At 47.9% G+C, this 288,358-nt stretch overlaps 1 protein-coding gene, 1 long non-coding RNA gene and 8 other non-coding genes across 12 annotated transcripts; 9 read left to right on the top strand and 1 right to left on the bottom strand.

Moving 5' to 3' along the window:
* Window positions 1-150,690: 150,690 nt before the first annotated feature.
* LOC147732999 (synapse-associated protein 1-like) lies at window positions 150,691-258,725 on the bottom strand. The gene is made up of 9 exons (XM_086957541.1): window positions 258,491-258,725; window positions 194,200-194,309; window positions 188,214-188,280; window positions 186,854-186,927; window positions 184,585-184,724; window positions 183,218-183,354; window positions 158,029-158,087; window positions 157,248-157,386; window positions 150,691-154,077 (listed from the first exon to the last, which is right to left on the bottom strand). The coding sequence occupies exons 1-9, from the start codon at window positions 258,651-258,653 to the stop codon at window positions 153,950-153,952; spliced, it is 1,017 nt and encodes a 338-aa protein (XP_086813667.1). The 5' UTR covers window positions 258,654-258,725; the 3' UTR covers window positions 150,691-153,949.
* Window positions 258,726-259,285: 560 nt separating this feature from the next.
* On the top strand, window positions 259,286-266,131 carry LOC147732990 (uncharacterized). Of its 3 annotated transcripts, XR_015308503.1 has the most exons (10): window positions 259,286-259,393; window positions 260,570-260,633; window positions 262,296-262,350; window positions 263,080-263,136; window positions 263,510-263,550; window positions 263,738-263,783; window positions 264,847-264,881; window positions 265,058-265,117; window positions 265,305-265,370; window positions 265,852-266,131. It is a non-coding gene; the product is annotated as an uncharacterized LOC147732990 (long non-coding RNA). The 3 variants fall into 3 exon arrangements; XR_015308504.1 differs by lacking the exon at window positions 262,296-262,350 and having other exon boundaries at window positions 259,356-259,393; XR_015308502.1 differs by lacking the exons at window positions 260,570-260,633; window positions 262,296-262,350 and having other exon boundaries at window positions 259,345-259,393.
* On the top strand, window positions 260,246-260,388 carry LOC147732998 (small nucleolar RNA SNORA16B/SNORA16A family). The gene has a single exon (XR_015308832.1). It is a non-coding gene; the product is annotated as a small nucleolar RNA SNORA16B/SNORA16A family (small nucleolar RNA).
* LOC147732997 (small nucleolar RNA SNORA16B/SNORA16A family) lies at window positions 262,090-262,224 on the top strand. Its single transcript, XR_015308833.1, has one exon. It is a non-coding gene; the product is annotated as a small nucleolar RNA SNORA16B/SNORA16A family (small nucleolar RNA).
* Window positions 262,745-262,872, top strand: LOC147732996 (small nucleolar RNA SNORA44). Its single transcript, XR_015308917.1, has one exon. It is a non-coding gene; the product is annotated as a small nucleolar RNA SNORA44 (small nucleolar RNA).
* LOC147732995 (small nucleolar RNA SNORD65) lies at window positions 263,597-263,666 on the top strand. Its single transcript, XR_015308937.1, has one exon. It is a non-coding gene; the product is annotated as a small nucleolar RNA SNORD65 (small nucleolar RNA).
* On the top strand, window positions 264,689-264,760 carry LOC147732994 (small nucleolar RNA SNORD65). The gene has a single exon (XR_015308938.1). It is a non-coding gene; the product is annotated as a small nucleolar RNA SNORD65 (small nucleolar RNA).
* Window positions 264,926-264,986, top strand: LOC147732993 (small nucleolar RNA SNORD49). The gene has a single exon (XR_015308896.1). It is a non-coding gene; the product is annotated as a small nucleolar RNA SNORD49 (small nucleolar RNA).
* LOC147732992 (small nucleolar RNA SNORD49) lies at window positions 265,163-265,234 on the top strand. Its single transcript, XR_015308895.1, has one exon. It is a non-coding gene; the product is annotated as a small nucleolar RNA SNORD49 (small nucleolar RNA).
* On the top strand, window positions 265,711-265,785 carry LOC147732991 (small nucleolar RNA SNORD99). The gene has a single exon (XR_015308957.1). It is a non-coding gene; the product is annotated as a small nucleolar RNA SNORD99 (small nucleolar RNA).
* Window positions 266,132-288,358: the final 22,227 nt, after the last annotated feature.

The following is a 288,358-nucleotide window of genomic DNA, read 5'->3' as shown; positions in this document are numbered from 1 at the left end:
CTTTGCTACCATCTGCAGCCTGGTGTTGTGTTGGAGGTGAGGAGACGAGTGACGCACGGTGCTGTGTTGCGGGGGTCCCTGACCCGGAGGCCCGGCACTTGCATCGCCGGCGCACCTTGGGTTGGAGTCTCGTCGCTCACTCATGCATGCTGCCGGTTGGTCCCTCACGGCTCAGTCCTGCTCCAGCTGATCTTACCCCCGCCGGAGAAGGCGCCTCTCCGTGGAGATCATTATGCCTGAGGAAATATGGAACCGGGCGGTGCTGGCGGCCCTAGAGGCACTTCTGGCGACTGTGGCAGCCCAGGCCTGCAGCCTGTTGTCGGCGGCAGATGGAATTAAAGGACTGAGACCGGATCCTGACTTGATGCCCGAGACCCGGCAGCCAGCTTGCCTTTTGATCGACGCCCCAGTGGCGCACTTAGACCCGGTGCTGGAAGCTGTGCCTGCCCCTACAGAAGTGGATCTACTCGAATGGGCTGTTATCGGTGACTTAACTAATCTTTTGGAATCCCCGGTTTTGCCGCTGTCGGAACATTCAACTGCTGTCCCTATCCTGGAACCTTTTAATTGGTACTGTGAACTGTTTCGGATTGTGTCGAACCCCCTCCCCAGTCGGTTTATCAAGATGGCGGATGTGATAATACCTGGCTTCGGAGACGGGGAAGGGCATCGTTGGTACCAGCTGATTACTTTGGGATCTGCTGTTCTTTTTCCATCTACTGAACCATGTTCCGACCACTTCTGTGTATCTTTTGACATTTTGATGATGGGGCTTTATTCGTCTGAGGGACTCAGCGAATTTGATCGACGGGGCCAAGGCTGAGATTGTTGTTTGGGTTGTTCATTGTGATTTTATCGGTAACGGGATTGCTTCATTAGATTAACAGAGTCCGGGGCAGGGTTGGCGGTTCCCCCCGGGGTGCTTTTTCAGTTTGGACTATTCAAATGCGACAGTTTCGGGGGGACCCCTTTGTTAGGGCGGGGGGAGAGACCGGGAGCACGTAGAAGATAGCCCTCCTCCATTTCCCCTCTTTGGGTGGGGTTTAATTTCTTTCTGTCTTTCTCTGGGTCTTTCTATATTTCGGGTTTCAGTTCTTGGGCGACAGGCACGCTGCTAGGGGGGTAGGCCGTAGTCATCTGCAGGGGTGCAGGGTGGGGGGTTGGGGGATGGGAGTTTTGTTTTTTGTTTTATTTCTATGGCCTTTTTTCTTCTTATCTTTCTTTGCCCTTTTCTTTCCTTCTTTTCCGGGTCAGTGTAATGGGTTCATTTTTATGTCCATCTCTGCTTTTTCATATGTGCCTCAATTCTCGCGATGTTTCAGTGCTACTGGGCGGACAATTAGCTGGCGCGAACTGTACTTGTACGCTCGCTTATCCTGAATAGTATGTCATAACGCCGCTGACTTACACGAAGATGATTTCACTGTGGACATATTGCTATTTCGCCCCCCCCCCCCCTTTTTTCGCAACTTGAGATATTGTATGGCACCTGATCCTTCTATCTTATATTATAAAATGGAACCTTTTGTATCCTGTTACCAACTTGACATGTTTTACAACCAGTACATATTGTGGACGTGGCGAATCTGCTCCCTGGGATGCTGAGTCTGGGTTTTGATTGTTTTATTGTGTTGCAACTGCTTAGCGGCCGGCCCTGGGGGTTGTAGGCCTGTGTTTGTACCTGGTTGAAATGTCCAATAAAGGTTTTCCCAAAAAAATAAAAAATAAATAAACGTGACATCCAGAGACGTCAATGATGCTGTCCATTGTATCCACCATGGGTGCAAAGTTTAGAATTTGGTACACTGGCTTTCGTCACTGCCGCTAGGGCAGGATACGGAGTAACAACCAACATGCGTTTTCCCTGCGACAGTGCACGTTTCTTAAGAATCGCCATTTGCACTGCTGTCAAAACTTTCTCCACAGTGGTAAACAGCATTTCAGCCGAAGTGTACAAGTGTGACTTGTAAGCGATAGGCACTGTGTGTCCTTCGTTAAAAGTAAGGTAAGTGAAACCCACCGCCCCAGGGATGATTCTTATCACCAGGTTGGTGTGGTTATCACGAGTCAGTAAGAATTTAGATTCTAGAAGATCAGCCTGCAAAGACTGCAAAATGGCTGAATGTTCAGGCAGCCAGCATGATTTGGTAAAAGTAGGTTGTATCAAAGCATAAAAAGACTCGATACGCTGGGCATATTCGGGAATGTAAGTACGCCCAAAATTCAAAAATCCCAGCAAGGACTGTAATTTTTTATGGTTGTAGGAGCGCACAACTGTGCGCATTTCTCCAAGAAGTGAGGAGCCAATCCTCGACCTTCATTGTTGAGCTCGTAGCCCAGGAACAACACTGTGTACTCTGCAATTTGAGACTTTGCAAAGTTGAATTTGTAACCGAAGTCTGTAAAGTTACAAATAATGCGGTCAACGCAACACAGATGCGCCCAAATTTCGTCGTCTGTGAGATAGATATCATCCACATACGAACATGCATCCGGATCAACTCTCTCCAAGATAGAGACGATACGGGCAGCAAACACACCTGGACTATTCTTATAGCCCATGGTCAGGCGTTTAAATTGGCGATGTTTGCAGCCACTGGTAAAACTGGTCCATTGGGAATTTAGACCAGACAGATTATGGGCAAAATAAATGTTGGATATGTCAAGTGTGGTTTTACACCTTTTACGCACAAGACCATCCATTAAAGCAGAGCAGTGAGTATTTTGTACTACACAGGTACGGCAATGCAAGTTTAAATGCTGGTAATACAATACCAAACGGTATGAACCGTCAGGCTTGGTCACAGTAAAAAGTGGGTTATTCATTGGTGACACACAAGTTTCAATCACTTCTTGATATTCTAATTGTTCAAGGAATTTCGCAACGGAAGCCTTAGCTTCACGCCGGATGGGATATTGAGGTTGAGGCTGTGGCATAGACCATAAGGGAATCTCGTGGTGCGGGGAAAATTTATCCCAACTACAGTGAGTACGGTATAAAGCCGGCGCAAGGGCATGTCAGGACTTCCGTCCCGGCTACTAGGCACACGAAGGTAGGAGCGAGTCTGGGGATAAGGTTTACCAGCTTTATTGGTTCGTTTAGGCTTTGTGTGATCTGGCTGGCTCATGAAACAAAGTAAGTTTTACTGTGAGGTCAGTTATACAGTCACTGAGTTCAGCTAACGAAATAACAAAAGGAAGTCTCTCAGAAAGCATAGGCGCTCTGTCCAAGGTCTGGATTCTTTATCCCTTCTTCGGGTGTAGAAGACGTCGACCGGCCTCCAGAAATCCATAGGGAATAGGGAGCAAAAGAAACAAAAACAAGCGTCAGGTCTCTGCCTTTTTACAAGAAACGTGGGGGAAAGGGAATGTGCAAACCACACACCGGTCCCTAACGGTGTAGTGCCTAAGTGAGGGATATACAAGTGCTAGCGATGCAGTGTGGTGCTCAGGCGGCCCTTCCACCACCCTTTAAACCAGCCCCCAGTCTCCCCCGTCACTTGCCTGTTGCCACGGTCCCAGGTGACCGTGGTATCGTGAGATCCCGCCTCCTCTGGTTCCTTCAGGGGGCCGGTCTCGCTCGCGTTCTCTGGGGTTCTTTTGGTGTCTTCGGGTTGGTCCCTCGGGCTCTGGCTGTCCTCAGGGCTGTCCTCGCTCTCGCCGACGTCGCCTCCTTGTACTCTCCGCCTCGAAATGCTCTCGCAGGTCACTCCTGATCCGTCCGTCTCCCACTCCGGCTCTGCACACCCAGTTGCTGTGGACGCCGTCTTTTGTGTCCGCAAAGCGGATACAGCGCCTTCCGTGGCCACGGCTGGAATGCCGACCTGACTTCCGGCCGAGTCCAACCCCGCGGCCATCTTGGGTTGGGTCGGGGTTGTGAATTCCTCACAGGGCATTAGCCCACTCTTCTGCAAAATTCAGCGCATGCTCCTTAGACACCATGTGCGCGAAACGAGGGAGGATTACCTCCTCCCCTCTTGGAGCTGTGAGAAAAAAAGGTGGGGGCCAGTCAGCCTCCGCTAACAAAATGTCAAAGGTAGTTGTAAGATTTTCCCAAAATACCCCTTTTATGGTACGTTGTATGTCACCTTCAATTAAAAGGACAATTTCAAAAAGCCTATTGGGGGAGCTACTCTAGTATCAGCTGTCTCTACAACAACATATTGGTCAGTCGCTGTCACCCTCAGTAGTGGACGCAGGGCCTCCCGCACTATGGTAATTTCCGCTGCGCTGTCCAACAACGTCCGCGCCAATGTCTGATTCTGAAGCTGCGTTCTCACTATCTGTGGCATATCTCGCTGTTAAAGCGGCAACTTTCTTTTTCTGAAACTGGGGTCTTTTCTATGAAGAATCGTCCTGCTTGCCTTTTCCGTCTTTCGGGCGGGGCTGGTCACAACTCTGCTGCCCACCCCTACCTCTTCCGCCGCTTCCACCACCGGACAAAGAGGCCGATGTGTCCTGCAAAGAACAAGGATAGCGTTGATCAGGAACCTGAAATCTATCAGGAGACTTAATTGTAGTACGGTCGAGCAACTCATAAACGCGCTCAGTAGACGCAGGCACTGTTGATGGGGGAAGGGACTCCTGTTTCTGTTGCTGTTTCCCCTGTTTTTTATTTTTGTTCCATTTTTTCTTTGGAGCAGTGAGTTGAACGTCCGTTTCAGACTTCGAACCCTGAGCTTGTTTTTTATCTTTAGCAGAAAAGGGATTGACACCTAAACTATTCCGGCCAATGGTTTTATAAGCCGCCGTAATAATTCTCGTTAACTGTCGGGGTTTGTCGGCATCGGGGACATCGCGAAAGGCATTAGCCACTTGAAAGTTCACCGCATCTCCCTTTATATTAGAAAGGACCAGATCGGAAACTACGTCAAATGTGCCAACTAGTCTCATTCCCAAATCAACCGCAGCCTCAGGTCCGTGTTCGTCCTGAACACGTTTAATGACCGTCGGAAGGACAGCCATTGAAGGAGTGCCGAAGCACCTTGTGCACACTACTGCAAAAATCCTACCTCATGACTCACAGTCCCCGGCTTCCGGTAACAAGTCCTTGGGTAAACTAATTGTAAGAATCCTGTGTTTTTCAACAGGAGTCGAATTAGGAAATACTGCTTCAAGCTGGTCAAACTTCTCGGCAAGCCAAAAAGGCATATCATCCTTATCCTGGGGACGCTTGCCCATTACCAGATTGACCATCATGGGACTAAGCTTCATTCCGCTCGTTCCAGCTGGAAGAGCCGCAACACCAGGGGCCCCGCCCTGGAAATTGCGGGTAATATATTGAACTAGGGCCCGAATGACACTGATAGAAGAGTTATATAAGGTCCGTAATTCAGCAACGGGGACTTGCCCCGCACGAGGATGCGGGGTCAATCCAGCCATAACCGGCCAAGAAGCACCCGAAATGGACAAAGGATCCAATCTAATCGCCGTTATACTGTGGGGAAGGGCGCCATTAAACCAGACACAGTGGTGCCATGCAGAAATCGGAATCACCTGTGTCCTATAAGGAACATACTCCAAGGGCACGGCTGTGTGAGTATAAGTCTCAAATATCTGAGTAGCTGCCTCCACAGCAGGGAAATGTCACCCATGAGTAGAAAATCTCAAACGGGTAAGCAACCTCAGCACTCACCACCAAAATAACTACCATGCCCTCCAAACCAACGTTATAAGCTTGCAAATGATTGCGGACCGCAATGCGACTATGCTGCGGTATATCAACGTTAGCCATAGTGACACAGAGAAGAAGAGTATTTCAAAAGGAAACCATTACGAAAGATTCAAGCTTTAAAAGACCTATGTAACTATAGGTAGGTTTGTCCAACACTTCTGTTAACCGGAAACAATAGTGAAGGGGCTAAGGACCGATAGAAGTACTAATCAAGCATCATGTAATAAGACCACCAACGTTGGGTGCCATGTAGCAGGATTCTGCTCATACACAGAACTGTGCATGGAGACTTGGAACCTCAGTGAACTAGGGTATACCAAAACTCACCTTAATAGCCAAAATCCCCTACCAAATTAGCAATCATTGTCTCATTGGTTCTTCCATAACCCCAATGATTAGACAACCCAGAACATGGAACTTAGAATACCTCAGGCAATGTGGAACACATGAATACTCTTTCGTTATACTCTCATACCAGTCCAAAACAGAGAGTAACAAGAGACACAAGCAAGTTTGAAATATTTATTTCTAATGCCGTGTTCTCATGCGCAGTATCTTAGCTAACACAAGGCGACATATTATAAGCAACAAGATTATCAGCATAGTTACTATTCCATAAAATACAAATGGAGAAAGCATGTTACAATGCTAAATGGAAAACAGGTTAGAATACACCTATATCTCACCCTTCCTTGCTAGTAAGTTATTTTATATCTATAGAAGGTCTCTTGAGATTACAAGGGCGGCCCCATACCTCTGGTCCTAGCAGAAATGAATCACATCAGTTTCTGCACCAGCTCTCTGCATGTGAAAGTTCTCCAAGTGTGTGCATTATTAAACACGCAAAACCAGAGGTGGCCACAGCTGCATATATGTTATGTCTAGAACATGCGCTGCACAATCTGAACAACCACTGTGTTGAAATAACCTTGAAGGCCTCGGCACTCACTGTTCAGACAAAGCTTACCAAGCAAGGCTGCTACTATAGAAAAACATATTATTCTTGTGAGAAGCAAAACACTCTGCTAAACTCTAAATATGTATAATAATGTGTGCCATGTATAAAGGCAGCAGAAAGGGAAATGGCGGTTAAACTTCCAATAAGCTCATGCCAACTTAACACAGTGTAAATGCAAGGCTCATCCCCATGATACCTTTTCTGTAACTCTCTTGCCTCTTACTTCACCTCTTTTGACTTTCTGTACCTCTCTTGCCTCTTTCTGTACCTCTTGCCTCTTTCAGCAGCGCACGCTCTTCCTTCTGCATGTCTCTTGGTTCTTTATGTACCTATTTCAGTACCTCACTCTCTTTCTTCTGCATGTCTCTTTCCGCACATCTCTTGCCTCATTCTGCCCCTCTTGTGCCTCTTTCTGCACCTCTTGTACCTCTTTCTGCACCACTCTTGCAGTTTCTACACCTCTCTTGCCTCTTTCTGTACCTCTCTTGCCTCTTCCTGCACCTCTCTTGTCTCTTTCTGCACCTCTCTTGCCTCTTCCTGTACCTCTCTTGCCTCTTTCTGCACCTCTCTTGCCTCTTTCAGCACCTCTCTTGCCTCTTTCTGTACCTCTCCTGTTTCTTTCTGCACCTCTCTTGCCCCTTTCTGCACTTCTCCTGCCTCTTTATGTACCTCTGTTGCCTCTTTCTGTATCTCTTGCTTCTTTCTGCACCTCACACTCTTCTTTCTGTACCTCTCTTGCTTCTTTTTGCACCTCTCCTGCCTCATTTTGCATGCTTGCCTCTTTCTGCATATCTCTTGCCTCTTTATGCACACCTCTTGCCTGTTTCTTTACCCCTCATGCCTCTTACTGTACCTTTCTTGCCTCTTTCTGCACCTCTCTTGCCTCTTTCTGCAGCTCAATCTCTTCTTTCTGAACCCCTCTTGCCTCTTTCTGCACCTCCCTTGACTTTTTGCACCTCTCTTGCCTCTTTCTGCACCTTTCTTGCCTCTTCCTGAACTTCTCTTGCCTTTTATGCATCTCTCTTGCCTCTTTCTGTACATTTGCCTCTTTCGGCAGCTCACTCTCTTCCTTCTGCATGTCTCTTGCTTCTTTCTGCACCTATTTCAGTACCTCACTATCTTCATTCTGCACGTCACTTTCCCCTTTCTGTACCTCTCTTGCCTCTTTCTGTAGCTTTCTTGCCTCTTGCTGCACAACTCTTGCCCCTTTCAACCTCTCTTGCCTCTTTCAGCAGCTCACTCTCTTCCTTCTGCATGTCTCCTGCTTCTTTCTGCACCTCTCTTGCCTCTTTCAGTAGCTCACTCTCTTCCTTCTGCATATCTCTTTCCTCTTTCTACATGTCTCTTGCCTGGTTCTGCACCTCTTGTACCTCTTTCTGCACCAATCTTGCCTCTTTCTACCACTCTCTTGCCTCTTTCTGAACCTCTCTTGCCTCTTTCTGTACCTCTTGCCACTTTCTGCACCACTCTTGCCACTTTCTGCACCTCTGACCTCTTTCTGCAGCTCACTCTTGTTTCTGCACCCCCTTGCCTCTTTCTGCACCTCCCTTGACTTTCTATACCTCGTTTGCCTCTTTTTGCACCTCTCTTGCCTCTTCCTGAACTTCTCTTGCCTTTTTCTGCACCTCTCATGCCACTCTCTGCACCTCTTGCCTCTTTCTGCACCTTCCTTGCCTCTTTCTACACCTCTCTTGCCTCTTTCTATACCTTTCTTCCCTTTTCCTGCACTTCTCTTGCCTCTTCCTGCACCTCTTGTGCCTCTTCCTGCACCTCTCTTGCCTCTTCCTGCACCTCTCTTGCTTCATTTAGCACCTCTCTTGCCTCTTTCTGCACCTCTCCTGCTTCTTTCTGCACCTCTGTTGCCTCTTTCTGCACCTCTCTTGTCTCTTTATGCTCCTTTTTGCCTCTTTCTGCACCTTTCTTGCCCCTTTCTGCACTTCTCTTGCCTCTTTCTGCACCTGTCTTGCCTCTTTCTACACCTCTCTTGCCTCTTTCTATACCTTTCTTCCCTTTTCCTGCACTTCTCTTGCCTCTTCCTGCACCTCTTCTGCCTCTTCCTGCACCTCTCTTACCTCTTCCTGTACCTCTCTTGCTTCTTTTAGCACCTCTCTTGCCTCTTTCTGCACCTCTCCTGCTTCTTTCTGCACCTCTGTTGCCTCTTTCTGCACCTCCCTTGCCTCTTTATGCTCCTTTTTGCCTCTTTCTGCACCTTTCTTGCCCCTTTCTGCACTTCTCTTGCCTATTTCTGTACCTCTGTTGCTTCTTTTTGTATCTCTATTGCCTCTTTCTGCACCTCATGCTCCTCTTGCTGCACTTCTCTTGCTTCTTTTTGCACCTCACTTGCCTCGTTATGCACCGCTCTTGCCTCTATATGTACCGCTCTCACCTCTTTCTGTACCTCTCTTGCCTCTTTCAGTACCTCTCTTGCCTCTTTCTACACCTCTCCTGCTTCTTTCTGCACCTCCCTTCCCTCTTTCTGAACCTCTCTTGCCTCTTTATGCTTTTATTTGCCTCTTTCTGTACCTCTCTTGCCCCTTTCTGCACTTCTCTTGCCTCTTTCTGTACCTCTGTTGCCTCTTTCTGTATCTCTCTTGCCTTTTTATGCACCTCACGCTCTTCTTTGTGCACCTCTCTTGCTTCTTTTTGTACCTCTCTTGCCTCGTTCTGCACCCTTCTTGCCTCTTTTTGCATATCTCGTGCCTCTTTCTGCACATCTCTTGCATCTTTCTGCACCCCTGATGCCTCTTTCTGCACCTCTCTTGCCTCTTTCTGCACCTCTCTTGCCTCATTCTGTAGCTCTCTTGCCTCTTTATGTACCTCTCTTGCTTATTTCTGTACCTTTCTTGCCTCTTTCTGAACATCTCTTGCCCCTTTCTATACCTCTCTTGTCTCTTTCAGCAGCTCACTCTCTTCCTTCTGCATGTCCCCTGCTTCTTTCTGCACCTCTCTTGCCTCTTTTAGTAGCTCACTCTCTTCCTTCTGCACATCTCTTTCCTCTTTCTACATGTCTCTTGCCTGGTTCTGCACCTCTCGAGCCTCTTTCTGCACCAATCTTGTCTCTTTCTACACCTCTCTTGCCTCTTTCTGAACCTCTCTTGCCTCTTTCTGTAGCTCTCTTGCCATTTTCTGCACCACTCTTGCCACTTTCTGCACCTCTGACCTCTTTCTGCAGCTTACTCTTCTTTCTTCACCCCTCTTGGCTCTTCCTGCACCTCCCTTCACTTTCTACAACTCTTTTGCCTCTTTCTGTACCTCCCTTGCCTCTTCCTGAACTTCTTTGCAGCTCACTCACTTGTTTCTGCACCTCCGTTTGCCTCTTTCTAGACCTCTCTTGCCTCTTACTGCACTTCTCATGCCTCTTCCTGTACCTCTCTTGCTTCTTTCTGCACCTCTATTGCCCCTTTCTGCACTTCTCTTGCCTCTTTCTGAACCTCTCTTGCCTCTTTCTGTAGCTCTCTTGCACTTTCTGCACCACCCTTGCAACTTTCTGCACCTCTGACCTCTTTCTGCACCTCACGCTACACTTTCTGCACCTCTCTTGCTTCTTTTTGCACCTCACTTGCCTCGTTATGCACCGCTCTTGCATCTTTCTGTACCGCTCTCGCCTCTTTCTGTACCTCTCTTGCCTCGTTCAACACCTCTTTTGCCTCTGTCTGCACCTCTCCTGCTTCTTTCTGCACCTCTCTTCCCTCTTTCTGCACCTCTCTTGCCTCTTCATGCTCCTTTTTTTGCCTTTTTCTGCACCTCTCTTGCCCCTTTCTGCACTTCTCTTGCCTCTTTCTGTACCTCAGTTGCCTCTTTCTGTATCTCTCTTGCCTTTTTCTGCACCTCGCGCTCTTCTTTGTGCACCTCTCTTGCTTCTTTTTGCACCTCTCTTGCCTCGTTCTGCACCCTTCTTGCCTCTTTTTGCATATCTCGTGCCTCTTTCTGCACATCTCTTGCATCTTTCTGCACCCCTAATACCTCTTTCTGCACCTCTCTTGCCTCTTTCTGCACCCCTCTTGCCTCATTCTGTAGCTCTCTTGCCTCTTTATGTACCTCTCTTGCCTATTTCTGTACATTTCTTGCCTGTTTCTGCACATCTCTTGCCCCTTTATGTACCTCTCTTGCCTCTTTCAGCAGCTCACTCTCTTCCTTCTGCATGTCGTTATGTCTCCTGCTTCTTTCTGCACTTCACTTGCCTCTTTCTGTACCTCTGTTGCTTCTTTTTGTATCTCTCTTGCCTTTTTCTGTACCACTATTGCCTCTTTCCACACCTCCCTTGCCTCTTTCTGAAACTCTCTTGCCTCTTTCTGTACCTCTCTTGCCACTTTTCGTACCACTCTTGCCACTTTCTGCACCTCTGACCTCTTTCTGCAGCTCACTCTTCTTTCTGCACCCTTCCTGCCTCTTTCTGCACCTCCCTTGACTTTCTACACCTCTTTTGCCTCTTTCTGCACCTCCCCCACTCGCCTACGGCTGACCCCTAACCATCTCGCCTTCAGGAAACAACTCAAGACCTGGCGGTTCGAGCAGTAGCGACCCCCCTCAAGCGCCTTGAGACCCTTATGGGTTAGTAGTGCGCTATAGAAATTTTAGTGATTGATTGATTGATCTTGCTTCTTCCTGAACTTCTATGCAGCTCACTCACTTGTTTCTGCATCTCCGTTTGCCTCTTTCTGCACCTCTCTTGCCTCTTTCTGCACCTGTCTTGCCTCTTTCTACAACTCTCTTGCCTCTTTCTATACCTTTCTTCCCTTTTCCTGCACTTCTTTTGCCTCTTCCTGCACCTTTCGGGCCTCTTCCTGCACCTTTCTTGCTTCTTTCTGCACCTCTCTTGATTCTTTCAGCACGTCTCTTGCCTCTTTCTGCACCTCGCCTGCTTCTTTCTGCACCTCTGTTGCCTCTTTCTGCACCTCTCTTGCCTCTTCATGCTCCTTGTTGCCTCTTTCTGCACCTCTCTTGCCCCTTTCTGCACTTCTCTTTGCCCCTTTCTGTACCTCTGTTGCTTCTTTTTGTATCTCTCTTGCCCCTTTCTGCACCTCTCCTGCTTCTTTCTGCACCTCTGTTGCCTCTTTCTGCACCTCTCTTGCCTCTTCATGCTCCTTGTTGCCTCTTTCTGCACCTCTCTTGCCCCTTTCTGCACTTCTCTTGCCTCTTTCTGCACCTCTCTTGCTTCTTTTCGCACCTCACTTGCCTCTTTATGCACCAATCTCGCCTTTTTCTGTACCACTCTTGCCTCTTTCTGCCCCTCTCTTGCCCCTTTCAGCACCTCTCTTGCCTCTTTCTGCACCTCTCCTGCTTCTTTCTGCACCTCTCTTCCCTCTTTCTGCACCTCTCTTGCCTCTTTCTGCTCCTTTTTTGCCTCTTTCTGCACCTCTCTTGCCCCTTTCTGCACTTCTCTTGCCTCTTTCTGTACCTCTGTTGCCTCTTTCTGTATCTCTCTTGCCTTTTTCTGCACCTCACGCTCTTCTTTGTGCACCTCTCTTGCTTCTTTTTGCACCTCTCTTGCCTCGTTCTGCACATCTCTTGCATCTTTCTGCACCCCTAATGCCTCTTTCTGCACCTCTCTTACCTCTTTCTGCACCCCTCTTGCCTCATTCTGTAGCTCTGCCTCTTTATGTACCTCTCTTGCCTCTTTCTGCACCTCGCATGCCTCTTTCTGCAGCTCAATCTCTTCTTCCTGCACCCCTAATGCCTCTTCCTGCACCTCTCTTGCCTCTTTCTGCAACCCTCTTGCCTCATTGTGTAGCTCTCTTGCCTCTTTATGTACCTCTCTTGCCTCTTCCTGCACCTCTCATGCCTCTTTCTGCAGCTCAATCTCTTCTTTCTGCACCCCTCTTGCCTCTTTCTGCACCTCCCTTGACTTTCTGCACCTCTCACCTCTTTCTGTACCTCTCATGCCTCTTCCTGAACTTCTCTTGACGTACTGTACCTCTCTTGCCTCTTTCTGAACCTCTGGCCTCTTTCAGCAGCTCACTTTCTACGTTCTACATGTCTCTTGCTTCTTTCTGCACCTATTTCAGTACTTCACTCTCTTCCTTCTGCACGTCTATTTCCCTCTTTATGCATGTCTCTTGTCTCGTTCTGCACCTCTCGTGCCTCTTTCTGCACCTCTCGTGCCTCTTTCGGCACCTCTTGTCCCTCTTTCTGCACCACTCTTGCAGTTTCTATACCTCTCTTGCCTCTTTCTGTACCTCTCTTGCTTCTTCCTGCCCCTCTCTTGCCTCTTCCTGCACATCTCCTGCTTCTTTCTGCACCTCTCTTGCCTCTTTCTGTATCTCTCTTGCCCCTTTCTGCACTTCTCTTGCCTCTTTCTGTACCTCTGGTGCCTCTTTCTGTATCTCTCTTGCTTCTTTCTGCACCTCACACTCTTCTTTCTGTACCCCTCTTGCTTCTTTTTGCACCTCTCTTACCTCGTTCTGCATCCTTGCCTCTTTCTGCATATCTCTTGCCTCTTTATACACATCTCTTGCCTGTTTCTGCACCCCTCATGCCTCTTTCTGTACCTTTCTTGCCTCTTTCTGCATCTCTCTTGCCTCTTTCTGCAGCTCAATCTCTTCTTTCTACACCCCTCTTGCCTCTTTCTGCACCTCCCTTGACTTTCTGCACCTCTCTTGCCTCTTTCTGCACATTTCTTGCCTCTTCCTGAACTTCTCTTGCCTTTTATGCATCTCTCCTGCCTCTTACTTCACCTCTTTTGACTTTCTGTACCTCTCTTGCCTCTTTCAGCAGCTCACTCTCTTCCTTCTGCAGGTCTCCTGCTTGTTGGACAGGCCACCTGAAGGGCTCGCTCCCTCCCTGCATGACAGGGCCCGGACGCCGGCCCTCCAGGTGCTACCCCCAGAAGCAACCCGCACACCGTCCCCTACGGGACTCCTGCTCCCGGATAGCTCTGTGCCATTGGCCCAGGCCCCTGTCAGCTCCATTGCCCGGCCGCCATCTTGGACACTGCACCATGAGGCCGCGTGGCCTCAGCTCGACCCTAACCCTGGGCCTAGCCAGGCCCCGACATCCCGGCACCACCATCCACCCAGGAGGTGAACGGACCACTTGGCAGGTCAATGGGAGAAAGAAGTGTCGATGGCTCTCCCCCGCCAGGTGCCGATCGCCCCCAGCCTCCCCGGGCGCTGGCTCCACCCCCCTGCTGGGTGTCTGGACTCCCTCATCCCAGACCTCCCGACCTCCATGTGCGAGGGTCCGGACATCAAAGGGCGCCAGACCTATAACTGGGGCAGCTCCAGAGCAGGAAGGCAGTTGTATCCTGGAGTCGAGAGACACCGAGAAGAACTCATCCCTGACGGACTGCTGGCGCTGCCGCAGCCCTGCCTTGTGAGCTGTCGTCCTGCCGCTGGCGCTGCCGCGGCCCTCTGCAACCTTCATCCTCGTCGGGACCTGCTGGCGCTGCCGCGGCCCGTTGTAACTACCATCTTCGTCAGGACCTGCTGGCGCTGCCGCGGACCGTTACCACCTACGACCTTCTCGGGACCTGCTGGCGCTGCCGCGGCCCGTCCTCCTAGAATACCGAGCTCGAGGATTGTGAGCTACCCATCATCTCAGCGTAACTACCAGATTGGTAACAAGACTGTCCCGCTACCCTCCTTCCCCAACCAAGAGACTAGAATCGAGGGGACCCCTGAGTCCTGACCTCCTTGTACCATTCTACCGTACCTCAAGATTGCTTATAAAGAACGTTAAACTATATCCTTGTGTGGTGTCCATCTGTGGGGTGGAAGTTACTGGTCTGTACGATCGCTGGAGACGGCTCTCCCCGGAGACCTCTCCCCTTGTCCTCGGCCGACCCTCCAGGTCCCGTCTAACATTGGTGGCCAGCGGCGCGATCCGAATCAACGCGTACGTACAGAGAGTAACTCACCCCACGACTAAACCACAATGACAACCAAAGAGAGCACACAAAAATTCCAGATGGAGAAATTGGAAGAGTACAACCATCGTGAGTTAAAACAATTTTGCATCGAACTAGGCATTGCTACCACCGGTCTGAGCACGAAAGACGATTTCAAGTGAGGAAATATGAATTTTTATGATCAATTGTGTCCCCTATCTTAGACCCCAACGGCTCCATGTATACGCTACAAGTACATGTATGTTCCCACCACTTCCAGCTATGAAGACGCAAATACATTTGCGTCCAACGTTAACATGTCCTCTTTCAGATCCACCATGAATGGATCGAATATTCCGTTCCTAAGTATGCCTTGCCAACGTCTTTATGTGGTGTACTTTACACGTTTTTCAGCTCTGGCGAGTTAGGCCCTGAATTCTGCCATCGAGCCTTTTCCTGCCTTCTGCCTCTGAATGCTTCAGCCTGGACCTGCATCTGTATCCGTGACCTTTGTCTTACTCCCTGCGCGGCTAACGGTGCTTGGCTCGGCCTGTTGCCTGCCAAGACTGTATTCAGCCTTCAAGTTATCTGCTCCGCTCCTCAAAAAATACATTCCTGTCTAGTGGTTTAGGTAAACATCCTCCCAGCTGCAGAGCAAAGGGCCCGGCCTCACTGTCTCCGTGCAAGTAATTCATAGCTCCTGTTACCATGGTAGGCCCATGCCCCCTCGCATCTCATGCAGACACGTAGACGCTTATACACGCACTAGCAGTCAGTATAGAATAGCCTCTGCCCGAGAGACCTTTCCTTCCAGATAATACAGTTCCTTAAACACAAGATATTAGATACGATTTGGGATTAGGTTGATCTGACATCCCAGACTTCTGTCTCCTCATGTAGGGCTAAATGTCAAGTCCCCTTCACCCTCTAGTCACACGTCATGCTGCCTGCGCGCGCATCTCTGCCATATATTTCTGCTGACACTGCAGGATTCTCTTATGGATCCACCCACTTGTGACATCCTCTTAATGACGTTTCTAGTACACGCCTTCATGCACGCCTATTGTAACGCCTTTTCATTACGTATGTGTACTCTTATCTCTCCTCTCAGCTGTTACGCCTTCTGCATCTGCCTTTACTGTAATGCATTGACTATATATATGATTAACTGTCAATAAAGTATGGTCTGTCTGTCCCTTCCCGAACCTTCGTGGTGACGGAATGGTGAGCAACCTGGTTCGAACCAATTCCTTTTTAAGGAATAAAACCCCTTTTAAAACCTCAAATACCACGGATTTTGCCTCTTCTTTTTGACTGAGTTATTCTTATTGAACTTTACCGCATAAATTAAGTATAGGTAATTTAAATTTACCACATAATTGGCACCCGAATAGGGACCCCTCCCCCACCCCACGCGCCGGAGGTGCGTTGCAGGCCTAGCCCCCTGCCACAGCCGGACGGACAACTACGCGTACCCGCAGGATTTCCTGTACCTCCCTCAGGCCAACGGAGGTGACTGAGGCTGCGATCAACACCCAGACGAGGCGGTGAGGAGTGCGGAGGATCCCGACCAGAGCCTAGCTGAGAGAGCAAGATCCGAGGTATACAGAGGCCCACCAGGTTCCGAAGTTCCGAAGTATCTACGTCACGAGTCGAGTCCAGTCCGGTCCAGTCCAGTCCAGAGTTTCCGAGGCCTTCCGTTCCGTGCTTCCCGGTGAGTACCATTGCTGGGGACGCATCTAGACGTGCGCATTAATTTGTGCCGGTCAAGACGGGTTTGGGTACACAGACCTGGTCTGCACTGTTTAGCAGTGTATCTGTACTGTTTAGCAGTATATCCTGTCTGCACTGTTTTAGCGGTGTATCTGTACTGTTTAGCAGTACATCCAGTATTATGCAGTTAGCTAGTTTTATTCTAATTATTGTTGTTCGTTTTAGAATGTTTTAATGTGTTTCAAAATGTCGTGGTATGAGTGATTGTTCGATTTTCATTATTGTGATTATTGTGTTCATCATTCATTTAATCTTTATTTCGATCACAGATCATAAAAGATAAGGAACAATACATACATTTAAAAAGTTATTAAACAAGAAGTGATCCAATAGATTAAGATAAGGATAAAACATTTGCGGAGCGCCCTGGACATGTCCCTTTATACCAGACTTCTCATCATTCGGCTACGGGTAAACCACAATGAAGTTAAAAATTTTGCCAATGCAAAAACGGTAGGAGGGGAGAGATCAGATTTTAGAACTCTGTAAGCAGTTTGATGAGATCTGAACCCCAGGTTCCTGAGCATCGGAACAAGCCAATATTTCCTGCTCCGCTCGTAACCCTTGCAAAAGAGGACCGCATGCATGTCGTCCTCCTTAGGATGTGCACACATTGGGCAGATTGATGTAGTGGAGCAAAGTGACCAGGATGCTGTAAACGCAGCTAAAGGAAGGCATCCATAGCGCCATTGTAAAAACAGTTTCCTGGTTAATGCAGGAGAGATCTCATCTAGGGTTTTTTCAAGAAAGTAGGTATCTTTTATATTCAAGAAAAGGTTTGTCAAGGACCCCTCGCGAGTGTCATTGGAGGCTCTAGCGAGCATCATGGCATAGTAAGTGTTCGCGAGTGCCTTTTTTGAGATCTTGGTGCAAGAATTGAGCGGATCAATCCATAATTCCGGAAATCCCAATTCCTCGCACGTTCCTCTGACGTAAGTCAACCAGGGAATCTTCTTGGTGCTCTGTAGTTCCAGGAATTCTTGTAATTCTGCTCTATAGCTTACGAGGTCAGGACTGGTCCACAAACGCCTCCAGAATTTTAGGGGTTTTAGTCCTAACTCCTCTGTAATGGGTCTAATTCCCAAATCCAACCTTAATGGTAGTAAAGGGGTACTCTGGGGGAGGGCAGCTACCTGTCTCAAGAACTTATTCTCCGTAGTCTGTAACTTGGAGTTCGGCATGTGTCCCCACAACTCTCCCCCATAGGTGACCCCTGCCCTGGCTTGTGTTTTGTATATGTGAATGACTGGGGTGAATGGTCGATAGCTAGATTTATTTGCCAGACGCAAAGTGCCACCCGCCAACTGTGCTAGTTTGATGGTCACTTTGGCCTGGTGAGTTGACCAAGTTAGACGTTCATTTATAGTGATTCCCAGGTATTCAATATTATGCACCCGTTCTAATTGAACTGTGCAGAGCTTGGGGGGGGTTCTATTTCGGGAGGTAGGATTTAAAATCATAAATTTTGTTTTTTGGGGATTGACTTCCAGTCCCCGATCAGAGCAAAAGTTAAGGAAGCCGTCCAAAATGCGCTGAATCCCCATAGGGGATTTAGACAGCAACAGGGTGTCGTCTGCAAACATAATTGCGGGCACCCTGTTGCCTGTCAACTTGGGGGCGTCCGTGTTGGCAATCCCGTTGAGGTGGGCAATTACCCCGTTCACAAAGATGCAAAACAGGGTAGGTGCAAGTACACAACCCTGTCTTACACCTTTGCGAACGGGGAACCGCTCAGTTAGTTTACCACCTTTGCCACATCTAACGCGGGCATAGTTGTTAGTGTGGAGTCTTACCAGAATTGCCAGGATATCTGCGGGGACCCCAAGATCTTTCATAACATTCCACAGCCTCGCTCTGGGCACCAAATCGAAGGCGGCACGTAGGTCTACAAAGATGGTATAGAGACTGCCGCCTTCGATTGTTGCTGTTCTCCAGTAGAGCAGTTGTAACCTAAATATTTGGTCTGTGGTAGAAACACCCTCCCGGAATCCTGCCTGATATGGGGATAGGATATCCATTTCTTGGATCCATGCTTGCAAACGATTTAAAATCAGTCTGCCAAAAAGTTTTTGAGAAATATCTATCAGACTGATAGGTCGATAGTTGGACGGGAGCAGGGGAGATCCCTTTTTATAAATTGGGACTACCTCTGCTCCCGTCCAAGTATCGGGCACAGTCATTCCCTCCAGTATGGCATTAAATATTAGCGTGAGGTACGGAGCCCAGATCCCTGGTTCCTGTTTAAACAGGTCCCCCGGGACCCCGTCCAACCCCGGGGCTTTTCCAGCAGCTAAGCCTTCAATCGCCTCCCTTACTTCTTTTTCAGTAAATGCAGCCCCCGAAGGGCTGGGTGCGGGCAGATTGCTCCCGATACAAGAATCCTGCCCTCTCTCAGCATATAGTGCTTCAAAGTGAGCCTGCCATACCGTGGCGGCTATGTTGGGTTCTATTGCTGATGATAACTCACCCGTGCCATTCGCCACTACACGCCAAAATTTACGTGAGTCTCTGGTGGATAATGCCTTCACGAGGTTCTCCCAATAATCGTAGTCCCATTCTATCCTAGCATTCACCAGGAGGGCCTTATACTTGATTATTGTGTTAATTGTGTTCATGTCTGAGTAAGGATCAAGTAGCCAGATTTTTAAGATGCCGTTATTCTCCAAATTAAGACAGATAAAAACTAGAAAAGGGGTATCGAGGAAGCCGTTCCCATTCCACCTAGAGACACTCCAGGGTACTTTATGTACCACAAGCATGGCCTATATGCCGTATTATTCCTTGATTTATGGGTGGACTACACCAAGGATCTAGCAGAGAATCAGAGATGGCCCGCTGCTGGGACATGGGATGCAGATTGCATCATGAGAGTAGAAGAAGCATTATGGAAAAAGAAAGCCAGACAGTCACAGAAAGATGCCATTGAATTATGGCGTAAAGAATCGCATAGACGTACAGAAAAAGCACTCAGAAAAGAAGAGAAAAGTAGAGAGGATTCAGACAAGGCCCGAGAAAACGTATTAGTTGAGGAAGGTATCCGAGTAAAAACAGAACAAGTAGACAGACAACGAAACACCCTTATGAATGGTATGTATCCTCTTCTGGCCGAGGGTTTACCTAAGGCCACCCCGGAAGTACCAAAAGATATGCCACCTCCATTGCTCCCGACTAAAATGCATCACAAGACCGCAAAGGACATTTTCCTTTCTTCCTATCTAGATGATGTAGCCCCCGAATATGTTAATGCCGCACCGCCACGCACACCCCCTACTGGCGGCGCTCGAGCCCGAGATAATCAACCCCCACCTACGCGGCAAGCTACTCCTCCTCCCGTTCCAACCCTTCCGCCTGTTCTTCCACTTCTTCCTGCACCTATTCTCCCTACTTTACACCCAACGAATCCTTTTGGATCTGGCACCGCAGGAGGTGCAGCAGGAGGTGCAACAGGTTTCCAAACGCCACCACAAGCACACCGATGGACTTATAGGGATCTAGCACAACAACGTACACCTCAATCAGCCGATTATGACATATATAAAGAACGTCTCGCAGATTGTAGATATGACCCAGTACCCGGTAAAAAGAATGACGACAGAATGATGCTCGCATCAATACGATTACGACGAGTTACAAACTTTTTATTATTACTACCCGGAATGGTTGATCATCTAGATAGAATATATCATTTTGTTCAAACAGGGGAAGGCCCTGAAAGTATTGGCGAGGCCATGGCCTACCAAAAAGTTGACACTCAAGCCAAGATATTACGGTTTTTTATAAACTGCCTAATAAGAGAACAAGATAGGCCAGGTGCAAACCCGGAAGAAATGAAAGCACTTAATAGATGGGGTCAGAATATAGCAGACGGGAACCATGATAAACAGAGTTGTATAGAAAACATGTACCGAAGGATCAGAAATGCAGTAATAAAAATACATGAAAGAAGACAGCCAGAACCAGAAATAGATTCAGACAAAGTTGAATCCTCAGGGGAGGAGGAAACACCAGAAACGGCAGCAGGACAAGTACAATTACCAGCTAGAGAAATGATAGCTTATGTAGGTAAAGGAAGATCCTTTAATAATTCAATGCGTCCAGTATGTCCAGAAAGTAAAAGAATTTTTCAGGCAGCCATGTCTAATCCAAGAACTCCTGAACACTTATTCCAAGCCACTGACAACAGACTTCGAGAACGAATGGGGTACCATGTACTCGATTCCATGGATGAACAAGAATTAGCTAGGTCAGCAGTACAATGGGCTGACAGTCCTGAGAAATATAGTGATGATGCGTTAGCACACACGTTTTTGAATATGTCACCAAGCGAACAGCGTTTAGCTGGTATGTACATGATACAACACCTACTCATATTGTATAGAAGTCAACACTCCGATCCAGGTCCCCTGCCTGATATATTAGTAGAACTACTCATGAATAAATGGAGAGGTCTAGGTACCGATCTAATTAAAGTAATTCTAGAACATCGGCACAGATATAGTGCCTTCCTGTGTCCACAGCCTGATTCAGCACACTCCATGGAAAGAAAAATGTATTACATAGACCGACAGAATCTGTTACGAGAAGTGCACCCAGTTAAAAATGATGATAATACTTTTAGACGCGTGTTTGTGTACACGCCCATAACTAAAATAGAATTATTGGAAATGAAAAAATTAGTACCCAGCCATGACAAAGATCCAGCAGGTTTTCATCGTGAAATAAAAGACATGTTACTCATGGGTGATTACACCTATCCTGACATTATGAAAATATTGAAAGTATTACTGCCTGCCGGTATTTACGAGAAACTCAAAGAAAAAGAATGGGAGGTGGGAGAAGCAAAGATTGATTGGGCTGCATTAGAAAACGAAGAAAATACCCGAGTCGCAGGCCTAGGACTTGGGGATAAAGTTAAAGCATTACCAGGATTGTTAGTACAAGTATTGCCACGTTTATTATCTACGAAAAAGGAAGACTGGGGTGCAATCTCAGCTTGCAAACAGAAACCAGATGAAGACACTAGTGATTTTTATTCCCGATTTGAAAAATGTTTTGGTATTAACAGCGGCCTGAAAGCAAGTAGCGAATCATATCCACATCTTTTTGTAACAAAGTTAGTCGAGAATTCCCTGCCCCAGGTTAAGAACAGAGTACTGAAAGTCGAGAGCACTTGGCAAGCTAATACCCCTTCACAAATGTTACAAATGTTACAGTACCACCAGAATAGAATTAGAGAAGAACAAGAACACGAACAAAGACGTATGAAAGACACGAAAATGAAAACGTTAGTTGCTCAGTCAGTTCCAGCTGACGGTCACAAAAAGGGTGCAACCCAGCCCAGTAATTCGACGGCTCCTGTTAAAGGGACATGTAACTATTGCAAACAGCCAGGTCATTATATAAACGATTGTGCAGTTCTGAAACACAATATCTCCACGGGTAAAACCAAGGAGAGACCGCGTCCACCTAGACAAGATCAGGCCCAACAACAAGTACCTCAGAATATACAGAATCTACCACCTATGCCAGCTTCACAACAGACCGTAGCAGTACCACAGCCACAGCCTATTGCCGCAACACAAAACACGACACAACAGATGTACCAGTATGCACAAAATGACTACCCCGATTATCAGCGATACACATGAAACAGCCTAGAGAGGGAGGTTGGCTTGCCTCTTATTGAGGTTCCTGTAGATCAAGAGGGTCCTTATGTACACAGTCAAGTATTAGGGAAAGACAGAAAGTTTTTAATTGATACAGGGGCAAGCAGAACAACTATTAGTCACGATGAGGTTCCAGGGGCACCCCTCTCAGGCTCACAGAATGTTTCCCTTGGATTTTCAGGAAAACCTATTATTAACGAAGTATCGCAACCTCTTCCTCTTGCAGTTGGTCCTCTGACACGGACTACAGATTTATTGCTTACAAAATCATGCCCAGAAAACTTGCTAGGTATAAAAACACTGAAAGCTCTAGGAGCTATAATATGCTGTTCTCCGGAAGGAGTAAGATTATTCTTGCGAGATTTTAAAGGTCATTATGTATTGAGAGACATGGATCACCGGTTACAAAATGTCCCTGCACATTTGTGGGCACAAGGCCCCACTGATGTAGGTTGTATGCACATTACACCATATCGAGTCACACTCAAAGCAGGAGTGGTATTACCACGAATTCGACAATACAAGTTACCTCCAGATGCTGTAGTGGCTTTGCTGCAAATCATTGACGAGCTCATTGCACAAGGAGTGGTCGTGGAAACCGACTCCAATGTATGTAATTCTCCTATCATTCCAATTCTTAAACGTACTGATCCAAATGCACCACCAGTTTATCGATTAGTTATTGATCTGCGCGAATTGAATAAATGCATTGTACCACAGTATCCCGTGGTTCCAGATATCTCTTCATTACTGACAGCTATTGATTCAGAAGCGACGTTCTTTACTGTAATTGACCTCAAGAACGCCTTCTTTAGCGTCCCAATCGATCCGGAAAGCCAATACTTGTTCGGATTCTGTTTAAATGGACGAAGTTTCAAATTTGCACGCGCACCTCAAGGATTCACAGAAAGCCCCAGCATCTATAGCTATGGCCGTTTTTTACATGGTTTCTCCCCGACTCTATGGTTCAAGTCATCACCGACAACACCGAGGTGAAGCCCCATGAAGTGGTCCCTGGGGACTTCGTTTTTGTGCAAGCCACTCATTCAGTTGACAACCCAGGAGGCAGCGACATCGACTGTCCTCCCTTGGACTCAGGAACATACACAAGCTTTTGAAGACTTAAAGAAAGCCTTATGTCAAGCACCTGTTTTAGCAACACCATGTTACAGTAAGCCTTTTACACTTTTTGTCACAGAACGTGAAGGTACTGCCTTGTCAGTGCTAACCCAGGAACAAGCAGGTTCACACAAACCATGTGCTTACCTTTCTAGCACATTAGACCCAGTAGCCCAGGCTCTGCCTGCGTGCTTGAAATCAGTTGCAGCGACAGCTTTAGCAATCAGACAAAGTGATTCCATAGTATTAGGACATCAATTAACAGTGCAAGTTCCACATTCTGTGGAAGTTCTTTTAAACCGTACACAGACCCAGCACTTGACTATAGCACGACTGACAGGTTATGAATTGACATTGTTTCAGCCACACATAGAAATCAGACGCTGTAGTACATTAAATCCTGCTACACTTTTGCCATTAAGTGGAACAGACCCATTGGCACATGATTGTATTGAAGTCATTACTATTACGACGAAACCCAGACAAGACTTGACAGACATTCCATTACCAGATCCAGACCTGACACTTTATGTGGATGTTTCATGTATGAGAACAAGTACAGGTGAATTAGTGGCCGCTTACGCAGTCACGACAGACACCGAAGTTATTGAAACCAATGGTATCGACACATTGTCAGCTCAAGCAGCAGAGCTCATTGCTCTGACACAAGCCTGTATTCAAGCAAAAAATAAGAAAGTTAACATATACACAGATTCACGTTATGCATTCGGAGTCGTTCACGACTTCGGAGTCCTCTGGCGAGAGAGAGGTTACTTAACTTCTCACGGTGCCAACATCCAACACGGTCCCCTCATTCAAGCTCTATTAGATGCAATACATCTGCCTACTGCGATATCTATCATGAAGTGTAAAGCACATACAAAAGTCACCGATACCATCTCCCAGGGTAACGACCTGGCAGACCGGACAGCTAAGCAAACTGCCCAGAATCGAACTCATGCAACTGACTTGACAAAGACAATAGTTCCGACATCGACACACTGCATGACAGTTAGGGATCCCGCCTATGATGTAATTGACATACAGACACATGCTACACCAGACGAAATCAAGAAATGGACTGAACTAGGAGGGATCCAAACAGATCAGGGATGGATGACGAAGGGAAAATCTACATGGTTTCTCCCCGACTCTATGGTTCAAGTCATCATTAACACGATACATAGTCCAGCACACCTAGGAGAAAAAGCCATGCTAGACAGTATTAAAACATATGGTTCAATAAACACTTACGAGCAGCAGCCAAACAGAAAGTGCGTACTTGCATGATTTGTTGTCAGTTCAACCCAGGTAAAAGCATTCCTATAGAGCAAGGTGGATTTCAACCTCCCGATCACCCTTTTGAAGTCCTCCAGATGGATTATATCCAGATGGAACGTTGTCGAGGATTCAAATATGTCCTCGTAGTCGTATGTGCACTTTCCCGATGGACAGAAGCATATCCAGTCCCAGACTACACTGCTCCGACCACTGCCAAGCAGCTGGTTCGCGAATTCTTCCCACGGTATGGTTTGCCCCGTATCGTGTACTCAATTAACGGGCAACCATTCTCATCCGAGCTTGTAAAACACATTACACTCCTGTTAGGCTATCAGTGGAAATTCCACTGTGTTCGGCATCCCGAGGCAGCAGGTCTCGTGGAGCGCCATAATCAGACTCTGAAAATCCGACTTTCAAAAATATGCAGAGAGAAAGGCGTTGACTGGATAGTAGCTTTGCCAGTTGCGCTCTTCTACATGAGGATGATAGCGCATTCTCGAACAGGGCTATCCCCGTATGAGGTGGTCTTCGGTAGGTCACCAAATATGTGGGGGACGCCTATACCTCGTAAAATAACGGATGTTGACTGTATTATGCTGACAGATTACCTTGCCTCCTTGATGTCTGCACTACAATCTTGTCGTTCACAGGTAGCTGCAGCCTTTCCCGACAACACAGAGGTGAAGCCCCATGAAGTGGTCCCTGGGGACTTCGTTTTTGTGCGTAATTTTGACCGAAGAAGCCCGCTGGAGCCCCGCTGGCAAACACTGAAAATGGTTCTTCTGACGACGAGGACCGCCGTGAAAATTGAGGGCCGGAAAGGGTGGCTGCACTCGAGCCACATTAAAAAGTTTCATGGACTTCCTTCTGATTTGAACTCTCAGCCCTGCCCTCCTCCACAGACTGACTCAAAACTCCCCCTGGTTGAGAAAACCGCTTCCCAAGAGTATAAACTGAAACTACGGTCTAGCAAGTCAGACAGTTTAATTGTTTAAGTCCTCCCCTAGGTGAATCGGTTAAATTAGTTTCTGACATGTATCCCCTAGACCGAGATAGAGAGAGAGATAGACAGAGACAGCTCAAGAAACGTGCATATTGTAAATCACTTCGTAGTCACTGTATAGTGACATTATTGATTATGTTTTTTCTAAGTCTTCTGATTATTGCTGCAAGTATATTATTGCATATCTATTACCCTATTTTCAAGCGTGCACATTCTGCTTTCAACGTCACTGCCGAACATTCTTTTAGTGAATTACCTCCGCATGAATTGTCTTACAGACTTGCGCTGCGCAACAACACATTCATTAGTATGTTACATCATTCCCATCAGACCAACAACGCTACAAATTGTTGGATATGTGGCCGACTCCCTCCCTACCAGAAATACAAGGGAGTTCTGCCCCTTTTTCCGTACCCGTTCACACACAATGGTTCATGTGGTGCATGGTTTAGTTTGATTAATTCCTTAGATTCCGATACTGTAGTTTACGAGGGAAATTGGGTTTGGGGAAACCTGAACTTAGTTTTGCTTAAAGCCTGCTACCCTAACAAGGAGGCACTTCCAACAAGGACAGGAACTGATCTAGAAAATGAAGTATATGGATTAGGTAACTTTACACTTAACCTCATGATTTTGAATGTTGAATCCGAAGCTGCACCAGTCTTGCCTGCCATGTCAGTATTACCAGTCACAGGTGAATTATGCGTTAGAAAGAATGGTTCAGTACACTTAGGTCATAGTAAATGTACTACTGTGGTCGAATTCAGTGATCAAGGCAAGTCTACATTTAGAGCTACCCGTCATTCCTACTTCATTTGTGGTCATACCGCATATATACGCTTACCTTTAGATTGGGATGGTACCTGTTACATTGCATTCCTTCTGCCACCTGTTTTCCTAGCCCCTCCTGATTATCATAGAAATACCCATCTCGTAAACAATAGACTCCGGAGAGATCTCCCGATTGTCGATTACACTGAAACGGCATGGGAGCAATACACAGACTTCAATAAAGGTTTCTTTCCCTACTTAGGTGCTGTCTTTAATAGTAAACTGATACGCAAATTAACTAGAACCCTCGAAGCAGTAGTGAATGAAACTACTTCCGCCCTAGGCAACTTAACGGAGGAGCAGTCTGCGATGCGGATTGTTGTTCTTCAAAATCGTCTTGTCCTTGACGTCATCCTAGCCGATAGGGGCGGAGCCTGTAGAGTCATCGGGTCGAGCTGCTGTGTTTTCATTCCAGAAAACGCGCCATCAGTATACAAAGCTATAACCCATCTTCATAAGATTGCAAGTTTGATACACCAGAATCCAGGCACCTGGACTTGGTCCGGTTGGTTCTGGACCACGTTGACAGCCTGGGGATGGAAGGTCCTATCCTTCCTAGGTATTGCCCTTCTCATAGTATTCAGTTGTTGCCTATGTCTGCAATGTGGGCCAGCGATTTGCAGCCTATGTGCCACATCATGTATTCCACATTCAAGTTCTCATTCAAAACGCCATAAGAAGAAAGAAGAGCAAATGATGTTACGTGAACAGATTGATCGATTCATGAGGATCGATATATCATGAAGGGTCCGTAGGGGACAAGGAGGGAATGAGGAAATATGAATTTTTATGATCAATTGTGTCCCCTATCTTAGACCCCAACGGCTCCATGTATGCGCTACAAGTACATGTATGTTCCCACCACTTCCAGCTATGAAGACGCAAATACATTTGCGTCCAACGTTAACATGTCCTCTTTCAGATCCACCATGAATGGATCGAATATTCCGTTCCTAAGTATGCCTTGCCAACGTCTTTATGTGGTGTACTTTACACGTTTTTCAGCTCTAGCGAGTTAGGCCCTGAATTCTGCCATCGAGCCTTTTCCTGCCTTCTGCCTCTGAATGCTTCAGCCTGGACCTGCATCTGTATCCGTGACCTTTGTCTTACTCCCTGCGCGGCTAACGGTGCTTGGCTCGGCCTGTTGCCTGCCAAGACTGTATTCAGCCTTCAAGTTATCTGCTCCGCTCCTCGAAAAATACATTCCTGTCTAGTGGTTTAGGTAAACATCCTCCCAGCTGCAGAGCAAAGGGCCCGGCCTCACTGTCTCCGTGCAAGTAATTCATAGCTCCTGTTACCATGGTAGGCCCATGCCCCCTCGCATCTCATGCAGACACGTAGACGCTTATATTTGGGATTAGGTTGATCTGACATCCCAGACTTCTGTCTCCTCATGTAGGGCTAAATGTCAAGTCCCCTTCACCCTCTAGTCACACGTCATGCTGCCTGCGCGCGCATCTCTGCCATATATTTCTGCTGACACTGCAGGATTCTCTTATGGATCCACCCACTTGTGACATCCTCTTAATAACGTTTCTAGTACACGCCTTTATGCACGCCTATTGTAACGCCTTTACATTACGTATGTGTACTCTTATCTCTCCTCTCAGCTGTTACGCCTTCTGCATCTGCCTTTACTGTAATGCATTGACTATATATATGATTAACTGTCAATAAAGTATGGTCTGTCTGTCCCTTCCCGAACCTTCGTGGTGACGGAATGGTGAGCAACCTGGTTCGAACCAATTCCTTTTTAAGGAATAAAACCCCTTTTAAAACCTCAAATACCACGGATTTTGCCTCTTCTTTTTGACTGAGTTATTCTTATTGAACTTTACCGCATAAATTAAGTATAGGTAATTTAAATTTACCACACAAGCACGCCATCGAGTCTTGGGCGGAAACCTGGGCCATCAGACTCTCGGACCAAAACATTGCAGCATCAGAGATCAACACCTCTTCTCCCGAAGAACGGAGAACGGGTCTCTCACAGGAAGAGATCCAAGAAAGAGAAAGGAACAGACTACACGAATTAGAGATGGTACGGCTCAAGATGGACGGTGAGCTAAAACTAGCGGAACAAAAACTGAACTTAGAACACCTATGGCTCCGAGAAGAGCGGGAAGAAAAGCAAAGACAAAGAGAACTCGAAGAAAAGAGACTGGCATACGAACACGAGCGCAAACTGGCAGAGATAGAACTACGGAAGCAAAACAAAGACCTGGGGGTGCCCGAGCAGCCGCGCACCCCAGGAGCTACAGAACCAAAGGTCCACATCCCCAAAGATGTCATCCGAGAGTATGTCCGAAACGACGACATACAACAGTGGTTCAAGGCCTACGAGATCGCCATGACCTCCCACCGGATTGATCGAAGTGACTGGGGAGCCGGGCTATGGGGGAGGTTCGTCAATGAAGGCCGTGATGCCCTGCTACAGCTCCCGGACCATCAAATGACGTCCTATGACCACATGAAGGCCGCCCTCCTCACTCGATATGGGCTTACACTCGAAATGTATCGCCAGAGGTTCCGCGACTGCACCCGAATCCCGGGTACAACTTGGGTGGAATATGTGAACTATTTCAGCCGCGCCTTCGAGGATGGATCAAGGGGAGCCGCGTAACAACCTACGAGCAACTTTTTAACCTCATCGTGTGGGAACACCTCTCCAACAACTGCTTCGTCGAGCTCAGGCAGCACCTCCTCGACAGTAAATTGACTGACCCACGGCAGCTCGCCGCCGAGGCTGACCGTTGGGAGAGCACCCGAGTGGGCCGGGGTGGGCCGAACGAACAGAACAGGAACAGCCAAGGCCATCACCGTCCCCGAGGAGGAGGAGGAGGCCAGGGCCGGGGGAAAGACGCCGTCCCGGCCGCTCCCGCTACCAGCACCCCACCCCCGGCCGGCCGGGGCAACCCCCGATGCTCCTGGGGTTCCGAGCCAGTGTCACTTGTCACCGATGCCAGCGAGTCGGCCACTACGCCAATGATCCGAACTGCCCAAAGAACCAGACTCCAGGGCCCCACCAGATAGCTGCCGCCGTCCTAGGAGAAGAGCAAGTCTCCGAAGAATCTGAAGAATACGAACAGGAACAAACAGAGTGGGACCCGGCAGCCACGGTCCTGGCATGCCTAGGGGGAAGAGACATGATCCCGCGGGCTTCCCTACCCGCCAACACCAGAAAATACAGTGAGTGGGTGAACATAAATGGGCGCAAGGCTGAAGCCCTACGTGACACGGGGGCCAGTGTGACGGCCGTCCGCTGTCACCTGGTGACCCCGGAACAAATCCTGCCGAACGTTCTCTGCCCCGTCCGTTCAGCCGACAATTCTGAGAGCCTGTGTCGGATGGCCTGCGTCCCATTCGAATGGGGAGGAGTATCCGGCATGTTGAAGGTGACGGTCCGTGATGATGCCCCCGTGGACTGTCTCCTGGGGAACGATCTCGAGAGTTCCCCGTGGGCCGCCGTGGAAAGAAGAGAGCACCTGGGGTTGTTGGGCCTCCCGGACTGGGCGTGCGTAACCACCCGGTCCATGGCCGCCCGCGCCATCCCCCGACCTGAAGAACCCGAATGGCCAGCACCTCCTCCCCCGATCGCTCCAGTGGGGGACGCCGACCATACCGACCCCCCGGAACTAACCCAAGAAAGGCTCGCTCCGCCCCAGGACCTTCCAGACCTGGCTCAGTGGCGTCAAGAGGGGGGACCCACCCAGGAACAATTCCGTCAAGAGCAAAAGGCCTGTCCCTCCCTCGAGGGACTACGACAGCAAGCCCTCGCCCAGAGCGCGGGAAGTATCGCCGGGGCCCACTGGATCTATTGGGACAATGACCTATTGTATAGCGAACAAAGAATCGCGGAGTTGGGGGCCAGTCGAGTGTTGGTGGTGCCCCTCCGCTTTAGAGACTTCCTGTTGAATTTGGCCCACGATGTCCCCCTGGCTGGACACTTGGGACAGGACAAAACCTACCACCGCCTGGTGACCCACTTTTACTGGCCAAAAATGAGAAATGATGTCCTCAACCACTGCCGGTCCTGCCCCACTTGCCAGGCCAGCGGGAAGAGCGGCCGCAAACTCAAGGCACCCCTGCAACCATTCCCGGTTGTTACCACCCCGTTCGAAAAGGTGGGAATAGACATTGTGGGGCCCCTGGACCCCCGAACAGCACAAGGGCATCGATTCATCCTGGTACTGGTGGACCACGCCACCCGCTATCCCGAGGCTGTTCCCCTTTGAACTGTAACAGCCCCGGTGGTCGGCCGAGCCTTAATGGGGATCTTCTCCCGGGTGGGCTGCCCCCGGGAAGTCGTCAGCGACAGGGGCATGAACTTTATTTCGAAATATATGAAATCCCTCTGGCAGCAGTGCGGGGTCACCTACCGATTCACAACCCCCTATCACCCTCAAGGAAACAGACTAGTTGAGCGGTTCAACCGCACCCTCAAGGGAATGATTATGGGGTTGGAAGAACCCCTACGCCGCCAGTGGGATGTGCTACTTCCGTGCCTCCTCTTCGCCTACCGAGAAGTCCCCCAGAAGTCCCTCGGCTTCAGCCCCTTCGAACTCTTGTACGGACACCCTGTTCGAGGGCCCCTCAGCCTAGTCAAAGAAGGTTGGGAGATGACCCCCCTGAAAACCCCTCCAGACGTCTACAAGTACCTCCTGACCCTACGCAACCAGACAAGACGATTCAGAGAGATAGCCAAAGCTAATCTTGAGGCCAGTCAGGAGGACATGAAGAAATGGTACGATCAAAATGCCTCCTCCATAGAGTTCGAACCTGGCCAGCAAGTATGGGTGATGTCCCCAACCGAACCTTGTGCCTTGCAGGACAAGTGGACAGGGCCCTTCAAGGTAGTCGAGCGCAAGAGCCCCGTCACCTATCTCATCGACATGGAATCTCCCCGGAACCCACTCCAGGTCCTCCACGCCAACAGACTTAAACCCCACTTTGTGCGCTCGGAGCTCAGCCTACTGATGGCTACAGACAGTGGAGCCAAAGAAGACTCCGAGCCCCTCCCTGACCTACTGGGGACCCGGGACAAAGATGGTTCAGTAGACGGGGTCCGACTCTCAGAGGCCCTAACCCCGGAGCAGCGCCAAGACTGTCGGGGCCTCCTGCTGCAATTTGCGACCCTATTTTCCCTCACCCCAGGAGTCACCCCCTGGTGCTTGCACGACGTGGACACTGGGGACAGTCCCCCTATCAGACACCGGGCGTACCGCGTACCAGATCGGGTACGGGCCTGCATCCAGGAAAAAGTGTCGAAAATGCTCACCCTCGGAGTCATCGAGCCCTCGGACAGCCCCTGGGCCAGCCCAGTCGTACTGGTCCCCAAAGCTGCTGCCCCAGGCACCACCCCTGAGCTCCGATTCTGCATCGACTATCGGGGTCTGAACGCCGTCACCTGAACCGACGCTCACCCCATTCCCCGAGCAGATGAACTGATCGACCGCATGGGGGCTGGCCGCTACCTCAGCATCTTTGACCTGACAGCGGGCTACTGGCAGATCGGCCTCACCCCCAGGGCCCAAGAACGATCCGCTTTCTCCACCCCGGATGGCCACTACCATTTCAAAGTGATGCCATTCGGCATGAAAAACGCTCCAGCCACTTTTCAACGACTTGTGAACCAGGTATTGGCGGGCCTCGAAGAGTTCAGCGCCGCCTACCTGGACGATATTGCTGTGTACAGCCGCCACTGGTCAGACCACCTCCGCCACCTCCGAGAGGTCCTGCAGGCCCTCCAACAGGCCGGCCTCACAATCAAGGCCAGCAAATGCCAAATTGGCCAAGGGTCCGTGACCTACCTCGGACACCAAGTGGGAAGCGGTCTGGTGGCCCCCCTTCAGCTCAAGATCACTGCCATCCAGTCCTGGCAGCCTCCCGTAACGCAAACCGAGGTCCGAGCCTTCTTGGGGCTCACCGGATACTACCGGCGGTTTGTGAAGGACTATGGCAGTATTGTGGGGCCCCTCACAGAGCTCACATCCAAGAAACACCCAAACATGGTCAACTGGACTCCAGACTGTCAAGCGGCCTTCGAGAAACTGAAGGCCGCCATGTGCACCGCCCCTGTGCTCCAGGCTCCCGACTACAGCCAGGAATTCATCGTCCAGACTGATGCCTCCGACCATGGCATCGGGGCCGTCCTCTCCCAGCTGAACCCCGATGGGGTGGACCAACCAGTGGCCTTCATCAGCAGACGCCTACTGGCCCGAGAACAGCGCTGGAGCACCATCAAGAGGGAGGCCTTCGCAGTAGTGTGGGCCCTCAAGAAGCTCCGGCCCTACTTCTTCGGCACCCACTTTCGGGTAAAAACAGATCATCGCCCCCTGCAATGGCTAATGCAGATGCGGGGGGAAAATCCCAAACTATTGCGCTGGTCCATCTCCCTGCAGGGGATGGACTTCACTGTGGAGCACCGACCTGGCCAGGATCACGCCAACGCGGATGGCCTGTCACGCTTTTTCCGCCTCGTCGAGGAGAGTCCCCAAGAGGATGGGTGACCCTCCCCGCCTTCAGCTGGGGGGGACGCATGTTGGACAGGCCACCTGAAGGGCTCGCTCCCTCCCCGCATGACAGGGCCCAGACGCCGGCCCTCCAGGTGCTACCCACAGAAGCAACCCGCACACCGTCCCCTACGGGACTCCTGCTCCCGGACAGCTCTGTGCCATTGGCCCGGGCCCCTGTCAGCTCCATTGCCCGGCCCGGCCACCATCTTGGACACTGCACCACGAGGCCGTGTGGCCTCAGCTCGACCCTAACCCTGGGCCTAGCCAGGCCCTGACATCCCGGCACCACCATCCACCCAGGAGGTGAACGGACCACTTGGCAGGTCAATGGGAGAAAGAAGTGTCGATGGCTCTCCCCCGCCAGGTGCCGATCGCCCCCAGCCTCCCCGGGCGCTGGCTCCACCCCCCTGCTGGGTGTCTGGACTCCCTCATCCCGGACCTCCCGACCTCCAAGTGCGAGGGTCCGGACATCAAAGGGCGCCAGACCTATAACTGGGGCAGCTCCAGAGCAGGAAGGCAGTTGTATCCTGGAGTCGAGAGACACCGAGAAGAACTCATCCCTGACGGACTGCTGGCGCTGCCGCAGCCCTGCCTTGTGAGCTGTCGTCCTGCCGCTGGTGCTGCCGCGGCCCTCTGCAACCTTCATCCTCGTCGGGACCTGCTGGCGCTGCCGCGGCCCGTTGTAACTACTATCTTCGTCGGGACCTGCTGGCGCTGCCGCGGACCGTTGCCACCTACGACCTTCTCGGGACCTGCTGGCGCTGCCGCGGCCCGTCCTCCTAGAACATCGAGCTCGAGGATTGTGAGCTACCCATCATCTCAGCGTAACTACCAGATTGGTAACAAGACTGTCCCGCTACCCTCCTTCCCCAACCAAGAGACTAGAATCGAGGGGACCCCTGAGTCCTGACCTCCTTGTACCATTCTACCGTACCTCAAGATTGCTTATAAAGAACGTTAAACTATATCCTTGTGTGGTGTCCATCTGTGGGGGGGAAGTTACTGGTCTGTACGATCGCTGGAGACGGCTCTCCCCGGAGACCTCTCCCCTTGTCCTCGGCCGACCCTCCAGGTCCCGTTTAACACTGCTTCTTTCTGCACCTCTTGCCTCTTTCAGTAGCTCACTCTCTTCCTTCTGCCTATCTCTTTCCTCTTTCTACATGTCTCTTGCCTGGTTCTGCACCTCTCGTACCTCTTTCTGCACCAATCTTGCCTCTTTCTACACCCCTCTTGCCTCTTTCTGAACCTCTCTTACCTCTTTCTGTACCTCTCTTGCAACTTTCTTTACCAGTCTTGCCACTTTCTGCACCTCTGACCTTTTTCTGCAGCTCACTCTTCTTTCTGCACCCCTCTTGCCTCTTTCTGCACCTCCCTTGACTTTCTATACCTCTTTTGCCTCTTTCTGCACCTCTCTTGCCTCTTCCTGAACTTCCCTTGCCTTTTCTGCACCTCTCTTGCCACTTTCTGCACCTCTTGCCTCTTTCTGCACCTCCGTTTGCCTCTTTCTGCACCTCTCTTGCCTCTTTCTGTACCTGTCTTACCTCTTTCTACACCTCTCTTGCCTCTTTATGCACCTCTCTTGCCTCTTCCTGCACCTCTCTTGCTTCTTTCTGCACATCTCTTGCCTCTTACAGCACCTCTCTTGCCTCTTTTTTCACCTCTCATGCTTCTTTCTGCACCTCTGTTGCCTCTTTCTGCACCTCTCTTGGCCCTTTCTGCACTTCTCTTGCCTCTTTCTGTACCTCTGTTGCTTCTTTTTGTATCCCTCTTGCCTCTTTCTGCACCTCTTGTGCTTCTTTCTGCACCTATCTTCCCTCTTTCTGCACCTCTCTGGCCTTGTTCTGCACCCTTCTTGCCTCTTTTTGCATATCTCTTGCCTCTTTCTGCACACCTCTTGCATCTTTCTGCACCCCTAATGCCTCTTTCTGCACCTCTCATGCCTCTTTCTGCACCCCTCTTGCCTCATTCTGTAGCTCTCTTGCCTCTTTATCTACCTCTCTTGCCTCTTTCGGCACCTCTCATGCCTCTTTCTGCAGCTCAATCTCTTCTTTCTGCCCCCCTCTTGCCTCTTTCTGCACCTCCCTTGACTTTCTGCACCTCTCATGCATCTTCCTGAACTTCTCTTGCCTTATCTGTACCTCTCTTGCCTCTTACTTCACCTCCCTGGACTTTCTGTACCTCTCTTGCCTCTTTCTGAACCTCTTGCCTCTTTCAGCAGCTCACTTTCTTCCTTCTGCATGTCTCTAGCTCCTTTCTGCACCTATTTCAGTACTTTACTCTCTTCCTTCTGCACGTCTATTTCCTCTTTCTGCATGTCTCTTGCCTCGTTCTCCACGTCTCTTGCCTCGTTCTCCACCTCTCATACCTCTTTCTGCACCACTCTTGCACTTTCTACACCTCTCTTGCCTTTTTCTGTACCTCTCTTGCCTCTTTCTGTACCTCTCCTGCCTCTTTCTGTACCTCTCTTGCCTCTTTCTGCACCCCTCTTGCCCCTTTCTGCACTGCTCTTGCCTCATTCTGCACCTTCCTTGCCTTTCTGCAGTTCACTCTCTTCTTTCTGCAACTCTCTTGCCTCTTTCTGCGCTTCTTGCCTCTTTCTGCACCCCTTGCCTCTTTCTGGATGTCTCTTACCTCTATCTGTACCTCTTTTGCCTTTTTCTGCAGCTCACTCTTTTATTTCTGCAGCTTTTGCCTCTTTCTGCACCTCTCTTGCCTCTTTCTGCACCTGTCCTGCCTCTTTCTGCACCTCACGCTCCTCTTTCTGCACCTCTCTTGCTTCTTTTTGCACCTCACTTGCCTCGTTATGCACCGCTGTTGCCTCTTTCTGTACCGCTCTTGCCTCTTTCTGTACCTCTCTTGCCTCTTTCAACATCTCTCTTGCCTCTTTCTGCACCTCTCCTGCTTCTTTCTGCACCTCTCTTCCCTCTTTCTGCACCTCTCTTACCTCTTTATGCTCCTTTTATGCCTCTTTCTGCACCTCTCTTGCCCCTTTCTGCACTTCTCTTGCCTCTTTCTGTACCTCAGTTGCCTCTTTCTGTATTTCTCTTGCCTTTTTCTGCACCTCACACTCTTCTTTGTGCACCTCTTTGCTTTTTTTTGCACCTCTCCTGCTTCTTTTTGCACCTCTCTTGCCTCGTTCTGCACCCTTCTTGCCTCTCTTTGCATATCTCTTGCCTCTTTCTGCACATCTCTTGCATCTTTCTGCACCCCTAATGCCTCTTTCTGCACCTCTCTTGCCTCTTTCTGCACCCCTCTTGCCTCATTCTGTAGCTCTCTTGCCTCTTTATGTACCTTTCTTGCCTCTTTCTGTACCTTTCTTGCCTCTTTCTGCACATCTCTTGTGCCTTACTGTACCTCTTTTGCCTCTTTCAGCAGCTCACTCTCTTCCTTCTGCATGTCTTTTGCCTGGTTCTGCACCTCTCGTGCCTCTTTCTGCACCAATCTTGACTCTTTACACACCTCTCTTGCCTCTTTCTGCACCTCTCGTGCCTCTTTCTGTACCAATCTTGACTCTTTCCACACCTCTCTTGCCACTTTCTGCACCACTCTTGCCACTTTCTGCACCTCTGACCTCTTTCTGCAGCTCACTCTTCTTTCTGCACCCCTCTTGCCTCTTTCTGCACTTCCCTTGACTTTATACACCTCTTTTGCCTTTTTCTGCACATCCCCACTTGCCTACGGCTGACCCCTAACCATCTCGCCTTCAGGAAACAACTCAAGACCTGGCTGTTTGAGCAGTAGCGACCCCCCCTCAAGCGCCTTGAGACCCTTATGGGTGAGTAGCGCGCTATACAAATTTTAGTGATTGATTGATTGATCTTGCCTCTTCCTGAACTTCTATGCAGCTCACTCACTTGTTTCTGCACCTCCGTTTGCATCTTTCTGCACCTCTCTTGCCTCTTTCTGCACCTGTCTTGCCTCTTTCTACACCTCTCTTGCCTCTTTCTATACCTTTCTTGCCTTTTCCTGCACTTCTCTTGCCTCTTCCTGCACCTCTTGTGCCTCTTCCTGCACCTCTCTTGCTTCTTTCTGCACCTCTCTTGCCTCTTTCTGCACCTCTCTTGCCTCTTTCTGCACCTCTCTTGCCTCTTTCTGCACCTCTCCTGCTTCTTTCTGCACCTCTCTTGCCTCTTTCTGCACCTCTGTTGCCTCCTTATGCTCCTTTTTGCCTCTTTCTGCACCTCTCTTGCCTCTTTCTATATCTTTCTTGCCTCTTCCTGCACCTCTCTTGCCTCTTTCTGCACCTCTCTTGCCTCTTCCTGCACCTCTCTTGCTTCTTTCTGCACATCTCTTGCCTCTTTCAGCACCTCTCTTGCCTCTTTTTTCACCTCTCATGCTTCTTTCTGCACCTCTGTTGCCTCTTTCTGCACCTCTCTTGCCTCTTTCTGTACCTCTGTTGCTTCTTTTTGTATCTCTCTTGCCTATTTCTGTACCTCACGCTCCTCCTTCCGCACCTCTCTTGCTTCTTTTTGCACCTCACTTGCCTCGTTATGCGCCGATCTCGCCTTTTTCTGTACCACTCTCACCTCTTTCTACACCTCTCTTGCCTCTTTTAGCACCTCTCTTGCCTCTTTCTACACATCTCCTGCTTCTTTCTGCACCTCTCTTTCCTCTTTCTGCACCACTCTTGCCTCATTATGCTCCTTTTTTGCCTCTTTCTGCACCTCTCTTGCTCCTTTCTGCACTTCTCTTGCCTCTTTCTGTACCTCTGTTACCTCTTTCTGTATCTCTCTTGCCTTTTTCTGCACCTCATGCTCTTCTTTGTGCACCTCCCTTGCTTCTTTTTGCACCGCTCTTGCCTCGTTCTGCACCTTCCTTGCCTTTCTGCAGCTCACTCTCTTCTTTCTGCACCTCTCTTGCCTCTGCCTTTCTTTTGCCTCTTTCTGCACCTCTCTTGCCTCTTTCTGCATGTCTTAACTCTTTCTGCACCTCTTGCCTCTTTCTGCTTGTCTCTTGCCTGTTTCTTTACCTCTCTTGCCTCTTTCTACACCTCCTACCTCTTTCTGTACCCCTCGCCTCTTTCTGCATGTCTCCTACCTCTTTGTGTACCTCTTTTTCCTCTTTCTGCACCACTCTTGCCTCATTATCCTCCTTTTTTGCCTCTTTCTGCACCTCTCTTGCCCCTTTCTGCACTTCTCTTGCCTCTTTCTGTACCTCTGTTGCCTCTTTCTGTATCTCTCTTGCCTCTTTCTGCAGCTCACTCTTTTCTTTCTGCACCTGTCCTCCCTCTTTCTCCACCTCTCTTGCCTCTTTCTATACCTTTCTTGCCTCTTTATGCACTTCTCTTGCCTCTTTCTGCACCTCTTGTGCCTCTTTCTGTACCTTTATTGCCTCTTCCTGCACCTCTACTGCTTCTTTCTATACCTCTTGCCTCTTTATGCACCTTTCTTGCCTCTTTCTGTACCTCTCTTGCCTCTTTCTGCACCCCTCTTGCTTCATTCTGTACCTCTCTTGCCTCTTTATGCACCCCTCTTGCCTCTCTCTGCACAACTCTTGCCTCTTTATGAACCCCTCTTTCCTCTTTATGCACCCCTCTTTACTTTTTCTGCAGCTCAATCTCTTCTTTCTGCACCTCTCTTGCCTCTTTCTATACCTTTCTTGCCTCTTTCTGCACTTCTCTTGCCCCTTCCTGCACCTCTTGTGCCTCTTCCTGTACCTTTCTTGCCTCTTCCTGTACCTTTCATGCTTCTTTCTGTTCCTCTTGCCTCTTTATGCACCTTTCTTGCCTCTCTCTGTACCTCTCTTGCCTCTTTCTGCACCCCTCTTGCTTCTTTCTGCACCTCTCTTGCCTCTTTATGCACCCCTCTTGCCTCTCTCTGTACAACTCTTGCCTTTTTATGAACCCCTCTTGCCTCTTTATGCACCCCTCTTTCCTTTTTCCGCAGCTCAATCTCTTCTTTCTGCACCTCTGTTACCTCTTCTGTACCTCTTGCCTCTTTATGTTCCTTTTTGCCTCTTTCTGCACCTCTCTTGCCCCTTTCTGCACTTCTCTTGCCTCTTTCTGTACCTCTGTTGCTTCTTTTTGTATCTCTCTTGCCTCTTTCTGTACCTCACGCTCTTCTTACTGCACCTCTCTTGCTTCTTTTTGCACCTCACTTGCCTCGTTATGCACCGCTCTCGCCTCTTTCTGCACCTCTCTTGCCTCTTTCAGCACCTCTCTTGCCTCTTTCTGCACCTCTCCTGCTTCTTTCTGCACCTCTCTTCCCTCTTTCTGCGCCTCTCTTGCCTCTTTATGCTCCTTTTGCCTCTTTCTGCACCTCTCTTGCCCCTTTCTGAACTTCTCTTGCCTCTTTCTGTACCTCTGTTGCCACTTTCTCTATCTCTTTTGCCTTTTTTGCACCTCATGCTCTTCTTTGTGCACCTCCCTTGCTTCTTTTTGCACCTCTCTTGCCTCGTTCTGTACCCTTCTTGCCTCTTTTTGCATATCTCTTGCCTCTTTCTGCACATCTCTTGCATCTTTCTGCACCCCTAATGCCTCTTTCTGCACCTCTTGCCTCTTTCTGCACCCCTCTTGCCTCATTCTGTAGCTCTCTTGCCTCTTTATGTACCTCTCTTGCCTCTTTCTGCACCTCTCATGCCTCTTTCTGCAGCTCAATCTCTTCTTTCCGCACCCCTCTTGCCTCTTTCTGCACCTCCCTTGACTTTCTGCACCTCTCGCCTCTTTCTGCACCTCTAATGCCTCTTTCTGAACTTCTCTTGCCTTTTCTGCACCTCTCTTGCCTCTTACTTCACCTCTCTGCTTGACTTTCTGTACCTCTCTTGCCTCTTTCTGAACCTCTTGCCTCTTTCAGCAGCTCACTTTCTTCCTTCTGCATGTCTCTTGCTTCTTTGTGCACCTATTTCAGTACTTCACTCTCTTCCTTCTGCACGACTATTTGCTCTTTCTGCATGTCTCTTGCCTCTTTCTGCACCTCTCATGCCTCTTTCTGCAGCTCAATCTCTTCTTTCCACACCCCTCTCGCCTCTTTCTGCACCTCTCATGCCTCTTCCTGAACTTCTCTTGCCTTTTCTGCACCTCTCTTGCCTCTTACTTCACCTCTCTTGACTTTCTGTACCTCTCTTGCCTCTTTCTGAACCTATTGCCTCTTTCAACAGCTCACTTTCTTCCTTCTGCATGTCTCTTGCTTCTTTCTGCACCTATTTCAGTACTTCACTCTCTTCCTTCTGCACAACTATTTGCTCTTTCTGCATGTCTCTTGCCTCGTTCTGCACCTCTCGAGCCTCTTTCTGCACCACTCTTGCACTTTCTACACCTCTCTTTCCTTTTTCTACGCCTCTCTTGCCTTTTTCTGTAACTCGCTTGCCTCTTTCTGTACCTCTCCTGCCTATTACTTTACCTCTCTTGCCTCTTTCTGCACCTCTCTTGCCCCTTTCTGCACCTCTCTTGCCCCTTTCTGCACTGCTCTTGCCTCGTTCTGCACCTGCCTTGCCTTTCTGCAGCTCACTCCCTTCTTTCTGCACTTCTCTTGCCTCTGCATTTCTTTTGCCTCTTTCTGCACCTCTCTTGCCTCTTTCTTCGCGTCTTAACTCTTTTTGCACCTCTTGCCTCTTTCTGCACTTCTCTTGCCTCTTTCTGTACCTCTGCTGCCTCTTTCTGTATCTCTCTTGCCTTTCTGCACCTCACGCTCTTCTTTGTGCACCTCTCTTGCTTCTTTTTGCACCTCTCTTGCCTCATTCTGCACCTCTCTTGCCTCTTTCTGTATATCTCTTGCCTTTTTCTGCACATCTCTTGCATCTTTCTGCACCCCTAATGCCTCTTTCTGCACCCCTCTTGCCTCATTCTGTACCTCTCTTGCCTCTTTATGTACCTCTCTTGCCTCTTTCTGCATGTCTCACGCCTCTTTCTGCAGCTCAATCTCTTCATTCTGCACCCCTCTTGCTTCTTTCTGCATCTCCCTTGACTTTCTGTACCTCTCGCCTCTTTCTGCACCTCTCATGCTCTTCCTGAACTTCTCTTGCCTTTTCTGCACCTCTCTTTCCTCTTACTTCACCTCTCTTGACTTTCTGTACCTCTCTTGCCTCTTTCTGTACCTCTTGCCTCTTTCAGCAGCTCATTTTCTTCCTTCTGCATGTCTCTTGCTTCTTTCTGCACCTATTTCAGTATCTCACTCTCTTCCTTCTGCACGTCTATTTCCTCTTTCTGCATGTCTCTTGCCTCGTTCTGCACCTCTCGTGCCTCTTTCTGCACCTCTCATACCACTTTCTGTACCACTCTTGTACTTTCTACACCTCTCTTGCCTCTTTCTGTACCTCTCTTGCCTCTTTCTGTACCTCTCCTTCCTCTTTCTGTACCTTTCTGGCCCCTTTCTGCACCTCTCTTGCCTCTTTCTGCACCTCTCTTGCTTCTTTCAGCAGCACACTCCCTTCCTTCTGCATGTCTCCTGCTTCTTTCTGCACCTCTCTTGCCTCTTTCAGTAGCTCACTCTCTTCCTTCTACAGGTCTCTTTCCTCTTTCTATACATCTCTTGCCTCATTCTGCACCTCTAGTGCCTCTTTCGGCACCAACCTTGCCTCTTTCTACACCTCTCTTGCCTCTTTCTGAACCTCTCTTGCCTCTTTCTGTACCACTCTTGCCTCTTTCTGTACCTCTCTTGCCCCTTTCTGCACCGCTCCTGCCTCGTTCTGCACCTTTCTTGCCCCTTTCTGCACCACTCCTGCCACTTTCTGCACCTCTTACCTCTTTCTGCACCTCTCCTGCTTCTTTATGTACCTCTCTTGCCTCTTTATGCACCTCTCCTGTCTCTTTATGCACCTCTCTTGCCTCTTTCTGCACCCCTCTTGCTTCTTATTGCACCTCTCTTACCTCTTTCTGCACCTCTCTTGCCTCTTTCTGCACCTCTCTTGCCTCTTTCTGTACCTCTCCTGCTTCTTTCTGCACCTCTCTTGTCTAGTTCTGCACCTCTCTTGCCTCTTTATTTTCCTCTCTATCTCTTTCTGCACCTCTCTTGCCCCTTTCTGCACTTCTTTTGCCTCTGTATGTACCTCTCTTGCTTCTTTCTGTCCTTCTCTTGCCTCTTTCTGCACCTCACATTCTTCTTTCTGCACCTCTCTTGCCTCTCTATGCAGCCCTCTTGCCTTATTCTGCACATCTCTTGCCTCTTTCTGCACCCCTCTTACCTCTTTTGGCACCCCTCTTACCTTTTTCTGCACCCCTCTTGCCTCTTTCTGTACATCTCTGGTCTCTTTCTGTACCTCTAAGGATTCTTTTGGCTCCTTTATTTGCCTCTTTCTGCACCGCTCACCTCATTTTGCACTTCTCTTGCCTCTTTCTGTACCTCTCTTGCCTATTTCTGTACCTCTCTTGCCTCTTTCTGTACCTCACTCTTATTTCTGCACCTCTTGCTTATTTATTCACATCTCCTGCCTCTTTATGCATCCTCTTGTCTTTCTCCATATCTCTTGCCTCTTTATGCACCCCTCTGGCCTCTTTATGCACACTCTTGACTTTCTGCACATCTCATGCCTTTTCTGTACTTCTCTTGCCTCTTTTTGCACTTTCCTTGCTTCTTTCTGCACCTCTTTTGCCTTCCTGCACCTCTCTTGCCTCTTTTTTGCAGCTCAATCTCTTCTTTCTGCACACCTCTTGCCTCGTTCTATGCCTTTTATTTCTTTCTGTACCTCTCTTGGCTCTTTCAGCAGCTCACTCTTTATTCTGCACCTCCTCTTTCTGCACCTCTTGTGCTTCCTTCTGCAGCACACTTGCCTCTTTCTATACCTCACTTGCCTCTTTCTGCTTCTTTTTGCCTTTCTGTACCTCTCTTGCTTCTTTTTGCACCTTTCTTGCCACTTTCTGCACCCCTCTTGCCTCTTTCTGCATCCCTCTTGCCTCTTTCTGCACCCCTCTTGCCTCCTTCTAGACCCCTGTCTCCTTCTGCACCCCTCTTGCCTCTTTCTGTACCTCCATGCCTCCTTCTGCACCACTCTTGCCTCTTTCTACACCACTCTTGCCTCCTTCTTCCCCTTGCTTGCCTCTTTTTGCACTTCTCTTGCCTCTTTCTGCACGTCTCTGTCCTCTTTCTGCACCTCTCTTGCCTCTTTCTGCACCTTACTCTCTTCTTTCTGTATCTCTCTTGTTTCTTTTTGCACCTTTCTAGTTTCTTTCTGAACTGCTCACTTCTTTCTGCACATTTCTTCTTCTTTCTGCACCTCTCTTGCCTCTTTCTGTACCTCTCTTGCCTCTTTCTGCACCCCTCCTGCCTCTTTCTACACCCCTCTTGCCTCTTTCTGTACCACTCTTGCCTTTCTCTTGCCTTTCTGTACCTCTCTTGCGTATTTCTGCTCCTTACTTGCCTCTTTCTGCACCTTACTTCCTCTTTCTTCATCTCTGTTGCCTCTTACTGCACCTCTGTTGCCTCTTTCTGCACCTATTGCCTCTTTCTGCAGCTCACTCTCTTCCTTCAAAGCGATACCAAAGGGGATGATGGACGGAGCGGTTGAGCAAATTAAACACTCACTCCCAGTTAACTGATCTGGGTTGAATCCATCACCATTCTTTAGCTCACTCCACCACCCCAGTTCAGACATGGACATATACAAATTAGTCTGACCCTGTGCATCATGGGAACAGTCCAGCCCGAACTGCCAAACCATTTCTTCCCTGGACCGGAAACAAGCATTCTGGGACCGTTTTCGGATTCATAATCCTCATCAGCCAGGCTATCTTAAATCCAGTGGTAGAGTAAGCAAGGGACCCATGTCTGGGCATACCTTGCCAACTTAGGGTGAACAAAGTGATACCAAAGGGATGATGGATGGAGCGTTTGAGCAAATCAAACCTTCACCCCAGTCAACTGATCTGGGTTTAATCCATCACCATTCTTTAGCTCACTCCACCACCCCAGTTCAGACATGGCCATATGCAAATCAGTCTGACTCTGTGCCTCAAGCTATCCTGGCTGAAGAAGGCTGATAGCCAGAAACCAGTCTTAGGATGCTTGATTCCAGTCCAGGGAAGACATTGTTTGGCAGTTCGGTCTGGACTGTTCCCATGAGGCACAGGGTCAAGACTGATTTGCATATGGCCATATCTGAACTAGGGTGGTTTGGGGAGCAAAATAACAATGTATTAAACCCAGATCTGTGACTGGGGGTGAATGTTTTGCCATTGTGCAACATTCCATCCATCATATTGTATGTTTTGCCACTCTCTTCCTTCTGCGCATCTCTTTCCTCTTTCTGCACGTCTCTTGCTTCATTCTGCACCTCTCGGGCCTCTTTGTGTACCACACTAGCCTCTTTCTCCACCTCTCTTGCCTCTTTCTGTACATCTCTTGCCTCTTTCTGTACCTCTTTTGCCTCTTTCTGCACCTATGTTGGCCCTTTCAGCACCTCTCGTGCCTCCTTCTGTCCCTCTCTTGCCTCTTTCTGTCCCTCTCTTGCCTCGTTCTGCACCTCACGCTCTTCTTTTGTCAGGGGTTGCTCCGCAGGATCCGGTTGCCGCCAATAAGGGTCCACCTGATATCACCAACACCCTGAATGCAGGACACAGGGGGTTCAAACTATCAGGCGAGGGAAAGGACAAGGAAGGGACTGCAGGGATAGGAACCTGTAACAACAAAAAGGACAAAATCTAAACAGAGCCTGACATATAATGCTATTCTCATTAGGTTTCACTAGATCAGTATATACCTGTTCGGGAGAATGAACATAACGTAACTTCTATAGCAGTCAAAACGTCTCTCACTTTCTGATACACCTGTAATTGAAAGAATATGTCATAACATCATAGTCACTATATACCCTAGACAAGTGTATTCATGTGCAATATTATGCCCAAAACACATACCACACTAAAAGAGAGAGTTCTCCAAGAAAGTGGGTTTCTTGATTTCAAACACTGTAAATCCTTTCATCCATAAAACCTTTCAGGAAAGAATATCTGAGTACTGTCAAGGGTACCTTTCTATCCCCAAATGACAATAGCAGTAGCGAAAGAACAAACACAACAAAGGGCAGGAACTTGAGGACATTCCAATCGCAAGAACACCTGAAAAAGTGGTGTGGCTCACTGGTTAGAGGCGGCAGACCCGGAAGCAGAGGTCGACCTGGGACCAGGGTTCAATTCCCGATGCGGCAGGGTCTTGGGCCATGGTCAGTGGACTCGATAATTCTCGCCTCGGTGCCTAATCCAACCATGGGTCCCACTCAGCAACTCTGGGCAATAGCTTGCTTAATCTCTACTAACGGCCCCATCAGCGCCGGGGATGTTTGTCTTCACCTTGGAGATGCCCAGGAGGGACCATCTCACATTGAATGCCAGGATGGGTTCCCCAGCGGTATACAGCGCCGGGACGCCCCTTTACTGGGGCAGCTGTGCACTTTACAAGTATACGGCATTTAACATTTAAACTCACCACTGCGGTCCACTCACCATAATGCCTGTAAACTCTTACCGCATGTTCTCTGTTCTGCCGGTAGCTGTCCCCACATAACTGATCCCGAGGGTAGATGGTATCGGAGGGCAGAATGGGAAACGTCCTGTCAGAAATCAGCCCTCGTACAACAACCGACAAGGCCTGCAATACCCAGAATTACGTGCATCCGCCGATGCGCGTTCAGGCCCAATATACTTTCCTCGGCTTTAGGATCACGGGACATGTAGTTTTAGGTGTTAGGTAGGTGCCAATTGTCCAATCCTAACATCTTTCTGCACCTCTCTTGCTTCTTTTTGCACCTCTCTTGCCTCTTTATGCACATCTCTTGCCTCTTTATGTACCCCTCTTGCCTCTTTCTGCACCCATTGCCTCTTTCTGCACCCCTCTTGCCTCTTTCTGCACCTCTCCACCTCTCTTGCCTCTTTCTGCGCTTCTTACCTCTTTTTGCACCTCTCTTGCCTCTTTCTGTACATCTCTTGCCTCCTTCTGTACTTCTCCACCTCTCTTGTCTCTTTCTGCGCTTCTTACCTCTTTCTGAACCTCTTGCCTCTTTCTGCATGTCTCTTGCCTCTTTCTGTACCTCTCTTGCCTCTTTCTACACTGCTTACCTCTTTCTACACCTCTTGCCTCTTTCTGCATGTCTCTTGCCTCTTTCTGCACCTCTTTTGCCTCTTTCTGCAGCTCACTCTCTTCTTCCTGTACCTCTCTTGCATCTTTCTGCACCCCTAATGCCTCTTTCTGCACCCCTCTTGCCTCATTCTGTACCTCTCTTGCCTCTTCATGTACCTCTCTTGCCTCTTTCTGCACGTCTCACGCCTCTTTCTGCAGATCAATCTCTTCTTTCTGCACCCCTCTTGCCTCTTTCTGCATCTCCCTTGACTTTCTGTACCTCTCGCCCCTTTCTGCACCTCTCATGCCTCTTCCTGAACTTCTCTTGCCTTTTCTGCACCTCTCTTTCCTCTTACTTCACCTCTCTTGACTTTCTGTACCTCTCTTGCCTCTTTCTGTACCTCTTGCCTCATTCAGCAGCTCATTTTCTTCCTTCTGCATGTCTCTTGCTTCTTTCTGCACCTATTTCAGTATCTCACTCTCTTCCTTCTGTACGTCTATTTCCTCTTTCTGCATGTCTCTTGCCTCGTTCTGCACCTCTCGTGCCTCTTTCTGCACCTCTCATACCTCTTTCTGTACCACTCTTGTACTTTCTACACCTCTCTTGCCTCTTTCTGTACCTCTCTTGCCTCTTTCTGTACCTCTCCTTCCTCTTTCTGTACCTTTGTGGCACCTTTCTGCACCTCTCTTGCCTCTTTCTGCACCTCTCTAGCTTCTTTCAGCAGCACACTCCCTTCCTTCTGCATGTCTCCTGCTTCTTTCTGCACCTCTCTTGCCTCTTTCAGTAGCTCACTCTCTTCCTTCTACACATCTCTTTCCTCTTTCTACACATCTCTTGCCTCATTCTGCACCTCTCGTGCCTCTTTCGGCACCAACCTTGCCTCTTCCTACACCTTTCTTGCCTCTTTCTGAACCTCTCTTGCCTCTTTCTGTACCCCTCTTGCCTCTTTCTGTACCTCTCTTGCCCCTTTCTGCACCGCCCCTGCCTCGTTCTGCACCTTCCTTGCCTTTCTGCAGCTCACTCTCTTCTTTCTGCACCTCTCTTGCCTCTGCATTTCTCTTTCCTCTTTCCTCTTTTTGCACCTATCTTGGCTCTTTCTGCACATCTTACCTCTTTCTGTACCTCTTGCCTCTTTCTGCTTGTCTCTTGCCTGTTTCTGTACCTCTCTTGCCTTTGTCTATACCTCTTACCTCTTTCTGCACCCCTTACCTCTTTCTGCATGTCGCTTACCTCTTTCTGTACCTCTTTTGCCTCTTTCTACAGCTCACCCTTGTCTTTCTGCACTTTTTTCCTCTTTCTGCAACTCTCTTGCCTCTTTCTGCACCTGTCCTGCCTCTTTATCCGCCTCTCTTGCCTCTTTCTATACCTTTCTTGCCTCTTTCTGCACTTCTCTGGCCTCTTCCTGTACCTCTTGTGCCTCTTTCTGTACCATTCTTGCCTCTTCCTGCACCTCACCTGCTTCTTTCTGTACCTCTTGCTTCTTTCTGCACCCCTCTTGCTTCTTTCTGCACCTCTCTTGCCTCTTTATGCACTCCTCTTGCCTCTCTCTGCCCATTCTTGCCTCTTTATGAACCCCTCTTGCCTCTTTATGCACCCCTCCTTCCTTTTTCCGCAGCTCAATCTCTTCTTTCTGCACCCCTCTTGCCTCTTTCTGTACTGCCCTTGACTTTCCGCACCTCTCTTGCCTCTTTCTGCACCTCTCTTGCCTCTTCCTGAACTTCTCTTGCCTTTTCTGTACCTCTCTTGCATCTTACTGCACCTCACTTGCCTTTCTGCACCTCTCTTGCCTCTTTCTGTACCTCTCTGGCATCTTTTAGCAGCTCACTGTCTTCTTTCTGCACCTCTTTCAGTAGCTCAATATTCCTTCTGCATGTCTCTTTCCTCTTTCTGAATGTTTCTTGCCTCATTCTGCACCTCTTGTGCCTCTTTCTGCCCTGCTCTTGCCTCTGGATTTCTCTTGCCTCTATTTTCCCCCTCTTGCCCTTCTGCACCTCTCTTGCCTCTTTCTGCGCCTCTCTTTCCTCTTTTTGTACCTCTCTTTCCTCTTTTTGCACATCTCTTGCCTCTTTCTGTACATCTCTTGCCTCTTTCTGCACCTCTCCACCTCTCTTGCCTCTTTCTGCGCTTCTTACCTCTTTTTGCACCTCTTGCCTCTTTTTGCACCTCTCTTGCCTCTTTCTGTACATCTCTTGCCTCTTTCTGTACCTCTCCAACTCTCTTGTCTCTTTCTGTGCTGCTTCTTACCTCTTTCTGAACCTCTTGCCTCTTTCTGCATGTCTCTTGCCTCTTTCTGTACCTCTCTTGCCTCTTTCAACACCGCCTACCTCTTTCTACACCTCTTGCCTCTTTCTGCATGTCTCTTGCCTCTTTTTGCGCCTCTTTTGCCTCTTTCTGCAGCGCACTCTCTTTTTCCTGTACCTCTCTTGCCTCTTTCTGCACCTCTTACCTCTTTCTGCACCTCTCTTACCTCTTTTCTACTATCTCTCGCCTCTTTCTGCACCAAACTTTCCACTTTCTGCACCACTCTTGCCACTTTCTGCACCTCTTAATTCTTTCTGCACCTCTTAACTCTTTCTGCACCTTCCTGGCCTCTTTCTGCAGCTCACTCTTCTTTCTGCACATGTTCCCTCTTTCTGTACCTCTCTTGCCTCTTTCTACACATCTCTTGCTTCTTTCTATACGTCTCTTGCCTCTTTCTATACCTTTCTTGCCTCTTTCTGCACTTATCTTGCCTCTTCCTACTTCCTACACATCCTGTGCCTCTTATTACACCTCTCTTGCCTCTCTTTTTGTACCTCTTGTCTCTTTCTGCACCTCCACTGCTTCTTTCTGCACCTCTCTTGCCTCTTTCTATACCTATTACCTCTTTCTGCACATCTCTTGTCTCTTTCTACACATCTCTTGCCTCTTTCTGTGCTTCTTACCTCTTTCTGAACCTCTTGCCTCTTTCTGCATGTCTCTTGCCTCTTTCTGTACCTCTCTTGCCTCTTTCTACACTGCTTACCTCTTTCTACACCTCTTGCCTCTTTCTGCATGTCTCTTGCCTCTTTCTGCACCTCTTTTGCCTCTTTCTGCAGCTCACTCTCTTCTTCCTGTACCTCTCTTGCATCTTTCTGCACCCCTAATGCCTCTTTCTGCACCCCCCTTGCCTCATTCTGTACCTATCTTGCCTCTTCGTGTACCTCTCTTGCCTCTTTCTGCACGTCTCACGCCTCTTTCTGCAGATCAATCTCTTCTTTCTGCACCCCTCTTGCCTCTTTCTGCATCTCCCTTGACTTTCTGTACCTCTCGCCCCTTTCTGCACCTCTCATGCCTCTTCCTGAACTTCTCTTGCCTTTTCTGCACCTCTCTTTCCTCTTACTTCACCTCTCTTGACTTTCCGTACCTCTCTTGCCTCTTTATGTACCTCTTGCCTCTTTCAGCAGCTCATTTTCTTCCTTCTGCATGTCTCTTGCTTCTTTCTGCACCTATTTCAGTATCTCACTCTCTTCCTTCTGCACGTCTATTTCCTCTTTCTGCATGTCTCTTGCCTCATTCTGCACCTCTTGTGCCTCTTTCTGCACCTCTCATACCTCTTTCTGTACCACTCTTGTACTTTCTACACCTCTCTTGCCTTTTTCTGTACCTCTCTTGCCTCTTTCTGTACCTCTCCTTCCTCTTCCTGTACCTTTGTGGCACCTTTCTGCACCTCTTTCTGCACCTCTCTTGCTTCTTTCAGCAGCACACTCCCTTCCTTCTGCATGTCTCCTGCTTCTTTCTGCACCTCTCTTGCCTCTTTCAGTAGCTCACTCTCTTCCTTCTACACATCTCTTTCCTCTTTCTACACATCTCTTGCCTCATTCTGCACCTCTCGTGCCTCTTTCGGCACCAACCTTGCCTCTTTCTACACCTCTCTTGCCTCTTTCTGAACCTCTCTTGCCTCTTTCTGTACCCCTCTTGCCTCTTTCTGTACCTCTCTTGCCCCTTTCTGCACCGCCCCTGCCTCGTTCTGCACCTTCCTTGCCTTTCTGCAGGTCACTCTCTTCTTTCTGCACCTCTCTTGCCTCTGCATTTCTCTTTCTTCTTTCCACTTTTTGCATCTATCTTGGCTCTTTCTGCACGTCTTCCTCTTTCTGTACCTCTTGCCTCTTTCTGCTTGTCTCTTGCCTGTTTCTGTACCTCTCTTGCCTTTGTCTATACCTCTTACCTCTTTCTGCACCCCTTACCTCTTTCTGCATGTCCCTTACCTCTTTCTGTACCTCTTTTGCCTCTTTCTGCAGCTCACCCTTTTCTTTCTGCATCTTTTTCCTCTTTCTGCACCTCTCTTGCCTCTTTCTGCACCTGTCCTGCCTCTTTATCCACCTCTCTTGCCTCTTTCTATACCTTTCTTGCCTCTTTCTGCACTTCTCTGGCCTCTTCCTGTACCTCTTGTGCCTCTTTCTGTACCATTCTTGCCTCTTCCTGCACCTCACCTGCTTCTTTCTGTACCTCTTGCCTCTTTCTGCACCCTCTTGCTTCTTTCTGCACCTCTCTTGCCTCTTTATGCACTCCTCTTGCCTCTCTCTGCCCATTCTTGCCTCTTTATGAACCCCTCTTGCCTCTTTATGCACCCCTCCTTCCTTTTTCCGCAGCTCAATCTCTTCTTTCTGCACCCCTCTTGCCTCTTTCTGTACTGCCCTTGACTTTCCGCACCTCTCTTGCCTCTTTCTGCGCCTCTCTTGCCTCTTCCTGAACTTCTCTTGCCTTTTCTGTACCTCTCTTGCGTCTTACTGCACCTCACTTGCCTTTCTGCACCTCTCTTGCCTCTTTCTGTACCTCTCTGGCATCTTTTAGCAGCTCACTGTCTTCTTTCTGCACCTCTTTCAGTAGCTCAATATTCCTTCTGCATGTCTCTTTCCTCTTTCTGAATGTTTCTTGCCTCATTCTGCACCTCTTGTGCCTCTTTCTGCCCTGCTCTTGCCTCTGCATTTCTCTTGCCTCTATTTTCCCCCTCTTGCCCTTCTGCACCTCTCTTGCCTCTTTCTGCGCCTCTCTTTCCTGTTTCTGTACCTATCTTTCCTCTTTTTGCACATCTCTTGCCTCTTTCTGTACATCTCTTGCCTCTTTCTGCACCTCTCCACCTCTCTTGCCTCTTTCTGCGCTTCTTACCTCTTTTTGCACCTCTTGCCTCTTTTTGCACCTCTCTTGCCTCTTTCTGTACATCTCTTGCCTCTTTCTGTACCTCTCCAACTCTCTTGTCTCTTTCTGTGCTGCTTCTTACCTCTTTCTGAACCTCTTGCCTCTTTCTGCATGTATCTTGCCTCTTTCTGTACCTCTCTTGCCTCTTTCTACACCGCTTACCTCTTTCTACACCTCTTGCCTCTTTCTGCATGTCTCTTGCCTCTTTTTGCACCTCTTTTGCCTCTTTCTGCAGCTCACTCTCTTTTTCCTGTACCTCTCTTGCCTCTTTCTGCACCTCTTACCTCTTTCTGCACCTCTCTTACCTCTTTTCTACTATCTCTCGCCTCTTTCTGCACCAAACTTTCCACTTTCTGCACCACTCTTGCCACTTTCTGCACCTGTCTTACCTCTTTCTACACCTCTCTTGCCTCTTTATGCACCTCTCTTGCCTCTTCCTGCACCTCTCTTGCTTCTTTCTGCACATCTCTTGCCTCTTACAGCACCTCTCTTGCCTCTTTTTTCACCTCTCATGCTTCTTTCTGCACCTCTGTTGCCTCTTTCTGCACCTCTCTTGGCCCTTTCTGCACTTCTCTTGCCTCTTTCTGTACCTCTGTTGCTTCTTTTTGTATCCCTCTTGCCTCTTTCTGCACCTCTTGTGCTTCTTTCTGCACCTATCTTCCCTCTTTCTGCACCTCTCTGGCCTTGTTCTGCACCCTTCTTGCCTCTTTTTGCATATCTCTTGCCTCTTTCTGCACACCTCTTGCATCTTTCTGCACCCCTAATGCCTCTTTCTGCACCTCTCATGCCTCTTTCTGCACCCCTCTTGCCTCATTCTGTAGCTCTCTTGCCTCTTTATCTACCTCTCTTGCCTCTTTCGGCACCTCTCATGCCTCTTTCTGCAGCTCAATCTCTTCTTTCTGCCCCCCTCTTGCCTCTTTCTGCACCTCCCTTGACTTTCTGCACCTCTCATGCATCTTCCTGAACTTCTCTTGCCTTATCTGTACCTCTCTTGCCTCTTACTTCACCTCCCTGGACTTTCTGTACCTCTCTTGCCTCTTTCTGAACCTCTTGCCTCTTTCAGCAGCTCACTTTCTTCCTTCTGCATGTCTCTAGCTCCTTTCTGCACCTATTTCAGTACTTTACTCTCTTCCTTCTGCACGTCTATTTCCTCTTTCTGCATGTCTCTTGCCTCGTTCTCCACGTCTCTTGCCTCGTTCTCCACCTCTCATACCTCTTTCTGCACCACTCTTGCACTTTCTACACCTCTCTTGCCTTTTTCTGTACCTCTCTTGCCTCTTTCTGTACCTCTCCTGCCTCTTTCTGTACCTCTCTTGCCTCTTTCTGCACCCCTCTTGCCCCTTTCTGCACTGCTCTTGCCTCATTCTGCACCTTCCTTGCCTTTCTGCAGTTCACTCTCTTCTTTCTGCAACTCTCTTGCCTCTTTCTGCGCTTCTTGCCTCTTTCTGCACCCCTTGCCTCTTTCTGGATGTCTCTTACCTCTATCTGTACCTCTTTTGCCTTTTTCTGCAGCTCACTCTTTTATTTCTGCAGCTTTTGCCTCTTTCTGCACCTCTCTTGCCTCTTTCTGCACCTGTCCTGCCTCTTTCTGCACCTCACGCTCCTCTTTCTGCACCTCTCTTGCTTCTTTTTGCACCTCACTTGCCTCGTTATGCACCGCTGTTGCCTCTTTCTGTACCGCTCTTGCCTCTTTCTGTACCTCTCTTGCCTCTTTCAACATCTCTCTTGCCTCTTTCTGCACCTCTCCTGCTTCTTTCTGCACCTCTCTTCCCTCTTTCTGCACCTCTCTTACCTCTTTATGCTCCTTTTATGCCTCTTTCTGCACCTCTCTTGCCCCTTTCTGCACTTCTCTTGCCTCTTTCTGTACCTCAGTTGCCTCTTTCTGTATTTCTCTTGCCTTTTTCTGCACCTCACACTCTTCTTTGTGCACCTCTTTGCTTTTTTTTGCACCTCTCCTGCTTCTTTTTGCACCTCTCTTGCCTCGTTCTGCACCCTTCTTGCCTCTCTTTGCATATCTCTTGCCTCTTTCTGCACATCTCTTGCATCTTTCTGCACCCCTAATGCCTCTTTCTGCACCTCTCTTGCCTCTTTCTGCACCCCTCTTGCCTCATTCTGTAGCTCTCTTGCCTCTTTATGTACCTTTCTTGCCTCTTTCTGTACCTTTCTTGCCTCTTTCTGCACATCTCTTGTGCCTTACTGTACCTCTTTTGCCTCTTTCAGCAGCTCACTCTCTTCCTTCTGCATGTCTTTTGCCTGGTTCTGCACCTCTCGTGCCTCTTTCTGCACCAATCTTGACTCTTTACACACCTCTCTTGCCTCTTTCTGCACCTCTCGTGCCTCTTTCTGTACCAATCTTGACTCTTTCCACACCTCTCTTGCCACTTTCTGCACCACTCTTGCCACTTTCTGCACCTCTGACCTCTTTCTGCAGCTCACTCTTCTTTCTGCACCCCTCTTGCCTCTTTCTGCACTTCCCTTGACTTTATACACCTCTTTTGCCTTTTTCTGCACATCCCCACTTGCCTACGGCTGACCCCTAACCATCTCGCCTTCAGGAAACAACTCAAGACCTGGCTGTTTGAGCAGTAGCGACCCCCCCTCAAGCGCCTTGAGACCCTTATGGGTGAGTAGCGCGCTATACAAATTTTAGTGATTGATTGATTGATCTTGCCTCTTCCTGAACTTCTATGCAGCTCACTCACTTGTTTCTGCACCTCCGTTTGCATCTTTCTGCACCTCTCTTGCCTCTTTCTGCACCTGTCTTGCCTCTTTCTACACCTCTCTTGCCTCTTTCTATACCTTTCTTGCCTTTTCCTGCACTTCTCTTGCCTCTTCCTGCACCTCTTGTGCCTCTTCCTGCACCTCTCTTGCTTCTTTCTGCACCTCTCTTGCCTCTTTCTGCACCTCTCTTGCCTCTTTCTGCACCTCTCTTGCCTCTTTCTGCACCTCTCCTGCTTCTTTCTGCACCTCTCTTGCCTCTTTCTGCACCTCTGTTGCCTCCTTATGCTCCTTTTTGCCTCTTTCTGCACCTCTCTTGCCTCTTTCTATATCTTTCTTGCCTCTTCCTGCACCTCTCTTGCCTCTTTCTGCACCTCTCTTGCCTCTTCCTGCACCTCTCTTGCTTCTTTCTGCACATCTCTTGCCTCTTTCAGCACCTCTCTTGCCTCTTTTTTCACCTCTCATGCTTCTTTCTGCACCTCTGTTGCCTCTTTCTGCACCTCTCTTGCCTCTTTCTGTACCTCTGTTGCTTCTTTTTGTATCTCTCTTGCCTATTTCTGTACCTCACGCTCCTCCTTCCGCACCTCTCTTGCTTCTTTTTGCACCTCACTTGCCTCGTTATGCGCCGATCTCGCCTTTTTCTGTACCACTCTCACCTCTTTCTACACCTCTCTTGCCTCTTTTAGCACCTCTCTTGCCTCTTTCTACACATCTCCTGCTTCTTTCTGCACCTCTCTTTCCTCTTTCTGCACCACTCTTGCCTCATTATGCTCCTTTTTTGCCTCTTTCTGCACCTCTCTTGCTCCTTTCTGCACTTCTCTTGCCTCTTTCTGTACCTCTGTTACCTCTTTCTGTATCTCTCTTGCCTTTTTCTGCACCTCACGCTCTTCTTTGTGCACCTCCCTTGCTTCTTTTTGCACCGCTCTTGCCTCGTTCTGCACCTTCCTTGCCTTTCTGCAGCTCACTCTCTTCTTTCTGCACCTCTCTTGCCTCTGCCTTTCTTTTGCCTCTTTCTGCACCTCTCTTGCCTCTTTCTGCATGTCTTAACTCTTTCTGCACCTCTTGCCTCTTTCTGCTTGTCTCTTGCCTGTTTCTTTACCTCTCTTGCCTCTTTCTACACCTCCTACCTCTTTCTGTACCCCTCGCCTCTTTCTGCATGTCTCCTACCTCTTTGTGTACCTCTTTTTCCTCTTTCTGCACCACTCTTGCCTCATTATCCTCCTTTTTTGCCTCTTTCTGCACCTCTCTTGCCCCTTTCTGCACTTCTCTTGCCTCTTTCTGTACCTCTGTTGCCTCTTTCTGTATCTCTCTTGCCTCTTTCTGCAGCTCACTCTTTTCTTTCTGCACCTGTCCTCCCTCTTTCTCCACCTCTCTTGCCTCTTTCTATACCTTTCTTGCCTCTTTATGCACTTCTCTTGCCTCTTTCTGCACCTCTTGTGCCTCTTTCTGTACCTTTATTGCCTCTTCCTGCACCTCTACTGCTTCTTTCTATACCTCTTGCCTCTTTATGCACCTTTCTTGCCTCTTTCTGTACCTCTCTTGCCTCTTTCTGCACCCCTCTTGCTTCATTCTGTACCTCTCTTGCCTCTTTATGCACCCCTCTTGCCTCTCTCTGCACAACTCTTGCCTCTTTATGAACCCCTCTTTCCTCTTTATGCACCCCTCTTTACTTTTTCTGCAGCTCAATCTCTTCTTTCTGCACCTCTCTTGCCTCTTTCTATACCTTTCTTGCCTCTTTCTGCACTTCTCTTGCCCCTTCCTGCACCTCTTGTGCCTCTTCCTGTACCTTTCTTGCCTCTTCCTGTACCTTTCATGCTTCTTTCTGTTCCTCTTGCCTCTTTATGCACCTTTCTTGCCTCTCTCTGTACCTCTCTTGCCTCTTTCTGCACCCCTCTTGCTTCTTTCTGCACCTCTCTTGCCTCTTTATGCACCCCTCTTGCCTCTCTCTGTACAACTCTTGCCTTTTTATGAACCCCTCTTGCCTCTTTATGCACCCCTCTTTCCTTTTTCCGCAGCTCAATCTCTTCTTTCTGCACCTCTGTTACCTCTTCTGTACCTCTTGCCTCTTTATGTTCCTTTTTGCCTCTTTCTGCACCTCTCTTGCCCCTTTCTGCACTTCTCTTGCCTCTTTCTGTACCTCTGTTGCTTCTTTTTGTATCTCTCTTGCCTCTTTCTGTACCTCACGCTCTTCTTACTGCACCTCTCTTGCTTCTTTTTGCACCTCACTTGCCTCGTTATGCACCGCTCTCGCCTCTTTCTGCACCTCTCTTGCCTCTTTCAGCACCTCTCTTGCCTCTTTCTGCACCTCTCCTGCTTCTTTCTGCACCTCTCTTCCCTCTTTCTGCGCCTCTCTTGCCTCTTTATGCTCCTTTTGCCTCTTTCTGCACCTCTCTTGCCCCTTTCTGAACTTCTCTTGCCTCTTTCTGTACCTCTGTTGCCACTTTCTCTATCTCTTTTGCCTTTTTTGCACCTCATGCTCTTCTTTGTGCACCTCCCTTGCTTCTTTTTGCACCTCTCTTGCCTCGTTCTGTACCCTTCTTGCCTCTTTTTGCATATCTCTTGCCTCTTTCTGCACATCTCTTGCATCTTTCTGCACCCCTAATGCCTCTTTCTGCACCTCTTGCCTCTTTCTGCACCCCTCTTGCCTCATTCTGTAGCTCTCTTGCCTCTTTATGTACCTCTCTTGCCTCTTTCTGCACCTCTCATGCCTCTTTCTGCAGCTCAATCTCTTCTTTCCGCACCCCTCTTGCCTCTTTCTGCACCTCCCTTGACTTTCTGCACCTCTCGCCTCTTTCTGCACCTCTAATGCCTCTTTCTGAACTTCTCTTGCCTTTTCTGCACCTCTCTTGCCTCTTACTTCACCTCTCTGCTTGACTTTCTGTACCTCTCTTGCCTCTTTCTGAACCTCTTGCCTCTTTCAGCAGCTCACTTTCTTCCTTCTGCATGTCTCTTGCTTCTTTGTGCACCTATTTCAGTACTTCACTCTCTTCCTTCTGCACGACTATTTGCTCTTTCTGCATGTCTCTTGCCTCTTTCTGCACCTCTCATGCCTCTTTCTGCAGCTCAATCTCTTCTTTCCACACCCCTCTCGCCTCTTTCTGCACCTCTCATGCCTCTTCCTGAACTTCTCTTGCCTTTTCTGCACCTCTCTTGCCTCTTACTTCACCTCTCTTGACTTTCTGTACCTCTCTTGCCTCTTTCTGAACCTATTGCCTCTTTCAACAGCTCACTTTCTTCCTTCTGCATGTCTCTTGCTTCTTTCTGCACCTATTTCAGTACTTCACTCTCTTCCTTCTGCACAACTATTTGCTCTTTCTGCATGTCTCTTGCCTCGTTCTGCACCTCTCGAGCCTCTTTCTGCACCACTCTTGCACTTTCTACACCTCTCTTTCCTTTTTCTACGCCTCTCTTGCCTTTTTCTGTAACTCGCTTGCCTCTTTCTGTACCTCTCCTGCCTATTACTTTACCTCTCTTGCCTCTTTCTGCACCTCTCTTGCCCCTTTCTGCACCTCTCTTGCCCCTTTCTGCACTGCTCTTGCCTCGTTCTGCACCTGCCTTGCCTTTCTGCAGCTCACTCCCTTCTTTCTGCACTTCTCTTGCCTCTGCATTTCTTTTGCCTCTTTCTGCACCTCTCTTGCCTCTTTCTTCGCGTCTTAACTCTTTTTGCACCTCTTGCCTCTTTCTGCACTTCTCTTGCCTCTTTCTGTACCTCTGCTGCCTCTTTCTGTATCTCTCTTGCCTTTCTGCACCTCACGCTCTTCTTTGTGCACCTCTCTTGCTTCTTTTTGCACCTCTCTTGCCTCATTCTGCACCTCTCTTGCCTCTTTCTGTATATCTCTTGCCTTTTTCTGCACATCTCTTGCATCTTTCTGCACCCCTAATGCCTCTTTCTGCACCCCTCTTGCCTCATTCTGTACCTCTCTTGCCTCTTTATGTACCTCTCTTGCCTCTTTCTGCATGTCTCACGCCTCTTTCTGCAGCTCAATCTCTTCATTCTGCACCCCTCTTGCTTCTTTCTGCATCTCCCTTGACTTTCTGTACCTCTCGCCTCTTTCTGCACCTCTCATGCTCTTCCTGAACTTCTCTTGCCTTTTCTGCACCTCTCTTTCCTCTTACTTCACCTCTCTTGACTTTCTGTACCTCTCTTGCCTCTTTCTGTACCTCTTGCCTCTTTCAGCAGCTCATTTTCTTCCTTCTGCATGTCTCTTGCTTCTTTCTGCACCTATTTCAGTATCTCACTCTCTTCCTTCTGCACGTCTATTTCCTCTTTCTGCATGTCTCTTGCCTCGTTCTGCACCTCTCGTGCCTCTTTCTGCACCTCTCATACCACTTTCTGTACCACTCTTGTACTTTCTACACCTCTCTTGCCTCTTTCTGTACCTCTCTTGCCTCTTTCTGTACCTCTCCTTCCTCTTTCTGTACCTTTCTGGCCCCTTTCTGCACCTCTCTTGCCTCTTTCTGCACCTCTCTTGCTTCTTTCAGCAGCACACTCCCTTCCTTCTGCATGTCTCCTGCTTCTTTCTGCACCTCTCTTGCCTCTTTCAGTAGCTCACTCTCTTCCTTCTACAGGTCTCTTTCCTCTTTCTATACATCTCTTGCCTCATTCTGCACCTCTAGTGCCTCTTTCGGCACCAACCTTGCCTCTTTCTACACCTCTCTTGCCTCTTTCTGAACCTCTCTTGCCTCTTTCTGTACCACTCTTGCCTCTTTCTGTACCTCTCTTGCCCCTTTCTGCACCGCTCCTGCCTCGTTCTGCACCTTTCTTGCCCCTTTCTGCACCACTCCTGCCACTTTCTGCACCTCTTACCTCTTTCTGCACCTCTCCTGCTTCTTTATGTACCTCTCTTGCCTCTTTATGCACCTCTCCTGTCTCTTTATGCACCTCTCTTGCCTCTTTCTGCACCCCTCTTGCTTCTTATTGCACCTCTCTTACCTCTTTCTGCACCTCTCTTGCCTCTTTCTGCACCTCTCTTGCCTCTTTCTGTACCTCTCCTGCTTCTTTCTGCACCTCTCTTGTCTAGTTCTGCACCTCTCTTGCCTCTTTATTTTCCTCTCTATCTCTTTCTGCACCTCTCTTGCCCCTTTCTGCACTTCTTTTGCCTCTGTATGTACCTCTCTTGCTTCTTTCTGTCCTTCTCTTGCCTCTTTCTGCACCTCACATTCTTCTTTCTGCACCTCTCTTGCCTCTCTATGCAGCCCTCTTGCCTTATTCTGCACATCTCTTGCCTCTTTCTGCACCCCTCTTACCTCTTTTGGCACCCCTCTTACCTTTTTCTGCACCCCTCTTGCCTCTTTCTGTACATCTCTGGTCTCTTTCTGTACCTCTAAGGATTCTTTTGGCTCCTTTATTTGCCTCTTTCTGCACCGCTCACCTCATTTTGCACTTCTCTTGCCTCTTTCTGTACCTCTCTTGCCTATTTCTGTACCTCTCTTGCCTCTTTCTGTACCTCACTCTTATTTCTGCACCTCTTGCTTATTTATTCACATCTCCTGCCTCTTTATGCATCCTCTTGTCTTTCTCCATATCTCTTGCCTCTTTATGCACCCCTCTGGCCTCTTTATGCACCCTCTTGACTTTCTGCACATCTCATGCCTTTTCTGTACTTCTCTTGCCTCTTTTTGCACTTTCCTTGCTTCTTTCTGCACCTCTTTTGCCTTCCTGCACCTCTCTTGCCTCTTTTTTGCAGCTCAATCTCTTCTTTCTGCACACCTCTTGCCTCGTTCTATGCCTTTTATTTCTTTCTGTACCTCTCTTGGCTCTTTCAGCAGCTCACTCTTTATTCTGCACCTCCTCTTTCTGCACCTCTTGTGCTTCCTTCTGCAGCACACTTGCCTCTTTCTATACCTCACTTGCCTCTTTCTGCTTCTTTTTGCCTTTCTGTACCTCTCTTGCTTCTTTTTGCACCTTTCTTGCCACTTTCTGCACCCCTCTTGCCTCTTTCTGCATCCCTCTTGCCTCTTTCTGCACCCCTCTTGCCTCCTTCTAGACCCCTGTCTCCTTCTGCACCCCTCTTGCCTCTTTCTGTACCTCCATGCCTCCTTCTGCACCACTCTTGCCTCTTTCTACACCACTCTTGCCTCCTTCTTCCCCTTGCTTGCCTCTTTTTGCACTTCTCTTGCCTCTTTCTGCACGTCTCTGTCCTCTTTCTGCACCTCTCTTGCCTCTTTCTGCACCTTACTCTCTTCTTTCTGTATCTCTCTTGTTTCTTTTTGCACCTTTCTAGTTTCTTTCTGAACTGCTCACTTCTTTCTGCACATTTCTTCTTCTTTCTGCACCTCTCTTGCCTCTTTCTGTACCTCTCTTGCCTCTTTCTGCACCCCTCCTGCCTCTTTCTACACCCCTCTTGCCTCTTTCTGTACCACTCTTGCCTTTCTCTTGCCTTTCTGTACCTCTCTTGCGTATTTCTGCTCCTTACTTGCCTCTTTCTGCACCTTACTTCCTCTTTCTTCATCTCTGTTGCCTCTTACTGCACCTCTGTTGCCTCTTTCTGCACCTATTGCCTCTTTCTGCAGCTCACTCTCTTCCTTCAAAGCGATACCAAAGGGGATGATGGACGGAGCGGTTGAGCAAATTAAACACTCACTCCCAGTTAACTGATCTGGGTTGAATCCATCACCATTCTTTAGCTCACTCCACCACCCCAGTTCAGACATGGACATATACAAATTAGTCTGACCCTGTGCATCATGGGAACAGTCCAGCCCGAACTGCCAAACCATTTCTTCCCTGGACCGGAAACAAGCATTCTGGGACCGTTTTCGGATTCATAATCCTCATCAGCCAGGCTATCTTAAATCCAGTGGTAGAGTAAGCAAGGGACCCATGTCTGGGCATACCTTGCCAACTTAGGGTGAACAAAGTGATACCAAAGGGATGATGGATGGAGCGTTTGAGCAAATCAAACCTTCACCCCAGTCAACTGATCTGGGTTTAATCCATCACCATTCTTTAGCTCACTCCACCACCCCAGTTCAGACATGGCCATATGCAAATCAGTCTGACTCTGTGCCTCAAGCTATCCTGGCTGAAGAAGGCTGATAGCCAGAAACCAGTCTTAGGATGCTTGATTCCAGTCCAGGGAAGACATTGTTTGGCAGTTCGGTCTGGACTGTTCCCATGAGGCACAGGGTCAAGACTGATTTGCATATGGCCATATCTGAACTAGGGTGGTTTGGGGAGCAAAATAACAATGTATTAAACCCAGATCTGTGACTGGGGGTGAATGTTTTGCCATTGTGCAACATTCCATCCATCATATTGTATGTTTTGCCACTCTCTTCCTTCTGCGCATCTCTTTCCTCTTTCTGCACGTCTCTTGCTTCATTCTGCACCTCTCGGGCCTCTTTGTGTACCACACTAGCCTCTTTCTCCACCTCTCTTGCCTCTTTCTGTACATCTCTTGCCTCTTTCTGTACCTCTTTTGCCTCTTTCTGCACCTATGTTGGCCCTTTCAGCACCTCTCGTGCCTCCTTCTGTCCCTCTCTTGCCTCTTTCTGTCCCTCTCTTGCCTCGTTCTGCACCTCACGCTCTTCTTTTGTCAGGGGTTGCTCCGCAGGATCCGGTTGCCGCCAATAAGGGTCCACCTGATATCACCAACACCCTGAATGCAGGACACAGGGGGTTCAAACTATCAGGCGAGGGAAAGGACAAGGAAGGGACTGCAGGGATAGGAACCTGTAACAACAAAAAGGACAAAATCTAAACAGAGCCTGACATATAATGCTATTCTCATTAGGTTTCACTAGATCAGTATATACCTGTTCGGGAGAATGAACATAACGTAACTTCTATAGCAGTCAAAACGTCTCTCACTTTCTGATACACCTGTAATTGAAAGAATATGTCATAACATCATAGTCACTATATACCCTAGACAAGTGTATTCATGTGCAATATTATGCCCAAAACACATACCACACTAAAAGAGAGAGTTCTCCAAGAAAGTGGGTTTCTTGATTTCAAACACTGTAAATCCTTTCATCCATAAAACCTTTCAGGAAAGAATATCTGAGTACTGTCAAGGGTACCTTTCTATCCCCAAATGACAATAGCAGTAGCGAAAGAACAAACACAGAACAAAGGGCAGGAACTTGAGGACATTCCAATCGCAAGAACACCTGAAAAAGTGGTGTGGCTCACTGGTTAGAGGCGGCAGACCCGGAAGCAGAGGTCGACCTGGGACCAGGGTTCAATTCCCGATGCGGCAGGGTCTTGGGCCATGGTCAGTGGACTCGATAATTCTCGCCTCGGTGCCTAATCCAACCATGGGTCCCACTCAGCAACTCTGGGCAATAGCTTGCTTAATCTCTACTAACGGCCCCATCAGCGCCGGGGATGTTTGTCTTCACCTTGGAGATGCCCAGGAGGGACCATCTCACATTGAATGCCAGGATGGGTTCCCCAGCGGTATACAGCGCCGGGACGCCCCTTTACTGGGGCAGCTGTGCACTTTACAAGTATACGGCATTTAACATTTAAACTCACCACTGCGGTCCACTCACCATAATGCCTGTAAACTCTTACCGCATGTTCTCTGTTCTGCCGGTAGCTGTCCCCACATAACTGATCCCGAGGGTAGATGGTATCGGAGGGCAGAATGGGAAACGTCCTGTCAGAAATCAGCCCTCGTACAACAACCGACAAGGCCTGCAATACCCAGAATTACGTGCATCCGCCGATGCGCGTTCAGGCCCAATATACTTTCCTCGGCTTTAGGATCACGGGACATGTAGTTTTAGGTGTTAGGTAGGTGCCAATTGTCCAATCCTAACATCTTTCTGCACCTCTCTTGCTTCTTTTTGCACCTCTCTTGCCTCTTTATGCACATCTCTTGCCTCTTTATGTACCCCTCTTGCCTCTTTCTGCACCCATTGCCTCTTTCTGCACCCCTCTTGCCTCTTTCTGCACCTCTCCACCTCTCTTGCCTCTTTCTGCGCTTCTTACCTCTTTTTGCACCTCTCTTGCCTCTTTCTGTACATCTCTTGCCTCCTTCTGTACTTCTCCACCTCTCTTGTCTCTTTCTGCGCTTCTTACCTCTTTCTGAACCTCTTGCCTCTTTCTGCATGTCTCTTGCCTCTTTCTGTACCTCTCTTGCCTCTTTCTACACTGCTTACCTCTTTCTACACCTCTTGCCTCTTTCTGCATGTCTCTTGCCTCTTTCTGCACCTCTTTTGCCTCTTTCTGCAGCTCACTCTCTTCTTCCTGTACCTCTCTTGCATCTTTCTGCACCCCTAATGCCTCTTTCTGCACCCCTCTTGCCTCATTCTGTACCTCTCTTGCCTCTTCATGTACCTCTCTTGCCTCTTTCTGCACGTCTCACGCCTCTTTCTGCAGATCAATCTCTTCTTTCTGCACCCCTCTTGCCTCTTTCTGCATCTCCCTTGACTTTCTGTACCTCTCGCCCCTTTCTGCACCTCTCATGCCTCTTCCTGAACTTCTCTTGCCTTTTCTGCACCTCTCTTTCCTCTTACTTCACCTCTCTTGACTTTCTGTACCTCTCTTGCCTCTTTCTGTACCTCTTGCCTCATTCAGCAGCTCATTTTCTTCCTTCTGCATGTCTCTTGCTTCTTTCTGCACCTATTTCAGTATCTCACTCTCTTCCTTCTGTACGTCTATTTCCTCTTTCTGCATGTCTCTTGCCTCGTTCTGCACCTCTCGTGCCTCTTTCTGCACCTCTCATACCTCTTTCTGTACCACTCTTGTACTTTCTACACCTCTCTTGCCTCTTTCTGTACCTCTCTTGCCTCTTTCTGTACCTCTCCTTCCTCTTTCTGTACCTTTGTGGCACCTTTCTGCACCTCTCTTGCCTCTTTCTGCACCTCTCTAGCTTCTTTCAGCAGCACACTCCCTTCCTTCTGCATGTCTCCTGCTTCTTTCTGCACCTCTCTTGCCTCTTTCAGTAGCTCACTCTCTTCCTTCTACACATCTCTTTCCTCTTTCTACACATCTCTTGCCTCATTCTGCACCTCTCGTGCCTCTTTCGGCACCAACCTTGCCTCTTCCTACACCTTTCTTGCCTCTTTCTGAACCTCTCTTGCCTCTTTCTGTACCCCTCTTGCCTCTTTCTGTACCTCTCTTGCCCCTTTCTGCACCGCCCCTGCCTCGTTCTGCACCTTCCTTGCCTTTCTGCAGCTCACTCTCTTCTTTCTGCACCTCTCTTGCCTCTGCATTTCTCTTTCCTCTTTCCTCTTTTTGCACCTATCTTGGCTCTTTCTGCACATCTTACCTCTTTCTGTACCTCTTGCCTCTTTCTGCTTGTCTCTTGCCTGTTTCTGTACCTCTCTTGCCTTTGTCTATACCTCTTACCTCTTTCTGCACCCCTTACCTCTTTCTGCATGTCGCTTACCTCTTTCTGTACCTCTTTTGCCTCTTTCTACAGCTCACCCTTGTCTTTCTGCACTTTTTTCCTCTTTCTGCAACTCTCTTGCCTCTTTCTGCACCTGTCCTGCCTCTTTATCCGCCTCTCTTGCCTCTTTCTATACCTTTCTTGCCTCTTTCTGCACTTCTCTGGCCTCTTCCTGTACCTCTTGTGCCTCTTTCTGTACCATTCTTGCCTCTTCCTGCACCTCACCTGCTTCTTTCTGTACCTCTTGCTTCTTTCTGCACCCCTCTTGCTTCTTTCTGCACCTCTCTTGCCTCTTTATGCACTCCTCTTGCCTCTCTCTGCCCATTCTTGCCTCTTTATGAACCCCTCTTGCCTCTTTATGCACCCCTCCTTCCTTTTTCCGCAGCTCAATCTCTTCTTTCTGCACCCCTCTTGCCTCTTTCTGTACTGCCCTTGACTTTCCGCACCTCTCTTGCCTCTTTCTGCACCTCTCTTGCCTCTTCCTGAACTTCTCTTGCCTTTTCTGTACCTCTCTTGCATCTTACTGCACCTCACTTGCCTTTCTGCACCTCTCTTGCCTCTTTCTGTACCTCTCTGGCATCTTTTAGCAGCTCACTGTCTTCTTTCTGCACCTCTTTCAGTAGCTCAATATTCCTTCTGCATGTCTCTTTCCTCTTTCTGAATGTTTCTTGCCTCATTCTGCACCTCTTGTGCCTCTTTCTGCCCTGCTCTTGCCTCTGGATTTCTCTTGCCTCTATTTTCCCCCTCTTGCCCTTCTGCACCTCTCTTGCCTCTTTCTGCGCCTCTCTTTCCTCTTTTTGTACCTCTCTTTCCTCTTTTTGCACATCTCTTGCCTCTTTCTGTACATCTCTTGCCTCTTTCTGCACCTCTCCACCTCTCTTGCCTCTTTCTGCGCTTCTTACCTCTTTTTGCACCTCTTGCCTCTTTTTGCACCTCTCTTGCCTCTTTCTGTACATCTCTTGCCTCTTTCTGTACCTCTCCAACTCTCTTGTCTCTTTCTGTGCTGCTTCTTACCTCTTTCTGAACCTCTTGCCTCTTTCTGCATGTCTCTTGCCTCTTTCTGTACCTCTCTTGCCTCTTTCAACACCGCCTACCTCTTTCTACACCTCTTGCCTCTTTCTGCATGTCTCTTGCCTCTTTTTGCGCCTCTTTTGCCTCTTTCTGCAGCGCACTCTCTTTTTCCTGTACCTCTCTTGCCTCTTTCTGCACCTCTTACCTCTTTCTGCACCTCTCTTACCTCTTTTCTACTATCTCTCGCCTCTTTCTGCACCAAACTTTCCACTTTCTGCACCACTCTTGCCACTTTCTGCACCTCTTAATTCTTTCTGCACCTCTTAACTCTTTCTGCACCTTCCTGGCCTCTTTCTGCAGCTCACTCTTCTTTCTGCACATGTTCCCTCTTTCTGTACCTCTCTTGCCTCTTTCTACACATCTCTTGCTTCTTTCTATACGTCTCTTGCCTCTTTCTATACCTTTCTTGCCTCTTTCTGCACTTATCTTGCCTCTTCCTACTTCCTACACATCCTGTGCCTCTTATTACACCTCTCTTGCCTCTCTTTTTGTACCTCTTGTCTCTTTCTGCACCTCCACTGCTTCTTTCTGCACCTCTCTTGCCTCTTTCTATACCTATTACCTCTTTCTGCACATCTCTTGTCTCTTTCTACACATCTCTTGCCTCTTTCTGTGCTTCTTACCTCTTTCTGAACCTCTTGCCTCTTTCTGCATGTCTCTTGCCTCTTTCTGTACCTCTCTTGCCTCTTTCTACACTGCTTACCTCTTTCTACACCTCTTGCCTCTTTCTGCATGTCTCTTGCCTCTTTCTGCACCTCTTTTGCCTCTTTCTGCAGCTCACTCTCTTCTTCCTGTACCTCTCTTGCATCTTTCTGCACCCCTAATGCCTCTTTCTGCACCCCCCTTGCCTCATTCTGTACCTATCTTGCCTCTTCGTGTACCTCTCTTGCCTCTTTCTGCACGTCTCACGCCTCTTTCTGCAGATCAATCTCTTCTTTCTGCACCCCTCTTGCCTCTTTCTGCATCTCCCTTGACTTTCTGTACCTCTCGCCCCTTTCTGCACCTCTCATGCCTCTTCCTGAACTTCTCTTGCCTTTTCTGCACCTCTCTTTCCTCTTACTTCACCTCTCTTGACTTTCCGTACCTCTCTTGCCTCTTTATGTACCTCTTGCCTCTTTCAGCAGCTCATTTTCTTCCTTCTGCATGTCTCTTGCTTCTTTCTGCACCTATTTCAGTATCTCACTCTCTTCCTTCTGCACGTCTATTTCCTCTTTCTGCATGTCTCTTGCCTCATTCTGCACCTCTTGTGCCTCTTTCTGCACCTCTCATACCTCTTTCTGTACCACTCTTGTACTTTCTACACCTCTCTTGCCTTTTTCTGTACCTCTCTTGCCTCTTTCTGTACCTCTCCTTCCTCTTCCTGTACCTTTGTGGCACCTTTCTGCACCTCTTTCTGCACCTCTCTTGCTTCTTTCAGCAGCACACTCCCTTCCTTCTGCATGTCTCCTGCTTCTTTCTGCACCTCTCTTGCCTCTTTCAGTAGCTCACTCTCTTCCTTCTACACATCTCTTTCCTCTTTCTACACATCTCTTGCCTCATTCTGCACCTCTCGTGCCTCTTTCGGCACCAACCTTGCCTCTTTCTACACCTCTCTTGCCTCTTTCTGAACCTCTCTTGCCTCTTTCTGTACCCCTCTTGCCTCTTTCTGTACCTCTCTTGCCCCTTTCTGCACCGCCCCTGCCTCGTTCTGCACCTTCCTTGCCTTTCTGCAGGTCACTCTCTTCTTTCTGCACCTCTCTTGCCTCTGCATTTCTCTTTCTTCTTTCCACTTTTTGCATCTATCTTGGCTCTTTCTGCACGTCTTCCTCTTTCTGTACCTCTTGCCTCTTTCTGCTTGTCTCTTGCCTGTTTCTGTACCTCTCTTGCCTTTGTCTATACCTCTTACCTCTTTCTGCACCCCTTACCTCTTTCTGCATGTCCCTTACCTCTTTCTGTACCTCTTTTGCCTCTTTCTGCAGCTCACCCTTTTCTTTCTGCATCTTTTTCCTCTTTCTGCACCTCTCTTGCCTCTTTCTGCACCTGTCCTGCCTCTTTATCCACCTCTCTTGCCTCTTTCTATACCTTTCTTGCCTCTTTCTGCACTTCTCTGGCCTCTTCCTGTACCTCTTGTGCCTCTTTCTGTACCATTCTTGCCTCTTCCTGCACCTCACCTGCTTCTTTCTGTACCTCTTGCCTCTTTCTGCACCCTCTTGCTTCTTTCTGCACCTCTCTTGCCTCTTTATGCACTCCTCTTGCCTCTCTCTGCCCATTCTTGCCTCTTTATGAACCCCTCTTGCCTCTTTATGCACCCCTCCTTCCTTTTTCCGCAGCTCAATCTCTTCTTTCTGCACCCCTCTTGCCTCTTTCTGTACTGCCCTTGACTTTCCGCACCTCTCTTGCCTCTTTCTGCGCCTCTCTTGCCTCTTCCTGAACTTCTCTTGCCTTTTCTGTACCTCTCTTGCGTCTTACTGCACCTCACTTGCCTTTCTGCACCTCTCTTGCCTCTTTCTGTACCTCTCTGGCATCTTTTAGCAGCTCACTGTCTTCTTTCTGCACCTCTTTCAGTAGCTCAATATTCCTTCTGCATGTCTCTTTCCTCTTTCTGAATGTTTCTTGCCTCATTCTGCACCTCTTGTGCCTCTTTCTGCCCTGCTCTTGCCTCTGCATTTCTCTTGCCTCTATTTTCCCCCTCTTGCCCTTCTGCACCTCTCTTGCCTCTTTCTGCGCCTCTCTTTCCTGTTTCTGTACCTATCTTTCCTCTTTTTGCACATCTCTTGCCTCTTTCTGTACATCTCTTGCCTCTTTCTGCACCTCTCCACCTCTCTTGCCTCTTTCTGCGCTTCTTACCTCTTTTTGCACCTCTTGCCTCTTTTTGCACCTCTCTTGCCTCTTTCTGTACATCTCTTGCCTCTTTCTGTACCTCTCCAACTCTCTTGTCTCTTTCTGTGCTGCTTCTTACCTCTTTCTGAACCTCTTGCCTCTTTCTGCATGTATCTTGCCTCTTTCTGTACCTCTCTTGCCTCTTTCTACACCGCTTACCTCTTTCTACACCTCTTGCCTCTTTCTGCATGTCTCTTGCCTCTTTTTGCACCTCTTTTGCCTCTTTCTGCAGCTCACTCTCTTTTTCCTGTACCTCTCTTGCCTCTTTCTGCACCTCTTACCTCTTTCTGCACCTCTCTTACCTCTTTTCTACTATCTCTCGCCTCTTTCTGCACCAAACTTTCCACTTTCTGCACCACTCTTGCCACTTTCTGCACCTCTTAATTCTTTCTGCACCTTCCTGGCCTCTTTCTGCAGCTCACTCTTCTTTCTGCACATGTTCCCTCTTTCTGTACCTCTCTTGCCTCTTTCTACACCTCTCTTGCTTCTTTCTATACCTCTCTTGCCTCTTTCTATACCTTTCTTGCCTCTTTCTGCACTTATCTTGCCTCTTCCTGCACATCCTGTGCCTCTTATTGTACCTCTCTTGCCTCTCTTTCTGTACCTCTTGTCTCTTTCTGCACCTCCCCTGCTTCTTTCTGCACCTCTCTTGCCTCTTTCTATACCTATTACCTCTTTCTTCACCTCTTGCATCTTTCTGCATGCGTCTTGCCTCTTTCTGCACCTATGTTGCCTCTTTCTGCAGCTCTCTCTTCTTTGTGCACCTCCCTTGCATCGTTCCACACCTCCTACCTCTTTCTGCACCTCTCTCACATCTTTCTAACAGTATCTTGCCTCTTTCTGCACCACTCTTGCCTCTTTCTGTACCACTCTTGCCACTTTCTGCACCACTCTTGTCACTTTCTACACCACTCTTGCCACTTTCTGCACCACTCCTGCCACTTTCTGCACCTCTTACCTCTTCCTGCACCTCTTGTGCTTCTTTCTGCACCTTTCTTGCCTCTTTCTGCACCTCTCCTGCTTCTTTATGTACCTCTCTTGCCTCTTTATGCACCTCTCCTGTCTCTTTATGCACCTCTCTTGCCTCTTTCTGCACCCCTCTTGCTTCTTATTGCACCTCTCTTGCCTCTTTATGCAGCCCTCTTGCTTCTCTGTACAACTCTTGCCTCTTTATGAACCCCTCTTGTCTCTTTATGCATCCCTCTTTCCTTTTTGTGCAGCTCAATCTCTTCTTTCTGCACCCCTTTTGCCTCTTTCTGTACTGCCCTTGACTTTCTGCACCTCTCTTGCCTCTTTCTGCACCTCTCTTGCCTCATTCTGTACCTCTCTTGCCTCTTCATGTACCTCTCTTGCCTCTTTCTGCACGTCTCATGCCTCTTTCTGCAGATCAATCTCTTCTTTCTGCACCCCTCTTGCCTCTTTCTGCATCTCCCTTGACTTTCTGTACCTCTCGCCCCTTTCTGCACCTCTCATGCCTCTTCCTGAACTTCTCTTGCCTTTTCTGCACCTCTCTTTCCTCTTACTTCACCTCTCTTGACTTTCTGTACCTCTCTTGCCTCTTTCTGTACCTCTTGCCTCATTCAGCAGCTCATTTTCTTCCTTCTGCATGTCTCTTGCTTCTTTCTGCACCTATTTCAGTATCTCTCTCTCTTCCTTCTGCACGTCTATTTCCTCTTTCTGCATGTCTCTTGCCTCGTTCTGCACCTCTCGTGCCTCTTTCTGCACCTCTCATACCTCTTTCTGTACCACTCTTGTACTTTCTACACCTCTCTTGCCTCTTTCTGTACCTCTCTTGCCTCTTTCTGTACCTCTCCTTCCTCTTTCTGTACCTTTGTGGCACCTTTCTGCACCTCTCTTGCCTCTTTCTGCACCTCTCTAGCTTCTTTCAGCAGCACACTCCCTTCCTTCTGCATGTCTCCTGCTTCTTTCTGCACCTCTCTTGCCTCTTTCAGTAGCTCACTCTCTTCCTTCTACACATCTCTTTCCTCTTTCTACACATCTCTTGCCTCATTCTGCACCTCTCGTGCCTCTTTCGGCACCAACCTTGCCTCTTTCTACACCTTTCTAGCCTCTTTCTGAACCTCTCTTGCCTCTTTCTGTACCCCTCTTGCCTCTTTCTGTACCTCTCTTGCCCCTTTCTGCACCGCCCCTGCCTCGTTCTGCACCTTCCTTGCCTTTCTGCAGCTCACTCTCTTCTTTCTGCACCTCTCTTGCCTCTGCATTTCTCTTTCCTCTTTCCTCTTTTTGCACCTATCTTGGCTCTTTCTGCACATCTTACCTCTTTCTGTACCTCTTGCCTCTTTCTGCTTGTCTCTTGCCTGTTTCTGTACCTCTCTTGCCTTTGTCTATACCTCTTACCTCTTTCTGCACCCCTTACCTCTTTCTGCATGTCGCTTACCTCTTTCTGTACCTCTTTTGCCTCTTTCTACAGCTCACCCTTTTCTTTCTGCACTTTTTTCCTCTTTCTGCAACTCTCTTGCCTCTTTCTGCACCTGTCCTGCCTCTTTATCCGCCTCTCTTGCCTCTTTCTATACCTTTCTTGCCTCTTTCTGCACTTCTCTGGCCTCTTCCTGTACCTCTTGTGCCTCTTTCTGTACCATTCTTGCCTCTTCCTGCACCTCACCTGCTTCTTTCTGTACCTCTTGCTTCTTTCTGCATCCCTCTTGCTTCTTTCTGCACCTCTCTTGCCTCTTTATGCACTCCTCTTGCCTCTCTCTGCCCATTCTTGCCTCTTTATGAACCCCTCTTGCCTCTTTATGCACCCCTCCTTCCTTTTTCCGCAGCTCAATCTCTTCTTTCTGCACCCCTCTTGCCTCTTTCTGTACTGCCCTTGACTTTCCGCACCTCTCTTGCCTCTTTCTGCACCTCTCTTGCCTCTTCCTGAACTTCTCTTGCCTTTTCTGTACCTCTCTTGCATCTTACTGCACCTCACTTGCCTTTCTGCACCTCTCTTGCCTCTTTCTGTACCTCTCTGGCATCTTTTAGCAGCTCACTGTCTTCTTTCTGCACCTCTTTCAGTAGCTCAATATTCCTTCTGCATGTCTCTTTCCTCTTTCTGAATGTTTCTTGCCTCATTCTGCACCTCTTGTGCCTCTTTCTGCCCTGCTCTTGCCTCTGCATTTCTCTTGCCTCTATTTTCCCCCTCTTGCCCTTCTGCACCTCTCTTGCCTCTTTCTGCGCCTCTCTTTCCTCTTTTTGTACCTCTCTTTCCTCTTTTTGCACATCTCTTGCCTCTTTCTGTACATCTCTTGCCTCTTTCTGCACCTCTCCACCTCTCTTGCCTCTTTCTGCGCTTCTTACCTCTTTTTGCACCTCTTGCCTCTTTTTGCACCTCTCTTGCCTCTTTCTGTACATCTCTTGCCTCTTTCTGTACCTCTCCAACTCTCTTGTCTCTTTCTGTGCTGCTTCTTACCTCTTTCTGAACCTCTTGCCTCTTTCTGCATGTCTCTTGCCTCTTTCTGTACCTCTCTTGCCTCTTTCAACACCGCCTACCTCTTTCTACACCTCTTGCCTCTTTCTGCATGTCTCTTGCCTCTTTTTGCGCCTCTTTTGCCTCTTTCTGCAGCGCACTCTCTTTTTCCTGTACCTCTCTTGCCTCTTTCTGCACCTCTTACCTCTTTCTGCACCTCTCTTACCTCTTTTCTACTATCTCTCGCCTCTTTCTGCACCAAACTTTCCACTTTCTGCACCACTCTTGCCACTTTCTGCACCTCTTAATTCTTTCTGCACCTCTTAACTCTTTCTGCACCTTCCTGGACTCTTTCTGCAGCTCACTCTTCTTTCTGCACATGTTCCCTCTTTCTGTACCTCTCTTGCCTCTTTCTACACATCTCTTGCTTCTTTCTATACGTCTCTTGCCTCTTTCTATACCTTTCTTGCCTCTTTCTGCACTTATCTTGCCTCTTCCTACACATACTGTGCCTCTTATTACACCTCTCTTGCCTCTCTTTTTGTACCTCTTGTCTCTTTCTGCACCTCCCCTGCTTCTTTCTGCACCTCTCTTGCCTCTTTCTATACCTATTACCTCTTTCTGCACATCTCTTGTCTCTTTCTACACATCTCTTGCCTCTTTCTGTGCTTCTTACCTCTTTCTGAACCTCTTGCCTCTTTCTGCATGTCTCTTGCCTCTTTCTGTACCTCTCTTGCCTCTTTCTACACTGCTTACCTCTTTCTACACCTCTTGCCTCTTTCTGCATGTCTCTTGCCTCTTTCTGCACCTCTTTTGCCTCTTTCTGCAGCTCACTCTCTTCTTCCTGTACCTCTCTTGCATCTTTCTGCACCCCTAATGCCTCTTTCTGCACCCCCCCTTGCCTCATTCTGTACCTATCTTGCCTCTTCGTGTACCTCTCTTGCCTCTTTCTGCACGTCTCACGCCTCTTTCTGCAGATCAATCTCTTCTTTCTGCACCCCTCTTGCCTCTTTCTGCATCTCCCTTGACTTTCTGTACCTCTCGCCCCTTTCTGCACCTCTCATGCCTCTTCCTGAACTTCTCTTGCCTTTTCTGCACCTCTCTTTCCTCTTACTTCACCTCTCTTGACTTTCCGTACCTCTCTTGCCTCTTTATGTACCTCTTGCCTCTTTCAGCAGCTCATTTTCTTCCTTCTGCATGTCTCTTGCTTCTTTCTGCACCTATTTCAGTATCTCACTCTCTTCCTTCTGCACGTCTATTTCCTCTTTCTGCATGTCTCTTGCCTCATTCTGCACCTCTTGTGCCTCTTTCTGCACCTCTCATACCTCTTTCTGTACCACTCTTGTACTTTCTACACCTCTCTTGCCTTTTTCTGTACCTCTCTTGCCTCTTTCTGTACCTCTCCTTCCTCTTCCTGTACCTTTGTGGCACCTTTCTGCACCTCTCTTGCCTCTTTCTGCACCTCTCTTGCTTCTTTCAGCAGCACACTCCCTTCCTTCTGCATGTCTCCTGCTTCTTTCTGCACCTCTCTTGCCTCTTTCAGTAGCTCACTCTCTTCCTTCTACACATCTCTTTCCTCTTTCTACACATCTCTTGCCTCATTCTGCACCTCTCGTGCCTCTTTCGGCACCAACCTTGCCTCTTTCTACACCTCTCTTGCCTCTTTCTGAACCTCTCTTGCCTCTTTCTGTACCCCTCTTGCCTCTTTCTGTACCTCTCTTGCCCCTTTCTGCACCGCCCCTGCCTCGTTCTGCACCTTCCTTGCCTTTCTGCAGGTCACTCTCTTCTTTCTGCACCTCTCTTGCCTCTGCATTTCTCTTTCTTCTTTCCTCTTTTTGCATCTATCTTGGCTCTTTCTGCACGTCTTACCTCTTTCTGTACCTCTTGCCTCTTTCTGCTTGTCTCTTGCCTGTTTCTGTACCTCTCTTGCCTTTGTCTATACCTCTTACCTCTTTCTGCACCCCTTACCTCTTTCTGCATGTCCCTTACCTCTTTCTGTACCTCTTTTGCCTCTTTCTGCAGCTCACCCTTTTCTTTCTGCATCTTTTTCCTCTTTCTGCACCTCTCTTGCCTCTTTCTGCACCTGTCCTGCCTCTTTATCCACCTCTCTTGCCTCTTTCTATACCTTTCTTGCCTCTTTCTGCACTTCTCTGGCCTCTTCCTGTACCTCTTGTGCCTCTTTCTGTACCATTCTTGCCTCTTCCTGCACCTCACCTGCTTCTTTCTGTACCTCTTGCCTCTTTCTGCACCCTCTTGCTTATTTCTGCACCTCTCTTGCCTCTTTATGCACTCCTCTTGCCTCTCTCTGCCCATTCTTGCCTCTTTATGAACCCCTCTTGCCTCTTTATGCACCCCTCCTTCCTTTTTCCGCAGCTCAATCTCTTCTTTCTGCACCCCTCTTGCCTCTTTCTGTACTGCCCTTGACTTTCCGCACCTCTCTTGCCTCTTTCTGCACCTCTCTTGCCTCTTCCTGAACTTCTCTTGCCTTTTCTGTACCTCTCTTGCATCTTACTGCACCTCACTTGCCTTTCTGCACCTCTCTTGCCTCTTTCTGTACCTCTCTGGCATCTTTTAGCAGCTCACTGTCTTCTTTCTGCACCTCTTTCAGTAGCTCAATATTCCTTCTGCATGTCTCTTTCCTCTTTCTGAATGTTTCTTGCCTCATTCTGCACCTCTTGTGCCTCTTTCTGCCCTGCTCTTGCCTCTGCATTTCTCTTGCCTCTATTTTCCCCCTCTTGCCCTTCTGCACCTCTCTTGCCTCTTTCTGCGCCTCTCTTTCCAGTTTCTGTACCTATCTTTCCTCTTTTTGCACATCTCTTGCCTCTTTCTGTACATCTCTTGCCTCTTTCTGCACCTCTCCACCTCTCTTGCCTCTTTCTGCGCTTCTTACCTCTTTTTGCACCTCTCTTGCCTCTTTCTGTACATCTCTTGCCTCTTTCTGTACCTCTCCAACTCTCTTGTCTCTTTCTGTGCTGCTTCTTACCTCTTTCTGAACCTCTTGCCTCTTTCTGCATGTCTCTTGCCTCTTTCTGTACCTCTCTTGCCTCTTTCAACACCGCCTACCTCTTTCTACACCTCTTGCCTCTTTCTGCATGTCTCTTGCCTCTTTTTGCACCTCTTTTGCCTCTTTCTGCAGCTCACTCTCTTTTTCCTGTACCTCTCTTGCCTCTTTCTGCACCTCTTACCTCTTTCTGCACCTCTCTTACCTCTTTTCTACTATCTCTCGCCTCTTTCTGCACCAAACTTTCCACTTTCTGCACCACTCTTGCCACTTTCTGCACCTCTTAATTCTTTCTGCACCTTCCTGGCCTCTTTCTGCAGCTCACTCTTCTTTCTGCACATGTTCCCTCTTTCTGTACCTCTCTTGCCTCTTTCTACACCTCTCTTGCTTCTTTCTATACCTCTCTTGCCTCTTTCTATACCTTTCTTGCCTCTTTCTGCACTTATCTTGCCTCTTCCTGCACATCCTGTGCCTCTTATTGTACCTCTCTTGCCTCTCTTTCTGTACCTCTTGTCTCTTTCTGCACCTCCCCTGCTTCTTTCTGCACCTCTCTTGCCTCTTTCTATACCTATTACCTCTTTCTTCACCTCTTGCATCTTTCTGCATGCGTCTTGCCTCTTTCTGCACCTATGTTGCCTCTTTCTGCAGCTCTCTCTTCTTTGTGCACCTCCCTTGCATCGTTCCACACCTCCTACCTCTTTCTGCACCTCTCTCACATCTTTCTAACAGTATCTTGCCTCTTTCTGCACCACTCTTGCCTCTTTCTGTACCACTCTTGCCACTTTCTGCACCACTCTTGTCACTTTCTACACCACTCTTGCCACTTTCTGCACCACTCCTGCCACTTTCTGCACCTCTTACCTCTTCCTGCACCTCTTGTGCCTCTTTCTGCACCTTTCTTGCCTCTTTCTGCACCTCTCCTGCTTCTTTATGTACCTCTCTTGCCTCTTTATGCACCTCTCCTGTCTCTTTATGCACCTCTCTTGCCTCTTTCTGCACCCCTCTTGCTTCTTATTGCACCTCTCTTGCCTCTTTATGCAGCCCTCTTGCTTCTCTGTACAACTCTTGCCTCTTTATGAACCCCTCTTGTCTCTTTATGCATCCCTCTTTCCTTTTTGTGCAGCTCAATCTCTTCTTTCTGCACCCCTTTTGCCTCTTTCTGTACTGCCCTTGACTTTCTGCACCTCTCTTGCCTCTTTCTGCACCTCTCTTGCCTCATTCTGTACCTCTCTTGCCTCTTCATGTACCTCTCTTGCCTCTTTCTGCACGTCTCACGCCTCTTTCTGCAGATCAATCTCTTCTTTCTGCACCCCTCTTGCCTCTTTCTGCATCTCCCTTGACTTTCTGTACCTCTCGCCCCTTTCTGCACCTCTCATGCCTCTCCCTGAACTTCTCTTGCCTTTTCTGCACCTCTCTTTCCTCTTACTTCACCTCTCTTGACTTTCTGTACCTCTCTTGCCTCTTTCTGTACCTCTTGCCTCATTCAGCAGCTCATTTTCTTCCTTCTGCATGTCTCTTGCTTCTTTCTGCACCTATTTCAGTATCTCACTCTCTTCCTTCTGCATGTCTATTTCCTCTTTCTGCATGTCTCTTGCCTCGTTCTGCACCTCTCGTGCCTCTTTCTGCACCTCTCATACCTCTTTCTGTACCACTCTTGTACTTTCTACACCTCTCTTGCCTCTTTCTGTACCTCTCTTGCCTCTTTCTGTACCTCTCCTTCCTCTTTCTGTACCTTTGTGGCACCTTTATGCACCTCTCTTGCCTCTTTCTGCACCTCTCTAGCTTCTTTCAGCAGCACACTCCCTTCCTTCTGCATGTCTCCTGCTTCTTTCTGCACCTCTCTTGCCTCTTTCAGTAGCTCACTCTCTTCCTTCTACACATCTCTTTCCTCTTTCTACACATCTCTTGCCTCATTCTGCACCTCTCGTGCCTCTTTCGGCACCAACCTTGCCTCTTTCTACACCTTTCTTGCCTCTTTCTGAACCTCTCTTGCCTCTTTCTGTACCCCTCTTGCCTCTTTCTGTACCTCTCTTGCCCCTTTCTGCACCGCCCCTGCCTCGTTCTGCACCTTCCTTGCCTTTCTGCAGCTCACTCTCTTCTTTCTGCACCTCTCTTGCCTCTGCATTTCTCTTTCCTCTTTCCTCTTTTTGCACCTATCTTGGCTCTTTCTGCACATCTTACCTCTTTCTGTACCTCTTGCCTCTTTCTGCTTGTCTCTTGCCTGTTTCTGTACCTCTCTTGCCTTTGTCTATACCTCTTACCTCTTTCTGCACCCCTTACCTCTTTCTGCATGTCGCTTACCTCTTTCTGTACCTCTTTTGCCTCTTTCTACAGCTCACCCTTTTCTTTCTGCACTTTTTTCCTCTTTCTGCAACTCTCTTGCCTCTTTCTGCACCTGTCCTGCCTCTTTATCCGCCTCTCTTGCCTCTTTCTATACCTTTCTTGCCTCTTTCTGCACTTCTCTGGCCTCTTCCTGTACCTCTTGTGCCTCTTTCTGTACCATTCTTGCCTCTTCCTGCACCTCACCTGCTTCTTTCTGTACCTCTTGCTTCTTTCTGCACCCCTCTTGCTTCTTTCTGCACCTCTCTTGCCTCTTTATGCACTCCTCTTGCCTCTCTCTGCCCATTCTTGCCTCTTTATGAACCCCTCTTGCCTCTTTATGCACCCCTCCTTCCTTTTTCCGCAGCTCAATCTCTTCTTTCTGCACCCCTCTTGCCTCTTTCTGTACTGCCCTTGACTTTCCGCACCTCTCTTGCCTCTTTCTGCACCTCTCTTGCCTCTTCCTGAACTTCTCTTGCCTTTTCTGTACCTCTCTTGCATCTTACTGCACCTCACTTGCCTTTCTGCACCTCTCTTGCCTCTTTCTGTACCTCTCTGGCATCTTTCAGCAGCTCACTGTCTTCTTTCTGCACCTCTTTCAGTAGCTCAATATTCCTTCTGCATGTCTCTTTCCTCTTTCTGAATGTTTCTTGCCTCATTCTGCACCTCTTGTGCCTCTTTCTGCCCTGCTCTTGCCTCTGCATTTCTCTTGCCTCTATTTCCCCCTCTTGCCCTTCTGCACCTCTCTTGCCTCTTTCTGCGCCTCTCTTTCCTCTTTTTGTACCTCTCTTTCCTCTTTTTGCACATCTCTTGCCTCTTTCTGTACATCTCTTGCCTCTTTCTGCACCTCTCCACCTCTCTTGCCTCTTTCTGCGCTTCTTACCTCTTTTTGCACCTCTTGCCTCTTTTTGCACCTCTCTTGCCTCTTTCTGTACATCTCTTGCCTCTTTCTGTACCTCTCCAACTCTCTTGTCTCTTTCTGTGCTGCTTTTTACCTCTTTCTGAACCTCTTGCCTCTTTCTGCATGTCTCTTGCCTCTTTCTGTACCTCTCTTGCCTCTTTCAACACCGCCTACCTCTTTCTACACCTCTTGCCTCTTTCTGCATGTCTCTTGCCTCTTTTTGCGCCTCTTTTGCCTCTTTCTGCAGCGCACTCTCTTTTTCCTGTACCTCTCTTGCCTCTTTCTGCACCTCTTACCTCTTTCTGCACCTCTCTTACCTCTTTTCTACTATCTCTCGCCTCTTTCTGCACCAAACTTTCCACTTTCTGCACCACTCTTGCCACTTTCTGCACCTCTTAATTCTTTCTGCACCTCTTAACTCTTTCTGCACCTTCCTGGCCTCTTTCTGCAGCTCACTCTTCTTTCTGCACATGTTCCCTCTTTCTGTACCTCTCTTGCCTCTTTCTACACATCTCTTGCTTCTTTCTATACGTCTCTTGCCTCTTTCTATACCTTTCTTGCCTCTTTCTGCACTTATCTTGCCTCTTCCTACACATCCTGTGCCTCTTATTACACCTCTCTTGCCTCTCTTTTTGTACCTCTTGTCTCTTTCTGCACCTCCCCTGCTTCTTTCTGCACCTCTCTTGCCTCTTTCTATACCTATTACCTCTTTCTGCACATCTCTTGTCTCTTTCTACACATCTCTTGCCTCTTTCTGTGCTTCTTACCTCTTTCTGAACCTCTTGCCTCTTTCTGCATGTCTCTTGCCTCTTTCTGTACCTCTCTTGCCTCTTTCTACACTGCTTACCTCTTTCTACACCTCTTGCCTCTTTCTGCATGTCTCTTGCCTCTTTCTGCACCTCTTTTGCCTCTTTCTGCAGCTCACTCTCTTCTTCCTGTACCTCTCTTGCATCTTTCTGCACCCCTAATGCCTCTTTCTGCACCCCCCTTGCCTCATTCTGTACCTATCTTGCCTCTTCGTGTACCTCTCTTGCCTCTTTCTGCACGTCTCATGCCTCTTTCTGCAGATCAATCTCTTCTTTCTGCACCCCTCTTGCCTCTTTCTGTACTGCCCTTGACTTTCCGCACCTCTCTTGCCTCTTTCTGCACCTCTCTTGCCTCTTCCTGAACTTCTCTTGCCTTTTCTGTACCTCTCTTGCATCTTACTGCACCTCACTTGCCTTTCTGCACCTCTCTTGCCTCTTTCTGTACCTCTCTGGCATCTTTCAGCAGCTCACTGTCTTCTTTCTGCACCTCTTTCAGTAGCTCAATATTCCTTCTGCATGTCTCTTTCCTCTTTCTGAATGTTTCTTGCCTCATTCTGCACCTCTTGTGCCTCTTTCTGCCCTGCTCTTGCCTCTGCATTTCTCTTGCCTCTATTTCCCCCTCTTGCCCTTCTGCACCTCTCTTGCCTCTTTCTGCGCCTCTCTTTCCTCTTTTTGTACCTCTCTTTCCTCTTTTTGCACATCTCTTGCCTCTTTCTGTACATCTCTTGCCTCTTTCTGCACCTCTCCACCTCTCTTGCCTCTTTCTGCGCTTCTTACCTCTTTTTGCACCTCTTGCCTCTTTTTGCACCTCTCTTGCCTCTTTCTGTACATCTCTTGCCTCTTTCTGTACCTCTCCAACTCTCTTGTCTCTTTCTGTGCTGCTTTTTACCTCTTTCTGAACCTCTTGCCTCTTTCTGCATGTCTCTTGCCTCTTTCTGTACCTCTCTTGCCTCTTTCAACACCGCCTACCTCTTTCTACACCTCTTGCCTCTTTCTGCATGTCTCTTGCCTCTTTTTGCGCCTCTTTTGCCTCTTTCTGCAGCGCACTCTCTTTTTCCTGTACCTCTCTTGCCTCTTTCTGCACCTCTTACCTCTTTCTGCACCTCTCTTACCTCTTTTCTACTATCTCTCGCCTCTTTCTGCACCAAACTTTCCACTTTCTGCACCACTCTTGCCACTTTCTGCACCTCTTAATTCTTTCTGCACCTCTTAACTCTTTCTGCACCTTCCTGGCCTCTTTCTGCAGCTCACTCTTCTTTCTGCACATGTTCCCTCTTTCTGTACCTCTCTTGCCTCTTTCTACACATCTCTTGCTTCTTTCTATACGTCTCTTGCCTCTTTCTATACCTTTCTTGCCTCTTTCTGCACTTATCTTGCCTCTTCCTACACATCCTGTGCCTCTTATTACACCTCTCTTGCCTCTCTTTTTGTACCTCTTGTCTCTTTCTGCACCTCCCCTGCTTCTTTCTGCACCTCTCTTGCCTCTTTCTATACCTATTACCTCTTTCTGCACATCTCTTGTCTCTTTCTACACATCTCTTGCCTCTTTCTGTGCTTCTTACCTCTTTCTGAACCTCTTGCCTCTTTCTGCATGTCTCTTGCCTCTTTCTGTACCTCTCTTGCCTCTTTCTACACTGCTTACCTCTTTCTACACCTCTTGCCTCTTTCTGCATGTCTCTTGCCTCTTTCTGCACCTCTTTTGCCTCTTTCTGCAGCTCACTCTCTTCTTCCTGTACCTCTCTTGCATCTTTCTGCACCCCTAATGCCTCTTTCTGCACCCCCCTTGCCTCATTCTGTACCTATCTTGCCTCTTCGTGTACCTCTCTTGCCTCTTTCTGCACGTCTCACGCCTCTTTCTGCAGATCAATCTCTTCTTTCTGCACCCCTCTTGCCTCTTTCTGCATCTCCCTTGACTTTCTGTACCTCTCGCCCCTTTCTGCACCTCTCATGCCTCTTCCTGAACTTCTCTTGCCTTTTCTGCACCTCTCTTTCCTCTTACTTCACCTCTCTTGACTTTCCGTACCTCTCTTGCCTCTTTCTGTACCTCTTGCCTCTTTCAGCAGCTCATTTTCTTCCTTCTGCATGTCTCTTGCTTCTTTCTGCACCTATTTCAGTATCTCACTCTCTTCCTTCTGCACGTCTATTTCCTCTTTCTGCATGTCTCTTGCCTCATTCTGCACCTCTTGTGCCTCTTTCTGCACCTCTCATACCTCTTTCTGTACCACTCTTGTACTTTCTACACCTCTCTTGCCTTTTTCTCTACCTCTCTTGCCTCTTTCTGTACCTCTCCTTCCTCTTCCTGTACCTTTGTGGCACCTTTCTGCACCTCTCTTGCCTCTTTCTGCACCTCTCTTGCTTCTTTCAGCAGCACACTCCCTTCCTTCTGCATGTCTCCTGCTTCTTTCTGCACCTCTCTTGCCTCTTTCAGTAGCTCACTCTCTTCCTTCTACACATCTCTTTCCTCTTTCTACACATCTCTTGCCTCATTCTGCACCTCTCGTGCCTCTTTCGGCACCAACCTTGCCTCTTTCTACACCTCTCTTGCCTCTTTCTGAACCTCTCTTGCCTCTTTCTGTACCCCTCTTGCCTCTTTCTGTACCTCTCTTGCCCCTTTCTGCACCGCCCCTGCCTCGTTCTGCACCTTCCTTGCCTTTCTGCAGGTCACTCTCTTCTTTCTGCACCTCTCTTGCCTCTGCATTTCTCTTTCTTCTTTCCTCTTTTTGCATCTATCTTGGCTCTTTCTGCACGTCTTACCTCTTTCTGTACCTCTTGCCTCTTTCTGCTTGTCTCTTGCCTGTTTCTGTACCTCTCTTGCCTTTGTCTATACCTCTTACCTCTTTCTGCACCCCTTACCTCTTTCTGCATGTCCCTTACCTCTTTCTGTACCTCTTTTGCCTCTTTCTGCAGCTCACCCTTTTCTTTCTGCATCTTTTTCCTCTTTCTGCACCTCTCTTGCCTCTTTCTGCACCTGTCCTGCCTCTTTATCCACCTCTCTTGCCTCTTTCTATATCTTTCTTGCCTCTTTCTGCACTTCTCTGGCCTCTTCCTGTACCTCTTGTGCCTCTTTCTGTACCATTCTTGCCTCTTCCTGCACCTCACCTGCTTCTTTCTGTACCTCTTGCCTCTTTCTGCACCCTCTTGCTTCTTTCTGCACCTCTCTTGCCTCTTTATGCACTCCTCTTGCCTCTCTCTGCCCATTCTTGCCTCTTTATGAACCCCTCTTGCCTCTTTATGCACCCCTCCTTCCTTTTTCCGCAGCTCAATCTCTTCTTTCTGCACCCCTCTTGCCTCTTTCTGTACTGCCCTTGACTTTCCGCACCTCTCTTGCCTCTTTCTGCACCTCTCTTGCCTCTTCCTGAACTTCTCTTGCCTTTTCTGTACCTCTCTTGCGTCTTACTGCACCTCACTTGCCTTTCTGCACCTCTCTTGCCTCTTTCTGTACCTCTCTGGCATCTTTTAGCAGCTCACTGTCTTCTTTCTGCACCTCTTTCAGTAGCTCAATATTCCTTCTGCATGTCTCTTTCCTCTTTCTGAATGTTTCTTGCCTCATTCTGCACCTCTTGTGCCTCTTTCTGCCCTGCTCTTGCCTCTGCATTTCGCTTGCCTCTATTTTCCCCCTCTTGCCCTTCTGCACCTCTCTTGCCTCTTTCTGCGCCTCTCTTTCCTGTTTCTGTACCTATCTTTCCTCTTTTTGCACATCTCTTGCCTCTTTCTGTACATCTCTTGCCTCTTTCTGCACCTCTCCACCTCTCTTGCCCCTTTCTGCGCTTCTTACCTCTTTTTGCACCTCTTGCCTCTTTTTGCACCTCTCTTGCCTCTTTCTGTACATCTCTTGCCTCTTTCTGTACCTCTCCAACTCTCTTGTCTCTTTCTGTGCTGCTTCTTACCTCTTTCTGAACCTCTTGCCTCTTTCTGCATGTCTCTTGCCTCTTTCTGTACCTCTCTTGCCTCTTTCTACACCGCTTACCTCTTTCTACACCTCTTGCCTCTTTCTGCATGTCTCTTGCCTCTTTTTGCACCTCTTTTGCCTCTTTCTGCAGCTCACTCTCTTTTTCCTGTACCTCTCTTGCCTCTTTCTGCACCTCTTACCTCTTTCTGCACCTCTCTTACCTCTTTTCTACTATCTCTCGCCTCTTTCTGCACCAAACTTTCCACTTTCTGCACCACTCTTGCCACTTTCTGCACCTCTCTTGCTTCTTTCTATACCTCTCTTGCCTCTTTCTGCAGCTCACTCTCTTTTTCCTGTACCTCTCTTGCCTCTTTCTGTACCTCTCTTGCCTCTTTCTGCACCTCTTACCTCTTTCTGCACCTCTCTTACCTCTTTTCTACTATCTCTCGCCTCTTTCTGCACCAAACTTTCCACTTTCTGCACCACTCTTGCCACTTTCTGCACCTCTTAATTCTTTCTGCACCTTCCTGGCCTCTTTCTGCAGCTCACTCTTCTTTCTGCACATGTTCCCTCTTTCTGTACCTCTCTTGCCTCTTTCTACACCTCTCTTGCTTCTTTCTATACCTCTCTTGCCTCTTTCTATACCTTTCTTGCCTCTTTCTGCACTTATCTTGCCTCTTCCTGCACATCCTGTGCCTCTTATTGTACCTCTCTTGCCTCTCTTTCTGTACCTCTTGTCTCTTTCTGCACCTCCCCTGCTTCTTTCTGCACCTCTCTTGCCTCTTTCTATACCTATTACCTCTTTCTTCACCTCTTGCATCTTTCTGCATGCGTCTTGCCTCTTTCTGCACCTATGTTGCCTCTTTCTGCAGCTCTCTCTTCTTTGTGCACCTCCCTTGCATCGTTCCACACCTCCTACCTCTTTCTGCACCTCTCTCACATCTTTCTAACAGTATCTTGCCTCTTTCTGCACCACTCTTGCCTCTTTCTGTACCACTCTTGCCACTTTCTGCACCACTCTTGTCACTTTCTACACCACTCTTGCCACTTTCTGCACCACTCCTGCCACTTTCTGCACCTCTTACCTCTTCCTGCACCTCTTGTGCCTCTTTCTGCACCTTTCTTGCCTCTTTCTGCACCTCTCCTGCTTCTTTATGTACCTCTCTTGCCTCTTTATGCACCTCTCCTGTCTCTTTATGCACCTCTCTTGCCTCTTTCTGCACCCCTCTTGCTTCTTATTGCACCTCTCTTGCCTCTTTATGCAGCCCTCTTGCTTCTCTGTACAACTCTTGCCTCTTTATGAACCCCTCTTGTCTCTTTATGCATCCCTCTTTCCTTTTTGTGCAGCTCAATCTCTTCTTTCTGCACCCCTTTTGCCTCTTTCTGTACTGCCCTTGACTTTCTGCACCTCTCTTGCCTCTTTCTGCACCTCTCTTGCCTCTTCATGAATTTCTCTTGCCTTTTCCGTACCTCTCTTGCTTCTTACTGCACCTCACTTGACTTTCTGCACCTCTCTTGCCTCTTTCTGTACCTCTCTGGCCTCTTTCAGCAGCTCAATGTTTTCCTTCTGCATGTCTCTTGCTTCTTTCTGCACCTCTCTTGCCTCTTTCAGTAGCTCACTCTCTTCCTTCTGCACATCTCTTTCCTCTTTCTGCATGTCTCTTGCCTCGTTCTGCACCTCTTGTGCCTCTTTCTGCACCACTCTTGCCTCTTTCTACACCTCTCTTGCCTCTTTCTGAACCTCTTTTGCCTCTTTCTGTACCTCTCTTGCCCCTTTCTACACCGCTCTTGCCTCTTTCTGCATCTTCCTTGTCTTTCTGCAGCTCACTCTCTTCTTTCTGCCCCGCTCTTGCCTCTGTATTTCTCTTGCCTCTATTTGCTCCTCTCTTGCCTTTCTGCACCTCTCTTGCCTCTTTCTGCACCTCTATTTCCTCTTTTTGCACCTCTCTTGCCTCTTTCTGCACACCTCCTGCCTCTTTCTGCACCTCTCTTGCCTCTTCCTGTGCTTCTTACATCTCTCTATACCTCTTGCCCCTTTCTGCATGTCTCCTGCTTCTTTCTGTACCTCTCTTGCCTCTTCCTACACCTATTACCTCTTTCTGCACTGCTTTTGCCTCTTTCTGCAGCTCATTCTCTTCTTTCTGTACCTGTCTTGCCTCTTTCTACACCTCTTACCTCTTTCTGCACCTCTCTTACCTCTTTCTGACCACCTCTTGCCTCTTTCTGCAGCTCACTCTTCTTTCTGCACCTTTTGCCTCTTTCTGTACCTCTTTTTCCTCTTTCTGAACCTCTCTTGCCTCTTTCTACACCTCTTGCCTCTTTCTACACCTCTCTTGCCTCTTTCTACACCTCTCTTGCCTCTTTCTATACCTTTTTTGCCTCTTTCTGCACTTATCGTGCCTCTTCCTGCACCCCTTGTCCCTCCTACTGCACATCTCTTGCCTCTATATGTAGCTCTTGCCTCTTTCTGCACCTATCTTGCCTCTTTCTGCACCTCTCCTGCTTCTTTCTGCACCTCTCTTGCCTCTTTCTGCACCTCTTTTGCCTCTTTCTGTATCTCTCTTGCCTCTTTCTGTATCTCTCTTGCCTCTTTCTACAACTACCTCTTTCTGCACTGCTTGCCTCTTTCTGCATGTTTCTTGCCTCTTTCTGCACCTCTGTTGCCTCTATCTACAGCTCACTCTCTTCGGTCTGCACCTCTCTTACCTCTTTCTAATAGTCGCTTGCCTCTTTCTGCACCACTCTTGCCTCTTTCTGCACCTTCCTTGCCTCTTTCTGCAGCTCACTCTCTTCTTTCTGCACATTTTGCCTCTTTCTGCACCTCTCTTGCCTCTTTCTGCAGCTGTCTTGCCGCTTTCTACACCTCTCTTGCCTCTTTCTTTACATTTCCTGCCTATTTCTGCACTTCTCTTGCTTCTTTCTGCTCTTCTCTTGCCTCTGCCTGTACCTCTCTTGCCTCTTTATGCACCCCTCTTGCCTCTTTGCACAACTCTTGCCTCTTTATGAACCCCTCTTTATGCACCCCTCTTTCCTTTTGCTGCAGCTCAATCTCTTCTTTCTGCACCCCTCTTGCCTCTTTCTGTACAACCCTTGAATTTCTGCATCTCTCTTACCTCTTTCTGCACCTCTCTTGCCTCTTTCTGCACATCTCTTGCTTCTTTCTGCACCTCTTTTGTCTAGTTCTGCACCTCTCTTGCCTCTTTATTTTCCTCTCTTGTCTCTTTCTGCACCTCCCTTGCCCCTTTCTGCACTTCTTTTGCCTCCGTCTGTACCTCTCTTGCTTCTTTCTGTCCTTCTCTTGCCTCTTTCTGCACCTCACATTCTTCTTTCTGCACCTCTCTTGCCTCTCAATGCAGCCCTCTTGCCTTATTCTGCACATCTCTTGCCTCTTTATGCACCCCTCTTGCCTGTTTCTGCCTCCCTCTTGCCTCTTTCTGCACCCCTCTTACCTCTTTTGGCACCCCTCTTACCTTTTTCTGCACCCCTCTTGCCTCTTTCTGTACATCTCTGGTCTCTTTCTGTACCTCTAAGGCTTCTTTTGGCTCCTTTATTTGCCTCTTTCTGCACCGCTCACCTAATTTTGCACTTCTCTTGCCTCTTTCTGTACCTCTCTTGCCTATTTCTGTACCTCTCTTGCCTCTTTCTGTACCTCACTCTTATTTATGCACCTCTTGCTTATTTATTCTCATCTCCTGCCTCTTTATGCATCCTCTTGTCTTTCTCCATATCTCTTGCCTCTTTATGCACCCCTCTGGCCTCTTTATGCACCCTCTTGACTTTCTGCACATCTCATGCCTTTTCTGTACTTCTCTTGCCTCTTTTTGCACTTTCCTTGCTTCTTTCTGCACCTCTTTTGCCTTCCTGCACCTCTCTTTTTCAGCTCAATCTCTTCTTTCTGCACACCTCTTGCCTCGTTCTATGCCTTTTATTTCTTTCTGCACCTCTTACCTTTTTCTGTACCTCTCTTGGCTCTTTCAGCAGCTCACTCTTTATTCTGCACCTCCTCTTTCTGCACCTCTTGTGCCTCCTTCTGCAGCACACTTGCCTCTTTCTACACCTCACTTGCCTCTTTCTGCTTCTTTTTGCCTTTCTGTACCTCTCTTGCTTCTTTTTGCACCTTTCTTTCCTCTTTATACACCTGCTTGCCTCTTTCTGCACATCTCTTGCCTCTTTCTGCACCCCTCTTGCCTCTTTCTGCATCCCTCTTGCCTCTTTCTGCACCCCTCTTGCCTCCTTCTAGACCCCTGTCTCCTTCTGCACCCCTCTTGCCTCTTTCTGCACCTTCATGCCTCCTTCTGCATCACTCTTGCCTCTTTCTACACCACTCTTGCCTCTTTCTGCCCCTCGCTTGCCTCTTTTTGCACTTCTCTTGCCTCTTTCTGCACTTCTCTGTCCTCTTTCTGCACCTCTCTTGCCTCTTTCGGCACCTTACTCTCTTCTTTCTGCATCTCTCTTGTTTCTTTTTGCACCTTTCTAGTTTCTTTCTGAACTGCTCACTTCTTTCTGCACATTTCTTCTTTTTTTCTGCACCTCTCTTGCCTCTTTCTGTACCTCTCTTGCCTCTTTCTGCACCCCTCCTGCCTCTTTCTGCACCCCTCTTGCCTCTTTCTGTACCACTCTTGCCTTTCTCTTGCCTTTCTGTACCTCTCTTGCGTATTTCTGCTCCTTACTTGCCTCTTTCTGCACCTTACTTCCTATTTCTTCATCTCTGTTGCCTCTTACTGCACCTCTGTTGCCTCTTTCTGCACCTCTTGCCTCTTTCTGCAGCTCACTCTCTTCCTTCAAAGCGATACCAAAGGGGATGATGGACAGAGCGTTTGAGCAAATTAAACACTCACCCCCAGTTAACTGATCTGGGTTTAATCCATCACCATTCTTTAGCTCACTCCACCACCCCAGTTCAGACATGGACATATACAAATTAGTCTGACCCTGTGCCTCATGGGAACAGTCCAGCCCGAACTGCCAAACTATGTCTTCCCTGGACCGGAAACAAGCATTCTGGGACCGTTTTCGGATTCATAATCCTCATCAGCTAGGCTATCTTAAATCCAGTGGTAGAGTAAGCAAGGGACCCATGTCTGGGCATACCCTGCCAACTTAGGGTGAACAAAGCGATACCAAAGGGATGATGGATGGAGCGTTTGAGCAAATCAAACCTTCACCCCAGTCAACTGATCTGGGTTTAATCCATCACCATTCTTTAGCTCACTCCACCACCCCAGTTCAGACATGGCCATATGCAAATCAGTCTGACTCTGTGCCTCAAACTGTCCTGGCTGAAGAAGGCTGATAGCCAGAAACCTGTCTTAGGATGCTTGATTCCAGTCCAGGGAAGACATGGTTTGGCAGTTCGGTCTGGACTGTTCCCATGAGGCACAGGGTCAAGACTGATTTGCATATGGCCATATCTGAACTAGGGTGGTTTGGTGAGCAAAATAACGATGTATTAAACCCAGATCTGTGACTGGGGGTGAATGTTTTGCCATTGTGCAACATTCGATCCATCATATTGTATGTTTTGCCACTCTCTTCCTTCTACGCATCTCTTTCCTCTTTCTGCACGTCTCTTGCTTCGTTCTGCACCTCTCGGGCCTCTTTGTGTACCACACTAGCCTCTTTCTCCACCTCTCTTGCCTCTTTCTGTACATCTCTTGCCTCTTTCTGCACCTCTGTTGGCCCTTTCAGCACCTCTCGTGCCTCCTTCTGTCCCTCTCTTGCCTCTTTCTGTCCCTCTCTTGCCTCGTTCTGCACCTCACGCTCAGGGGTTGCTCCGCAGGATCCGGTTGCCGCCAATAAGGGTCCACCTGATATCACCAACACCCTGAATGCAGGACACAGAGGGTTCGAACTATCAGGGGAGGGAAAGGACAAGGAAGGGACTGCAGGGATAGGAACATGTAACAACAAAAAGGACAAAATCTAAACAGAGCCTGACATATAATGCTATACTCATTAGGTTTCACTAGATCAGTATATACCTGTTTGGGAGAATGAACATAACGTAACTTCTATAGTAGTCAAAACGTCTCTCACTTTCTGATACACCTGTAATTGAAAGGATATGTCATAACATCATAGTCACTATATACCCTAGACAAGTAAATTCATGTGCAGTATTATGCCCAAAACACATACCACAGTAAAAGAGAGAGTTCTCCAAGAAAGTGGGTTTCTTGATTTCAAACACTGTAAATCCTTTCATCCATAAAACCTTTCAGGAAAGAATATCTGAGTACTGTTGAGGGTACCTTTCAATCCCCAAATCACAATACCAGTAGCGATAGAACAAACACAGAAAGAAGGGCAGGAACTTGAGGAAATTCCAATCGCAAGAACACCTGAAAAAGATTCCCAAAAGCATCTAACTAAACGGTAACGCATGGCAGTGCCAACCACCACGCTCCGGTAGCCTTTCACTATGAGCACAACCTATACACGGCAGCGCATGGTTGCGACCACCACAGTGCTCCGCATTTCTTGGCAACCAAATGTACAATAACAATGAAAACAGCAGCGCGTGGTTGCGATCACCACCGTGCTCCGCTTAGGCAAACAAAGAAATACCACAAAAGGAAAAACTGCAGCGCGTGGTTGAGACCACCACAGCGCTCCGCTTTTGGATCAGAGAAGCAATACCAAAGTTAACGGAAGCGCGTGGTTCCGGATACCACCGCACTCTGCTTGAAAACCCAAATGTCAAATCCAATGACACAGTAACGCATGGTTAAGTGTGTAGAGTGGTGTGGCTCACTGGTTAGAGGCGGCAGACCCGGAAGTAGAGGTCGACCTGGGACCAGGGTTCAATTCCCGATGCGGCAGGGTCTTGGGCCATGGTCAGTGGACTCGATAATTCTCGCCTCGGTGCCTAATCCAACCATGGGTCCCACTCAGCAACTCTGGGCAATAGCTTGCTTAATCTCTACTAACAGCCCCATCAGCGCCAGGGATGCTTGTCTTCACCTTGGAGATGCCCAGGAGAGACCATCTCACAGTGAAAGCCAGGATGGGTTCCCCAGCGGTATACAGCGCCGGGACGCCCCTTTGCTGGGGCAGCTGTGCACTTTACAAGTATACTGCATTTAACATTTAAACTCACCACTGCGGTCCACTCACCATAACGCCTGTAAACTCTTACCGCATGTTCTCTGTTCTGCCATTAGCTGTCCCCACATAACTGATCCCGAGGGTAGATGGTATCGGAGGGCAGAATGGGAAACGTCCTGCCAGAAATCAGCCCTCGTACAACAACCGACAAGGCCTGCAATACCCAGAATTACGCACATCAGCCGATGCGCGTTCAGGCCCAATATACTTTCCTCGGCTTTAGGATCACGGGACATTTAGTTTTAGGTGTTAGGTAGGTGCCGATTGTCCAATCCTAACATCTTTTTGCACCTCTCTTGCTTCTTTTTGCACCTCTCTTGCCTCTTTATGCACATCTCTTGCCTCTTTATGTACCCCTCTTGCCTCTTTCTGCACCCATTGCCTCTTTCTGCACCCCTCTTGCCTCTTTCTGTACGTCTCTGGCCTCTTTCTGTGTCTCTGTTGCCTCTTTTTGCTCCTTTCTTGCCTTTTTCTGTACCTCTCGTCTTTTTCTGCATCTCAATCTCTTCTTTCTGCACATCTCTTGCCTCTTTCTGCACACCTCTTGCCTCTTTCTACACCTCTTACCTCTTTCTGCACCTCTCTTGCCTCTTTCAGCAGCTCACTCTTTTTTGTGCACCTCTTCTTTCTGCACCACTTGTGCCTCCTTCTGCAGCACTCTTGCATATTGCTACACCCCTTTCTGTTCCTTTTTGCCTTTCTACACCTCTCTTGCTTCTTTCTGCACTTCTCTAGCCTCTTTCTGTAACTCTCTTGCCTCTTTCTGTACCTTCCTTGCCTCTTACTGCAGCTCACTCTCTTCTTTCTGTACCTCTCTTGCCTCTCTCTGCAATTTGCTTACCTCTATTTGCCCCTGTCTTGCCTTTCAGCACCTCTCTTACCTCTCTCTGCACACCTCTTGTCTCTTTCTATACATCTCTTGCTTCTTTCAGCGCTTCTTACCTCTTTCTGCAGCTCTTGCTTCTTTCTGCATGTCTCTTGCCTCTTTCTGCACCTCTCTTGCCTCATTCTGCACCTCCCTTGCCTGTTTCTGTACTTCTTGCCTCTTTCTGCACTTCTCTTGCTTCTTTCTGTATCTCTTTAGCTTCTTTCTGCACCTCTCTTGCCTCTTTCTGCACTCCTCTTGTCTTTCTGCACATCTCTTGCCTCTTTCTGTACCTCTTGCACTTTCTGCACCTCACTCTTCTTTCTGCCCCTCTTGCTTCTTTTTGCACCTCTCTTGCCTCTTTATACACCCCTCTTGCCGGTTTCTGTACTCCTCCTGTCTTTCTGCACATCTCTTGCCTCTTTCTGCACCCCTCTTGCCTCTTTCTGCACCCCCCTCGCCTCTTTATGCACCACTCTTGCCTCCTTCTTCACCCCTCCTGCCTCTTTCTGCACCTCCATGCCTCCTTCTGCACCACTCGTGCCTCTTTCTCCACCTCTCTTGCCTCATTCTGCTCTTTACTTGCTTCTTTCTGCTCCTCTCTTGCCTCTAGCTGCACTTCTCTTGTCTCTTTCTGCACTTCTCTTACCTCTTTTTACACCTCTCTTGCCTCTTTCAGCAGCTCACTCTTTTTTCTGCACCTCTTCTTTCTGCAACTCTTGTGTCTCCTTCTGCAGCACTCTTGCCAATTGCTACACCTCTCTTGACTCTTTCTGTTCCTTTTTGCCTTTCTTCATCCCTTTTGCCTCTTTCTGCACTTCTCTAGCCTCTTTCGGTACCTCTCTTGCCTGTTTCTTTACCTTCCTTGCCTCTTTCTGCAGCTCACTCTCTTCTTTATGTACCTCTCTTGTCTCTCTCTGCATTTCTCTTACCTCTATTTGCCCCTGTCTTGCCTTTATGCACCTCTCTTGCCTCTTTCTGTACCTCTTTCCTCTTTCAGCACCTCGCTTACCTCTTTCTGCACATCTCTTGTCTCTTTCTACACATCTCTTGCCTCTTTCTGTGCTTCTTACCTCTTTCTGCACCCCTTGCCTCTTTCTGCATGTCTCTTGCCTCGGTTTGTAACCCGTGCCTATTTCTACATCTCTTACCTCTTTCTGCAGCTCTTGCCTCTTTCTGCATGCCTTTTGCCTCTTTCTGCACCTCTCTTGCCTCATCCTGTACCTCTCTTGCCTGTTTCTGTACCTCTTGCCTCTTACTGCACCTCTGTTGCCTCTTTCTGCACCCCTGTTGCCTCTTTCTGTACCCCTCTTGCCTCTTTCAGCAGGTCACTCTTACTTCTGCATGTTTCCTGCCTCTTTCTGCACCTCTCTTGCCTCTTTCAGTAGCTTACTTTCTTCCTTCTGCACGTCTCTTCCCTCTTTCTGCATGTCTCTTGCCTTGTTCTGTACCTCCCCTGCCTCTGTCTGCACCACTCGTGCCTCTTTCTACACCTCTCTTACCCCTTTTTACACCTCACTTGCTTCTTTCTGTACCTCTCTTGCCTCTTTCTGTACCTTTCTTGCACCTTTCTGCACCGCTCTTGCCCCTTTCAGCAGCTCACTCTTTTTTCTGCACCTCTTTTCTTTTTCTGCACACTTGCCTCTTTCTACACCTCTCTTGCCTCTCTCTGCTCCTGTTTGCCTTTCTGTATCTCTCTTGCCTCTTTCTGTACCTCTCTTGCATGTTCTGCACCCCACTCTTCTTTCTGCACCTCTCTTGCTTCTTTTTACACCTCTCTTGCTTCTTTTTGCACCTCTCTTGCCTCTTTACACACCCCTCTTGCCTCTTTCTGCACTCCTCTTGTCTTACTGCACAACTATTGCCTCTTTCTGCACCCCTCTTGCCTCTTTCTGCACATCTCTTGCCTCTTTCCGCACCCCTCTTGCCTCCTTCTAGACCCCACTTGCCTCCTTCTGCACCCCTCTTGCCTCTTCCTGCACCTCCATGCCTCCTTCTGTACCACTCTTGCCTCTTTCTACACCTCTCTTGCCTCTTTCTGCTCTTTTCTTGCCTCTTTCTGCCCCTCTCTTGCCTCTTTCTGCAATTCTCTTGTCTCTTTCTGCACTTCTGTGTCCTCTTTCCGCACCTCTCTTACCTCTTTCTGCACGTTGCTCTTTTCTTTCTGCATCTCTCTTGCTTCTTTTTGCACCTTTTTAGTTTCTTTCTGAACTGCTTGCTTCATTCTGCACCTCTCTTGCCTCTTTCTGTACCTCTCTTGCCTCTTTCTGCACACCTCTTGCCTCCTTCTAGACCCCTCTTGCCTCCTTCTGCACCCCTCTTGCCTCTTCCTGCACCTCCGTGCCTCCTTCTGCAACACTCTTGCCTCTTTCTACACCTCTCTTGCCTCTTTCTGCTCTTTTCTTGCCTCTTTCTGACCCTCTCTTGCCTCTTTCTGCAATTCTCTTGCCTCTTTCTGCACTTCTTTGTCCTCTTTCTGCACCTCTCTTACCTCTTTCTGCACCTTGCTCTTTTCTTTCTGCATCTCTCTTGCTTCTTTTTGCACCTTTCTAGTTTCTTTCTGAACTGCTCGCTTCATTCTGCACCTCTCTTGCCTCTTTCTGCATCTCTCTTGCCTCTTTCTGCACCCCTCCTGCCTCTTTCTGTACCCCTCTTGCCTCTTTCTGCACCTCTCTTGCCGCTTTCTGCACCTCTTACCTCTTTCTGCACCCCTCCTGCCTCTTTCTGTACCACTCTTGCCTCTATTCTGCTTCTCTCTTGTCTTTCTGTACCTCTCGTGTATTTCTGCTCCTTACTTGCCTCTTTCTGCACCTTTCTTCCTCTTTCTTTACCCCTCTTGTCTCTTACTGCACCTCTGTTGCCTCTTTCTACACCTCTTGCCTCTTTCTGCAGCTCACTCTCTTCCTTCTACACATCTCTTTCCTCTTTCTGCAAGTATCTTGCCTCGTTCTGCACCTCTTGTGCCTCCTTCTGCACCATACTTGCCTCTTTCTCTATCTCTCTTGCATCTTTCTGCGCCTCTCTTGCCTCTTTCTGTACCTCTCTTGCCTCTTTCTGCATCTCTGTTGCCTGTTTTGGCACCTCTCTTGCCTCGTTCTGCACCGCTCTTGCCTCTTTATGCTCCTCTCTTGCCTCTTTCTGCACCTCTCGTGCCTCTTTCTGCTCTTTTCTTTCCTCTTTCTGCCCCTCTTCTGCCTCAATCTGTACTTCTCTTGCCTCTTTCTGAACATCTCTTGCCTATTTCTACACCTCTCGTGCCTCTTTCTGCCCCTCTCATGCCTCTTTCTGCCCCTCTCGTGCCTCTTTCTGCACCATGCTTATTTCTGTATATCTCTTGCTTCTTTTTGCACCTTTCTAGTTTCTTTCTGAACTGCTCGCTTCTTTCTGCACATTTCTTCCTCTTTCTGCACGTCTCTTGCCTCTTTCTGCACCTTTCTTCCTCTTTCTTTATCCCTCTTGCCTCTTACTGCACCTCTGTTGCCTCTTTCTGTACCTCTTGACTCTTTCTGCAGCTCACTCTCTTCCTTCTACACATCTCTTTCCTCTTTCCTCTTTCTGCAAGTCTCTTGCCTCGTTCTGCACCTCTTGTGCCTCCTTCTGCACCATACTTGCCTCTTTCTCTACCTCTCTTGCATCTTTCTGCGCCTCTCTTGCCTCTTTCTGTACCTCTCTTGCCTCTTTCTGCATCTCTGTTGCCTGTTTTGGCACCTCTCTTGCCTTGTTCTGCACCGCTCTTGCCTCTTTATGCTCCTCTCTTGCCTTTTTCTGCACCTCTCGTGCCTCTTTCTGCACCTCTCTTGCCTATTTCTGCTCTTTTCTTTCCTCTTTCTGCCCCTCTCCTGCCTCAATCTGTACTTCTCTTGCCTCTTTCTGAACCTCTCTTGCCTATTTCTACACCTCTCGTGCCTCTTTCTGCCCCTCTCATGCCTCTTTCTGCCCCTCTCGTGCCTCTTTCTGCACCTTGCTTCTTTCTGTATATCTCTTGCTTCTTTTTGCACCTTTCTAGTTTCTTTCTGAACTGCTCGCTTCTTTCTGCACATTTCTTCCTCTTTCTGCACCTCTCTTGCCTCTTTCTGCACCTTTCTTCCTCTTTCTTTATCCCTCTTGCCTCTTACTGCACCTCTGTTGCCTCTTTCTGTACCTCTTGACTCTTTATACAGCTCACTTTCTTCCTTCTCCACATCTCTTTCCTCTTTCTGCAAGTCTCTTGCCTCGTTCTGCACCTCTTGTGCCTCTTTATGCACCACACTTGCCTCTTTCTCTACCCCTCTTGCCTCTTTCTGTGCCTCTCTTGCCTCTTTTTGTACATCTCTTGCCTCTTTCCGCATCTCTGTTGCCCTTTTGACTCCTCTTTTGCCTCTTTCTGCACTTCTATTGCCTATTTCTACACCTCTCTTGCCTCTTTCTACACCTCTCTTGCCTCTTTCTGCTCTTTTCTTGCCTCTTTCTGCCCCTCTCTTGCCTCTTTCTGCAATTCTCTTGTCTCTTTCTGCACTTTTCTGTCCTCTTTCCGCACCTCTCTTACCTCTTTCTGCACGTTGCTCTTTTCTTTCTGCATCTCTCTTGCTTCTTTTTGCACCTTTCTAGTTTCTTTCTGAACTGCTTGCTTCATTCTGCACCTCTCTTGCCTCTTTCTGTACCTCTCTTGCCTCTTTCTGCACACCTCTTGCCTCCTTCTAGACCCCTCTTGCCTCCTTCTGCACCCCTCTTGCATCTTCCTGCACCTCCGTGCCTCCTTCTGCAACACTCTTGCCTCTTTCTACACCTCTCTTGCCTCTTTCTGCTCTTTTCTTGCCTCTTTCTGACCCTCTCTTGCCTCTTTCTGCAATTCTCTTGCCTCTTTCTACACTTCTTTGTCCTCTTTCCGCACCTCTCTTACCTCTTTCTGCACCTTGCTCTTTTCTTTCTGCATCTCTCTTGCTTCTTTTTGCACCATTCTAGTTTCTTTCTGAACTGCTCGCTTCATTCTGTACCTCTCTTGCCTCTTTCTGCATCTCTCTTGCCTCTTTCTGCACCCCTCCTGCCTCTTTCTGTACCCCTCTTGCCTCTTTCTGCACCTCTCTTGCCTCTTTCTGCACCTCTTACCTCTTTCTGCACCCCTCCTGCCTCTTTCTGTACCACTCTTGCCTCTATTCTGCTTCTCTCTTGTCTTTCTGTACCTCTCGTGTATTTCTGCTCCTTACTTGCCTCTTTCTGCACCTTTCTTCCTCTTTCTTTACCCCTCTTGTCTCTTACTGCACCTCTGTTGCCTCTTTCTACACCTCTTGCCTCTTTCTGCAGCTCACTCTCTTCCTTCTACACATCTCTTTCCTCTTTCCTCTTTCTGCAAGTCTCTTGCCTCGTTCTGCACCTCTTGTGCCTCTTTCTGCACCATACTTGCCTCTTTCTCTATCTCTCTTGCATCTTTCTGCGCCTCTCTTGCCTCTTTATGTACCTCTCTTGCCTCTTTCTGCATCTCTGTTGCCTGTTTTGGCACCTCTCTTGCCTCGTTCTGCACCGCTCTTGCCTCTTTATGCTCCTCTCTTGCCTCTTTCTGCACCTCCCGTGCCTCTTTCTGCACCTCTCTTGCCTATTTCTGCTCTTTTCTTTCCTCTTTCTGCCCCTCTCCTGCCTCAATCTGTACTTTTCTTGCCTCTTTCTGAACCTCTCTTGCCTATTTCTACACCTCTCGTGCCTCTTTCTGCCCCTCTCATGCCTCTTTCTGCCCCTCTCATGCCTCTTTCTGCACCTTGCTTCTTTCTGTATATCTCTTGCTTCTTTTTGCACCTTTCTAGTTTCTTTCTGAACTGCTCGCTTCTTTCTGCACATTTCTTCCTCTTTCTGCACCTCTCTTGCCTCTTTCTGCACCTTTCTTCCTCTTTCTTTATCCCTCTTGCCTCTTACTGCACCTCTGTTGCCTCTTTCTGTACCTCTTGACTCTTTCTGCAGCTCACTCTCTTCCTTCTCCACATCTCTTTCCTCTTTCTGCAAGTCTCTTGCCTCGTTCTGCACCTCTTGTGCCTCTTTCTGCACCACACTTGCCTCTTTCTCTACCCCTCTTGCCTCTTTCTGTGCCTCTCTTGCCTCTTTTTGCACCTCTCTTGCCTCTTTCTGCATCTCTGTTGCCCTTTTGACACCTCTTTTGCCTCTTTCTACACTTCTATTGGCTCTTTCTACACCTCTCTTGCCTCTTTCTACACCTCTTTTGCCTCTTTCTGCTCTTTTCATGCCTCTTTCAGCCCCTCTCTTGCCTCTTTCTGCAATTCTCTTGCCTCTTTCTGCACTTCTCTGTCCTCTTTCTGCACCTCTCTTGCTTCTTTCTGCACCTTGCTCTTTTCTTTCTGCATATCTCTTGCTTCTTTTTCCACCTTTCTAGTTTCTTTCTGAACTGCTCGCTTCTTTCTGCACATTTCTTCCTCTTTCTGCACCTCTCTTGCCTCTTCCTGCATCCCTCTTGCCTCTTTCTGCACCCCTCCTGCCTATTCCTGCATCCCTCTTGCCTCTTTCTGTATCACTCTTGCCTCTTTCTGTATCACTCTTGCCTCTCTTCTGCTTCTCTCTTGCCTTCCTGCACCTCTCTTGCGTATTTCTGATCCTTACTTGCCTCTTTCTGCACCTTTCTTCCTCTTTCTTCACCTCTCTTGCCTCTTACTACACCTCTGTTGCCTCTTTCTGCACCTCTTGCCTCTTTCTGCAGCTCACTCTTCTTTCTGTACATCTCCTTCCTCTTTCTGCACGTCTCTTGCCTCATTTTGTACCTCTCGTGCCTCTTTCTGCACTACACTTGAATCTTTCTCCACCTCTCTTGCCCCTTTCGTCACCTCTCTTGCCTTGTTCTGCACCTCTATTGCCTCTTTATGCTCCTCTCTTGTCTTTTTCTGCACCTCTCTTGCCCCTTTCTGCATTTCTCTTGCCTCTTTCTGTACCTCTCTTGCCTCCTTCTGTCCCTCTCATGCCTCTTTCTGTCCCTCTCTCTCTATCTTTCTGCATCTCAAGCTCTTCTTTTGTCAGGGGTTGCTCCGCAGGATCCGGTTGCCGCAAGTAAGGGTCCACCTCCTGATATCACCAACACCCTAAATGTCGAACACAGGAGGTTCGAACTATCAGGTGAGGGAAAGGAAAGGGACTGCATTGAAAGGAACCTGTAATAACAAAAAGGACAAAATATAAAGAGGAGCCTGACATATAATGCTACACTCATTAGGTCTGGGAGAATGAACATAACGTAACTTCTATAGCAGACAAAATGTCTCTGATTTTCTGATACACCTGTAATTGAAAGGATAAGTCATAATATCATAGTCACTTCATACCATAGACAAGTATATTCATGTGCAGTCTTATGCGGAAAACAAATACCACAGTTATGTTATGTTATGTTAATAACATTTATTAGGCGCAACAGCTGCCCCAGCGAAGGGGCGTCCTGGCGCCTGATCATATGCAACAACACAACAGATCAGAGCTGAAAGAGGGGGATATTAGCTGACAGAGATGAACAGGTGGGTTTTGATGGCCCGTCTGAAGAGGGTCAGGCTGTTGAGGGCGCGAATGTGAACAGGAAGGGAATTCCATAGATCCGCCGCCATCACACGGAAGGAACGACCTCCCATCCTGCTAAGCCTGAATCTAGGCTTATTCGCCAGATACTGGGCTTCGGATCTGAGGGATCGCGTGGGGACATAAGAAGAAATAAGGCCTGTCAAGGCCGGGGGAGAAGAAAGCTTTAAAATCTTGAATGTCAGACAGAGAGCCTTGAATTTGATTCTCTGTCTGACCGGAAGCCAGTGCAGAGAGGCCAAGACAGGAGAGACAGAACATCGTCTCGGGAGACCTACAATGGCCCGTGCAGCAGCGTTCTGCACCCTCTGAAGCCTAGTCGCCTCAGCCTGGTTGACTCCAAGGAGCAAGGCACTCCCGTAGTCTATCCGTGAGAGGATAGAGGCCTGAACCACCAGTTGACGTGTGGGAGGGTCGAAAAATTTGAGGACTGGTCTGAGTCCTCGCAGAATGCCATAGCAGGTAGCTGCTGTCTTCTTTGTATGGCTGGTGAAAGAAAGGTTAGAATCCAGCCATACCCCCAGATTTTTGACTTCGTCCACTGGAATGGGCATCGCCCCCAGTTCGAGAGGCCACCACTGGTCTCCCCAGAGTTCCGCCTGCTTCCCCACAATCAGGACCTCGGTTTTCTTGGCATTAAGCTGTAAGCAGTTGTTACGCATCCAGCTAGCCACAGCTATCAGTCCTGCCTGGAATCTGGGCGCAGTCACCTCAGGGTTCCCACTGAGTGTCACCGCCAGCTGCGTGTCGTCAGCATACGATGTCATCGTAAGGCCATATTGCCTGACGACGGCAGCCAGCGGTTTCACATACAAGTTGAATAATGTGGGACTGAGGGCAGAGCCCTGAGGGACTCCCAGTTCCAAAGAATGGTACGAGGACTGGCCAGGTGGAATGGCTACTTTAAAAAACCGGTCCGAGAGGAATGAGCTGAACCACTTAAGAGCCTTCCCGACGATCCCCACTTCCTCCAGACGCCGCAGCAAAATGTCATGAGACACCGTGTCAAACGCGGCGCTCAGGTCTAACAATAGGAGCGCCGCGGTCTGCCCCGCATCTAGCACTGTCTGCAAATGCTCGATCATAAAGAGCAGAGCCGTTTCAGTGCTGTGTTGAGCACGAAACCCATTTTGACTCTCGTCTAAGATATTGTTGCGCGAGAGGTGGGCAGACAGAGTGGTATTCACGTGTGCCTCCGTGACCTTGGCGGTCCAAGGCAGGAGGGAGATGGGCCGATAGTTCTCCGGGAGCAAGGGGTCAGAATTAGGTTTTTTCAAAATGGGCTTGACCACAGCCTGCTTCCAGGATAACGGAACCACGCCCTCGCTGAGGGAGAGATTGATCAGCTCCAGAATGGGCTCATGACAGAGGGGAGGGAGAGAGGCGAAAAGCTCCGGCTTCAGAGGGTCTGAGGGAGAGCCTGATTTAATTTTGAGGCTCAGAGTGTCGAATACCTCATTAGACATAGTCGGCAGGGTTGACAGGGTTTCAGACACCAGGACCTCTACGTCGCTAGGAGCATCCCCGGGGGCAGCTGGTGCGAATCCTCTGTAGATTTTCTGTACTTTCTCGACGAAAAAGGATGCCAAGCTTTCACAGTGCGAGTCCGTACAGATTTCTTGCGAGGTGGCCCGTTTCCCCATCAGGTCTTTAAGTACCTTGAAGATCAACTTAGAGGGGTTGGGGCTGTTGGAGAACTCAGCTGCGTAATATGCGGCCCGGGTTTGGCAAATAGCTCTGTGGTAGGACTTAAGCTGGGCAAAGTACAACGATTTTAACGTGGGATCAAAAGCTTTTCTCCAAGCCCTCTCAGCTTGCCGGCAGGTTCTCTTAAGCTCGGCAAGAGTCTCATTATACCAAGGGCTACGGTTTTTCGCATGACATTTTGCCCAACGCAAGGGTATGAGAGAGTCGAGGGCAGTAAGAACCCAGTTGCAGAATTGTTCATAGCCCTGTTCTACATTCTGCAGTTTGCCTAGGGGTTGTGCCTCCAATATCCTGACACACTCCTCCAGCTTAAGTTTACGCCAATTGCGCTTTAAACTCTGTTTGCCTACAGGTTTCAATTGTGGGGTGTCAAGGGGACATGACACTTTAACCAGTAGATGGTCAGTCCAACCCACCACCGTCGGGTCAGCTGATCTAGCCCGAGCTAAGGTGGTAAAAAAAGGGTCCAATATGTGTCCTCCTATGTGGGTGGGGGAGGTGACCAGTTGGTCAAGCTGCAACGCTTCTAAGTCCGCCAGCAAGGAGCTGATGGAAGGAGATGACGACTGATCCAGATGTATATTTAGGTCACCTACTATATTAAAGTTAGAGCATGTTGCGGTCAAGGAACTGACTACATCCACAAGGGCAGCCTTGAAGGCAGTGTCATTCCCAGGTGGACGATAGATAAGCACACCGCTGAAGGTGAATTGATGACTGACCTTTACCTTAAACGATGCGCTTTCACACATAGGGAGGTCCAAGGCCTTCCACTCAACCGGGAAACAAGACTTAGTCGCCATGGCTATACCACCTCCCCTCGTCGAGCGGTTTAAGATGGACACCGTATAGGTAGAGGGGAAAGCCAGGTTAATGATGGCAGTGTCCGCGTCCTGTAACCAAGTTTCGGTCAGGAAGATGATATCGGGAAGGTCCGCGTCAATCATATCCCGTAGTGACTGATGGTGTTTAACCAAAGATCTTACATTCAAGCTCCATATGTTAAGTGCTTGTCCGGACCATTCCGTATGAGTACCACGAACCGTCCTGCTAACTGGACGGACTCCAATGGGAGAGGTCAGAGAGAAAAAACCGCAGGTACACTCATAAGGTCCTGAAAGAGGGGGTAGAGGGTCATGATTACAAACCCGAAGGCTATCTCTTATTGAGATGAGAGCCGCGCGATCGTACCTGAGCGCCGCCATGGTAAACAGGCTGCTAATAAGGGAGGGATCCAGAGTCCATAGCCCGCACCCGCTACCTCGACGCGGACGAGCGCAGACGGGCAGGACTCTGGCACGACTCCGGCTAAGCGACGGCGTCCCACTGCGCGTTCCCGCTGCGCGGGAGAGGACGACTTTAAATAGGCGTCTCCCTGAACAACTCGAGTGTCGGGACGCTCCAAAATGGCGCCCGCGCTACAACACACTCACCCCAAACTAAGATGGCGCCCACAGGAATCCAGCCCCGGGACCCGGACCCGCCGAATGGCGGTGCGTCTTCCTTAAATTAAATGCGAGTATGGGGGCAGCCCAGTCACAAAGATAGAATTAAAATCAGGGGAAGAATCAAATCAGGAACAACAAAAATACTCTAAAGGTAAGTTTTAAAATATCGTGGCTCGCTGGCAGCGCGACCTGCGCTAGTGCAGCAATGATCAGGGCGAGAGGATAAATGAGTCCGCCTTAAATAGGCGTCTCCCTGAACAACTCGAGCGTCGGGACGCTCCAAAATGGCGCCCGCGCTACAACACACTCACCCCAAACTAAGATGGCGCCCACAGGAATCCAGCCCCGGGACCCGGACCCGCCGAATGGCGGTGCGTCTTCCTTAAATTAAATGCGAGTATGGGGGCAGCCCAGTCACAAAGATAGAATTAAAATCAGGGGAAGAATCAAATCAGGAACAACAAAAATACTCTAAAGGTAAGTTTTAAAATATCGTGGCTCGCTGGCAGCGCGACCTGCGCTAGTGCAGCAATGATCAGGGCGAGAGGATAAATGAGTCCGCCTTAAATAGGCGTCTCCCTGAACAACTCGAGCGTCGGGACGCTCCAAAATGGCGCCCGCGCTACAACACACTCACCCCAAACTAAGATGGCGCCCACAGGAATCCAGCCCCGGGACCCGGACCCGCCGAATGGCGGTGCGTCTTCCTTAAATTAAATGCGAGTATGGGGGCAGCCCAGTCACAAAGATAGAATTAAAATCAGGGGAAGAATCAAATCAGGAACAACAAAAATACTCTAAAGGTAAGTTTTAAAATATCGTGGCTCGCTGGCAGCGCGACCTGCGCTAGTGCAGCAATGATCAGGGCGAGAGGATAAATGAGTCCGCCTTAAATAGGCGTCTCCCTGAACAACTCGAGCGTCGGGACGCTCCAAAATGGCGCCCGCGCTACAACACACTCACCCCAAACTAAGATGGCGCCCACAGGAATCCAGCCCCGGGACCCGGACCCGCCGAATGGCGGTGCGTCTTCCTTAAATTAAATGCGAGTAGGGGGGCAGCCCAGTCACAAAGATAGAATTAAAATCAGGGGAAGAATCAAATCAGGAACAACAAAAATACTCTAAAGGTAAGTTTTAAAATATCGTGGCTCGCTGGCAGCGCGACCTGCGCTAGTGCAGCAATGATCAGGGCGAGAGGATAAATGAGTCCGCCTTAAATAGGCGTCTCCCTGAACAACTCGAGCGTCGGGACGCTCCAAAATGGCGCCCGCGCTACAACACACTCACCCCAAACTAAGATGGCGCCCACAGGAATCCAGCCCCGGGACCCGGACCCGCCGAATGGCGGTGCGTCTTCCTTAAATTAAATGCGAGTAGGGGGGCAGCCCAGTCACAAAGATAGAATTAAAATCAGGGGAAGAATCAAATCAGGAACAACAAAAATACTCTAAAGGTAAGTTTTAAAATATCGTGGCTCGCTGGCAGCGCGACCTGCGCTAGTGCAGCAATGATCACAGTAAAAGAGAGAGTTCTCCAAGAAGGTGGGTTTCTTGATTTCATAAAGCAAACACTGTAAATCCTTTTATCCATAAAACCTTACGGGAAAGAATATTGGAGTATGTTAGAATTGGGGGTCTCTGGTTGGCGCAAGTATTCACTTGTGACAAGCAGGGACCCTCCTGACCGTCCTGACGCTTGCTGAAGGCGGCCGCTCCCCTCGCCCCCTGCTCCTGATTGGTATCGTTATTTGTTCGGCTGCTCAAGCCTGTATCGCCTCTGCTGCCTCCTTCACAGCATAGCGCTGTAGTGCGAGCATAGCGCTGTATAGCGCTATAGTGCGAGTAAATTTAAAAAAAGCCAAATATTTGCATTTGAATCTGCTAGCGCTTTTGGGGTCATTGAATAGAGCGCTTGAGTCGCGCTTTTCACAACTGCAGTGCGAATTTACAGCTAGGCTGAGTGTCCATTACATAGACTGCTCTCTAAAGTAAACTATAGTCATTGCTGATTGCCTGTGCCCCAGCCTACCTCCAGTTTCATTTCATTTCACTGCCGCCATCTTACTTGTTGTTGTGGTGCCTCAGAGACCGTCCCCCACAGCCCGGCCCGCCTCCCTGCTGACCCTCCCTCCCACGGACTACATAGCCTGCTCCCACACCCATACTCTCTGTGACCGTCCTGACGCTTGCTGAAGGCGGCCGCTCCCCTCGCCCCCTGCTCCTGATTGGTATCGTTATTTGTACGGCTGCTCAAGCCTGTATCGCCTCTGCTGCCTCCTTCACAGCATAGCGCTGTAGTGCGAGCATAGCGCTGTATAGCGCTATAGTGCGAGTAAATTTAAAAAAAGCCAAATATTTGCATTTGAATCTGCTAGCGCTTTTGGGGTCATTGAATAGAGCGCTTGAGTCGCGCTTTTCACAACTGCAGTGCGAATTTACAGCTAGGCTGAGTGTCCATTACATAGACTGCTCTCTAAAGTAAACTATAGTCATTGCTGATTGCCTGTGCCCCAGCCTACCTCCAGTTTCGTTTCATTTCACTGCCGCCATCTTACTTGTTGTTGTGGTGCCTCAGAGACCGTCTCCCACAGCCCGCCCCGCCTCCCAGCTGAGCCGCCCTCGCCCCTCCCCCTCCTCCATCCATTTATGACAGTAGCTCATGCGCGCAGCGTCCACGCGCAGCGTTCGCGCCCAATCCGCGCCAAAGGTAAGCCCGTCTACGCCCGTCCGCACCTGGACCGCGCCCAGCGCCAGACCCCCTGCCCCTCGCGCTGCCCAGCCCTCCCGCATTACCTACGATGCCGCCACCCTCCTAGCCCTCAACCCCGGTCGCGCCCCCAACTGCGTCCAAGCCGCTCCTGGACAAACCCATGGACCTTTCTCCTGCTACTCCTGCAAATTCAGCGGCACCGACAACATCTCCGCTACGACCACACCACAGACTCCCGACCCCAACCACCTACAATGCATCCTTCTCAACACCCGCTCGGTCCACAGACACGCCATTGACCTATGGAATCTACTAGACACCATTTCTCCAGACCTCGCCTTCCTAACGGAAACATGGATGAACGCTTCCTCCGCACCAGACATCACCATTTCCATCCCTGAAGACTATAAGATCACTCGCAAAGACCGTACCAGCCACACAGGAGGAGGAATCGCTATCGTCCATAAGAAAACAATCCGCATCTCAACCAGCTCTGATGCCAACCTCGCCAACTCCGAACACCTTCACTTCCAGATCCACATCGACCCCAAAACCACACTCAGAGGCACCCTCCTCTACAGACCACCAGGACCCCACGCAAAATTCAGTGAAGACATCACGGACTTCATCACTCCACACGCGCTCCCCTCCAAAGAATACATCCTTCTGGGAGACCTCAACTTTCACCTTGAAAAGATCAACGACCGCAACACCACCACCCTCCTGGACAACCTCGCCAACCTCGGACTTAAACAACTGGTCACTTCCCCCACCCACATCGCAGGTCACACACTCGACCCCATCTTCACCTCCAGCAATCATGTCTCCTTCAGCCACACTACGGATCTCCTCTGGACTGACCACAGCTGCGTTCACTTCACCTACAACAAGCCCAAACCCACCAACCACCTCCAACCAACTCTGCAAAGAAACTGGAACAAAATCACCACCGACCAGATCTCCTCATCGCTCCTTCTAAACACCCCAGCCCACTCCTCGGACCCAAACCTAGCCGCCGCCAACTTCACCATATGGTTATCCAACACCGCCGACACCTTAGCACCACTGAAAAAATGTCAAAGCAAACCTGGCAACAAGAAGGCCTCATGGTTCAACGATGATCTTAAGAAGTCCAAGAAACTCTGCCGCACCCTTGAAAAAGCTTGGAAAAAAGATCCAACCACCAGCACCAAGGACGCCTTCAAAAACGCCACCCGCACTCACCACCAACTAATCCGAAAGGCCAAGAAAACAGCATTCAAGGATCGACTTGACAACAACGCCCACAACAGCAAGGAACTTTTCAACATCGTCAAGGAGTTTTCCAATCCCTCGGCCAACTCCAACGACATCACCCCCTCTCAAGCCCTCTGCGACTCCCTAGCCTCATTCTTCCACAACAAGATTGCAGACATCCACAACAGCTTCGACAACCAACCCGGAGTCCAACCCACCCAACCACATGCTGAACACTCTCCCCCCGCGAACACCCTTAACGACTGGAACCCAATCTCCACTGAGGACACCATCCGCCTGATGAACTCCATTCACTCAGGATCCCCCACAGACCCATGCCCTCACCACATCTTCAACAAAGCAGACTCCGTCATAGCACCGCACCTCCGAGACGTCATCAACTGCTCCTTCAACTCCGCCACCTTCCCGGAAAACTGGAAACACGCTGAACTCACCGCCCTTCTGAAAAAACCCACAGCGGACCCCACTGAACTCAAAAATTACCGCCCCATTTTGCTCCTTCCATTCCCGGCCAAAGTAATCGAGAAAGCTGTCAACAACCAGCTCGCCGCTTTCCTCGAAGCCAACAAATCCCTCGACTCCTCACAATCTGGCTTCCGAGCAAAACACAGCACTGAGACCGCCCTCATCGCAGCAACAGATGACATTCGAACTCTACTGGACAATGGAGACACAATCGCCCTCATCCTCCTCGACCTCTCTGCAGCATTCGACACAGTCTGCCACAGCACCCTTTTACAACGCCTCAGCAACATCGGAATACAAGGAAAAGCACTTGAATGGATCACCTCGTTCCTCACCGGAAGAACCCAGAGAGTCCACCTTCCACCATTCAAGTCCGAGGCCACCAAAGTCATCTGTGGCGTACCACAAGGATCCTCACTCAGCCCCACCCTCTTCAACATATACATGAGCCCCCTCGCGGCCATCGCCCGCCAACACAACCTCAACATCATCTCTTACGCGGATGACACTCAACTAATCCTTTCTCTCACCAAGGACCCCAGCACCGCCAAAACTAACCTACACGAAGGAATGAAAGAAGTTGCTGAATGGATGAAACACAGCCGTCTGAAACTGAACTCAGATAAAACAGAAGTCCTCATCCTAGGTACATCCCCCTCTGCATGGGACGACTCCTGGTGGCCGGAAGCCCTTGGAAAAGCACCCATCCCGACAGACCACGCACGGAACCTAGGCGTTATCCTGGATTCTTCACTTTCAATGAACAGACAAGTCAGCGCCGTATCCTCATCCTGCTTCAACATTCTTCGCATGCTCAAAAAAACATTTCGCTGGATCCCCACCGAAACCAGGAAAACAGTCACCCATGCTCTGGTCACGAGCCGACTGGACTACGGAAACACCCTCTACGCAGGTACTACCGCTAAACTCCAGAAGAAACTCCAACAAATCCAAATTGCCTCAGCCAGAATCATATTAGACATCCCACGCAACGAACACATCTCTGGTCACCTGAAAGACCTCCACTGGCTACCCGTCAACAAGAGAATCACTTTCCGACTGCTAACCCACGCACACAAATCACTCTACGACATCGGAACAGAATGCCTCAACTCACGACTGTCCTTCTACACCCCCTCCCGCCAACTACGTTCTTCCAGCCAAGCCCTCGCCACTGTACCTCGCATCAACAAGACCAACATGGGAGGCAGATCCTTCTCATACCTGGCTGCTAAAACATGGAACTCACTCCCCACTTACCTTCGCCTTACCCAGAACCACCTAGCATTCAGAAAGCAACTTAAAACGTGGATATTTGACAAGTAATCCTCCTCCCCTTCCTTAGCGCCTTGAGACCCTCTGGGTATGTAGTGCGCTATATAAATTCTCTGACTTGACTTGACTGACTCTCCTCTAAGTCAGGGTGAAGGATGACCCCTTAGAATTACCCTTGCTCACCCTCTAGGTGAGGGGCGTGAGCAGCCAAGGCTATTCTTCGGGCGTTAATTAGTTAAGCATTTGTAATAACACACACAGTAAAATAAACCAATCCCCCCACAAATGGACACCAGGCTGTGAATATATCAAAATACGCTTCTTTATGTAAAAATATATATATGTATCTCAGCAGACTTATCACAAGACCAAATAACATTTTTGTAGCACCACAGATTGTAAATACGCAAACTTTCTTAGTTTCAGTTCAAATGGAGATTTCTTAACTTCAATGTTTCTCTCAGTCTTTAAAAGAAATGTTACTTGGGGTTCAAGTTACTTTGGGACAGTTCTCCGAGTCCCTGTGGGATGCTCCACTCCACAATGCTCCCTTTTTCCTTTCTTAGGACTGCCCAGGGGCTCCTTCACGTTTCTAGCCCGTTCCTGGCAGAGATCCGGGCCCGACCTGCCAAATCTCACGCTTCCCACGTGGGGCGCGTTCGGCCCGGCCGGGTCTCTGGGAGCGTACGCCCCCCCTGGTCTGCGGGACCCACACGGGGGGGGGAGCGCCGACCTCAGAGCTGCCAAGGAGGGAGGCCAAAGAACACAGAGCGGCTCCAGTCGCTCTGGCAGGGGCTCGGCAGGCAGCCTGCGGCTTCCCGGCTTTCAGAGGATTCCAGCGGGAGGGGCTGGAGCGCGCTCACGGAGAGGCGCTGCAGGCAGGCATACAGAGCGGTGCGAGTCTGGTTAGGAGAGCGGCTCGCACCGCGGGGGGATAAGTACAGTACCTTGGTGTCTCGGCAATCAGGAGCGGGGAAATAAGGCGTTGCGGGCCCGAGCCCGAGGGTGATTTATGAACACTTCTTCTTCTTTGGTGAGGGTCAGCACAGGTTTAGTGCGACTCAGGCGATGGGGGCACTTCTGGATCCTGACGTCAGCGGGCGTGTACAATCAGGCAGGCGCGGCCCGCGACCCTTAGCACGACGATGCGGGGGTCTCCTCAGCGGGGGCGGCGCGGCCTGACAATCTCTGGGATCACAAAGCGGGGTCACAGGGCACGGCCTGTGCAGCTGTCGACCCGGCGTGGATCGTGATCGGCAGAGAAATTCCAGCGGGAGGGGGGAAAGCGCTTCAGCGCGCTCCAGTAGCAGGCAAGGGGCAGAGGAGCAGGAAGCCTAGCCTGGGGGCAGAGAGCGACTCCGGTCGGAGCGAGGCTCTCACAGGACAAAGGCAGGCAAGCTCCCGAGTGCCACAGCCCTAGGAGGGGGCGATGAGGGGCGCAGTCTGGCTCTGGCGGGATGTACACACGGCTCGAATGTCAGGACGAGCAAAAGCACCAAGAACCCACTAGTCCTGGGGTTCAGGCCAGGGGGCAAGCTCCAACAAGCCCTTGGAGAATGTTTAGAGCACAAAGCAGCAAAGTCTTTTTAGCAAGTCTTCTCCTCTCCTTTCTCAGCAAGGCAAGCAGCAGGCCAGTCCTTCCAGCGTCTTCTTCTCCTTCTAGTCGGGCAGAGGTCCTTTGTGGTAAAACAGGATTCTGATTTCTTAGGAGCAGGGCTCCTACCTTTATACTGCATTTCTTTTGTTCTTACAGGCCAGGGGAGACTTTGCATAGCCACTTTCAGTCTCTGAGCACTTTGTTGGGGGTACTCTGACTTCTGCTTTCAGTGCGAGGGGCAGGCACATCAGACGCTCCGCAGGAGGTGGAGCCAGCATTGTGTGGACAGGGGCAGCCAGGAGTACCTTGTTGATGGGGCTTCGCCCTTCCTGGGCCAGGTGCAGGCTGAGTCATCAGTCGCTCCCCAGGGGGGCGGAGCCAGCATTGTGGTGGCAGAGCACAGCCTGATTAAGAGCCCAGGGCCACTCCTACCTCCCCCTAAGGTGTAATCCTTGCATTCACCACCTGTCATCCCCCAGCCCTGTCACTCACACAACCCAGACAGTCAGATACACATCCTGCAGAGGCGGGCTGAAATGGTTAGGCAAGCAAATGCTAGCTTTCTAAAAGTAGCATTTGCAAACACAGGATATTAAAATAAACTTTACTAAAAGAAGTATTTTATTATTCTGAGTTCAGGCATACTAAACATTAATTTCTACCATGTTCCCTGGGCCTGCTGGGATTATAGAGTGTAATAATTCCAGCAGCCCATCTGGCCTAAAGGGAGCAGGTAGCCTTACAACAGTGAAAAACGAATTTGGCTGTAATTCACTATTAGGACATGCCACACACATCAGGGCTTGTCCTACCTTACACTTACAATGCACCCTGCCCTAGGGCCTACCATAGGGGTGACTAATATGAAGTTAAGGGAAGGTTTAGGGGCTGGCAAGTGGGTGCACTTGCCCAGCCAGCATGACAGTACCAGACTGCACGCAGGTTCTGCAATGGCAGACCCTAGACACATTTTAAAAGGCTGCTTCTGTGGGTGGCGCAACCAGCGCTGCAGGCCCACTAGCAGCATTGGTATTTACAAGCCCTGGCACTCCTGGTGCACTTTACTGGGGACTGACAGTAAATCCAATGAACCAATCAGGACATCAATCACAGTTACACTTTACATTGGGAGAGCATATGCACTTTAGCACTGGTCAGCAGTGGTAAAGTGCCCAGAGTCATTAAACAAACAAAAACAGGTCAGAGAGAGTATTGGAGGAAGGCAAAAAGTTTAGGGATGACCCTGCCAAGAGGGCCAGGTCCAACAGAGTACTGTTGAGGGTTCCTTTCTGTCCCCAAATCACAATACCAGTAGCGATAGAACAAACAAAGAACGAAGGGCAGGAACTTGAGGAAATTCCAATTGCAAGAAAAACTGAAAAAGAGTCCCAAAAGCGTCTAACGAGTAACGCGTGGCAGTGCCTACCACCATGCTCTGGTGGCCTTTCAGTATGAGCACAACCTATACAGGGCAGCGCGTGGTTGCGACCACCACAGTGCTCCGGGTTTCTTGGCAACCAAATGTACAATAACAATGAAAACGGCAGCGCATTGTTACGACCACCACCGGGCTCCGCTTTTGGATTAGAGAAGCAATACCAAAGTTAACGGCAGCGCGTTGTTCCAAATACCACCTCGCTCCACTTGAAAACCCAAATGTCAAATCCAATGACATGGTAACACGTGGTTAAACTCACCACTGCGCTCCGCTCACCATAACACCTGTAAACTCTTACCGCGTGTTCTCTGTTCTGCTGGCAGATCCTTGGGGGTAGATGGTATTGGAGGGCAGAATGGGAAACGTCCTGCTGGAAATCAGCCCTCGTACAACAACAGACACGACCTGCAATACCCAGAATTACGTGCATCAGCCGATGCGTGTTCGTGCCCAATATACTCCCTTCCGCTTGAGGATCATGGGACATAACGTTTTAGGTGTTAGGTAGGTGCCGATTGACCAATCCTGACATATTTCTGCACCTCTCTTGCTTCTTTTTGCACCTCTCTTGCCTCTTTATGCACCCCTATTGCCTCTTTCTGCACATATCTTGCCTATTTATGCACATCTCTTGCCTCTTTATGCACCCATATTGCCTCTTTCTGCACATCTCTTGCCTCTTTATGTACATCTCTTGCCTCTTTATGCACATCTCTTGCCTCTTTATGCACCCCTCTTGCCTCTTTCTGCACATCTCTTGGCTCTTTCTGTATGTCTCTTGCCTCTTTCTGCACCTCTTGCCTCTTTCTGCTCCTTTCTTGCCTCTTTTTGCACCTCTCGCCTCTTTCTGTACTTCTCTTGCCTCTTTCTCTACCTCTCTTGCCTCTTTCTGTACCTCTCTTGTCTCTTTCTGCACCTCCCTCTCTTCTTTCTGCACATCTCTTGCTTCTTTTTCACCTCTCCTGCCTTTGTGCACCCTCTTGTCTTTCTGCACATGTATTGCCTCTTTATGTACCCCTCTCACCTCTTTCTGCACCTCTTGCCTCTTTCTGTAGCCCAATCTCTTCTTTCTGTACCCCACTTGCCTCTAACTGCACATCTCTTGACTTTCTGCACCTCTCTTGCCTCTTTCTGAACTTTTCTTGCTTCATTCTGCACCTCTTTTGCCTTTTTGCACTTCTCTTGCCTCTTTCTGCAGATCAATTTCTTCTTTCTGTATACCTCTTACCTCTTTCTACACCACTTCCCTCTTTCTGCACCTCTCTTGCCTCTTTCAGTAGCTCACTCTTTTTACTGCACCTCTTCTTTCTGTACCTCTTGTGCCTCCTTATGCAGCACTCTTGCCTATTTCTACACCTCTCTTGCCCCTTTCTGCTCCTTTTTGCCTTTCTGTACCGGTCTTGCCTCTTTCGGCACTTTTCTAGCCTCTTTCTGTACCTCTCTTGCCTCTTTATGCCCCTTCCTTGCCTCTTTCTGCAGCTCACTCTCTTCTTTTTGTACCTCTCTTGGCTCTCTCTGCATTTCTCTTACCTCTATGTGCCTCTGTCTTGCCTTTCTGCACCTCTCTTGCCTCTTTCTGCACTTCTTTCCTCTTTCAGCCCCTCTCTTACCTCTTTCTGCACATCTATTGCCTTTTTCTGCACATCTATTGCCTCTTTCTGGCCTTATTACCTCTTTTGGCACCTCTTGCCTCTTTCTGCAGGTCTCTTGCCTCTTTCTACACCTCTTACCTCTTTCTGCACCTCCCTTGCCTCTTCCAGCAGCTCACTCCTTTTTCTGCACCTTTTACCTCTTTCTGCACCTCTTGTACCTCCTTCTGTACCACTCTTGCCTCTTTCTACACCTCGTGATTCTGTCTGCTCCTTTCTTGCCTGTTTCTGCACCTCTCTTGTCTCTCTCTGGATTTCTATTACATCTATCTGCCCCTCTCTTGCCTTCCTGCACCTCTCTTGCCTCTATCTGAACCGCTTTCCTCTTTCTGAACCTCTCTTGCCTTTTTCTGTACATTTCTTGCCTCTTTCTGCGCTTACTGCTTCTGCACCTCTTGCCTCTTTCTGCATGTCTCTTGCCTCTTTCTGCATCTCTTGCCTGTTTCTGCACCTCTCTTGCCTCTTTCTGCACCTCTCTTGCCTCTTCCTGCACCTCTCTTGCCTTTTCTGTACCTCTCTTGCCTCTTACTGCAGCGCTCTTTACTTTCTTTACCTCTCTTGCCTCTTTCTGAACCTCTCGACTCTTTCTGCACCTCACTCTCTTCTTTCTGCACCTCTCTGGCTTCATTTTTCACCTCTTTTGCCTTTGTGCACCCTTTTGTCTTTCTGCACATGTATTGCCTCTTTATGTACCCCTCTTGCCTTTCTGCACCTCTTGCCTCTTTCTTTAGCTCAATCTCTTCTTTCTGCACCCCACTTGCCTCTAACTGCACCTCTCTTGACTTTCTGCACCTCTCTTGCCTCTTTCTAAACTTTTCTTGCTTCTTTCTGCACCTCTTTTGCCTTTCTGCACCTCTCTTGCCTCTTTCTATATTTTTCTTGCTTCTTTCTGCACCTCTTTTGCCTTTCTGCACCTCTCTTGCCTTTCTGCACCTCTCTTGCCTCTTTATGCAGCTCATTTCTTCTTTCTGTATACATCTTGCCTATTTCTACACCACTTACCTCTTTTTGCACCTCTCTTGCCTCTTTCAGTATCTCACTCTTTTCTGCACCTCTTCTTTCTGTATCACTTGTGCCTCCTTCTGCAGCACTCTTGCATATTTCTACACCTCTTTTGCCTCTTGCTGCTCCTTTTTGCCTTTCTGCACCGTTCAGAAGCGGTCGCTCCCACACGCTCCCTGGCCACTTGAGTATCGTAGCGATAAATTGCTCACTGCTGCATTGCTTTTCATAGCTTTTGTGCCTGATTATCATAGTAGCGCTGTGCTCGCATTGCCTTTAAAAGCTGTTGTGCTTGACTTTGTGCCTGATTATCATCGTAACGCTGTGATCGCATTGTCTTTAAAAACTGTTGTGCTGGACTATTATCATAGCGCTGTGCTCGCATTGCCGTAAAAGTTGTTGTGCCTGACTATCATCGTAGTGCTCTATTGCCCATTACTACCATTGCATTGCTCGCATTAATTGGCAAATTAATTAATGACTGATTGTGCCAGTGCCACAGCCCATAGCTATACTCCTCATTGTGCCCCAATCTCGTCCTGTTTCGCTTTTGTTTTCTGCTGTCATTTTGTTGTTGTTGTGCCTCCAAGCCCATCTCTCCACCCCGCTCCCGCCTCCCAGCTGCTCCTCCCTCGCTATGCCCCCCTTCACTATCCACTTATGACAGATGCACTTTCGCGCAGCGGGCACGCACTATGCGCGCTGAAGGCGCGCCAAAGGTAAGCCCGTCTACGCCCGTCCGCGCCTGGACCGCGCCCAGCGCCAAACCCCCAGGCCCCTGCAAAATGCACTCCACCCGCATAACGTACGACGCCGCAGCTCTCTCAGCACTTAACCCCGGCCGACTCCCAAACTGCTACCAAGCCACCCCAGGACACACCCATGGACCCTTCTCCTGCCACTCCTGCAAGTTTGACTACACCAGAACCCACACCAAATCCACAAACTCCAAACAGAGCTCCGACACTAACCGCCTGAAGTGCATCCTGCTCAACACCCGCTCGGTCCACAGACACGCCATTGAACTTTGGAACCTACTAGACACCACATCACCGGACGTCGCCTTTCTTACAGAAACCTGGATGAACGCCTCATCAACGCCCGACATCGCCATAGCCATCCCGGACGGCTACAAGATCATCCGAAAGGACCGCATCAACCAAACAGGAGGAGGCATCGCCATCGTCCATAAGAACACCATCCGCATCACAACCAGCTCCGACGATACCCTCGCAGCCGCCGAACACCTTCACTTCCAGATCCACACCGACCCCAAGACCACACTCAGAGGCACCCTCATCTACAGACCACCAGGACCCCGCACACAATTCAGCGAAGACATCACTGACTTCATCAGCCCACACTCCCTCCCCTCCGAGGACTACATCCTACTGGGAGACCTCAACTTCCACCTGGAAAAGAACAACGACAGCAGCACCACCACCCTTCTGGACAACCTCGCCAATCTCGGACTCAAACAACTTGTTGACACCCCCACCCACTACGCTCGACCCAATCTTCACCTCCAGCAAGCACATCTCCTTCAATCACACCACAGCTCTCTATTGGATTGACCACAGCTGCGTTCACTTCAACTACAAAAAGACTACGACCCACAACCACCCACAACCAATTCCCCGCAGAAACTGGAACAAAATTACCACCGACCACCTCTTCAGATCGCTTCATCAAAACCCTCCTGCCAAATCATCGGACCCAAACCAAGCAGCCACCAACCTCACACAATGGATCACCTACAGCGCTAAAGAATTAGCACCCTTGAAAAACCATCAAATCAAGCAAGGTAGCAAAAAAGCCCCCTGGTTCAATGATGACCTTAAGAAATCCAAGAAGATCTGTCGCACCCTCGAGAAAGCCTGGCGAAAAAACCCAACCACTGACAACCTGGCCACCTTCAAGAACGCCACCCGCAAACACCACCAACTGATCCGATTCACCAAGAAATCAGCATTCAGGGATCGACTCGACAACAACGCCCACAACAGTAAAGAACTATTCAACATCGTCAAAGAGTTCACCAACCCCACCGCCGGCACCAACAACATAACTGCCTCCCAAGACCTCTGCGACTCTCTAGCCTCGTTCTTCCACAACAAAATCGCTGACATACATAACAGCTTTGGATACCAGTCCACCCCACCCACCTCCGAACTAAAACCACCCTCCAACAACCTTTGCACCTAGAACCCAATCACCACTGAAGACACCATCCGCCTGATGAACTCCATCCACTCAGGATCGCCAACCGACCCATGTCCCCACCACATTTTCAACAAAGCAGACTCCATTATCGCAACCCATCTGCGAGACGTCATCAACTGCTCCCTCAACTCCGCTACCTTCCCGGAAAGCTGGAAACATGCTGAACTCAGCGCCCTCCTGAAGAAACCCACAGCAGACCCCACTGAACTTAAGAACTACCGCCCCATTTCGCTCCTCCCATTCCCTGCCAAAGTCATTAAGAAAGCCGTCAACAGTCAGCTTGCCGCCTTCCTAGAATCCAACAAATCCCTCGACCCTTCACAGTCCGTCTTCCGAGCAAAACACAGCACCGAGACCGCCCTTATCGCAGCAACAGACGACATTCGAACTCTACTGGACAACGGAAAAACAGCTGCCCTCATCCTACTTGACCTCTCCGCAGCCTTCGACACAGTCTGTCATAGCACCTTTATACAACGCCTCAGCAACGTCGGAACACAAGGAAAAGCATTGGACTGGATCATCTCGTTCCTAGCCGGAAGAACCCAGAGAGTCCGCCTCCCCCCTTTTAGATCAGAGGCCACCGAAGTCATATGCGGCGTACCACAAGGATCATCACTCAGTCCCACCCTCTTCAACGTATACATGAGTCCCCTCGCATCCATCGCGCGCCAACACAACCTCAACATCATCTCCTACGCAGACGACACCCAGCTGATCCTTTCCCTCACTAAAGACCCAAACACAGCCAAAACCAACCTACACGAAGGGATGAAAGAAGTAGCCGAGTGGATGAAGAACAGCCGTTTAAAACTGAACTCGGACAAAACGGAAGTCCCCCTCTGCCTGGGACGACTCATGGTGGCCACCGGCCCTGGGAAACGCACCCATACCAACAGACCACGCACGTAACCTGGGCTTCATCCTGGACTCCTCCCTCTCGATGACCAGACAAATCAACGCCGTCTCATCATCATGCTTCAACATCCTACGTATGCTCAAAAAATCTTCCGTTGGATCCCCACCGAAACAAGAAAGACGGTCACTCATGCACTGGTCACAAGCCGACTGGACTACGGAAACACCCTTTACGCCGGTACCACAGCCAAACTACAGAAAAAACTCCAACGCATCCAAAACGCCTCAGCCAGACTCATCCTAGACATCCCCGCCAAGCTCACATTTCCGGTCACCTGAAAGACCTTCACTGGCTCCCCGTCAACAAGAGAATAACGTTCTGTCTCCTCACCCACGCACACAAAGCCCTCTACGAACTAGGACCCGAATACCTTAACATGCGCCTGTCCTTTTACACACCCACCCGCCAACTACGATCATCCAATCAAGCCCTCGCCGCAATTCCACGCATCCAAAGATCCACCATGGGGGGAAGATCCTTCTTCTACTTAGCGGCCAAGACCTGGAATTCTCTCCCCACCTACCTCTGCCTTACACAGAACCACCTCTCCTTCAGAAAACAACTAAAAACTTGGATATTCGATAAGTAAAGTACCCCCCCCCCTCCCTCAAGCGCCTTGAGACCCTCTGGGTGAGTAGTGCGCTATACAAATTTTAAACTTGAAGTTGAACTCTTGCCTCTTTCTGCACTTTTCTAGCCTCTTTCTGTACCTCTCTTGCTTCTTTATGTCCCTTCCTTGCCTCTTTCTGCAGCTCACTCTCCTTTCTGTACCTCTCTTGGCTCTCTCTGAATTTTTCTTACCTCTATGTGCCCCTGGCTTGCCTTTCTGCACCTCTCTTGCCTCTTTCTGCACCTCTTTCCTCTCTCAGCACCTCTCTTACCTCTTCCTGCACATCTATTGCCTCTTTCTGAACATCTCTTGCCTCTTTCTGCGCTTATTACCTTTTTCGGCACCTCTTGCCTCTTTCTGCATGTCTTTTGCCTCTTTCTGCACCTCTCTTGCCTCATTCGGGAGGTCTCTTGACTGTTTCTGTACCTTTTGCCTCTTTCTGCACTTCTATTGCTTCTTTCTGCATCTCTTTTGCCTCTTTCTGCACCTCTGTGGCCTCTTTCTGCACCTCTGTTGACTCTTTTTGCACCTCTGTTGCCTCTTTCAGCTGCTCACTCTCTACCTTCTGCATGTCTCTTGCCTCTTTCTGCACCTCTCTTGCCTCTTTCAGTAGCTTACTCTCTTCCTTCTGCACGTCTCTTCCCTTTTTCTGCACATCTCTTGCCTTGTTCGGTACCTCTCGTGCCTCTTTCTGCACCACTCTTGCCTCTTTCTACACCTCTCTTGCCTCTTTTCATACCTCTCTTGCCTCTTTCTACACCTCTTGCCCCTTTCTGCGCTTTCCTTGCCTCTTTCTGCAGCTCACTTTCTTCTTTCTCTACTTCTCTTGCCTCTTTCTGCACCTCACTCTTCTTCCTGCATTTCTCTTGCTTCATTTTCACCTCTTTCTTCTTTAAGCACCCCTCTTCCATCTTTCGGCACCCTCTTGTCATTCTGCACATATCTTGCCTCTTTATCCACCCCGCTTGCCTCTTTCTGCACCCCTCTTGCCTCTTTCTGCACCTCCCTTGACTCTTTCTGCACCTCTCTTGCCTCTTTCTGCACCTCTCTTGCCTCTTCCTGAACTTCTCTTGCCTTTTTTGTACCTCTCTGGCCTCTTACTGCACTGCTGTTGACTTTCTCCACCTCTCTTCCCTCTTTCTGTACCCCTCTTGCCTCTTTCTGCACTTTTCTTGCTTCTTTCTGCAACTCTTTTGCCTTTCTGCAACTCTATTGACTCTTTCTGCAGTCCAATCTCTTCTTTCTGCACACCTATTGCCTCTTTCTACACCTCTTACCTCTTTCTGCACCTCCCTTGCCTCTTTCAGCAGCTCACTCTTTTCTGCACCTTTTACCTCTTTCTGTGCCTTTTGTACCTCCTTCTGTACCACTCTTGCCTCTTTCTACACCTCATGATTCTTTCTGCTCCTTTCTTGCCTGTTTCTGCACCTCTCTTGCCTCTCCCTGCATTTCTCTTACCTCTATCTGCCCGCTCTTGCCTTTCTGCACCTCTCTTGCCTCTATCTGAACCTCTTTCCGAACCTCTTGCCTTTTTCTGTACATTTCTTGCCTCTTTCTGCACATCTCTTGCCTCTTTCTACGCTTACCGCTTTCTGCACCTATTGCCACTTTCTGCATGTCTCTTCCTGAACATCTCTTGCCTTTTCTGCACTTCCCTTGCCTCTTACTGCAGCGCTCGTGACTTTCTCCATCTCTCTTCCCTCTTTCTGCACCTCTCTTGCCTCTTTCTGCTCTTTTCCTACCTCTTTCTGCCCCTCTCTTGCCTCTTTCTGCACTTCTCTTGCTTCTTTCTGCACTTCTCTGTCCTCTTTCCGTACCTCTCTTGCCTCTTTCTGCACCTTTCTCTTTTCTTTCTGCATCTCTCCTGCTTCTTTTTGCACCTTTCTAGTTTTTCTGAACTGCTCGCGTCCTTCTGCACATTTCTTCTTCTTTCTGCACCTCTTTTGCCTCTTTCTGCACCTCTCTTGCCTCTTACTGCGCGTACCTTTCTGCACCTTTTGCCTTTTTCTGCATGTCTCTTGCCTCTTTCTGGACCTCTCTTACTTCTTTCTATACCTCTTTCTGCATATCTCGCTTCTTTCTGCATGTCTCTTGCCTCTTTCTCAGACCCTCCAGCTTATCGCGATTTCGCGATTTGCAAAAAAACCGCGAAATTGGCCGATCTCGGGAAATGCCGCGATATTTGGCAAAAAGCCCGCGAAATTTGCCGTTTTTGCCCGTTCGCCGTCTTTCCTCCGCCCGTTCCGCCTTAAAAGAGAAGGCGCGAGGCACCCATGGTTCCCATTCCCCCCAGGATTGACCCAGGATTGATTTGCGGCGTGTGAGAAGAGAAGGAGCCAGGAGGTCGAGGGCGGTGGCCGAGCGAGCGAGGGAGAAGACCAGCACCACACCAGGGGGAGAGAGCACGAAGCGGCAGCGACACGAAGACTCTTCCTCAGAGAGCAGGAGGAAAGCCGGCCAGAGAACAGGACACAGGTACCTCCGTCCTTCACGCTGGTGGGGGCCCGCCGCACACATAGGGGAGAGCACTGCCCGGGTGGGAGGGGGGGCAGACGGAGATGTGGCCGACCGGCCCCCGGCCTGGGCTGCGTGTTTAAGGCCGCGGGTAAAACATCCAGGCTTCTCTCTTGACATGTGCTGCAATACTATCATGCTTGCTTGTTAAAAAGCAATTTACCTATAGCAACCCGATCACCAGTTTCTATATTGATAGGACATAGTTTCTGTGGGTATGGATTTATATTATATAAATCCATACCCACAGAAAGTATGTCCTATCAATATAGAAACTGGTGATTGGGTTGCTATAGGTAAATTACTTTTTAACAAGCAAGCATCAGCGCCACATGTATGATATTTACTGGGCTGGCTTCACATTTTCTAACGTTTCTGTGGGCAACTTTACAGTATGAATGCATCCGTATCCTACATCTATTTTCATTTTTGATAAATGTCCTTTTCACACCAAATCCGCGCTGTCCTTGGGATTAATCAATTCCCAAGTTTTCCGTCTTTATAAATTATGTATTTTGTGACTCGGCAGTGTTATTTCCATGCTGGCTGTAAGGCTCGGTGCGCTGGGGTTTGTTAGAAGGCCACCTCGAGTGCTTAACCGTTTACACAATAAGTAAACATGTACTTTGTCTGGCTTTAACTTATGAACTTATTAAGTTAAAGCCAGACAAGGTAAATGTTTACTTTTTGTGTAAACGGAGGGAAAATGAATGTTGTGAGTGGACAGGAAAGACAGTAAAACATTAAGTGTCTAAATAACATTTTACATTTATTCTTGGAGTAACTATACAGGATTTTTACATGTTTCACCACGCTGCTTCCCGACTATGGCTTTCTATTTATGTTACTGTTCAATGTAAGACTTGTACTCCCACGCATTTGGCTATTGATCTTCTCTGCTCGTCTCCCTGGCCTCTCTTCTTCGTCTCCCTGGCCTCTCTTCTTCATCATTATTTCGTAAATCGCTCCCACTTCATCTCCAGTGTGTGTTACCACGCAGAATACTGAATATATCTGTGTTTGGTGTTGCAAAAAACCCAAAATAAAATGCCGCTACATGCCGCTAAATTTCCATTTTTGTGCCGCAAAATTTTCATTTTTGTGCCGCTAAATTTGCCAATCCATGCCGCTATATCCTGGGGGGTCTGCTTTCTGCACCTCTTCTGCCTCTTTCTGCAGCTCACTCTCTTCTTTCTGCACCTCTTTTGCCTCTTTCTATACCTCTTACCTCTTTTTGCACCTCTCTTACCTCTTTCTGACCTTCTCTTGCCTCTTGCTGCACCACTCCTGCCACTTTCTACCTCTCTAGCAGGGCACGAGTCGGGGTACCACGCGGGTGGACGGCATCCCCCCACTTATTTCGGAGGGTTTTTCAGGGTGGACGCCGTCCACCCTGCTAAATCAAAACCGCGTCCATCATACCATTACAAAATGGGAGCGCGGCGTGCACAAAGTAAACAAAGCATTTCCGAGTCCAAGCACGCCGGTCACCACGCCCCTGCACCTATCAGGTGCACCGTTGCCAGGGTACCCAATAGACGCCAAGGATCCAACCTCAACCAATGAATGGGTGGGTCTTGCCTGCTGCCTGACCTGCCTCCGCTTCCTGCACCAGACTTCCCGGCCTCGCCTGCTGCCCTCTCCCGGCCTCGCCTGCTGCCCTCTCTCTATGAGGCCTAAAGCGCCTTCTTGATTATTGAAGAAATAGCTACTCCGTGAGTAATAAAACCTTTGGGTCTAGTTCGCGCTATATAAAAACAAACTGAGGGAAGCCACGTTAAAACAACCGTCTGAGGAGGACTGTAAGCCTGCTTCCCTAAATGAAAGCGGCTTTCCTCAGCGGAAGTGACATATCAGATCATTTTTATGAGCCATCTGCGCACGGCCAATAGAAGGCTTCGCGGCCTGCACTGTCTGGTTTTGTAAATACACTCTTAAATAGAGACATGCTTACTGTACGTCTCTTAATTCTTACTGTACCTCTTTTGCCTCTTTCTGCACCTCTGTTGCCTCATTCAGCAGATCACTCATCCTTCTGCATGTCTCTTGCCTCTTTCTGCACCTCTTGCCTCTTTCAGTAGCTTACTCTCTTCCTTCTGCACGTCTTTCTTCTTTCTGCATGTCTCTTGCCTTGCTCTGCACCTCTCTTGCCTTGTTCTGCACCTCTCGTGCCTCCTTCTGCACCACTCTTGCCTCTTTCTACACCACACTTGCCTCTTTCTGTACCTCTCTTGCCTCTTTCTGCACCTCTCTTGCCTCTCCCTGCATTTCTCTTGCCTCTATCTGCCCCTCTCTTGCCTTTCTGCACTTCTCTTGCCTTTCTGCACCCCATGCCTCCTTGTGCACCTCTCTTGCCTCTTTCTACACCTCTCTTGCCTTTCTGCAACCCTCTTGCATCTTTCTGCACCCCTCTTTCCTCTTTCTGTACCCCTCTTGCCTCTTTATGCACCTCCGTGCCTCCTTCTGCACCCCTCTTTTCCTTCTGCAACCCTCTTGCCTCTTTCTGCACCCCTCTTTCCTCTTTCTACACCTCTCTTGCCTCTTACTGCACCTCTCTTGCCTCTTACAGCACCTCTCTTGCCTCTTACTGCACCTCTCTTGCCTCTTACTGCACCTCTCTTGCCTCTTACTGCATCTCTGTTGGCTCTTTCTGCTCTTTTGTAGCCTCTTTCTGCACCTCTCCTGCCTCTTTCTGCACTTCTCTTGGCTCTTTCTGTACCTCTATTGCCTCTTTCTGCACCTTGCTCTCTTCTTTCTGCATCTCTATTGCTTCTTTTTGTAACATTCTTGCTTCTTTCTGCACTGCTTGCTTCTTTCTGCACATTTCTTCCTTTCTGCACCTCTCTTGCCTCTTTCTGCACCTCTCTTACGTCTTTCTGCATCTCTCTTGCCTCTTTCTACACCCCTCTTGCCTCTCTTCTGCTTCTCTATTGCCTCTTTCTACACATCGCTTGGATCTTTCTGCTTCTCACTTGCCTCTTTCTGCACCTTTCTTTACCTCTTTTGCCTCTTACTGTACCTCTTGCCTCTTTCTGTACCTCTTTCCTCTTTCTGCACCTCTCTGACCTTTAGCTCCACCTCTCTTGCCTCTTTCTGCATATCTCTTGTCTCTTTCTGCACCTCTTGCCTCTCTCCACTTCTATTGCTTCTTTTGGCACCTCGCTTGCCTCTTTCTGACCTTCTCTTGCCTTTTCTGTACCTCCCTTAACTCTTACTGCACCTCTCTTGCCTCTTTCTGCACCTCTCTTGACTTTCTGTCCATCTCTTGCCTTTCCTACACATCTCTTGCCTCTTTCTGTACCCGTCTTGCCTCTTACTGCACCTCTCTTGACTTTCTGTACATCTCTTGCCCCTTTCTGTACTTCTCTTGCTTCATTCTGCACCTCTTTTGCCTCACTCTTCTTTCTGCATCGCTTAACTCTTTCGGCACATCTCTTGCCTCTTTCTGCAAGTCTCTTGCCTCTTTCTGCACATCCTTTGCCTCTTTATGCACCACTCCTGCCTTTTTCTGCACCACTCTTGCCTCGTTCTGCACCACACTTGCCTTGTTCTGCACCACACTTGCCTCGTTCTGCACCTCTTGCCTCTTTATGCACCTCTTGCCTCTTTCCGCACCTTTCTTGCTACTTTGTGCACCTCTCTTGCCCCTTTCTGTACCTTCCTTGCCTCTTTCTGCAGCTCACTCTTCTTTCTGCACCTCTCTGGTCTCTTTCTGCACCTCTTTTGCCTCTTTCTGAACTTCTCTTGCTTCTTTCTGCACCTCTCTTGCCTCTTTCTGCACTTCTCTGGCCTCTTTCTGTACCTCTCTTGCCTCTTTCTGCACCTCTCAACTTTCTGCACGTCTCTTGCCTCTCTGCACCACTTTTTCCTCTTTGTGCAGCTCATGCTCTCCTTTCTGCACCTCTTACCTCTTCCTGCTCCTCTCTTACCTCTTCCTGCACGTCTCTTACCTCTTCCTGCATATCTCATGCCTCTTTCCGCACCACTCTTGCCTCTTTCTGCACCTCTCACCTCTTTCTGCACCTCTCTTTCCTCTTTCTTCAGCTCACTCTTCAGTTTGCCTCTTTCTGTACTCTTGCCTTTCTGCACCTCTGTTGCCTTTCTGCACCTCTATTGCCTCTGTCTACACTAAGCATGGGCGGAAAATCCGTTCCGCTCGCGGATTTTGCGGATTTTTGGTAAATTCGCAATCCGCAAACGCTCGCGAATGTACCGAAAATCCGCAAATTCGCACGCAGCGGATTTTTTTTCTTGGTGATACAATTTTGCGGCGTGCGGTGTAAGTTCGCAATTGCGAACATGTAGTTGCGGCGGGCAGCAACAATCTCGCACTCGCAAAATTACAAAATTTGCAATTCTGCACAAGAAATCCACTAGCAAGCAGCATAGACCTTCTGAAAATGATGATTTTTATCAGAATAACTCCTCAGGTTAACATTTGCCTGCCCTTTTTGGGATTTGAGGCCTTTTGACTTTCTTTGGATCACTTTTGGATTAGAAATAAACTTTCACAAGTAAGCTTGTTGGCATTTCATTTGCTGTTCTGCAGAAAAACGAGTTTTGCTAAACTGAAAGCACTCACCAGCAGGTGCAAAAGTTCAAATTCATCATTAGTAACCATTCCCTGTTGTGCTTCCTGACTGGGGCCCCTCCAGAGTTCAGTTGCTAGTTGCAACAATTGTATGACCCTGCTCTGACCCTCACAGCCGGATCATAGAATAGCTACAAGTAGGCCACAAAGGTCCTGGAAAAAAAAATTGCACTGCAACAGAAAGCAAATTACAGATAAGAAAGCAGGTGCAGACTGGAATTTTAAAACAGTGACACATTAATAAATCAACCCCAAATTAATTCATGTCAGTTGAAGCAGGGCAGGTGTGCTTGCTTTTTCCCCCCATAATCTACAGTGATGATGAACCAGAGGGTGGCATTGATGTACCAGAGGGTGGCATGGGTGAAACAGAGGGTGGCAGTGGTGAAACAGAGGGTGCTGGGAACCTGTGATGATGAACCAGACATAGAAACAACATAATCGCGACCGTTGCGAGCCGACATGTAAGTTCACAATTGCGAACTGGTACAAAACCCTCGCGAACTGGCATAAATCCTTGCGAACACAAAAAAAATCCGCAAATTCGCGAGAATTCACGGATTTTGCGGATTGTGAGTTCGCAAATCCGCAAATTCGCGAACGCCAGATTCACAAAATTCGCCCATGCTTAGTCTATACCTCTTGCATCGTCTTGCACCTCTCTTGCTTCTTTCTGTACCTCTCTTGCCTCTTTCTGTACCCGTTACCTCTTTCGGCACATCTCCTTCCTCTTTCTGCAACTCTCTTGCCTCTTTCTATACCTGTCTGGCCTATTTGAGTACCGCTCTTTCTTCTGTCTGCCCCTCTCTTGCCTTTCTGCACCTCTTCTCTCTTTCTGCACATCTCTTGCCTCTATCTGCACCTCTTGTGCCTCCTACACCAGTCTTGCCTTTCTATACCTCTCGACTCTTTCTGCACCTCTCTTGCCTCTTTCTACACCTCCCTTGCCTCTTTATGCGCCTTCCTTGCCTCTTTCTGCAATTCTTGCCTCTTTCTGTACCTCTCTTGCCTCTTTATATCCCCCTCTCGTGTCATTCTGTACCTCTTGCCTCTTTCTACACCTATCTTGCTTTTCTACACTTCTTTCTTCTTTCTGCACCTCTTTTGCCTCTTTTCACACCTCTTATCTCTTTCTGTACCTCTCGCCTCTTTCTGCACGTCTCTTGCCTCTTTCTGCACCACTTTTGCCTCTTTATGCAGCTCACTCTTCTTTCTGCATCGCTAACTCTTTCTGCACATCTCTTGCCTCTTTATGCACCACTCTTGCCTCATTCTGCACCACACTTGCCTTGTTCTGTACCACTCTTGCCTCGTTCTGCACCTCTTGCCTCTTTCTGCACGTCTTGCCTCTTTCTGCACCTTTCTTGCTACTTTGTGCACCTCTCTTGCCCCTTTCTGTACCTTCCTTGCCTCTTTCTGCAGCTCACTCTTCTTTCTGCACCTCTCTTGCCTCTTTCTGTTCCTCTCTTGCCTCTTTCTGCATTTCTCTTGCCGACTCCTTCACCTCTTGTCTCTTTCAGTACCTCTTGCCTCTTTCTACACCACTTTTGCCTCTTTCTATACCTCTTTCCTCCTTCTGTACCTCCCTTGCCTCTTTCTGCTCCTTTCGTGTTTTTCTGCACCTTTCTTGCCTTTTTCTGCACCTCTCCTGCCTCTTTTTGCACCTCTTGCCGTTTTCTACACCTCTCTTGCCTCTTACCGCACCTCACTCTCTTCTTTCTGCACCCCTTGCTTCTTTCTGCACCTCTCACGTATTTCTGCACATTTCTTCCTTTCTGTGCCTCTCTTGCTTTTTTTCCGCACCTTTTTTGCCTCTTTCTGCACCTCCCTTGCCTCTTTGAGCAGCTCACTTTTTTTCTGCACCTCGCGTGCCTTCTGACCCACTCTTGCCTCTTTCTGCACCTCTATTGCCTCTTTCTGCACCCATCTTGCCTCTTTCTGCATTTCTTTAACCTCTTTCTGTACCTCTTGCCTCTTTCTATACCTCTTTCTGCACCTCACTCTTCTTTCTGCACCTCTCTTGCTTCTTTTTGCACCTCTAATGACATTCTGCACCTCTCTTGCCTGTTTCAGTACCTCTCTTGCCTTTCTGCACTTTTCCTGCTTCTTTCTGCACCTTTTTTGCATTTCTGCACCTCTCTTGCCTCTTTCTGCAGCTCAATCTCCTCTATCTGCACATCTTTTGCCTTTTACAATACCCCTTATCTCTTGCCTCTTTCAGCAGCTCACTGTTTTCTGCACCTATTTCGTCTTTATGCACCTCTCGTGCCTCCTTCTGCCCCACTCATGCCTCTTTCTGCACCTACGTTGCCTCTTTCTGCACTTCTTTAGCCTCTTTCTATACCTCTTGCCTCTTTCTATACCTCTTGCCTCTTTCTGCACCTCACTCTTCTTTCTGCACCCCTCTTGCCTCTTTATGCACCCCTCTTGCCTCTTTATGCACCCCTCTTGCCTTGCTTCTTTCTGCACGTCCGTGCCTCCTTCTGCACCACTCTTGCTTCTTTCTACAGCTCTCTTGCCTCTTTCTGCACCTCTAATGCCTCTTTCTGCACTTCTCTTGCCTCTTTCTGCACCTCTATTGCCTCTTTCTGCACCTTGCTCTCTTCTTTCTGTATCTCTGTTGCCTCTTTCTGCATCTCTCTTGCCACTTTCTGCACCCCTCTTGCCTGTTTCTACACCCCTCCTGCCTTTCTGCACCCCTTGCCTCTTTTGCTTCTCTCTTGCCTCTTTCTGCACCTCTCGCATCTTTCTGCACCGCTCTTGCATCTTTCTGCTCTGCACTTGCCTCTTTCTGCACCTTTCTTCTTCTTTCTTTACCTCATTTGCCTCTTCCTGCACTTCTTGCTTCTTTCTGCACCTCTTTCCTTTCTGTACCGCTCTTGCCTCTTTCTCAACCTCTATTGCCTCTTTCTGCATCTCTTGCCTCTTTCTGTAGTTCTATTGCTTCTTGCTGTACCTCTTGCCTGTTTATGCACCTCCCGTAATCATTTCTATACCTCTCTCGTCTTGTTCTGCAACTCTTGCCTTTTTCAGAATTTCTGTTGTCTTTTCTGTACCTCTCTTGCCTCTTTCTGCACTTCTCTTGCTTCTTTCTGCACATCTTTTGTTTTGCATTTCTGCACCTCTCTTGCCTCTTACTGCAGCACCATCTCTTCTTTCTGCACCTCTCTAGCCTTTCTGCTCCTCTTGTGCCTCTTTCTGAACTTCTCTTGCCTTTCCTGCACATCTCTTGCATCTTTCTGTACCTCTCTTACCTCTTACTGCACCTCACTCTTTTTTCTGTACCTCTTTCCTCTTTCTATAGGTCTCTTGCCTCTTTCTGCACTTCTTGTGTGTACTTCTGCACCATTCTTGCCTCTTTCTATACCTCTCATGCATCTTTCTGCACCTCTCTTGCCTCTTTCTGCACCTCTCTTGCCTTTCTGCAGCTCACTCTCTTCTTTCTGCACCTCTCTGGTCTCTTTCTGCACCTCTATTGCCTCTTTTTGTACCTCTCTTGGCTCTATCTGCCCCACTCTTGCCTCTTTCTCTACCTCTCTTGCCTCTTTCTGCACCTCTCAACTTTCTGCATGTCTCTTGCCTTTTTTTCACCACTTTTGCCTCTTTGTGCAGCTCACGCTCTTTTTTCTGCACCTCTCTTACATCTTCCTGCTCCTCTCTTACCTCTTCCTGCTCCTCTCTTACCTCTTTCTGCATATCTCATGCCTCTTTCTGTACCTCTCACCTCTTTCTGCACCTCTCTTGCCTCTTTCTGCACTTCTCTGGCCTCTTTCTGTACCGCTCACCTCTTTCTGCATGTCTCTTGCCTCTTTCTGCACCACTTTTGCCTCTTTATGCAGCTCACTCTTCTTTCTGCATCGCTTAACTCTTTCGGCACATCTCTTGCCTCTTTCTGCAAGTCTCTTACCTCTTTCTGCACGTCCCTTGCCTCTTTATGCACCACTCCTGCCTTTTTCTGCACCACTCTTGCCTCGTTCTGCACCACACTTGCCTCGTTCTGCACCACTCTTGCCTCTTTCTGCACCTCTTGCCTCTTTCGGCACCTTTCTTGCTACTTTGTGCACCTCTCTTGCCCCTTTCTGTACCTTCCTTGCCTCTTTCTGCAGCTCACTCTTCTTTCTGCACCTCTCTGGTCTCTTTCTGCACCTCTTTTGCCTCTTTCTGAACTTCTCTTGCTTCTTTCTGCACCTCTCTTGCCTCTTTCTGCACTTCTCTGGCCTCTTTCTGTACCTCTCTTGCCTCTTTCTGCACCTCTCAACTTTCTGCACGTCTCTTGCCTCTCTGCACCACTTTTGCCTCTTTGTGCAGCTCATGCTCTCCTTTCTGCACCTCTTACCTCTTCCTGCTCCTCTCTTACCTCTTCCTGCACGTCTCCTACCTCTTCCTGCATATCTCATGCCTCTTTCCGCACCACTCTTGCCTCGTTCTGCACCTCTCACCTCTCTCTGCACCTCTCTTTCCTCAGCTCACTCTTCATTTTGCCTCTTTCTGTACTCTTGCCTTTCTGCACCTCTGTTGCCTTTCTGCACCTCTATTGCCTCTGTCTACACTAAGCATGGGCGGAAAATCCGTTCCGCTCGCGGATTTTGCGGATTTTTGGTAAATTCGCAATCCGCGAACGCTCGCAAATTTACCGAAAATCCGCAAATTTGCACGCAGCGGATTTTTTTTTCTTGGTGATACAATTTTGCGGCGTGCGGTGTAAGTTCGCAATTGCGAACATGTAGTTGCGGCGGGCAGCAACAATCTCGCACTCGCGAAATTACAAAATTTGCAATTCTGCACAAGAAATCCACTAGCAAGCAGCATAGACCTTCTGAAAATGATGATTTTTATCAGAATAACTCCTCAGGTTGACATTTGCCTGCCCTTTTTTGGATTTGAGGCCTTTTGACTTTCTTTGGATCACTTTTGGATTAGAAATAAACTTTCACAAGTAAGTTTGTTGGCATTACATTTGCTGTTCTGCAGAAAAACGAGTTTTGCTAAACTGAAAGCACTCAGCAGCAGGTGCAAAAGTTCAAATTCATCATTAGTAACCATTCCCTGTAGTGCTTCCTGACTGGGGCCCCTCCAGAGTTCAGTTGCTAGTTGCAACAATTGTATGACCCTGCTCTGACCCTCACAGCCGGATCATAGAATAGCTACAAGTAGGCCACAAAGGTCCTGGAAAAAAAAATTGCACTGCAACAGAAAGCAAATTACAGATAAGGAAGCAGGTGCAGACTGGAATTTTAAAACAGTGACACATTATTAAATCAACCCCAAATTAATTCATGTCAGATGAAGCAGGGCAGGTCTGCTTGCTTTTTCCCCCCATAATCTACAGTGATGATGAACCAGAGGGTGGCATTGATGTACCAGAGGGTGGCATGGGTGAAACAGATGGTGGCAGTGGTGAAACAGAGGGTGCTGGGAACCTGTGATGATGAACCAGACATAGAAACAACATAATCGCGACCGTTGCGAGCCGACATGTAAGTTCGCAATTGCGAACTGGTACAAAACCCTCGCGAACTGGCATAAATCCTTGCGAACACAAAAAAAAATCTGCAAATTCGCGAGAATTCGCGGATTTTGCGGATTGCGAGTTCGCAAATCCGCAAATTCCCGAACGCCAGATTCACAAAATTCGCCCATGCTTAGTCTATACCTCTTGCATCATCTTGCACCTCTCTTGCTTCTTTCTGTACCTCTCTTGCCTCTTTCTGTACCCGTTGAATTTGAATTGAATTTGAAGGGATTTGTATAGCGCTCGTACACCTGGCGGTTTCTTGGCGCTCACTGGCAATTGCTACTTGGCAGGTCGGAGAGAGGGGAAGGTGAGCGTTTAGGATGGGAAGGCTTGGGTAAAGAGGAAAGTCTTCAAGTCTCTACGGAAGAGGGGGTACTGGGTGCAGGTTCTGAGGTGCAATGGAAGAGAGTTCCAGAAGACTGGACCCGTGGTAGAAAATTTAGAGCCACCCCACTTCTTCCGTTTAAAACGGGGAGCCAGGAGAAGGTGGTGAGAGGCGGATCGAAGGTCTCGTGAAGGCGTGTAGGATTGAATGGCTGAGTTGATGAAGGAGGGGGCAGATCCTGTCCGGGCTTTAAAGATGGTGCAACCGAGCTTGAATAAGATGCGTTGTCGGACAGGGAGCCAGTGCAGGGAAAAGAGGAGAGGGGTTACGTGATGTGACTTAGAAAGGTTAAAAACCAGTCGAGCGGCCTGGTTTTGGACAAGCTGGAGGCGTCTCAAAAGGTAGTCGGGCATGCCATGGTAAAGGATATTACCATAATCTAGGCGAGATGTTACCATGGCTAAAAGAATTAGTTTGAGCGCGTCTGGGGCGAAAAATCGAGAGACTCTGCGGATAGTCCTGAGTGAAAGGAAGGCTGAGGAAACCACAGCAGAAACTTGAGAGTGTAAGGAGAGTTGATTATTGATTTTAAATCCAAGGGTTTTGACAGAGGGTACAGGGGTGGGAGGGGGGCCAAAAAGAGGATGTCCAGGGACTGGAGCAACCACCCGTTAGCACCAACTCCGTTTTATCGGGGTTGAGCTTCAAGTGGTTGAAGTTCATCCAGTCCTGAATAAAGGTCATGATGGACTGGACTTTGGACATAGACTCAGGGGTAGAGGAAAGGGAAAAAATGAGCTGGAGGTCGTCTGCGTAATTATACACCGAGACCTCCAGACGCTGTAAAGCAAAAATGAGGGGGGCAATGTAGAGGTTAAACAAGAGGGGGGACAGAGAGGAGCCCTGGGGAACACCACACTGAATTGGTTGAAAATCTGCAGAGAACTCTCCCAGACGGACCGCTTGAGTCCGACCGTTCAAAAAGGAGGATAACCATAGTAGGGCTGTTCCTCTGATTCCCGCCGCTTCGACACGTGAAAGTAAGATGGTGTGATCCACCGTGTCGAATGCGGCGGAGAGATCTAAGAGGATCAGGGCCTGATGTTGGTTGGTATCCATTCCTTGTCGGAGATTGTCCAGAACCGATGTTATAACTGACTCAGTTGAGTGGGCCGGGCGGAAGCCGGCCTGTCTAGGGGCTAACACGCCGTGACTTTCCACGAACTCGCTCAAGGTTTTAACCACATGCCGTTCCAATACCTTCGCCAGGTAGGGCAAGAGGGAAATTGGGCGGAAGTTGACTGGATCGGAAGGGTCCGCTCCAGGTTTTTTTAGGATCGGGACAATCACAGCCGATTTGAGTGCAGGGGTAACAATGCCCTGAGCCAGCGAGCACTAAGGGTGGTGAGGGACAATAAGTGTAAATCTGCTTTAAGATATAGGCGGGGCAGGGGTCCAGCGGGGAGCCGGACTTGACCAGCGGGAGAATAGAGAGGAATGAGTCGGTCAAAAGAGGAGGAATTGAGTCCAAATATGCGGTGACTGGAGGGCAGCGGGGGTCAGTGAAGGTCTGGGATGGGGGAGGAATTTTACTTTTGATTTTGTTAATTTTGTCCAAGAAAAAGAAATTGAGCGAGTCACATAATGTTTGAGAAGGTAATGGTTTGAGCGATGTTGTCGGAAAAGGCAAGATCCTGGATGATAGAAAAGATTTCTCTAGGCCGATTTTCCGCAAGCTGGATTTTAGAGGAGAAATAGTTTTTCTTCGTGTCAAGTATAGCTGTCTTGTACTGAGTGAGAAGTTCAGTATAACGATTTTTGGCAGTAGGGCAGTAATTCCGTCTCCATTGTCGTTCGGCTTGGCGGAGAGTGAGTTTTTTGTTTTTTAGGTCCTCTGAGAACCAACGGTTTGCGTCTTTGGGGCGTTTGGTTGCGATGCGTTTTAGCGGAGCGATGGCATCGCACCCGACCCGCAGCCAGTTGGTAATTGCTTCTGCCTGGCCAGAGGAAGGCAGCGCAGTCAGTTCAGGGCTGGAGGAAGAAAGGAGAGACGATAGGGCTGCGATGTCAACTCGATTCCATGAGCGCACCCAGGCATTTTTCGCAGAGGTAGGTTTGGGTGGTGGAACAGGGGATAGGGAAAAGGTGATTAGTGAATGATCTGACCATGAACATGGGGAAATCGAAAGGGAGTTGACCGGGCAATCACGTTGCCAAATTTGGTCCAGGATGTGTCCCAACCTGTGTGTGGGAGTATTAACCACTGATGCGAAGTTGAGCGACACAAGAGAGTCTGAGAACTCCTTGGACGTGGCACATTCCGTGGGGTCGGAGGGCCAGAAGTTAAAATCTCCCAAGACTAAGATGGAGGCGTGGTTAACCACCAAGGTCGCCATTAGGTCTTGAAAACAGGGGAGGAAAGTTTGGGGGGAGGACGGGGGTCTATACACAAGGACACAAGTTAGCGGAGGGGTAAAGGAAAGGGAGCGAACCACTAGGCAGTCTGAGATTCCCATGGAGGGGGAAACCAGAGGCTGGAAAGTGAGTTCTTTGCGGGCAATCAGAGCGACCCCTCCGCCGGGCCTGCCAGAGGAGCGATCAGCTCGAATGGCATAGTAGGCCGGGGGGAGTATCGCTAGCAGGGAGGGAAGGGAACTGTCCGAGAACCAAGTCTCGGTAAGAAACAGTAAGTCAGGTTTATGGACATCAAGAAGAGTGAAAAGATCGAGCTGATGTTTAACTGCCGATCTTGTGTTTAAGTATATAGCAGAAATTGCTGTGGGGGGAAGGGCATCTGGGTGCCGAATAGAGGGGCTGGTGTTCAGAGACGTAGACAAGGTGTTAATATGGACGGAGTTCTGTGAGGTTAATAGCCCAAGGTTGGAGATGCGAGCTAAGGTAGCAGCCGATGGAGTCCACTTGCCCTGGAGGCTGGTGAGTTGCGAGCGGGAATATTGAGTGCGAGAGGCAGGGTGTATGGCCTCTGGTCTCGGTCGGTCGCGGACGGGCGCAGACGGGCTTTCCTTAGGCGCGCCTTTGGCGCGCAATCGGCGCGCCCGCTGCGCTCGTCCGCTGCGCTTCCTGGGGAGGCACATACTTATGGGTTAGTGGGTCAATGGGCGGTGGGCGTGGCCTGTCGATCGGCCGAGGCGCTGTCAAGCGTTTTGCACGCCGGTTTCTGGGCAGCGGAGGGGCCGCTTGAGTTGAGAGAGGCTTGGGTGAGTGAATATTCAATTAAAAGGCACAAGAAATCACACAAAAGCAATTTTAAAAGGAACGGTGCGCTCTCCCGGCTTTCCGCCTCAGGAGCAGCGTTTGTCAGGTGGAGAGGCTGGTGAGCAGCGTCTCTTTTAAGCTGTGGGCGGTGGGCGTGGCCTCTGATGGGGGCGTGGCCTGTCGATCGGCCGAGGCGCTGTCAAGCGTTTTGCACGCCGGTTTCTGGGCAGCGGAGGGGCCGCTTGAGTTGAGAGAGGCTTGGGTGAGTGAATATTCAATTAAAAGGCACAAGAAATCACACAAAAGCAATTTTAAAATGAACGGTGCGCTCTCCTGGCTTTCCGCCTCAGGAGCAGCGTTTGTCAGGTGGAGAGGCTGGTGAGCAGCGTCTCTTTTAAGCTGTGGGCGGTGGGCGTGGCCTCTGATGGGGGCGTGGCCTGTCGATCGGCCGAGGCGCTGTCAAGCGTTTTGCACGCCGGTTTCTGGGCAGCGGAGGGGCCGCTTGAGTTGAGAGAGGCTTGGGTGAGTGAATATTCAATTAAAAGGCACAAGAAATCACACAAAAGCAATTTTAAAATGAACGGTGCGCTCTCCCGGCTTTCCGCCTCAGGAGCAGCGTTTGTCAGGTGGAGAGGCTGGTGAGCAGCGTCTCTTTTAAGCTGTGGGCGGTGGGCGTGGCCTCTGATGGGGGCATGGCCTGTCGATCGGCCGAGGCGCTGTCAAGCGTTTTGCACGCCGGTTTCTGGGCAGCGGAGGGGCCGCTTGAGTTGAGAGAGGCTTGGGTGAGTGAATATTCAATTAAAAGGCACAAGAAATCACACAAAAGCAATTTTAAAAGGAACGGTGCGCTCTCCCGGCTTTCCGCCTCAGGAGCAGCGTTTGTCAGGTGGAGAGGCTGGTGAGCAGCGTCTCTTTTAAGCTGTGGGCGGTGGGCGTGGCCTCTGATGGGGGCGTGGCCTGTCGATCGGCCGAGGCGCTGTCAAGCGTTTTGCACGCCGGTTTCTGGGCAGCGGAGGGGCCGCTTGAGTTGAGAGAGGCTTGGGTGAGTGAATATTCAATTAAAAGGCACAAGAAATCACACAAAAGCAATTTTAAAATGAACGGTGCGCTCTCCCGGCTTTCCGCCTCAGGAGCAGCGTTTGTCAGGTTTCGGCACATCTCCTTCCTCTTTCTGCAACTCTCTTGCCTCTTTCTATACCGGTCTGGCCTATTTGAGTACCGCTCTTTCTTCTGTCTGCCCCTCTCTTGCCTTTCTGCACCTATTCTCTCTTTCTGCACATCTCTTGCCTCTATCTGCACCTCTTGTGCCTCCTACACCAGTCTTGCCTTTCTACACCTCTCAACTCTTTCTGCACCTCTCTTGCCTCTTTCTACACCTCCCTTGCCTCTTTATGCGCCTTCCTTGCCTCTTTCTGAAATTCTTGCCTCTTTCTGTACCTCTCTTGCCTCTTTATATCCCCCTCTCCTGTCATTCTGTACCTCTTGCCTCTTTCTACACCTATCTTGCCTTTCTACACTTCTTTCTTCTTTCTGCACCTCTTTTGCCTCTTTTCACACCTCTTATCTCTTTCTGTACCTCTCGCCTCTTTCTGCACGTCTCTTGCCTCTTTATGCACCACTCTTGCCTTTTTCTGCACAACTCTTGCCTCGTTCTGCACCACACTTGCCTCATTCTGCACCACACTTGCCTCGTTCTGCACCACTCTTGCCTCGTTCTGCACCTCTTGCCTCTTTCTGCACGTCTTGCCTCTTTCTGTACCTTTCTTGCTACTTTGTGCACCTCTCTTGCCCCTTTCTGTACCTTCCTTGCCTCTTTCTGCAGCTCACTCTTCTTTCTGCACCTCTCTTGCCTCTTTCTGTTCCTCTCTTGCCTCTTTCTGCATTTCTCTTGCCGACTCCTTCACCTCTTGTCTCTTTCAGTACCTCTTGCCTCTTTCTGCATTTCTCTTGCCGACTCCTTCACCTCTTGTCTCTTTCAGTACCTCTTGCCTCTTTCTATACCACTTTTGCCTCTTTCTATACCTCTCTTTCCTCCTTCTGTACCTCCCTTGCCTCTTTCTGCTCCTTTCGTGTTTTTCTGCACCTTTCTTGCCTTTTTCTGCACCTCTCCTGCCTCTTTTTGCACCTCTTGCCGTTTTCTACACCTTTCTTGCCTCTAACCGCACCTCACTCTTCTTTCTGCACCCCTTGCTTCTTTCTGCACCTCTCACGTATTTCTGCACATTTCTTCCTTTCTGTGCCTCTCTTGCTTTTTTCCGCACCTTTTTTGCCTCTTTCTGCACCTCCCTTGCCTCTTTGAGCAGGTCACTTTTCTTCTGCACCTCGCGTGCCTTCTGACCCACTCTTGCCTCTCTCTGCACCTCTATTGCCTCTTTCTGCACCCATCTTGCCTCTTTCTGCATTTCTTTAACCTCTTTCTGTACCTCTTGCCTCTTTCTATACCTCTTTCTGCACCTCACTCTTCTTTCTGCACCTCTCTTGCTTCTTTTTGCACCTCTAATGACATTCTGCACCTCTCTTGCCTGTTTCAGTACCTCTCTTGCCTTTCTGCACTTTTCCTGCTTCTTTCTGCACCTTTTCTGCATTTCTGCACCTCTCTTGCCTCTTTCTGCAGCTCAATCTCCTCTATCTGCACATCTTTTGCCTTTTACAATACCCCTTATCTCTTGCCTCTTTCAGCAGCTCACTGTTTTCTGCACCTATTTCGTCTTTATGCACCTCTCGTGCCTCCTTCTGCCCCACTCATGCCTCTTTCTGCACCTACGTTGCCTCTTTCTGCACTTCTTTAGCCTCTTTCTATACCTCTTGCCTCTTTCTATACCTCTTGCCTCTTTCTGCACCTCACTCTTCTTTCTGCACCCCTCTTGCCTCTTTATGCACCCCTCTTGCCTCTTTATGCACCCCTCTTGCCTTGCTTCTTTCTGCACGTCCGTGCCTCCTTCTGCACCACTCTTGCTTCTTTCTACAGCTCTCTTGCCTCTTTCTGCACCTCTAATGCCTCTTTCTGCACTTCTCTTGCCTCTTTCTGCACCTCTATTGCCTCTTTCTGCACCTTGCGCTCTTCTTTCTGTATCTCTGTTGCCTCTTTCTGCATCTCTCTTGCCACTTTCTGCACCCCTCTTGCCTGTTTCTACACCCCTCCTGCCTTTCTGCACCCCTTGCCTCTTTTGCTTCTCTCTTGCCTCTTTCTGCACCTCTCGCATCTTTCTGCACCTCTCTTGCATCTTTCTGCTCTGCACTTGCCTCTTTCTGCACCTTTCTTCTTCTTTCTTTACCTCATTTGCCTCTTCCTGCACTTCTTGCTTCTTTCTGCACCTCTTTCCTTTCTGTACCGCTCTTGCCTCTTTCTCAACCTCTATTGCCTCTTTCTGCATCTCTTGCCTCTTTCTGTAGTTCTATTGCTTCTTGCTGTACCTCTTGCCTGTTTATGCACCTCCCGTAATCATTTCTATACCTCTCTCGTCTTGTTCTGCAACTCTTGCCTTTTTCAGAATTTCTGTTGTCTTTTCTGTACCTCTCTTGCCTCTTTCTGCACTTCTCTTGCTTCTTTCTGCAAATCTTTTGTTTTGCATTTCTGCACCTCTCTTGCCTCTTACTGCAGCACCATCTCTTCTTTCTGCACCTCTCTAGCCTTTCTGCTCCTCTTGTGCCTCTTTCTGAACTTCTCTTGCCTTTCCTGCACATCTCTTGCATCTTTCTGTACCTCTCTTACCTCTTACTGCACCTCACTCTTTTTTCTGTACCTCTTTCCTCTTTCTATAGGTCTCTTGCCTCTTTCTGCACCTCTTGTGTGTACTTCTGCACCATTCTTGCCTCTTTCTATACCTCTCATGCATCTTTCTGCACCTCTCTTGCCTCTTTCTGCACCTCTCTTGCCTTTCTGCAGCTCACTCTCTTCTTTCTGCACCTCTCTGGTCTCTTTCTGCACCTCTATTGCCTTTTTTTGTTCCTCTCTTGGCTCTATCTGCCCCACTCTTGCCTCTTTCTCTACCTCTCTTGCCTCTTTCTGCACCTCTCAACTTTCTGCATGTCTCTTGCCTTTTTTTCACCACTTTTGCCTCTTTGTGCAGCTCACGCTCTTTTTTCTGCACCTCTCTTACATCTTCCTGCTCCTCTCTTACCTCTTCCTGCACGTCTCTTACCTCTTTCTGCATATCTCATGCCTCTTTCTGTACCTCTCACCTCTTTCTGCACCTCTCTTGCCTCTTTCTGCACTTCTCTGGCCTCTTTCTGTACCTCTCACCTCTTCCTGCATGTCTCTTGCCTCTTTCTGCACCACTTTTGCCTCTTTATGCAGCTCACTCTTCTTTCTGCATCGCTTAACTCTTTCGGCACATCTCTTGCCTCTTTCTGCAAGTCTCTTACCTCTTTCTGCACGTCCCTTGCCTCTTTATGCACCACTCCTGCCTTTTTCTGCACCACTCTTGCCTCGTTCTGCACTACACTTGCCTCGTTCTGCACCACTCTTGCCTCTTTCTGCACCTCTTGCCTCTTTCCGCACCTTTCTTGCTACTTTGTGCACCTCTCTTGCCCCTTTCTGTACCTTCCTTGCCTCTTTCTGCAGCTCACTCTTCTTTCTGCACCTCTCTGGTCTCTTTCTGCACCTCTTTTGCCTCTTTCTGAACTTCTCTTGCTTCTTTCTGCACCTCTCTTGCCTCTTTCTGCACTTCTCTGGCCTCTTTCTGTACCTCTCTTGCCTCTTTCTGCACCTCTCAACTTTCTGCACGTCTCTTGCCTCTCTGCACCACTTTTGCCTCTTTGTGCAGCTCATGCTCTCCTTTCTGCACCTTTTACCTCTTCCTGCTCCTCTCTTACCTCTTCCTGCACGTCTCCTACCTCTTCCTGCATATCTCATGCCTCTTTCTGCACAACTCTTGCCTCGTTCTGCACCTCTCACCTCTCTCTGCACCTCTCTTTCCTCTTTCTTCAGCTCACTCTTCATTTTGCCTCTTTCTGTACCTCTTGCCTCTTTCTGCACCTCACTCTTCTTTCTGCACCCCTCTTGCCTCTTTATGCACCCCTCTTGCCTCTTTATGCACCCCTCTTGCCTTGCTTCTTTCTGCACGTCCGTGCCTCCTTCTACACCACTCTTGCTTCTTTCTACAGCTCTCTTGCCTCTTTCTGCACCTTTAATGCCTCTTTCTGCACTTCTCTTGCCACTTTCTGCACCTCTATTGCCTCTTTCTGCACCTTGCTCTCTTCTTTCTGTATCTCTGTTGCCTCTTTCTGCATCTCTCTTGCCACTTTCTGCACCCCTCTTGCCTCTTTCTACACCCCTCTTGCCTTTCTGCACCCCTTGCCTCTTTTGCTTCTCTCTTGCCTCTTTCTGCACCTCTCGCATCTTTCTGCACCTCTCTTGCATCTTTCTGCTCTGCACTTGCCTCTTTCTGCACCTTTCTTCTTCTTTCTTTACCTTATTTGCCTCTTCCTGCACTTCTTGCTTCTTTCTGCACCTCTTTCCTTTCTGTACCGCTCTTGCCTCTTTCTCAACCTCTATTGCCTCTTTCTGCATCTCTTGCCTCTTTCTGTAGTTCTATTCCTTCTTGCTGTACCTCTTGCCTGTTTATGCACCTCCCGTAACCATTTCTATACCTCTCTCGCCTTGTTCTGCAACTCTTGCCTTTTTCAGAATTTCTGTTGCCTTTTCTGTACCTCTCTTGCCTCTTTCTGCACTTCTCTTGCTTCTTTCTGCACATCTTTTGTTTTGCATTTCTGCACCTCTCTTGCCTCTTACTGCAGCACCATCTCTTCTTTCTGCACCTCTCTAGCCTTTCTGCTCCTCTTGTGCCTCTTTCTGAACTTCTCTTGCCTCTTTCTGTACTTCTCATGCTTCTTCACCTCTTTTGCCTTTCTGCACCTATCTTGCATCTTTCTGCAGCTCAATCTCTTCTTTCTGCACCTCTGTTGCCTCTTTCTTTATCTCTCTTGCTTCTTTCTGCACCTCTTTTGCCTCTTTCAGCACCTCACTTTTTTCTGCACCTCTTTCGGCAGGTCTCTTGCCTCTTTCTGCACCTCTCATGCCTACTTCTGCACCATTCTTGCCTCTTTCTACACCTCTCTTGCCTCTTTTTGCACCTCTCTTGCCTCTATCTGCCCCTCGCTTGCATTTCTGCACCTCTCTTCCCTCTTTCTGCACATCTCTTGCATCTTTCTGTACCTCTCTTGCCTCTTACTGCACCTCTCTTGACTTTCTGCACCTCTCGTGTCTCTTTCTGTACCTCTCTTGCCTCTTTCTGTACTTCTCATGCTTCTTCACCTCTTTTGCCTTTCTGCACCTATCTTGCATCTTTCTGCAGCTCAATCTCTTCTTTCTGCACCTCTGTTGCCTCTTTCTTTATCTCTCTTGCTTCTTTCTGCACCTCTTTTGCCTCTTTCAGCACCTCACTTTTTTCTGCACCTCTTTCGGCAGGTCTCTTGCCTCTTTCTGCACCTCTCATGCCTACTTCTGCACCATTCTTGCCTCTTTCTACACCTCTCTGGCCTCTTTCTGCATCTCTCTTGCCTCTTTTTGCACCTCTCTTGCCTCTATCTGCCCCTCGCTTGCATTTCTGCACCTCTCTTCCCTCTTTCTGCACTTCTCTTGCTTCTTTCTGCACCTCTTTTGCCTCTTTTTGCAGCTCTCTTTTCTGCACCTCTCTTGCCTCTTTCCACACCCCTCTTACCTCTTTCTGCACGTCTCTTGCCTTTTTTGCCTCTTTCTGCAGCTCTCTTCTTTCTGCACCTCTCTTACCTCTTCCTGCACCTTTTACCTCTTCCTGCACGTCTCTTACCTCTTTCTGCACCACTCTTGCCTTTCTGCACCTTACCTTTCTTTACCTCTCTAGCCTCTTTCATCACCTTCCTTGCCTCTTTCTGCAGCGCACTCTTTTTTCTGCACCTCGCCTCTTTCTATACCTCTTGCCTCTTTCTGCACCTCTCCTGCCTCTTTCTGTACCTCACTCTTCTTTCTGCAACTCTCTTGCCTCTTTCTGCACCTCCCTGGCCTATGTTTGTACCTCTCCTGCCTTTCTGCACCTCTCTTGCCTCTTTCTACAACTCTTGCCTCTTTCTGCACATCTCTAGCCCCTTTTTAGGTTTCGCCTAGCGGAAGCTGCGCTCTGCGCAGCTTTTCCGCGCAGGCGAAATCCTGTTGAGAACTGTAGTGTGGCTTTTGTTCGGCCCTCGTCCTTGATTGGCTGGCTCCGTAAACGGAGCCTTGCCATTGGACGAGGGGCCTGTCCGTCAATGCCGGACCAGACACGGGGGCGTTCCCGACATTCTTTGGCTTTTGCCGACGTCACGCGACGCCGGGAACGCCCCCGTGTCTGGTCCGGCATTGCCGGCACTTCTACGTCTCTCCTGCCCCGTGTCGCATCTGTCCCCGGAGAAAAGCCGCCACCGAGACTATCATCGGGCTCGGGGCCCGCAACGTTTGTTTCCCCCCTTGGTTTTGGGGTTGCCAGCCTGCCTGCAAGTGCCAAGGTATTGTTGATATCCCCCGCGGTGCGAGCCGCCCCTTCCCGCTGACTCGCACCGCTCTGTGTCTCTCTGCCTGCCTGCAGCTCCGCGCTGCGAGAGCGCTCCAGCCCCTCCCGCTGGAATCCTTTAGCGGTCGGGTCCAGCAGGCTGCAAACGAAGCCCCCGCCCGCGTGACTGAGGCGGCGCTGGGTCCTTGGGCCTTCCCTCCCCCTGGATAGCCCTGAGGTCGGTGGTTCCCCCCCGAGTGGGTCCTGTAGACCAGGGGGGCCATCCGCTCTACAAGACCCGACCGGGCCGATCGCGTCTCACGCGGGAAGCGTGAGACTTGGCAGGGAGTCGGGATTTCACCCGTCCAAGGCACCGCGAAGCGCGGCAAAGTGCATAGCAGGACCCCGTAGGTCCTAATCAGACCTGAGAAACGTTTTAGACCTGAGAAATCTCAGCGCGCGGCCTCTCGAATAATAGTTTCAGTTTTAGGCTGTATATGACACCTTAGAACGATTAAGCCCTGTACTCGGTTGTATACTATCACGGGAAACTGGGATACGAACGAGTGTTAACGGGTGGCACTCTCCATGCGGTACTAATAAAGCATGCGAGCTCGTAAGAGCGAATCAAGATGAATTTATCAGTATAAAGGAGGATTCCGCAGGACGGGTGTGGGCCTCGTAACCAGTCTCAAGCACCTGCTCTGGGCTGCTGCCTGCCTTCCGTGTGTGGCGGACACGGGGCGTTATCCTAGCGAAGCAGCGTGATTCTGCCTTTGACAGTTGCTCTCAAGCCGGCTAGATAAAGCCCGAGGAGCAGCACGTGACTGGGCAAGCCTAAAACTTCTCCAGGCTTCTAGCCCTGCCCCTCTCTCCTCCGTTCTGCTCAGCGGGATACGGCTCTGTCTTCTGATTGGACGAACATCCTGCCAATCACCCATAGACAAAGTTTGCTGCGCCACACAGCTAGGGAAAGAGGGATCCCTCCTCTTTTCCCACGCGCCCCCTCCTCTTTGACTGAACAGCGACTGCGGGGGTGCCTAGGGGGGATGACTCTTGTGGAATGGGGAAGCTCGCATCACGTAACTAATACAATAAATACTGCGACACCAAGGGTGTGATGCTCTCCAAGGAGACCCGGATTAGCTGTGGGGGCGTGGGGAAGACGATATAAGCATATGGGAGGAGAATACAGGAACTCCCGCTTATTAAGTAGACCTCTCAGATACCCACCCATGGGACACTCAAAACCACCATGCTCCTCGCTTGCACCGAAGGTTCAGCAATGGGCTCAGGAGACTGGCACTGCCACCATTGATGACGCCTTTGCTGGTGTCCTGTGTGCACCCGCGGGAGGCAGACCAAGGAGGACTTGTTCGTCAGCGCAAAGCGCCAACCTCTCTCGTTCAACCTGCCGCGAGTCCAGGGGGCGGGGCCCGCTTCCCACGCACAGGTGACAGTCCAAACCTGGCTGCTGCTGCTCCTCGTCGGCTCCCCGTTTCTCATTTCCGCGTTCAGATCACAAAACGGGTAGTCTGGATGTTGTGGAAAATGCACGTACCACCGAAGCGCGCAGGTGTCGTGGTCAAGAGAAAAACAAAGAATGACCCTCGCAGTGCCACTACGCTGAGCGGCTGCGAGCCAGCCGGTCACCCGTCCCACGTAGCACCAAAATCAGTATCTAGTTCATACACGTTCGCTTCCCGTTACCCAAGACACCCCCTTACAACAGACAACCTCCTCCACCCACTTATCACTGTGAGCACCAGATGCCCACTGAACAATATATCACGCCCTTGCCCCCCAGAAGACAATAAGATACTCAAAAGCATTAGTCAGCATATGCACATCAGGTCAAATCGCCTCCGGTAAATATGTATGTAGCTCCTACCTAAGATAACCAACTAAGCTCAACACCTACCCACTACACAAGTGATAACCACTAAGAGATACCACTAAGAAAAATGACTCAAGCCTTCTCCCTCCACCATGTGCACTGTGAGGACCACCAGAGCAACAGGTGCGTTCATACACATGCGTATGACAACTCCCCACCCTGGATAACAGCGCTAGCAGTCTCTCGCCCCATCCACGGCAGCAGGTGTGGGCGCGATAACGTTTCGGTAAGCCCGACTACCTTTACCCGCCATGTCCATCATCCCACACCCGGCTACCTGCGCCCATTGGGTCTGTTCACTCCCGAGACACATTTTACGGGCCAGGCACTTGTTTTTAATTGGAAATACATTTATTACCCAATAATCAAATACGATGCGCACACGATATGCATTCTGTGCTGGAGCCCCATATTTAAGGTGTAGGGAACCTCAGAACTTCGATACATGGGAGCAGTTTTAGACAGTGTTTGTAATGACACCGTGAATGTCTGGAGTCCCAGACTCTTAGCTCGCCCCACCTCCTACCGTAAGTCTGTCACAAACGTCATCAGGTAACTAGCAATGGCTCCGCTTCCACTGTTTTTAGTCCTCCCTGTACACACCCTGGGCATTTCATATTTTGGAGACTAATATTCTATTTATTACATACTCAGTAAAAATAAATGGAAATCTGAAACATGAAATTTAGGGTGGCGACGTTCACACTAGTAGTTTAAACTCACTATTTCTAATCATGCATCTTTACTGCTGTTCATCTGTAAAGCTGTAATCATACATATTTTTTGTATTTTGCTGCTTTCACGCCGAGACTATATTATACATAGGGGCCCATACGTGCTCTTGAATATACATTGCACCACCTGGCAGCTCTGCGACACGAGCTCAGAGGATACTGCCACTACAGTAGCTCGGAGTGTAGTCTGTAAACAGAAAGGTGGGAATAAAGCAAGTGTCAATTGCAGAATAATTGGTACCACTTGGTACCACTGCACCAGCCACACTACTTCCCTACTGACCGTTCTCCACTTCAGCCCCGTCTAAATTACAATTCCTGCTTGTGACCCTTTTGCCTGCTTGTGCTTGTTTTCCTGACCCTGTTGCCTGCTTGTGCCTCCGTGTGCCCCTGTTGCCTGCTTGTGCCTCCGTGTGCCCCTGTCGCCTGTTTGTGCCTCAGTTTTCGTGCCCCTGTTGCCTGCTTGTGCGCCCCTGTTGCCTGCTTGTGCCTCCGTGTGCCCCTGTTGCCTGCTTGTGCCTCCGTGTGCCCCTGTCGCCTGCTTGTGCCTCAGTTTTCGTGCCCCTGTTGCCTGCTTGTGCGCCCCTGTTGCCTGCTTGTGCCTCCGTGTGCCCCTGTTGCCTGCTTGTGCCTCCGTGTGCCCTTGTTGCCTGCTTGTGCCCCTGTTGCCTGCTTGTGCCTCCGTGTGCCCCTGTTGCCTGCTTGTGCCTCCGTGTGCCCCTGTTGCCTGCTTGTGCCTCAGTGTGCCCCTGTTGCCTGCTTGTGCGTCCGTGTGCCCCTGTTGCCTGCTTGTGCCTCAGTGTGCCCCTGTTGCCTGCTTGTGCCATGTGGGTGTGTGTGGAGGGCTCTGTGTGGCTGTGTGTGTGGGGAGGTTTGTGTGGCTGTGTGTGTGGGGAGCTTTGTGTGGCTGTGTGTGTGGGGAGCTTTGTGTGGCTGTGTGTGTGGGGAGCTTTGTGCGGCTGTGTGTGTGGGGAGCTTTGTGCGGCTGTGTGTGTGGGGAGCTTTGTGTGGCTGTGTGTGTGGGGGGGGGCTCTGTGTGTGTCATTTGCGAGAGATAAAGCTAGTGGCATTGTAAATGACAATGCCATTTATTTATGTTAAAAAATACATAAATAAAAATAATGTCAAGAGCAATGCCAATAGCTCTAACTTTAACAAAGGCGAAACCATTGCATTGTAAATGCTTGTTGTACTTCTCTTGCTTCTTTCTGCACCTCTTTTGCCTCTTTTCACACCTCTTACCGCTTTCTGCACCTCTCTGGCCTCTTTTTGCACCACTTTTGCCTTTCTGCAGCTCGCTATTTTCTTTCTGCATTTCTCTTACCTCTTTCTGCACGTCTCTTGCCTTTCTGCATGTCCCTTGCCTCTTTCTGTACCACTCTTTATTTTTTTATTTTTTTGAAAACCTTTATTAAACATTTGCAATCAAATACAGACAAGGGCCTACAACCCCCAGGGCTGGCCGCTAATCATAGGATCTCAAGTCAAAAGCGTATCGGTTGCAAAGATAAATCAATTTAAACACAGGATAGGAGGTTTTCATTTTTAAATAATAAGTAGAAGAGTCGGGTATCGCACAGTGTCTCGGATCATAGAGGAGGGCGAGCAGAGAAACAACGTATTCTAAAGAAACTCGCTATCCACTGAGTCAACGAAGTTGGGACATGAGTCATCAGGATATACTAGCACATTTTGTACGCCGACTCCATCAGTACTGACCGCCCCAGAGCCCCAAAACCCTGAATAATCAAGGTGCAGGTATAGAGACCAGGATGCAAGAAAGCCGAACCCACTACACTAACCCGAAAAAGAAAGGAAAAAAGGACAAGAAAAGAGAAGGAAGAGAAGAGGCCATAGAACAAAAACAAAAACGAACACCCATCCCCACACCCCCCACCCTGCACCCCTGCTGATGACTACGGCCACCCCCCTAGCAGAGTGCCTGTCGCCCAATAATAGAACCCGAAATATAGAAGGGAGAGAGAAAGAACAGGCAAAAGACCCTACTTGTGAGGGAAATCGGAGGAGGGCATGTTACTACGGACTCCCGGTCTCCTTCCCCCGTCATGACTAACCCCGCCCCGGGCTCCGTTAGATCAAAAAAGACACAGTCCCGTTAAACCTATGCGACAGTGAGAGATCCAAATAATCTCAACCCTGGCCCCGTCTATCAAATGCACCAAAGTCATCAGTTAAAGAAAGCCATGTCCACGAAGCCGAAAAAGGTGCCGCAATTCTCAATATGGATGATTGGTGACAATGACGCCCCTCCCCGTCTCCGAAGCCAAGTTGTAGTCCATCCGCCATCTTGAGAGACCGACAGGGGAGGGGAGTCAACAAGGTCCAAAACAGCAAAGGATAAAAAGTAGACAATTCCAGAATGGGGATATCTTGCAAGTGTACCAGGGGATACACAATCGGGGGTTTCAACGGCTCCATAGGGCGATCGGGAACAGCACAGTCAGGTAGATCTGGTATAGTAGGAGCAAACAGCGCTTCCAGCGCCGGGTCAAGACAAGTCTCCGAGAAAGATATTAAAATGCAGGCTGATTGCCGGGGCGTGGGTATCAAGTCAGGGTCCGCTCTCAGAACTGTGAGGCCATCAGTCGCAGACAACAAACTGCAAGTCCGAACTGCAATGGTTCCCCTGAGTGCCATGAGTGCCTCCAGCACCGTTCGCAATGACGGGCCAGGTCTAGCCTGCTCCGCTATCTGCATTTCTTCCTCCAGCATGGTAGTGTCCACGGAGTGGCGCCTTCTCCGGGGCAAAATTAGACGGAGCAGGAGTAAGCCATGAGGGACTGAAGTTTAGCAAACAATCGTACGCAGCGAGGCACCGACCCGGGGGGATCGAAGATCGATTGCCGAACCCCCTGGTCAGGGCCCCCGCGACACATCACCGTGCGTCACTCGTCTCCTCACCTACTATTGAAACACCAGGCAGTTGGCAGTAGCATACCAATCAAAAGTCTGAATGTTCCAGAGAGCGGACCCTACCACAGTCGGCAGTCCGTTGTTCAACTCGGACCCGGCAGAGCCTGCACTCGAGACCCCGGCGTCCCCGCTGGGTTAGGCCTCACACAACCATCGACGTATCTCCGCTCCACGGCTGCAGAGAAACTCCGGGACTGCACCACCGGAAAGCAGGTCAGATCACACACACGGATCCGGTGCGGGAAATCAGGATAGTCAGCAGGATAACAGACCGAAAGACGGAGGTCGGCGGAGCCGGGGGACTATGCGGCCATCTTGGTTGGTGACGTAGCTCCTCCCCCTTTCTGTACCACTCTTGCCTTTTTCTGCACCTCTTGCCTCGTTCTGCACCACTCTTGCCCCTTTGTGCACCTCTCTTGCCCCCTTCTGCACCTTCCTTGCCTTTCTGCCACTCACTCTTCTTTCTGCACCTTTCTTGCCTCTTTCTACACCTATTGCCTCTTTCTGCGCATTTCTCTTGCCGATTCCTGCACCTCTTGCCCCTTTCTGCACAACTTTTGCCTCTTTCTGTACCTCTCTTGCCTTTTTCTGCACCTCTCTTGCCACTTTCTGCTCCTTTCTTGCCTTTTTCTGCCCCTCTCTTGCCTCTTTTCTGCACCTCTTGCCTCTTTCCGCACCTCTCTTTCTGCACCTCTCGCTTATTTATGCACATTTCTTCCTCTTTCTGCACCTCTCTTGCCTCTTTCTGCACCCTTCTTGCCTCTTTCTACACCTCTTGCCTCTTTCTACACCTCTCTTGCCTCTTTCTGCACTTCCCTTGCCTCATTCTGCACCTTCCTTGCCTCTTTCTGTAGCTCACTCTTCTTTGTGCACCTCTCTTGCCTCTTTCTGCACCTTTCTTGCCTTTTTATGCACTTCTCTTGCCTGTATTTGGCCCTCTCGCCTTGCTTCTTTCTGCACTTTTCTTGCCTCTTTCTGTACTTCTCTTGCTTCTTTCTGCACTTCCCTTGCTTCGTTCAGTGCCTTTCTTTCTCTCGCTGCACGTCTTACCTATCTAGTTGTAGTTAGAAATTAGCATTTAAAAAACCTTAGAAATTCACCGGAAAAAGCACAGGTTTCGGGGCGTTAAAGTTAGTCTGACATTTCACTTGTACAAACCAGAGAAATTCAGCCGTTATAGTTACCTGAGCTAACTATAACTCACGCCCCTGTAATGCACTACTGATGATGTCACATATTACATCACTCATGACATGGTCAGTGACATCACAAATGACATCAGGATATCTGTTACACAAGCAATTGGGCATAGAGGCCAGATTGCATGCCACTTGACTATTTCCATCAGAAACACAGATCTGCTGTTCTCCGATACTAAGTCCTAAATGAGAGCACTGTTGTAATCCAGGTTAACAAGTGATAAAAGAATCATTCAGAGCCAGTTGTAAGTTTCTACACTGGCTACAGGCACAAGCCCATCAATAACTGTTCCACACCAAACACATATGTACACAAAATTGTATGTATTACATTGGTATATATGTGTGTATATATGTGTGACGAGCATTAACCACGTGGATGGCCTTAAGGCTGTCAAACATTTTTTGCATAATAGACCATTGTAGTGTCATGCACACAACACAATGATTACTGATATGATCGAACTGTGTCTTTGCAATAATTATTTTATGTTTGACAAAATGTGCTTCCAACAAACAAGAGGGGTGGCAATGGGTTCCTGCTTCTCCCCCAGCTATGCCTGTTTGCATATGGGGCTGTGGGAGAGGCAGGTACTCGGGGGCCAATACTCAGAGGTTATGCTCAATCATGTGATTTGTATTTACAGATACATAGATGATCCGTTTATGATATGGAGAGGGGAAGAAAGTGAAGTGAAGGCATTTGTTGAGAATCTCAATATTAACTCCCTCAACCTCCATTTCACATTTAACATCAGTGATACCACAGTCAACTTTCTAGATGTGGAAGTGTTTATTAGTCACCAAACCATTCAGACTAGGCTGCATAGAAAAGCCACTGCAGGAAATACACTTTTGCATGCATCAAGTCACCATCCCGCCATCTAATAAACAGCATCCCCTACGGGGAGATGCTACGCATTAACAGAATATGCAGTAGGCAGGAGGATGTGACAAAGGAACAAGCAGCATGCCGTCTCCGTTTTCTGGCAAGAGGCTATGATGACAAGGTTATTAGAGCAGCCATGAAACGTACGGAAACACTCCCCAGGGACGAAGCCTTAATAACTAAAGCTATGAGGCTAAACACCCAACCAGTGCCTAGTGAAAACCCAATCCGCCTAATAGCTACATATAACAAGCAACATCGTGCTATTAGGAGTATTATGACCAAACACTGGCCATTAATCCAAAATGACTCAACGTTAAAAATGGGGTCTACAACTGCACCCACCATTACTTACTGAAAGGCGGGTTCAATGGAAAATAGCTTGGTGACTAGCAGTCGAGAGGTCATAGTAAAATCTGACTGGTTAAATAGTAGAAAAGGTTTCTAGAAGTATGTATGTATGTATGTATTGGCATTTATATAGCGCACTACTTACCCGTAGGGTCCCAAGGCGCTTCGACCGCTGCGAAACCCTTCCTGGCTTCCCTGAGAGATGGTCCCTTAATGGGTATCTCCAGGGTGAGACCAGGCATCCCCGGCGGTCTGGTGGGGCCGTTAGTGAAGATGAGGCAAGCTAATGCCCAGAGTTGCCGAGTGTGATCGCTGATCAGAGTGGGCACCGAGGCGAGAGAATTATCGAGTCCGCTGACCCTGGTCCAGAAACCTGCCGCGCCGGGAATCAAACCCTGGTCCCGGGCCGTCCTCTGCTCTCGGGTCTGCCGCCTCTAACCAGTGAGCCACACTACTTTGCAGGTGCCTCACCTGCAAAGCCTGTAAACATGGGACTAATAAAAAGTCATATGTTTCTCCATTTTCTGATAAACCCATTCTCATCAAGAAATATTTAACATGCAAGACTGAATTTGCAATCTATGTTTTGGAGTGTCCCTGTGGTTTAAGGTACATTGGCAGCACTAAACTTCCAGCCCATCAGAGAGTACTACAGCATATGAGGGCAATCACTAATTGTGATGAAGCGTACCCGGTCGCTAGACACTTCAATGATTGCCATAAGAGAGACCGTAATCCTTTACAATATTATGTAATAGATGCAGTAATGCCCTTGCGTAGGGGTGGTGACAGGGAAGGGATCCTCAGAAAACTAGAAACATACTACATCTTAAACCTCGATAGTAAACATCCTAGAGGTTTAAACGCTTGGGAGGATCTGCACACTTGTCTGTGAATAGTGAGGTTGTCACGTACTCCCTTGTCACCTTGCATATTGCTTCATGCGCATTATGAATTGGTCTTTCAATATACAATTACAGTTAAATCTTGATGATACAGTTTCAGTTTAGTTTTTCAAGTTCACAGAATGGTTTTTAATGTAAAAATCATTTTATTCATAGCACTTAAGTAATTTTTTTTATATGTAACATATATTTTTAATATGCATTTTATACTATTGAAATGCTTTTTAATAGTGGAATAGCATATTTTTGCACATTTATTATTTTGCACAGGTTTTATGCACTTTGATTATGCACAGTTTTGCACATTACCATGGACCATAAATATTTTTTTACATTTAGGTTTTACAAATGCGTCATCTTCCATTGTGGTTTTAATTGTAACAGTGCTGCTAGCAGATCAAATGTTTTAGACGCAAATTAACAAAAATGTATTTTTTCTTTTTGCCTAAAATTTTAATTGTATTTTACAATTATTATGAAAATTAATCAAAGTCAGACATGTCATTATCAATTGAGAATTTATTAACAAAGTCGTGACATGCTATTTGAGCTGTAATGATTTTCTGGTTTTAATTCTCCTGATTTTATGAATGATTTTAAACATATCGTTTGTAAACTGATTATCAAGTGTTTTGTTAGGTCATACAGTATTTTACTGTATATCTTCTTTTAAACCTTGAACTTGCACTGATTAAACATAGTATTTCATCTATGTTCATGATGACGCTATTGATGGTAATAGGCATTTGCACTTTAAATCTGTAAAAAGCACACCAAAGCGCGTCATGTGATCAAGGGCCAGGGAGGCCCGAAACGCGTCATGGCTAGGTGCGGGGGTTTGAGCACTCAATAAACAAAATTGCACCTTGATTTTGGGTCCGCAGTCGTCTTTTAACAACGTTGTGGAGTTCGACTTTTCTGATATTGATATATATATATATATATATATATATATATATATATATATATATATATATATAGTTCCAGCCCATTATTTATAATGCTGCTTCATTGGTATTGCCACCTTTTTTGCAAATATGAAATATTAAGAGAAAAGCTATAATTACAATATTTATAGAATGGCTCCACTGTCTTTAAGGCTGGAGCATATATTTCTCACATGGGGCGCCATTCACACGGGACAAAAACTCTTAACTTGCATCACTACTGCCCCAACTTTAGATCACAGACAGCGAGATGTACAACAAAAGTTTCTTGCAAATTTGAGAAAAAAACAAAAACTTGAAAATGTATCTGCAGGATCTGCTGATGTGCAATATACTCCACAAACCCCTCAGTTTTTTTCTTTCTGGGAAAGTTCATCGTTGCTGCCTTGTTTTCAGATTAGCACCGGTACCAAACGTATGCTTCACACATGCCTCAACAAGAACTGGCAGAAGAGAGAGTGCATCAAACACACCCTGTGCACCCAGTAAATACGAAGGTAAGCACTACAGAGATTATCATAAAGTGTTAGGCACAGCATAGAGCACTCACCCTATAAATTACAGCAGAATTCAATTTATAATAATAAAAGATAACAACTGGCAGGTGTGAGATGAGAGACATTACCAACTCCTCGGCCTGCTTGCAGAGCGTTTCACTTCACCATAAGGACTTGGTGGCCGAGTACCCCATTATCACTGCATACGGATGGGTTGAATCAAGGCTTTTACAACCTCAGATCTTTTAACTTGATTGTTTAACTCCATCTCAGATGCTTTATCCATGCACTCCTCACAGGCGAACTCCCATCAAGGTAAGCGGACAGTACCAGCACTCATGTTTATAGCACACAGATTTTCATATTTTCTTTTGGCAATTTATTATTTTCTCTTCTTGCACACGCTTCTTCTTTTAACGAGTCTCCACTGTAGTAATCCAGGTTACCAAGTGATACAAGAATCAGGCAGAGGCACGTGTAGGTTTCTGCAATTTACTTCGTGTATCAGGTCCCAGGCCAGGTGATTGTCTCCTGGTAGATTGGCCCTTGTAAATTTAGTAGATTAAAGTGGGTAAAGGTCCATTACAACAATATGTTTTTTTGAGGATTACAGGCAAAAGCCCACCAGGAGCTAGATGCAACTTGCTCAGCCTGTAGGTTTACTATGCTAGGACTGACAGTCACTGCTGGAACGAAAGACTGACATCATACTGTCCGCGTAGTAGCCCATTCACTCAGGAAATTAGGAGCAGGGTTGGTAGCTGGAATAAAAATGCCCTACTTATTCAGTTACAAGAGTAAGAAGTCACAAAAAATCTGTACACTTGATTTTTATTTTCATGTAGAAAAAAATGACAGTACAGAGAAGCAAACATCTTACATACAGTACAATACAGTATTAAAATATTACAGGATCCTCGGTAGGCTCTTGTGCTACATTTTAACATGTTCGACAAAGCAACAGTAATACTGAGAAATGGAGGGACAGGGATATGAAACACGCAGTGTCTGTCTTGCACTCACAAGGTGAAGTGATTCGCCACTCACAGTCTGCCTTAGTGAATTTTTGTTGCCAATTATCATGGTTGTTTGTGAGATGAAAATGCCTCCCTACATAGGCTGATGAGTTCACCCTGTACAACAGCCTTTGTACTTGGAGTTTGATCTACCTCTCATTCCAACTAGAAGGGTAGGGGCTGCTTTGATTCTAGACAGCCTGTTAAAAGTATGGAGTAGACAAGTGCACAATGATCCAGGATTAATTAACTGTGTTTATGTAGAGCTGTGCCTCAATGCACCATGGGCTTCAGAGTGGCGAAGCTGAACAGACTTTAAACAAAACTGTGGTTGTCTGGACGCAACACTGGGTAACAAGAATAAGAAAAGAATGAATTTTGAGGAGCTAATACTAGATGGCAACAGCATGTACAAAATCTTTCAACTTTGTACACCCAAAACTACATGACAGGAGTATGCATAGCGTTTCATTCTGTAACAGACAAGAGAGGCAAATCGAGGGGTTTACAAGAGAATAAGAGCACATCTTCATGGAACTATGGAGTGTTGTAGCTGGTGGGCAGGTACACAGCACAGGCTGCATAAATGACCTCAGCCAAGAAAACAGAAGTAAGGAAACTGATGTGACTAACAGTTTAATTTCCACAGACATGCATTGTAAGAGCTTGAGGGTCCTGAGTCGCCATGCTGGTTCACACAACCTGCATATGACCAATAATGAAGGATAAAAGGCCAGGAAACTTTCAGTTTGGGCTTTTATGTTTTTACTGATTTTCTTACTCTTAAAAAGGGCCACTTAAAGCAACAATTTCAGACTTTGCCGTAACATACAGCAACTCAATAGTTTTATGCATGTGGCTCAATAAGGTGGAACTCCAATTTCCAGAGTGTATCTCCTCAAAAATAAAAACCCTAAAAATTCATATTCCAGATGCAAGAATTACAATGGTTACAGATAGTGGACATCACTGTCCTATGGACCGTGGCACTATTCTACCGCCTAACACCCACCCCACCCTTGTTACCTCAATGAGTGCTTGTACAGCTCTCGCTTTCTGGTTTGGCGTGGTTCATGATAAACCAGCCTGTGAAATTAAGATTACTATAAGAAAAGTCATGCTGGTAAGCATGCATGGGCACTGGGGATTTCTGTACATAGGACAAGCAACAAGGTCTTCATTTGGTCGAGTTGTAGAATGCTTGTGCCAAAAAACGCCATTGACAGAAAAGATCTGAAGCGATCTAGAACAGTTTCTTTTGTTAAAGTAGACCATAGTTGTTATTTCCTTTCATCTTTCTGCATTTCAAGTCATAAAGCAGGTGGATCTCACCTGCTTGCCACCATCAAGACAAGCACCATATTGGAGGTCATGAGTTATGTCCCGAGATACAATAGTTCTGAGACTTCAGTGGTTCTGGTCAGATTAAACAAAAAGCACACACCTTGCTTCCCCCCACACTTCACTGTTCAAAATTCCTGCAGTCCCAGGACTGATACCATAGGTTATATGACAATAACACAAAGTGTACAGGAGTAATCCTCAAATGGTCAGATGAACACTACATGACAGGAGAGTGCACAGGAGGAGATTTAAACCACAATCCGAAAATCTTTCATAAAGCACGATGGCCTCTACTAGGTCCTCCAACACTCATTGGGAGAAAGATAAGGGGCAAAAAGTCTGTTTCTAAAATAAAATAATCCTGGGTGGAAATAAGCGTTGACCAGTTATATATGGATTGTAATGGATCAATTTAGCATCATGTGGATTTTTGGAAATATTTCGATCTACTGCGAAGAAGCTTCAAGCTGCACATTGAAAGTGGTTTCAGTAAGTACATGTTTTAACCTCAATAATTTCTCGTTTCCAACTCCTTGTTCTTCATGGTCGTACCATACAAGACCATATTTTCTTCATGGTCATCCCATACAAAACCATATTTTCTACCAAGGGTTTGAATGCACAAGTGCACATAGCTGTATGAATCAACTGGTGATCCTTACAGCATCTTTCAATGCCCTGAATGTTTCAACTGGTAAAATGCATTATTCAAAATATGAATTATTGATCTTCTATATGGACATAGAGGTGCCACTGCCCCAGGCAGGGCATGTTTCACCGACACTCTGGTACTTAATTTAGGTCATAATGTCGACGATTGCAGGTATAACTGCTCATCTCCCTCCTCCTATCAGGAGATGCGCCTACAGTTCGGAAGAACACCACCTATATCAACCTCAAGAGGCTACCAGGCAATGGGTTGGATAGCTGTCTGGCATGGATGACCACAGCTCACAAATTGCCTTTCAGCCAAAGGAGGGTTGCTGCAACGTGTTTCTGCTAAAGATTCCAAACTAATGTATATCAGTGTGGTACTAATACAAAGTGGACAGTCAGTATTCAACACTAACCAAGATCCTGGGAAAATTAGGCAGACAAGGAAATAACGGCACCAAGTGCCTGGCAATGGATGGGACAGAGATGCAGTGATACCTAGCTGTAGCAGAGGGCCGAAAATCTTCCAGTCACCTATAGAGTGCAGCTGCTGTATGTTCTAATAATGCAGGAAGATGAAATGAACTATAAAGTGGAGTGGGACCAGGATAACTGATCACCAAAAGCAGACAGTTTCAAATTCCCAACCACAATGATCAATCACTACAAACTTGCTCGCAGAGCACACCCACCAGTCAGAGGGAAACCTATGTCTCCGAGAATGGACACAAACTCCTCCCTACACCAAAAATAGGTTGGAAAATGTCATGCATAGGAAACCGTGTTCGATAAACTCCTCAGCCACCAATCGCATGGAATTTAATTGATCACAAATCATGCCCCTCCATAGTGGTTCGTGCCACTGGTTCATTGCCTGAAAGTCTGGGGCCCTTTGTGCAGTTTTGTGACAAGCGAGTTGTAGGAAAGGAGGTACAAGGTGTCATGCAGAGCAAGCTGGCCTCCATCAACAAGTATGTGCCACTGGATACAGGTATAGCTCAGGCTGGCTGGCCCAGTCCTACGCTCGAGATGCCAGGTACCACAGTGGAGGCTACTTGGTCAGAGTTTCTCTTGGAGCATATCCTCTATCTCCTTCTCCCAGGCTTCGTTCACCTTCCCGCCGTCCTCCAGGGTCCCAAACTCCTGGAGTTCCCGTTGCAGTTCCTTCTCCCACTCAGGCAAATCCTCTGTAGACAGACATCAAAATGAGAATAAAGGATTTCACTCCTAGTGCAAGAAAACACATAAACCCACCATATGCCCTGCTCGATATTGTTTGTGCGTTTGCTTACTCTGGTGACAGAAGCCCTCCTCTCACGAATAAAGGAGCCAGCGTCATGGACTCCCAGAACCCCCTTTCCTAAACACACGGAGCACAATGCTCCCATATAGAACCCGAAAATAGAGCCTTTGAACCCTGCATGCCAGGGGATGGCCAACAGGGCTACTCTACACCTGTCAAAGCATAACAGTTTGATTTTATATAACATTTAACACTAAACATTGGCCATTTACAAGACACACACATTTACATTTGAAGTTCTGCATTTAATAGTTGTTCCCATTATTAATTTAATAGTACTCAATTTATTGACATCTAGAGAACTAAATGTTCCCTTGGCATTGTCAATATTTGAACTCCTAAACGACAACTCATAATAGAAGTCAGCAGTGCGCAATCAGGTCAATGAGTCACCTCGCAGGAAATATGGCTCCAGCAGAACTAATCTTGTAGTTCCCAGCAAGTGCAAGGGCAAAATCCCTTTACATGCTAGATATTTTGCAAGCAATAGGATCTTTAAACATGCAAGGCCTAATATGCACCCTTTTAAGCACTTGCAGAGGAGCAACAGGACTTCATCCCCTCCCTGCAGCCACTGTTCATTGTTGCTGTCGATTTCAACGTCATATGCTTTCTCCAGAACTTTTAGATTTTAGCTCCATACTATTCTCACAATTATCTCTCGGTCTCTCCTTCCCAGTCACCAAACCATCCTCTTTCCTCCTGTTACAAGCACCTCACTGGTTCCCCATTACCACTTTATGCGAGTAGTAGCGCTTCAATCCTCCCCCTTTTTTAGCACCCTAATTGTTGTCCCTAGCTCCCTGAAGAGCTAGTCTCTCAGTGGTCACATTTTGTTTTTCAGCTACAGGTCAGCTTTGTATGGCTGGTTCATATATGTACTCAGGATCCGTGTATCTGCTAACTTCTCCAGCCTTGTTGAAGGCAATGCTCATGCTCACTTGCTTTGTCTTACATTTCAAATGCTTGCAGGTGCCCCACTCCCGCTATTCTTTTTCCATTAGTGGATACACAATTTGAAACATCTTCCCATCCAATGACTATTTTGCTCTACACCCTGCGCCTTCAAGATCATTACCCCCTAAAACCACCTCCTTCACTAGCCCCAACTCACATTTCTTTCCCTCCGTCTCATGATCGGTCTATTCACATATGTACATTTGCTAAGTACAGATCTTTGATTAACATGCTGCACCACCAGGAGTACTAGTCAGGTGCTGCATCCCTCACTCTCACTCTGGTGTCAGCAGCGAAGGTTCTAAGAGACTGGGCCACTGTCACATGAAGCTTGCCCGTGACAATCACCCAAAAACAGATTTGGGTACATTTTGTGTCTGCGAGATTGTTTTCTTACCTACAATGTGACCGACCAGGTGTGGAACCTCTGCAACCTGGACAGAGATAAACACTCTGGTTTAGTAGCCGTGTCTTCACTACACTAAGCTGAACCAGTAAGCTCAGGGCCTAATATGAAAGGGAGTCACAGATGTTAGGTTATCCGTCTCCTTTATGTGCTATCAGCAACATAAACAATAAGTGTCACAGGGATAATCTCAAAACAGTTGCTTGGCTCTAAGATATTATAAAAAAAATATTTGGCAACCCCCCAGTGGGATTTAAAATCAGATTATCACTCCTAATCAAGGTTAGGGGCAATTTTTCTTTTAAAATCATTTTCTTTTCTATGATTGAAGGGTCACTGCCTCCTTCCCCCATTTTAATCCAATGTCTCCAAGCTTTATTTTGCTTCATCGAGCAAAGCATCCCTTGCTCCTTTTGCCCCATTTATTTTTTTTAATAAATCAATCATTGACCCTCCTTACTGTCAGAACGTAGCCTTACACTACCAAGGAACACACTTTCTCTGGTGATTATTCTAAGCTTCTTTGCCCAGCAGAGCTATATGAATTTTTCTTGGTTTGGTTCTTGCTTTTAAGTAGTAGGTCAGTCCTTTCCAAACTTTTTAGAACCACTAGCCACGTTTTAGAACAACAAACTTTTGTGAGTCTCCTAGCATTAACAGACATGTGCCGGGAGATTTGTTTTGTAGCTAAAGCATCATGTGGCAACGCACTGTCATTTACAAACAGCACACTTTCCATTGAAATGGGCACTACATTTGCACCGACATACAGTTTTACTGATAAAACTATACTGCACGCAAACGATAATGGGTGGAAATCGGGATTCAGTGACCATTTATCATTTGTGCACCAAGTAAAGTATATTGATTTTTTTTTTATCCTATTAAAATCTTGGTTTCCATCAGACTTCAGAATTGCACAAAAATGTGCTTAATTTCTTTTTGTTTTCCTAACTACTGAATGTGTATAGTTCATTTAAATTGTTAGGCGTTTCTAAACTGACATCATACAGCGTATAATTCACTTTACTTTTCTTTCTCTGACTGCAAAGTGAGAAGAATTTTTAAGTGCCAATCTTCATGTTAAAAAAATAAGGAGCAATTTGTCAGAAGACATAGCCTGACATTTGACCTCTGTCTTTCAAAAGCAGCAAATGTAAAAAGAAAAATACAGAATTTAAAGGCATCTTTATGTATTGGTTCTACTTTCACGACTCACCAAAAATTGGTAGCGACCCAACAAGGTAATACGATAGTGCATGGGCCCGATATTACCCTCAAAGCCTTCAAGTAAAACAGTGGCTGTTCAATATTGAATTAAGATTAACTGGCATAAAGAAGAGAGAAGGCCAGGTGCAGGCCAAGTGTGCATCCTTGTCCTACACAATTCTTCTTGGCTTTTAACAGAAGACACTCTCAAGCCTGGCATGGTCAGTATTTCTGCTACCACCTTCTCCATAGTAAGGTCACTTCCTGTCGAGACAATGCCCATATGAAGCACTAGCGAGTTGTAGCTACCGGATATTCTTCCTCCCCTTCAGGCCCTGGTGGAGTTGCTGCTCCATGTAGCCACCTTTACCAGCCCACTTACTTTGCACTGCTTATACCAAGTCTATGTTTGGTCTTTATAAATCAATCAAGGCTCTGCAATTGCACCCTATGGTACTCTATACCCCTTCTCGGATACCCACCGTCCTCCGAAAAGGCAGCATCGTCCAGCCTGCCCATACCCAGCTGCTCCATGCCCTGGGAGATGTCCTCGCTGCTTAGGGATGATAGGATATAGGCATCACTCACAAACTCACTGACAGGGGGGCTGGCAGAATCATCCTGCAAAAAGAAAATAGGGAATTCAAAATGGTGTTTGTTCTCTCTAATTGGTGACCTGTGGCCATTTATCTTAGTTGAATTGCCCCACGGTTTCCGTTATCATGGACTTAAGGCGCATCTCAACAATATGTCCAATAACTAAAGACTTGGGGTTCAAGTGGACCCCCATATGGGATCAGCACTTCCTCCAAGAGTCAGGAATACCCTAAGAGGGAGGTAGTGCTGCCCAAGTTAGAAATTCTAGTGATTAAAATACCAATGCTTGGCAATCCTTATTGAAAAGGCAATCCAGCACACCCGACTTAGCTGCCTGTGTAAGCCTGCTGGCATGAAGTTCATTTTATTGACTGTCAGTATTCTCATAGCATTGATTTAACATACCACCCCACATCTGTAAGTGTGCATACCTTTGTGTAAACATCCTGAATAGCCTGCGATTGGCTACTCAGTAATTAGACCACACATATTAAACTGGAAGCAGGTGCCAAGCGACTGGCAACACTCACAGTTGCTCAGTTGAGCTCATATCCAGAGCTTCACCTTGCTTTCACACTTCAATACTTCCAAGCGCAAACGTAGTCTTGATGATATAAGACAGCCCAAGCTACTGCATCTTTGCATAGAGAAGATAAGAGGTCTCACCTCTAATGCACTGTCACGACTTTCAATTGGAATCGGTGTTGTCCTTGATGAACACGAACCTAAAACGAGGCAAGTGACAGGGTAAGAAATTTCACCTCAGCCCAGGTTTTGAATTAAAGAAATAAGTTAACTGTGTATTTAGTTTGTTGTGATTGATACGTTTTGGAGTTTGTGCTCTTGAAAACGTGTGTGTGTGTGGAGTAAGGGGAAGTGAGGGATGTGGGTTGTGGTGGCATGTATATCTACTTACAAGCAGTCATTAACAACTCTATTGCATGCTTTGTATCTGCATACGAAACTGAGGCTGTGCATTTGCAAGTGGTCTTAAGGTTTTGTGAGTACTAATAAAATTAATCCAATAATAAAGCTCCTCATCTCTTAACAAGTCCATTTACAAAAGGTGCAAGCTAATATCAAGAAGCAAAACCATTATTCACATTTTGGAGAGCTATTAGATGTCTTGACCTATTCTTTACCTTTCCCTTTAAATCACTTAAGTTTGTATCGTCCCAGAGTCTAGTCATCTTGACAACTACTTACAGTCTGAAATGGGAGTGGGCAGACAGGTGGAGGAGGTATACATATATATATTCTTTTACAAATCTACATGTACTTAACATAATCTATGGCAGAACCTCCACCCTGAGCCCCCTGCCCATCTCCCCATCCTGTCTCCTCTTTGCTGGGAGCATGCAGCCGAAGTCTTCCAAGGCACCTGTGTAAGAAAAGCATATTCTCCTTATAATTACCTGACCTTTGTTGCAAAAACTGGGATATGTATTAAAATGAAGAAATGTGTCAGGACAGTGAACCGAAAACCAGGTTGTTTGGTCACCCTGCCTATGAAGTTGAATAATACGAACATCAGGGAAATGCTGCTTCTGTACAAACACCTTTCAATTCAGAAAAGCAAGATTACAAGATGGTCAAGAAGGGAAACTGTGGGTTAAAAAGCGAATCTGGGGCATTGAGTCCGACAATGGTGACTGGGCGCTTTTCAATGTCAAAGGATTAAAGTGCATTCAGGACGCTGAGATAAAAGCACACGCCCGCAAATTACCTATTCTCGTTATGAACATTTTTCAGAGGAGAACAGACCACAAAACCTCTGTGCCTCATCGCATTTTTGTAGAATATCTAAGAGACATGCTGAAATCAGACAAATGCCCCATAAAACACCTTATTATAATGTACAGCTACTCTGTGTTGCTTTCCATGCCATAGAGCTTGGTCCATTTCTTTATCCGATGGAGGTATGACTTTATGGTGATTTGGAAGGAATCAAAGCGTACTCCCACTGATGCCCCTATTGAAAGAGGGATCTTTTGCTAGTTAGGAGCGGCCTGTTGCAAGGTACATGCCTGTTTTTTTGTACCTGATGTGTGGCTCACAGGTCTGATCTGACTGAACGTGCTCAGAAACCAAACACACGTGTTATCTTCGGTTTCAGGTGACCTAAGGGTTAGAGGTTGAGTGAGTGTGTGTCCTGAATTATATCTCCTCCCCAGTGCCTGTAGCTCAGTCTTTACCAATAGCAATGAGGAAAAACATTTGTAATTTATAAAGGTTGTCACTAACAAATTGCAGGACTGTGTACGTTTTGGTTAGATTGTTGTGGAAAACAAACATGATGTGCTTGACCTGATGAGACTGTGCTATCCGTTTGAGTGTCAGTGTTAGAGAGGCTCCCAGACATTCAAGGAAAAGGAAACCATAGCTCTGTTTGTCCTTTCTGTCCAACACGCACACCCAAAAACATTTGCAAAGCCCCAGGTCTCGCATTTGCAAGAGTTTAAGCTACTGGCATTTACAATGTCAATAGCTCAAACTCTTGTAAATGCAAGACCTATGGCATTGCAAAGAACCGCCATTGTCCCGGCTGCTTGGAAAGTGAAAGCCAGCATGGCACGATGAATGTAAGGTTTCAAATGAAGACAAGATGGTACTAAGGGAGGACTAACAAGTCAATTAAGGAATCAGAAGCCAGCATTTACAAAGGACGACACAAGACAATGAAAAATATGGACGGAGAGTAGGACTGAGCTTTAAAACCCTAAGTTAATACTGCATGCCTCGCAGAGCAGCACATGCGCTGCCCAGACTCGACCTAAAAATTCCACCACAGTTAGAGCTGTTCTTCCTGTGCTACTAGACCAATTTTTAATGATGAGGTGCCAGGCAGTTGGTTGTGCGTGTTAACACCGTAGAAAGCTTGAGTTTAATGAATTAGTGTAACAAAAGAATCAAAGCACTTGCAACAGGAGAGTAGGGAGTGGAATTTTATAAAACTGGGGTAATCCCTGCATTTTAAAGCACTTATTTCTAATGTAGTGGTAAGTCAAAAACATACAGTATGGTATCATGAGGATTTCTTTATAGTGAGCACATTACCCCATCTGAATTGTGTTGTGCTTGAAAAGGGGCAACAATTAACATGATAAACAGCTCGTGGCAGTAACACCTTTCAACAACATGTGTTCTCACAAAATTGAATCACCTCTGCATGTGAAGTGTTGGTAGTTGCAAACAAATATGGCGTATTTAGAAAACCGACAATGATATACAAGTATCATATAGCCTTGGATTACATTACAGAAGGTAATGCAAATGCTACTTACCAGTATGCATCTGTTCTTGGCATGTAGGGCTGCTGACATTCATATCTGTGCATAGATCGCCGCCTAGTGTTGGGTCCGGATGATTGCACATTGTTGTCCTGGAAGAGTCTTCGAAGTATCACGAGATAGGTGGCTCCTCCCCTGGACTACAGTGCGCATGGGCATCGCTTCCATCCCCAGATTGTTTTTAGCCATTGTGGCCGAGATGGAGTGAACTATGTGAGTGATGACCATGCTCTGAGCATATACATGAATACTGCAGCTGCTACAGGCGCCGGGGAGGAGGGTGGGCGATATGAATGTCAGCAGCCCTACATGCCAAGAACAGATGCATACTGGTAAGTAGCATTTGCAGTTCGAGGCATGTGGGCTGCTGAATTCATATCTGTGCATAGAATACATAGCAGTCCCCCCATTATCGGCGGCCGCCCGTGCCAGCTGCAGCAGTTTGGAAAAGTGTCTTGAGAACAGCCTGACCTACAGCTGCCTGCTGTTTAGAGTGCACGTCTACACAGTATTGTTTAGTAAATGTATGTGTGGTAGACCATGTGGCTGCTCTACATATATCCTCTAAGGGAATGTTCCCAAGGAAAGCCATAGAGGCCCCCAACTTTCTGGTGGAGTGGGCTCTTGGTGGAATTGTAAGAGTGCGTTTAGCCTTAGCGTAACAGATCTGAATACATTTCACGATCCACCTAGCGATACCAGCCTTGGAAATAGCGTTACCCTTGTGGTGTGATGCAAAGGCAACGAAAAGCTGCTTAGTCTTTCTAAAATCCTTGGTCCTGTCAATGTAATACATTAGGGCCGTTTTAACGTCAAGGGTGTGGAGCATCCGCTCCGCCAGCGACTCAGGATTTTGAAAAAACACCGGCAACTCGATTGTTTGGTTTATGTGGAATTGAGACACAACCTTGGGTAGAAATTTAGGGTTAGTGCGGAGCACCACCCTGTTAGCATGGACTTGGAAAAAAGGCTCTTGGATGGTGAGGGCCTGCAACTCGCTAACCCTCCGTAGCGATGTAATTGCTACTAAGAAAGCCACTTTCCAAGTCAGAAACTGAAGCTCACAAGAGTGTAGTGGCTCAAAAGGAGGACCCATCAGCCTTGTAAGAACCACATTGAGGTTCCATTCTGGAGATGGTGGTGTCCGTGGTGGAATGACCCTTTTGAGTCCTTCCAGAAATGCCTTGATAGCAGGCACCTTGAAAAGTGAAAGGTGTTGTCTATTCTGGAGGTATGCGGCCATCGCAGACAGGTGAATGCGGATGGAAGTTTACGCCAAATTGCATTGGTACAGATGGAACAGGTAACAGATGATGTTCTGAATGGAAGCATCCAGCGGGTTAATGTCGTGGTTCGCACAATAAACGACAAACCGCTTCCATTTAGCCGCATAACATGCTCTAGTAGTGGGCTTTCTTGCCTCCCGAATGATGTCCATGCAATCCGGGGGAAGATTGAGGTAGCCAAACTCTAGGACTTCAGGAGCCAGATCGCCAGGTTGAGCTGTTGCGGATCTGGGTGCTGAATGTCGCCATGGCTCTGCGTCAGAAGGCTGGGTGTGAGATGAAGCCTTTGATGTGGTACCACGGAAAGTTCCAGAAATGTGGTGTACCATGGTTGGCGAGCCCACGTTGGAGCAACCAGGATGAGAGTCATCAAGTGCTGCCTGAGCTTGCGCGCCACCAGCGGTATCAGAGGTGCTGGGGGAAAAGCGTACGAAAATCTGCCTGACCAGTTCATCCATATCGCATTGCCCTGCGATTGCGGGTGTGGGAACCTGGCGGCGAAGCTTTGGCATTTTGCGTTCTCCCTTGTGGCGAACAGGTCTATCTCTGGATGACCCCACCTTTGGAAGTACGGTTGGAGTACCGATGGATGTATCTCCCACTCGTGCATTTGGTGGCTGTGCCTGCTGAGCAGGTCCGCCATCTGATTGTCTTTGCCTGGGAGATGTTCTGCCATTAGGAAAATGTTCCTCTGAATGGCCCACTTCCACATGCTCTGAGCCAGATGAGACAGCTGCGGAGAGTGTGTGTCCCCCTGTTTCTGAATGTAGTACATGGCCGTCATGTTGTCCGTCCGGACCAACACGACCTTGTTGCACAGATGTACTTTGAATGCCTTTAAGGCCATGAAGATTGCGATCAGTTCCAATACATTGATGTGCATCTTCCTTTGCTGTAGTGTCCATAGTCCCTGCATTGTGTAGTGGAGTACATGCGCTCCTCATCCCTGGAGAGAAGCGTCCGTCGTCAGGATAATCTGTGGCACAGGCTCTTGGAACGGTCGGCCCTTGCAAAGGTTTTGTGGATTCCACCAATGCAGAGAGTTGTACGCCCGACCACTCACCAACACTAGGTCTGTTAGTTGCCCGTGAGCCTGAGTCCACTGACGTGCTAGGCACTCCTGAAGCGGACGCATATGTAACCTCGCGTGCGGGACAATGGAGATGCAGGAGGCCATCATGCCTATCAACTGCATGAACACCTTCGCTGGAAGCGAGTGCTGAGGTCTGAATCTCTGGATCAGCGTCTGAATACTGGTGACTCTCACTGAATTTGGCTGCGCAGTGGCCGCCAGAGTGTTTATTGTCGCGCCCAGATACTGCCGTATGTGGGCGGGCTGGAGATGGGATTTTGGGTAATTCAGTGAGAATCCCAGATCGTGCAGGAGATGAATGGTGCGGGACACGTGGTCGGCGCACTGTTCCGACTTTGCCTGAATGAGCCAGTCGTCCAGATAGGGGTAGACGTGGATGTTTTGACGTCTTAGATGCGCCGCCACGGTCGCCAGGCACTTCGTAAAGACCCTTGGTGCTGTGGTGACCCCAAAAGGCAGAACCCTGAACTGGTAGTGCTGGTCTTGAATGGTGAACCTTAGGTACTTCCTGTGTGAAGGATGCAGGGGAATGTGAAAGTATGCATCCTTGAGATCCAGAGTAGCCAGGAAGTCCCCCTGCCGAAGCAGAGGGAGAACCTGCTGCAACGTGAGCATATGGAAATGTTCTGACAGAATGTACCAGTTGAGGGGCCTGAGGTCCAGGATGGGCCTGAGGGATCAGTCCTTTTTGGGGATTAGAAAGTACAGAGAGTAAACCCCTGTTCCCCTTTCTTGCAGTGGAACGAGCTCTATTGCCCCTTTTTGCAGCATGACTTGGACTTCCTGCTGCAACAAGTGCAAGTGCTCGCCGGACATAGGACGGTTTCTTGGAGGTATGTTTGGTGGAGTGGAAGTGAGTTCCAGACAATAACCGTATTGGATAAGAGATTTGACCCACCTGTCCGTGGTGATGGATTTCCACGCGGGCAGGAATTGCTGGAGTCTCCCCCCGACAGGTGTTGTGTGGTCGGGGGGCAGCGACAAGGCGTCACTGTTTGCTGGCGGTGGAGGACCTGGAGCTGTTATTTTCACGTCCTCTGCCTTGGACGTTGTTGCCCCGGTAACCACCTCTACCCTTGTTGGTGTATGAGGATTGGGTGTTGCTTTTATAGTATTGCGTGGATTGTGATGCCTGACCCCTTGAGGTGCCTCTGTTATTGGAGCGGCGAAAGGAACCACCCCGAAACTGCTGGGACTGTAGGGCACCCATAGACTTAGCAGTGTCCGTGTCTTTTTTCATCTTTTCAAGGGTTGCATCCACTTCTGGCCCAAACAGGTGGTCTGGATTAACTGTTTGGTTTAAGATGGTAGTCTGAATGTCTGGTTTAAAGCCTGATATTCTAAGCCATGCATGCCTACGCAGTAGCACGCTAGTGTTTATAGCTCTGGAGGCGGTATCAGCCACGTCCAGTGCGCACTTAATTGAAGCATTGGTGATAAGCTTCCCCTCCTGAATCAACATTTCAGCTCCCTCCTTGTACTGATCAGGTAAGTGCTGTAGAAGGGTTTCTAGGGTGTCATAGTGTGCCCTATCGTAGCGTGCAAGTAGGGCTTGCGTGTTTGAAATGCGCCAAATATTAGCTGCCTGTGCAGCAATACGTTTCCCTGAGGCTTCAAAGACCTTCGATTCTTTGTCTGGGGGAGGAGCATCACCCGTGGTCTGTGAGTTTGCCCGCTTACGTGCGTTGGAGACAACCAAAGAGTCCAGTGGCAACTGTCCCTTGATGTACGTTGGATCAGTGGGCGCTGCCTTGTATTTTTTGTCAATACGAGGATTGATGACTCTTGCCCGGGTGGGCTCCCTGAAAACCTCAGGCGCATGCTTTAGCACTCCTTTGAGCATTGGCAATGTCTTGACAGTCTTTTCAGCCACCGAGAAAGTGTATAACAGAAAATCGACATCCACTGGGTCCGCATGGAGGTCGACATGATTGGCCGCAGCTCTCTCAATTAGAGCGTTGAAGGCTGCAGAGTCCTCTGTTGGGGAAGTTTTTGCAGCAAAAAGCTGCGGCTCGTGTCCTGACTGAGGGTCCTCAGGGTCGCCTCCAGCAGACCATGGCTCATTGACATCCTCCGGATCCGAGCACGCTGGATAATTGTACTCCTCCTCCTCGTCCCCGTCACCCTCCCCAGCGTTAGAGTGAGTGGGTGAGAGCTCCAGACCTTGTGGAGATGCAGGCTCCACAGGGGCAGATGCACCCGCAGAGTCCAACTTCTTTTTAAGTGGAATATGAAAATGCTCCAACACAGGCTCCGGGGTGATCTTCCTTTTAAGGAGATAGAGCTTGCCTGTGTTGGCGTCGATGACAACCTCTCGACGCTCCTCGTCCGCTAGTGGTTGGTGCCGTGGCTTCGGCACTACCAAGGATGCTTTAGGCGTAGACACCAGCTTCAAGGGCACCCCGGCCCCATGTTTCGGAGCGAAAGCCTTCGGCGCCGTCTTTGGCGGCGACCAACGGCGCAGTCTTCGGAGCCGACACAGCACCTCCCTTGGCTTTGTCGACCGGGATCGGTGCAGCCAGAGACTTGGGGTCGTCCTGACGCTTCTTCGAGGCTTTCTTAGGGTCATCGACCTTCTTGGCGTCGACGCGGCCCTTCAGAGCGTCGACCAGCTTCGGCGCCGACGCAGCCGCGTCGGGCGTTTTCGCCTTCGGCTTCGACCCGGGGGTCTTCGGGTCGGCCATTTTGGCGTGGCTCTTGATCTCGGCGGCCATTTTGGATTTCTTCGGCGCCGAGGCCTCTGGAGCCTTTGATCCCACCAGTGCGACTTGCACTTTCGGTTTCGATACAGATGGTGCCGGCCCCGATGGCTTCACTTTCGGTTTCTGTACCGGGAGTGGCGCATCACCAATGTCCGTGGCCGGGCCCGGAGGCGGGGCCGTGGGACGAGTATTGAGGTCTTGGGTAAGGCCCAAAGGCGATCCCTCGACCTGGGCCTTATGCTGGGGTTCGGCCCCGGAGTCAGTATGAGGAAGCTCTTCTTCCGAGCTATCCTCCACGGTGGCAATGGCCCCGTCGTCGTCCCCTACCTCCTCGACGACTTCCTCGAACTCTTCATCTCCCGCGTCGTAGTTTTCGTCCTCCGACGCCGGGTTAGAGTCCGAAACATTTAGGATGGTGTCGACTTCAACATCTTCTACAAAGATGTTGGCTGGTGGGGGTGCCGATAACTGGGCCTGCAGTCTTACGGCCCGACGTAGCTTGAGAGTCTTCTTCGACCGGAACTTGGAGCAGGCCATACACCTGGCCTCGTCGTGGTCCGGCGACAAGCATCTGTTGCACACTGGGTGCACGTCGAGGTGTGAATACTTTGAGGCACACACTGGGCACCTCTTAAATGGAGTTCGTTCCATGTTGAAGTAGTCTGGAGCGTCGTGTAGGCCCGTCCGCGCTGACAGCACGCGGAAGGGCAGCAAGTGTTCGGAGCCGATGAATAAACCAACCCGAACGATAGACAATACCGACGCGAGTCCTAAAGACCTTTTGGTCTCAAGTAAGGAAAGTTAAACAACTATCGATTCCGACAGAGGGAACCGAAACACATCCGAACCCAATGGCGGAAAAAAACAATCTGGGGATGGAGGCGATGCCCATGCGCACTGTAGTCCAGGGGAGGAGCCACCTATCTCGTGATACTTCGAAGACTCTTCCAGGACAACAATGTGCAATCATCCGGACCCAACACTAGGCGGCGATCTATGCACAGATATGAATTCAGCAGCCCACATGCCTCGAACAAGTACACTTCAGCATTGAGAGATTAGAGGCCTCCTTTGCACTTACAACTCTGCTTAAATGTTTTGAAATATTTTTAAATGTCGAAAGGTAGCAACACCTTTTTAGGTTGCACCTGCCAGGTGGCACAAACTGTCTTGCTGAAAAAGACACGTTATGCTTACCAAGAAAATACACAGACTTTTCAGACGCCCATTGTTTACCAATGGTTGGCTTTAGTCTCGTTCTTATTTGCTTGATCTCTAAGGGATAGCTTTCCTTGTTTCAGCCTGTTCATATTGTGTTTGTCTCTCTCCTGGAGCACAGCGTCTTTACCATCTCTTTGGGTGACTTCTATGCTCCCTCTGCTTGCTTTTACTGATATTCTTTTTATTTAAGCAGAACACGTTTTTTTCAGCTGCCCCCCCCCCCCTTGTGTGTCATGTCTGTCCTTGTCTGCTCTCTCTCTTTCTCCACTTGCACTCCTGCTGCTCTCTCTGGCCCTTGTGCTTCTTCTCCTCCTTGTGTATACACTTTGCTCTCTTTTTACTGTGTTCTTTCTCTTGTATTGCTTCTCCCCCACTCCCTGGCCTCCATGTTGCTCCCCCCCAGCGCCTTCTGTGTTGCTTTGGCATTGCTGGGAGCAAGGTGTGTAATGTTCAGGGGCAGCCCCTCCGTTTGATCGGAGAAGAGTCGTCCCACTAAATTGCCCCAGAGACGAAAAAAAAATGGTAATGAATTTATTACCATTTTATTTTCCGTCAATCCATCCTAGACAGAGTGTCAAGATGGGGCAAGGCCTGTTGAGTGGCAACAGTGGTGGGCTGCCTGACTGCACTACTTTATAGTGCGCATGTCCCTTTGGCCGGCCGTCTTGCGATGGCCAGCCTCACATGCGCATTATAAACATCTCAAAGCGGCTGCCTAGAAAGACGGGCTGAGCACCTACACAGGCCTCTACTGGCCTCGGGAGAAGCAGAGGAAGCCGCTCCCTCAAATACTCTGCTCTCATGCAGCGCCAGGATTGGTTAAGCCCAGCTGGTCGTGATGTGACGTCAGGAGAAGAAGACGACCGGAGTGAGGTGGACGTGTGTCTGGAAAAAGGTAGGTACCTTTTAATTTCATTAATGTATTTAATTGTGTAGTTTTTTCTTTCATGTATTAAATAATTCCCCCCCCCCCCCCTTTTAATAGGCGGATTTTCCAGCCACGACTGGTAATGTTCGGATCCTGTGTGATAAACTAATGCTGCGGACACTGGAAGTGAGGCTTACCTGCCACTTCCATTTAAAGTGGAATGGGAATCCTCGTGATAGGACCCCACTCTGGCGTCTGTAGAGTTTGGTGAATATACTGAAATTTAGGCACATGAGCGCAGTTAAGAAGGGCCGCAGTGCCAGGGTTGTGGAGAGTAGCATTCAAATTTTGTTGGCTTGTTACTGTAAAAACACGAGGCTGCGATTCCTGATAACTCAGCTCCAATATCCCTGTTGCCCACTCCCTGTCCACAGTCGACCTTCACTACCAGGAGCCATATATATATACTGTTGCACCTGCCAATCCATGCTAATGCCAGCCTCTGGGCTACAGCTACCCATCACAACCACCACCACACTTCTCTGAAATGTTTATCACTGATGAGCTTAATTTCGGTTTTGAAAAATCGAATAGGCCTTCTAATTACAGCGTTCAATGTTATACATTTAAAGAGCTTTAACTAACCCATCCTCTTTTTCTATGACCCAATACATACACATTCTGATGTTGCCTGGTTCAGATTGACAACATTGCTAAATATATTGCTTTATAACACTGTGTGAGACTGGCCCTTTCCCCAAAATTTTTCGCCTTTTATTTCCCTTTTAAATCAGAATGCCCTCATGGTAACAACAATGTATAGGCCTTGTGTAGTGAGGAAAGCCCTGTGTACTGTGAAACTGATGTTAAGATGCAGGTGTCTTATACCCCTAACATGGCTGCCACTGACCACTGCTGCTCAGCGGGGTTGAGTGGGTGCATTCTAGTGGCTAGGGCCTCGCTGGAACCCTCCAAACAATGTATCAACTTAGCCTGCCAGCCTGCCCACAGGTATAATGGTGGAACCTCCTAGAACCCCCTGGAACCTTCTGGAACAGGTGAGGTGACACCAACTGCCACTGCCAACTGTCAACTGGCACTGTATAAGGAAAGGAAGGTAAACTTTCCTGTCAGAGTGACTGAGGGGAAGACCTGGGGAAGAACCTACGCAGTAGGATAGGCAGTGAGGGTCAGGACAGGGACTTATGATACTGGAAGAGACAGGGCCTAGGAGCTGCCTTTCAAGTGTTGAGGTATCCTGTACCCCACCCCCCTCTGACCTAGCCCCGCGGCAGGGAACCCCCAGGGACCACTTGAGGGGATTGGCTGAGGAGATCTAACACCAGCCACCAACTTAACCCCCTTCAAGGAAACAAGAAACCAAAGGGCGCAAGAAACATCACGCCAACAAGAAACTAAGCTTCTATTTACAAGGGCGCAATAAACATCACGGCAAGAAGAAACTAAGCCTCTATTTACAAGGGTGCAAGGAACCTAAAGCGCTAAGAAGAAATTAAATCATCACAGGACTTTTGAAGAAGCAAACAGGTATCGGCGCGGTACTGACCCTGCGTTTCCTGATGCCACCTGGGGTCTCCCTTGCTAACCTGCTACTGGGGTGTCACCTGTCCTGTATATCTAGCGCTGCCCTTGCTGACCCTGTGAAGAGCGCTGAAGTAATGGAGGGGGTTGCTGCCTTCCGAAGCGCTATATTTGCATGAACTGCAGCACCCTGAACTGAATGTTATTAGACCTGCTGGTCTTGCCCCCACCTCGTGTGGGCCAAAGCGCTATAGCCCTGCACCCTGCTGTCTGTGAAGCGCTAGAATCCTGGGCGTGATTCCTGCCTGAAGCGCTATATTCTGTGGTGCCCTTCAGCAGCGCTACCTGGAATGAACTGTCTGCCGAGCGCTACCTCTGCTGTGAATTGCCTGCTATATCGTAGCGCTGTGAATCCTGAAAAGCGCTATCCCCCTGAAGCGCTGTGTCACCAAGAACTTCTGTGGCTCTAGAAGTTGCTGCCTTCTGAAGCGCTGACTCCCTGCTCCCCCAACGCTCCTTTGCTGTCCCTGTGAAGAGCGCTGAGGTACTGAAGGGGGTTGCTGCCTTGTGAAGTGCTGTACCTGCAGGGTGCTATTATCTAAACCTGATTGCCTGCTGAAGCGCTGTTCCCAACATTGCCTGTGGCCAAGCGCTGTCATGTGAGGAACTGAGGTAGTGCCCAGGGAAGCGCTGTAATTTCACTCCAAGCGCTTTCTTGAATGTCCCATAGAAGCGCTGTAATTGTGCCTCCAAGCGCTCTTTTGTAGGCCCCAGAGAAACGCTGTATTTTTGACCTTAAGTGCTCACCTGTTGGCCCCTATGTGCCTCTAGTGACGTGGAGGCCATTAAGTTACTGTTTATGCCTGAGGACAGGCTTGCCATTCATTAACTGTTTGGGCCCTGGTTCCGGCGTAGGCCTAAAGACATACTGAGTTCACCTGCGATGGCTTAGCCCTGCATAGGGGAGTCCAAGGCATAGTAAAATGCTCATTGAGAATGCTTTACTGAATTGCTTATTGAAATGTTCACCTTAATTAACAGAAATGTTTTACTAGTCTAAAGCAAGGCCTGTGCCTGCTTAATGAGATGTTGCTCTCTAGCAATGAGTAATGATCTATTTATAAGTTACTTAATGAAATGCCTATGCCTGATTCCTTCCCTGTAATGTTTACTCCTGATTAGGGGGATGTTACCTATGATTGGGGAAGAGTTTTGAAGTGGTTATTCCTGCTTGGAACCAGGATTGGATTATTCTGAACTATAGAAGTTTTATTACACCCCTGCCCCAGTGTTAAAACCTCTACTTATTTACAGGATTACTCTTGGGTGCTGAAAGGTTTATGCCTGCTTAATGTAGGAATTAGAATGTTGATTCTGGCCTGGGGGTGGAAACGCCAACAGCTGCATAATGAATTGTGTCTGCTGACTAATGAAACATTTATTCATGTTGGTTGAAAGGTGGAGCACATGCCCACAGTTATGGAGTGAGGTGCTCCTTGCTTTAAAGAAATGTTTACATTTACTAAAAGGCTTTACATGCATAAACCAAGTCTTCTAAGCTCAGGCTTGCCTGTTAAAAATGGTTATCTCTGCCTTGAAGAGTTATTAACTGTTGATTGCAGAGTAGGGGAACGTTAATGCTATAAGGATATAGTTACACTGCCTAATGAGAGGTTTTATCCGCAGTGGCGTGTTTTTATTCCTGCCATAGGAGTTTCATTCCTGCCTAAGGAAATGGTTAATGAAATGTTTTACGCTCAGTGAAGTGTTTTACTTCTGCTAAACGGATTATCTCTATTGCAGGAAATGTTTTACCTGTAAGCTCCTGATTAATAGGGGGAAGGCCCCGCCTGTTCAGGCATCAGGTAATGGGATGGTGTGTGATGCCTAAAGAAATACTTTATGCCTAATGAAAGGTGTTGTCCTCATTTGAGGCAATGTTTACTCCTGCCCAGGGAAGGGTCTCATACCCCTGCTATAACAGAGATCTACTTACACCTGCTCAATGTAGGGATTTCTACTTCCCTGATGGAATGTTGGTGTAGCCCTGATACAGTTAAACCTGCACAAGGGGATGGTTACCTAGATTGCAATGTTTTCTCCTAGTTAGTGCTGGCTAATGCAATGGTTAGCTGGCCCCAATGAGAAGTTCTCCCAAAGGGATGCCCAACCTTGTTATATGGAATAATTATTCTTAATGAAATGTTTAATTCCTATTACAGGAGGAGAGTTACGTCCACATACTTTTGTGGCAAATGAAATGTTTCATATTTAAGGAAATGTTTAAACTACACTTAACGAATTGTTTATTCCTACAGCTGGGAGATGTTTATGTTATGGAACTGTCCCTTTGTTTACCTGAGGAAATGGATATTGATGCTTAATGCAGTGTTGTTCTTATGACTTTGAGATGTATTCCTTTCAGGTACTGACCAAGAAGCAAGGTGTAGGTCGGGCCTGTGTCCCACTAAAAATGTATTTAACTATTTATTGATCCAATATTTAATATTTATTGCAGAACGGATATTTATTCATCCAATATTGATTGCAAGTCTTGAGACACATGTATTTTAAATGAATTTATGATTTCCCTGATCCTGCTCTATCTACCTGATTATTTATCTTAATACAAATCACTTGTTTTTATACAAGCTCTGGAGTGGAGTCATTTATTGCGTGCCCAGGTTTCTGTCTCAGTGTGTGTGTGTGCTGCATGATCGCTTAACACATGTGCTTTCGGATGCCTACCCGCTCGTGCCATGCTACCCTAGGGGACTGGTGACCCCAGTTCCAACACACTGCAAGATACTTTTTGATTATCGTTTTAAAAATGTACCAGTTATTTTGAGATATGCTCACAGAGTACACTTTCTGATATATACTTTGAACAAACTTCTGAAATGTACACATAAAACTAGTGAGAATACTACACAACAAAGCGGCCATCGTTAGCTGAAATAGAGCCTTGTGCATGTTTGTTCCAGGACAGCACAGTGTTTTATCTATAAGTCGCACATCACTCTCCTGTTGGAGAGTTCGAAACCCATCTTTGTCGTTTGGACATTTCTGCTCATTTTAACATGTTTTTTTAAAGCCCCACCTTAGCCTTTGCCATGCCGGTGTTTAATAATCATGAAAAGAGAAAACTGGAAAACATATACTGAGTGCGATTGAGTAACGTGTGAGAATCCAAAATTGTGGAAGAAACAACATGAAGCGGACACTGTTGCCATAATGCAATCCACGCCTCCTTCATAATTTCTTTGATTTGCCTGGGTTTCTCAGGACTTCAGACCTGCATAAAATGTTGATCCATTGTGTTGTTGCAACAGAATTTAGATACATAAAACGGGACCGATTCTGTTAAACTTGTGGTTTGCTATTTCCAAGCATTCATCTAGTCAGCTCGACAGCCAACAATAGGTCAACAGTACAGCTCTCATCTTTAGCACTTGCCCATATATAGGTTTGAGCCCCTCTAATTAATATGTGCATAACTGATAGATATATCTATCTATATATGTATATATAAATATAGATATATAAACAATCCAAGGGTCCAAAGAACACCCCTGTCCTCGTGAGAGATGAATACGCCACAGAGGGAGCAAACTCTGTAGAAAGATATGCAATTTCCGTAGACATCAATAAAAGTCGTTGCACTTGTTAGGCAAAAAAAAACTCTAACTGTGCATCAGGTCACTATTCTGTGCTGTTGGTAAGTGTAGAAAGGGGTCCCCACAAGGAGAAAGTGTCATGTGTAACACACACTAACATTGACTAGCACAACCATTAAACAGGAGATATAAATCAAGTTAATGACGAGTATTGTCCTTTATTTTACAATACCGAATTATAGTCAATATAAAAAAGTTCATGTCTCATTAAGACCCCCAAAGGGGGGAGGAAAGGAAAGGGAAAGGAAGTGCTCAGGGCAGTGTCAAGTCAAAAAGAAATACACACAATCATAAACGTTCAAAAATTGTAACAGTTTGCAATTCATAATCAAAACAAATCTAATACAACAACCCAAATTTTGGGCATCCACTTGAAAGCTAATATAATGTGGACATTCAACGGACACATGCACAATTGCAATTGATCAGGGGCATGTGCCGGAGGTCTATGAAGAAAAAGGCCGTCGTTCTGTGCTGGACTTTTAATCACAAAGGCTGCAGCGAGATGGCAAAGACAGGCACCGAACATTCAAATTGCCAGACGCATTTCGGGTTCGTCATAACCCTTAATCATTGGCATAGTCCGTAGCAGAAGACAGGATTGCGCAGCTTTAGATTTCATACATACCGCCCCATTGGGCGTAGCCACTCGCATGGTCTTGTGGTACTTGAAGTTGCCAATTATCTTTCTCCAGTGAGCCTGTCCTCTGATGCGGTGATTTCAGTTCTTTGCAGTCTCATTCCTTCATGATGTGACTACCTCCCTTATCACAGAAAACAACTAATGGCGTCTACAAGGGAAGGCTGCACTGGCGGCGGGGCTTTTCCGCGGCTGGATATAGCCGCTCAAATCCAAATCACAAAGTTTTACCCCCAATGGAAGAGCCGCAACCAGGTAGGTGATTCTCAACTTTTAATCACGATATATATATATATATATATATATATATATATATATATATATCCCCAGTGCCTTGGTACACAGGACAACAGACTCTATTTTAAGCCAGAATCAGATTTCTTTTATTTAAAAAAAATATGTGGAACGGTGCATGCCTCAGACGCGTTTCGGACACGAGGCTGTGTCCTTGCTCACTTATATACACACATATATACCTATATAAATACACACAGTTCGACACAGTGCTTAATCCTATTTTTAAAGGAGTTTGCTGTAGAAATAGCAAAAGACCTTTGGCCAGATGTATGAAAGCAAACGGTGCGAATCTCAAAATTCGTCCATTTGCGAATGCAAAATGGCCTTTCCTCATGTATGAAAGGCTTTTGGATTTGCAATTTAGGTAATCACAATATTTTGCGATTACCTAAATTGCGATGGCAAATACGGATTTGCAATTTGCGAATCCCTAATGCACATGTAAGAAGCCTTTCCTAAATGTGAACTGTGCATTCAGGAAACGCTAATTTGCATAAACACTTCAGGTTGATGGTAACCATGTGCAATCTTTGAAAAATGCATTTTTGTGCATTTTTCAAAGTGCCATGTAAAGCACACATGCCCCTGGGGAATGTTGGTGCTTTACATATGCACACTTTCTCTTTTTGGGGTGCTTCAGGAGGGCATTACGCCTCCAGGCACCCTTGGCTTTGCATTAGCTAATTTGCGATTACCAATTAGGTAATTGCAAATTAGCTAATGCGAAACCATTCGCACCTATGGGCCTGTAGGCCCAAAGGAATGAATGGAGTCATATTAACTAATAGCGATTCACTATTGGGCAATATTACGGAATTGCAAGCATTTTACCGATTCCTACATGCATTGCATTTTGCAATTCCCACATAGCGATTCGGAAAATATCGCTATTTGGGAATCGCAAAATGCTTTTCAATACATCTGGCCCTTTGTCCCTTTCTAGCTCTGCGAGGATGGCACTGTGATAATCCTATGCTCAAAACTTTGAAAGAAAAACAGACATTTGAGGTAAGCGGATTCAGAGTGTGGCTGATGTTCTTGGTGCTCTATACAGGAGCTGTTCTCTACTTAAACTTCGGAACTACCAAGATTCTCTGTTTCTTTTTTGCATAATATTATGAGGCACTCTATGCCTGAAAGGCTATGGTTTTGATTTATACTAGGTGCACCCTTGTGTCTAGACAAAGCTACACCTCTCTGAAGAGCTATAATGATAGCAAAACATGTGTCAGAGTTTGCTTTTATTCGTTCCAGGTTGGCTTGGATGGTATTTTACCAATCCGAAGCTGTAATAATGTGCAGGGAGTGGTGAAAGTCTATTGTCATTTTACAGATCGGAGTGGATGGTGCTGTGCTAATCTTAAACTCAAATACTTTGCTGTTGAAATGGCAAAAGACGTTCCTTTCTAGCTCGCCATGAATGGCACTGTCCTAATCCTAAGCTAAAAAACTTTGAGGTGAGCACATTCAGAGTGTTTCTGGTGTTGTAGGGTGCTCTATACAGGAGCTGCTCTCCACCTAAACTTGGGAACTACCCAAAGTTCTCTACTTCTTTTTTGCACACAGACACACACACACCCCTCTACCTACCTACCTACTGGTCGTCGCCTGCACTCTGGGGACCGCCACCTCCCAGTATATTCTTTGCTTACATCATTATACTTGGCCGCCATGGTGCATATGAGTGCATGCATGTTATCCCCCCCTTTTTTATTTGTTATTTACACTGCTACTACACATCAGTATAAAAACATTTCAGTTTGCCAGGTGACACAAAATCTTTAAAAAATAAAATTTTCAGAAAATATCTTTCTCTGCTGGCTCTCATCAAGCAGGTTACTAAGGTTTTGTGTGAAATAAATATTCTAGTTCTTAAAATGTGTGTGATTATTTTTATGCTCCAAGATGAAAGGTTGGTATATGCTGTCCGATAACAGACACATTAATTTGCCACCGCTACTAAACACTTCTGATCTTACATGTAATGGAGCATGGGCCAACTGACTGCAATGCAACAGAGCGTACTGTTAGATAATCTGCACGACATGCTGCTACCACAACAAACAAAAAGCTATTTTCTCCTATGCCGACAATACCCAGATCATTTTCTCCCTCTCACAGACGCAGAGACACATGCCCTCCGATCTTAGTTTGGGCTTGAGCAGGATCTCCCTCTGGATGCAGAATAATCTGCTCCAGCTCAACTGGGACAAAACTGAAGTTATGATTCTAGGCAAAAGGCCCTGATCTCTGGTGACCGCATCGCTGGCCCGCTGAACTGGGAGTTCCTCCTACCCCTTCAAGTAGTGTTAAGAATCTGGGGTTCATTTTGGATGTGACACTATCCATGAAACAAAAAGTGGCCATGGTGACTGCCACCTGTTTTGCAGTTCTTAGGTGGTTAAAAAAGATCATGTGGCTGAATCCCTTGTCAGCACAGAGGAGAGTGATCCAGGTCCTTGTTGTTTCTAGACTGTATTATGGCAACGTGCTGTACCTGGGAGCCGATACATCTACTATCCATTAACTGCAACTTGTGCAGAATGCAGCCGCCAGGCTTTTCTATCGCCTACCCAAGTTTACTTCGGTTTCTAGCCTTCTTCGTGAACTACACTGGCTTACTGTGTCGAACCATATAAAGTTCAAAGCACTTTGCTACATGTTCAGGATCAAATCTAGTCTTCCCCCAAATATCTCCTGGACTTAATCCACCTATACCATCCCTCCCGACCCTTGAGAGTCTCTCTGCATACTCGGTTTGTTGTACCTAAAACCCAGCTGGCTCGTTTGAAAGGCCGATCTTTTTCCTACTTAGGGTCACTACTATGGATTTCCCTGCCAGCTTCCTTGAGACATTTTACGTCCTTTTTGACTTTCCGTAGGTGTCTAAAAACCTGGCTTTTCTAACTCGTTATGCAGATCACCTTTTTTACCCTCCCCTACTCCCGCCCTGCACCGGGAAACCCCTTGGGGTAGCTGCGCACATTATATGTTTCGTAATAATAATAATAATAATAATAATAATAATAATACAAGACTCTAGTGGTGCTGATAGGAATGATTTTGTTCACTGTCTTATCAAGAAATTATCTTTGCACACAACATACCACTGTAATTGTCCTTTTGTTTCTCACATGCTTAGAAAGTCGGGAATTTAGGGCAAAGTCCATTCTTAAAATATTACCTTGTTAAAAGGGACACTATGAACAAAATTCAGACTAGGTTACATGCTGGGTTTTATGGGCAGGGCAAGTGTGTTCCTCCCGCCCGTGTCAATAAAGGCGCGCTGAACTACAAGCGCGCTGATTAGACCCTGACTATCTCCTGAGGCACAGCCGGGAGCCACAAGCTAGACTGTATTTCTTGCGCTTTTAAACCTTCAAAATCTGTAATTTTAAATTGATTGTGCACTTACTTTGCCTCACCACTGCTGCTACTGGCACCCCTTTTTGGAGCAAAAACGAGCGTTTGGAAGGGCGAAATCGCCGAGCTTTCCATCGCCATTCACCCACGCCCTGACCGGGACACGCCCACTCAGAGGCCACGCCCCCCGCCCGTGTCAATAAAGGCGCGCTGAACTACAAGCGCGCTGATTAGACCCTGACTATCTCCTGAGGCACAGCCGGGAGCCACAAGCTAGACTGTATTTCTTGCGCTTTTAAACCTTCAAAATCTGTAATTTTAAATTGATTGTGCACTTACTTTGCCTCACCACTGCTGCTACTGGCACCCCTTTTTGGAGCAAAAACGAGCGCTTGGAAGGGCGAAATCGCCGAGCTTTCCATCGCCATTCACCCACGCCCTGACCGGGACACGCCCACTCAGAGGCCACGCCCCCCGCCCGTGTCAATAAAGGCGCGCTGAACTACAAGCGCGCTGATTAGACCCTGACTATCTCCTGAGGCACAGCCGGGAGCCACAAGCTAGACTGTATTTCTTGCGCTTTTAAACCTTCAAAATCTGTAATTTTAAATTGATTGTGCACTTACTTTGCCTCACCACTGCTGCTACTGGCACCCCTTTTTGGAGCAAAAACGAGCGCTTGGAAGGGCGAAATCGCCGAGCTTTCCATCGCCATTCACCCACGCCCTGACCGGGACACGCCCACTCAGAGGCCACGCCCCCCGCCCGTGTCAATAAAGGCGCGCTGAACTACAAGCGCGCTGATTAGACCCTGACTATCTCCTGAGGCACAGCCGGGAGCCACAAGCTAGACTGTATTTCTTGCGCTTTTAAACCTTCAAAATCTGTAATTTTAAATTGATTGTGCACTTACTTTGCCTCACCACTGCTGCTACTGGCACCCCTTTTTGGAGCAAAAACGAGCGCTTGGAAGGGCGAAATCGCCGAGCTTTCCATCGCCATTCACCCACGCCCTGACCGGGACACGCCCACTCAGAGGCCACGCCCCCCGCCCGTGTCAATAAAGGCGCGCTGAACTACAAGCGCGCTGATTAGACCCTGACTATCTCCTGAGGCACAGCCGGGAGCCACAAGCTAGACTGTATTTCTTGCGCTTTTAAACCTTCAAAATCTGTAATTTTAAATTGATTGTGCACTTACTTTGCCTCACCACTGCTGCTACTGGCACCCCTTTTTGGAGCAAAAACGAGCGCTTGGAAGGGCGAAATCGCCGAGCTTTCCATCGCCATTCACCCACGCCCTGACCGGGACACGCCCACTCAGAGGCCACGCCCCCCGCCCGTGTCAATAAAGGCGCGCTGAACTACAAGCGCGCTGATTAGACCCTGACTATCTCCTGAGGCACAGCCGGGAGCCACAAGCTAGACTGTATTTCTTGCGCTTTTAAACCTTCAAAATCTGTAATTTTAAATTGATTGTGCACTTACTTTGCCTCACCACTGCTGCTACTGGCACCCCTTTTTGGAGCAAAAACGAGCGCTTGGAAGGGCGAAATCGCCGAGCTTTCTATCGCCATTCACCCACGCCCTGACCGGGACACACCCACTCAGAGGCCACGCCCCCCCTTCGCCCTCCCACTTTAAAAATGTGCTTGGACCGGAAGCGCAGCGGACGAGCGCAGCGGGCGCGACGATTGCGCGCCGAAGGCGCGCATAAGGCAAGCTCGTCTGCGCTCGTCCGCGATCAGGACGCGACCGGGGCCGGTCCTCATGCCCGACCCACCAGCCACAACATCGCACCTTATACCCGGACCGATCTGTTGTCTCTTAGACCCCCCCGCTGCAGGACTCACTCTGGCTTTCTCTTGGACGCCCAAAGCCGAGACTTTGTCTGCAGAACTTGTCATTTCTCCTTGTCACCTGCTGGCTTAACACCCCGCCCAATCCACGCCCCCACCCCAGCATCTATTTCTAGCGATCACCCCCCGTTGACCCTCAGATCTGCACTTATTAACTGCAGATCTTTGACCAAACATGCCTTTGACATCTGGCAGTCCCTCCGAGATAACAAGTGGGATTTGCTTTTCCTAACGGAAACATGGCTCAATGACACTACGAACCCCGCCATTTCCCTTGCCTTACCGGAGGGTTACAGTATCAGCTGTGCCAATAGACCTAATGGCAAACCAGGAGGTGGTATTGCCCTAATTCATAAATCCACCTGGACAGCCACCTTTCCCCCATTTGACCACATCGACTGTATAGAAGGTCTGCCTTTTAGCATCCAAACCTCACCGTCCTCCTCCTGTTAGAGGAATACTTATTTATCGTCCTCCTCATTCCAATCTATCGCACCTACCGGCTCTGACGGATTATATCATCCAGCTCAGTACACGATACTCCAACTTTACCGCATTAGGAGACTTCAACCTCCATGTCGACAATGAATCATGTCCGCACAGTAGTCAATTTCTCTCCATGCTAGCGGCCTGTAACCTAGTCCAATTAATAACTTTGCCCACGCATAATGCGGGTCACACACTGGACTTAATCTGCTCCAACCTCTCTTCCATCCGGGTGGCCCCCCCCATCCCGGTCATCTGGTCCGACCATTTTTTTATTTCCTTTGAGATTGATATTCCCCGCCCCTGCCGATCTTTTATCACGCCTAAATCTTCAGGAAGAAACTGGAGTCGCATCACTTTGGATGCGCTCCAGAAACATCTCAACAACTCCCAACCCTGCTTGTCAACCGACCCTGACCAAGCTATTAACGAACTAGACACATGGATAAGTCAGGCCTTAGACGCACTGGCCCCCATAAAACCCGTCAAATCTTACAGGACGGCACCTTCTGCCCCCTGGTACTCCAATGAACTTCGGCAGAAAAAGACCTTCTGTAAATCTCTTGAACGCCGCTGGAGACAGAACTACTCTCCGGACAGTAAAGTCCTCTATAAAACTGCCCTCAAAGACTATCGGAGAATGATAGAGGAGCACAAACGGGACTTCCTGGCCTCTAGAATAAAACTCGCCAGCAATGGAGCCAGGGAGATCTTCAACATTGTTAGATCCTTCACAGACCCCGCTGCTTTGACCAGATCCCAGCCCGCCTCACAGGCATTATGCAACAAGCTTTCTCAATTTTTTGAGGACAAAATTGAAAACATCCAAACATCCTTTCCCCCTTCTAATACAGAAGGAGACGACGAGCGATCTACTCCTCTCATACCATCGCCACTCTCTCTGACTGAATTCGCGGTAATATCGGAAGCAGATTCTATGATCGAGCTCCTTAAATGTAAATCAGGCTCCCCTAACGACCCTTGGCCAGCCAAGGAATACAAAAAATTGGCACCTCTACTTAACCCCTATTTAAACCACATTTGGAATGACTCACTCCGTACAGGATGCTTCCCCACCAAATGGAAGCATGCCTCCCTCGTCCCCATTCTGAAGAAACCCAATTTAGATCCTGATCTTCCCTGTAATTACAGGCCCATTTCCCTCCTGCCTGCCCCAGCCAAGGTCTTGGAAAAGCTGGTTCATTCCCAATTGGCTAGTTTCATCGAATCAAATGGGCTCCTCCATGCTTCCCAGCATGGCTTCAGGTCGGGCCATAGCACGGAGTCGGCCCTCATTGAAATGGCCGACTCTGTGAGATGGACACTCGACCGAGGGCGGTGTTAGTGCTGCTGGATCTTTCAGCAGCATTTGACACCGTCTCTCATAAGATCTTGCTGAGAAGGCTGGAGGACTTAGGGCTAGGCGGCTCTGTTCTGAAGTGGCTGGCATCGTACCTGTCTAATCGCACCCAGCAAGTCTTTACCCCACCCTTCACTTCCTCTGCCAGGCCACTTAAATGGGGAGTCCCACAGGGTTCTTCCCTTAGCCCGCTTTTGTTTAATGTTTATTTCACCCCTTTGGCTAAGCTGATCTCCCAGACTGGGATCAAATCTACATCTTATGCTGATGACATCCAGCTACTTTTCACGTTCGATACCCCTTCTGCATCTGCTTTCGACCCGCTGAAATCCTGCCTACGAGACATTTCCAACTGGATGGATGCTAATTCCCTCCGTCTCAACGCAGGAAAAACGGAGATTCTGTTTTTCAACTCTCCTTCTCCCTTGGATGCCAGCCTGTGGTGGCCCGAAGACTTGTGCCAGGCCCCCACGCCTAAAAACTCGGTGAAAAACCTAGGAGTACGCTGGGATACCCACCTCAGCTTCGATACCCAGGTACAAACAGTCGCAGCCTCATGCTTTGCCAAAATCAGAACAATCAAACGGCTTATTAACTATCTGCCGGAGGAATGCCGCAAGACTGTGATCCAGGCATTAATCATATCCCATCTTGATTATGCCAATGCCCTTTATCTTGGTATCACAGCTGGCCTTTGTTACAAATTGCAGAAGGTTCAAAACGCCGCTGCCCGGCTGGTGGAGAGAATTCCTGCCAGACACCATATCTCCCCTCACCTCCGTAAACTGCATTGGCTGCCCATTGCGAAAAGATGCGTATTTAAAGCAATGACGCTGGCATTTCGTGCATCTAAAGGCAATGGGTCGGCCCATCTGAAAAATACTCTTCGCCCTTATACCAAATCCAGGGCACTACGCTCCAACTCCTTATTTTTCCTTGAAACTCCCCGATTTAAGCGTTCCCGTGCTGGTGGAAAAACCTTTGAGGTCTGTGCTACCAAGCACTGGAATAAGCTTCCGTTAGCTCTTCGCACATGCCAGACAGAACCAGTATTTCGTAAATCCCTTAAAACCCTTCTTTTTTCCTCCTAGTTTGGTACCTCCGACCTGTCCCTCTAGTTTTCAGAGTCTTCCAGCGCCGGGATGCCCCGTTGGGGCCGCTGCGCGCTTTACAAAACACACTAATAATAATAATAATAATAATGGGCAATGTCAATGGCTGACACGTTGATAGGGTCAGGACCACAGTTTTTTTGCCAAGTACAATGCAGTGAGGGTCTACGAGACAAACATTTTTTATTTCCCACTTGATAGTTGGTCTGGGCTTGTATTTGATGCTACGCTGGCTAAGGGTGCCCATTTCTGTCCAAATGGGTGTTTTTATGCCTGTTTCGGTGAGCACACTTGACAAAGCAGGATTCTCGTCCAAGCACAGCCTCTCTTTTGTCTCCCCACTTGCAGCCACCAATAAAAGCATTCTAAGAGTTCAGCCTTTGGTGTTAGTCAGGACAAAGACTCGTATATTTAGTTCACTCAATCAGACCAAAGAGTGGGCTAGATACATTCTGGTTTCTAAGCCTTCTCAAATTTTGACCTTCAATACTGAAGGCGCCCGAGTTGAGGTAACCAGCTGCACCACCAGTAGCACAGGGAGACCTACATTTATTTTGTGACACCTGACAGGTAAATGGATTTGGGAAAGTAAAGCTGCATTGTTGTGCAAGTATAGCACTGATTAACTGTTCCTTTTCTCCGTTCAATCTGTGTGTTTGGCTTCCGGTCCCCTCCCCTTACCCCTGCTCGAACTCGTTCTTGAGAGTTTTCTGTAATTAGAGGCAAAATGAAATTTAGTTTATCCATTGAGTCCATGATTCTGCTCTTCTGTCTACAAAGACGCAGAGCCAAGCAGACCATATTCATCCTATCCAATATCCCATTCATGTTAGTTAGTACTTTAAAGTGACCAGGTCACCAATTTATTTAACAGGTTTCTAAAGAAGTGACATTAGAGTACTTTACACGGTCCCTTGTTTCGAAGTATGAATACAAGTTTCACAAATTGATTACAGTTTCTTAAGGTTTCCATTAAATAATTTATATTACGGTCTATAACCCCCCTCTCCACTTTTTACCGATGTGCCTCTCATTTAGGGCAGCACGAGCACAAGCTCACCTGCATTGTCCAGGTCGTCATCCATGGCTTCCCGTTCGCTTTGGTTGCCCTCAGCTTGAAGACGCGCCAGCTGGGCAGACTGCTTTATCAGCGACACACGGTAAAAATAATTCCTCCAAAAGTCTTCCTCTTTTATGCTGCAGGTATGGAGGAAGCGTACGCAAAGCTGGTGAGATGTGAAAGCCCCTCTTGCTATGGCCATCACTGGTCAGTCTCAACTTCATGTAGCATCCTACGTGTTTTTACGCAGCAATAACACACCACAGCAAGCACGCTACTGCAATGTCAATTCGTGGTAACAGCATAGTGAACCTGGGAAGTGCAGTTTACATTATTTTTATGTCCGACAAAATGCTCTGTTGGGAAAAATTGACGTTTAGTTTTCAAAAACATTTGCAGAACAGTAATTTAAAATAATTCTATGAGTTTGAGATTTTATTTGGAATTTGGGAAGCTCAAGAACTGGTGTTCTTAAGGATTGGCAGATATGTAGGTTCTGTTAGTACCTTTGAATGAATACCTAAAATAAGGACTAATAAGCAAGGAGGCGATTTCATGGCAAAATATTTGTAGTAGAGGCAGGTTATAGAAAAAAAATATTTTAAATTACAAAGCCTGAAATTATGGAATTACTATGAATTCTCTGAATTTTGCAGCAACAAGAGTGCTGGGAGAGAGGTGAGTAAGGAGGATGGAAATGAAGGACCAGGAGAGGAAAAAGCTCAAGTGAGGGAATCTGGAAAGAACCTTCTGAATAGCATGAACCTCTTAAGTAATGCTTGCACCAAGCCAACTGGTAGAGTGAGCGTGTATTGTGGGAAGAAGAGGCACTGCAGTGTACAGGATACAAGGAGTAGAGGAAGAAGGACTGGGAGACAGCGGTAGGAATCGTGCTTGCTGGACAATGAGACATCGTAGTAGGTTTCAGGAGAGAAAGAGGCCTAAAGTGGGGTCCTCGCTGACTGTGGGTGGATATGGGAACACCTGGTGAGGTAGACCTCATGGTCCCAGAGAGATTCAGGGTCGAGAAGGAAGAGAGAGAGGGAGAGAGAAACACAATTGCCGTCAGCTTTTCTTTAAACTGTTTCTACAGACATTTCGGGGCAATAGAACAGTCACAAACGCATCTTTCTAGTGATCAGTGTCCAGGAAAGCACGACGCTGTGAAAGCAAATGTTTTCGGCAAGCAGTCGTCTGATTTTTCACACTGCTCAACTTCTACTGCCTGCGTACACTACTAGCACCCTTGCCAGCACCTCCTCACCAGTCCCTGCACACCCAAGCCATAGGTACCCAACTTATACACCCTTGCCCTCCAATACGGCCAACGCGATAAACATTGCCCAGAGTCTCATGCTCTTCCTCACCGTTTAGGGACCAGCTCATAACGCATCCTGTTGAGGATTAGGTCCTCGCGCAGCATCACCATGGCAGCAGGAGCCGTCTTCTCGAAATCAAAGGGGAAGTGAACACCAGGAGGGGGGTCCCGCAGGAGGTTCCGGCGGTCCTGAAACAAGAACACACTTATGTACTGCAGCTGTTAACATTTATAACATCAATGTAAATAAAGGCTATTTGCTATATTGATCCCCATCTACAATCTAACATTTGCATCGAGCAAAACAAAGAAAATACAAACAATATTTTAACTCCATGGTACCATTTTATCAGTCCAGGAAGTTAAAAGACATAACCAGTCCAGTGTGATTGAAATGCGTGACTTTCAGGTTACACACAAACCTTTGAAGCACGTGGTTCACACAGCTGCCATGTCCTCCTTGGTATTTGTTTTGTAGCGCAATGTGCCACGAGGCCACACAGTATTGGTCCACATGCCCCAGATCCTAAGCCAGTCAGAGTTGCTGGGAACATCATTGTTAATTCTAGTCTCTTCCACAGTCCATCCATACATCCCTCACCCAGTCCGAGTGTCAGCCTGTGTGCCTTCAGCTTATTCCAATGTTGCTTTGTTCGTACCCAGCTCCTTAAGTCAGTCCACGTACCCTCTGCTCATCACACTCCATCTTTCTTCTGCTGACACTACATGATGCACTTTCCTGGGCATCATCTGCCTAGCGCCTACCCCTTTCCAGTTAAGTAATCTGGCACTGCATTCAAATTAAAAAACTTTAAGTGCTCAGACAACCACTGTTGATGACTGTCTCTCCCCATAAAAACCTCTTGGGTAAATCAATTTCTCATTTCCGCTAACACCCCTGGATCACCGCATGTCCAATGTCTTAACTAAACAAACCAGGGTGGTTGATGACCCCAACTTTTGCCTAATGCCAAATCATTCAGATTCATCCTGGACACCGACTTCACCACCAAGCAATATACTGCCAAGAAAACCAAGATGCTCTCTACAGAAGAAGGTGAAACCATTTCTCCCCAATAGCAAGTTCAGAAATGCCATCAAAGCACTAATTTTCTCGAATGAGGATGGTGGCAAAGCCCTGCTCTATACTCTTCCAGACTCCACAATGCTCCTTCATTAGCATCCTAAATGCTGCAGCATACCTTATCAAGGGCCTGATGAAATATGAACACATCACCCCCACCCTGGTGGAATTCCACTGACTTCCCTTGCCATCCCATACCATCTTTAAAAGCATTTGCATCATTCATAAAGACATCATGCCGGGCGCCACTATCTGGCTTCAAAGCTCACCACTTCTGCTGGCACTCTGTACTCCAGCAGTTAGGACACCAACAGAATGGTGCTGGCAAAGAAGAAAACAAATACAACACATCAGGTCGTTTCCATTTATGCACCCAGGATTTGGGACAACATTCCTGTATGACAACATTCCTGATGACGGACGGAACGCTGAAACTTCTCAGACACTCACCCCCAGTCACAGATCTGGGTTGAATCCATCATCATTCGTTATGTCACTTTGCCACCTCAGTTCAGAGGATTGCTTGAATCCAGTGGCAATCCATCAGGACCACTCCAAACGTTTGTCTAGGTTGAGCTATACAAACACAACATGCATTAGGGAATACCACCAAATCACACCAGTTTCTTGACATCAAACAATGGATTTTAGAGCAGCTGATTAGAATATGAAAGTCTTTTGGGTACAAGATCTTCTAACAAAAGCAATGTGATTCCATGTATTGCATGATCAGGAGACTCATAAAGAAAAGTAAACAGGACAAAAACGGTACTTGGAGGCCCCACACAATTCTGTTATGACACAGCTCATGTGGCATTAATGTGTTGTGCTCACTGAAGCAGAATGAGGGCTCACCATTTAAGTTTCTTCGACTTTCGATAATCTATCAATTAGTGCCTTTAAAAGTTTGTTAACAATGTAGTACAGTCCTCAGGTGAAGCAGGCAAGTTAAAGAAACAATGAAGTTATTTTGTCCGGTATCTGGTTTAAAGAAATGAGTGGGGCGCTCCGTCAAGAAAAGGGTAATCTTCATGATCAGCCTCTAACAGGTTCTTTCAAGCCCCGATTCTCTTCATGCCACCATACTCACGCACTGAGCCGGAAGGAAAGAAGAAAGATATATATACATATATACATACATACATACATACACACACACACACACACACACACACCTCATTTGCTTTTAAAGGATCTGCAAGTACAGACCCTCCAGCACGGCTTCTGAACCTACCGAAGATAGTGCTAGAATCTGCTGCTTCATCAACTCCTCTTCACAGTATCCAACCCAGGGGGGCTCTGTCCTGTCTGCAGAGAACCAACAATCCTCATCAATACAATTTGTTTGTTAGGTATTACATAACACTTGCAGGCACCCTTATGGCTACTTCAAAGCACGCAAAGTAAGTGTGCATAGATATCAAAATAAAGCCCTATCCAGTCACAGTGAACAATGAGACCATTCTGCACCAAAGGTATGCAAAGGGGTGCACTAATCTTTCTCGGTTGCCTCAGAATCTCCACTGCAAATGCAATTTTACAAGGTAAACCTCCGGAAGCATTCCATACACGGAGGTTTCTCACATCTTCATGGTAATGGATTACCATTGCTTGAAAAATAGAATGATCTGAAAGAACATTGTCCTTGTTTAGCGCAAGATGTGTAATGGTTTTGCCAGTCCATAAAAAAAAAAAACATGGTTTCACTTTAGAGCAGTATGTTAAAACAATTGATAAAAACGCCTGTGTTGCACTATTGTTTATTTTATCATCACCTTTAATAAAAGATCGTTAAATATTTTTCGATTTTTGAATCAAATTTTAGATCTCTTAATGGATGCTGTTATTGGCTTCATTGTGGCTGTTTATAAATAAATACGTGGCTGTTAAATTATAGTTTGTAAGTGTACTGCACTGTACAAAAGTTTTGTCTACCACCTTGCACAGCTTACATAAAAATTAAATACATTTCTGAATCATCATATAAGAGCCGGCTCCAGCACCAGTGCTGTTTTTCAGAATTTAGATATGTCAGCAGAGTTGTGTGTGCCTGTCTCAGAACTGTAACAACAGGATGGATGCATTGGCAGATCAATGTGTGAATGTGCGATACCACATCTAGTAAATGGATGCTGGAGAGCTAGTAAAGGTATATTGGCAGAGAGTTATGTATTAGTAACATAACTGATAAAAGGGGTGATGCAAGAATGGATTGATTACACTGGCACAGCTATGAGCATTCTCAAATCTGAAATATTGGGACAATGTAAGGCAGGACTCAATTACACTGACAGTCATTTGTAGCTCTCATGCTAGAACATGAGGGTGTTTATGTTCACAAATCCCCGCTATAACGTTATGATGGTCCTAAAGGTGAAATAGCAGGAGGCAGCAGCTTTGGGTATTCACGCTACATACAATTAGTCATAACGGTCTAATGTGCATGCGTTACATTTATTGTATCACATTCTGGTTTCTCGGCGCTATAAGCAATATTAGCCACATGTATTGTATGACCTCTAGATCACGTTTTAAACAGGTGGAATATTTGTTGTAAGGAAGATGCTACATCAACATCAGCAGATGCCACTTACCGGATTTCTTGGACTTCTTTTCCTTCACAAACTTGTCTTGCTCTTTCTTGAAATCGCCCAGTATTGTCTAAAAGAGATAGAAGTCCCTGAGAAGAGAGAGCAGTCACAGGGCTTCTTCCCCATATACGGCCAGCCATGACGCTAGCTTCACTCTCTTCACACACATAGCAGAACCCACCTCCTACTGGACACACTTTCTGTAGAAGGGTATGGTTGGAGCAGCATTCTCTGGCGCTATTCACTACCCTTGTGCTAACCAGCAGGAGCACTAAAGAGCCTAGTCCAGTTTGGGAGCTAGGTGAGTTACAGGGCTTTGGTACACCTCCCTATCTGTTCATATTTAGTCATTAGTTGAGTCATTTAGTGTGTATTACATCTAATTCAAATCGAATGGTTTAAAGGCTAATTAGTATTTGCATTAAAATAGACTGTGATTTGAATCATCTGAAATATGACTACATTTAGCTGGCTGTCTTGCTGGTTAAAACAGGGGCACCCTCGTGTGCTCACCTTTTTCTTTCACACACCCTTGTTTGTTCATCGTGCACATCTGCCTCGTGCTTCGCATCTTCTCTTCTTCTCTTCCAAAGGAAGTATGAGGCGCTTGCCACCATTACTCCTTAAGCACAGTCTACACCAACCCTTGATGCATAATATACATTTTACCTCGGTTTTTCACTGTCCACACTATGACCAACTGGTTTTTAGGTCTCGCCTTTACCATTCCGCAGGAATGGGAAATGGGGAGAATTCAAGTCAGCTATTTTCTCTTCAAACCAAAGGGCTTTCAGCCCCGCGGTTTTCATGCTGTTCACGTGAACCACGTGATAACATGCACGCGCATTCAGGGCCAGCCAGCCCAGCACATCAAAGGGCTTCTCCTCCCCTAATTATTCATGGCCGGCCACAGGCCGGCCATACTTTCAGTTTCCCAGAACGGCTTCTCTTCACCTAATTAGGGGAGGAGAAGCCCTTTGATGTGCTTCACACCAATGTGCCTCAGTCATTCCTCTTGTTTGTATTTGCTTCCAGACTCCGATCTGCTCATGTGCACAAGACGCTTTACACATTAAAACTCCCACTTCAGGCAGATGAGTGTAAACAAGCAAAGCTGGTCCTTCTGTACTTGCAGTTTCACTTCTAATGTGTGTTGTTATTTATCATGATTTTTTGCTGAGGTGTATCACGCTCGTTCATGAGTTTGATCTCTTCATACTGTGAAATGTTTTCTAAGTTGTTTTTGATTGTCTTACCGCTGGAGGTCTCCCTGTGCTACATTTAACCTCTGACACATGCAACACCACACAACCACGCAACGCCACTCACACACACATGCAACGCCACTCAACATGCAACGCCACTCAACTACGCCACGCAACTACGCAACTACGCAATGCCACGGATGCAACACCACTCACACATGCAACGCCACTCACACACACATGCAACGCCACTCACACATGCAACGCCACTCACACATGCAATGCCACTCAACCACGCAACGCCACTCAACCACGCAACGCCACGCAACTACGCAACGCCACGCAACTACGCAACGCCACTCACCTACGCAACGCCACTCATCTACGCAACGCCACTCATCTACGCAACGCCACTCAACTACGCAACGCCACTCAACTACGCAACGCCACTCAACTACGCAACGCCACTCAACTACGCATCGCCACTCAACTACGCAACGCCACACAACTACGCAACGCCACTCAACTACGCAACGCTCACACATGCAACGCCACTCACACATGCAACGCCACTCACACATGCAACGCCACTCAACCACGCAACGCCACTCAACTACGCACACATGCAACGCCACTCACACATGCAACGCCACTCAACCACGCAACGCCACGCAGCTACGCAACGCCACTCAACTACGCAACGCCACTCAACTACGCAACGCCACTCAACTACGCAACGCCACTCACCTACGCAACGCCACTCACCTACGCAACGCCACTCACCTACGCAACGCCACGCAACTACGCAACGCCACTCACCTACGCAACGCCACTCACCTACGCAACGCCACTCACCTACGCAACGCCACTCATCTACGCAACGCCACTCAACTACGCAACGCCACTCAACTACGCAACGCCACTCAACTACGCAAGGCCACGCAACTACGCAACGCCACGCAACTACGCAACGCCACTCTACGCAACGCCACTCACACATGCAACGCCACTCAACCACGCAACGCCACTCAACTACTCACACATGCAACGCCACTCACACATGCAACGCCACTCACACATGCAACGCCACTCAACCACGCAACGCCACTCAACCACGCAACGCCACTCACCTACGCAACGCCACTCAACTACGCATCGCCACGCAACTACGCAACGCCACGCAACTACGCAACGCCACGCAACTACGCAACGCCACTCACCTACGCAACGCCACTCACCTACGCAACGCCACTCACCTACGCAACGCCATTAATCTACGCAACGCCACTCATCTACGCAATGCCACTCACCTACGCAACGCCACTCATCTACGCAACGCCACTCATCTACGCAACGCCACTCAACTACGCAACGCCACTCAACTACGCAACGCCACTCAACTACGCAACGCCACTCTACGCAACGCCACTCTACGCAACGCCACTCACACATGCAACGCCACTCAACCACGCAACGCCACTCAACCACGCAACGCCACTCAACTACGCACACATGCAACACCACTCACACATCAACTACGCAACGCCACTCATCTACGCAACGCCACTCAACTACGCAACGCCACTCAACTACGCAACGCCACTCAACCACGCAACGCCACTCAACTACGCAACGCCACTCAACTACGCACACATGCAACGCCACTCACACATGCAACGCCACTCACACATGCAACGCCACTCACACATGCAACGTCACTCACACATGCAACGTCACTCACACATGCAACGCCACTCACACATGCAACGCCACTCAACTACGCAACGCCACTCAACTACGCAACGCCACTCAACTACGCAACGCCACTCAACTACGCAACGCCACGCAACTACGCAACGCCACTCAACTACGCAATGCCACTCAACCACGCAACGCCACGCAACTACGCAACGCCACTCAACTACGCAATGCCACTCAACCACGCAACGCCACTCAACCACGCAACGCCACTCATCTACGCAACGCCACTCATCTACGCAGCGCCACTCAACTACGCAACGCCACTCACACATGCAACGCCACTCAACCACGCAACGCCACTCAACTACGCAACGCCACTCAACTACGCACACATGCAATGCCACTCACACATCAACTACGCAACGCCACTCACCTACGCAACGCCACTCACCTACGCAACGCCACTCATCTACGCAACGCCACTCAACTACGCAATGCCACTCAACCACGCTACGCCACTCAACTACGCAACGCCACTCAACTACGCAACGCCACTCAACCACGCAACGCCACTCATCTACGCAACGCCACTCAACTACGCAACGCCACTCAACTACGCAACGCCACTCTACGCAACGCCACTCACACATGCAACGCCACTCACACATGCAACACCACTCACACATGCAACACCACTCAACCACGCAACGCCACTCAACTACGCAACGCCACTCAACTACGCAACGCCACTCAACTACGCACACATGCAATGCCACTCACACATCAACTACGCAACGCCACTCACCTACGCAACGCCACTCACCTACGCAACGCCACTCAACTACGCAACGCCACTCAACTACGCAACGCCACTCAACTACGCAACGCCACTCAACTACGCAACGCCACTCACCTACGCAACGCCACTCATCTACGCAACGCCACTCAACTACGCAACGCCACTCAACTACGCAACGCCACTCAACTACGCAACGCCACCCTACGCAACGCCACTCAACTACGCAACGCCACTCAACTACGCAACGCCACTCAACTACGCAACGCCACTCAACTACGCAACGCCACTCTACACAACGCCACTCTACGCAACGCCACTCACACATGCAACGCCACTCACACATGCAACGCCACTCAACCACGCAACGCCACTCAACTACGCAACGCCACTCAACTACGCAACGCCACTCTACGCAATGCCACTCTACGCAACGCCACTCCCACATGCAACGCCACTCACACATGCAACGCCACTCAACCACGCAACGCCACTCAACTACGCAACGCCACTCAACTACGCACACATGCAACGCCACTCACACATCAACTACGCAACGCCACTCACCTACGCAACGCCACTCACCTACGCAACGCCACTCATCTACGCAACGCCACTCATCTACGCAACGCCACTCATCTACGCAACGCCACTCATCTACGCAACGCCACTCATCTACGCAACGCCACTCAACTACGCAACGCCACTCAACTACGCAACGCCACTCAACTACGCAACGCCACTCAACTACGCAACGCCACTCATCTACGCAACGCCACTCAACTACGCAACGCCACTCAACTACGCAACGCCACTCAACTACGCAACGCCACTCAACTACGCAACGCCACTCTACTCAACGCCACTCACACATGCAACGCCACTCACACATGCAACGCCACTCAACCACGCAACGCCACTCAACTACGCACACATGCAACGCCATTCACACATGCAACGCTACTCACACATGCAACGCCACTCACACATGCAACGCCACTCACACATGCAACGCCACTCACACATGCAACGCCACTCAACTACGCAACGCCACTCAACTACGCAACGCCACTCAACTACGCAACGCCACTCAACTACGCAACGCCACTCACACAGGCAACGCCACTCGCACAGGCAACGCCACTCGCACATGCAACGCCACTCACACATGCAACGCCACTCATCTACGCAACGCCACTCATCTACGCAACGCCACTCAACTACGCAACGCCACTCTACGCAACGCCACTCTACGCAACGCCACTCACACATGCAACGCCACTCACACATGCAACGCCACTCAACCACGCAACGCCACTCAACTACGCAACGCCACTCAACTACGCACACATGCAACGCCACTCACACATCAACTACGCAACGCCACTCACCTACGCAACGCCACTCACCTACGCAACGCCACTCACACAAGCAACGCCACTCACACACACAACGCCACTCACACACACAACGCCACTCACACACACAACGCCACTCACACACGAAAAACCACTCACGTTGCCAATAGGTCTCGCAGTACGACAGTTGGAGCCATTACAATTGCAAATAACAATGCCTTTCACTTTGGTTATCATTTTAAATACATAAAGGGCTTTGTCATTTACAAAACCAATAGCTCCAACTTTCCTACTGCGAGACCTATTGGCAACGCCAGTGCTTGTTATTTCGTTCCAATCATGTGTAACGTGAAGTTCTTTCTATAATTTGTCACGTGCTTAAAATGCACAGACTCCTGCCCCTGGATCTGATAATGGCGTGCACTGTGAGTGGGTGGAGGTAACATGGCTATGTGTGTGCTATGTGACCTTTCTAATTGCATACTTTATGGTGGCTGTTCCTACAATGTCTGTTTTAATATGGCTACGGGAAAGTTTGTGTTTTGCTCACGCTTTACCTAAACATTCAACTGCTGCTCATTCATGTGACATCATTGTATGTGGTATTTCCTCTGAGGTTAGTTCCTGAACTACTGGCCCCAAAGCAGTTTGCAAGCTCCTGTCATATTCACCCTAACTAACAGAGGTAAGAGAAGTGAGACATAAGTACTGCACAGAGAGGCAATAGCCCCAGGGTTTAAAATGTCACCAGTTGATTCCTCTCTTACTTGCTGGAGGGACTCCATTCATTCATTAACCTGCTACCCTCCAAACCTGGCGAGGCAAATAGCCCTGCTGTTTAACTCGATGTGATTCATTGGAATAAATCCACCCCATAAGATTCAAATGGTTCTACTGTCCCACTTCCCACCAACCAGACGTTCATCTACCTTGTCCAGAACCTTATCGATGAGGTGAGACTTCTTGATGCTCTGGGTTGTGACCCGCACAGACTCCGCCATTCTCTTCGAGGCAGATGTGGCAACGGTAAACAAATAATCTGCATATTGAGAACAAAAAGTGTTTAAAAAGTGTTGACTCTTTTTCTCACAATTACAGATAATAAAGGACATCTTAAGCATGCATGAACAATCTCGGTTCTATTCCCAAATCAGAGGAATCTGGTCTAATCTTAGAGAGCCTTTTGGGGAAATTGTGTACATATTTTTTTTATAACACATTTTATTGATTTTTGTTTGAATTTTGACAACATACACAAGACCTCTGGGTCAAGGCCACAGAGCCACTATAAAACATTAGTAAATGTGCAAAAGAAGTGTAAAGTTACTCATCGCAATAAACATAACAAATATCGCTGTAACAATAGTAGGTAAATAGTATGAATCAGAAAATACTGCAGGTCTCAAGCAATGTACCTCATGGCCCCAGTCCAGACCCCCCATAATGTGTTGTATTTCTGGAGGACCCTCCTCACCTGGTTCACCAGCTGTTCCAACGCCATGCAGGAGTACATGCTGCCGGCCCACTCATGTATGGATGGGGTTTGTACATACTTCAGGTACCTGGCGAGGTCTCTCTTGGCCACCATATATGCTGTTGCGATCAAAGAACGGTCTGCTCTGGAGTCCCCCACTGATTCCATAATACCCAGCAAGGCTATCTTGGTATCGAGCACTAAGGGAAATCCTACCACCCGCCTGATGTACCTATTAATGGCCATCCAGTACGTGCCTGTGCCTGTGCCTGTGCCTCTGCACAGGTCCAAACAGTGTGGTCAAGAGTGCCCGGTGAAAACCCATACCACAAACATGCCGGGTCGCGGGCCTACCCCATTCGCCAATGTCGCTCGGGGGGGCAATACATCCTATGAAAGTAGCAGAACTGAATCAAGACACATGAACCCTCAGGGTCCCCAGAGGTTCGGTGTATTGATAACCAGAGAACTGTAAAGTCGAGAAATGTCTACCCACCCAACTCGTCGATCTCCAGTTACATTCAATGGGAGAGTCGTCAGTTTGTCCGCATTGGAAGTCAGAGCATGCCACAGCTGAAGGTAGTGGTAGAACTGGGAGGTGTGAAGGCTGAATTGCTCCGCTAGTTCCTGAAATGAAAGGATATGCCCATCCCTCCAGACGTCTTCCAATGTAGAGAGACAAATCCAATCTCACATCCGGAATTTAACCAACCTCGCAGTGTCAGCCAACTGTCCTGTGCCAGAGATGGGTGGCTCCTGTGAGAGCTGTACCATTTAGTGCAGCGTAAGGCCGAGTACCAACAGTGGATAGGGACCTGTGTAAATGGTGGGAGGGAACGCAAAGGCTCACGGCCATAAAGTAAACAGAGCAGACTGAAGGGGTGAAGGAGAGCCAGCTCCAACCGGAAGACCAGGTCTCCTCAATCGCTCGGAAACCAGTCGTCAATGTTGACCAGGTGCTTGCACATGTGCTATTAGCAAAAACTAAAATAATTGTGTAGATATTGGGAAGAGGGCCTGGCTCTGCTAAGTATAGGAAGGAGGTAGCTGGAGGTAAAAAGGGTGCTTGATTGGTTTGTGGTAGGATTGTCACATAAGTGTCCCATTTGAAAACAGCCCGCAAAGACATAGCTTTGCAAAAAAAGATATTATAAAAATCTTTCCCACACATATACATCATCTGAGAGAAATTTCAAAATGTATTTTAATTCCTAATCCCAGTTACACTCACTTCGCACATGTTTGAAGACAAGGCTATTTTAATTTAGTAATACCAAATTAGAGGATCAACTCTTGGATTAGATGCAAGACTGAAATGTCTCCAGGGAGGTATTCCTATAGATTCACACTTTAATAGTCTGTGTTTATAAATGTATGTTTTTGCAGTTTTTGGTTTTCAAATGCTACCTTTTGAAATACTGTAGTGCTTATCTATCTATGGGAATCAGGTCTTCAGGTGTATGAAGCTTTTGATACATGCCTCCCTGGGGCCCTGTACGGCCTCAGCCCAGTCATTAACTTCCAACGGACCAAGATCTCTTTCCCATGATATTTTCAATGTCACCATAGGGTCTGGAGAGTTATTCACCAGTTTTCTATAAATGGTTGAAATTGACTTGTCCGTCAGGGTGACGGTTATTAGGCGGTCCTCAAGTGGGGCCGCCTAGGCCTACTGCTCTCCCCCTCGGAGGTGGCCCCGCAACGCATGCCCAATCTGTAAGTATTGGTAACACTCTGCCTCCCCCAATTCGCATTCCTGCTTGAGAATGTCGAATGAGATAAATATCTGTCCCCTCCACACATCACCCAACCGCTGGGTCAATTACCTACCATTTTGTGAAGTTCTCAGTCCCCCCTCATCCCCGAAAGGAGATCACGGTGCCAAAATGGAGTCAGCTATGTTAGTTTACCCTCCCAGCCAAAGTATTTGGAGGCCTCCCTCCACTCCCTAACCACTACCAATTTGGCGGCCCAATGATATTGTTTAATATCTGGTATGCCAGTCCTCCCTCATACACTCCTCTTTGTAGTTTATACAGAGCTATACGGGAAGTGCCACTGTTCCATAACCGGTGTCTCAGTTCTGAATTTATCTTTTGGACGAAATGTGGTGGGGGTATTTTGCAAGATATACAAGAGGAACTGGAAGGTCATCATCTTAAAAATGGCCACTCGACCCATCAGTGACAGCGGGAGCATTCGCCAGTGTTGGGCATCCTTGCGGAACCACTCAGGCTGCATGAGAAGGTTCTTAGTGTAAAAGACCTGTGCCACCCTAGTCTCACACACTCCCAAATATCTGAAACCATGTAGCTCTACTGCAACCCTACATCTCGATGACAACGTTGCCCCCCCCCCCTCCAAACGGGAACATTACGAACTTCCCCCAGTTGATTCAGTACCCAGAGTAATCCCCATCTAATGAAAAGTGGTATAATGCTTGGGTATATTGGTGCCACTCAGGAGAATAACACATGTATTTATACAAAAAAACACTTATTTGGAAGACGGTGCTGTAAGGTGAGGAGAACCACCAACCTCTCCAAAATAGCGGCCAAAGACAACAAAATATACAAAGAAATCCTCAGCACACATCATAGGTGTATCAACAATTTGTTAAGTGCACGATATAAGCACAAATTATACACAGGTTATTTCAATTCTTATTTTCTTTCTTGATTCTTTTGGTCTTGCTTCAGACAGCCAACATGTGTTTTCTCGCTTACAAAGGGAAATCGTCCCACAAGTTTCTCAAGGCTATGTCCTTTTTAGGTCTCGCCTGTCGATGCGCATGCGCATCGAGCAAGCGAGAGAATTGGCACTTATCCACTCTTTATCCACACTGCAAGGAATCGTGGCGATTCCTTGCAGTGCCCGTGACTTTTAAGCTCAATGCGCATGCGCATTGAGCTTAAAAGCGCGTGCACGTCCGTCTTGGTTTACCCGCTCCGCCCCCTCCCCTTCCCGCCGTGTCGCATTTCTCCTCCCCCCTCCCCTCTCCTCCGTCCGTCTTGTTTGTTTAATTTAACCCGCTCCGCCCCCTCCCGCCGTGTCGCATTTCTCCTCCCCCCTCCCCTCTCTTCCCTCCGTCTCGTTTGTTTAATTTAACCCGCTCCGCCCCCTCCCCTTCCCGCCGCCTCTCCCTACCCGTCTTTTTGTTTCTTTTCTTGTTGTTGTTGTTGTAAATCTACCCAGTAATAACAGTGGGATGGAAATTGATTTTGGCTGTTCTTGGACGACTCCTAAACCTCCCTAGGTCATCACGGGCAGCTTGAGTGCATTATGATTTGCACGATTTCAAGGCAGGGCTGCCATTTGAAACGTAAGTGCCCTGTATTTTAAATTGATTTCGCTGAGGTTTAAACCCTCTTTTCGGACTACTCAGTCTTGTTTTTCACTTGAATATAAGGCGTGTGTGTGTGGAAACTTTGTCCTCCTGCTTCGATGTATATCTGTAAAAATACGTGGTTACTTGCATCGTTTGGTTCATTCTAGGTATGTTCTTAACTGGGATCTCTTGTGACAGTCCACGCGTTTTAAGTGGCAACCCCCATGCCAGATAGCCCCCGCCCTCTCCGTGACTGTGTTTTTATATTTTGTCATTTGGAAACTACTGCTACTCTTCCTTGATTAGATACGTATTTTCTGTCCAAGCCTTTTGGATAAAATGCTTGTATAGCCGCATTTCCAGCTTCTAACCTAATCGTTCATCAATTCCCTCAAACGTTTTGCGTTGTATATTTTCACACCTTTACCTACACGAATGTATGCTCTTAACATTCGTTGAGGATTATCGTTTTACTACATTTTGATTGAGTTCCCAAGCCCATTGCATTTTAGATTATATTTGGGATAGTTGCTAAACGTGTTTTTTGGATGCTTTGGTATGTCCACTTTTTAGAAATGGAATGAGAATGTAATTAGCAAGAAAGTGGACTGGGTGAATGGGTTACATGGGACTAAGTCACTTGAGTTTTACACCCCATCGGATCAAGATGTCACCTAAAGATTTGCATTTGCCAGGTTTGATTGGGCCAAACAATATTGCTGTATTCCTGCTGGAGTATATAGCATTATTTTGGTAAGTGCCCTGTATTTTAAATTGATTTCGCTGAGGTTTAAACCCTCTTTTCGGACTACTCAGTCTTGTTTTTCACTTGAATATAAGGCGTGTGTGTGTGGAAACTTTGTCCTCCTGCTTCGATGTATATCTCCAAAAATACGTGGTTACTTGCATCGTTTGGTTCATTCTAGGTATGTTCTTAACTGGGATCTCTTGTGACAGTCCACGCGTTTTAAGTGGCAACCCCCATGCCAGATAGCCCCCTCCCTCTCCGTGACTGTGTTTTTATATTTTGTCATTTGGAAACTACTGCTACTCTTCCTTGATTAGATACGTATTTTCTGTCCAAGCCTTTTGGATAAAATGCTTGTATAGCCGCATTTCCAGCTTCTAACCTAATCGTTCATCAATTCCCTCCAACGTTTTGCGTTGTATATTTTCACACCTTTACCCACACGAATGTATGCTCTTAACATTCGTTGAGGATTATCGTTTTACTACATTTTGATTGAGTTCCCAAGCCCATTGCATTTTAGATTATATTTGGGATAGTTGCTAAACGTGTTTTTTGGATGCCTTGGTATGTCCACTTTTTAGAAATGGAATGAGAATGTAATTAGCAAGAAAGTGGACTGGGTGAATGGGTTACATGGGACTAAGTCACTTGAGTTTTACACCCCATCGGATCAAGATGTCACCTAAAGATTTGCATTTGCAAGGTTTGATTGGGCCAAACAATATTGCTGTATTCCTGCTGGAGTATATAGCATTATTTTGTTTCAGCCCTGTTGCAGAATATTGCACTTCTCTATTTTATTAATACCCCCTGTGTTTTGTGGCACAAACATTGAAATTGTGCTGCACACATTTGCATTTTTTTGCAGCAATATTTTGGAATTTTATTTTACTGATGTCCCTTAGTTTACCACAGTTTAAAGCCCCCAAAAAGTTATTCTCCTGTCATTAACTTACCCTGCCATAACCCTCCTATATCACCACCATCCCACTTGTCACCATCCTCAGCAAGCACCTCCTGTGATAGTGTCTTCCTCTGCCACCACAGTCATGTCATCACCTTTCCTTGCCATTCCCGTTATGTCACCACTCCTCCTCCCATGACCTGTCACTTAGCTTGCTCTGCCATCACCCTCCATGCTTCTCTGCCTTTACATCTCGCTAGTAATCATCTCGCTCTGTCCTAACCTCCCTCTATATCGCCTTCACCGTCCCGTTATCACACTTTTATGCCATTGCCAAGCTTTTCAGCCATAGTAATACAACATTGATTGGAACGCACAGTAAACACTTAATATTTTAGCTAATTTTGTGGTAACTCATCTTATACTGCATTCACCTGCCTTTTGTACAGCGTGCGATAACATTTTCTATTTTTATTGCGGCAGCCTATTTTATACAGTCTGTAATACACTGTTTAAACTCCTGGTATGTGTTCATAGTACTTTGTCAGACGGGGCCCTCATATAACCATAGATACACAATGCTATTCCCAGGTGCACCAACCAGGATTCAGATCTGCGACCCTCCGGCTACACTGACAGAAACCTGAACTGATTGCAATAACCAGCTGGGTTTTCCTAGCAGATCAATGCATTTCTCAAAGATGAGTCTAACTTGCATTTGTCATTTTAAAGTGTGTGCATCACGTGCTATATACAATTACCTCTAGGTGGAAGGCCAACAAAATAGTTCCCAAATATTTTGTTTGTGTCTGACCCGCCCCCTTTGTGTTCAGTATCAGTATCATAGTCCCATACATTTTTTAAAACTCTTTAACCACTGCTTATAAGTTAATAATCAAATTATACACTTTTGTTTTGTGTGTGCACCATATCACAGTAAGTTAAAATAAATATGCTGCACAGATAAGAGGCGGGTGCAGTGCTTGTGCTCTGCCCAATGATCATTTTAGGAGGGAAGAGGTGTGGAGGAAGTCCACGTCTTGCTTGTCCGACCTGCACGCATACCTGCAGTGAGAACTGAGCCTGTCCTATGCAGGTAAACAGTCTGTAAAATATGAAAAGGCGTGGACATAGCGGCAGCTATGACACTTAGACGCGCTGACCTGCTCCTGCAGAGAACAAAATTGTACTGATTTATTAATTTCGCTACTTTCAAAACAAAACCCATAAATCAAAAAAATGTCCCTTACAATACCAATAACTCAAAATTTCCTAATGCCAGACCTATTGCATTGCTGTGCGTCTCTCCTCTGCTGCACTCTCCTGCTCTCTAGAGATGTGGCCTAACCACCAGAACTGCAATCTAAGTAACGTAAATACAAAACATGTTGCATTCCAAATGCTATACGTGTCACATTCGCAAAAGTTAAAACTATTGACGTTGTAAATAACAAAGCTATCAATTTAGCTATTTTAAAAACCAACAAATAAATAAAAGATTTGTCATTTACAAAACCAATAGCTCCAACTTTTCTAATGCTCACCCTCACTCACCCTCACTCACCCTCAACACCTCACCCTCACTCACCCTCAACCTCACTCACCCTCAACCCCTCACCCTCAACAACTCACTCACCCTCACTCACTAACGCTCACCCACCCTCACTCACCCTCAACACCTCACCCTCACTCACCCTCAACCCTTCACCCTCACTCACCCTCAACACCTCACCCTCAACTCCTCACCCTAACTCACCCTCACCCTCAACACCTCCCTCACCCTCACTCACCCTCAACACCTCACCCTCAACCTCAACCCCTCACCCACCCTCACCCTCACTCACCCTCACTCTCACTCTCACTCACCCTCAACCCCTCACCCTCACTCACCCTCAACCCCTCACCCTCACTCACCCTCACCCACCCTCACCCTCACTCACCCTCAACCCCTCACCCTCAACCCCTCACCCTCAACCCCTCACCCTCACACAGTGCAATAGGTCTCAGACCATTTCAGTTAGAGCTTTAAGAAATGTTTATGGCTTTTTTTATTTGTAATTCTTTAGCATTGGCTACAGGAAACAAAAATGCTAAACATTTACAAAAAAAACCCATAAACAATTCTAAAAGCACTAACTCTAATGGTGCGAGACCTATTGCATTTCCAATGCTTGTTGATATAGACCTTTCTTTCGTGGTAATAATTCCAACCCACAAAGGGATTTAGTATCTAGGTGTTCTCGTACTCGAGCTACGCAGAGAGCGACGTTTAAGACAAGACCGTCAGACTAACGAGCTCAAGATTTGGGGACAGAATAGGATCCCTCAGATACATGGACTGACGTCGTGCAAGATACTGAATCCCTTTGTGGGGTGGAATTATCACCACAAAAGAAAGTTCTAAATCAACAAGCATTTGCAATGCAACAGGTCTCGCATTAGGTAGGTTAGTGCTATTAGTGTTTTAATTACAATGTAGCTTTTGGTGTTTTGAGTGAAGTGTGTGTAATTTACAAGGAAGTACTGGTATGTAGTTTGTAGTAAGTATGTGTATTTATTATTTATGTTGCAGGTTGTGCTGGTGGTAGAGCAGTAAGTAGCTTAAGTGTTTAGTGTTTCAGTGTTAATGATTAGTTTCTGTGTTTTTAAAGCCTTTGTAGCATGAGCATGGATGGTAAGTATGTGAAATACAATTGTGTTAGAGTATTAGGTGTAGTTTTGTGTAGTTGTGTAATAAGTAGCTATGTGTTTGTGTGTAGCAGTATATAGTGTTGTGTATGTTTTTGTGTATTGTATGCATGAAGTATTCAGGGGCAAGCTAGAGGACAATGGGCGCTAAATCTGTAAGCAGCATAGCGTGTAAGTTTTCGCAAGTATGCAATATTCACAGATGAGATGCTGTTTAATACATGGGACATGTGAATGAGGGAAAACGTAATGAGCAAAACATTAAAGACTTGCTGTTGAATCTCTGCTATTTCTTTTTTTATTGGGCGGTAGTAGAAGAGAGTGCAGGGTTGTAGTCATAAATTAGATAGGTGCAAGGGGGTGTCTACAGGGCATATATATGGAAAGTGGTAGCACAGTTGGAGCAGAGGGTGAATGGGAGAACTGAATAGTAGCAGGCGAGGGAAGAATGGGGTAAAGGAGGAATCATGAGTTGTAGAAATATTGTGTAAGATTTAAGAAGCATGAAGGAGAGGTTTGATAAAAGACATGAAGCAAGGTGATATATGTATAAGAGCAACAAAATAGAAAGTAAAGGAGCAGAGATGTTTGTATGTAACATGTAGGCAGTAGAAAAAGGAGAGTACGCAGGTGGCCTTCCAGCGCAGCAACTGGAGTGCATGGGGTGGCAAGATTTTATTAGGGGCTACATTCATGTATTGAACGATGCACGTTGCAGCATATATATACAGGTTACGGCATGTAAAGGCCTAATGTAAAGCCTATATGTTAGCACTGTAGCCCGGTATGCCGTGGTGCAGATAGTATTAGATTCTGTGGACAGACACAGAAATCGTTGCAACGGTGCGGATACTTTTGATAAAATTCCAGTTGAAGCGGCGCGCATGGGAGAGTGGGATGCAGCAATGAGCAAAAATTGTAAATATCCTTGTTTAAACATCAGAGATGTGTTCCCTATATATAAAGATGTGTATTTTACATATAGGCGCTACAAGATGAGAAAGCATGTATGTTGAGTTAAATAAATAAGTGTGCCATGCGCACGTTCTGCTGCAACGTTGTTATCAAAGAGAGAGCGAGGGTACTCGTGAGAAAACAATGCAAAAGAAAGTGGAAGCGGATCATAATGGGATTCTCATATCGTTGTACAGGTATTTGAAGCAGAAATATGTAATATGGGCCGAGTGTACCAAGGCCTAAAACACTGCATCACAGAGTCGCATTACATAGTACATGAAAAGCATAGTAGTTCTGTTTCCAACAGTACCATAACAAACATAGCATATAAGACAACACAGTAGCACGCAATCTTCTTTAAGCAAAAATAATGGTGCAACGACTTGCATAGCTTTGCAGGAAGCTGGGGAATTTGCCTGTAGGCATGGCGTCGACTCACCATGCACGCACACTTTAGAGGGTTCTGTGCACCTTAGTACTATCTGTGGTGTTGGTTGTTGGTAATATACACATAGCAGTGGCAACAGGCAGTGACCAGAGACACACGAACTTAGTGTATTTCTTTTAAAAGTGATTGGGCATATTTTCTAATGTAGCTCTATCCTACCAGTATCTGGGGGTTAACTCTTATACACACAAAGACATTTCATGTCATACAGTATCAAAAGTCTTCTTTTAAAAACTGTTAACTGTTACTGCAAGTGTTCCTTAGACCCATTTAATCACTGCTACCTATAAATAAGAAGTAACATTTGGACAGCCAATGCAACATAAACAGCAAACTGCACTGGTACGGAAAGCTTTACAACTGAAGGACCGCAGTGTATGTGCTTTTAAAGATACATTCCGGTGGACACAACAGCGAGGAGTTTTTGCCTGCTGATACTGTATGGCGTACAGCAAAGTGTGCACTACTGCTAGACACAATGGGACACTGTATTTTGTATACAGCGGGTAGGGCATAGCTTCATGGACACTTCTTTTCTAACAAGTAATAAATATGGGGTTACCGGTGCTCCGCCCATGCGTACACGATCTCTTGCACAGACTAGAACACACTTAATTGTCTTGTAAAAGAATGCACATTTTCATATGACTTACTGGTGTGATGTACAGCAATAAAAATAAATGCTCCTGCGCTTGTTCGGACGTCATGCCAAGTGAGCTATTAACATTTATTATTCTGGTGATGGAAGAACGAATAAAAAGTGCTTCTAGAAACAATATTCTCCTTTAGAACCATGCACTAAAGCGTGCAATGGTGCTGCTCTGGACTCGAATAAAACGTTTAACAAGCATTTACAATGCAATGGTTTTGCCTTTGTTAAAGTTAGAGCTATTGGCATTGCTCTTGACATTATTTTTATTTGTTTTTTTTTTTAACATAAATAAATGGCATTGTCATTTACAATAGCAAATTCAACCACTCATCTAACCCATCTGAACACCCAGCCACTGATCCACCCGCTCATCTATCTACGCATGCACTTGCCAATCTCTTCATTCACCCACCCAGCTGCCCACTTGTCCATTCTGGTACCCACTCATCTATCAAAGCAGGCGCCCGCCGACCTCATCATACATCCGCTCCCTCGTCCCTCCCTCCAGCTGCCCACCTACTCATCCATCCACTCATCCTTCCACCTATTCATCCATCCGCTCACACATCCACCCGCCCACTCATCAATCTGCTCATCCTTCCACCCGCTCATCCATCCTCTCACTCATCCATATGCTCATCCTTCCACCCACCCATCCGCCCGCTCATCCTTTCACCTACTCATCCATCCACTCATCCTTTCACCTACTCATCCATCCACTCATCCTTCCATCCACTCATCCTTCCACCTACTCATCCTTCCATTTACTCATCCTTCCACCTACTCATCCATCCATCCACTCATCCTTCCACCTACTCATCCATCCATCCACTCATCCTTCCACCTACTCATCCATCCGCTCATCCTTCCACCTACTCATCCATCCGCCCACTCATCCATCCGCCCACTCATCCATCCGCCCACTCATCCATCCGCCCACTCATCCATCCGCCCACTCATCCATCCGCCCACTCATCCATCCGCCCACTCATCCATCCGCCCACTCATCCATCCGCCCACTCATCCATCCGCCCACTCATCCATCCGCCCACTCATCCATCCGCCCACTCATCCATCCGCCCACTCATCCTTCCACCCACTCATCCTTCCACCCACTCATCCATCCGCCCACTCATCCATCCGCCCACTCATCCTTCCACCCACTCATCCTTCCACCCACTCATCCATCCACCCGCTCATCCATCCATCCGCTCATCCTTCCACCTACTCATCCATCCGCTCATCCTTCCACCACCTCATCCATCCACCCACTCATCCATCCACTCATCCATCCACTCATCCTTCCACCTACTCATCCATCCGCTCACACATCCATCCGCCCAGTCATCAATCTGCTCATCCTTCCACCGCTCATCCATCCTCTCACTCATCCATCCATCCTCTCCCTCATCCATCCGCTCATCCATCCGCTCATCCTTCCACCCACACATCCATCATGTGAATGAGAATGGATTAACCCACAGGGGAAATATTTCCTTATGGTGAAAGAGGTACAGTGAAAAGCTGCGAACATGCATTCCCGCCATGTATTCTCCAGCGGATTTTTCCTCCTCGTGGATAAAGCAAACACTTGATTGTCAAGTCAAGTCAAGTCAAAAGATTTATATAGCGCGCTACATACCCGGAGGGTCTCAAGGCGCTTGAAGAAGGGTGGGGAATTACTTGTCGAATATCCAAGTATTAAGTTGCTTTCTGAATGCTAGGTGGTTCTGAGTGAGACGAAGGTGAGTGGGGAGTGAGTTCCAGGTTTTAGCTGCGAGGTAGGAGAAGGATCTACCTCCCATGGTGGTTTTATTGATGCGAGGTACGGTAGCAAGCGCTTGGTTGGAGGATCGTAGTTGGCGGGAGGGGGTGTAGAAGGAAAGGCGTGTGTTGAGGCATTCGGGTCCAAGTTCGTAAAGTGCTTTGTGTGCGTGGGTTAGGAGGCGGAAAGTAATCCTCTTATTGACGGGGAGCCAGTGGAGGTTTTTCAGGTGATTAGAGATGCGGTCTTTACGTGGGATGTCTAGTATGAGTCTGGCTGATGCGTTCTGGATGCGTTGGAGTTTTTTCTGGAGTTTTGCAGTGATACCGGCGTATAGGGTGTTTCCGTAGTCCAGGCGGCTGGTGACCAGTGCATGGGTGACCGTTTTTCTGGTTTCGGTGGGGATCCAGCGAAATGTTTTTTTGAGCATGCGAAGAATGTTGAAGCAAGATGATGAAACGGCGTTGACTTGTCTGTTCATCGAGAGTGAGGAGTCCAGGATGACGCCCAGGTTCCGTGCGTGGTCCGTCGGGATGGGTGCTTTTTCAAGGGCCTCTGGCCACCAAGAGTCATCCCAGGCGGAGGGGGAGGTACCTAAGATAAGGACTTCTGTTTTGTCTGAGTTCAGTTTCAGACGGCTGTGCTTCATCCACTCGGCTACATCTTTCATTCCTTCATGTAGGTTGGTTTTGGCGGTGTTAGGGTCTTTGGTGAGTGATAGGATCAGTTGAGTGTCATCAGCGTAGGAGATGATGTTGAGGTTGTGTTGGCGTGCGATGGCCGCGAGGGGGCTCATGTATACGTTGAAGAGGGTGGGACTGAGTGAGGACCCTTGTGGTACGCCGCAGATGACTTCAGTGGCCTCTGAGTGGAATGGTGGGAGGCGGACTCTCTGGGTTCTTCCGGTGAGGAACAAGGTGATCCATTCCAGTGCTATTCCTTGGATTCCGATGTTTCTGAGGCGCTGTAGAAGGGTGCTATGGCAGACTGTGTCGAAGGCTGCGGAGAGGTCGAAGGAGGATGAGGGCGACTGTGTCTCCATTGTCCAGTAGAGTTCGAATGTCGTCTGTTGCTGCGATGAGTGCGGTCTCAGTGCTGTGTTTGGCTCGGAAGCCGGACTGTGAGGAGTCGAGGGATTTGTTGGTTTCGAGGAAGGCGGCGAGCTGGTTGTTGACAGCTTTCTCGATGACTTTGGCCGGGAATGGGAGGAGCGAGATGGGGCGGTAGTTTTTGAGTTCGGTGGGGTCAGCTGTGGGTTTTTTCAGAAGGGCGCTGAGTTCGGCGTGTTTCCAGCTTTCTGGGAAGGTGCTGGATTTGAGGGAGCAGTTGATGACGTCTCGGAGGTGTGGTGCTATGATGGAGTCTGCTTTGTTGAAGATGTGGTGAGGGCAAGGGTCTGAGGGGGATCCTGAATGGATGGAGTTCATCAGGCGAATGGTGTCCTCAGTGGAGATTGGGTTCCAGTCATTAAGGATGTTCAAGGGGGGTGAAGGTCCTGCAGAAGGTTGGGTGGGTTGGTCTCCGGGTCGGTTGTCGAAGCTGTTGTGGATGTCTGCGATTTTGTTGTGGAAGAACGAAGCTAGGGAGTCACAGAGGGCTTGAGAGGGGGTGATGTTGTTGGAGTTGGCTGAGGGGTTGGTAAATTCTTTGACGATGTTGAATAGTTCCTTGCTGTTGTGGGCGTTGTTGTCTAGTCGGACTTTGAATGCGGCTTTCTTGGCAGATCGGATAAGTTGGTGGTGTATGCGGGTGGCGTTTTTGAAGGCGTCCCTGGTGCTGGTGTTTGGGTCTTTTTTCCAGGCCTTCTCGAGGGAGCGACAGAGTTTCTTTGATTTCTTAAGATCATCGTTGAACCAGGAGGCGTTTTTGCTGCCTAGTTTGGTTTGACGTTTTTTCAGCAGTGCTAGGATGTCGGCGCTGTTGGATAGCCATTGGGTGAGGTTAATTGCTGCTTGGTCGGGGTTTGAGGAGTGGGCAGGGGGGTTTTGAAGAAGCGATGAGGAGATCTGGTCGATGGTGATTTTGTTCCAGTTTCTTCGCAGAGTAGGTTGAGGAAGGTTGTGAGTTGTGGTCTTATTGTAGGTAAAGTGTACGCAGCTGTGGTCCGTCCAATGGAGAATCGTGGAGTGACTGAAGGAGACATGTTTGCTGTAGGTGAAGATAGGGTCGAGTGTGTGACCTGAGATGTGGGTGGGCGAAGTGACAAGTTGTTTGAGTCCGAGGTTGGCGAGATTGTCCAGAAGGGAGGTGGCGTTGCTGTCATTGCTCTTTTCCAGGTGAAAGTGGAGGTCTCCCAGTAGAATGTATTCCTCGGAGGGGAGGGCGTGTGGGGTGATAAAGTCAGTGATAACGTCGCAGAATTGTGCGCGGGGTCCTGGAGGTCGGTAGAGGAGTGTGCCTCTGAGTGTGGTCTTGGGGTCGGTGTGGATCTGGAAGTGAAGGTGTTTGGCGCTGGCAAGGTTGACGTCTGAGCTGGTTGAGATGCGGATGGAGTTCTTATGGACGATAGCGATGCCTCCTCCTGTTTGGTCGGTGCGGTCCTTACGGATGATCTGGTAGCCTTCCGGGATGGCAATGGTGATGTCTGGGGCTGATCGGCGTTCATCCATGTTTCTGTTAGGAAGGCGACGTCGGGAGAAATGGTGTCTAGTAGGTTCCAGAGGTCGATGGCGTGTCTGTGGACTAAGCGGGTGTTGAGCAGGATGCATTTTAGGTGGTTGGAGTCAGATATCGGTTGTGCGATCGTGGATGAGGAGTTTATCTTGGTGCCGTCGAACTTGCAGGAGTAGCATGTGAAGGGTCCATGGGTGTGTCCAGGAGCGGCTTGGCCGCAGTTGGGGGGGTCGGCCGGTGTTAAGGGCTAGGAGGGTGGAAGCGTCGTATGTAATGCGGGAGGGCTGGGCATGGCATGGACCAGGGGGTCTGGCGCTGGGCGCGGCCTTGGCGCGGATGGGCGCAGACGGGCTTACCTTTGGCGCACCTTCGGCGCGGCCGCAGCGCGTGGACGCTGCACCTACGTCCAAATGGAGTGTGGAGGGGGTGGGGCGCGGGGTGTGTCAGCAGGGAGGCGGGTGCGGGGTGGAGAGGCGGTGCTGGGAGGCAACAACAATCAACAAAATGGCAGCGATCCCAAAGCCAAGCAGGACGAGGCTGGGATATTAAAATTTGGACAGAGAGGAAGCGTCGCAATAGCCAGCAAAAACAATTTAAACAGTCACAGGCAGCAATGCACAGACAGATTCAAATACAGATAATTAGTGCGCCGCTCAGTGTCTACAATCGCGCTACGATGCTATGCTAACGAGGCACAAATGAATGAATTAATGCAGGGTCAATGCGAGCAAAGGGCAGTGCTTTAAAAATCTTTTTTCAGTCTGGCAATGTGGCGATACGATACCAGCATGGGAGCAAGGGAGCAACCGCTCGTCGATTTATCACTTAAGTTCTGCAGCGCAGCGGTTATACGTGATTTGTGCGGCATCCCCTGTACACGGAGAGTGACATATAGCCATGTATCGGAGTGCAGACATTCATGTTTTTATCAGATTTATTTTCTGTGTATTGCACTGTTCCCTACTTGAACAGCAGACATGAGTAAACAGAAAGTGGCAGTTCAGAAATATCACATTCTGAGGGCGGCATGGGGAAAAAAATAAAACGATTTCGCTGCGTGTCAAAAGCATCGCAACACATTTTCCATTGAGCCAAGAAACCTATAGAATGTTTGCTTCTATGTAATATTTGCAGAGGTCCACATGAAAGAAAACTAATAGCAACTGAGCCCCGCTAATTTTATTTTCCCTATTATGTAACTCCTGACTTTTACAGTCACTCTCACGTTTACATCACCTTTCTTTCGCTGCTAAAACACCCGATTTTAATTTAATCTTAAAATTGTACTTCTATTTCAAGCGAATACTTTCACATGCTCTCTGCTTAGCTGGGAGGCATCTACATTTTTTAACCACCCGCAGTCCATTCAGAAGCCCAGACCTTTCATCTGTCCCTGCTCCAGCCTAACGCGCGCTGATCATAGTTTTACTCTACGTTTGGAACACTTCAGCTCTGGATATGAAGATGACACCGGTAGGTAGGTGCACACGTGTACAGTTCATTCATTGCACACGATTCTGCTGCAATCACCCATGACATTCGCAGGCCGAGTGCTTTTTACAGACACAGGTATGCTCGCTGTTCTCATATAAAAAGTGAGAAAATAGATATTTACATTCCACCACAAGAGTTAGAGGCATTTTCTAATAAACGCATGGCCCATGTTTTTGGCGTATGTGCACTATGTGCGCATCGCCAGTCAAAACCTAAAAAAAGTTCATTTGGTGAAGTGCCCTTCGCCCCACGTGTCTGCCAAGGGACACAAGCCGGCTTTGGGAACAGCCAAGAGGGACACAGTGCATTGGACCGCGGGATGTTTCAAAACGAGAGTAAAAGAAAGGAAAAGTCTAGACAAAGAGTGAGCAAAGAGAAACTAGCGCACCTCCTGGTCAGAGAGAAGTGTGACGTACGTCCGAGCACACGAGGCTCTTAACATAAACACGGGCAGTGCCAGCGTCATACATGCACCCGGGTGGATGTTTCAGGAGATCCCTAGGGCGCTTCACGCAGGTGCACAAGGGCATGAACCTCCATTCCAGAAGGTGTGGGTGTTAAGGGCACATGCCGGCGGCAGAGATGGGGGCACAGCAGGTCCACCCGGGTACATTCATTCAGCCTTCTCGTTCTGTCAGCCCTCGCCTGTCACTACAAGAACCACTGTCCTAATGTAAACAGGGCTAATGTCCCCTCCCTCTCCCGTGATCGCTAGAGTAATACAATAGTCATATCTGGGGTGCTGCGGGCCTTGGTGCCACTGCACCTGCTGCACGATGGATACCTACGCCCCTCCCCCCCTTTTCTGTCATCAAAGTTACCTAAAACTGCCTCAGTGACTCAGCAGCATCACAAGGGCCATGGGAGAACCGGATGGACGTCAAAATAAAATGAAAGCAAGGTAGGAGTAAACAGCTCACTCTCTGGGTGCGGACTCATCGAAGCTACACGTGCGACACTCAGCGAGTTAAACAAAACTCGTCAAAGGCGGAGATCCCACGGCAGGATCCGGCTGCTCACCCAGGAGGCACTGAAAGCATGCACGGGCGCAATGCCAACCCCATACAGGGCTACAGAGCCGTCTGAGGGCAGCACACAGCTGCGCTTGTAAAGATCACACGCCTCGGCACACGGGATGCGGTGACTGAGTCCGGCTTCGGGAGAGCACACGCTGTAAACAAGGAGCACGTGCACGGGGCTTTGGCTCGTGCAGCTTCACTGTCAGAGCCGTGAGAGTTATACTGCATTCTGGAACTTGCAGTTTAGGGGTTTAGAGGATTATAAATCAAAATTGCCAATGGCATACATTATAATAAAAAGCATAAGACTGTTAGTTAAGTGCCGGCAGAGAGGGGCAGAGCCGAAGCTGCCCATCGGGACCCTCGCTCACTTTAAACGAGCCGTACTCACTCAGACTGGTCGGGTTTGCTCACGCTTTCCAGCATGTACGCAGCGTGTTCTCGGCCAGATCTCAGCGTTTTATTCCAGGTGGATCGCGTTACAGGAGGCGGGGGCCGTGCCCGGTGCTGGCGCTGCAACAACCACATAAACTCCAGAGCGATCCCCGGGTCACACCGCGCAGGGGCGGGCGGGCGATCTGCCGCCTCCTCCCCGGGCACACAGAGAAACTTGTACCGGTACCGACCCCCACATCAAGTCCTGGTGCTCGCTTCAAGTGTGTGCTTTTAACGAGCCCCAAAGAACACTCCGGGGGGAGGGTGGATTACAGGGCCTCAGCAAAATGCAATTCAAATGTACTTGACACACAAAATACACATCTCACTCCATGCAGAGAGGACATATACCTCACACCATGCACGGAGGCCAAATGTACACATCTGCCCACAACCCTGAGCAGGAAGGCGGGTGCCGGCAATGCCGGACCAGATTCGGGGGCGTTCCCGAGAACAGGCTTTCGGCTGACGTAGCCAAAAATTCTCTGGAACGCCCCCGAATCTGGTCCGAGATTGACAGACAGAGCCCTCTCCCAATGGCTAGCCTCCATTTATGTATACCCGACCCCACACACACATATCATAAGGTTTTTTGGCGCATGCGCACTACGTGCGCATCGCCAGTCAAAACCTAAAAAGGGGTTTCTGATACAGCAACGTTTTTTTTAATTTTTTTTTAGAGGAATTAGCATCTCCATCTTGGAAACATGCATTGAAAATACCCACAAGACACGTTTTTAATGAAACTGTGTGTCCATTTCACTTTCAGAAATAACATGTTTAAATAATGTCGGCATTGCGTCTGCCCTCATATGACATGTTCAGTACTCGAAGAGTTGGCCATCTTTCACCGCTGGCTTGTGTCGTTACTTTCAGTTTACACACAGGGGAAGGTTGTCAGTCTAAGCTGAACCCGTACAGTAGAGCCTGTGATGAACCTGGCGGAATTTTTGCACATGTGGCTGACGTCTGGATGCTCACTGCTTACACATCTGGAAGTAATCACTTCCATACACACTGGAGGGAAGTTTTCTGCCTGAGGAACAAAGCACATCTTACTTGGGGATTTCAAGAGCTTTCATAACACTTTGATACCGACAGGATTTGCTCAGGAGAAACTTTAAACCAGTGGTGCGCGCGCACCACAGAGGAGCGGGGAAAGGGAGCGCGGCAGCAAGGCGAACGCACGCTGCTGCGCTTGCTGGCCACCGACGGGAATGGGCGTTGCCTTTGCCCAATCGCGTACTTTAAAAAAAATAATTTTTTAAACACGCTTAAGCCAATGGCGGGCAGCGAAAGCCTGCTCACACGCACAAGCGTTTGAGCAGCTTTCAGAACCTCCTTACAAGAGGTCTCGCACTACGCGAGTAGTGCTGCGCACTGCAACGCTACGTGCAAGACCTAAAAAGGACATAGCCTTGAGAAAGTCGCGGGACGATTTCCCTTTGTAAGCAACGAAACACATGTTGGCTGTCTGAAGCAATACCAAAAGAATAAAGAAAGAAAATAAGAATTGAAATAACCTGTGTATAATATTTGCTATTATATAGTGCACTTAACAAATTGTTGATACACCTATGACGGGCGCTGAGGATTTCTTTGCCCAGAGTAATCCCCAAATGTGTGAAAAATTTAAGAATCCTACTGATTGAAAACAGTGGTTTTGTGACATACAACAGACACCAGCCGCATAAATCGAGATTCTTTCGTACAACGCCCTGTGCACTGGAATTCCCCATATAAGGGGATCCTGACTAACCCAAGCCACAAGAGTCTTCAGTGCCAACAAAAAGAGCATTGGGGACAAAGGACAACCCTGCCTTGTACACTTCTGGAGGGGAAAGACCCGGGACACCGAATTATTGGCACAAGCCAGCGCAAGAGGGCCCGCATACAGGAGCCTGACTCAGCAGATAAATTTAGGCCCAAATCCCAGACGTGACAGCACAGCAAATAAATAGTTACATTCCACGCTTTCAAATGCCATTATTGCGTCCAGTGACAGAAGTGCCGCCGGCTCATGAACGGAGGCGCCAGCCACATGAAAGATCCCATATAGACATCTGAGGTTTAGACTCGTCCCTCATTGTGGCATAAATTAGGATTGGTGCAGATGAACTTCCGACGCGATTACCGTTCGCAAGCGAATCGCTAGAGTCTTGGCTAGTACCTTAGCTTCAAAATTAAGCAACAAAATGGGCCTTTACAACCCACAGTCCCTCAGCGACTTGCCCTCTGCAGGGATTACGACAATGACAGCCGTTCTTTGGTCCTACGATAGAGGACCCTCACTCAAAGCTGTCTGGAACATATACAAGAGGTGTTCCCAAAAAGCAAGCACAGATCCCACCCATCATCTTGCAGAACCAGTCGCCTCATGAGGATTTTGTGGAACTACTGGAGCAACAGTGTACTTCCAGTTCTACCATCAAACCCTGACAGAACCACGCTAAAAATCTTGCTCACAATAACTCAGGGTTACAAGAGCATAACTAAGGTGCTAACAGAGCAGCAACTCGAATAGCATACATTCTCAATGACTAGTGGAAGCCCAGCATTTTGTAATCCTTGGACTTCATGGGACAAATCTTGTTAGACGGGGACCCGGAGGGTCGGCCGAGTACAGGGGGAGAGGCCTCCGGTGAGGACCGTCTCCGGCGATCGTACAGACAAGTAACTTCCCCCCCACAAATGGACACCACACAAGGATGAGATCTGCACACTTTATATAGGATTCTTGAGGCAAGGTTATCAACGATACAGTGGGGGCAGGACACGAGGATCCTCCCAATTCTAGTCTCTGTAGGGTAAGGGGTAGCGGGACAGTCTTGGTACCGGTCCGGTACAAGGGCGGCCAGAAGGAGCTCACAATCCTCGAGCTCGGAGGTCTGAAAGGTCGGGCCGCGGCAACGCCAGCAGGCTAGGATGAAAAGTCTCGGAAAGGAGGGCCGCGGCAGCGCCAGCAGGCTAGGATGATGGTTCTCGGTAAGGAGGGCCGCGGCAGCGCCAGCAGGCTACGATGATGACTTCTTTGCAGAGGGGCCGCGGCAGCGCCAGCAGGCAAGAGCGATGGTTCACAAGGATGGGCCGCGGCAGTGCCAGCAGGTCCAGACGAAGATGCACGTTGCAGAGGGCCGCGGCAGCGCCAGCAGGCTTCGGAGGTGGTTCACAAGGCAATGCTGCAGCAGCGCCAGCAGTCCGTCAGGGATGAGTTCTTCAAGGTGTCTCTCGACTCCAGGATACAACTGCCTTCCTGCTCTGGAGCTGCCCCAGTTATAGGTCTGGTCTCCTTTGATGTCCGGACCCTCGCGCTTGGAGGTCAGGAGGTCCGGGATGAGGGAGTCTAGACACCCAGCAGGGGGGTGGAGCCAGCGCCCGGGGAGACCGGGGGCGATCGGCACCTGGCGGGGGAGAGCCATCGACACTCCTCTCTCCTATTGACCTGCCAAGTGGTCTCTTCACCTCCTGGGTGGATGGTGGTGCCTCGATGTCGGGGCCTGGCCAGGCCCAGGGTTGGGGTCGAGCTGAGGCCACGGGGCCTCGTGGTGCAGTGTCCAAGATGGCGGCTGGGCCGGGGCAAGGGTGCTGACGGGGGCCCGGGACAGCCGATGCTGGGATGTTCGGAAGCAGGCGTCCCATTGGGGACGGGTTGCGGGTGGCTCCGGTGGGTGTCCGGGGTGGTTCTTCGGGGGACACCGGGAGAGCCGACGTTCGGGCCTTATCATGCGGGGAGGGAGCGGTCCTTTCACGAGGCCTGTCCAACATGCGTCCCCCCCAGCTGAAGGCAGGGAGAGTCACCCATCCTCTTGGGTACTCTCCTCGCCATGGCGGAAAAAGCGTGACAGGCCGTCCGCGTTGGCGTGGTCCTGGCCAGGACGATGCTCCACAGTGAAGTCCATCCCCTGCAAGGAGATGGACCATCGCAACAGTTTTGGGCTCTCCCCCCTCATCTGCATCAGCCATTGCAGGGGTCGGTGGTCTGTCTGTACCCTGAAATGGGTACCAAAGAGGTAGGGCCGGAGTTTCTTGAGGACCCATACTACTGCGAAGGCCTCCCGCTCGATGGTGCTCCAGCGCTGTTCTCGAGCCAGTAGGCGTCGGCTGATGAAGGCCACTGGCTGATCGACTCCCTCGGCATTGAGCTGAGAGAGGACTGCCCCAACGCCATGATCGGAGGCGTCCGTCTGGACTATGAATTCCCTGCTGTAGTCGGGGGCCAGGCCATTTGACAGTCCGAAGTCCAGTTGACGGTTTGGGGGTTTTTCTTGGATGTTAGTTCTGTGAGGGGCCCCACAATGCTGCCATAGTCCTTTATAAACCGCCGGTAGTATCCGGTGAGCCCTAGGAAGGCCCGGAACTCGGTTTGGGTGACAGGTGGTTGCCAGGACTGGATGGCAGCGATCTTGAGCTGAAGGGGGGCCACCAAACCGCTCCCCACTTGGTGTCCGAGGTAGGTCACGGACCCCTGGCCAATCTGACATTTGCTGGCTTTGATGGTGAGGCCGGCCTGCTGGAGGGCGTGCAGGACTGCTCGGAGGTGGTGAAGGTGGTCTGCCCAGTGGCGACTGTACACAGCGATATCGTCCAGGTAGGCGGCGCTGAATTCTTCGAGGCCCGCCAGTACCTGGTTCACGAGTCGTTGGAAGGTAGCTGGAGCGTTTTTCATGCCGAATGGCATCACTTTGAAGTGGTAGTGGCCATCCGGGGTAGAGAAGGCGGATCGTTCTTGGGCCCTGGGGGTGAGGCCGATTTGCCAGTAGCCCGCTGTTAGATCGAAGATGCTCAGGTAGCGGGCAGCCCCCATGCGGTCAACCAGTTCATCCGCCCGGGGGATGGGGTGGGCGTCGGTTCTGGTAACAGCGTTCAGGCCCCGATAGTCTATGCAGAACCGGAGCTCGGGGGCAACGCCCGGGGCGGCAGCCTTGGGGACCAGTTCGACTGGGCTGGCACAGGGGCTGTCGGATGGCTCGATCACTCCTAGGGCCAGCATCTTGGTGACTTCGTTCTGGATGCAGGTGCGCACCGGATCTGGCACTCGGTACGCCCTGTGTCGGATAGGTGGACTATCCCCAGTGTCCACGTCGTGAAGGCACCAGGGGGTGACCCCGGGGGTGAGGGAGAACAGGTTCGCAAATTGTAGCAGGAGAGCCCGACAGTCTTGGCGTTGTTCTGAGGACAAGGCATCAGAGAGTCTGACCCCTTCCACTGAGCCATCCTTTTCACGGGTCCTCAGTAGGTCAGGGAGGGGCTCGGAGTCTTCTTCCGTCCCACTATCTGTTGCCATCAGTAGGCTGAGCTCCCAACGTACGAAGTGGGGTTTGAGTCTGTTGGCATGGAGGACTCGCAGGGGGTTCCGGGAGGACTCCATGTCTATTAGGTAGGTGACAGGGCCCTTGCTCTCTACCACCTTGAAGGGTCCTGTCCATTTGTCCTGCAGGGCACAGGGTTCGACTGGAGACATCACCCAGACTTGCTGGCCTGGTTCGAACTCGATGGAGGAGGCATGCTGATCGTACCATTTCTTCATGTCCTCCTGACTGGCCTCAAGGTTGGCTTTGGCGAGTTCCCTGAATCGCCGGGTATGGTTGCGGAGGGTCAGGAGATACTTATAGACGTCTGGAGGGGTCTTCTGGGGGGCCATCTCCCATCCTTCCTTGATCAGGCTGAGGGGGCCCCGGACGGGGTGTCCGTACAGGAGCTCAAAGGGACTGAAGCCGAGGGATTTCTGGGGAACTTCTCGATAGGCGAAGAGGAGGCACGGGAGCAGCACGTCCCATTGGCGACGTAGGGGTTCTTCCAGGCCCATGATCATTCCCTTGAGAGTGCGGTTAAACCGCTCGACCAGTCCATTTCCTTGCGGGTGATAAGGGGTCGTGAATCGGTAGGTTACCCCACACTGTTGCCAGAGAGACCTCATGTTCTTTGAGATAAAGTTCGTGCCCCTGTCGCTGACGACTTCCCGGGGGAAGCCCACTCGAGAGAAGATCCCCATCAGGGCTCGGCCTACCACGGGTGCTGTCACGGTCCGAAGAGGAATGGCCTCGGGATAGCGGGTGGCGTGGTCCACCAGGACTAGGATGAACCGGTGCCCCTGGGCCGTTCGGGGGTCTAGGGGCCTCACAATGTCTATTCCTACCCGTTCGAACGGGGTGGTGACGACGGGAAAGGGTTGCAAGGGTACTTTGATCTTTCGGCCGCTCTTCCCGCTGGCCTGGCAGGTGGGGCAGGTCCGGCAGTGGTTGGAGACATCATTACGCATTTTGGGCCAGTAGAAGTGAGTCACCAGGCGGTTGTATGTTTAGTCTTGCCCCAGGTGCCCAGCAAGGGGGACATCGTGTGCCAAGTTCAAAAGGAAGTCTCTGAAGCGGAGGGGCACCACCAGCACCCGACTGGCCCCCAGCTCAGCAATCCTTTGCTCACTGTAGAGCAGGTCATTGTCCCAATAAATCCAGTGGGCCCCTGCGGTGTCTCCTGCGCTCTGGGCGAGGGCTTGCTGCCGGAGTCCCTCGAGGGAGGGACAGGTCCTCTGCTCTTGTCGGAACTGCTCCTGGGTGAGACCACCCTCTTGCCGCCACTGGGCCAGTTCGGGAAGGTCCTGGAGTTGAACGGGCCCTTCTTCGCTTTGCTCTGGGGGATTGGCGCTTAGGGCGGCTCCCTCCGGGACGATCGGGGGAGGAGGTTCTGGCCATTCTGGTTCTTCGGGACTGGAGATGGCGCGGGCGGCCATTGACCGGGTCGTTATGCAGGCCCATTCAGGGAGGCCCAACATCCCCAGGTGTTCTCTTCTTTCGACGGCTGCCCAGGGGGAACTTTCGAGGTCGTTCCCCAGGAAGCAGTCCACTGGGGCATCATCGCGGACAGTCACCTTCAGCATTCCGGACACCCCTCCCCACTCGAAGGGGACGCAGGCCATCCGACACAGGCTTTCTGAGTTGTCGGCTGACCGGACGGGGCAAAGGACGTTCGGCAAGATCTGCTCCGGGGTCACCAGAGGACAGCGGACTGCCGTCACACTGGCCCCGGTGTCGCGTAGGGCTTCAGCCTGGCGCCCATTAATGTTGACCCACTGGCTGTATTTCCGCGTATTGGCGGGTAGGGGAGCCCGCCGAATCATGTCTCTTTCCCCTAGGCAGACCAGGGACATGGCGGCTGGTTCCCACTCGGGCTGGTCGGCCTCGTACTCTCCAGAATCTTCTGGGATTTGCTCTTCTCCCAGGGCGGCGGCAGCGACCTGGCGGGGCATAGGGTTCTGGTTCTTCGGGCAATTAGGGTCGTTGGCGTAGTGGCCGGGTCGCTGGCATCGGTGGCAAGTAACGTTGGCCCGGAAGCCTGGACGCATCGGGGGGGTTTCCCCTGCCGGCCGGGGGCGGGGCGCTGCTGGCGGGAGCCACCGGGACGCCGTCTCTGCCCCGACCCTGGCCTCCTCCTCCCCCTCGGGGGCGATGGGGTCCTTTGTTAGTTCTGTTTGGTTCGCTGGGCCCGTTTCGGGCAACTCAGATGCTTTCCCATCGGTCAGTTTCGGCGGCGAGTTGCCGAGGTTCAGTTAGTTTACTGTTGAGGAGGTGCTGCCTGAGCTCGACGAAGCAATTGTTAGAGAGGTGCTCCCACACAATAAGGTCGAAGAGTTGCTCGTAAGTGGTCACCTTGCTGCCCTTGATCCACCCCTCGAATGCTCTGCTGAAAAAGTTCTCATACTCCACCCAAGTTGTACCCGGGATCCGTTTGCAGTCGCGGAACCGCTGGCGGTACATCTCGGGCGTGAGTCCGTATCGAGTGAGGAGGGCGGCTTTCATGTGGTCGTAGGAGGTCATCTGATGGTCCGGGAGTTGCAGCAGGGCGTCTCGCCCCTCGTTGACGAACCTCCCCCATAACCCGGCTCCCCAGTCGCTCCGGGGAATCCGGTGGGAGGTCATGGCTACCTCGTGGGCTTTGAACCATTGCTGGATATCGTCGTTCCGGTAATATTCTCTGACGACATCCTTGGGGATGTGGACTTTAGGGTCTGTAGTGGCAGGAGTGTTCGGACGCTCGGGAACCCCGAGATCTTTGTTCTGTTTCCGAAGCTCTATTTCTTTTAGGTTGCGCTCATGTTCGTAGGCTAGCTTTTTCTCTTCTAACTCTCTCTGTCTTTGTTTTTCTTCCCGCTCCTCTCGGAGCCGCAAGTGTTCCAATGTTATTTTTTGTTCCGCCAACTTCAGTTCTCCATCCAACCGAAGTCGAGCCAGCTCCAAATTATGGAGCCTGCTTTTTTCCCGTTCCCGGGTCTCCTCTGGGGAGAGACCCGATCTTCTTTCTTCCGTCGGAGTGGTGTTCGTTTCCGGTGCCTCAAGGCTTTGGTTTTGGGGTACGGCCGTACCCGTCTCTGCCCAAGATTCCAGGGCCTTTTTTAAGTCTTTTTTCGTGCTCAGTCCTGTGGTAGCAATGCCTAGTTCTATGCAGAACTGCTTTAGCTCTCTGTGGTTATACTCTTCTAGTTTTTCCATCTGGAATTTTTCTGTGGTTCCGCTCTCTTTTGTTGTCATTGTGGTTGTGTCGTGGGGTGAGTTACTCTCTGTACGATTACGCGTTGATTCGAATCGCGCCGCTGGCCACCAATGTTAGACGGGGACGCAGAGGGTCGGCCGAGTACAGGGGGAGAGGCCTCCGGTGAGGACAGTCTCCGGCGATCGTACAGACAAGTAACTTCCCCCCCACAAATGGACACCACACAAGGATGCGATCTGCACACTTTATATAGGATTCTTGAGGCAAGGTTATCAACGATACAGTGGGGGCAGGACACGAGGATCCTCCCAATTCTAGTCTCTGTAGGGTAAGGGGTAGCGGGACAGTCTTGGTACCGGTCCGGTACAAGGGCGGCCAGAAGGAGCTCACAATCCTCGAGCTCGGAGGTCTGAAAGGTCGGGCCGCGGCAACGCCAGCAGGCTAGGATGAAAAGTCTCGGCAAGGAGGGCCGCGGCAGCGCCAGCAGGCTAGGATGATGGTTCTCGGTAAGGAGGGCCGCGGCAGCGCCAGCAGGCTACGATGATGACTTCTTTGCAGAGGGGCCGCGGCAGCGCCAGCAGGCAAGAGCGATGGTTCACAAGGATGGGCCGCGGCAGCGCCAGCAGGTCCAGACGAAGATGCACGTTGCAGAGGGCCGCGGCAGTGCCAGCAGGCTTCGGAGGTGGTTCACAAGGCAAGGCGGCGGCAGCGCCAGCAGTCCGTCAGGGATGAGTTCTTCAAGGTGTCTCTCGACTCCAGGATACAACTGCCTTCCTGCTCTGGAGCTGCCCCAGTTATAGGTCTGGTCTCCTTTGATGTCCAGACCCTCGCGCTTGGAGGTCGGGAGGTCCGGGATGAGGGAGACCAGACACCCAGCAGGGGGGTGGAGCCAGCGCCCGGGGAGACCGGGGGCGATCGGCACCTGGCGGGGGAGAGCCATCAACACTCCTCTCTCCTATTGACCTGCCAAGTGGTCTCTTCACCTCCTGGGTGGATGGTGGTGCCTCGATGTCGGGGCCTGGCCAGGCCCAGGGTTGGGGTCGAGCTGAGGCCACGCGGCCTCGTGGTGCAGTGTCCAAGATGGCGGCTGGGCCGGGGCAAGGGTGCTGACGGGGGCCTGGGACAGCCGATGCTGGGATGTTCGGAACCAGGCGTCCCGTTGGGGACGGGTTGCGGGTGGCTTCGGTGGGTTGCCGGGGTGGTTCTTCGGGGGACACCGGGAGAGCCGGCGTTCGGGCCTTATCATGCGGGGAGGGAGCGGTCCTTTCACGAGGCCTGTCCAACAAATCTCTTGTGACCTGTTGGTTTTGGGAGTTCCAGTGAAGAACGTTAGCAACTGCTTTGACAGCAGATACGCTCTATCAGTTCCCATTGTTCATCCCAACCCAATACGCAAACCATGAAGGGAAGTCATAGGATGCTACAATTACACTGTTGCCTCAGAAGCATCTAATGAAGTAATGTGTCCTATCATGTGCTACAATAGTTAGCTCTTAGGCACACTTCTACTTTCAGAAAAAAATTATGCATACCCTATGGAGAGCATACCTCGAAACAATGTACTCTCAATGCATCAGTGACTTGCGCAAACTACATTGCAAATCACCCTGTGGCAGTGAAAGATACATGTGAAAAATTCTACGAATCATACAGTATCCCAAGCCAAACTTCAACAAGTGAGCAAATCAGAGCAGGCATGGATGACAAGACCTATGCAGATGTTGCAAGACCTAAACAAAGCAATCAATCCACAGAGGTGACTCCTGCATCCTTTTGTGGAATTAGCAGTGCCATGAACTGGCAGGAACTAATTGTTAAAATTAACAAGCATTTGCAATGCAATGGTCTCGGCATCATTAAAGGTAGAGCTATTGGCATTGCTCATGACATTTTTTTTCTTTAAATCAAAAATAAATGGGCATGGTCATTAACATTGCCAATACACAGCACTCTGCACTCAACAGCACACAATGCTCTGCACACTTGCTCTGCCCTCACCACTCTGCCCTCACCACTCTGCCCTCACCACTCTGCCCTCACCACTCTGCCCTCACCACTCTGCACTCTGCCCTCACCACTCTGCACTCTGCCCTCACCACTCTGCACTCTGCCCTCACCACTCTGCACTCTGCCCTCACCACTCTGCACTCTGCCCTCACCACTCTGCACTCTGCCCTCACCACTCTGCACTCTGCACTCACCACTCTGCACTCACCACTCTGCACTCACCACTCTGCACTCACCACTCTGCACTCACCACTCTGCACTCACCACTCTGCACTCACCACTCTGCACTCACCACTCTGCACTCACCACTCTGCACTCACCACTCTGCACTCACCACTCTGCACTCTGCTGTGGGACCAGGGGACTGGATCAGCGATGAGCTGCAGAGCAACATAGGCGGTTCACGTTGGGGGCGCAATGCTCCGGGCAGCAACAGTTTATTGGCCGAGGTTGTGCGAGCCTAGAAACCTGCTGTCTTCATACGGTCCGGCCGGGGGTATCAGAGTTGGACCAACGCCGAATGCTGCAGTCCCGCGTGCTCGGCCATGGAATGGTGAGTGTACTAAATGCTCTTAGAAGCATTATCTTGCAGATATCGAAGCGGTGCCTTCATGGTTCCCTGGCAGGTTAACACGCCGAGCTTTCAAAATGTCTGCCAGAGAGACCACGGCTAGTTGAAGGATGAGGTTTGCAAATAAAATAGCCCTGGCCATTTGGGAAGCAGAAACAAATATGCTGTAGGCCCGGCTTTTGTCATAGACAGATAGTTCTCCGGGTAACAGGCCCAGGAGTATTTAGAACGTCCCGGCAAAGTCCAATGGAGTGTCAGCCCCGGCGTGGCGCATCATCACTTATCGCCGGCTGGAATCGTCATCACTTACAGCCATCACCGCGAAAAATTGCCGATGATTGATACTGACGGCAAAGATGATCACTCTTGCAACGAGCTTAATTAAAATAATTAAGTACTTTTGCGCATTGCTTGCTTCTTGCGCCGGCAGGATAATGTATAAGACGCGCAAAGAAGTCACCAGTCCACCGAGCGCTCATATTTCATCAGTGACACGGCTGGGGAGCTAGGCAAGCATTGTGTTGTGTGCCCGCGTGTTTTCTTGCCACATAATTGCCTGAATAAGAATGGCAACTTGTCGTCTGTCCGCTCATTATGAAGAGCCATCCGCTGAAGGGAGAAGGCCTGTCACTCAGGAGCACCTACTTCCGGTTTGGCTGGCAATGCTTCCGGGTCGCCGCAGGCAGCGCGGCGGCCCGACCTGCACGGGGAAGGGAGGCAGCTTTCGAGGAGGACAGCACTTGGCCGCGAGCGCGTTCTCGTGCGCGTGGCCTTAACAAATCGCCGCGCGCGGCCAGTGCTGTCCTCCTGGGAAGCTGAGCCGCTAACAATAAGGTCTCTGGCGAGAGCGAGCTTCGCTCGCTTCTAGCCGAGACCTAAAAAGGTTGTTGCCGAAGTTGACCTTCACGTTGCAGTGGGAAAACTCATTGTCATTGTTTTCCATAGTGAGGAGATTAAGCGTCATGGCAGCCACGACTAAACACAAATCTGTCTTGTCTGATGTAGAATGATCAAAGAATTCATAACAAAAGTGTTAAACTCTTGCACTTGATGGAATCCAAGGATGTGATGTAGCACTTGTCTCGAAGACCCATATCAAAGAAAGCAAGAAACTTAGGCCTGAATCACAAAGGTAAGCTTACATGTTTGTATAAGTTTACGTTTTTTCACTATTCACAAAACTGCATTTTAATAGTAGGTTTACGAATGCAGAGACTCTGCAGTTGGTGCAAAGAACTCTGCACATAAAAAAATAGACAGGCCTATCTTTTTATGTGTGGAGTTCTCTGCCCTGACTGTAGAGTCTCAGCACTCGTAAACGTACTATTAAAATGAAGGTTTGTAAATACTAAAAAAGCGTAAAGTGCCGACCCCCAGCGATGAAGTGTTCCATCTTCACCCACCCATCATGCTTCTATTTATCAGTCGCCATCTTGAGCCAGGAATTGAACCTGAGCGTTGCACGGGGCAGGCTGGGGACAGAGGGAAGGGGGGGGGGGGGGAATTTATGGCAAAACACACAAGGTGATGGACGGAATGTTGCAAATTGGCAAAACATTCACCCCCAGTCACAGACCTGGGTTTAATCCATCGTTGTTTTGCTCACCACACCACCCCAGTTCAGACATGGCTATAGGCAAATCAGTCTTGACCCTGTGCCTCATGGGAACAGTCCAGCCCGAACTGCCAAGCCATGTCTTCCCTGGACTTGAATCAAGCATCCTAGGACTGGTTTCTAGCTATCAGCCGTCATCAGCCAGGATAGCTTGACTCCAGCACGGGACCCACGTCAGTGGGATTTATGCCCTGACAATCACTGTATGAGCCTGCGGGCATCACCCCCACCGTATGTTACGGTTGCAGATACTACCCGCTAAAAGGCAAATGGTCGGTCATCTAAGAAATGTGAAACTAGATTAGATCGGACTGCAAGTAATATCCTGTAGTTTAGAAAAATATAGTGTACAATGAATGTCAGAAACACACAACGCGTTTAAATATGTTGAAAATGTGTTCTGACTGCAAGGCTCCAATCAGGGAAGAATGATTTGCAATACCAGTGCGTTACAAGAAAATACAGCTCATTTAAAATTATATACATTAAAGATACTAGGAATTAATGAACTGCAATGCCACACCTGAGTTATGTACATATTCCAAGATCGCTTCTTTTTCATAAAATCTGAGACATGATCTACAGCGGATGCCACACTGGTCCTAAGCACAGAGCGTAGCCATCTTAGGACTGGTCCAACGTAACAACCGTGACCAACTAAAGAATGGCATACATAGCAATACTGATTTATCGGGCCAACAATGCTTGAGCGCACTTTTTGATTTCTTTCAACCCCAACAATTACGACACTAAAGAGTTGTTCAGTGAAAGACAATGATCAAACCAATCTTTCATAAACATGCACCCCTCCCTAAGCTCCCAAATGGTAATGACTAGGTGCAAAATAGAAAAAAGATAATAAGCAATTCAAAAGAACACCACCGTCTGACTGGTATCAGCGCTGAAGGAACAACGGTTTGCGGGTGCTAGGAGGACATGAAAGTATGGTGGGAGAGAGGCCGAAGAGGGGGGTGGAACAAATGAAGCTGGAGGTGTAGTACAGGCGCCTAAGCTGAAGACTCACCCACAGTATAACACAAGCAGTGTGAATGTGCACTCTGCAACAACAACAAACAAGCATTTGTAATGCAATAGGTCTAGCATTAGGAAAGCGTGAGCTATTGGTATTGTAAATGACAATTTTTTATAATATGTGTTGGCTTTGAAAATATATAAATTAATAGCATTGTTATTCACAAAGCCAATAGCTTACACTTTCCTAATGCGAGTCCTATTGGCTATGGCAATGCTTGTTGGTAGCAAGCAAGGACAGTGCTGTTGTGGTGCTGAGTGATGCTGTTGTGGTGCTGAGTGATGCTGTTGTGGTTGGGCTGAGTGATGTGGTGGTGTCTGAGAGTGATGTGGTGGTGTCTGAGAGTCATGTGGTGGTGTCTGAGAGTCATGTGGTGGTGTCTGAGAGTCATGTGGTGGTGTCTGAGAGTCATGTGGTGGTGTGTGTGAGTCATGTGGTGGTGTCTGTGAGTCATGTGGTGGTGTCTGTGAGTCATGTGGTGGTGTCTGTGAGTCATGTGGTGGTGTCTGTGGTGGTGTCTGTGAGTCATGTGGTGATGCCCATTAGTGATGCCCCTGAGTGATGTGGTGGTGGCCATGAGTGATGTGGTGGTGCCCCTGAGTAATGCCCCAGATTGATGTGGTGGTGTTCCGCGAGTGATGTGGTGGTGTCCCATGAGTGATGGGGTGGTGTCCCGTGAGTGATGGGGTGGTGTCCCGTGAGTGATGGGGTGGTGTCCCGTGAGTGATGGGGTGGTGTCCCGTGAGTGATGGGGTGGTGTCCCGTGAGTGATGGGGTGGTGTCCCGTGAGTGATGGGGTGGTGTCCCGTGAGTGATGGGGTGGTGTCCCGTGAGTGATGGGGTGGTGTCCCGTGAGTGATGGGGTGGTGTCCCGTGAGTGATGGGGTGGTGTCCCGTGAGTGATGGGGTGGTGTCCCATGAGTGATGGGGTGGTGTCCCGTGAGTGATGGGGTGGTGTCCCGTGAGTGATGGGGTGGTGTCCCGTGAGTGATAGGGTGGTGTCCCGTGAGTGATGGGGTGGTGTCCCGTGAGTGATGTGGTGGTGATCCGTGAGTGATGTGGTGGTGTTCCGCGAGTGATGTGGTGGTGTTCCGCGAGTGATGTGGTGGTGTTCCGCGAGTGATGTGGTGGTGTTCCGCGAGTGATGTGGTGGTGTTCCGCGAGTGATGTGGTGGTGTTCCGCGAGTGATGTGGTGGTGTTCCGCGAGTGATGTGGTGGTGTTCCGCGAGTGATGTGGTGGTGTTCCGCGAGTGATGTGGTGGTGTCCCTGAGTGATGAGGTGGTGCCCATTAGTGATGCCCCAGAGTGATGTGGTGGTGTCCCATAGTGATGTGGTGGTGCCCATTAGTGGTGCCCCAGAGTGATGTGGTGGTGTCCCATGAGTGATGTGGTGGTGCCCCTGAGTGATGCCCCAGAGTGATGTGGTGGTGTTTCATGAGTGATGCAGTGGTGTTCCGTGAGTGATGTGGTGGTGTTCCGTGAGTGATGTGGTGGTGTCCCATCTCATACCGTTTTTTTCAGCCATATATGCCACATTTTCATGGCTGGATGAATCCTTACAATCAAGGCATGCCCCCGATGCCACATATGATGGGACAACAGACACCAGGATTGGATGGTATACAACAACAACAGCCTTTTTTAGGCAGAGGCCAAAACCAGCAGAGAGGCCGCAGAAAAAACATTACATGGCAGGACCAACAACGGAACATGATGACACGCAGCATGTCGAAGGAGAAACCAGGGACCAGCACAACGAGTCACTAATAGTGAATCTAACGGACATGATTTTATCTGAAGATCAGATTAGAGTTCTAAATAAAGGACTGGGATTCGTCCCAACACCAACACTAGATACCTTCAAACTCAAATGAGAACTAGTGGAGTTCTGTAGAAAACTCAAAGCCTACTTTGGAAATACTACGTCACCAAGTGAAGAGAGTGATACAAACCTTAGAAGAAAGTCCACATTCAATCCTCCGAACAGCATGGTACAGATAGAAATTCAAGCCTTTGAACAGCATTAATGAAAAAAACAGATGACAAAAAATAGTCAGAAGAAAATCTTTCAAAACATTACGAAGAAAGAACGTCGTGCCTTGGACACCTACAAAAAAATGACAATGTGATCATAAAACCAGCAGACAAAGGGGGAGGGATTGTGATTTTAAATAAAGAAGGCTACTACCAGCAATGCCTTGCCCTGCTCTCCGACACCAAGTTCTATGAAAAAATCTTAATTGACCCAACGACAAGGTTACAGAATACAATAAAGATAATGGTACATAAAGCAGAGACTAATTTATGGATAACGAAACATGAAGCTGATTACCTGGTGTCAAAGGAACCAGTAACACCATTTTTCTACTCACTCCCCAAGATGCATAAAAACAGATTGCCTCCACCAGGACGCCCGATAGTATCGGGAATAGGTTCAGTTCTTGAACCTTAGTCGAAGTTTGCGGACCAGTTCCTAAAACCTCTAGTACAAAAATCTCCCACATATCTTAAAGATACGAGAGACCTATTAAACCAACTGACGGATATGAGCTTTGATGAAGAAACTATGCTACTAGTGGGACTAGATGTGGAGTCCCTCTACACAAGTCTTCCTCAAAAAGAAACACTGCAGACACTGGAAAATATCCTTTTCAACAAAGAGTGGCACTATCGTACACCGCGCCATTTCGTTTTAGAATGCTGCCGTTTAGCTCTAACAGAGAACTATTTTGAATATAACGAAACCCTATTTTTACAACGCCATGGAACTTCTATGGGCAGTGCATTTGCTCCTTCGGTAGCTGGATTATATGTAAGCAACTTTGAGTCCCAATATGTCCTCCATATTTCTATTCCTTTGTCTGCCAATATAATTTTTTGGAAACTTTATATTGACGACATCCTAATGGTATGGAGAAACAACTCAAATCTAAACCTATTTATTGACTGGTGGAACCAGCAAGATGAATGTCTGAAATTTACGTTAACAGCAGATAAGCACAAGTTAGACTTCCTAGATATCACAATTTTTGTGGTGAATGGAAAAATAGAAACAAGAACTTTCTATAAACCAACGGCAAAGAACAGTCTCCTTTCCTACAAGAGCTTTCATGCAAAACCATTGAGAGACAATCTACTGTATAGCCAATTTTTGAGGCTGAAAAGGAACTGCAGCAGGGCCCAAGACTACAATAAGCAAGCCCAAGACCTATGTCTTAAACTACAGAAAAGAGACTACCCCACTCCAATAATTCGGAGATGTCACAAAAGAGCAAAATACCAACCAAGGGAATGTCTACTACAAACAACAATACCAGAACCAATAAAGGATTTGGTGACCTGCGTAACGACGTTCAGTCCAGCGTCTTATTCAGTGAAGAAGATTGTGAACAAAAACTGGAGATTTCTAACATCTCGAAAACTGGATTGGCCCAAACCTAGATTTGCTAATAAAAGAACAAGAAACATCAAAGACATGTTAATACATACCCAACCACGAGAACCACACAATGTTAAAATAACAAGAAGTATAGATATGGCCCCCATCACAGGTCATTATCCATGTGGAACCTGTTTGGTCTGTAAACTAACAACAGTCTCAAAAACACTCAAGTTAACAGAAACCTTGATTTGGACGCAAAGACAACATACAAATTGTAATTCGACACATACCATTTATATGGTCCTATGCCCATGTGGTAAGAAATACATCGGTATGACATGTAGGAAAATTAAGATAAGAATTGGAGAACACGAGCAACATCAAAACGAAGAAAAATACTACGAAAATGAGTAGCCACTTCTTGGAACATCAACACCAAGCAGAAGACCTCAGATGGACAGTTATTGAAATGCTAACCAATAAAACCATAAATGCAGAAATAATCTTATTTGAAAAGGAACAAAGATGGGTGGACCGCCTGAGGACAAATATAGAGGGACTGAATGATGAGGTACCATGGCATCAATTTGCAAAGTAGATCCAATCATTTAGCCACATTTGATAGATTATAAAAATGGAAACAACAGTATAATCCTCATGCGCCACCTTGAAAGGTGTAGCAATGTGAGCAATCTAAGTTTAGTCCTATAAAAACTAATAACTAATGAAATGAGAGATACGTCTATAACCATATACACCAATCCCATGAGTGAGGACAAACATTAAATGTCCCTCTTAGACCCAGAGACCTTATAAATCAATGTATTGGTCTAACGAATGATGATACGAAGAATGTCTATTGAAATAGATGTGGATCCGAATAATAGATTTACAAGAACTAAACTAATAACAGTATACATGAGTTCTTGATGTGTATCTATAACCGCGAGTTGCGGTTTAATGATAATAAATAAGGATGACAAGTTAAGATCCCCGTTTCCACGAAACACTGTACCGGGAGAATCGTCACCATTCGTTATTAGACCACTTGGTCCTTCAACTATTTGTATGACCGTATACAACAAACGTGGCACTTTACTATTGAGTCTGTTAACTATTTCCATGACCCCAGTTTCAGGTAAAAAGAGCAACCAGGAAGTAGCCTCTACTTCCGGGGGAAGGCCAGCACAAGGAGGCGAAACGCTAGTAGCGGGTAAGATTCAGTCGTCGGGACCAAGGATCTCGACTATGTAATTTAGCGGGATTTATTAATAGTTGTTTGTTTTATCTACAACAGCTCTGGAATAACTTCCCACTGAGACCCAATGGAGCACGCTTAAAAAGCCCAAGAGGTAATTTGGTTTTTTATGATCTATTTGGGGACAGTCTGGTTAGGACATAGCAAGCCCAGTACGCCCGATAAATCGAGAATGGCCAGAACATTGCACAAATTTGAAATATTTTTCCGGAGATAATCGGTGCATCGGTTACATAACATAACATAACATAGCATCATGATTAATGTTACCGCACTCTGAATAACCACATTTTTGATCACCAGGGTAATTAAGATGATGCAGATCTATTTTATTGGAAGTCACTTGCCGTGTAGCAAACTGTAGTCACCTTCACATTTTATCACGTCCCAGATAAACGATAGGCGTAGTATAGCCTATATGTACAATGCTTAATTGGAGCTTATAATATTCATGTGTGTTGTATGCGTATGTATACATTATGTTTATGTTTCAAAAATTATAGGTGCAACATAACCTCAATTGAAAACACAGTGGCAACAAGAGAGTCCACTATTGTAGCTGAACAAATTGTGTGAGTACAACTGTTCATGTCCTGATGAATGCCCCACAGACCCGGCTGGGCACAGTGGGGCAGAAACATGTCGACCTAACCGAATATAGGGTATAGTGGATCCAGTTACACGCTCCAACTGTATACCCAATAGATAATTTTAATAACCTCTCCCATCCACGCCTTAATTAAAGGTTCCTTTTTAGGTTTTGCCTAGCCAATGCGTACGAAGTAAGCATGTGCTAGGAAAAAGCTAATGAGTATAGTATATGCGGCTTGGAATACGCCCCGTCTTTCATTGGCTAGCTCCATAAATGGAGGCTAGCCATTGGAAGACGGGCCTGTCCGTCAATGCCGGACCAGATTCGGGGGAGTTCCCGAGATTTTTTGGCTTTTGGCTACGTCACGATACGTCAGCCAAAAGCCGGGAACGCCCCTGAATCTGGTCCGGCATTGACGGCACCCGGAAGTAGTCCAGGTGAGTGCTTGTTTTTTTTTTTTTGCCCGTTCCCTCCCGCTCTCCGTGTCTCCGGCCCCGTTCCCGCCCCCCTCCCGCTGCCTCTCACGCTGCCTCTCATGCTGGCTCTCACGCTCTCCATGTCTCCGGCGCCTGTGAGCTGGACTCTACGTTTGCCTTTGTAGTCGCCCTCGGCTAATGAGGTCTGCCTCCTGCTCCTTCTCCGTGTCTTATTGCCTCCGCCCCCTGTGTGATGTCTAATGGGTCCCTGCTTCTGTCTCACTTCACCGGCTTTGCCCCCAGCTGTCAGCACCCTCCCCCCCCCCCACAGATTTACTTGACACGCATTCAGAGCGGGGCGGGAGGGCGCGTGAAACGCATTGATAGATTATTGCACGTGATTGGCAGTGCTTAATCGAGTTGGACCGGCCCTCTGTCCTGGTGAGCCCTGGCTCCAGGCCTGGTCTGTCAAACTCCCATCACTCTACCCGGCGGTGACGTCTTGTCAGCTGGCTGCTACCCCAGGGCTGACTGCCCAGGAGAGCTAGCTCCCTGCAGGGCTTTCATTACCATTGTTGGCGCTATCCTTTCTGCAGCGGCGACTTTTCTTCGAGGCTCCAGTGCGCTCTCTGGGTGAGTTTTGAAAGATTTTTGATGCAGTCCATTCTTGAAGTAGTTGTCAGGGTTAAGTTGGAGTTGGCGGGAACATTCCCACGGTGGGGACTTCGAGTCTAGAATGGCTGGGTCACCATCTCTTTCCAGGCACAAGGCTTCTAGCCGCTTTCTGTCGCTAGGAGGCCATAGTGTCCCGTGGAGACTAGTGAATATTTAACGGAAACGCTGTCCAGCAACGGGGTAAGTGTGAATTTAGTTCCTGCGTTCCACTCAGGTAATACCACACACAAGCAATATTCATGCACCAGCAGCTCATCTGTGCACAAGTGCGCCTTGGTTCGCACTCTAAGCGCTACTGCCTTCCAGGATGTGAATTGTGAGAGCTCGAGAAGGGGCCACATTAATCTTATGTAATTATTTTCACGAAACTGCAAACATCTCTTATCGATTATTTAGTGTTGTGAAAATATTTTGACCTTTGGTTATGGACCGCCCGACCAGGAATCTTATTCATACTTTAGCCCCTCGCCGGACGGTGTTTCCTCAAAATATTCATCAGTCTTCACAGGACACAGACGTTTCACAGCGACAGAAAGCCGGCTAGAAGCCATGTGCCTGGAAAGCGGTGGTGACGAAACCACCGAATCATCTCCTCTTTGGGAAGGTTCGCGCCAATTCTGCCAACTATTTCAAAAATAGACTTTCCCTCTTTTCACTGTGCACTAATGCACCATAGCTGCACCAAGTCAGAAGTGCACCAGTGTGTGAAAAGCAGGACACAAACTAACAGGCTTTTCCAAGTGCGTTGTACCCATGCTCTGGGGATTCTAGCTCCTATTCAGGAAATACTGAAAGTCGAGGAGCTTACAAACAGAGCCCGGCAACCGAGTGTGGTGGAATCTTTATGCAGCAAACCATGCTTTCGTCTCTATAGGTTGTTGACGTGTTTCACCACTCACCTGTGTAAAAGTGCCGGATGGCACGGGCATTCAACGTTTATCTCTGGGGAAACACCTGGTTTGTTTCCAAGCTCCTGTGCTCCGCTTTTCCAAGTGCTGTGGCAAAGAAAAATCAGCAGGTGTAAGTCCGATATCTCCAATCTCAAACAGTTCGGAACTCAGAAGCTGTGGGGGTCAAAGTGATAACAGCTCTATGGAGGTGACCAGGAGCACACTGTGTGCTGGTGTGTGTTTGAAAGGACCCAGCCAGGTGTTTCACTTGGTGGGCTGCCCTGTCCAGGCATGCAGTGGAGCGCCCCCAGGGGTCCCGCATTTCCCTGCTAGAGCCCCTGCATTCTCCAGTGCACGCACGCCCCAAATCAAAGCCACGTCCTCTTCATTGACCGTGCAGCGGAAGGAGTCACGTGTTCAGACACGTAACATTACAATATAAGGCCCATTGAATGGCATGGTGCCCTGTGGGCAGTCATCGAGGTACCAGGGCTGCTGGAAGCCTGGGGACGGTCGCATCGCGCGTGGAAGTGGCTTTGAACGCCGCACTTTAAAGATTTGTGTGACACTTAGGAGACACTTTTGAAATGTCCTTCAGAGCTCATTTTTGCAGATTTTGGGCCCCTCTGTATGTGGTTGGCCTCAATGCACAACATCAGTAAAGTACCTGCCGGCTGTCAGTCAGTGCGAGCCACTTCCCGCTGCTTCATTTGTAAATGAATGAATACTGGAGCCCAGAACTCTGCTCGGAAGCGCGCGGCCGACGTGAGTCAATGTCAGCGCGCCGAGTACCAGGCTGTGCAGGCTTCAATGCACACAAGGAGTTCCCTTTAATTCTCTTCCAGACACTCTGCCCCTTTAGCTCACAATTGCAGGATCCTTTGTGACGTGGTTTCTCTTCCTCCTTTGTGTGATTCTCCTCAATGAGAATATATAAGCGTCGGTGCCCCCCACCGGCTGAAATTAAGCACTGCTGCTTCTATCTTGACCTATGCGTGTCTCTTGATCTGATGCTTGTTCCCACATCACTGTATCTTCATCCTGCGGAGCAGAGTGATTCACTCGGGCTGGGAGCTAAAACTCCCCCTCCCCCTTTCACCCGGCCTAGGAGGACACTTACTGACTCACATCCCTTTAGGAGCCGGGAGCCAGCCTGCGGCGCGCACCGGGTCGGTAGGAACCCTTTCTCGCCTTGAAAACAAGCATGGATTACTTAATGAATGAAGGATACGCTGCAGCCTACGCCGAACCGCCAGGCTGAGGTCTCCTCTTTTTAGGACTGGCTGCTGATAGTTTCAACGGTGTACCTCATGTCCGCACACAACACATACAGAAGGAGGCTTTGGGGCAGCCCCCATTGGCTTCTCAGCCCTTCTATTTCTAAAGTGAGCTGATTTTACATGTCTTATTTACCTCGTGGACAGAGCTCAGCCATTCAGCTAAGGGCATAATATTTCAATTACTGGGGGAGGAGTTGGCTAGGGCGGTCGACCTCGAATCTGGAGAACCCGGTTCGAGTCTCGGCAATGCCGCTGAACAACCTGTGATTCTGGGCAAATCACTGAATCTTCCCGTGCCTAAAAAAATAATGAACGTGTGTCTTCATGTAACGCAACTGGTGCTATGCAAAGCGCTCTGATACCTGATACCCGGTCAAGTTCGCGTTATATAAATCTCCGTAAAGAAAAAAAAAACGCTTCTCCATTCTCAACCAGGCCTTTTCTAATTTGCAGGAGAAACGTGCCCTCAATACACAGCTATCCAGCCTTAGTAGAAACCTACTGGGAAATGCCTCTAGTTTCTCACCTAGACTGTGTCCACTGCCTTACTGAGAACGTTTCTAGCACAGAGACACACCGGTGGTGTAACCAGGCGCTTTACTGTATTTTTCAAGTTGAATTTCAATTGTCCTGTTATTTATTTATTCATTAATAAATATACATGTTATTTGTCACTCTCAATGGCTCGCTCTATAGGTTTGAAAGTTTTTGCATCGTCCGCAATTATTTCCACCTTTGCATTGTGAAACTCTAGTCGAGGAAAGGCTGTCGAAGCTGTTCTCCCATAGTCATACTTGATTTGATGACTCTTTGTTGTCTAAATGTTTTTACACATGTACTGATGCACAGCTTCTGTTTCTGCATAGGTTGTCCCCCGTTTGATCCATTCTTACATGGAATACGTCTTGCACCCGATGAAATATTAATGACCATTATGGTTTTGTGACCGTCCATTTTTTGCCTTTTGACATTTCGGTGAACTTTTTAATCCCCTGTTGACGGGAAGAGTGAGTTGTTTAATAAAGAACTGGCTTTGCCAATATGCAGAGCCTATTTCTCACCAGCTTTTCTGTCCAATAATCATTAATCAGTCAATCGATTTGTAGAGCGCAGTTTGTCATCCGTGAGGGTATCCGGGCGCTGGCAGGGTCCGGGTGATCAGCCAAAGTCGATCACACGTTTTTGTCCTCCAGTTTTCCGAAGCTGCATAAGTTTTGCCATCTCTTGAGCGAAGTGGGAATTATTTTGGGTGCTAGTTAAGCGCTCAGCTCTCATTGTCCAACTAAGCGCTGCACTTTTAAAACTCCGCCCCACTGTCTCCTCTGATCTCAGTCACTGGAGTGAGTACTCATTTACTTGGCCTCAGACTTTGCATCTTTTCACCAGTATTTCTTCTCAATTACAGGATGAGCATAACCTGGTTTTGACAGGGCTTAATTTGTGAAACAATAAGTGCCAGGGCTCTCGTTAGGCGGCCACTGCAGCTTGCACCAGTCATTGCCCCTGACATGGTGCCAGTGATAGTAACAACACAACTACTAACCATTGCACTCCTACAAGTGTGACAATTTGGATTTTTTCGGGCCCTCAAAGCTATAAGAATGGCTTGGGCGGCAGGTAATAGTCATTTTTAATGTACAATGAATTAATAATTACCTGTTATGTTCATCTATAAATTAGTCTGACAGCGCCACCTTGTGGCAGACTGTCACAAGCGCCGGTGTTGACAATTAAGTGCCAGTGCCAGTTTCCTTGAAACCACTGGCTCAAATTAAGCACTGGGTTTCAAAGATATTTTTTCAGACATCTGCTGCGTCACCTAAAAACATTTGACTTTTGGCTTCATCAAAGTCTTCCGAGATATGTCACCCTTGCAGGAAGTCCCTCCTCCGTGCCTGAGGCTTTGTTGACAAATATTGGTACCCGTTTCCAATTTCAGAACTTGCTACATTTCCAATTTCCCCCATAACAAGGACTAACTTTGTTATGTCAATTAAAGGTGTTAAATCCTGGAGTTCCTAAAAGGGTGTTGTTTTGCAAGGTCCCTCAGAGTCCAGTGTTCTTCTGTCTGCTGTAAGATTTCTCTAACCAGGTATTGCAGTTACGCTGATCTTACAGATGCTGTAAAGTGCGCCCGTGGTTGTAGGCCAAGATGCGCTTCTCAGACTCATTACCTGTCCAGTCTCTTTGTTGCTGTGGTTCCCAGGGGCACCGGTTTCATTACTTCCAATCTACACCGCATGGATCTTCGATTTGTGGGGACACCTTCTAAGTAATCGTTCCTCTCCTCCAAGGGCTGTGAGGGGGGCATTGATGGAGCATCACATTAAATCAGCTTTGTTTTGTATCTAAGCTGTCCTCGTGCTCGGGGAGTTCTGTTTGCTGTAAAGATGGCTGTAGGTTTGGTTTGACATAGGTTCACCTTCTTCCTGCACTGAAGTCCATAAGATACCTGCTGTGGCTGTATGTCAGAACCACACACAGGCATTTTTAGGTTTTGCCTAGCCAATGCGTACGAAGTACGCATGTGCTAGGAAAAACTTAATGATGTCTGTGTGTGGGAACTGGACCGTCCCCACTCTCTCATTGGCTAGCTCCATAAATGGAGGCTAGCCATTGGGAGAAGGCTCTGTCCGTCAATCTCGGACCAGATTCGGGGGCGTTCCCGAGAATTTTTGGCCTTTGGCGACGTCACGCTACCTCAGCCAAAAGCCCTCAGGAACGCCCCCGAATCTGTTCCGGCATTGACGGCACCCGGAAGTCCAGGTGAGTGCTTGCTTTTATTTTCTGGCCGTTCCCACCCCCTCTCCCGCTCTCCGTGTCTCCGGCCCCGTTCCCGCCCCCCTCCCGCTGCCTCTCACGCTCTCCATGTCTCCGGCCCCGTGTGATTCACTTGATACCAGCCATGGAAACGGGACAGACTGGAGGTCTCAGGGCCGCTGCAGAGAAATGGGGCAATAGCTCCTCTCCAGACTCCCGCCCCCTAACCTCTCCCCCATACGCTCTTCCATCTGTGCACAGCGCCAGGCTCCACTTTAATGGCAGCGCGGCGCACATCGTGTATAGAGGCCAGAGACGTGCTGTGCTCCTTGGGGTCTCTCCTGCCTCTCCCTCTGAGCACAGGACACTTCGCCACAAAAAATAAAATACACCTGCAGATTGCGTGACCGGGAGCAATCGTCCACCGCGACGTGAGCACTGCACACACCGATGCTGTTGATTTAAATATATCGGAGTCCACTTTGCCAGGAACGAGCATTGCTGTCGGGAATGCCCGAGACCCAGACATTGGCATCAACGCCTTGCAGGGCTATAAGCTGAGCAGTAACCTGCATTTTGTCCTCGAAGAGACAGAAAGCAATGACGGGTACAAATATGCAGAGCTCGTTCTGGAGAAGGGTTTAGACCGAGAAAAACAAAGCCGTCAAGTTTGTATGTGTGTGTGTGTATCTGGCCGACAATTTTTTCATTGGCACTAAATGATTTTCTGCTCTGGAGAAATAGTGATCCAGGGTTCTAAGGCAGACCACGAGGAACTGAAACACCTCATTGTTTCCGGACATTGTTGCATACCATGAAGTATTTTCCCCAATGCAGAGTACACAGTGGGCACAGCGGCCAGGACAGCCCTGGCGCAAGTCTTCACCCGCCCGTGCCCAGTGTGAGTTCCTGACCCAGCTAGTGCTGTGCTTTCGAGTACCCATGGGCATACTTTTCTGATTCTAAATGCAGCATTACATTCACATATAGAAAAGGTACAATAACAATCCTATATTTAGCAAGTCAATGACAACTGATGGAAGGACACCTGAGGTCAAAGAGGACTCCAGGCTTCTACAACACAATAATAAGAGAAAAAAAGTGCGGACGCAGACCTCCACCCCCCCTCCCCTTCCCATAGCAGCACCTTAAACTGGGGCAACCTGTCCCCAGCCTGGCTAAGAAAGAACAGCTCCACGAGGCAGTGTAAATGTCAGACAATGCGCTAAATAAAAACTGTCTATCCACTCCTTTCTCCCCATCCACCACCAGTGTTCAGACCCCGCCTCCTCCCACAGACATTGCAGCCTCTCCTGGGAGCAGCTCTTGCTCCTACTAATGGACGTTAATGGGTTTCTCCTCCAGGTCGCGCCTGCATTAGCCCAGCCTGAGCTCTCTGATGGCCGCAGAAATCAGCCAAGGAAAGAGTTTTCCTTTAGAGCCACGGTCCCTGGTTCGATCCTGGGTATTTGCTAACAGATAACACCTCCGTGGCATCTTTCTGGAAGGGGGTGGGGGGGGGGGGAGAGTTGGTGTTGTTTACTCATTGCACAGGCCCTATGTATTGTACTCTCTAGGGGCTCGCAGTGTGTGGATGGGGGCTCGCAGTGTGAGGGGGTGCTCTGTGTGTGGGGGGGGGGCTCGCAGTGTGTGGGGGGGCTCTGTGTGGGTGTGTGGGGGGCTCTGTGTGGGGGGGCTCTGTGTGGGTGTGTGTGTGGGGGGGCCCTGTGTGGGTGTGTGTGGGGGGGGGGGGCCCTGTGTGTGTGTGGGGAGGCTGTGTGTGGAGGGGCTCTGTGTGGGGGGGCTCTCTGTGGGTGTGTGGGTGGCATTTGCGAGAGATTAGGCTATTGCCATTGTAAATGACAATGCCATTTATTTATCTGTTTTCAAAACGAACACAAATAAAAATGTTGTCATTTACAATGCCAATAGCTCTAACTTTTACAAAGGCAAAACCGTTGCATTGTAAATGCTTGTTATGGATGTGGGAACGTTTTTTAATTTTGACCACTTCATGTGTAAGTGAGACTGACCATCAATCACTGGACACTACTGCGTTCTCAAGTGGTTGCCTCAGGCTTGAGGCTTGCATACAACACAACTGAACCCAATGATAATGCAATGACGCATATTTGAAGGCGGAGAACCAAGATATACAGCCACCGTTTCAATCAATGCGTATATGAGGGTTTTAATGTGAAACCGTGATAACGCAGTTACAAGCTGTCCATTCCCCCCCCTTTTTTGATGTGGTGGTGTGCCAGAGTGATGTGGTGGTGTACCAGAGTGATGTGGTGGTGTGCCAGAGTGATGTGGTGGTGTGCCAGAGTGATGTGGTGGTGTCCCTAAGTGATGTGGTGGTGGTGTGAGGGGTGCAGCAGTGTGTGGCGTGCAGCAGTGTGTGGCGTGCAGCAGTGTGTGGCGTGCAGCAGTGTGTGGCGTGCAGCAGTGTGTGGCGTGCAGCAGTGTGTGGCGCGCAGCAGTGTGAGGCGCGCAGCAGTGTGAGGCGCGCAGCAGTGTGAGGCGCGCAGCAGTGTGAGGCGCGCAGCAGTGTGAGGCGCGCAGCAGTGTGAGGCGCGCAGCAGTGTGAGGCGCGCAGCAGTGTGAGGCGCGCAGCAGTGTGTGGCGTGAAGAATAATGCGGGCTAACAAATGCGGGGAAGCTAGACTAAAACACAACCCAAAACATCGTCTCACGCCGAAAGCAAATCTGTTATTAGAGGGGGGGGGGGGTGGGGGGGGAGGGGGGCTGTAGAGTAAATAAAGGTGACTTCGTACATTATGGAAATGCTTGCATGTTGATTCAAGCCCAGGCCATGGTTGAAGAAGCAGCACAGACGTGCTACGTTTATAGGAGTGGTTCTGCCTTTTGTTGCAGACACTGTGCAGTGGCCACAGTTAATGTGTAGTGCAGAGTGGCAGCACGTCGTGGAGCATCAGAGCAGAGTCAGCTCTCGCAAATAGAAATTCCTCTGTTGTCTCTGTGTTTCTTTCGGTTGTAATGCAAGGAAAACCAAGTTTAAGATGGAAGGACTAGTGCATTGTCGCATGTACCTATGTGGGCACTAATCAGGAAATATGATAACAAAAGTAAGTGGTCTGGTGTGAAAGATGAAGCGGGCGGCCGTGAAGAGGCGCTGCGCTGATTAAGGGAAAGGAAACACGAACACTTGCATGCAGAGCTTATAATGGGAGAAGTTTGTATGCCACAAGTAATCATGGTGATCCATCGGGGTGAACAAACAACAACAAGCTCTCTGCATTGCTGTGGCGGGAGGGGGCGGGGGCGGGGGGGGGGGCGGGTTGAGCGGAGCGGAAGCGCATTCCTTTGAAGTCTGATGCGGGGCGGGGGAGCGACAGCCTTTGAAGTGTGATTGGGCGGGGGAGTGGCAGCCTTTGAAGTAAGATGCGAGGCACAGACAAATGGTGGCGCGACGTGGCTGGTTTGTTCACGCGCCTAGCTCACATGAACTGTGCGTGATCCGCATGTTTGGTAGAGTTTTCGAAGTGCTTACTATAATTCTTGCCTATCTATCCCTGCGGGATAGAATAGTCGAGACCTAAAAAGAGTGCCTACACCCAAAGGGAAAAATCCTACAGAGAAAGGAGACCAGTAATAGGACAATACTGCAGGGGAAGGAACTAGACACGAGATGGCGGGACATACAAGTAAAAGAAACCACATAGAAGCAAGCTTTTCAGAACAACACACAGAGAGAAAGATGACAGTGGGAGATGTACCACTCTCCTGACTTTATGAAGTACAACTTGCTCCCGGAAGGATCAAGTAAGTAAGCTTTCAGGTGAAAAATGGAAACTGGACATAGCTAACTTGAATGACTCCAACAAGTCTGTATGGAGAACAGTCATTTTACTGGCAAAAAAGAATTACACCCACCAATATAAGGTACGGCTCCCCTCACATGCAGCAACATGGACATGACAGAGGTCCTTGCTGATACTGCAGCAACACAATATCTTGCTGAGATCTTCAATGCATTTGTGCGGCACCAATACTTCCCTAAGACCTTTAAAGAAACCCAACCAGAAACCTTTGACAGATGCTGCAAACTACAGCCCAAAAACATCTGCCATTGGCGTTATAAAAGCTATTAAAAAAAGTCCTTTTTGTCAGTCTTGGGGACTTTGCATCTAGTGAAGCCCTTCTCTCACAAGAACAGTTTGGGTGACGGAAAGAACACTCAACGAATCAATAACTACTTACAGTAGTAAGACATTAATCCATGGATTCAACATTACCAATTCAACCAGAAACGTCTTTCAGGGTGTAGCAAAAGCCTCTGACTGAGTATGGCACACAGGGCTAATGTAAAAACTCATTAACCTTTTGTATGCTAAGGACATGGTGGAGCCATCCATCACAGCAGCGCTTTGGTGCTGAGGACAGCTCTAGAGCGTCTTTCCATTAGGTGCACGAAATCCATCTATGGTGAACACCAGAGGGATTTCTTTTTTTGTTTTGAGGTTGGGTTGCTAGGAAAGAGCTTCCCTAGCAGCCCAATGCCTTTTTTGTTTTCTTTATAGCGACAATTAAAGTGCTGTCATTACATTGAAAGTGAAATGGGGCGGAGATATGCCACCGAGCAACAATTTAGAGAGGGTAGATATCGTTAGAAAGGGAGTAATCTCGCCTTTCCAATTGTATCTTTCCCCAGTGGATCCCTGCTTGTCTTTTTGATTGAGCTCTGCATGTTCCTAAAAACTGAGAGGGTGCTGAATTTAACACAGCAAACCTTTTGTCAATGCCATTTCTAGGAAGGAAAAAAAATACTTTTTTGTGGAGCACATTTTTCCTACTTGGCAGAAGAACATCTTTCATGTAACAGTAAGGGGGGATGCTAAAAAGTATGCCATATCCTTGCTGCAGTTCCTCTGGGATCATTTATTACCCGCATTACCTCGTAGTCTCGTCACTGCCGATGCGAGGAGATGGGGTGAAGGATCGAGACGCTAGACTGGTCCTGGAAAGACGCGAGCTTCGCCTCAGCGTTGTTGAGGAGACCGGCACAAGGAATTTAAAGCATTGCCCAGAGCACTGCCCCCGGAGCTACTGGTGCTGACGCGCGGGGCTGCAAACCCTGCAAAGCTCGGCGCCGCTTTGAAAATTGCCTGCAGCGCAAGAGCAGTGGCCTGGGAATAGGAATCCAGGGGTGAAGACGCCCGTGGGCGCCCGATCACTACCTGACCTCAAGATGGCGGTCGGATTGGCCTGAAACTATCTGCCCTCTTAACCACGACCAGAAATGATTTCAGACTGTCAGTGCGAGTGGTCCCCCTGCAAGGTAGAGGTTAGCCTGAGGGCAAATTCCTGTTTAACTCGAATTGTAGGGGCTTGGGGGACTTAGATGACAGCGCAGACTTCTAAAAAATACCTGTCTGACTTTAACATTGCGCCCAAGACGAGACAAGCCTGAACCGGACTTGGCGCCCACCGTTTTATAGAGGTGCTTATTCTTTATTCTTTCTCTCTTTTATGAAGAGGACAGCCTTGAGGCAAAACGTCCATGATTGAGGTTTTGGAGCCCGGGGGTCTGAGAAGTGCAGCGGGGGCGCCCAGACATGATCTGCCTGACTTAAATATTGCGCCGGCCGCTTACAATGCGTAGACGCGGTTTAGGCGCGCTGGACTTGCTGGAGCCTCACTGCGAGTTTATAAGCCAGGCGGGAGAACTGACTTCGTGGTACAGTTGCACCTGCCCTTGAACGCCCTCCTCTTTCCACAAGATGGAGCCCAGCATGACCTTGAGATCAGCCTGGAGATCCAGCATGATGCTTCCCTCACCACCATCCGGCCTTCTACCCCTATGGACATCTCCAACTCGGGGATCCCTCCAGACCCAAGACCGCCACCCTTGAGTACAACACCACCTGGCTGAACGATAGCAAAAATGTCCTGCTCTGTAAATATGTAATATACACTTGTCCAAGCCTAATTGCTGTAAAATGTAATCCGGAGTGATATAGATATATATAGTAGACCTTTGTACTTACTACCATTCCTATGTGATTTTAGAGGTTTTCTGTTTGTATCTCTACCTTGTGTGACTATACAACTTGTACATTTGCAATTTTTTTCTGTTTGTATCTGTTATGTAACTCATGTAATCCAAAGTCTTTATGTAACGCAATTGGTTCTTTTGTAAAGAGCTCTGACACCTTTGGGTAATGTTTGCACATTAAATAAATACATTTTTGGACCAGTTTAGTTTAGTTTATTTTATTATGATAAAGGAACTCTTTATGAGGTCCACATAAAAACAAGGATATACATACAAAACAAGAAGCACATAGGATATCATTTAACAACAATGAAAGAGAACATCTTAATACAGGTCCAAGAAACATTTAAAAAAATTGTACAGTTTAAAACAAAACATTTCATTAGGTGGGTTAATCATGGCCGCCTTAAATGAAGAAGCTGATAAAATGTTGAGTTGTAGGCAAATTGGTCTTAACCATCTACGCCTGAAAGGCATCAGGGCAGGGCAAACAAAAATAACATGATCTAAGTCCTGGTCATACAATTGACAAAGATCACAGAGTGCCGAATGGCCATACCATCTGGCACAAAGAACTTTCAACGGAAGCAAATTTTGTCTTATTAAGTACACTAAGCGTCTAACGCCATGAGAGATGTTCCAGTACATATAAGGTTGAGCTTTCCGCAAAATACAAGACTCAATAACTGGAGTACAACCTTTTTTCAACATTCGGGAATCTCTATCCTGACTAAACCCCAGTTCCCATGTGGCAGACTTCAAGATGGTTTTTAATTGATAAGAGGTTAAAGAAAATAAAATTTCTTCATCCAATTTCAATTGTGCCACGGCAAATCTGAAATTTTTTACAATCAAGGAAAAGTCATTAAAGGTTCCCAGTAATTCATTTTTTATAAGATGTCTTAAGGTATTAGACTCACTTTTAGATAAACCTAATACCCAACGTATAATACTGGCCAAACCTTGAACCCAGCTACTGCGTATACCAAGTTCCTGTCTCAGGGAAGCAGTCGAATTTGCTGTACCAACAGACATTAAACTACGCAAAATTTTCCCTTCCGCTGAGTTTAAAAAACTCCACTTTTTTAGACCAATTAACTCTATTCCGTATAACAGGGAGGCAGGAACTTTCGCTCTAAAAACATCTAAAAGAATAGAAAAATGCCTTTTACCTGTGGCTTTATACAAGGAAACTAGGCTCTTTCCCTGTGAAATAGCCTTTCGAGAGTTATTGTCTATATGTGCTTTGTCACTTACGTTATTTGTGACAATTTTGCCAAGGAAGGTGTAGGATTTCACAATTTCCAATTTTTGACCCCCCACAGCCCAAGGATAATTAGGAAATTTGGGTTTCTTTCTACCAGAGAAGCACATCACTTTACTTTTTGCCGTGTTTATCAATAGGTAATGGTTTTCAGCGTATTCAGAAAGCGCTTGCAACCGATTGTTCAAGCCCTTCGGGGTGAGATCCAAAATCAAGATGTCATCTGCATACATAAGGCATGCAATTGGAACTCCACCCAAAGACGGGGCAATACCGGAGCAGGCTGAGAGGGCAACGGGTAAATCAACTGTATACAGGGAAAATAGCAAGGGAGCCAGAAGGCAACCCTGCTTCAACCCATTAGAAGTAGAAATTATTTTAGATAAACCACGTTCACCTCCCAGTAGAACTCTACACCAGGTATCTGAGTATAGGGCGCGGATTAACTTAATAAGAAAGGGGGGCATACCTAAATCAAATAACTTTCTCCACAGCAATATTCTATCCACTTTGTCAAATGCGGTGGAGAAGTCAATAAAAGCGCCATATACCTGCCCACCACGGACTTTCACATATTTTTCCGTGATAACTTGCAGTGCCGTCAAGTTATCAAGGGTTCCGTGATTTTGTCTGAAACCTGTTTGTTCAATGGGGAGGATTTTAGATTCTGTTACCCATTGATTCATTAAAATAAGAATACATTTTGCGAAGACCTTACCTATGGCATCAAGTAAAGCGATTTGACGATAATTTTGTGGAAGATCTCTTGCCCCTTTTTAGGTTTCGCTGGGGGACGGAGCCGTTAGGCTCCGCCTCCAGAGAAATCTATTGAGTACAGTAAGCACTCTGGAACACGCCCCCCCGTCCCATTGGCTAGCTCCATAAATGGAGCCTAGCCATTGGACGAGGGGCCTGTCCGTCAATGCCGGACCAGACACGGGGGCGTTCCCGAGATTCTTTGGCTTTTGCCGACGTCACGCGACGCCGGGAACGCCCCCGAGTCTCCTCCGGCCGGGCCGTGCTTGCTGCTGTCCTGGGCATCGTGAGTGTTTTTCCCCGGCACGTTCTCCCGCCGTTCGTGTTCTGACCCGCCCCCCTCACGCCCCCTGTGTCCTCTCCCGCCCCCTCCCGCCGTCCGCAACTGCTTTAATGTTATTTTGTCATCATGGCGCCAGCTTCGGTGCCCACCCGACATTTGCCCGATAAAATCAGCCCCCGCCTGCCTGCCTAAGGAGAAGGGCCGCTGCGCTGCCCGCAGCGACCCGCTTCGGTGCCCACCCAGGCATTTGCCCGATAAAATCAGCCCCCGCCTGCCTGCCTAAGGAGAAGGGCCGCTGCGCTGCCCGCAGCGACCCGGAAGTGGTTGGCCGGAAGTGCCCGCCCCCGCAGCCCGGGGGGAAGAAAGAAGAAGCCTGGCAGCCGGTTTGCAGGGCTCCCGTGATGCGAGGGAGCCCTGCTGCATCTAGGAGAGCCCAGGAGGAGAGGAACCCCGCCCGCGGCCCCGTTCTCCCGCCGTTCGTGTTCTCTCCCGCCCCCCTCACGCCCCCTGTGTCCTCTCCCGCCCCCTCCCGCCGTCCGCCACTGCAGCAGATCCCCGCCTCCCTCTCCCCTCCCACAGCAGATCCCCGCCTCCCGAGCCGCAGCAGGTCCCGATGCCGTTGTAACACGGCCTCCGCTCTCCCCCTCCCCTCCCACAGCAGATCCCCGCCTCCCGAGCCGCAGCTGATCCCGATGTTTCGGAAAATGTGTGCAAGCGGAAGAAGTCCAGGTGAGTGCCCGTTCCTGCTTCCCGCTGTCTGTGTGCCGTTCCCGCCCCCCCCCCTCTTCCCGCTGTCCGTGTGTGGTTCCCGCCCCCCCCCTCCCGTTGTCCGTGTGCGGTTCCCGCCCCCCCCTCTTCCCGCTGTCCGTGTGTGGTTCCCGCCCCCCCCCTCCCGTTGTCCGTGTGCGGTTCCCGCCCCCCCCCCTCCCGCTGCCGCAGCTCCCGGAGCCCCGAAATTCCTCACCTCCCACTCGGATGGGACTGTCAGGCAGGCTCCGCCAGGCGTCTCCGCTCCTCCGCCTCTCTCTGTCTGTGGGCCCCAACTGGGTCTACGGCGGGGCCTACCCTGCGACTCCTCTTCGTCCCGGTGTAGGGCTCGGGTAAGATCCTGGATCAGAGTTAGGCACCCTCCCGTAGCCCGCTGTCGCAGGCCGTTTCCAGCATCCGTGGGCCACTCTACCGATCTGCAGAGCGTGTGTTTGTTCAAGGGTGTCAAACGCAGCCCTTCGGTCCCCGGTGATCTTTGTATTCGCGCGCAGGTACGCTATCTCGTTCGTCTCCTCCTGTTCAGTCATTTCCTCCCGCCCCAACCATTTGTCATGTTCACCTCAACTGCGCGGTGTAAGACATCTTCGTTATATCAGTTACTGTGTTTGCCATATCTGATCAGCGTGATTGATCATTGCTCCAGCCACAGGTTGGTAATAAGCTGGTTTGAGAGACTCCCACATTTCCCATAGGGCAAAACGGGCATGACAGCATTATAAACTGGCCATTTATCAAGCTGTTCCCGCCGGTCATGGTCTGAGCATTGCTAGGCAGGCCGGCCTCCCAGCTCGCTGGAGCAGCCCCGAGCACGCCTGGGCGGCCGGGCAGATTGCTGCGCCATGGATTCATAACGATTGGACATCCGAGCTGAAGTAAGAGCACATAATCGAAGTAAAACCGAGCAAGACAAACATATTTTGATAGTGGAGTTATTTGTTTGTGCTGAGATCAGCTGAATATCTGTTCTTTGATTGCCTGCTGGGAACATTTCACTCCAGTGTTGTATTAGGTTGAAGCGAGTTACAGCTTAATTTGTGCCGGGGTTGCCGGTGGTAGGCACTAGGACTCGTTTCTTTGAGCACTGTGACTTATTTTTCTTCACACTTGGACCTAGAGCAACAGATGCAATCAGAAGAGGGGATGATAAGGAGAAAGATGGGAAAACAGTGGCAAATGAGAACATATGAAAGAGAAAATAGAAAAAAGAGGCAAGAAGTGGAGGGGGTGGTAGAAAGAGTCATGAGGTGGAATCAAGACTAGCCACCATTAGCGCTCTTCCACCCGAGCAATTCTGTAGCACCAGCTACAGAATCTTAAGAAAAACTTTGGGCGCCTGCACTTACTTATTTATTTATTTTTGTAAATCAAGCAATGAACGAGCTCATGCACGACCCACTGTAAACCGTGCAGGTGTATTTTATTCTTTCACATTCAAAGGGGATTTCTTGTTTACCAAGCTTTATGAAGCTATAAGTGGGGAAACCTAGTTGATCTCTGGTACAGTCATCACATTGACGAAGAGTAAATTTAATATAATCTGAGAAGAATTTTGAGCAGGATCGGCAGTTTCTGTATATGCTTCCTGATGCTTCCATCTCTGCTCACCACTCATTACAGAACACTGAGTGGCACGTCCCATACCCGTGTTCAACCCCTTTCTCTTCCAATTTAGTATCCGTTCTCCCCTTCTATTTTCTTGATTTTACCTCTTGTCTTGTAGACTTGCAAGTATGGGTGTTTGTCCAATGTTGATAAGCGCAGGGTATTATCACAGCATCCACTGTGGGCATAGAAATATTGCAAGACAAGGGTCTGCTGCTCTCAGGCTCTTCGGTGACGCTGGGAACGACCGGCTGGACTTTAAGCTGGCGGCTGCTGTGCTATCCCCGGGAGGATGTGGGGGCTCCGGGAGTAACGAGGAAGAAGTGTCTGAGGTGAGGAACCCCTTGATATGGCTGGGCCAGAGGCGGTCTCTCTTTCGGGCCTGCCCCCCAACACCGGGCACTGCCCCCTGCATTAGTTACCACCCACCCCTCACTCCAAGGGCAGTCATGGAAAGGGAAGTGACTGCTGGGCGGGGCTTGCGTGCGTCATGCTAGGTGAGGGCAGTTCCTGCTGGAAGGCTTGCTCTGCTCCCACGGTGCTTTACCCGGGACTTGCACCGCACTTAGGGCTTCTGGCAGTGCGGGAGCAGCGGCGGACATGACACAGGCCGGGTCCGAGCTGCTGCCCGACGGCTTCGAAGATGAGATAGATTCCATAATCCCGCGGTCTCCTGTGCCCGCCCAAGGGTCTGCTGCTCTCAGGCTCTTCGGTGACGCTGGGAACGACCGGCTGGACTTTAAGCTGGCGGCTGCTGTGCTATCCCCGGGAGGATGTGGGGGCTCCGGGAGTAACGAGGAAGAAGTGTCTGAGGTGAGCAACCCCTTGATATGCCTGGGCCAGAGGCGGTCTCTCTTTCGGGCCTGCCCCCCCGACACCGGGCACTGCCCCCTGCATTAGTTACCACCCACCCCTCACTCCAAGGGCAGCCATGACCTGTTTACAGCATTGAGCACACAGTCCTAATCCCTTCAATAACATGGAGTACATCATCTCCTTAGGCCACTGCCACCATACACTGTGTTGTGACCCTCACATCTGTCACACCAGTTACAGTTGTGACCCTTCCCAAAATCACCGCTCACTCCCCACTGGCACCCACTTCCACCAGGACCTCCTCAGGATTCAGCAGTCATCCACCTGGGCATGATTGCAGTGACTACAGCCAGGCACGATTTGCAACTCTACACCTCTTACTCAATATTGCGTAAAGCCACACACCCCTAATTTAACTCTGGGCACAGCTCTCCTGATCACAGTTGCACAGCATGTAGCCACAATACTCCGACATAACATTGCTCTTTTCTGCACGCACGTTAATTACTCATGTCATACCAGATACAACTACAGGTACAACTGTGGCCGTTGATCTCGCATACAACAGAGCACTGACCTCTGACACCGTGTGTGGTTCTTTCTCACCTTAAAACTGGCACTCGATTGTCACCACACAGCAGTAAAAGCATCTGTGCAGAGCTACTCCCCAGTCTCTCTACCCTTACTTGGTATAGTTCTAATCACTCCGTCTACTTCACCTGGCACAGCTCGTTGACATAGGGTATGGAACTTGTTCCTGCTAAATCAGGCACAACTGTGACCCTTTATTCAGTCCTCCAAACCATTCAGGTATTGGTTTCTGCCACAGGAATGAGCTTTACCCACTGGATTTGCCCAGGACAGCAACCCTCTTTTAATTGTTAATCATTGGTGCCTTGTTGGTTTGTGGTTGATGGAGACTTAAGTTAAATATCCAGTGTTGTTTCCATGGAATGACTTGTGAACAATACAAACCGTCTTAAATTGTAAGTTTTCTTTAATTGGTGTGTTGTGAAGGCATGTGTAGTGTTATGTGATTGCTGCATTGTGGGCTGTGAGAGCTGTGTGGGCTGTGAGAGCTGTGTGGGCTGTGAGAGCTGTGTGGGCTGTGAGAGCTGTGTGGGCTGTGAGAGCTGTGAGAGCTGTGTGGGCTGTGAGAGATGTGTGGGCTGTGAGAGCTGTGTGGGCTGTGAGAGCTGTGTGGGCTGTGAGAGCTGTGAGAGCTGTGTGGGCTGTGAGAGCTGTGTGGGCTGTGAGAGCTGTGAGAGCTGTGTGGGCTGTGAGAGCTGTGTGGGCTGTGAGAGCTGTGTGGGCTGTGAGAGCTGTGTGGGCTGTGAGAGCTGTGTGGGCTGTGAGAGCTGTGTGGGCTGTGAGAGCTGTTTGGGCTGTGAGGGCTGTGTGGGACGTGTGGGCTGTGAGAGCTGAGCAAGCTGTGTGGGCTGAGAGAGCTGTTGGCAATGTAAATAACAATGCCATTTATTTATAAGTAAACAAAAAAAAAAGAAATGTCATGAGCAATGCCAATAGCTCTAACTTTTCCAAAGGCGAAACCATTGCATTGTAAATGCTTGTTTATATAAAGGAACAATGATACTTCCTTTCCAGGAGGGGGGGACTGTTCCACTGGAAAAGCAAAATTTAAACACTGGAAAGAGAATTTTGCTCCAGAGTTCACTCTGATGTTTTAATACCGAAATTGGGACTTTATCTGGACCCATCGCACCAGAGGAACGCATATTCTTAATAGCAAATTCAATTTCCTTTTCCGTTGGACAATCAAATACACATGAGACGTTATTAAATTCCACTTTGTATACTTGTGACTTATTGTTACTGTACAAATTTTCAATGTATTGAACCCACACCTGTTCCTCAATGGCAATAGGAGTGGGACTGGCTCTGGTACCACAACCCTTGCCGATTAAAGACCAGAAAGTCTTGGCTTGGCCGTTGTAAGAAGCTTCCCTCAGTTGTACCCAAAGAACATCTTCCTTGGTGCGTTTTAAACGGGCCTTAAGCCTAACTCTCCTTCTTTTTAAAATTGACAACTTATGTTTGGCTTCTTGGGTAAAACATAAAAATTGCCCCCTTATAACTTTATTTATTTCTATATTTATAGCCCGTAGGGGATGAGGGACTGCAAAAGATTGTTTCACACATGATTTCTTTTTCGCTATGGAAGTTACAGATTCTAAGAAATTAGCAAATCCCAACAGCTCACTCCCTACCCAGAGTGGTGAATTCTCAACAGTTAGATACAAAAGGGGCACCAAACTTTCGAAGGAACGAGAATTCCAAAAACATTTCCCTGAGTTGAAATCAAAATTCACCAAATCTGTATCCAAACTCCAGGAATCCACTTTCGGGAGACTGACGGAAACTGACAGCATCAACGCATTATGGTCACTAAGGTTAGACTCAATGACTTTAATATCTTTCAATTGAGAGAAAAAAGCATAATCTACCATAACAAAGTCAATAATAGATTTTCCCTTATTTGATTTATGCGTAAAAGCTGCCGGGGTGTCGGATGGAAGCCTCCCATTTACTATTAAACAGTCAACTTTATGTAAACCTTCTAGAACAAGTTTGCCTCTTTTGTTAGTTTTAATTTTGGCAGGTAACTGGGCCGATGGTATATTCAGGGACTCTTCCCTTTGAATATTTCTGAACAAATCCAACCCACAATTGGATATATTACAATTCAAATCCCCAAACATTAGTACACGAGGAGACGGGGAAGTGTCCAACGTTTTAGTTAAAAAAGTGAACAAAGTTTTTAGACCATCATTAAAGCAACAATTTGGGGGAATGTAGATATTTATCACAACCAACGATCTATCAGGGCAATCCTCAAATACATCTTTTAAGGTTATTGCTTGGAACAGTTTCCCTGGATCGAGGTAATGTGAATAATTCCATTGTAATCTATTTGATAACAAGCATGCTATTCCTCCCTTTGCATGGCCTCTTCTGGAGGGAATTGCGCTGTTTTCCAAAACAAAGTAATCTTTTTCTAAAGCTAATCTACCTTCCACCCATGTTTCTTGTAAACAGATTATATCTGCCTTTTGGGAAAGCAAGAAGCATAATTTCTCCTTATAATCTTTAAAACCTGCAGTGTTCCATGAGATGAGCTTCAGCTCTCTGTTAAAAATTTGAATGCGGTTTGGGGCAGAGAGCAGATTTACTCGCTAGAACTCCAGGTAACCAACTCCATTTAGACTGATCATCCTTCACCGTTTGTTTAAGAGGAGGATTTTTATATGAAACTTGCCTTTCATTCCTAGACACACATATTTTTAAGTCCTCCGATCTAAAACTAGACCCAACCGACAACAACACACCCGTATTGGAGGGAGATGATAAATTGGAAAGAATACTTTGAGATCGTTTTTCCCCAAAATATGGCATAACATCTATCCCTCTGACTTGTAATTCCTCAGCCCACTGTAGAATAAGGTTTGACACAACTTTAGATTGGAATTTCACCCTTGTGGATCTTGTAGATCTCCCTACCAAGGAGTTAAGAAGGAATACTACGTCCAAATCAGACGTTTGAATTAATTTTAAACTTTCAATCTCTTTGAAACAGATAAGTAGGGCAGATCTATTTAGAATTAAATCGGGTTCAAATAAGGGAGAAAAATCAAGAAACAAAGTATCTACATTTATTTTTTCTTTAGGGGGAATGACTACGATTGAGGAAGGATCCTGGAAGGGTCTTGCTGCAGGATTGAGAGAGGAGAGGGAAGGATTAACAGAAGGAGAAGTAACCTTGGGAACAACTTGGAAAGACCCTGCTGTAGGATTGCAATATGAAAGGAAGGGGTTGACGGAGGGTAAGGTGACCTTGGGGAGGAAAGGGTTAGTGAAGCTTATGGGACCTAAACCTATAGACGGGAGTTCCCCTTTGGGGGAAACAATCATATCTTCCTCTTGAGGGGTAGAAGACTGCTCAGCCTGAGGGAGATCTTCTAGTATTGGTTCGGCACTCTTATCAAATAGAAGTTTTCTCTGTCTTTTTTTAGAGAATCTTCGAATGGGTTTTCTCTTCTTTATTCTGATCTTTTTATGTTTGGGGGGAATCGATTTTTCAATCATTCCAGGATTTGCTTTAGGGATCTCATCCTCTTTATTTGACGGCAAGGAAAATATAGGGAAGAGAGAGGGAGTTTCAATTTTATGGATGAGTGGGGACGTTGATGCTACCTCTATCTTATCACTAATGGAGGCTATGCAATTAGCACCAGCCGAAACCGCTTTGGAAAACGTAGGGTCAGCTGGGAGCGCTACTGGGTTCGTTGCTTTTTGGCCTTCCGACAAAAGAGGAGATTGAGTTGAATCCAACACTGCTTGAGCAGTAGGAGAACTCATTTTTGGAGGCACCAACAGAGTAGCCGATGTTAGAGGGCGATCTGACACTAGATCATTCTTACTTAGCAAGAGAACTTGTAAAATTTGAGTTACCGTGTCAAAAATACACTCAGAACCTCCAACAAATTTTTCAAGTAAACTCAGAATCGAAGATAATATAGATTCCAAAGAGGACAGTGAATTGGATATTAACCTCCCATTAATATTTGGAGAACCCTCAGCTAAATTGTTCAAAATGGGGCCAGAGCAAGAGGTAAAGTTTAATTGAGCGAGGAAAAAATCTAATTTATTAGAGGGTGTACTACTTAGAGGGCCGGTACTTGAAATGGTTATTACTTCATCTAAATTAGGCATACCCCTAGAATTCCCCTGGAGGGATCTCACCCGATCCCTATGAGCTGTTAAATCAATGTCAGGTAATGTAAAATCACTTCCTAGTACAGGCGATTTAACTGACAAAACTGACAAAGGGTTAGTGTTCACTATAACTTTAGGAACTTCCATAAGAGATGCTTGGGGGGGCCAATACTGTCGGATTTTAAAACCTTACAACCCGAAGACTCAAGGAGAGAATTCTGTTTCAATTGCGATTTGTTTGAAGACAAAGGCGAACCCCTTACTACTTCGGGGCTAGCCGGAATAGGCAAGGATTGACTAGGAACCAAACTCAGGCTAGAGGAAACATTGATAACCATATTAGCAGGCTCCGAACTATTAGAATCTGGAATTTCGCTCGGGGACTGCAGATCAGTTGGCTTATCTTTCCCTTTGTCCCATAAATTGAAAAGCTGACATTGGCCTTTCAATTGCATGGAGGAAGAAATTTTATTACGTAAAGGGTTAGATTTCGTTTTAGACCCAGATCTCCCTACTAGAACGCGTCCAGAACGCAGTTTTTTAGCCGTCATGAGACTGGATTACGGAGAAAAGAAATAGATAAAACAAATATAATATAAAATTCAGAACCCTAAAATACAATACAAGCCTGAAATGACGATGTCAAACTAGTTAATACCGGAGATCAAAGGGAGGGGGACCCAGCCCAGCCTCCTTCAGCCTCTGACGGCCTCAGACGGTCCCGCCCTTGTCCCGGGCTTCTCCCGGCGCGCTCCCGCGTTGCGGTGCCTAGAGGGAGGTTTATAGCTGCGCTGAGGCGGGGGAGGAGCCAGCAGGGAGAGCGGGTCAGCTGAAGATAATGCCGAGGGTCAGGCGCTCCTGGGACTTGAAGTCCTGCGCCTGCCCTCGCTCGCAGCCCTGCACTCACCGCCGCCCCAGAAGCTGAACCTCTGCAGTTCGAGTCAGTCTTTCCTCAATTTAACACAGCGCACTTCAACACCGCAGTCCAGTAGATCCGGAGGCGATGCGGGACCCGCGAAGCGGGTTCCGCGAGGAGTGAAGTTCAGAAGGCGAAAGGAGGAGGAAGAGCTACTCCGTCAAGCTCGCAGTCCAGCAATCCTTCAGCTTTAATGAAAACGAAACACAGGTGAGCAATCCAGCGAGGGTAACTGACTTGCCGGTTTTAGCTGCGCTGAGGCGGGGGAGGAGCCAGCAGGGAGAGCGGGTCAGCTGAAAATAATGCCGAGGGTCAGGCGCTCCTGGGACTTGAAGTCCTGCGCCTGCCCTCGCTCGCAGCCCTGCACTCACCGCCGCCCCAGAAGCTGAACCTCTGCAGTTCGAGTCAGTCTTTCCTCAATTTAACACAGCGCACTTCAACACCGCAGTCTAGTAGATCCGGAGGCGATGCGGGACCCGCGAAGCGGGTTCCGCGAGGAGTGAAGTTCAGAAGGCGAAAGGAGGAGGAAGAGCTACTCCGTCAAGCTCGCAGTCCAGCAAACCTTCAGCTTTAATGAAAACGAAACACAGGTGAGCAATCCAGCGAGGGTAACTGACTTGCCGGTTTTAGCTGCGCTGAGGCGGGGGAGGAGCCAGCAGGGAGAGCGGGTCAGCTGAAGATAATGCCGAGGGTCAGGCGCTCCTGGGACTTGAAGTCCTGCGCCTGCCCTCGCTCGCAGCCCTGCACTCACCGCCGCCCCAGAAGCTGAACCTCTGCAGTTCGAGTCAGTCTTTCCTCAATTTAACACAGCGCACTTCAACACCGCAGTCCAGTAGATCCGGAGGCGATGCGGGACCCGCGAAGCGGGTTCCGCGAGGAGTGAAGTTCAGAAGGCGAAAGGAGGAGGAAGAGCTACTCCGTCAAGCTCGCAGTCCAGCAATCCTTCAGCTTTAATGAAAACGAAACACAGGTGAGCAATCCCATTTTTTGGACCATTTCGATTTAATCTTTTTACCAATGTTATTACCAAAGACTTGAGGCCGACAATGAAAAGAAGTATCTAAGAATTGTAAATCATCCCTCGGTAGGCTATCTGGCTGGTAGGGTGACTGGCAGATAAACCTCAACACAAGCAAAATTACCAAACATTGTTCCCTAGAAAGATGATTAAAAAGCATCCACAGATTCTCCTCAATAAAGAAGTAAAAAAAAGTGTAAAAACAGTAGTTCCTACCTCAAGGTGGCACTCCACTCTAAATTCAACTGAAGAAAAACACACAGAGAAACTATCAAGAAAGAATCAACCAAACTGATAGTGATGTAGCTACTCCTTCTATGCAAAGCACAGTGCGTGTAATCAATGAAATTATCCAAACTACAATGTCATATGCTTCCCCGATGTGAATTGATTGCCAGGAAAAGTATCAGCAACTTCTGCAAAAACATAGCCCCTCAGATAGAAGAAGGTGCTCTTTGTTTCACAAGAACAGCAGACCTCCAAAGAGATAAAGGTATTGAGATGCTGGACGACCACCTCTGCAAACTTAAGATATTCTACAAAGCACTTCATCAAAAAGAAAACTCGCTGATAAACTTGCTGATCAAGAAACTTGCTGACATTGCTGCAAACCGTTTTGACCGTTACCCGCGACGCATAACAGTTCTGCAAATCAACTCATCCATGACAATGTGTTATAGATCAAAAAGAAAACAAAACCCATTTGGACAATTTTCTGTTCATCTTAATGGGATTACCCTCTTTAAGACCTCACATGACTTGCAATTTTAAGTCAAGTGACTGCCAGGTATACATTTGCCACTCAAAAGACACCTTCTATCAGGCCCTATATACAACCCTCCATTTTTTAATAAAATACATTACCAACTCTTAAGATATGCACGATGGCATACAACCTTAAATCCATGCGTACAATGCCAGTGTGAGATGAACTACCTCTAAGTGAACATCCCATATTCCCAGGCCTTGAAAAATCATTAAAATTATATTAGACCTGCAGGTTAAGTCACCTTAATAATCTACTTGACCTAATTGTACTGTACTTGACCATAAACTGCTATCAAATTGTGTGATCATAAGCAAATATTTTATTTTACAGAGTCGCCTTTTTTTCATAATCACATACGAGTGCACCTTCAAATATGTGACTTCAGCATTTCTATTGCACAAAATAAACCAATTTTGTTTGATCACATAGACTAAATATTTGCTCCATGTGTAATAAGAATCTAGCCCGCATATAGGGTACACATGATCCCGGACTTGCCTCTCACTTTACTATTAACATTGCCATCAGGGCAGGAGTTTCTCAGTTCATGTTTAAACACTCACTTTTACTAAATATGTTACTAAAGCAGGATGTGGTAGTGCACTGTCATTTGCAGACAGTATATTTTCAAGAAATGGCCAAAAACCTTACCAGTACCTTGCAGCTTTACTGATGAAACTCTATAGTGTATGAAAGTTAATCCGTGAAAACTGGGTTTCAGAAAACATATTTATCATTAGCACATCACCAAGTGAAGTGGTCTGATTTGTTTTGCATCCTAATAAAATATTATTTTCTTCACATAGAAGTACAAAACATGGGCTTTCACAACTACTGAAATATATTTGAAATGTTTGTACAGTTGACTTATTAGCTATTTAAATGTATGTTAGAAAACACGATCTACAGCCTTTAATTTCACACTTTGTACAGCAGGTCAGACAGTTTATTTTAAAAAATCCTGGAACTCTGAAGTTAGAGAAGGAAAAGTAATTGTAAACTAACTTCTGCCCTCTGTCTCTGAACACAGAGCAAATGTGACTAGATAAAAACAAGATTTAAAGGCATCTTTATTGCTCCTTCACTTTCTGACTAAACAGAACTCCTGTTCTTTGTCAACTAGACAGAACAGGTCCTAAATATACCTCGACCAGATAAAATCAAACTCGTCATAGCAAGTACATTTCTCGAGGTCTGATTCTACATTACTCAACAATGTTCAGTGCCTCAAAGTCTTCAACAAATTTCCGGAAATAAAACACTAACACCTTATAAATGTCCTTGATACATTGAATTTGTCTTACAACTATTTAACACGGGCTAGCGCCCAGATATCCACTGGTGGATAATCTATTGTCAAAAGAAGCTTTGGGGTTTCACGACGATTTTTGGGACAGACTTTGGCTTTTAAGCCTCTCCCATCATCCAAATATACCCCTGCAAACTACATCAGGTGCGCTCAGACTTTATCTTGTTTAACATGGGGTAATTTTTGAAACCCACAAGTTATTCATTTGTAAATAGAGAATACCTTTCAACATGCACAATAACACTTGCCTTCAGAGCTGATGCCATTTCCATACTATGAATCCAGATGTGTAAACTCAGTAACTCTATGCTTCATGTGACTGTGATGTTATCAGCAGTGGCGTCTAAGAGGTCATCAGGGATGTCACCTATGATGTCATTTAACATATCATGAGTAATGTGGTATGTTCATGGGGGTGCGCGAGTTATCGTTAGTGCAGCAAAATATAACTAGTGAATTTTAGGGTTTGTATGTTTTTAAATGCGTTACGTTTTATCTTATTACAACACCTAACTATAATGTCACTTTACCATACTTTACTCTTATATAATTATAATGTCATTTGTATTTTTAGCACATATATATATACACACACACATACTTATGCCACTTGAAAAATAATCTGGAGTTGGGTCGGGGTAAGAGGTAGTAAGGGGGTTTTAGGATTTATAGATGAGTAAAGGGGTTTTAAAGTTCAGGGATGGGCTAAGAGTTTTTAGGGTTGATGGATAGTTAGGGGTTAGAGGTAGTAGGGGTTTTGGGGATGGCTAAGGTGTAGAAAGGGATTTTTAGGGTTCGGGATGTGTAGGAGTAAGGAGCAGTAACTATGCTTTTTGAGGTTTAGCGATTTGGAGATTATATATATATATATATATATATATATATATATATATATATATATATATATATATATATATACACACAGATATTCCTGCTGCTTTAATATCTGTGTGTGTGTGTGTGTATATATATATATACACACACACACACATACATATACACACATGCATATACACACACACACACACATATTTACACATACAAAAGCCGTTTTGCATTTTAAAGTACAAAAATGTATTGCAAAAATGAATGTCTTGTATTACTTGTGTAATAAAGTACCACTGTGCTAAACGCATGAGGGATAACTAATGATTTTTCAAAGAAGCATCCCTCCAAGTTACCTCAAGTCATACCAATTGGGTTGGAGTGCTACAACTTGGAAAAGTGCCTGCATCTTGCTCAGTATCAATGGTCTTGTTAACTTTAAGGCCCGACTCACATCTGGGAATCATATAGGTACAGGCTTTTTGTAGGCAAAAATATTTTGTTTTGCCTCTAGAAAGTTGCCTCCTCCTACTTAGCGTAAATAATAGACCAAATAATCCGCATATCTATATTATTGTCTCCAAACCTGGATTTAGCTTCAGCTCCCTCCATTCAAAACACAGTTATATTGATATGGAAGGGCACTTACTTCCCAAGCCCCTGGCCTGACCCTGGGGAGGCTCCTCCTCCTCTCTAGCCTCTTCATCATCATCCTCTTCGTCCTCCTCCTCTTCGTCCTCCTCTTGGGCTCTGCTGTAGGCAGGTCTTCCATCTCCCCCCAGCCAACTGCCCAGGGACAGGGACCTGAACATGGCTATAGGGTCCGTGCACCACCGCAGGTAAACACACGTCAAAGCCCAGTGGGCATGCGCGGCGGCGGCAAAGCATCCTGGGGGTTGTTGTCCTAGCAGCGTGGAATAAGTATAGATAGAGAAGAGAAACTCGGACTGTAGAGAACAGTCTCAATCCTTGAAATATTTAGTGGCCGGTTTAGAAGCTTGAATTACAACAGTTACAGTGGCTAAAGAAGAGCACGGGCAAATCTTGCCCTGGCAATGACATTTATGTATACACATTTTAATATAAACAAAGCAAAATATTGTTATTAAATATAATGTAGATGTTAAATAAATACTCATCAATCTGCCGCTTTATTTGACTTTACCGTGTTTGACCATGTCTATTAAAAAATGTAGTTTTAAAAATGCTTGCTTTAATTAAACTGGTTGGTTTACATTTGAGTACACGAGATGTTACGCCATTTAAACATGTCTGGCGCCTCTACGTTTTTAGTGCGGTCATACTATTCCACTACCACTAATGGACACCGAACTACGCAACTTATTTTGCGTATTTGACACCGAACAGTTAAAAGAAAGACTTCTAGGCCAAGGAGAAACATCTTTTTCATTGGCAGCATCCGCAGCTCAACGGACCAATGGGTGAATGTTGAGGCGGGTTTTTGGGAGGTTCGCCTTTATAAGACCTTGGCAGCCTCTCTAATTTCTTTCCGTCTGCAATCTTGGAGCTGAAGAGTCCTTTGGTTGCGAAGGTAACGCGCTTTTCGTTTTGCTTGATAGATAGTGCGTTCGATTGTGTGATTAGAAAAACATTTTAATTGTGTTTAAAGTACGGAACGTGTACTGAAGTTATCGTTGCTCTCAATGTGAAGGCGCTGCAGGTTTTACAATTAGTATGTTGCATTTCTAAATATTTACATTAGTCTATTATCATAAGTGATTTAATTTGCAGCTATGTTTTCGAGTTACATTTGTTGTCACGTGGTGCTTGTTGGTGGAGTGGGTTGCGTTTGGTTCGAGGGCCACGTGGCTTGGCGATAATGGCGTCTTGTGGAATGTGCTGGTCGGATGATTCGTATCTTTTATGTGCTCTCGCCTGAGGACTTTGTACTGAGTCTGCGCTGTTCCAGGGCGTGCTTGATTAAAGATGTTAAATACTGATGTTTTTAAGGGTCCGATTTACTAATAAGTCTGCAATTTACCAATCTACCAGTGTCAAGTGGGCTAAGTAATTGCTAATAAACGATATATGTGAAAATTATTGTTTGTTGGCAACTACCATTTTGCTCTTTAAAGAAAAAACGAGCTGCTGCGTATTTTATTACCGAGTGCGTTTCTGACGCTGCAGGCTAGTTACGCTCTTTTAGCCTATTCGACTTCACAAGCTAAATTCAGTTTGTGATTTCCTGATTCCACGCAGCCGAGTTAGAACTAACATGTTTAGTCGCGTTTTTAATCTTAACACACCTTTAAACCTACATGCAATGGAACATACCGTATTGGTTGGTCCGAATAGGGAGTTGCAAGCCAGACCATGGCCTCCTGAACTTATTTTTAATGTGTCCTGCTTAATCATTTTATTCAAGTTAGCCTGTGTTATTAATCCAGGCCCTGATCGAAGCCATGCTAGCACTAAATTGAGTGGCTGGTGTGGTCAAACAGGTGCCAAAAGCAAATGTTTCTTTTGACGGTCGCTAGTTTCCATTTGTTGTATAGTGGACTGGCAACATTGCAGGGAAACACAAAACTTTCTAATAGCTGTTTGTTAACTGAAGATGCATCAGGGTTGGGCACATTACCCATGTTGCATGCCGAATATGTTCTAGCACTGGCCTCTTACCAATCGGTTTGCTTATTACGCCAGTCTAGTATTAATATGAATGACTGCACCAGGTGCTTCATTGACAGTACTTGACTTTTATTTGTAGGCTTTGCATTTCGAAGGGGGCCAATGCAGCGTGGCCTGGAAATGAACTGGACCCAAAGTAATAGGTAAGTCCTTTATCAGGGCGACTCTGTTGTCGGATTTTCAGGCTTTAAACTGCCCCATGATTACCTAATTACATTGGTATTAGGACAATCACTTGTGCGTACATTAAACTGTAATTTGGAACATGTAAACGCAAAGTATGGTGGAATGGCACCATCTAAATGAGGACCTTAAACAATGGTACCATCCCACGTTTACTTTAAATCTTGTTGATGCCAACTGGTTTTGTAAAATATTGGTTTTGAATTTCACATGTATGATTGAGTAACCTGATCACTTTTCTGTTTAAATGAGAGCCTTCAGCTCAGCCCACACTAATTGATGTGGGTCTAATCTGGTATTTTAGGAGGCCTCCTATGTACACTAGGTGTCCGTGTATTCCTAATGCGGTACTTTAAATGCGGCCCAGTAGGCATTCTTGTGCTTTGCATGCTGCAGCTGACCCTTCCAAGTGAAATTGAAAAAACACCGACTGGCTGCTTCCAATTTATGCACTAGTGCCGATTCTAAGCATGGGCCCCACGCTGCAACTCTGGGCAATAGCTTGCTTAGTCTCCACAAAGGCCCCCTGATACACAAGGGATGCCTGGTTTCACCATGGGATGCCCAGGAGTGGACACCCCACAAGGAAAAGCCAGGAGGGGTTCCCTTGTGGTAGGAGTACAAGCGCCGGGATGCCTCCGGGTCACTGTTCGCGCTATACAAATACGCCACATTTACATTTGTGCCGCCACTCCGAATAGCGCTTTGACTAACGTGGTGGTCTGCCCGTTCAGTTCCTGGCTCGCCCATGTGCGGAGTCAAACAATGCATTCCATCCTTAATGGCACTCGCCTATGCCTGCGTACAGGGCCATGAAATCTTATTGAGTAATGCACCTCTAAGCTCCGTTAGTGGCTTACAGCTAGATTCATCATAGTCCCGTTTTGCGAGTCCTTAATAGCGATTATTAAGGAATCGCTATGAAGGACTTGCAAAACGGTATTCATGTCGGAATCGCTAAATTGCGATTCCTACACATTCCGAATTTGCTAATCGCAAATAAGGATGCAATTCCAAGGGTGCCAGGGGTGTCCAAAGGACACCCTGTAGCACTCCTGAAAGGTTATCTACATTGGTGTTGCGCGCACATGTCCAAAGGACGTGTGTGTGTAACATGCAACATAGCGAACTTTAAAAAAATGCCTTTTTCTATTAACCACGAGGTTTGACCTCGCTGTAAATAGCGGCCCAAAATTGCAATATCACAACTTAAAAATGGTTCATGAGTTGCATTTAAGGAATCTCAAATAGAGATTCCTTAAATGCAATTCCTCGCAAATGTGCTAATTCTTTATTAGCGAATTTTGCATTTGGGATGATGAATCCCAAATGCTAAAATTGCACTCGCAAAGGGCCAGATTCTCAGAATCTAACCCTTTGCGAGCGCAATTAAGCTTGATATCTGGCCGTTAATTTTGCGGCTTTCATCCAAGCCATGTAGACTTGATGTGGTTTATGTGGATAGAATTAAGCCTAGAGAATCGCCTTTTCTTGACGGTCGCTGCTCAGTGTAATGGTTACTGAGGAGCAACATTTCAGGGAAGTACAAAGCTTGTGGTGTGGGGTAGATCATGTTTAAGTTGGCTAGGGCTAGTTTTGATTTACTTTTTTATTTCTTCTAGGAAGATGTCTGAAAACATTACCAAAAAGAGCTGGAGGCCTATCCAGATACATTGGGTAAGGCTCGAGTTGTGTATTGCATAGGAAATTTATTTTCGGCATAACTTTTTTTTTTCTCGTTGAGTGCGGACCTATTGCCGTGGACTGGTTTTATGAGGCGGCAGCGTTTTAACATAATTATTGACTTATCTGCCGTTTAAATCTGCAAGAATAAAGCGCCATGTGTTGCCACGCTGTGGGGACCATTTGTAAAGGAGGCCTTTGTTTGTCGCTACATTTGGGAGTTTAACGGGTACTGAGGTGCGAAATGTGCTGCCTACTCTGTCTTGGTCGTATAATTTACCCTGCCGCCGCAAAATGGCTCCTCTTGTCCATTCCACTGGCAATGCCCATTGCTTTAAATTGGATTTTGGTACCTGCTGTATTGTGAAGTAAGTAGCACCGTGCGGATCTGCATGATAACCGAGGAATTTAGTTTTGCGGTAGCTGAAGGACCTCCAACGTCATGCAAGAGTAAAGTGGGTGGTCTTTGGCAGCTCAGATCTGTATTTGGAGCAGTCACTCAACTGTCCTACAACTGCAGTGAATTAACAAATATCGAGAGGCATGCCTTAAACCTTCCTATTGCCGCCTGTTTCCCTCGTCTGGAACCTATGTATCTCTTTTACAATCCATACTAGTCAGTTGTGTGGTTAATAAATTGCTCTGGCGTGCGTAGAAAGTGATGGTTGACAGACTTTCCATCCGATTTTGATTACAAATTCCGTTATCCATTTTCTCCCATAGGTATTGGACACCACGTGGTGAGAGATCCCCGCAATGCCTCCTGGCTGACAAATGAAGGTGAGTTGGTGCCTTGGTACTAACGAAATGTCTGCGCGTTAAAAAGCCAGCATACCCCACTTTCGGTTCTGTTCGGAAAGGTTAATAGTTTGTGACGTTGTTGGTGCTGTATACTGCATGTTGTCTTGTCATGGGGTTTGGTGTCTTATGATGACGAGTTCATGCACCACACAGAATATTCTGTTGATTATGAAACTCTGAAGACGCAACAATTACACTGTTTAGTGTGTAGGCGAGATTTATCTAACCTACATTGTCGTGCTTTAGTAGGCTTCCAGTGACCTGTCAATTTAGCTATGATAATCGTGGGGGATTCCAACGTCAATTTGCCCCAGGTTTCGAGTTTTTAAATATTTTTTTATTTTTTCTCCAGGTGAACAAATGTAGGCTGTGAGCTTGGCCCTGCTAGTTCAGGTAAGGCATGCTGTATAGATTACATCTCATTTTAAGATAATGGTGTTAATGATGATACCACTTAACACAGCTGGAATTACCGGCAGATTGTTTGTGGTGAGACTGTTTTTCTGAACACTGTCTAGCACGTTAAATTGTAGTGTTATGTACTGACTGCACATTTTGACGGGACATTTTTTGTTTGCAGTCCCACTGGCGACACAGCGATTCTGAAGGCAGCGTTGCATCACCTGGTAAGTGTTAACGTGCAGTTAGATAGTACTGTTGTAGGCCATTTATTTTAAGCATGAACGTGTAAAGTGGGGGGGAAGCAGCAATAACTTTATCGCTAAATCTTAATCAACAAGGACACGCTAGTATGTGTTTTGCTGACTCAGCTCCAGTTTCCAGCACACCTAACCGCATTGCTAATGAGATGCAAAGTGGCGTGACTCTGAAACCAAACAAAATATCGGGAAGGCAGCTTCACGATATTATCAAGGAAGGGTACCAATATTTGAAGTGTGCCTTAATGCAGGAATTTTAACGTCTGTTAAATTCTTGACTAGGGCATACCTAACTTGGGGGGGAGGGGGGGGGTGTATTGTCTCGCTAAGACCTGGTCCTATCAAGGATATCTCCGTTTTCCATGGAACATTGCTGGAAAACATTGCTATTGCTAGGATAATTATCACCATTGTGCTAAGTGTTAATACAGCACTAGCATGGCGATAATTATCTGATAGCCAGCGTTAAAACGTTTTAACGCTAAGAGCAGCCAGCGATTAAGTATCGCTGGCCCCTTACTTTTTAGTCTCTGACTTAAAATCCCTGCAGTAGTTTTGATTTTGCTGCTTTCAATATGATTATACAGTCATGGTCTCCCCAGAGTAGGCTTTGTAGACCACCGTTTAATAACTTCGGTAGAACATTGTATGTTTAAAGTATATGAAGACATGTATTTTTGCTTGCAATGAAGTGTTTCTTTAGATTGAGTTCTCGCCTTAAAGTCGTTGTTGAATGGAGTCATGGGTTTTGTAGTCCCTAAATGTTAATGTCATCATTTTTTTGTCCAGGAGTCGCACTCAATTTTGCCACCATAATTGAACCAGGTTTACTTGACCTTTAGCCACCCAGTTAGTAACTTTTTGAGATGTTTCCATGATGAAAACCAAACTGAAATAGCTGGAATTACCGGCTGATTGCCAGTGATTAGAAGGTTTTTCTGAGTCCATCGTAAATCTATGCAGCGTAGCTTGTATAGTTCTATAGTTCTAAAATGTCATTCGCTAACCCTAGTTTTTTTTTACTTTGCAGGCTCATTTCCTTTACAGGGTTATTTTAAGCTTCTGGTGAGTTGGCTTTTCTCAGTCTTCTGGTCTCCATTTCCTCTGTGCAGAATGATGACCTGGAAAAGCCGTCAGATGCGACAACTGACGAGTTTTCTGTTTCTGACTTTCCATAGTTTAACTACCATAACTTGTTCTGTTTAGATAAAATCTAATGCCCGGTCCCTGCCTTTCTACAGGAAGTAACGTGGGTGATGAACATGCTATCCCTGGGTCGCAAGAGTCTCGCTTGCAGTGTGGTAAGTAGGCCCTCTTGCTTATACTGTCTTTAATCACTCGTGCATCAACGTGATGAATCCTAAGGATATAGGAAAAGCCGACAGATGCGATAACTGACGATTTTGTAACTTCTGACTTGATGCTGTTAATGGGGAAGGTTTTCTTTGTGGCTGTCTTCGTTCCTTCAAGTTTTGTTTGTAATTGTAGGACCGGTATTGGTGAAGCCTTGATCTGGGAACAGTGGACCACGCCCATCTACTGCTGCACTCCCATGTAAGTAGCAGGAATGAGAAGTTATTGATGCAGACTCTTTATTGTAGACCAGCGGCACCCTGGGTGAACTGCTGGCTTCAACTTGCTCGCCCCTAGCAGCGGCTAGGATCATGTTTGAGTTTCTGGAACTAACTAAATTCACGGGGAGCCTTATATACTGGCATTATCTAGTATGACCTAAAAGGCAGGCTGTTCCAAGAGCTGCATTTTGTAATGTTAGGCCAGCTTATGCTTAAATTTGAAGACCCAGCCTTTTAGCGAAGGGTGGTAAATTGATCCCGTCCCAGAGGCCTGTTGGTGGGGCTCACTATCTTTCTGAGGTGGGGGTACATAATTCGCGTCTGGTCCATGATGATATCATTTCAACTTGCTGACTCACTGGATGAGGCTTGCGGATATGGGACTGAGACCAGCCTGTTTGATATGACTTTGTGCTCGTCGTGTGTTTCTGCCGCTTAATGTGTTTTTTCCTACTTTTCAGGTCTACTGGACATGCCAACACCAACCTGTTTTGGATTGCTAGTGCTGTATACCAATTTGTATTTGGCTTGGTGTGGTCCTGCGTGTCTGCGCCTGGTGTTCTGGGAAAGAAAGTGGACGTTTTGTTTTCCAACTAAAGAATGTTGGCTGATCTAATTTGTATTGGTTAGCCCCATCTTGTCTAATGTGTTCATTTAAAATGTGTAGATAAGTGCTTTACTTCGACCTCATTTATGTACCACACTTGTCTGCACTGAATAAAATGCACCAATTGACCCATTTACCAACTTCTGTAGTGTTCTGTGGGCATGCGGGAAGGCAAAAAGTGACTACAAACGTGACGCAACTGGTCCTCGACTTTACCCCTGTTCTCACCCACTCCACTACTAAGTGCAGCTTACTTTTAACGGTCCAATTTGGGAGTGGCAATTGACAAGCCTTTTGCTCTTAAATGCTAGTGGCACGAATTGAGGGGTGCAACAATGAATGGTTGGTGGTAGATGCAGGAAATAAGCTTAGGCCAACTGGCGCATTCGTGTATCAAACAAGAGGACTAGGTGGCTAGTCCGTATCCCCAAGGATTTATATGTAATCAAAAAGGACTAACCTTTTGTGAACATTTTTCAGGACTGTATGGAGAAGTGTGGCTCAATGATTGGAGCGGCAGACCCTGGCAGAGGTCTAGCCCGGGACCAGGGTTCAATTCCCTGCCTCGGCAGGTTTTGGGCTCAAATTCCACGGACCTGATAATTCTCACCTCCGTGCCTATTCCAAACATGGAGTCCCACTCTGCAACTCTGGGCAATAGCCTTAATCTAAACTGCCCCCACAATGCTAAGGATGCCTGGCCTCTACCTTGGGGTGCCCAGGAGTGGAGGCATCACAGGGAAAGCCTGGATGGGTTCCACAGCAGTATTCGTACAAGCGCCTTGAGACCCTTGCGGGTGAGTAGTGTGCTATAAGTGAGTGTTTAGACTGTCTAAGCACTACGGAGCTATAAGTGTGCGAGGGGGATTCCCTCACCAAGCATACGCCAACGTTTTGCCACGAATGCTCCCAAGAGTCATCTGCAATCAAAACAGGTGATGGACCGAATGTGGATCAATGTCACACATTCACCCCAGTCCAAAGATCTGGGCCCAAATCCATCGTTTTTTTGCATTCCACACCACCCTGGGTTAGACAATGGCGATATGCAAATCAGCTCTGACCCTGTGCCCCATGGGAACAGTCCAGTCCGAACTACAAAAGCCATGTCCTTCCCAGAACTGCGGGGGACCTGTAGTGCCATAATCAGCCTCCAGAACCAGCCCCCCCCCCCCTCACACACTTATAGCACCTTAGTGAGTGACAGTCTAATCACACTCTCACTTAACTTATTTTAAAAGTGCACTTTCACTTTACAGTCCTGTGGAAAGCTGGCTTAATCTAAGGCACTTGGCTGAAACATGATGTAGACACACCTGGATGTAGGAGGTCTTAACTTATACCACCACAACACCCACCAGCCTTGTTTTTTAAACGCTAACAGAGGCCCAGTTATTGAAGTATAATTTACCCTCTGGTACTGGGACCACTGTCAAGCATTTTAATTTTCACCTTTCACGTCACCACACTCTGTTACATACCTGTCCCACTGTAATCGGGTGTCGAAGCACACCCGGAACACTCAGTGGCCCGATGAAGCATGCCACCAACTACGTTGGTCTGCGAGGGCTTCATGATAAAACCTAATGGGTTTCCCCTAACCATACAGTCTTAAGTCCTGTAAAATATTCACAAGGGTAGTCCTTTTTGATTACATATGTATCACCTATTGCCTGCTTATTGACCCATTGGTGCCAGTGTAAATTGGAACAATATTCTCGGTATAAATTACTCTGCTGGAAGTGTTTTGGGATCCCATGGAAATGAATTCATATTGTTAGACTTGGCATGGTTTCCCTGACTTACTTTTTGAGTTGGCTTTAGGACTGAGCACCACTGCTGGGTTTATCCATGGTTAGTATACTTAGTTCAATTAAGCACCTAGTAAAGTAGTATGCAAAATGCTACTAGTGGGCCTGCAGCACTGCTTGTTCCACCCGTAAGCAGTCTTTCAAACCGGACTGCAGCCTGCCACTGCAGGGCCTCTGGGCTCATTTTACTGCCACCTAAACTTGGTATTTCCAACTACTTGCCAAGCCATAAACTGCTATCGCATATTCGTCACTACTTGGTAGCCCTCAGGCCAGGATACTATGTAAGTAGAAATGTAACATTTTGTTTTTTTTATCATGGTAGACAACCACCCAAGTTTTCACTACTAGGAGTCTACTCTTCATAGGTTTACATGGGGAATTTCTTAGTTGCCCTGGAAGTGTAAATAGTTATTGCAGAGGAGTAGCTGCTTTGTTTTTAAAATCATTAGATTGATAATGACCAATCCTCTTGGATCTAGTATTACTTATCTGGAAAAGCCACTTCTAGAAAGTGGCCATTTCTTGGAGCTCTCGTGTGCCTTACAGCCTGTCTCCAATACAATTTCTGGGTTGCCAACTTTGCAGGACACTGCATCTATCTGCATGCTGATTAGCTCTACTGGGCAAGATTGGGGGAGAGGACCTGTACGCCTGAATGGGTTGTTGCCTAACCTCTCAAAGCACCCCTACAGATAAGCTGGCTGGGCTGAAAAGAGACTTTTACCAGAAAGGCTTTGCAGTCCCCTACACTTAAAGGACACGTTTGGATACAAGTGACCCCTTTGCACTAGTTCGCTTGGGGTACTAAGGAGGCTCTGCTACCGTAGGGACGGCTTTGTTCGCCTCCCGCCTCAGATCTGGTTAGTGCAGGGTGACTGGTTTCCTGCAACATAATAACTCTTAAGGGCTTTTTGGCTCGTCCCTTTAAAGGCAATATCTGCTCCTTCAAATATTAAATCTTAGACTACCACTGCTAGGCTCTACTAATTAGCTCTCAACCGGTTGCCGGGCCTACCGTGTTGGTAGCCGGTTTGAGCATCAGCAAGTTGTGCCCATCAAGAACCAGTGTCTGCCTGCTCGAGTTCAGAAATGACTTCGAGCTTTGCCGAAGTGTCAGCCTGAAGGTAGTCTGGCACACTGCATGCATCATTAAAATATGGGCGTCTACCCCGACTTCATGTGCCAAATAGTATCCACCATGGGGTGAATCCAGAAAAGCAGGTCCGAGGCTGACTGCACTGCTGCAATCCGTGAGGTACATACTTTGCACTCTGACATAAGGTCCCTTCCCACCCTAGTGGGCAGCCAATAACAGCAAGTAGATCTCTCTCCCACACTTGACATTGCATTTCAAAATAACTCCAGTATTGTGTTTTGCTGACCAGGGAAGTTTGCTCCCAATCCATGGTGTGGATTGCTATCCTTGGTCTATCATAACCAAAGAGCCTACTGAAGGTGCAAGGGCTCTTTGCATTGTACAATCCTAAAGTAATCCTAGCTTGTGATGCTTTAATTGGATTCTTAGTTATTTTGAAGGTTAAAATATTTTCATACTTCATTGGAGTTTTCACTCGTACTGTCAACGTATGAACAATTTCTTTACACACTGCCTCCTGGGTTTCCTCATTGCTCCATGCCAGCGTAATGGGCTGATCAAGTCACTAACTTGACAGGGTGCACACCTCTGCCAACTAGAGTACTGGTTCTTAGACCCTCTAGTTTCTGGCAGCATGTACAGAATGTGTATTGGTGAACTCCAGATAAATCTCTGATCCTTTGCTGAGAAGCTGTTAATGTGTTGTACCCAGTCAGTGTCAAGTTTAATAGCGTTTACAATGGTGTTCCTAGCATAATTGCATGCAAAGCTGATTGCTAAAAAGTACCTCTGCTCCTAGGAGTTGAATATCTTATTCTGTAGCTTTTGAACATCAAAGGCTTAAAGCGGGTTATTCAAATCCCAGTGTATCAGATATGCACATTTGGGGACTTGTTAAAAATTGGGTCTCTGGATGGCAGAGGTATGCACCCTGCCCTCCGTAAATCAACCTGTACTCACCCTCTGGTAGCTTTGCACAGGGTAGACGGGCTTAATATAGGTGGCAATGTATTTGAAATCCTTGAAACGGACACCATAAATGGAACTCCACCAAGTTTAAACATGATTGTAATTTTAGGACTAAAACCTGCCCAAAAGGACCCTCCAAATAAATGGAAGTCAAACTGAAAATTAAAACTTTTGCAGTGCTTAACCTAGTGCCACCTGTGGTTATCTGCTTGTGGTGGATTGGGACAGCCAAAAGTACAGGCGCCCACAATGGAGTGCTTTTCAGATCCAGGGACCAGCCTTGGCCTGCTGAACAGTATCTTGAATGCACCGACATTAAGGGAGAGGCGTGGAGGGAAGAAAGCTGTCATTGCTATTAATTTCGCAGGTGTTATCTATTCAAAGATGTGCTTAGTCAAAGATGCGATGGACATTGGGCATTGGGCTTATGCATTAAACCTAGGTTGTAGGTTGAGTGTCAGAACATTGGCAGCTGAGCTGCACAAAGTTTGAGCACGCAGAAATTACGTGGTGCACTGTGAGTGATGCAGTCTGCTGTTCAGGCAAGCAGTGATGGAGTTGTCAGTGAATAGATTTTTTAGGTTACAGCACTTAGTGCCAACCAATCCTGGGCCCTTGGAGTCACTTTGGTTCTGGAGATTGAGCGGTGCACTGTTCCTCCTCACTCCCAGTTAAGGAGGGAAGCAGGACAGGCACGGGCAATCGGTGACAGTCCATCCTGGCAGAAGGTCCTCTGGTCCAGAACTGTACTAAGTATTTGATACCCAGTTGTGCCTTTGAATTGAGGAAGACTTTTGAGGATCTCTACCCTGGCTCCAGGTTCACTATAGGGGTAGGCAGCTGTTTATCTGGAGACGGGCACCGCTTTTTCAGATGTTTGTTCCTACCTACCATCTTGCCCAGGATGTTGATGGCCCATCAGGCACTCCTAAGCCCCCTTTATGTGGCTGTCTGGAGTGAATGCACAAAGACCATCTGCCACCACAGATATGCACAGAATGGGTTAAGTAAGAAAATTACAACCTTCTAAAAGTGAAACTATCTATGGACAGAATGCTGCACAATGTCAAACATTCACCTCAGTCTAGTGATCTGAACCTAAATCTATAGTCTTTTTTTGCTCCCCATGCTATTCCAGTTTGGTCCCAGCCAATTTACAAATCCTTCTTGACCCTGTTCCCCATGGGAACAGTTTAGACCGGACTGCCAGGCCCTCCCTGGACTAAAAACAAGCTTCCTGGGACCAGTTTTTGGGCATCTGTCAGACTACCTTGACTTCAGTAGCATGGGACCCACATCTGGGCAGAACTGTCCCACTCGGATTGTCAAATGCAAAACTTTAGGTGGCATTTTCAGATTTGACTTTAAATCAAACCTTACCGTAAATTGGGCTTTAAAAAAAAAAAACTTGTGAGCCCATACACACATTGATGTATATTTTTCCACAATTGGAAATTATACAATTGTAATTCCAATGTGCTCATATGGGAGAGATGGGTCTTGTAGTGGTGAAAAACAATGTGTTCACTACCTGGACATGTCAAACTTAAGTAAATCAACTTTTTTAATACAATGCACTCTGCCCTAGTTGCTGTGGGGCCTACCCTAGGAGTAACTTATAGGTATTTAAAAAGGAATGTTCAGGCCAGTATTGTAACTTGACGGGGGTCCCCTGCAAAATGCATGGATGGGACCTACCACTTTTGCTAAGGAGGCCCTCTTAAACTTTGCTGCCACCTGCACTGTGGGGACTTCTGTTATGCCTCTGGTTCAGGCCTGGCAAGAGGGTTAACTTGTCAGATCAACATAGCTATTTAAAACTGCAGACAGGCTCTGCAAATGGCAGGCCTGAGAACTGTTCAGGGGGCTAGTGAAGTGAGTGGTGCTACTAGTGGGCCTGCAGCACTGATAGTATTTCATTTACAGGCCTTGCGCACATATAGTGCACTTAAGTAGGAACTCGTAGATGCCAATTTTGGATAAGCCAATGTTGTGGTTAAATCGGAGCACATGCAGTTTGCATCGGTAAAGTGCGTTGAGTTCCAAAGCCAACACACGAATTTGGCATATAGGGGAGGAGGAAGGCAAAATGTTTAGGGGTGACCCTGCAGAAAGGCCAAGCCCAACATGAATTAATAAAAAGTGAACTCGACTCTGTTCCATGTTCACATACCAGGACAGAAGTTGTGATCATACTTGCATAGAACAGATTTGTGGATAACTGCTTTGGACATCATCACTCTGACAAAACATCTGACATTCATGTATTATAACAGTCCAGTGAGAAACAATTTCCTGTCTGTTCTACTGTCTATCATGCACTTTCAACTTACCATCTCACTTCCTTTCCCAAACTTTTTTCCTCTTCTTTCTACTTTGATTTACCTACCTTAACACTTCTAAGTCTATATACACTCTGCTAACAAGCTATAACAGTCCGGTGAAGTCTTGCACCAAGAAGAGTTCCCTTTAATGTCTGACTGGCTGGATTCTTTGGCACTTTCTAGACTTTAAGTGATAATCCAATCCAAAAATTCTTTAGTTCGGTCATTTAGACCATAAGATACAATTAAAACATTCAACATTTAAAACTAACATTCCCTTGTTGTATAAAAAACATTACATGAAAATTAAATTCCTTGGAAGTCTGTTCATGGGAGGGAGTACATTACAGTTCATATCAGTGATCAGTCTTTTAGGAGTTTAATTCTTATCTGCCACATGGCCAATATCTATTTGGAAACTGCAAAGACTATGTGGGGCAGAGTGCTGGTTTTCAGTATTCTGTAAGAATGCAAATGGCTCCTAATGCCCAAGTTACTACATAGTGGCACAAGCCAATATTTCCTAGGTCTATTGTAGGCTGGGCAGAAGAACAGCACATGAATTTCCTCCTCGTCGTGATTAGCGCACCCCGGACAGATTTTATCACTTTGTCCATTTACAGGTAAAAGTTTTGATAGGCAGGGTGCCTAACCTCCATTGAATGAAGTTTCCGTGGTAAAATGGGGAAAATGGTGTCCATAAAACCTTTAAAATTATAAGAATTTTTGGAATCCAAAAATCTATCTGTTAAGGTGCCGTTATTGGGTGCAGATCCATGAGAAGAAACTTTTTTCCTTGTGTATTTCCACCAGTCTTTTGCGAGAGACCCTTTGGCAGCCTTGTTCAGGGACATCCCATAACTCCTGGAGTCTCAGGCGATACAGTTCTTTCTTAATGAAAACCAACCAAGGAATTCTGTCTCGCTTATTCAAATTCATTACATGTATGAGGTCTTGCCTGTAGTGAGCAAACTCGCTAGTGGTCCAGTGCCTGTGCCAGAATCTTAAAGGCTTTAATTCGAGATCCTCGGCTATAGAGGGAAGACCCACATCAAGTCTCAAGGGAAGCAGGGGTATGCCACGGGGGAGGGCTAGGAGGCGTCTAAGGAAATTGTTTTCTACACTGAAGTTCTGCCCCAGCTTCGTGCCCCCATAACTCACTACCATAAGAAGCGGCCGCTTTGGCTTGAGTTTTGTACATTTCTATTGCCGGGCTAATGGGTTTATAGGTAGAAGTATTTGCAACCTTCAAAATTGCACCGGATAATTGACTAAGCTTGAGCTGGGATCTTGCTATTTGTGGCTCCCAGGATAGGTTCTCATGTAGGGTTACACCCAAATACTGGAAGGTTTTTACCCTTTCCAGTTTCGCTGAGCCAAGGGATGGATTAGGTCTGGTTTTAGGGGAGGGATTAAATTATCATGAATTTGGTCTTCTCTGTATTGATCTCTAGACCATATGGTCTACAGAAAAGACCAAAACCATCTAGGATCTGCTGGATCCCCATCGGTGATTTGGAAAGCAGGAGGGTATCATCGGCAAACATGATAGCCGGTACCCTCCTGCCTGCCAAAGAGGGAGCGTCCTTGTCTCTAACACTGTTGAGATTGGATATGACTGTTAACGTAGAGGCAGAACAGGGTCGGCGCCAAAACGCAATCCTGTCTTACCCCTCTAAGGACTGGGAACCTGGATGACAGCGCTCCATCCCTCCCACACCTGACCTGTGCAAAATTATTAGTGTGAAGCCTGACTATGGCGTGTAGTAAATGGGTGGGAACACCCAGCTCCTTTAGGACCTCCCACTATCTTGCGGGGGACCAGGTCAAAGGCTGACCTCAGGTCCACGAACACCATGTACAGCCTCCCCCCCCCTCGATCCTCAGTTTTCCAGTAGAGAACGAGGCGGAAAATCTGATCCATGGTGGACGTGTTTTCCTGAAGCCAGCCTGGAGGGGACTCAGAATTTCATTTTCCTCCATCCAGTCCAGAAGCTGGTCCAGGAGAAGGCGGGAACATTTTTGGGGGACATCTGAGGCTGATCGGCCTGTAGTTGGCTGGGAGAAGAGGAGAGCCCTTTTTAAAGATGGGCACTATCTCCGCCCCCAACCAAGTGCTAGGGATCTCCATACCTCCCGCGATGGAATTAAACAAAATGAGGAAGTACGGGCCCCATATCTCTGGGTGATGTCTAAAAAGGTCACCAGACAATCTGTCTAGTCCCGGGGCCTTCCCCTTCGCCAATCTCTTTTTCACTAACCACCTCGCCGAGGGTAAATTGTAGTCCAGCTACAGGATTGGATATAACATCCGGGTCCACATCATTGGCAAATTGTACCAAGATACCACTGAATTTGCCAAAGTGGTCTTCCCAAACGGAAGATGCAATGTTCGGCTCCACTGCAGCCTTTGGTTCTCCTGTGCCTGTGTTTACTAGAGACCAACATTTTCTAGAGTCCCTCGCTTCTAGCGCTAGGGAGAGATCCTGCCATCTGTTCCAAAACCATTCCGACCATGGCTACCCTATAATTCCGCCTAAGCTCAGCGACCTTACTATCGGAGCCTACTTTTATTGTGGCTATTAGCGCTGTCTTAATCTTTCAACAGGAAGAATTGTACCAGTTTGAAGTTCGGGTCTTTTTCTTCCGTGGGACTACCACTGGATAAAAAAAACCTCACCAAGATCTCCCACTAGATCTACATGAATTTGGGCTACTTTCTCATTATAGTTTGGTGGTCTGGGCTGATTAATTAATGCGTCCAGATCATTTAACTTAGGGAGTGCTAATTCATAGATTTTAGTTATACTCTTCAGAATTTACCAATTTCCCCCATTTTACCCTACGCCTATTAGCGCTAAGAATCGGATTCCCTGGATCGTCACTGGGATTTTCGGGAAGTAATACACCAGCAGGTATAGAATGCACCATATCTAATAGAAGTGCGTTATGGTCGCTGTCTGTTCTTACGATTACCTTAAAATCTTGTACCTTAGACTACAGACCAATATCCACAAAGATATAGTCCAGCCTCGATTCATGGTCCTTCCTATTGAAGGTACACAATGAAGGGATGTCAGACGGGGTACGTCCATTACAAGCCCTTAATGCAAAATTTAATGTTAGGGACATGAGTTGCACTGCAAGAGGGGACCAAGATTTGGGGTAAGGGGATTGACATGGCGGTACACCCCAGAAGTCATCTTCAGCAGTAAGAGCACCCTCCCTTAGACCTTCCAGTGGTTCAAAGTGGCAGTTAAAATCGCCGCCCATCCCTATCTTACAATCAGTGGGAAGTTGGCCCAGGAATGACGATAGTTCTTCTAAAGTTGGTGACTCCGCGGTCACACTGACTGGGCGAGAGTAAACATTAATGATTGCCAGATTTAGCACATCAGGCCACCTGAGTAGAACACACTGTATGTCTATTTTAAGATGTCGGTACATTCTCCGCATTACACCCAATGTGACTAGCTACCCAAATCGCCAAACCACCCAAGGGCCTCCCTTTGCCACTCTATCTGGCTTTAATTTCAAAGACTGCGTACCCTACTCTACACAGGGGTTCCCTGGCCCATGTCTCTTGGAAAAGACAAATATCACTACCGCCAACTAAAGAATCCCAGTCATTTGTGTGTAATTTGTTAACAATACCGCCACATTCCAGGAGAGGACCTTTAGGGTTTCGGTTGTAGGTTATATTCCCAGCCCCCCAGTTTTCTCTGGTTCGATATCTAGTAAAGGAACTGCGGGCCCTTGCAGTGTTGTTTCTAAAAGGGATGAGGCAGCAGGTGTTGGGTTAGGACCAGACTGAACTACAGATGATCAGCTATGTCCAGGTGGATTACATGGTAGGTTACTTGCTCGGCCCGGGGAGCAGGAAGGAGTTAAGTTTGCCTGAGGGGTTAGGTCAATTTCTCGAATGATGACATCCGTATCGCCTACTGGCGATATTTCGGGTGCATCCTTTCGGAGTCAATCAACCTGATCAAGGCAGCTGAATCTATTCGTGTATACATAGGTGCCATGGGCAGGAATGACATTACGTGCGGGCCTGTATCTTGACCCATCAACAGCAAAGCCGACCCATGTCCAACCATCGTTCCTCCTCACGGTCAAATCACGTACATTCGAGTAAAAGTATGACAGTGGGACCAATTCTATAGAGGTATTTCCTGAACCCCCTAGCCAATTACAGATATAGGTAGCAACCTGGGGGCTCTTGAAACTTACATTTTTCAGTCCCCCACACTTTTCTTGGCGGTGTACCCAACCCACGGGACCCTTCTAACCATAAGAACCTCTCCTCTGAGATTAGGTGGTAAGGGCCTTTGGATATTTAACCAGCTGATAACCTTATTGCGTAGAGAATCATAAGATTCTACCGCGTCACTTGGAAGCTCTGGTACCCCCATCAGAATCACAGTGTAGGCTGGCGCCTCTGGTGGCAGGTTAACTGCTTTACGCCGGTTATTGGAACTAGCTGACCGAATTGGGCAGCTAGCGGTTTCATTCGTTGGTTTCTCCTGGCCAAGTGAGCTGGCCGAAGCAGGTAGCTTCGACCTCCTTACAGTTGGTACCGGAGGCAGTTGCCTAGGAAGGGGTACAGGGACAGACTGGCACCAGGGCTGTACTCATGTTTTCCCCAGTGGGAGCTATTGATGGAATAGGGGCCATAATAGTTGTAACAATAGGGGAATGAGAAGTCCCAGCATTATCCACATGTCCTCCATGTGAGCTTACTCTTGGCCCTATCTGGTCACCACCACTACCACCTAGTCTTTCTATAGCTAGCAGTCTAGCCTCTATAGAGTCTAATTTAAGGAAAAGAGGATCTAGGAGACTTTTAAAGATACCAGTGAGTGAGCCTATAATGTGCTCTGAGGTATTGGGAGCTACCCCGCCAAAAACAAAAGGGCCAGTGTGAGTGGGAATAAGTGGGGGGGGAGGGGTGCTTGCCGTTTCCAGATCGTTCCCCGTTGCAGATGTTCCAGGGATAACCAGGCTGTCCTCAACAGTGTTCACTAGGGGATCAACTTTAGCCCTTTTAGCGCCTTTGGACTTTCTAGATCTTTTTCTTTTCGGGGCTGTGTCTTCTCTATTATCCATGTGTTCAGTTGATGTGAGACCATCCCCCTGAGCCCTAGATGGTATTAACTCCACAATAGGCGAAGATTCCACCTCTTCAGTGCTACGTAGTGAATCTCTATCCCAATGGGAGTTAGATGGTGTCCTTAGCTGTTGTAGGACAGACTATGGTTTGGTCAATGCTGTCCATGAGTGATAAATGCGTGGCGTCAAGTGATATTGATGACCTAACATTAGATGATGACCCCGGTGGAGCCAAATGTGAATGCTCTATACCCTCTGCAATTTGCTTCTCCAACACAGTAAGACCCTTGTTGACGACTGTTTGCCTTAGCTAGAAAGTTATCCAAAGTAATCCAATATAGGAATTTAAAGTTGAAGCAACCTCTTCTTGAAGCTGTAACCAATCGTGTCACTTTGAAATTTAATAGCCATGTTTGAATTAAAAGCACATGCGTATTTGTAGGAGCCACCGAGCAGGCTTTAAACCTGAATTTGCCTAGCGCTCCTGTAATTGTAGAAGAGACATTGGAATAACTGCCTGCCTTGCCATGGTCAGGTAAGTTTGAAAATGCATTTATGGGTGGTGGGGAGCTATTATAACCCACGACAGGACACAGGTGTGGGAAGCTGGCTCTGTGCACACTATACCATACTTTGGGATAGCATACACAGAGCCCAGTGGATTCCCAGAGGCTAAAGTAGATCACACTAATGGTCTCTTGTGGTAGTGTGGGTGAGCAGTTAGGCTTATCAGAGGGCAGTGTTAAGCACTGGTTGTACACACAAGCAAAAAAATGATTCCACACACTCTGTGACGAAATCCACGACCAGTGGTTTGTAAAAATATTACTTTTGGTATATTTTATAGAACCAAGGATACTTTGTTGCAGTAAAATATGTTTTGCAATATCACAGTTTTTCAATGTAAAAAGTGGAAACTGCATTTTTCAGTTGGTACAATGTTATCCTATGGCAGGAAACCCAATCATCAATATGGAAGTTAGTGAACAACTTATGGCATTGAGCTTTTGGATAAAGAATCTGTACCAGGCAAGGTTCAGGTAAGCAATCTCACTGAACTACCAGCAGCACTGGGGAGTCAGGGTGTAGAAGTCAATCTCTGGTTCTGATGCCAATGTCTAACAGAGAAAGGGGACACCTCCAGAAGTACAGGGGTGGCCGGGTGCAGAGTGCAAATGCAGCGCCGGGTGCCCGATGCAAACTGATGGGGAATCTCAAACTTGGGAAAATGCTGCAGGCTCTGGCCAGGAGGCGATTCATAAAAACACACAGCTGTGCAGGTAAGGTGGGATGTGCTGGAGTGTTAGAACACTCTCAGTAAAATTATCCAAGGCTCTGGGTGCAGGTGTGTGCTTTGGCATCGGAAGTCCGCCTACCAGTGCGGTGGGGGGGGAGGGGGGTTGTCATGCAGAGGCTGCAGGTGTTGACGATGTGGAGTTTGGTAGGGGTCAAACCACGAACCTTTTCTGGATCGGTGGGCCCTCTTGTACTCAGGGTGTGGGGTGCAGAGGTGGTTTACTTTGCAGTTCCACCGGCAGAGCTTTGGTCTTTAAACTTGGTTTTCTTCTAGACAGGTCTGCTGTCCATTGGAGATCAGGAGTCTTTTTAGAGGGCTGACAAACCCACGGTTCTAGAGGTCGCAGGGCTGCGTCTTGAGTCCCTCTCCTGTAGCAGGGTCTTTGAGGGCTGTAGACAGGCCAGAAGGGCTGGGGAAAAGTCAGTTGGTGTCTTCAGTCTTCGCTGTTGCACGGCTCTTCTTTGTCCTCTTTGCAGGTTGTTGGTAATCTGAGGATTAAGGTTCAGGGGTGCCCCTAAATACTAATTTTAGGAGCATTACAGGGGCCAGGAGGTAGCCAATGAACTACTTACCTTTAGGGCACCTACACCCTTTGTATGTCCACTCCTTCTAGGGAGGGGGCATATCTCTAACCCTATTGGCTAGAATCTTCCAAACAATATGGAGGATTTTCAAAGGAGGGAGTCACTTCAGCTCAGGGCACCTTAGGAGTGGTCCAGGCTGAGAGGGGACACAGCTTGTTTTCCAGCCTACATTCCTGCCAAAATTGGGGCTTGGTTAGGGGGTCGCGCATCTCCACTAGCATACCCAAGAACGGGAAGCCTTTGAGGCTCTGTCTTTCAATGCTGTTCCTGCTTGGGGGGGTCGCACCTCCACCCAGAGCACGCTTTGTTTCTGACCCACAAGAGCAAAAGGCCCCCACCTCCGGGTGTAAGAAACACATCTAAAGGTGGCAGGCTGGTGCAGACCAGTCACGCACACACTAGTGGGTTGGTAGGTTTTCAAAGGTGCAGTCGTGCATTTATTCCGACACTGGCATCAGTGTGGGCTCATTAAACTGAGATGTTTGGTACCAAATGTCTTGTAATTCAGTGAAGCCATCATGGAGTTGTGGAACTTGTGATGCCAAGCTCCCAGCTTATGTACTCCGTATGGCTGCATTGTACACTTATAATGTCTAAGAATAGACGTAGAAATTATATGGGCATATCTGCTCATGCAGTTAGGCCATCACCTTAGGTATAGTGCACCCTGCCATGGGGCTTTATGGCCTACACTCGGGTGGAGTTACTTATGCCTCTTGCAGTGCTGGTTGGCCTGACACACAGGATGTGGGCAAGGTCAACTCTTCACTTTTATCTTCACCAAAACTCGCAGACTGCATTGGCAGTATGCCTGTGTTCGATGGGTCTCCTAAGGTGGCACAACACATGCTGTAGCCCATAGAGAACCACTCTGGTCACAAGGCCCTAGGTACCACTAGTGCCTTTTACAAGGGACTTATGTGAGCCAGGGGTGTGCCAGTTGTGGAAACAATGGTACAGTTTTGGGAAAGAACAATCACTGGGAATCTGGTGAGCAGGAGCCCCGTGTACACTCAAAGATGCATCTTGATCAGGCAAAGCGTGTGGGGGGACCTGCAACAGAAACCCACTTTCTAACAACAGGCACAGAATTAAAGGCTGAAGCTCACCTCATTAAAATGAAAAATAGCTGTTTTGAAGGTGAAGCAAATTGAAATCAAAATGGATACTTACCTGTTGGTGTAGTTTTGCAACTTGAAGAATTTTCTGGACTTACATGCTGTGTGGTGTTCAGCAAGCTAGTGGTTGGGTCTGGATTTTTTGGGGTGTGTTGACCACCATGTGGAATATCTATCCCACGTGATGTTGGAGGGAATCCTTTGTCCGTGGTCTCCATCGTCATATTATTTTTTCTTTTCCCCCCTTGGCTATCCTGCATCCATAGCTTCCTGTACATTTTGTGTGAAGGTATTTTGCCTTCTGAAAATTTAAGGGGCATCATTTTGGGGATTTAGAAGGGTCCTGGTGGATCCAGAAAATTCTTCAGCATGCAAAACTACACCTTCAAATTACTGCAAAAGGAAATTGTTACTCTTAAACGGATTCACATGAGTTGCATGGATTTTAGTGGAAGTGGTGTTTTCATATTTAAAGGTTTGCTTGAAATGAGCTTGTGCTTGGAAACCTGTTTCAATCCCCTCGGTAAAGGCGAGCTTGATCTGTTAACCCATTGATCGTTTTGACGGTTGGAATTTCTTTTTCCTCAAAGTTCAGTGAAACTAAAAGATCTCTGGGATTTGTGAGGATTTTTCTATGCTTTCAGAATCCCCAGTCTGAGCGTTGTGTGCATGAGTCTTTTCTTTGTACTCTTAGTATTGTTTGAACAAATCTTTACTAGCCAATTGTATGGCTATAAATGTATTCCCTGCCTTCTGAGATATATTGATACTGCTGCAAGACAGTTTAAAACCTTCAGAGTGCTGACCTTAGCCCCAAGAATAATGTGAATTGATAGTGTGCCTGATTGAAAATGAAGACAAGGAATCTCTTGTGCTTTTTGTTCATTAGCAAGTGCAGGTATGCGTTCTTGCGGTCCATAGTTGCTGCACAGTCGTGTATTCACAGAAGCAGAATGGTCTTTGAAGTGTCATTTTGAGCCTTTGGGTCTTAAGGAATTGGTGAAAGAACCTGAGATACAGAATTGGTCTCTATTTTCTGGTCCCAATGGTAGACAAAACATTGACTAGATAACCTGGTTGAACTTTCCTTGGCTCTTCTACCAATTCTTGATTTTGCCAGTTACTTTACCTCCTGTTTCAAGTGTTGAGTTCTTCGTTTGTCACTGGAGGATTTTTGATACAATAACTGTGCTGAACAGTGTTCACTATCCTTTTGTCTTGAGGTGATGGACCTCCACTACTGGAGGAAACCTCCTATTCTGTCCCCCACTGGTGGTGTGAGTGGACTGTTAAGTAATTACCTGAATGGGGCTGCCCCCTGACTATAATACGAAAGGGCTGTCTTAAAGTTTGGAACTGCTACTTTGGTAGTTGGTTATCTGCTTGCTGGTTGGTCTGTGGCATTGAATCTAAGAATCCATATACCAGATCGTCGTCATATGATGCTGCAGAACTACAGGGCCCTTGTGGTTCTTTATTTATGGAAGCTGTAGTGTTTCCTGCATGGCCCATGGTAGTTTTCCCTATGTTAGCCTTGATGTGCATGTTGTAGGCCGCTTTTACTTTGCAAACGTTACTACATAACGCACTTGCCTTTGTGCCGCATTATATTTTCACACAAACTGCACGTTTTCCTATTTTATCCTTTCCTGGGATTTGATCTGAACACACCAGACAAGGTCAGACAGCAATGCCCCATGTTATTCTCTCTGGTGAGAAAATAGCACTTACAAACAGCAGCTGAGTTCTCTTGTTTATGTAAGCACACATATCTTGTCATAACTGAGGACAGGGGTTCTGAAAAAAACACACTGAGTGAAGGTCCTGAAGCAAGAGTGCTGCGTCAGCTGAAAAGCTTGTGAAATTGCCCGGATGCTGCAATGTGTTTGGATCTACATAATCGTTCAGGACTTGGCCACTGAATTCTCTGCAGTACAAGAATATATCCATTTCTGTCCAACATAACCAAATTGGTTACTGAGATGGAATCCTGAATAAAGACTTCGCCGAAACGCACGTCGTTCCAACATACCGCCAGTTCTTTCCAAATATATTGTATTACACCATCAATGAAAAGCTCATTTAGAAGCTTTTTCGATATGATTTCATGTCCAGAATTCAATCTCTAAAAAAATCAAAATATATATCTGTAATATGTACTCACTGAATTTTTGGAAATATCAGCAATAACGTATCACAAATTTTAATGAATATTTGCGAAGTACCTATAATTTATCCTCGATGAACATATGTCACCCCATGCATTTTTTAACAAAAGATAAAAAGTAAGAAATATATTTTTCTACATAATAAACTAGACAACTGTCAGAGTATTTGTGCATGTGTTGTTGCAGAGCCTTTGTTTGGTTAGGCCTACTTGTTAGCACTACTACTCCTTCGCTTCGGCTCTGTTTTTCAATTGTCAGCTGAAATGTAGAACATCTACCTATGTATGCTAAGGTACAGGGTCTGCTACTAATCGCAGAAATCTTTGATATATAATTATTTAGCTTCAGTAGACAGGGGGCAAGGGGAGGAATAGTCTAATCTGTCTTATAACATGACAGGGCTTTTTATGGTACATGGGTTGTTAACCATTGCAGTGGTATTTTTTGGTATGCTTTTGTAATCGAATGGTGGCGCCAAAACTGCATTTTAGAGCACACTAGCTGTCACCCCACTTAAGCGTAGATTTTAGTGTCACTGGGCGAGAGTGGAGATGGGGGCACCAGTGCCCGGTATTGCTGAGTGTCCATTACATTTACAGATGCGCCGGTGTGATTGAGGACCATGACTTTGCTCCCCTCAATAGTTAATAATGCAAATGTGGTGTGGTTGTAGGCCCTTGACTCCTGCTCTCCGTACAATATTAGGAACACCTCTCCCTCATCCTCTCGTGTGGCGTTCTGCTGCAAAGGCTGGTCTCACTACTTTAAGTCACCTTCCAACGTTATCAAAGCTCCTGGGTCACACGTGCGGCAATATTTGACCCTGCGCTCCTTGTCACTACCCTTGCATTCCTTCACAAAGTTATTGTTCTTACCACACTTGAAGCAGGTCCAACATAGTGGTCTAGGCTCTACTTCCTGCACTTGCTTCGTGTGGTAGGAGAAGGCTTGGGTGTGGCACTGCATGGTTGGTGCCAGAATACTGCATTTATCATCTCTTGTTTGATTGTAGTGGGCTTCGGCGGGCTGGACCATGGGAGGAGGACAGCTCCATCTCCTATGCTTGCCTGTTGGAAAGTTCTTATGATCTGGCCAGGATTTAGATGTCTTCTGGATTTATGCCGAGTTCGTGTAGGATCATTCTCCTCAAAACAGCATACGGATTCCCTTGGATGAACTGGGCCCTGACTTCCCTAGGCTGGTCGTTGTCTGTACAGGTGCTGGCAAGGGCACTGCAGCAGGCGTGAAACCCATCCATCTTTTCTGCTTCCTGTTGGTGTGCCTGGCACAACTTGAAACAATCATAGTCTGGCTTGAGCTGCGGATCAAAATGGACATTGAGAGCGGCAACCACTGCCTCATAGTCTTGGTTATCTCATGTGTTGGGCAGGTGTTGGAACATCTTGTATACTTCCTCTCCCCCAAATTGGAGCAGTAGGGATCTTTTTACCAAACCCTCCATCTCATTTGTGGCGCTGAATAAATTGTTCAATCTGCCTACCCACATTTTGCAGCGAGGCGTGGCAGTGGCAGGATCAATAAGCTCTCTAAATGAAGGCAAAGCCGCTACTGATGCATTGGTGGGTGGACCTACCGCAGTCTGTACAGTGGCTTGGGAGGTTGGCCATTTGCATTACACTTGTGGTGGGCGCATGCTCACAAGACCTTGGCCTCTTCATTGCGGCTACCATTGGAACTATAAAAACTCTTGTAATACTAAGTGATCAGTATTACAACTTCAGGTATGTTTGACTATGCTATGCTTTCAACCCTGATATTCCAATCGCAACTCTAGGGCGACTTGTAATCACTATACGTCTTCATAGATCTTCTGGACTCAAGAGAAAGTAATAATTCAGTTCGGAGACCAGTGGCAATTGTGCCCAGTTCCTTCAAGTGAGTTAAATTGCTAAATTCCCTTGAAACCATTAACTTATGAGCCTGTAATATCATAGCTCTAGCATTATTCTTTCAAGATACATGTTGTTCTATTAAAGAGGAGAACTCTGTCCACTAGATAGAGCAGGTGGATAGCTTTTAGTTTTAATTTGAGAGATTATACCAATATGGTACCTAGCACACAGTTTTTGTTATGTTTGTTATTTAGCTTGTAAATAGGCAACTGATGTTATTGTATTAAGTGGATACATTCAGTAATTGTACATAATTGTTTCTATATAGGGGGCATTTTTTTTGAAAAAATACTAGTCCTGATGATGGTCTCATAGATGACAAAGAATACCGAAACGTCGACCAAAAACATCTCCACAGCATTTGTGAATTGGAAGAAACTTTTTTTACATCTATGAATTGGATTTTCTTCAGTAATTAACGGAGTTGATGAGATGTTGTGAACTGACCTGTGAATTTATATGTACAACTTTTCATAACTCTTTATACTTGGATTAATTTCTATATATCCCCATGATTTTTTCAAATACAAGTCTTTTTCATATATAATCAGTTTGCTGAGTGCTTCTTCACTTTCTCCTCTTTTTGCGTTTCATTGAATGTATTATTTTGAATAACACTAGAACATCTTAGTTATCCTATGGATACAATCAGGTTCAATTGATTTATGAACCTTAGAAGTGATACTGTTCAAATCATATGTACCTAGTTTAAAAACAAAATCCCTTGTAGACACTCCTTACCTTAATCATCTACTTTGCCCAAGCCTACAAGGGTTGATTGGGTTTCCCCGAATACACTAATCATGCTGCGTGGCAGCACTCTGCCTCTGAAGATATAGTGCAAAACAGGAAGCTTGGCGATGTGTAGTAGCCTTAGCTCATGTGCTCAGGGCAGTGTCTCAGGCAGGCCCTTAGGTGGAAATCAAAGTGCCCCTGCTTCACCCCCGTGTAGGCAGTATGAACAGTTTCTGTGCCTATAGATAGTCTGAATACCCAGTCCAGTGCTTAATTTGTAAAAAAAGAAGTGCAGGTGCTGAAAATTTTGTCAAGGAGGCCACCGCTCACGTCTTCCTCCGGTGAGCTCCACTTTCAACACTCTCACTGCCTCAGTCTCTATCTTCTAACCTTGATCTGTTGTCTGTCCCCTAATTCTTTGCTCTAAGAGTCTATCCTCTCACCTCTCTAATTGTTTTCTATCATCTTTGTCACACCCTGTATTTCTGATTTGCCCTCTATTCATTTCAGCCCTGCTCTTTTTCCTCTTCACTTGTATCCATGCTCTGCTCTCTCTCTCCTCGATCTTAGCTCTTTACTATCACTCTCTAACAGTGATTAGCTGTGTCTCCATTTTATCATTTGTCTGCTTTTTTCCCCTCTGTCCTGTCCTCCACATCCTTTCATTCTCTCTTCTTAATGCTTTCTTCTTCACTTCATGGCTGCTTTCTATTTGTATCTGATTTGATATCCTCCTTTTCTTCTACTTTACTCCGTTATATCTCTCTCCTTTCTTGTTGTTTCTTCCCCTCTTTACTCTTGCTGTCTCATCTCTAACACTGCTGCTGCCTGTGACCCCTGTCGTCAGCCTGTACATGTTCCTGCTATTTTGAACTCTGCATTTTACTGTTGTCATTCCTAAAGAAGCGGAAGATGTTTTACTTTCTTGCCTACACTGAGTGCAAAAACAAAATGTACACCAAATGAAAATGCTTTTTTGTATATATTAACCAGTGTAGTATGACTGGTTTTATTGCAGAACTGGCGGCTGCTTGAGCACAGCAGGTCATGTCACTGCTAGTGCTGCCTGTAATTATTAGATCCAGGGATAGTGACGACATCAGCATCCACTGCTCAGCTTGCTGTGACCCTGCCTGCTACAGCCAGGCATTGTCCCCAGCAGTAATGCTGCCAATGCCGGTAAGTATGGCTGTGGTGCCTACTGGACTCACTCACGCTCAGCAATTACCATGCTGGGGTGCAGCGCAGAGATTCTACAGGTGACGCCATGGCACACAACAGTTGTGTTGGGTCACAGCCGCATCGAGCACATTGAGGATAGCAGCAATGCAGGGCTACCGGATATGCTACTCTGGCTACGCAACAAGTGGAAAGTCCATACTTATTTTCATGTATTCTTCTTCAAGAGCTCTCACTCCCAAGTTCCAAATGCGCTCTTGCAGCTTCCTTGCCTCAACTCCGTCATGAGCCAGCCCCCAGCTACAATTATCCAATGGGAGGTTTAGGCTCAGGCAGTGGCAAGGTGCAGCAGACTAGGGGAATAGAATGCAAGCCATAGTTTGTCGATGACTTCTTGGATTTGTGATCAGCGTGATGACATCATCACTAACGTGGTGATACACAATCATGCCTGCCTGGACAGGCGTATGCCGGCCTGCCCATGAACATTTACCAGCCAGTCACCATGCAATGTATGTTATTCTTTTTATTTTGAATTTGAACAATTAATATTGAGGCCACCACCTGCAGGTTCAGAAACTGTAAAAGAAGTGCAGGTGCTGAGCACATGAAAGCACCTGCTCAAATTAAGCACTGAAAGTCCCAGAGCTGCAGGTGTGTTACCCACAGCAGGCACGGTAGGTCCCCTTCTTGCCATTAGGGGTGGGGCCGGGGTGGCTGGCAGTACAGGTGATGACTGCTGCAGGCATGAGGCTGAGGCCTTAGCAGAAGGAGTGCGGTGGAGACGGTAGACCAACAGGTGGCACTTCAAGCGCCTTCATGCAAAAGTGGTCAATCATGAGAGGCACTGCAGGGAGAAGAAGGTCTTTCTGCATGCGGTGCTTGAGCAAGTAGAGGTTGCCCTTTGTGAACTTGGCCACCGGCGATGCTGGACAGCTACCAGAGTGAAACACCACATGCTCTGGCAGTCTCAGGGCAACCGGATACGTGCAGCCAGTTGGGTGGGCTCTACCTTGTCACCAACATGTTAGGTCTTGACCTCACTGATTGCCCCCATAGTGCAAGGGTACCTGTGTTACGGAAAGGAATATTTTTGTGCCAGAAGGGACACCTTCCTGCACAAAAACAATCCATAGACATATTACTCTTTTTATGTGTTCTGGTAAATGCAGCACACATGGAACGATGAAGTAATGAGGAGGAATAGTTATATTTCTGGTTGTTATGTCTCTTTTGGGTAGGCACACCATTTTGGACCAAGTCTTTGTAAATCTGGGTCTCTGTCAAAATACATGGGGGATGCATGTGAACCCACATGCTTCACCCATGTAATGCCTAATCAATGAAAAGTAACATGACTTTGTATTTTCGAAATCCTGCAAAGCCATGCTGAGCGTGGCTTAGTAAATACCAAAGAGGGTTTTGTGGCAGGCTGTGCCACAAAAGTAATGCCACACTGACGCAAAACTATAGTAAATCCGGGCCTCTATACACACACCTATGGCTATGCAGTACATTTCTTGATTTTCAGCTCTCTACATTAGGTCAGTGTTCTTGATCTTTTCCAGCACAGTCCTAAAGTGCTCCAGGTTGGACTTCCAATCCTGGGTGCAAATAGTTACATCAAGCCAATGGTCAAGGACTCCACCTCAGTCAGAAAGTCTTAGGAGTGTTCTCCGTTTCATATGCTGTCGCGAAGCAACTGTAAGTTGCTCTGTTCCATGCTCGGTATGACCTTTACCTGCCAATATCACTCATACTATCTATTGTTGAGAAGGAATTTGAGAACTAAGGATGTTCAGGCTCCACCCTGGGTATGCCATAGGTATTGCCTATGATGACCTGATGCAGCCCTGTAAGGAATGCACATAATGTAGTAGTCTCAGCGGCCTTAGAAAACAGTATTACAGACTGAGCTGGTTGAAGCCACTCCAAGTTCCAGTACACCATTCCCCTCCATTGTGATGTCCTGTACGGCACATCTGAAGACTTGTGGGCAGGCTTGTGGTTGGTGGCACTGCATCGTGATTTTACGGAGTCATGACCTACACC

This window comes from Lissotriton vulgaris, chromosome 2_1 (genome assembly GCF_964263255.1).
Source record: "Lissotriton vulgaris chromosome 2_1, aLisVul1.2, whole genome shotgun sequence".
NCBI lineage: Eukaryota > Metazoa > Chordata > Amphibia > Caudata > Salamandridae > Lissotriton > Lissotriton vulgaris.
The sequence above is the reverse complement of the archived record's forward strand: the minus strand, read 5'-3'. Positions and strand labels throughout refer to the sequence as shown.

Coding starts and splice junctions, on each gene's coding strand:
- LOC147732999 (XM_086957541.1), bottom strand. CDS start 258,653: ATGTTCAGGTCCCTGTCCCTGGGCAGTTGGCTGGGGGGAGATGGAAGA. Junction 188,281..194,199: donor TCGATAAGGTTCTGGACAAG/GTAGATGAACGT, acceptor TATCTCTTTTAG/ACAATACTGGGCGATTTCAA. Junction 158,088..183,217: donor TGACGACCTGGACAATGCAG/GTGAGCTTGTGC, acceptor GCCTCGTTTTAG/GTTCGTGTTCATCAAGGACA.